Source organism: Carcharhinus amblyrhynchos, chromosome 2 (genome assembly GCF_965287045.1).
Source record: "Carcharhinus amblyrhynchos chromosome 2, sCarAmb.v2.hapA, whole genome shotgun sequence".
NCBI lineage: Eukaryota > Metazoa > Chordata > Chondrichthyes > Carcharhiniformes > Carcharhinidae > Carcharhinus > Carcharhinus amblyrhynchos.
Genome location: NC_137325.1, coordinates 105274701 through 105563058, shown reverse-complemented (window position 1 = coordinate 105563058; position 288358 = coordinate 105274701).

The window sequence follows — 288358 nt, the reverse complement described above, 5'->3', positions numbered from 1 at the left end:
CTTATAGATGAAATGATCACAAATGTGACTTGCTTTATCACACCCTGCTAAAGGAATGACATCAGTACCTCTTCTAAAAAAGGAATACTCACCCTGAGAATAGGGTGGCCTTTGAAAAACGAATGACAAGATACGTTAATTATCCTGCAGTTTCACATAACTTACTCCATGCAAAAGCTAATGAATACTCTCTAATTATCTCTTGGACTCACCTATCCAAATGGCAAGGAATGTCACATGCTGAAGCCTCTTTAATTACAAATACCGAATGAACACTGGAAATCTCAATCAGTTCACCAGTTCCTGTGTCTACCTTAATGCTGTGTTGATTGTAATCAACAATAGCTTGATATCATTTTCAGACTTCTTAACAATAGTGTCCAACATTTATGAATCATTCTTATCAGTTTCTGTAAGATCCCCTCTCTCTCTTAACTTCAGTGAATATAATCCTAATTGACTTAATCTCTCCTCATATGACAGACCTGCGAGCCCAGAAATCATTCTAGTAAACCTTCACTATACTCCCTCTATAGCAAGGACATTCTTCCTCAGGTAAGGACACCAAAACTATGCACAATACTCCAAGTGAGGCCTCACCAAAGACCCATTTATGCCAACTCTTTGTTTCCTATCTGCTAATCGGCTTTCTTTCCATCTCAAGATATTACTTGAAATCCCACTAGTCTGCTATGTGAGGCCTTATCGAAAGCCTTCTGAAAGTCTAAATAAAGCACATCCGCTGGTTCTCCTCAGTCAACTCTACTAGTTACATCCTCAAAGAATCCCAATAGATTTGTCAAGCATGATTTTTCTTTTGTAAATCCATGCTAACTTTGTCTGATTATATCACTGCCTTCCAAATGTTGAGCTATAAAATCCTTAATAATGGGCTGTAGCAACTTTCCCAATATTGGTGTTAGGCTCACTGGTCTATAATTCCCTGTTTTCTCTCCAGCTCCCTTTGTGAATAGCAGGTCTACATTAACTACCCTCCAGTCTGTAGGAACCAGTTTAGAGTCCAAAGGGTTTTGTAAAATGGCCACAAATGGATCTACTATTTCCAGGGCCATTTCCTTAAATACTCTGGGATGCAGATTATGAGGTCCTGAAGATTTATCCATCTTCAATTGCATCAATTTTCCCCAAACCATTTCTCTACTAATACTGATTTCATTCAGCTTCTCACTGAAACGTGGTCCTCTCAGAACTTCTGGTACATTATTCATGTACTCCTTTGTGAAGACAGAAGCAAAGTATGAATTCAGTTCCTCAGCCTTTTCTTTTTTCCCTGTTATGAATTCTCCTGTTTTTGACCGAGGAGCCTGCATTCATTTTTGTTAATCTTTTTTTCTTTACATACCCATAGTAACTTTTACTGTTAGTTTTTTATATTCCCTACTACCTTATTTTTATACTGTATTTTTCCCTTCTTATTTGATCCCTTGGTCTATCTTTGCTGAATTTTGAACTGCTCCCAATCCTTCAGCCTATTGTTTTTTGTCAAGTTATATGCTTCTTCTTTGAATCTAATACTTTTTTTAATTTCCCTTGTAGACAATGGTTTGGTGACATTTCCCTTACCACTCTTGCCCCAAACAGGAGTTCCCCTATTTGTTCCTCAAATGCCTGTCATTGCCTATCCACTGTCCTCCCTTTCAGTAATGTTTCCCAGTCCATCATAGCCAATTCATGTCTCATCATAGAATCATAAAAACCCTACAGCACAGAAAGAGGCCATTTGGCCCATCAAGTCTGCATCAACCACAATCCCACCCAGGCCCTACCCCCATATCCCTACATATTTACCCACTTATCCCTCTAACCTACACATCACAGGACACTCTGGGCAATTTTAGCATGGCCAATCAACCTAACCCACGTGTCTTTGGACTGTGGGAGGAAACCGGAGCACCTGGAGGAAATCCACGCAGACACGAGGAGAATGTGCAAACTCCACACAGACAGTGACCCGAGCCAAGAATCAAACCCAGGTCCCTGGAGCTGTGAAGCAGCAGCGCTAACCACTGTGCTACCGTGCCGCCCGTCTCATACCATCATAGTTACCTTTACTGAGATTCAGGACTTTGGTCTCAGAATCAACTATGGCACTATCCACCTTGACAAAGAATTTTTATCATATTATGGCCACTCATCCGCAAGTGTTCTCTTAAGGTTAATTGCCAACTAATCCTTTCTCATTGCACAAACCCAATCCATGATGGCCTGTTCCCTTGTTGGTTCCTCAAAGTACTGGTCCAGAAAACCATCCCGTATAGACTCTAGAAATTCTTCCTCTATTGTACTGTGGCTAATTTGATGTTCCCAATCTATGTGCAGATTAAAGTCATTCATGATCACAGATGTTCCTTTAACATATGCAGCTCCAATTTCCTGTCTAATGCTTTTCCAAACATTACCACTACAGTTTTTTGCCCCTTGGTGTTCCTCACTTGGTCCATACAGATTCCACATCGTCTGTGCTAATATCTTTCCTCAATATCGTACCAATCATTTCTTTAATCAGCACTGCAACTCCATCACCTTTTTCCTTTGCACTTGGATTGAAAGAGCAAATTTGTGAAGATATCCACCTAACCAGAAGTAAACTCTCTGCAGCTAACATTCATTTTTGATTGGTTCTGGGAGAACTGAATGTCTACTAAAAGAACAGTGTAATGTAAACAAAGTGTGTTTTTCCCATAGTGTTAACAGTTCGGTTCTATAGTTTAAGTTGTCTATAAAAATAGTAGTTAGTCAATAGTGGTTTCAGTCTGTTACAGCAAATACCTAAAATGTGAAATCTTGTGTCATCCATTCAGCTATTAACTTTGAATTCATTTTTAAAAGTTATTGGTCTCTACAGAAAGCTTAACACTGTGAATTCAAATTAAAATAAAACAAGAGCAATCCAGACATTTGTGGATTGGCCAATTACTAGGCTCAGTTGAAAAATCAAGTAGGATAGGCCCATGAGGGGAAATGGCAAATTGAGCAAAATAAGATGTAAGAAGTTGTAATCTAGAATGAAACTTGATAATAAGCAATGCTAAAAATAATTATCATCTGTTTGCCAGCAGGAAATGTGGAATAAAATCAACTTTATCAGTGGTAGGTAGGAACCAACTCCAGTCAAAATAAAATGCAGTCATCCAACAACTGAAAGGTGCAAAGATTAGATATAATTTTGTTGTATTACAAATTGATGCTTTCAGGAACTATGGCAACTTTTGTTCGTCAAAGTAAAAATTCTCCGGATGTAGAAATGTTAGGAAACTTTATATACTAATGTAATTTAATATATTTATGTATCACTTTGAAGCAGCTGGGAGGACATTTAAACTTTGAAAAAAGCTATATGAATTAAGGCGGATACAATCTCAGGCAGACTGCTCTGAACAGCAGCAGTCACTTTTATCAGTGTGCTGACTGAATTCAAATGTGCCAGTTAGGACAAAGACGTTTTTCTGCTTTATTTGAGAAAACACATTTTTCAGCAGGCAATGTCGAGGATTTAAATTTAATAGAGAATTTTGATTCTCTCCTCTTGAGTTCTCAAGTGAAAAGGGAGTAATTCCCTTCCAGCATGACAATTTGTAAGACAACAAATAATCAAGTACTAAAGGGTAAGCTGCATACTCTGTCTGGTTACAATCAGTGCTTATTTTCCAATCTGTTGCTTAAAAGGCACTCACGTTGAAGGCAGTCCATGTAAACTTTGAATGTGTTCTAATCATAAATAAATTGAAAAACAGTAAAGATAAATTTAAGGATCAACAGGTCTCCAGGGTCATGATTACATCTATATAGGTGAAACTGGTTAACAGAGGAGTTGGTCTGTGAGCTATTAAAAATATTACATTGAATTTGCAATGTGTAGCAGAGGCAGAACTGGAGGTGGGCAGACTGGAAAAGCCACTTTGTTGACTGGTGTGTTAGCTTCCTGTTTTGGATTCCCAGTTATCTGGTTTGAAGGTAGTGTATAACGAGAAAAAAAACCTGCCCAAAAGTGGTGCCTTGTCAATTGATGCAAAGAAACCAATTAAAAGCCTGCTGAAGGACATATCGAGATATTGGAGGGGCCAGGAAGCATATGAGTTCACAATGACACCCGTTGAGCGCAGGCAATAGTGTTGTGGGCAGGAAGTCAAAGGCAATTCCCAACAATGAATTAAGGGAAGAAGAAGCAGAGAGCATTTTGCACATTTGCACATTCAAAGTAGGCAATGGGAGAGATGTAGAGGCGTACATAAAACCATACAACATTACAGCACAGAAACAGGCCTTTTGGCCCTTCTTGGCTGTGCTGAACCATTTTTCTGCCTAGTCTTACTGACCTGTACCTGGACCATATCCCTCCACACCCCTCTCATCCATGTACCTGTCCAAATTTTTCCTAAATATTAGAAATGAGCCCGCATTTACCACTTCATCTGGCAGCTCTGTGTGAAGAACTCCCTCCAATATTCCCTTTAAACTTTTCTCCCTTCACCCTTAACCCATGTCCTCTAGTTTTTTTTCTCCCCTAGCCTCAGTGGAAAAAGCCTGCTTGCATTCACTCTATCTATACCCATCATAATTTTATACACCTCTATCAAATCTCCCCTCATTCTTTTACGCCCCAGGGAATAAAGTCCTAAACTATTCAACCTTTCTCTGTAACTCAGCTTCTCAAGTCCCAGCAACATCCAGATAAATGCGAAGTGATGCATTTTGGAAGAACTAATGTAGGGGGAAGTTATACAATAAATGGCAGAACCATCAAGAGTATAGAGACACAGAGGGGCCTCAATGTGCAAGTCCACAAATCCTTGAAGGTGGCAGCACAGGTGGAGAAGGTGGTGAAGAAGGCAATTGGTATGTTTGCCTTTATAGGACCGCGTATAGAGTATAAAAGCTGGAGTTTGATGTTGCAGCTGTATGGAATGCTGGTTAGGCCACATTTGGAGTATTGCGTCCAGTTCTGGTCACTGCACTACCGGAAGGACCTGGAGGCTTCAGAGAGAGTGCAGAGGAGGTTTACCAGGATGTTGCCTGGTATGGAGGGTTCGAGATATGAGGAGAAATTGGGTAAACTAGGGTTGTTCTCCCTGGAAAGACGGAGAATGAGGGGAGACCTAATAGAGGTGTACAAAATTATGAAGGGTGTAGATAGGGTGAACAGTGGGAAGCTTTTTCCCAGGTCGGAGGTGACGATCACGAGGGGTCATGGGCTCAAGGTGAGAGGGACGAGTTATAACTCAGATATCAGAGGGATGTTTTTTACACAGAGGGTGGTGGGGACCTGGAATGCACTGCCAAGTAGGGTGGTGGAGGCATACATGTTGGCATTGTGTAAGACTTACCTGGATAGTTACATGAGCAGACTGAGAATGGAGGGATACAAATGAATGGTCTAGTTGGACCAATGAGCGTCACAGGCTTGGAGGGCTGAAGGGCCTGTTTCCTGTGCTGTACTGTTCTTTGTTCTTTGTTTGTTCTTTTGTTCTAACATCCTTGTAAACCTTCTCAGTACTCTTTTAACCTTATTAATAGCCTTCCTGTAATTAGGTGACCAAAACTGCACACAATACTCTAAATGCGGTCTCACCAATGTCTTATACAACCTCACCATAACATTCCAACCCTTATACTCAGTACTTTGCTTTATAAAGACCAATGTTCCAAAAGCACTCTTCATGACCCTATCTACCTGTGATCCACTTCTAGGGAATTATGTGTCTGTATTCCCAAATCCCTCTATTCTACTATACTCTTCAGTGCCCCACGATTTACCATGTATGCTCTATCTTGGTTTGTCCTTCCAAAGTACAATACCTCACACTTGTCAGCATTAAACTCCATTGGCCATTTTTCAGCCCATTTTTCTAGTTGATCCAAATCCCTCTGCAAGCTTTGAAAACCTTCCTCACTGTCCACTGCACCTCCAACCTTTGTTTCATCAGCAAATCTGCTGATCAATTTACCACATTATCATCCAGATCATTGATATAGATGACAAACAACAATGGACCCAGCACTGATCCCTGTGGCACACCACTAGTCACAGGCCTCCACTCAGAGAAGCAATCCTCCACAACCACTCTCTGGCTTCTTCCATTGAGCCAAAGTCTCATCCAATTTACTACCTCTCCATGTATACCTAGCGACTGAACCTTCCTAACTAACCTCCCATGCGGGACCTTGTCAAAGGCCTTACTGAAGTCCATGTAGACAACATCAGCTGCCTTCCCCTCATCCACTTTCCTGGTAACCTCCTCGAAAAACTCTAAACATGATCTACCACGCACAAAGCCATGTTGACTCTCCCTAATAAGCCCCTGTCTATCCAAGCATTTGTAGATCCCATCTCTTAGTAGTCCTTCCAATAATTTACCTACTACTGACGTCAAGCTTACTGGCCTATAATTTCCCAGATTACTTTCTGAGCCTTTTTTAAACAACAGAACAGCATGAGCTATCCTCCAATCATCTGGCACCTCACTCATGGATGCCGACATTTTAAATATATCTGCCATGGCCCCTGCAATTTCAACACTAGTCTCCGTCAAGGTCCAAGGGAATATCCTGTCTGGTCCTGGGAATTTATCTACTCTGATTTGCCTCAAGACAGCAAGCACCTCCTCCCCTTTAATCTGTATAGGTTCCATGACCTCCCTACTTGTTTGCCTTATTTCCATAGACTCCATGCCAGTTTCCTTAGTAAATACGGATGCAAAAAACCCATTTAATATCTCCCCCATTTCTTTTGGTTCCATATAAAGCTGACCACTCTGATCTTCAAGAGGACCAGTTTTATCCCTTACTATCCTTTTGCTCTTAATATGCCTGTAGAAGATCTTAGGATTATCCTTCACCTTGACTGCCAAAGCAACCTCATGTCTTCCCTTAGCCCTCCTGATTTCCTTCTTAAGTAGTTTCTTGCACTTTTTATACTCCTCAAGCATCTTATTTGTTTCCTGTTGCCTATACTTGTCATACATCTCTCTCTTCTTCTTTATCAGATGTGCAATATCCCTCAAGAACCAAGGTTCCTTATTCTTATTCACTTTGCCTTTAATCCTGACAGGAACATACAAACTCTGCACTCTCAAAATTTCTCCTTTTGAAGGCCTCCCACTTACCAATCACATCCTTGCCAGAGAACAGCTTGTCCCAATCCACGCTTTTTAGATTGTTTCTCATTTCTTCAAATTTGGCCTTTTTCCAGCTCAGAACATCAACCCGACGACCAGATCTATCTTTATCCATGATCAAATTGAAACTAATGCTGTTATGATCACTGGAACCAAAGTGTTCTCCTACACACACTTCCGTCACTTGCCCTAACTCAATTCCTAATAGGAAATGTAATATTGCATCCTCTCTAGTTGGTACCTCTATATATTGATTCAGAAAATTTTCCTGAACACATTTTACAAACTCCACCCCGTACGGGAGTCCCAATCTGTATGGGGAAAATTAAAATCCCCTACTATCACAACTTTATGTTTCCGGTAATTGGCTACTATCTCTCTGCAGATTTGCTCCTCCAATTCTCGCTGACTACTGGGTGGGCTGTAATACAACCCCATTAATGTGATCATACCTTTCCTGTTTCTCAGCTCCACCCATATGGCCTCGGTAGACTTGTCCTCTAATCTGTCCTGCCTGAGCACTCCTCCAACATTTTCCCTGACTAGCAATGCCACCCCCAACCCTTCATCCCTCTGCCTCTATGACGTCTGAAACATCGGAACCCTGGAACACTGAGCTGCCAGTCCTGTCCCTCCTGTAGCCAAGTTTCACTACTGGCTATAATGTCATAATTCCATGTATCAATCCACACCCTCAACTCATCTGCCTCCCCCACAATACTCCTGGCATTGAAATAGACACACCTCAGAAGATTATTACCACCACACACAACCCTTCTATTTGTGATTTTGCATGAACTATCATCATTCATTTTCACCCCCACTCCACTATCTGCTCTGCAAATCTCCCCAGTAACACTCGCAAACCTCCCTGCATGTATATTGGTCCCCTTTTAGTACAGGTGTAATCCGTCTCTCTTGTACAGGTCCCACCCACCCCAGAAGAGGTCCCAGTGATCTAGAAATCTGAAACCCTGCCCCATTTGCTGGTATGCTCAGCACCTTGTACCAGATGGCAAAAAGTATTACCGATCATTGTTTCTACAGAGGCAGATCTGGAGGTGGGCATGCTGGAAAAGCCACTTTGTTGACTGATGTGTCAGCTTCCTATTGTGGTCCTAATTCCCAGTTATCTGGTTTGAAGGTGGTGTATAGCGGAAAACAACAACCCACCCAAAAGTGGTGCCTTATCAATTGATGCAGACAAGTCAATTAAAAGCCTGCTGAAGGATAGGGACTGGGGAAAGACTTGCTGCAGACCAGAGAGAAGCTCATTCGGAAACATTACTCCATTCTGTGCATTAATTCAATGAGAAAATCCTGTTTGTTTCACATTGCTTTACTTAAAGTTGCACTTTTAAAGAACCACATTTAGGATTTAAAGTGAGGATTTAAAATTATTTTCCGAAATGATGACAATCAGTGATTATTGTTCAAAACGCACCTTGTTCGCTAATGTCATTTAGGGAAGGAAATCTGACATCCTTCTGGGCTGACCTACTTGTGACTCCAGACCCACAGCTATGTGATTGACTTTTAACTGCCATATGCAATAAGTTAGCAAGTCACTCAGTACAAGGGCAATTAGGCAACAAATGTTGGCCTTGCCATCTACGCTACATCCCATGAAAGAATAACAAAAATTCCAAAAATTGATCAAAATGGATTTATTCCCAAGGTCTCTATACATGCGGCTGCTTTTGGGCGGCAAGTTAACTTTTGTATAGTTTCTGCCTCTTAACTAAAATTCTAGATCCATATTACAATTCGAAGCTTTTGTTGAAAGCAATGTCGTTAAAATTGATGACTTTGTTTTTGTATTTTTATTATTCTTGTGTGGCTCAAATGTATAGGAACTCTATGAAAAATTGATGCCCTGTTTATCAAAAGTGGTTGAATTTGTTGCCTGAAGAAGAGCTACCTTTAAAGCCTCACAGAAAACATAGCATTGTATAATTTCTTCATCATAATTGTGATTCTTTATAGAATCATAGAATCCCTACAGTGCAGAGGAGACCATTCGGCCCAAGGAGCCTATACCGATCACAATCCTACCCACACCCTATTCTCCAACCCCACATATTTACTCTGCTAATCCCCCTGACAGTAAGCCAGTCCAATCAACCTAACCCACACATCTTTTGGAGTGTGGGAGGAAACCGGAGAACCTGGAGGAAACCCATACAGACATGGGGAGAACATGCGGACTCTACACAGTCACACAAGGCCGGAATTGAACCTGAGTCCCAGCGCTGTGAGGCAGTAGTGCTAACCACTGCGCCAATGTGCTGCCCCAATTACAGGAAAAGAAAGGAGGATGTCAATCTCCTGTCAATGTTATTCAATGGGATTTGCATTGATGCCAAATCAATTTAAATATAATACAAACATGAAGAAAAATATATTCTGGAATTCTTACATTCCTAGCATTATAATTTTCAATGTCATAATTTTTTTGGTCATAATTGGGAGATGTTAGCATTCAATCAGTATCACTACCATTACATAGCTATGCATTTTATAATGCAGGCTCCCACACAGAAGGTGGATGGTTTGGTTTCAATACAACTATCGGTAGGGGGATTGAATTTAGGAGTCGCAGCGTCATGTTGCAACTGTACACAACTCTGGTGCGGCCGCACTTGGAGTACTGTGTGCAGTTCTGGTCCCCACATTACAGGAAGGATGTGAGGCTTTGGAGAGGGTGCAGAGGAGGTTTACCAGGATGTTGCCTGGTATGGAGGGGAGGTCCTATGAGGAGAGACTGAGGGATTTGGGGTTGTTTTCGCTAGAAAGAAGGCGGCTAAGAGGGGATCTTATTGAAACATATAAGATGATTAGAGGTTTAGATAGGGTGGATAGTGATAGCCTTTTTCCTCGGATGGAGAAAGCTAGCACAGGGGGGCATGGCTTTAAATTAAGGGGGGTTAGTTATAGGACGGATGTCAGGGGTAGGTTATTTACCCAGAGGGTGGTGAGGGATTGGAATGCCCTGCCTGCTGCAGTTGTAAATGCGCCTAGTTTGGGGGCGTTTAAGAGATCCGTGGATAGGTTTATGGACGAAAAGGGATTGGTTTAGATTAGTGGGTCATTGTTTTTTAACTGGTCGGCGCAACATCGTGGGCCGAAGGGCCTGTTCTGCGCTGTAATGTTCTATGTTCTAACTTGTTTGTTATACATGAGTGACTGGTATGTCAAAAATTAAATACCTTTTAGTGCTGAGATGAGGAGAATTTTCTTCACGCAGAGAAGCCTGTGGAATTTGCTGCCACAGAAAGCAGTAGAGGCCAATGCATGGCCTGTTTTCATGAAGGAGTTAGATATATCTTGGGGTGAAGAGGATCAAAGGATATGGGGGGGGGAAGGTGAGATCAGGTTATTGAGTTAGATGATCAGCATTGATCATAATGAATAGTGGAACAGGTATGAAAGGCCGAATGGCCTACTCATGCTCCTATTTTCTGTACTTCTAAGAATTAGAGCAGATAGCATTGTGCATTCTCTGTAAGGCTGGGATATGGAATCTCTTTGGCTTCATGACTGCAACTGAAGTTAGTCAAGCTGGAGCTTCCTGGCGACTTTCGAGTTGTCAGCAGTGCATACAGTTCTTTGAAGTGGGCCAAAGGGTGCGATTTTCCAGCCACACCTGCTCCAAAATCTAAGTGTCACCTGAGGTCAATAGACCTTTGCATGGTCCACCCTCCCTCCACCCCACCCTAGGATTCCTGTGGCTGGCAGGATGGGAAAATTCCCCCCAAAATCTCCATCAGATATTTTGCACTGTTAACGGCTAACTATGGGAGGCAGTGATGACTCCAGGCAGCTTTACGATTTGATTTTGATTTGATTTATTATTGTCACATGTATTAGTATATAGCAAAAATTATTGTTTCTTGTATACCAAACAGCCAATGCGTATCGTATGTCGAGAAGGAAAGGAGAGAGTGCATAATGTAGAGTTACAGTCATAGTTAAGGTGTGGAGGAAGGTCAATTAATACAAGGTAGGTCCATTCAAAAGTCTGATGGCAGCAGGAAAGAAGCTGTTCTTGAGTTGTTTGGTACATGTCCTCAGACTTTTGTATCTTTTCCCCGACGGAAGAGATGAAAGAGAGTATGTCCGAGTTACATGGGGTCCTTGCTTATGCTGGCTGCTTTTTCTAAGCAGTAGGAAGTGTAGACAGAGTCATTGGAAGGGAGGCTGGTTTGCATGATGTACTCAGCTTCATTCATGACCTTTTATAGTTTTTTTGCAATCTTGGGCAGAGCAGGAGTCATACCAAGCTGTGATACAACCAGAAAGAATGCTTTCAATGATGCATCTGTAAACATTGATGAGAGTCAAAGGGGACATGCCAAATTTCCTTAGCCTCCAGAGAAAGTAGATGTGTTAGTGGGCTTTCTCAAGAATAACATCGGTATGGAGAGACTGGAATAGGTTGTTGATGATCTGGTCACCTAGAAACTTGAAGCTCTCAACCATTTCCACTTTGTCCCTGTTGATGTAGACAGGGGCATGGCCTCCACTGTTCTTTCAAAAGTTGATGACTATCTCCTTCCTTTTGCTGACATTGAGGGAGAGATTATTGTTGTCGCACCAGTTCACCAGATTCTTCATCTCTTTCTTGTTTTCTGTCTCATCATTGTTTGAGATCTGACCCACTATAGTGATGTCATTAGCAAACTTGAAAATTGAGTTGGAGGGGAATTTGGCCACAGAATCATAGGTGTATAAGGAGTGTAGTAAGGAGCTGAGGACACAGCCTTCTGGAGCACTGGTGTTGAGGATGATCATGGAGGAGGTGTTGCCTATCCTTACTGATTGTGGTCTATGGGTTAGGAAGTCTAGGATTTAGTTGGAAAGGGAGAAGCCGAGCTCCAGGCCATAGAGTTTTGAGATGAGTTTCAGCTAATTGATGCATTTAATACAAGGTTAGGTTAACCTTTCTTACAATGTATGGGATTTTGAGGTGAGTGGCAACTGAATTACACTCGCATTTGACGAAGTAGTTTCTTTAGGATTTTGGAATTTTGCACTGGAACCTCAAATTGAATTAGAGTGCCAAAACAGTGCTGTCTTTTGCAGGGGACATACAGCTGTGTATCCCTTTAACAGATTACATTGCATAACGACTAAGGAGTAATATAGTCTTTACCAGAATATTGAATATTTGAATATTGAATTCAAAATAAAAGCATGATCAAATAGCAAAATAAAAAGACAGAAAGAAACACTGGGGCACAATAGAAAGATGTAAAAAAGACAAATTACAAAATTAAAAGAAATATACTTGTAAAATCTGTTACAGATGTTAATATTGGAAGATATGAGATACCACACCTGTAAAAGTTAATTTTCAGCACCACAGTGGACGATGGTAGTAATTAAGACATAGCACAGCACTGGAAGTTTGCTTTCACTAGAATGGATGAGTCCAATTTTCTCTGGTATGCATAGCAGAGATCAATTATGTAAGCACAGCAACTTCATGGCGTCCACGTATTTAAATAGCTGAGTGTCTTAGTGAGTTCCTGGTACAACAATGCTTCTGAGGAACAAAGCAGTGCTGTTAGCCTCACCATAATTTATTACTAGAAAATCTGGGCCAAGGAATTAGTTTCATTATATATCTGTGGTTCAATGTTTCATTCCGTTTATACTGCAAAGAGGGATATTGATTGGATGCAGCCATGATAAAATTGGCTTAAAAAAGTCACTGATATTTAATTGCTCAACAATGCAAATCTTACATTACAATAAACAGGTATTTACCTTACCTTAATAAATATGCAGGGAACTGAGCTTAACATCACTGTGAAATACTCATGAAAACATCTGCCAAACACTCCCTTACTTATACTGCCCACTGATTCAAAATTGTTGGAGCGTGTGATTAGCTATGAAGTATTTGCACCTCGTTTTCAGTCACCCAAATGCAGTTTCTCTAAACCTTTCTAAGCTCTAAGCCATGAGGTTCCAGTTCAAGAGGCATCTGATAATTCTTGAATAATGGTCAGGTAGTATTCGTATGTTTCCTATATTACATTCATTTAGTTTTGAGAAATGTTTGCTTATGTAACTTTAGATCGTGAAAGATGCACACTACATAGCTAGTATTAATGGCCACGGAGTGGGTACCAACTATGATGGCTATGATGGTTTGTCTGTAAAGAATTATTAACCCAGGGGTTTAGCGATGACACTCAAATTGAATTTCACCATACATCTCCCCATACCCAATTTTGATTTCATTTCATTAAGATCAAATTTACTATAGTTATTGGACAAAAATGAAATTGGCTAAGCTCTGTTTCCAACACATGAATATAAGCAGTATACTTGATCCAATTAATAGACATACCGTGCAATGCTTGGCATATCAGTCTGATTGTTATCAAGTAGAGAGTACTGTTTACTGTGCTACTTTTATATTGATCAAAACATGTGCAGTCTTTATTGGAAGAACTGTTAACAAGGGATATATAGATGGTGGAAGGCACAAAAATAGATATATAAAACATTGCAATGGACACACAAATGAGCAAGATTAATCCTAAGAATAAGAGAGATGCTCAATGAGAAAAGATTAAAGATGATCTGTTACATTCTAAAAGGAAGTTATAAGTGGCCTACTCAGGTGTATTGAATAAACATGAGGAGTAGGTAAGGCAATCAAGGAATATGGCATCAATTCAGATAATACATTTAAACACATTAAGTATGAAACCATCATAGGGAGGAATTTTACTGGCACATCCGCCTGAGATTTGTTTGATCTTGCCGGAGGCCAACGGAGAATGCCCTTGTCTGAGCCTCACCTGCCCCTGGGATCAGGGGTTGCGGGTGGGGGGGGGGGTGGGGGAGGAGGTGGGGGAGGTGGGGGTAGGTGTGGGGGGCGGGGGTGCAAATAAAATTCCAGCCATAGTGTCAAGTACAGTTGGATGCTATAATGGATTTTGTTGCACCGCACCATCCTTTCTCATCCTTTACTTCTGTTATTGTCCTTGATTTCTACTTTGCAGTGGACATATTTTTGTTTGAAATTCATGCTCTTATGTTGTGATAAGTGAAATGAGAAGGGCCTGTATTCGATTTAATTTTTAATCCTTAATAAACAGGTTGAATGTGATCTATTTGGATGCCAATAATTCTACAGTGCAGGGGTCATTACAATTTGCTAAGTGAAGCAATAAACACAAAGAAGCAGACATCAGCATTCATGCCACCAATGGACTACGTATAGAAGAGGTTAAATCGTGTGATCTTCAAACAGAAACTTCTGTTCTGAATATTCCGCAGTTCCAATTCTTCTGGTGAAATTATCCCTATATCCAAATGTAGCTGCAGTCTGCTATATCACTTGTAGCAAAGTTCATCCTTTCATTTACAATGGGGATCCTTAAGAAGAATGGTCATCCAGCTTTTTATTAAAAGGTAACCAATGATTCAGAGAAGGATGTTTTATAAGTGAGATTTGTGATAAAGCACACAACAGGAATTATAAAATGCTGATTGATCATGCATGGAATCCTTTACTGATGATTTCTTCAATCTTGTAGAAAATCTAAACTCACTCAGTTCAATTGTGTATTGGAAATAATACTTTGAAATCTCGTTTTAAAAAAAGAATAAGTGCACTTGTACAAAGTTCTTTCCCTTAGTAACCAAAACTGTCGGCATAATTTGCCTGCCAGATAAAGGGTTGTTGAGCTTTGACAAAGGGTTGCCTAGACTCGAAACGCCAGCTCTTTTCTCTCCTTACAGATGCTGCCAGACCTGCTGAGATTTTCCAGCATTTTCTCTTTTTGTTTCAGATTCCAGCATCCACAGTAATTTGTTTTTATCTATAGTAGAAAAGGGACGTGATGGAAATTGTATAAGTGAAGAGATGGATGATTGTGATTCAATGAATTATGGAAGAAGATGCAGGTACTGACTGGGTCAATTTTAATTTCTTTTCAAATTCACATTAACAGTGCTGAAACAGTCTCAAAATAATATCGAAGGTTGGGCTGTCATAGGCAGGTAATAAGTGTACCTTGTAAATGCCAGATAATGACCATTTTGAATGAGGACTCTTCCCCTGACTTTCAGCAGTACCACCCTCACTAACTTCTTCTCTATTAGTATCAGCCAGAAATTTAACTGGACTAGTCAAATTAACATAATGGTAGTTTTTGGGAGAATTACGGCCTAAGATAGAGGCTGGTTACTTTGTAGCAAGCTTCTGGCACCCTCGAAGTCCGTGTATGAGGCTAAACCCAGAAATGAAGTGTTCAACATGTTCCTAAATTGATATAGCTGCAACAATGCTAAAGATGCTCGACAGCATCCAGGATAATAGGCAGCACTACAGGAACTCATTGGGGTTATTTTGATAGCGGTTATTGTGCCCTTTACCACCAAAAAGAACAAAAGCATGAATTCCATGGTAACAGTGGCTTCCCACTTTGCTCTGTCACACAACGTCCTGACTGAGGTATATATTAATGTTCCCACCTTCCTGCTGAAATAATATTTTTGAATTCTTTCACACCATTGTAGGAGCATTGGCATCAGAAGGATCTGAGTAAATAAAGAAGTCCCAACACTACTTTATCAGTGCAACTAGTTTAGAAAATAAATGTGGGTTTGGCAATATCTGTCAAATTTCAATTAAAACAAAAAGTTTACGGACTACAACTTACGCCCACCTAGTGAGAGATGAATGCATATCCATTTTACACAAGTCTAGCAAGTGCAGCATCCAATTTCCCATAATATTAAAATACCTTGTCCCCTATTTAACAAGGGTGCATCACGTTGTCTGAGCATTTGGAATATCCACACTAGGCTGGAGTTCTGATACCGAGAGGCAATGTCGCATCCCTTAGTTCAGAAGTTCAGGATTTGATTTCTGAGTTATACTGTCATTTTTGCTTCTGTGTGCCATCAAAGCTATTTATTATCTGCATGAACGTGACAGCATAATTGCAGCCCAAGGCTGCACACTCAGCTTTACTTGTTCGGAGTCTTGTCATGAGAGCCATGAGTAGATGGACACCTGAGTGATCAACTCAAAATTGCTCATAAGCCAGTAGAAAAGAAGAAAATCTGCTCGCCCTATGCTTATAGCGGTGAACCATGGGAAGGTGATGGCATAATGTTATTGCTGCTGGACTAGTAATCCAGTGGAATTTGAATATAATGAAAAATCTGGAATTAAAAGTCTAATCATGGCCGTGAAACCGATATTTGTTGTTGCAAAAAAAATACATTTGGTTCACACTGCAAAGATGCCCTCTGATATTTGTAGTTGTGTTCAGGGATAGTCTTCACTGCAAAGATCTGGTAACATGGGAAATGTAACCCGTAAGCACCTGTTTAACACAATGGCACAGCACATCCAGAAATGAGAAGGTAATTCTCTAAAGTTTCTTTCAAGGCTAGGGGGAACAGGAGTGTTCCTCTGGCCCTACAGTGCACCCTATGGTTCCTTCACCCTTGAACTCTCTATTGTCTTTACTTAGCTGAATGCAAGCAACCATTCAGTTGGGTCCGCACCCCATTTGGGTAGGGGGGGGCCTGTGATAATGAAGCTTGGTCTCAAAATGGCTTAGTCCTCAGACATGAATCTGTTGTTTTTCTTGCCATCACCATGCTTGTTGCTGATACCAGGTTAAAAATCAGACATTTCTCCTGCTTCTTTGTCGCCCTCTTCAAGAATTTATTCAGTGAAATGTTACAATAATAATTTAAATTTACATATTTCATTAACATCCCAAGGCATTCCAAGGAGTGTTATCCAGCAAAATTTAACACCACGTCATATGAGATGATATTAGGACAGATGACCAGAAGTCTAGTCAAAGTGGTAGGTTTTTGAGGGAGAGGCAGAGATGTTTGTGAAGGGAACTCCAGAGTTTTAGGCCTAGGCCACTGAAGGTATGGCCATTAGTGGAGGAACAATTAAAATTGGGGATTCATAGGAGGATAAAATGGTTGAAGTGTAGAGATTTTGGTCGGTTGTCGGGCTGTAGAAGGTTATGGAGATGGGGAAGGTGAGGTGGCGCAGGGTTCCCTGAATAGGATTGAACCTTACACATGAATGCACATTGGATTCTGCCTGCTAGTTCTATTTCAGCTGTTCGATTAGACTCCACAAAATGTTACTCCACCACTGGCCTATCCTTTCGAAGTGGAAGTGACACTGTTGGATCTGCTTTGCATTTTGCTGTTCGATACAAAATTCTTCATGCTGCAGTAAGCACAAACAAATTGACAATATCCAAGTGGAAGAAGGCCTACGCCTGTGATTCAGAGAAAATGTACAAGATCCTTTTTTGAAATTTAAAAAAAATGCCTGCTTACAATTTGCTACAACAGGGAGATGGATGGCCTTCCCATTTTACTGTATTGTTACAATACCATAAGCTTTACTTGAAGCATTTCATAACTCATTAAGAAGTTCAAAACATGTTGCATCTCTTTCTCCCCTTAACTGACCAACTTTTGTTGCCCAAGTTTCTTGGGTTGTTTGTGATGTTAGTCAGAGTTCAGATTGACAAAACTGAACTTATTTGTCAGTAATGATGTACTTAAAAAAAATCACCCTTTTCTGCTTACAATAACCTTGATTTGATTTGGTTTATTATTGTCACATGGATTAATATACAGTGAAAAGTATTGTTCCTTATGCGCTATACAGATAAAGCGTATCATACATAGAGAAGGAAAGGAAAGAGTTTAGGATGTAGTGTTAGTCATAGCTAGGGTGTAGAGAAAGATCAATTTAATGTGAGGTAGATCTATTCAAAAGTCTGATGGCAACAGGGAAGAAGTGGATCTTGAGTTGGTTGGTACGTGACCTCAGACTTTTGTATCTCTGGGGTATGAATGGTACTAACAGTTGTTAACCAATAAAGACTACAGTAAAACAGAGTTGAATCATGGAATCCTATAGTACAGAAGGAGGCCATCGAGCCCATTGAGTCTACACCGATCACAGTCCCGCCCAGGCCATATCCCCAGAACTCCATGCATTTACCCTAGCTAGTCCCCCTGACACTAAGGGGCAATTTAGCATGGCCAATCCACCTAACCTGCACATCTTTGAACTGTGGGAGGAAACTGGAGCACCCAGAGGAAACTCACACAGACAGTGACCCAAACCGGGAATCGTATCTGGACCCCTGGCGCTGTGAGGCTGCAGTGCTAGCCACTATGCCACCTGCCACAAAATTTCTGTATTTGAGTTACAGTATGGTCTGACTGTTCTGGCATTTCTCTTTTTAATGTAATCACCTAATTGCAGCACCCTTAAAATATCCTCCTCTGTTACTCAGCATCTCATTTTCGCTCAATAAAGCTTCGCAAAGTGCACAGCCTAAAAAAACTGTTGGTGTCTTGTTCAAATACGTTTGAGTGACTAAGAAAGGCTGCAATGAACCCTGTATGGTATGGGCATGAATATTGAAACTTAGTTATGGATTGCTTATCAAGCTGGCAAATAGTGGGAAATAGAAAAAGTGACTCTCTTGCCCTTAATTTCTCTCACAGAAATTTCTTCAAATGACTCGATGCTGCAGGCAGACAGAAGGAGAAAAAAATTGTTATGCAGGAGATTAAGCAGGCTGCTAGCAGCTGGGGCAGCAGAAAATATTTAATTTGCTTTAATTTTGCACATTGAATCCAGAGTCCTGTTCTTTCTCTGAATTGCCCCAAGGCTATGGTTGAACTGTGTGTGGATTAATTTAGATCAATGGGGGATAGTCAGTTCTACATCACATAGTAAGTGTGAGATTTATATGAAGTTATACCTAAATCCAATATTCTTTATGTATGAAACATAAGAACATAAGAACATAAGAACATAAGAAATAGGAGCAGGAGTAGGCCATCCAGCCCTTCGAGCCTGCCCCGCCATTCAATAAGATCATGGCTGATCTGTCGCTGCTCAGTTCCACTTTCCCGCCCTCTCCCCATAACCCTTAATCCCCTCTCCTATCAAAAACCCATCAACCCACGTCTTAAAAATATTTAGCAAGGCAGCCTCCACCACTTCAACGGGCAGAGAATTCCAGAGATTCACCACCCTTTGAGTGAAGAAGTTCCTCCTCAACTCCGTTCTAAACCACCTCCCCTTTATCTTGAGGCTGTGCCCCCTAGTCCTATTGTCTTTTTTGAGCGGGAAGAGTCTTTCCACCTCTATCCTATCCATCCCATTCATCATCTTATACGTCTCAATGAGATCTCCTCTCATTCTTCTAAACTCTAACGAGTACAAGCCCAGTTTATTCAGCCTCTCCTCATAGCTCAACCCCCTCAACTCCGGTATCAGCCTAGTAAACCTCCTCTGCACTCCCTCCAAGGCCAAAATATCTTTGCGCAGGTGCGGCGCCCAAAAATGCACACAGTACTCCAGTTGCGGCCTCACCAATGCTCTATACAGCTGCAGCAAGACCTCCCTACTTTTATATTCAATCCCCTTCGCTATGAAGGCCAGCATCCCATTCGCCTTCCTGACCACCTGCTGCACCTGCAAGCTGGGTTTTTGCGACTCATGCACAAGGACCCCGAGGTCCCTCTGCACCGTCGCCTGCTGCAGTTTTTCGCCCCGTAAGTAATAGTCCTTCCTACCATTCTTCCTACCAAAGTGGACCACCTCACACTTGCCGACATTAAATTCCATTTGCCATTTCCTGGCCCATTCGCCCAGCCTATCTAGATCCTTCTGCAGACTCTCCACACCCTCCGCACAATTTGCCGTTCCCCCAATCTTGGTGTCATCAGCAAATTTCGACACTCTACACTTGGTTCCCTCCTCCAGATCATCTATATAAATGGTAAAAAGCTGAGGCCCCAGCACCGACCCCTGGGGCACTCCACTAGTCACCATCCGCCAATCCGAATAGCACCCGTTGACCCCCACTCTCTGCCTCCTATTTGACAACCAATCCTCTATCCACGCTAACACCCTACCCCCAACTCCATGTCCCTCGACCTTCTGCAATAACCTCTTGTGAGGCACTTTGTCAAACGCCTTCTGAAAATCTAGAAAGACCACATCCACCGGCTCTCCTGTATCCACCGCCCTAGACACATCCTCATAGAACTCCAGTAAATTTGTCAGACACGACTTCCCTTTAATGAAACCGTGCTGCGTCTGCTCTATCAAGCAATTCCCTTCAAGATGCCTCGCAATTTCCTCCTTAATGACAGATTCTAACATTTTACCTACCACAGACGTTAAACTAACCGGCCTATAATTCCCCGCCTTTTGCCTGGCACCCTTCTTAAACAATGGCGTAACATTAGCCGTTTTCCAATCATCCGGCACTTCCCCGGAATCCAGCGACGTTTGGAAAATAACCACCAAGGCATCCACTATCACCTCCGCCATTTCTTTCAGAACCCTCGGATGCATTCCATCCGGTCCTGGGGACTTGTCCACAATCAGCCCCTCCAGTCTGTCGAGCACCGCCTTTCTAGTAAAAACATAGAGTTTTGTAACTCTACAGGAAAGGAAGACCACGAAACAAAGGGACTATAGTCACAGCAGAATGATTCCAGCAGTTCTTTGTTGAGGGAATAGGTTGTGCTTTTTGCTTAAAGGAAATGCTGAGGTTCTGTTTGTAGGCCTTGACAACTAGTTTGGAAAATGTCAGTTTCTCTCTCCTTTGCTTGCAGTCTGAAAACTGTGATTAAAGAAACGCAGCATGTTTATTTGGGGTGGATTGGGGACGGTTGGGAGGGGGAGGGTCGCTTCTTACATTTGCTCTAGTTTATCTGAGGAGTTTTTCTTTAGGATTTTACTTATATTATCTTTAAAAAAAATGTTGAGGCGAGAAGATTAATGTACTGAGCGCTTGGTATAAATTAAAGCAGCTTTGAGTGTACCTGTGATGGCGTGGTCCCTTTAAGGCAGCAATCCCTGAGGGCCATGGGATCTGGCCGGACCCTTTGGAGAGGCAGCATGGAAAGTCAAGCCAAATGGTGTAAGGGTGTATGCCCTGGGTTGTAGAGCAATCTTAGTTGGAACCAAGGAGAAGAGAATAGACATGTATTGCAGTCTGTCAGACTCTTGCTTGTACATATATAAATATTGCTGGCAATAAATGAGTCACCTCACAGTTATCATAGTACCTGTTCCCACAAGACTGCAACTCTTTGATCAGTCAATAAACTTTCTTTTGAATTCAGCTCTGAGTGAACTCTGATGTTGTTTCTTCACAGACAGGTCAGGCACATTTGAAGTGTTACGGTCACATGCAGGTGATTTGTTAGCTAACGTATGTTCATTCAGTGAGCTAGAATCTAACAATAACTATACACCTTTCCAGTGAGATTCTCCAGCCCCCCAGTGGCAAGTTTGCTGCCGGTGGGAGGTGGTGCATTGTTTGCTAGCATAGGGATTCTCTGGTCCCGCTACTGTCAATGGGAATTCCCAATGATGTCATCCCACACTGGCGGGAAACCCGTGGACAGGGTTACATTGCTGGCGGGATTAGAGAATCCAGTGGGCATGAAGGGCCAGAGAATTCTGGACCGCATTTTATAATTTCAGAAGAATATCAAATTTCAAATTTGAGAAGAAATGTGTAAAGCAGCTAATTGAATCTGTACGGAATTCAAAATTAGCTTGAACCTCACATCTGGAATGAGTAAGTTGTTAGAAGGTATTCTGAGAGACAGGATCGACTGGCATTTAGTGAGGCAAGGACTGATTAGGAACAGTCAGCATGGCTTTGTAAGTGGAAAATCATGTCTTACAAATATGATTGAGTTTTTTGAAGGGGTAACCAAGAAGGAAGATGAGGGCAGTATAGCTGATGTTGTCTACATGGACTTCAGCAAGGCCTTTGAAAAGATACTCCATGGTAGGTTTTTCATTAGATTAAATCTTATGAAATCCAGGATGAGGTAGCCAAATGGATACAAAAGAGGCTTGATGACAGAAGACAGAGGGTGGTTGTAGATGGTTGTTTTTCAAACTGGAGGCCTGTGACCAGTGGTGTGCATCAGGGATTGGTGTTGATTGTTATTTGTCATTTATATTAATGATTTGGATAAGAATTTAGGAGGCATGTTTAGTAAGTTTGCACATGGTACCAAGATTGGTGGCAATGTGGACAGTGAAGAAGGCAATGTGGACTGTGACAGTGAAGAAGAACAGTGATAGGTTGAGGGAGCTAGGTCTCTTCTCCCTGGAGAGACGAAGGTTGAGAGGCGACCTGATAGAGGTTTATAAAATGTTGAGAGGAATAGATAGGGTGGATTCTCGGAGGCTATTTCCCAGGGCTGAAATGGTTGAGAGGACACAGCTTTAAGGTGCTGGGAAGCAAGTACAGAGGAGATGTTAGGGGTAAGTTTTTCACTTAGAGGGTGGTGAGTGAGTGGAATCGGCTGCCGTCGGTGGTGGTAGAGACGAACTCGCTGGGGTCTTTTAAAAGACTTCTGGATGAGTATATGGGATTTAATGGGATGGGGACTTACAGATAGTTCTATGGCTTGGTAGGTATAGATGTGATCGGCACAACTTGTGGGCCGAAGGGCCTGTTTGTGCTGTAGTGTTCTATGTTATCTCAGATTTCAAAGGGATCTTGATCAATTGGGCCAGTGGGCTGACGAATGGCAGATGGAGAATAATTTGGATAAATGCAAGGTGATGCATTTTGGTAGATCGAACCAGGGCAGGACATACTCAGTTAATGGTAGGGTGTTGGTGAGAATTACAGAACAAAGAGATCTAGGGGTACATGTACAAAGCTCATTGAAAGTGGAGTCACAGGTGGACAGCATGGTGAAGAAGGCACTCAGCATGCTTGATTTCATTGGTCAGAACATTGAATACAGGAGTTGGGACATCTTGTTGAAGTTGTACAAGACTCTGGGTAAGGCCACACTTGGAATACTATGTACAGTTCTGGTCACCCTATTATAGAAAGGATATTATTAAACTAGAAAGAGTGCGGAAAAGATTTACTAGGATGCTAACCAGGACTTGATGGTTTAAGTTATAAGGAGAGATTGGATAGACTGGGACTTTTTGCTCTGGAGCCCAGGAGACTTAGGGATGATCTTATAGAGGTCTATAAAATAATGAGGGGCATAGATTAGCTAGTTAGTAAATATCTTTTCCCGAAGGTAAAAGAGTCTAAAACTAGAGGGCATAGGTTTAAAATGAGAGGGTAGAGGTACAAAAAGGAGCAGAAAGGCAATTGTTTCACACAGAGGGTGGTGAGTATCTGGAATGAACTGCCAGAGGTAATAGAAGAGGCGGGTATAATTTTGTCTTTTAAAAAGCATTTAGGAAGTTACATGAGTAAGGTGGTTATCGAGGGATATGGGCCAAATGCGAGCATTTGGGACTAGTTTAATTGTTAAAATAAAAGGGCGGCATGGACAAGTTGGGCCGAAGAGCTTGTTTCTATGCTGTAAACTTATGTGACTCTATCACCTGCTGTATTTAGCTTGCAGAAGTTCAGAAACTTCTTATTTTAGGGGGAATAATTTGAATTTGTACTCTCAGTGACTATAATTTGTGTCAATTAAAACTCCAGCATATTTGGGAATGAATCACAATTATCCTTTGCACTTAAAGAAAGACAGAGTTGCATTTATAAAGGACCTTATCACATCTCTAGGATGTCCCAATGTGTTTTCCCCCAACATGGGTTACTTTGAAATGCAGTATTATTATTACTTTGTCATTGTGATTAGTTCCTCAAAACAGGACAACTTCTGCTACACTACGATTTGTGTGTCCTCAGCAAGCCAATCTTGCAGCCATAAGTCTTTAGGTAAAGAAGACAATTTGCCCTGAGGACAGGGGATTTCTAGTCAGGGTTCTGTTCTGTGTACTTCTGTTTCATCACTTCTCTCCAATAGAGTTTATGTGACTCAGTTTCTGACTGTGCTGCAGCTTGCTCAATGAGGCACTGTGACATTTCATGGTTTTGTGGCAAGTCCCTATGTCCATTTGTCCCATTTTGAATGAAACCTTCAAGACTATACTCAGAAACATTTTTTCTGTCCTTTTTGAGATGAGGTACGATCTTTAAATTGTGAAAAGAGGAGCTGGTGTGGAAGCCAAATGTTTGCTGTGCAGCTGCCGTGTCTAGATCAATGGAACTGACTTTGCATGATTATGCTGCAATGCTGAAGGAATTGGCTTTGAACAAAGAACGAAGAAAAGTACAGCACAGTAACAGGCCCTTCGGCCCTTCAAGCCTGTCCAATCATGATGCCCTAACTAAAAAAAAATTCTGCCCTTAGTTGCCCTGTATCCCTCTATTTCTGCCCTCTTTATTTACCTATTCAGATGCCTCCTAAGTACTGCTAACGTGCCTGCTTCTACCACCTCCTCTGACAGCACATTCCAGGCACCCACTACTCTCTGCATGAAAAACTTCCTCCACACATGTTCCTTAAACTTTCTCCCTCCCGCCTTGAACCTGTGCCCCTTATAACTGACACTTTCACCCTGGGAAAAAGCCTCTGATTATCCACCCTGCCTATGCCTCTCATCATTTTGTAGACCTCTATCACATCCCTGTCAGCCTCTGGCTTTCTAGTGAAAACAATCCTAGTTTATTCAACCCCTCCTCATAGCCAACATCCTCGAGACAAGGCAAAATCCTGGCGAACATTCTTTGTACTTTCTTCAAAGCTTCCATATCCACCTGATAGTGTAGGGACCAGAACTGTATGCAATTTTCCAAATGCGGCCTAACCAAGATTTTTATATAGCTGCAACATGAGTTCCCAACTCTTGTACTCAATGCCCCATCTGAAGGCAAGTATGCCATGTGCTTTCTTAATCAGCTTGGCCAAATGTGTTGCCAGTCTTAGGAAACTATGGATCTACACACTCAGATCCCTCTGTATTTTAATGTTCCGAAGGGTTCTGCCATTTACAGTATAACTCATATCTAAATTTGATCCTCTAAAATGCATTGCCTTGCATTTGTCTGGATTAAACTCCATCTGCCATTTCTATGCCCATGATTCCAACCTTTCTATATCCTGTTGTATCCTCAAACAATCCTCAGCATTACGAGCAACTCCACCAATCTTCCTGTCATCCACAAACTTACTAATCACCCACATTTTCCTCCAGATATTACAAACAACAGAGGTCCCAGCACTAATCCCTGCAGAACAACACTAGCTCCATTTTAAAAAAAAACCTTTGACCGCTACTCTCTATATTCTATAACCAAGTCAGTTCTGTATCTATTTAGCCAGCCCACCCCAAATCCCATGTGATTTTAGTTTTTGTACCAGCCTGTCATGTGGGACCTTGTCAAACCCCTTACTAATGGCCGTTGGTCTGGTTTTCAGATACTCTGACCCTTTTCCGGATTGGAGACTTAATGTCCGGTGTTTCTTGTTTGACACACCTCCAAGGGTCACAATTGTTTTTCTTTATTGGAGAATGTGATTCATCAGTGACCAGCTTAACTGCAGTGTGGCCTGCTGATGAAGGAACAGTGAGGTCATAGAAACACTACAGCTCAGAACGAGGCCATTCGGCCCATCGGGTCCGTGCCGACAACAATGCCACCTAGGCCTTATCCCGTAACCCCACATATTTACCCCACTAATCCCTCTAACCTGAAGATCCCAGGACACTGAGGGGAAATTTAGCATGGCCAATGCATCTAACCCACACATCCTTGGACTGTGGGAGGAAGCTGGAGCAGCTGGAAGAAACCCACGCAGACACGGGGAGGTCCTGCAGCAGCGAAGCGCATTTTGGGAAAAGCCGTGCTTCCTGATTATGTCGTCCATTGAATCCATACGGCCATTAAGGTCAGCCATCAGCTGAAAGGCAGGTGGAGTGTCTTAATAGTTTTAAAAACTTTAACTTCATAAACCTTTGAAAACTTCTCAACTTTAAAATAAATGGGACAGCACGTCAGATAATCTTTGAAAGATGAACAAAGTAGAACAAACACTTTTTTGAAAAATCATTTATTTGCTTATTTACCTGCTTACAAGAAAGGAAAAGGCAGCACAGAGGTAGTTGGGAGGAGCAGGTTACATCACATTAGTAAGACTTTAGCACACTTCTCGGTGAGGTGGAACTGAAGCGCCACTGGCTTATCTGTAACAGTAAGTGTAGGGCACCTAGAAAAGTTATCTACTTCTCACGCAAAGGTGGTCATAGAGGCTTTGACATCTAGCAATACCATTCCAGAGACTGCGGAGCAAGAAATTGAACGATTAATGTGATCTGTCAGGGTTTGTGGAGTTATGGGTACTTTTTTAATTTAGGTTTTCGCTGGAGGTTTAAAAGGTTATGAAGCGAAGATCTTGTTTGTGGGTGGGTGGGCTGATCAGGATTAGATGAAGTGAAGTGGTCATAAAATTCTGTAACCTTTGGAAACGGTCTTCACTTAGTGCTTGTAAAAGATCTCTTATCAGCATCTCACAGAGTGGAAGTGTGAAATTGTTTTCAGCGAATGATACCTGTTCCTAAACCACCCAACAAGCTTTCCTCAAAGCAATAAAGAAGTGAAAACTTATATTTATTTTTCTTGCATATTATGGGTAAGAGGGTTCAAAATGCTTGGGAATGTTCACTGACTGGTGTGGGGGAAGGGGGGTTTGTGTGGTGTGGCCTTTCTGAAGAATGAGCATGAAGACAGGGCCAGGCAGTTTTCTTCTTATTTTGTTGAGAATTCAAGTCTTCAGAATAATTTAAGTAGCGTGAACCATTTTAACATTACAACAGTTTACACGATAGAAATGTTGATGCTATTTAGTGCAAACTGTATTAAGAGTTTTGCACTAAACACCTGAAATTTACATTCTTCAGCAATAACTGCCTCAAAATTCTTGCAATGAATACTTGCTACTAAAATAAAAAGCCATTAATTTGACTTTTCTATTGTGTGTTATCCTCGAGGAGGGAGAAGTATTTTGACACTTGGACTGTCCACATATATCAGCCGCCAACTTCCTTCTATGATGACTTCAGCAACATTCATATTGGGATTGTCCATTTTGTCCATTTCTGGCAAAGTCTTGCCTGCATGGTGGAGGGTTACTCCTTCCTGCAAGACATGGCTATGCAACGTGCAATACTTCACTACAGTCCTAGAATCCTAGAATTCCTATAGTGCAGAAGAAGGCCATTCAGCCCATCAAGTTTGCACCAAACACAATCCCACCCAGGTCCTATTCCTGTAATCCCACATATTTACCCTGTTTATCCCCTGACAGTAGGATCAATTTAGCATGGCCAATCAACCTAACCTGCACATCCTTGTACTGTGGGAGGAAGCTGAAGCACTGGAGAAAACCCATGCAGACACGGGAAGAATGTGCAACTTCCACATAGATAGTGACCCGAGGCCAGAATTGAACGCAGGTCCCTGGTGCTGTGAGGCAGCAGTGATAACCACTGTGTCACAGTGCCACCCTTCTTGCTACTTTTACCAGGAGACTACTGTAAAATGCCCTTGACCTCTCCAGACTCCGTGGTGATAAGTGATTCCTGAACTCCAATTGTCCTGTCCACCATTTGACCTTGTGACACCTGTTACAATTACACTATTGATCCTCCGGAAAGGTGTCATCAGCCAGTGAATAATCCTTGTCACCTAACAGCAATCCAGATCTTTGAGGACGCGTGCTTAGGAAGCGAGGCAATTCTGAGTTCTGGATGAAGGTATCATAAACATTTCCCTTGTGATCTGCATTCCCATTCAGGGTCTACAGCTGACCACCACAAATAATCATGAGATTCAATGAGAGGAATCCTTTCCTACTATAGTACAACGAGGCTCATCATCATGTACCTTCGATGGAGTCTGTGTTTCAAGCACTTTGGGTAAGTCAGTAATCTTGTGAAATGCAACATAGCTCTCCCTCGCATTTGCTGGGGAGATATCAGAGTTAATGAAATCAGAAGCCCCATATAGATAGTATTGCTTACCTGGAGAATGCAAGCCTTCACGGTGCTATGATTGGTGTTATACATTTCACTAGTACCTGACTGACCTGCATCCTGTAGTTATCTTTTTTTATTCATTCATGGAATGTGGGCATCACTGGCTAGACCAGCATTTATTGCCCACTCCTAATTGCCCTTGAGAAGGTGGTGATGAGCTGCCTTTGTGAACTGCTGCAGTCCATGTAGAATAGGTACACCCACAGCGCTGTTCGAGTGAAAGTTCCAGGATTCTGACCAACAATAGTGAAGAAACAGTGATATATTTCCAAGTCCTATGGTGTGAGCCTTGGAGAGGTATTTCCAGGTAGTAACGTTCCCGTGTATCTGTTGCCCTTGATGGCAGCAGCCGTGGGTTTGGAAGTTGCTGTCTAAGGAGCCTTGTTGACTTCCTGTGCTGCATCTTGTAGATTGTATACACTGCTGCCACTGTGCATTGGTGCTGGAGGGAGTGAACGTTTGTGGACGGGTGTCAGCCAAATGGGCTGATTTTTCTTAGATGGTGTCGAGCTTCTTGAACATTGTTGGAGCTGCATCCATCCAGGTAAATGGGGAGTATTCCATCATACTTCTGACTTATACTTTGAAGATTGTGGATAGGAATTGGGGAGTCAGGAGGTGAGTTATTTTCTACAGGATTCCTAGCTTCTGGCTTGCTCTTGTAACCACAGCTCTGTTCCTAGTAGATGCTAAGCCCCAAGGATGTTGATAGTGGCGGATTCATTGCTGATAATACGATTGAAAGTCAGGAGGAAATGGTTAGATTTTCTTTTTGGAGGTGGTCAGTTTCTGGCACTTATGTGAAGCAAATGTTGCTTGCTACTTGTAGGCCCAAGCCTGTAGGTTACTTAATGCCACCCATAAGGCAGTACAGGTTCTAGGTTGTGGCTTGATGACTTCCTGTAGATTTTCACAGAGGCAGCCAATTGATTTCTTACTGAAACTTAGGCACGTAACACAACTCCTTGAATGTTTTCTCCCTGGGATGGGTAATTATTGTCTCCTAATCAGCATCTTTTTTTAAGTTTAAAATTAAAATTATTTATTTGTGTCACAAGTAGGCTTACATTAACACTGCAATGAAGTTACTGTGAAAATCCCTGAGTCACCACACTCTGGCGCCTGTTCAGGTACTCTGAGGGAGAATTTAGCCTGGCCAGCATCTAACCAGCATGTCTTTCAGACTGTGGGAGAAAACCAGAGCACCCAAAAGAAACCCATGCAGATGCAGGGAGAATGTGTAAACTCCACACAGACATTGACCCAAGCCCTGGCTTGTGTAGATCCCAGATGCTGTGCAGCAGCAATACTAACCACTGTGCCACCGTGCTGCCCACTGTGCCACCCTGGCATCAAATTATCTCTGACAACTTTATGGTTGAATAAGCAACCATCACAGGCAATGTCAGGCTCCTTCCTAATGTTGAGAATCCATCTGGTTATGAATACAGGATGAACACTAACTGAATGAGCTAGCTTAGGCCTGTCTTAGTATTAGAAGATCAGGCAAGCGTTCCACCCCACTGGAATATTATCCTGAGGAGCAGAACTCAAGTCATAGGATGGGATTTTCCAGCTGCCCTTTCCCCAAAACCGGAAAATCCCACCTGAGGTCAACAGACCTTTGCATGGTTCCACCCTCCTGGCCATTACAATTCCCATGGCAGAAGGCACAGGTAAATTCTGATCATAGTGTCCAAGTGTTCTTTAATTTTGGAGGAAACCAGTAGCAATTTGTCTTTGAGAGTTCATTCTTCTGAAGAGAAGTCAAAGCTAACAAGTTCCCGAAAATGAATTCTCAGAATTTTACCGCCTACAGATTGTATCCTGCAGTGTAGGTTTCCACAGAGCAGTGGTACAGGAAGGACTCACAACCTTTCACAAGCAGCATGCTTCCATTACTTACCAAAAGGCATCAGTTTTGACATGCTCAAGATAATATTTCTTACAGCATTTCAGTTAGGTAACAAACTGAGAACTGACAGCCACAATACTAAAGCTCACATATTGCCGACGAAAGTCAGATACTGAATTCCTTCAGCTGCAATTCTAGCACAGACTATTTGGAGAATAATAGGCATAAATGAGTACTGTTAATATGTATTATTTATTTTTTCAAAATTATTATGAATTAAGACATGCCAACATCTGATTTATCAGTCCCAAGGTTGTTGTTAAAAATACCCTTCCACCTGTCTACTAGCATGAACACACACACACACACACACACACACACACACACACACACACACACACACACACACACACACACACACACACACACACACACACACATAATAATATATAATATATATATATCACATATAAAGCTGAAGAAATACATAAGAACATAACATAAGAACATAAGAAATAGGAGCAGGAGTAGGCCATCTAGCCCTTCGAGCCTGCCCCGCCATTCAATAAGATCATTGCTGATCTGTCGTGGCTCAGTTCCACTTTCCTGCCCTTTCCCCATAACCCTTACTCTCTTATCAAAAACCCATCAACCCGCGTCTTAAAAATATTTAGCGAGGCAGCCTCCACCACTTCAACGGGCAGAGAATTCCAGAGATTCACCACCCTTTGAGTGAAGAAGTTCCTCCTCAACTCCGTTCTAAACCGCCCCCCCTTTATCTTGAAGCTGTGCCCCCTTGTCCTACTGTCTTTTTTGAGCGGGAAGAGTCTCTCCACCTCTATCCTATCCATCCCATTCATCATCTTATACGTCTCAATGAGATCTCCCCTCATTCTTCTAAACTCTAACGAGTACAAGCCTAGTTTATTCAGCCTCTCCTCATAGCTCAACCCCCTCAACTCCGGTATCAGCCTAGTAAACCTCCTCTGTACTCCTTCCAAGGCCAAAATATCTTTGCGCAGGTGTGGCGCCCAAAACTGCACACAGTACTCCAGCTGCGGCCTCACCAATGCCCTATACAGCTGCAGCAAGACCTCCCTACTTTTATATTCAATCCCCCTCGCTATGAAGGCCAGCATCCCATTCGCCTTCCTGACCACCTGCTGCACCTGCAAGCTGGGTTTTTGCGACTCATGCACAAGGACCCCGAGGTCCCTCTGCACCGTCGCCTGCTGCAGTTTTTCGCCCCGAAAGTAATAGTCCTTCCTACCATTCTTCCTACCAAAGTGGACCACCTCACACTTGCCAACATTAAATTCCATTTGCCATTTCCTGGCCCATTTGCCCAGCCTATCTAGATCCTTCTGCAGACTCTCCACACCCTCCGCACAATTTGCCGTTCCCCCAATCTTGGTGTCATCAGCAAATTTCGACACCCTGCACTCGGTTCCCTCCTCCAGATCATCTATATAAATGGTAAAAAGCTGAGGCCCCAGCACCGACCCCTGGGGCACTTCACTAGTCACCATCCGCCAATCCGAATACAATTTACAAAAGAGACAGTTAAACTATCCACAAAGCTGTCCTCTTGTTGTATATGCTAATCTTCAATCAACTGTTCATTCTTAGTAAAATTTGTCTTCTTAATTAATCCCTTCGGATTTAAATGCGCTGGGAAACTTCAGCAAAGCAGCAGATGATTTAAAGGTCAAAGCAAGCGAAAGACAAAAAGACTAAGGAAAGTTATGTTCAGTATATATATAGAAAGAAGAGAGAAAAGAGAATAACATGACAAAATTTAGTTTTGAGTTCGAGATTGTCATTTTAATAGGGGTCCTAACATCTCAGTATTAGCTCGGCAACATGAGAGGAATTATAATAACCAAATATAATTTTGAAAAAAGGGCTGGCTCAGAAGCAAAAATATCCTTCAGCTTTTTGATTAGATATTGGACCAGATTTTGGGGTGTCAATAGTGAAGGTCACAATGATACTGCAATTTCTGGCATGCGTGCACGCACACACTTGCACCAAAAACCAGTTGTGATTTGTGGCAATACATTCTGATTACATTACCTGGCAGGGAGCCACATTTTGTGAATTTGGGCTATTCTTCACATCTGATGCTGAACTGCATTGGTTTTATTTAGAGTTAGTATTATGTTCAAGAGCCATCGTGGGAAGGTTAATTCCACTCAGGAAGGTATGGCAGCAGCAGAAGGAGATCATAGATTCATAGAATCCCTACAGAGCAGAAGGCCATTTGGCCTATCGAGCCTGCACTGACAACAATCTCACCCAGGCCCTACCCCTGTAATCCCATGTATTTACCCTGCAAATCCCCCTGACACTGAGAGGAAAGTTAGCATGGCTAATTCACCTAACCTGCACATCTTTGGACTGTGGGAGGAAACCAGGTCACTCGGAGGAAACACATGCAGACACAGGGAGAACATACAAATTCCAGATAGACAGTCAACTGAGGTCAGATTAGAACCTGGGCCCTGGCGCTGTGAGGCAACAGTTCTAACCATTGTCACGGGGCTGCCCCATATGTTCTGATATAAGAGCAGAAAGTTTAGATGTTAAACTTTATTTGTTAATTTGTAATGATGCATATTCAGCAGACCTTGTCAGGAACACAATGTGTGGGGAAATGGGATAGGGTGGGGAGACGGCCTGGGTAAGATATTCTGTTGGAGAGACAGTGCCGACTCGATGGACAAATGGGCTCTTCTGCACTGTAGGGATTCTATATATATAATTCTTTAGCATGGCTTATATATCTTCCTAGATGTATTTTAAGTACCTGGCTTCTTTATGGAAGATTGAAGTAAGCTTTGCAAGATTTTAAAATATATACAGCTTATTATTAGCATTTATCTGACTACTTTGCTGCTTCAATATCAGACATTTTAGCAAGATTAAAGTGACTTTTTTAAAAAAAGCCGATGTCTTAAAATCCTTCTTACTAGCAATGTGACATTATAAGATAACTTCAAACTAACTGAGACTGTGGGTGGGATGTTCTGGCCTCGATACAGGCAGCATCGTTAATGTAAGCCTAATTGTGACACTAATAAATAAATTTAAAAAAAAACTGCTGCTTCACAGTGCCAGGGACCTGTGTTCAATTCCAGCCTTGGGTAACTGTGTAGAGTTTGCTCATTCTCGCTATGTCTGTGTGGGTTTCCTCTGGTTTTCTCCCACAGTCCAAAGATGTGCAGCGTAGGAGGATTGGCCATGTTAAATTGCCCCTTAGTGTCCAAAGATGTGCAGGTTAGGTGGATTAGACATGATAAATTGCCCCTTAACGTCCAAAGATGTGTAGGTCAGGTAGGTTAGCTGCGGTAAATGTGGAGGGTTATGTGGATAGGTTGGGGGGTGGGTATGGGGGGATGTGGGGAGGGTGGGTGGTTGTGGGAGAGGGCCTAGGTAAGATGTTTTTTTGGAGAGTCGGTGCAAACTTGATTGGCCAAATGGCCTCTTCTGCACTATAGGGATTCTATGGATGTATTCTTTTCTGATATCCCCACATGTTCCAACAGGGGATTTACTTGATCCCATGTTAAAATTTACATTTCTCTGCATAGATTGAGGAGCAATGAAGTCAGTAACACTGCTCCTTTTACTTGCCAGGATCATGTGAACCAGTTTAACACCAATATGAAATCAAACCGCATAGCTACTGGTATGTATGAGGCTCACATATATTCTTGCCTTTACCGACTATAATAAACTAACTATGTTAAGGGTTATGGGTTTTATACAAAACAAAGAGATGTGGCTTGCACACATAGACCCTGATTTTACCGGCATGGCTGCCCTGAAATCGAGGTGGGCAAGGTTCGCAGAATGACATTTCCTGTTGGCCTTGGCCGTGATCTTCCGAGCTTTGGGTGGCCATGACAGTAAAATCAGGGCCATAGATTCAAATTAACAACAGATTTATTCTAGGAGTTCTGGCTTGTGCAAAGTGCAAACTGTAAATAAGAGAGCCTGTGAAACACCCCAGTGACATCACCATCAAATCATGTGACCCAGCTCTGAAAGAAATTGTGCAGCCATTTAAATCTATACCAACTTATTCATCAGGGAAACCAATTTCCATTTTCTACCAATACTTTTGTCATTGTTGTCGTCTGTCCCTCAATTCAGAGAAGATGTCTTCTCAGGGTTGTATGTTTTTGCCATGTGTTGTCATAAAAATGTAGAAAATCGGAACATGAGAAGGCCATTCGGCCCTTCGAACATGCTACATCATTCATTGTGATCATGGCTGATCTTCCAACTCAGTAACGTGTTCTTATTTTCTCCCCATATCTTTTAGCCCCCCCCGAGCTGTATCTAATTCCTACTTGAAAATATACAATGTTTTGGCCTCAACTGCTTTCTGTGGACAGAATTCCACAAGCTTACCAATCTCTGGTTGAATAAATTTCTCCTCATCCCAGTCTTAACTGATCATTCTCCTTAGATTGATTCTGGATGCTCTCACCATCACGTACATGCTTCCTGCATTTACTCTACCTTGCCCTATTAGAATTTTATAAGTTTGCTTGAGATTCCCCCTCATTCTTCTAAACTCCAGTGAATATATTCCTAAATGACTCAATCTCTCCTCATATGTCAGTGCTGCCATTCCAGGAAGCAGTCTGGTAAACATTCCTCGAGGCAAGAATATCCTTTCACAGATAAGAAGACAAAACTGCACATAATATTCCGGATGTGGCCTCTCCATGGCCCTGTAGAACTGTAGGAAGGCATTATTGCTCCTGCACTCAATCGTCTCACTATGAAGACCATTTGCTTGCTTCACTGTCTGCTGCAACTGCATGTTACCTCCAGTGACTGATGTACAAGGACATTCAGGTCTCATTGCACATTCCTCTCTTTCAATCTATAGCCGTTGAGATAATAATCTGTCTTCCTGCTTTGGCTACCAAAGTGGATAACCTCACACTTATCCACACTGTATTGCACCTGCCATGTACTTCCCTACTCACTCAACTTGTCCAAATCACACTGAAATGCATCTGCATAATCCTCACAGCTCTACCTCCCATCCAGCCTTGTGTCATCTGCAAATCTGAAAATATTACATTGAACTCCATAATCTAAATCATTAATATATATTGCAAATTGCTGGGATCCTTGCACTGATCCCTGTGGTACTCCACTAGTTACTGCCTCCCATTTGGAAAAAGACCCATTTATTCCTACTCTTTCTTTCCTGTCTGCCAACCAGTATTTTTTACCCATCAATACACTACGCTCAATCCCATGTGCTTTAATTTTAGATATTCTTATGAGTGATTTTGTTGAAAACTTTCTGAAAGTCCAAGTGAACCACTGGCTCCCTCTCATCAACTCTATTAGTTATATCCTCGAAGAATTCCAGCAGATTTGTCAAGCGTGATTTCCCTTTCATATATCTATGCGGACACTCTAATCCTGCCATTGTTTTCCAAGTGCTGTGCTATTTAATCTTTTATAATGGACTCTAGAATTTTCCTCACTATTGCTGGCAGGCTGACTGGTTGATAATTTCCTGTTTTCTCTCTACCTCCTTTTTTAAATAGTGGGGTTAGGGATTTTCCTCTAATCCGTAAGAACTATTCTAGAGTCCACAAAATCCTGCAAGATGATAACTAATGCATCCACTGTTTCTAGGACCTCTTCCTTAAGTACTCTGGGATATAGATCATCAGACTCTGACGAGCTATTGGCCTTCAATCCCACCAATTTCCACAGCACCATTTCCCTATTAATGCTGATCTCCTTCAGTTTCTTACTGTCACTAAACCTTGTATTCGCCAACATCTCTGATATGTTATTTGTGTCCTCCTTTGTGAAGACAGAACCAGCATTTAATTGATCAGCAATGTCTTTGTTCTCCATTATAAATTATCTTGTTTCTGACTGTAAGGGACCTACATTTGTCTTCACCATTTTTTTGTCTTCACATACCCACATAAACTTTTACAGTCAGTGTTTTTCTCTGCAAGCCTACTTCTTCTTAATCAATCACTCTGTCCTTTGCTAAATTCTAAAATTCTCCCAAATCTCAAGTGTGTTGCTTTCTCTGGCCATTTTGTATGCCTTTGCTCTATTACTAGCTCTAATCTCCCTTGTAAGCCACTGTTTGGCCACCTTTCTCATTTTATGTTTGCACCAGACAAAAAGAAAAAGGTGTTGCAATTCACTTATGTACTCTTTGACTGTTTGCCATTGCCTATCCACTATCATCCCTTAAAGTAATGTTCCTCAATCTATCGAAGTTAACTTGCACATCATACCATCATAGTCTCCTTTATTAAGATTCAGGACCTTTGTCGTAGAACCAATTATGTCACTTTCTATGTTGATAAAGAATTCTATTACATTATGGTTGCTGATCCCCAAGGGACCTTGCACAACTAGATCACCAATTATTCCTTTCTCATTTCATAATGCCTAGGTTAGGTTGGCCTGCTCTTTAGTTAGTTCCTCACCATATTGGTCAGAAAACTATTCTGTATACACTCCAGGAATTGCAGGAGATTCTCTTGAATGCTTGTGGTGCTGGTTTCAAACCTTTATTTGATGGTACTCCCATTGTGTCCAAAGGGTGCAGTGGAGGAATTGCTCATGAAATTTCCCTAGCATGCTTATGTGTCACTGACACATAGCCTGGGTCTCACTGCAGTACAGGAGTGTGGAGATGACAATTGCTCTGTGCACTAAGGCATTTGTTGACTGGCAAAGGTCTTTGTCAGCAATTACTGGCTATCGTAATTTGTAGAGGGCTGAACTGGCATGACTGATCCCATGTTGGATCTCCTTAGCAATGGTGGTCTTTTGAGAGAGTTGGCTGCCAAGATATGGAAACTGCTCAATATATTCCAGAGCCTCTCCTTCAGTATATATGAAGAAAGGGTATGGATTGCTATATGAGCTTTGTTTTGTAACATTCAAGGACAGGCCAAACTTTTTGTGTGTAGAATTGAAGAGATTGAGAATGGCTTGCAAATCTGGTGCACAGTGGTCATCAATATTGCAGTCAGCCGTAGATTGTGGATCATGTATATTTATAGTGGTCAATGTAGGCATGGGTGTGACTCAGATTAAAAAATAAATTCCATCTGCATGGTCTCTAATGCTCAAACCAAAGGGCAATTGATTTTTGATGATTGTCAAGTAGATTGTAAGTATTATGAAGGTAATCACACAGCTTTTCTTGACCCTGGTTTGGATCCTAAAGGAACTATTTCAGACTTCCCACCACCAGCATTGTGGCACAGTGGTTAGCACTGCTGCCTCAGAGCACCAGGGAGCTGGGTTCAATTCCAGCCTTGGCTAACTGTATGGAGTTTGCTCATTCTCTCTGTCTCTGCATGGGTTTCCTCTGGGTGCTCTAGTTTTCTCCTACAGTCCAAAAATGTGTGATGTAGATTGATTGGCCAAGCTGAATTGCCTGTTGGTGTCCCCAGAAGTGTAGGTTAGGAGATTAACGGGGCAAATACATGGGATTATGGGGATAGGGCCTGAGTAAGGAACTCCACTGGAGAGTCAGTTCAGACTCGATGTGCCGAATGGCTTCCTTTTATAGGGATTCTAAGACAGTCACAATCATATTACCACAGAACGATTGCAGGATTATGATGAAGTTCCTTGAACATCCAATTTCTTGCAGCCCAGGTCACAGAACCTCGTGATTTACTGAGTCTCACTGAGGCAACCACTACACTAATAACCTGAATGGAACATAATCTGCTGTAAGTAATTATTAAGTAGTCACACTTGGAGTCTCAGAAAATCCTGCAACAAAGAGAAGCTTGAGCAGGTTAAGGTCAACTGTTGAAATATGAGATGAAATTATAAGGTGGTAAACAAATCCCTGCATTTTTAGTAATGCGCGTATCTACTCCAAACTCAGTGGCTGAGGCTTTGTTCATGTTTTGTTATTTGTTGCCCAGTATGTGCCATCATCATCCGTAATGCGCTATTGTACTTTACGCACAATTACATCTGTACTTAGTGTTGAACGCTTGCAGGATAATTGTTGAATTATCATCCATGATTGATGAGTAATAGGAACAACAGTGATTTTGCTGAGAGCATTTTTCCGGCACACTCTTCAGTTGCCAAATTGTAGCATAAGCAGAACATGTTTGTATTGACATTATAGGAATTCCTGATGAGAGGAAAATATAGAGAATTGCTGCTGTCATTGTACTGACCAGTATTAAATCTCTATGGTTTCCTTTTTGTGTCCAGTGCCTACAATCATACATTTTGTGTAACTGTTGCTATAATCAATCACACCACTTGAAAAAAATAACTTTTGCATGTCATTTTACTCATCCCAAGGTGCCAGGGAGAAGAAGTTCTGGGTCATAGAATCATAGAAGTTTAGATCATGGAAACAGGCCTTTTGGCCCAACTTGTCCATTTTTTTAACCACTAAGCTAGTCCCAATTACCCGCGTTGGGCCCATATCCCTCCAAACCCATCTTAACCATGTAACTGTCCAAATGTGTTTTAAAACACAAAATTGTGCTTGCCTCTACTACCTCTGGCAGCTTGTTCCAGACACTCACCACCCTTTGTTTGAAAAAATTGCTCCTTTGGGTCCTTTTGTATCTCTCCCCACTCACTTAAACCTATGCCCTCTAGCTGTGGGCTCCCCTACTTTTGGAAAAGGTGTTGACTATCTAACTGATCTATGCTCCTTATTACTTCATAGACTTCTATAAGACCACCCCTAAACTTCCTACACTCCTGATCAAGAAGTCCCAGTCTATCTAGCCTCTCCTTATAACTCAAACCATCAAGTCCCGGTAGCATCCTAGTAAATCTTTTCTTTGCCCTTTCTAGTTTAATAATATCCTTTCTATAATAGGATGACCAGAACTGTACACAGTATTTCAAATGTGGCCTTACTAATGTTTTGTACAACTTTAGCAAGATGTCTCAACTCCTGCAGTCAGTGTTCTGCCAATGAAACCAAGAATGCTGATTGCCTTATTCATCACTCTGTCCACCTGTGACTTCATTTTCAAGGAACTACGAACCTGTACCCTTAGATCTCTTTGTTCTATAACTCGCTGCCGCTCCCGACCATTAACTGAATAAGTCCTGCCCTGGTCCAATCTATCAAAATACATCATCTTGCATTTACCTAAATTGAACTCCATTTGCCATTCACCAGTCCACTGGCCCAACTGATCAAGATCCCATTGCAATCCTAGATAATCTTCTTCACTGTCCAGTATGCCACCAACCTTGGTGTCATTTGCTAATTTAGTAACCATGCCTTTTGAATTTAGTAATCCTGAATCACAGAGAGTCATAGAGTTATAAAGGTCTACAACACAAAAACAGCCCTTCGGCCCATCACATCTGTGCCGGCCAAAAATAACCACATAACTATTCTTATCCTATTTTGCAGCACTTGTAAGTCATACACTGCATTATAAACTCCTCATTCAAGTGACAATTCCATCTGTCACTGGCTATCTTATTTACTTATTTGATTAGTAAACTAATTTAGTAAAGTAAATTGTGCCTCCTGGTTCTGTAATCATCCATGTGTGGAAGACGTTTCTCCAAATGATTTAGCCTGTTTATAATTTTAAAGGTTTCTGTCAGCTCTTTGCATAGAGGTCTTGTGGGGTACTGGACAGCATGCCTGCCTCTGAGACGGAAACTTTGGGTTTGAGTCCCGCTCCAGGATCTGATGGCCAAGGGAGGTGTGTTTATAATGTGGCCAAACAGGTTGAGTGTGTCAACCTGTAAATCCACCAGTAACAGATTTTAAGAAAGGGAGAGATTCTTGGTCAGTCATGTGAAAGGAAGTTGGAGGCTCTGCCATCACTATCCATAGCTCCAGACATGCATGCAAAATGTACGTTGCTATAGCAACTTAGACACCCTAAGTAATCCTGAGCTCTAATCAGCTCTTTATCTAGTCCTTTTACCAGAATAAAACGTCCCAGTCAACTGGATCTTTTCTGATTGTTGAATTTTTTCAATTCTGCAGATGTTTTAGAGGAATTTTAACTCTGCCATTCGCTAAATGCTTAAATCACCGATCCAAGCTTTAAAGAAGGACTTAGCATATCAATGACTGCAAGGTTATTTCAAAAAAGATGCTCCTTTGAATAGGATTGCACGGAAGATATGTTGAAGATATATTCATGGGTTAAGTGTCCCACTGTCATTCAAGTGTGCTGCAGCATACTACTTTGGTCCTTTTGAGTTGACAATGTGTTCAAGTAGTAGCCTTAATTATTTATTAGATTCGCAATGCATGTGTGCTAATAGGCAAATATTTCATGGATTGAATCATACATTTCATGGAGAATATTGACTAAGTGGAGCACTTTTCCTAGTTACTGAACTGAATGTATTAACCTAATCATCTTTCAGGAAAAGTTACATGGAAATGATGAAGGCAGAAAGAATAGCTGTTCTACTTTCTCCGACAACAATGAATTGTTTCTGAAAGCTCAGGAGTGTCGATCTGATATTGAAGAATGAAAATTTTAATTATATACAGAAAGCAACATAGGAAAAAATAGCTTAGAACTTTTTGACATTCACTGTTCTGTTTGTATTCTAATGAACTCTTCGGTTTAAACTGTAAAGGACATTAACCTGTGGAGAGGGTGTGTTGGAACCAGCAGTCTGGACAATGCAAAGAATACAGAGGACAGAAGGATTCATCTTGTCATTTCAAAGATTACACCATAGTCTACAGGCAATAAAGTTCTGGACATGGAGCAGCTGATGACTATAAAGAGTATTATGTTCCAAGATACATTTATAAATAAGAATATGCTTATCCGGGTGACATGGTGGCACAGTGGTTAGCGCTGCTGCCTCACAGTGCCAGGGACCCGGGTTTGATTCCAGCCCTTGGGTCACTGTCTGTGCAGAATCTGCACATTCTCTCCGTGCCTGGATGGGTTTCCTGCGGATGCTCTGGGTTTCCTCCCACAGTCCGAAAGGCATGCTGGTTACATGCATTGGCCATGATAAACTCTCCTTCAGTGTATCCGAACATGTGTTGGAGTGTGGCAACTAAGCAATTTTCACAGTAACTTCATTGCAGTGTTAATGACAGCCTACTTGTGACACTAAAAAAATTAACTTTGAGATATGGTGGTTGAAGTTCACATAGAAAATAAGACGCGTTATCTTAATTCATCATTTTAGTAAGATAATAATATTAATAATTGTTCAGGGAACAATTCCCACTCTCTACTGGAAACAGCGTCAAGGAATCATGACTACAAGTACAGGAAAGGAGTTTTTTTTAATGTGATTTTCCAAAGCCCATACAGGCATGTACTCTTCCTTTGCACCTCACAGTAATTTGGTATTTTTCTTTTACAGAGGCTTTTCACGAACAACAGTAAATATGGATGATTATTAGTTTGAGGTTTACCCTTACTTTCTTCCAGTGATTACCCAATCCTATCTTTTTTCCTAGATTCTGGAAGGCAGAAATGTCAGCCCTAGATGTGTGGGAGAAAGTAAATGAGATTTCAGAAGTGAAGATCAATATGTCGTGAGGACTGTTGTCATGGATCATTAGCACTTGTAAACTCAAACTGCTGTGTGTGATGTGAAAACGTGGGCTGTCAGGTGCCAAGCTGACAGCTATGTTGCAATGCCCCCATATGCTTATACCCTTTATTAACAGTGCATATTGTTTTACAAATTATTACAACTGCTTAGCATTTGCACACAGTAACAGGGCATTTGACCCAATACATCCAGGCTAGTGCTTATGCTCCATATGAACATTCTTTCATTCTTCTTCACCTAACTTCACCAACATATCTTTCATTTCCTTCCTCCCTCATGTTGAGCCAACTTCCCCCTAAACGTGTCTATGCTATCCAGTTTAGGTGCATCCTTTGATAGTGAATCCCACTTTCTACCATTTTCTTCTGAATTTCCTATTTGATTTTTAGTAACTCTATTTTTTATTGGTTACCCTAGTTCGGATCTCTCCCGCAATTCAGAAATATCAAATCTTTTTAAAATGTTTCTCAGGTCACCCCTCAGTCTTCTCTTTTCTAGATAAAAGAATCCCAAAATATTCAAACTACCTTAACAGCTGTAACTACTCAGTTCTGGATATCATCCTGGTAAATTTTTTGTACCACCACCATTGCCCCCCTATCTTTGCCTTGGATTGTGGAGACCAAAACAGCATGGTGGCACAGTGGTTGGTACTGCTGCCTCACAGTGCTGAGGAGCTTGGTTCAATTCCAGTATCAGATGATGTATGTATGGAGTTTGCATGTTCTCCCCATGTCTGTGTGGGCTTCCTCCAGGTGGTCTGGTTTCCTCCCTGGGTTAGATGGATTGGCCAAGACAAATTGATGCTTAGTGTCAGGGGGATTATCAAGGTAAGTATGTGGATTATTGGGGTAAATACATGTTATGGGGATAGGGCCTGGGTGGGATTGTTGTTGGTACAGGCTTGATGGGCTGCATGACCTCTTTCTACACTGTGGGGATTCTATGAAAACTGTTCACATTACTCCACAGGAAGGACTTGTTGTTTTAAAACAATGAATCCCATGGCTACATTCTTTTAGTGGATTTCTAAGATTTCAGATTTCTTCTACATTTTAATATAAAAGTTACTCCTCTCCACCAAGATAATATTGAATATAATATAGATAATATTGAAGTTCATTTGCCATATTGGAGCCCACTTCATAAATGTATTAACGTCTTCCTGAGTTTTGTCACAGTATTCCTCTATTCCTTTAAGGGGGAGCATGATGGTACAATGTTTAGCACTGCTGCCTCACAGCGCTAGGGTCTTGGGTTAGTTTCCAGTTTCAAATTTTCGATTACAAGTGACTGATCTTTGTATTGTTAGAATGTGCATACCTTTCCTTGCCAGCATGTGAAGATCAGACAAAGATAACACACTTTCTAGTTATCTTTAACTTGGCGCCGATATCATTTGCTCATTATGTAATTATTTATGCATGCCCAGAGGAAATAAAATTTCAAATGGAATTTACTGATTTTTATTATGAAACAAAACTCATATTTTAATTATTGTTCTGCTTTGTGATCATCTGTATCCTACATCTCCATAGAAACCTCCAAGGTTTTAGCTGAGCTGCTGGTTCAAAGCCACACACATACTGTTTATAATTGTGGAACTCCTGCATGATCTTTTTATCTGTGTGATGCTACCTACTTGGAACTTGTTTGTATTTTTTTAATAGATTACTTCACCTGTATTAAATGTAGCTAAGCAAGGAAATTTTCAATAAATAAACTAATAAAATTGTGAGGTAATGTCTGTGTTGGCAGGCTGTCAAAATGTCATAACAGTCATGAGATTTTAAATGTGTTAAACATGGCTGGGAATCAATACTTTCAAGTACAGATTGTTGTTGTTGCAAAATGTGACTTAAGCAATGTAAACTTCACAACTACGTTTTAGGACAGGTTCCTCCGTTAGCAATTTTCTCTGAGCTGCCCCTACTCAGGCGATGAGAGATGATGGCCTAGTGGTATTATCACTAGATTATTAATCTGGAACTCAGATAATATTCTGGGGACCCGCGTTATAATCCCACCATGGCAGATGGTGGAGTTTCAATTCAACATTAAAAAAAATCTAGAATTAAAAGTCTACTGATGACCATGAATCCATTGTCAATTGTCAGAAAAACCCAGCTGGTTCACTATTGTTCTTTAGGGAAGGAAATCTGTCATCCTTACATGTCTGGCCTACATGTGACTTCAGGGCCAAAGCAACGTGGTTGACTCTCAACTGCCCTTGGGCAACTAGGGATGGGCAATAGATGTTGGCCAGCCAGCAACACAAATGTCCTTTAAATTAAAAAATGAATAAAATAAAAAACTCTGAAACTGTTACCTGGCCAGAAACTCCACTCACAGGGAAACAGGTTTCCATGTCAAGGCTATGGTGATCAAGTGAGAGAAACTGAGTGGATTCACAGTACGGGTGATGAATGAAATGATGACATGGTATGGGAATGGCATGGCCTCACCTCAGGTATTCCTCCCCCCCACACCTTTCCTTCCAATCTGTTGTCATCTGTCTTATCCTCAAAAAAGAACAACTCTGTTTCAAAGTAAGTTACCAGCCATTCCCAACCTCCCCAAAGTCTTTGAATAAATTTTCACCTTCCAAAATCAAGCCCAACTTTCCTGGAGCTCCACATTTCAATCACCCCAATTAGGCTTTGCCCCTGCTGCTATAGTGAAACAGCGCTTATCAAGATCGCAAATAATATCCACTGTGACAAAGCTAAACCAACCTTACCACCTACACACTAATCTTCTGATCCTGCCTTCCCCCATATCCTTTCATCCCTTGATCTCTATACCCACACTCTGATAGCCCACAATGCCCTTTCAGTATGTCCTCTGTGGCCCATTATGATTGCAGAAACCCTATGGACTGGGATATATAATGTTTGATCATGTCCTGCACACAAGTGCAGCAGGTGGTCAGGAAGGCGAATGGGATGCTGGCCTTCATAGCGAGGGGGATTGAATATAAAAGTAGGGAGGTCTTGCTGCAGCTGTATAGGGCATTGGTGAGGCCGCAGCTGGAGTACTGTGTGCAGTTTTGGGCGCCGCACCTGCGCAAGGATATTTTGGCCCTGGAGGGAGTGCAGAGGAGGTTTACTAGGCTGATACCGGAGTTGAGGGGGTTGAGCTATGAGGAGAGGCTGAATAAACTAGGCTTGTACTCGTTAGAGTTTAGAAGAATGAGGGGAGATCTCATTGAGACGTATAAGATGATGAATGGGATGGATAGGATAGAGGTGGAAAGACTCTTCCCGCTCAAAAAAGACAGTAGGACTAGGGGGCACAGCCTCAAGATAAAGGGGGGGCGGTTCAGAACGGAGTTGAGGAGGAACTTCTTCACTCAAAGGGTGGTGAATCTCTGGAATTCTCTGCCCGTTGAAGTGGTGGAGGCTGCCTCGCTAAATATTTTTAAGAAGCGGGTTGATGGGTTTTTGATAAGAGAGGGGATTAAGGGTTATGGGGAGAGGGCGGGAAAGTGGAACTGAGCCACGACAGATCAGCCATGATCTTATTGAATGGCGGGGCAGGCTCGAAGGGCCAGATGGCCTACTCCTGCTCCTATTTCTTATGTTCTTATGTTCTTATGTTAGGCATGATTAAGGGTGGACTGACATCCCCTCCCCTTGCTGGTCTGCGGCAAGGACAGTCTTTGCAAACTCACCAATGTAAACTGAAGAACTTCTTCACACTTAACTCTCTGCCTATTCTAGCTTCAAGTGGCTTGTGTCAGTCTGTAACATTCTCCCCATCCTACTACTGAGGATGCTATCCTTTGCACTCTCTACCCAGTCATGTATCTGGACGCAGCCTTCCCCACTCATACCCTGCAGCACAGCCTTAACACTGCAGCTCCTTTTCCTGCCTGAGGCCAGTAGCCACCCCTTCCTCAGTACAGCCTTAGTCTTCTGGCCGCTTTCCAAACCTGAGGCCAGTTGCCCCCTCTTCCCCAAAGAAGCCCTAGCCCTAGCCCTGCAGTCCATTAAAAGCCATCTTTGCCTTACCCTTTGGTTTGGTAGGTAGAGAGTTGCTTGTGATAACCCCCTGAAAGGTAGACTAACCTTGAAGTTGGGAGCGAAATGCAAGTCGCCAGGCGCGCATTGTTTTAGTACTGTTGTGAAATATGTCAATCTAATTGCAGGCCGACATGCCCGCATGGTCCAGCATAGGAGGTGATTCCAGCATGGAGTCATTATAATGAGATGCAAAAATATTGAAATAATATTCCCATTGGACATTGGTGGGAAATATGGCCCACCATTGGCAGTTGGAACGCACAATCGGAAACTGGTTTATTATGACATAAGATCATTTTCTGGCCAATATTTTTGTACTGCAAGCAGGGCTGAAATCCTGGTTGAAGTTTGGGTCACTCTGCTCCTGATCTCATTACAGCCTCTGTCCAAATATGGACTGAAAAGCTGAATTCCAGAGGTGAGGTGAGAGTGACTGTCCTGGAAATCAAAGCAGCATGTGTCCGAGTGTGGCATAAAAAAGGCCATGGCAAAATTGGGCAGCACGGTGGCACAGTGGTTAGCACTGCTGCCTCACAGCGCCAGGGACCTGGGTTTGAATCCTGGCTTGGGTCACTGGGTGGAGTCTGCATGTTCTCCCCGTGTCTGCATGGGTTTCCTCCAGGTGCTCCAGTTTTATTTTACAGTCTAAAGATGTGCAGGTTAGGTGGATTGGCTATGCTAAATTGCCTCTTCATGTCAGGGGGATTAGCAGGATAAATGCATGGGGTTATGGGGATAGGGACTGGGTGGGATTGTGGTTGGTGCAGACTTGATGGGCTGAATGGCATCCTTCTGCACTGTAGGGAGTCTATGATTCAAAACTGAAGCAATGGGAATCAGGGAGAAATTGGTTAGAGTCATTCCTGGCATAAAGGTTAATAATGGTGGTTAATTGTCTCAGCTCCTGGGTATTACTACAGGAATTCCTGAGGGTAATGCCTAGACCCAACCATCTTCAGCTGTTTCATCAATGACGTTCCTTCCACTGTAAGGTCAGATGAGAGGATGTTTGGTGATGACTACGCTCAGTAACATTTGCGACTCCTCAGGTGCTGAAGTAGTCTGTGTCCAGATGCAGCAAGAACTGGACAGCATTCAGGCTACGTGGCAAATAACATTCATGCCACACAAGTGCCTGGCAATGATTATCACCAACAAGAGGGATTATAACCATCTCCCCTTCACAGTCAATGGCATTACCATCTCTGAACCCTTACTATCAACACCCTGGGACTTACCATTGACTAGAAAATGAACTGGACCAGCAGGTCAGAGATGCTTTAAATGGGGAGATGATGGCCTAGTGGTATTATCACAAGAGTATTAATCCAGAAACTCACATAATGCCCTGGGAACCTGGGTTCAAATCCCACCATGGCAGATGGTGGAATCTGAATTCAATAATAAATATCTGGAATTATGACCATATAACTGATGACCATGAAATCATTGTCGGTTTTCAGAAAAACCCATCAGGTACACCAATGTGCTTTAGGGAAGGAATCTGCCATCTTTGCCTGGTCTAGCTTATATGTGACCCAAACACCTCAGCAATGTGGCTAACTCTCAACTGCCCTCAGGCAACTAAGGATGGACAATAAATGCTGGCTACGCCTGTGTCCCATGAATAAATAAAAGAACAGAGGGTGAATATTTGGTGCAGAGAAATTCCACCTCCTGACTCCCCAAAGCTTATCCACCATCTGCAAGACACAAACAAGGAGTGTGATGAAGTACTCTCCACTTGCCTGGATGAGTGCATAAGAACATAAGAAATAGGAGCAGGAGTAGGCCATCTAGCCTTTCAAGCCTGCTCCGCCATTCAGTAAGATCATGGCTGATCTGAAGTGGATCTGTTCCACTTTCCTGCTTTCTCCCCATAACCCTTAATTCCCTTGTCTGTCAATAGCCTATCTAGCCGTGACTTTCATATGTTTAGTGAGGTAGCCTCGTCCACTTCAAGGGGCAGAGAATTCCAGAGATTCACCACCCTTTGAGTGAAGAAGTTCCTCCTCAACTCCGATCTAAACTGCCCCCCCCCTTATCTTGAGGCTGTGCCCTCTAGTCCTGCTATCCTTTCTAAACGGGAGGAATCTCTCTAGCTCTACCCTAGTTAGCCCTTTCATTATCTTATACGTCTCTATAAGATTCCCCCCTCATCCTTCTAAACTCCAACGAGTACAGACCCAGTCTATTTAGTCTCTGTTCATAGTCCAACCCCCTCATCTCCGGTATCAGCCTAGTGAACCTCCTCTGCACTCCCTCTAAGGCCAATATATCCCTGTGCAAGTGCGGCGACCAAAACTGCACACAGTACTCCAGCTGCGGCCTCACCAGTACCCTGTACAGTTGCAGCAAGACCTCTCTGCTTTTATATTATATCCCCCTCGCTATAAAGGCCAACATCCCATTCGCCTTCTTGATCACCTGCTGCACCTGCAGACTGGGTTTTTGTGACTCATGCACAAGGACCCCGAGGTCCCTCTGCACCGTAGCATGCTGCAGCTTTTCACCCTTTAAATAGTAATCCCTCCTACTATTATTTCTGCCAAAGTGGATAACCTCACACTTGCTAACATTTGCTAACATTATACTCCAGCTGCACTTGGAGTGCAACTTCAACAACGCTCAAAAAGCTCACCATCATCCAGGGCAAAGCTGCCCTTTGATTGTCAAACAGCCACTACCACATTCAACATTCACCCCCTCCACTACCAATGCACAATGGATCTATAAGATCAATTACAGGAATTCACGGAAGATCCTTTAACAGCAACTTCCACAACCTCTCCTGCTGAGCAGGGCACAGCAGCAGATACATGGAAACACCATCAGCTGCAAGTTACCATCCAAGCTATACAATATCCTGACTTGTAACTACATTATTGCTCCTTCACTATTATTCAGTCAAAATACCAGAACTCCCTCCCTAACGGCACTGTGGGTGTACCTACACTACAGGAACTGCAGCAGTTCAAGAAGGCAGTTCAGTACCACCTTCTCAAGTGTAATTAGAGATGGGCAACTAATGCTGGCTAGCCAGCGATGCCTACATCCTGTGAAATAAAAAAAAAATTCCAACAAGGGCCCAAAGATTTTTTAGGTTTTTTTTGTTTTTCATTGTTCAAATCAGAGCAATCTGCATTCCAGGAGAGAATTGTCTTTGCAGCAATTTTTCCTGAGCTGCACCAACCTTGGATTAGGTGTCTTATTCAAATGAACTTGTCTTGGAATTTGTGATGGTGCCAGTGTAAGGGCAAATGGGAGAGTGGATGTTCTGGCCACCATGCATATTGGCAGGGCTGGATTTCTGGAATTTGTATTTTTTATTATTGATCTTTTCTACTCTCATGTTTTGGCCATTCATTTAATTTCTTCTTTCACTTGTTTGACACTTCATTATTACTCAGTTAAAACATATTTATCCTCATTGATTTTGCTTAAATTTGAACTTAAAATGTTGTATATGACTGCAGAAAATCAATTCTTCACCTTCTTACCATGTATTTTGATTTTTCTCGATTGTGCCATGGTGAAGAAAAAAGGGAAAACTGATACAGTGCACACTGCAGGAAACTGGCACAGTGCATACTGTGGGAAACGGATACAGTATGCACTGCGGGAAACTGGCGCAGTGCACGCTGCAGGAAATTGATGCAGGGCACACTGCAGGAAACTGGCGCAGTGCACACTGCGGGAAACTGGCACAGTGCACACTGCAGGAAACTGGCGCAGTGCACACTGCAGGAAACTGGCACAGTGCACACTGCAGGAAACTGGCGCAGTGCACACTGCAGGAAACTGGCACAGTGCACACTGCAGGAAACTGGCGCAGTGCACACACTGCAGGAAACTGGTGCAGTGCACACTGCAGGAAACTGGTGCTGTGCACACTGCAGGAAACTGGCACAGTGCACACTGCAGGAAACTGGCGCAGTGCACACTGCAGGAAACTGGCGCAGTGCACACTGCAGGAAACTGGCGCAGTGCACACTGCAGGAAACTGGCGCAGTGCACACACTGCAGGAAACTGGTGCAGTGCACACTGCAGGAAACTGGTGCTGTGCACACTGCAGGAAACTGGTGCTGTGCACACTGCAGGAAACTGTCACAGTGCATACAGCAGGAAACTGGCATTGTGCACACTGCGGAAACTGATATAGTGCACACTGCAGAAAACTGGGACTGCGCACACTGCGGGAAACTGGCACAGTACACACTGCAAGAAACTGATATAGCACACACTGCAGGAAACTGATATAGCACACACTGCAGGAAGCTGATACCGTGCACACTGCAGGAAACTGGCACAGTGCACACTGAGCAAATGGCAGTGTACACTGTGGGAAACTGGCAGTGCATACTGCGGGAAACTGGCACAGTGCCACTGCAGGAAACTGGTAAGTGTACCCTGCAGGAAACTGATACAGTGTACCCTGCGGGAAACTGATACAGTACACACTGCGGGAAACTGGCACAGTGCACACTGCAGGAAACTGGCGCAGTGCACACTGCAGGAAACTGGCGCAGTGCACACACTGCAGGAAACTGGTGCAGTGCACACTGCAGGAAACTGGTGCTGTGCACACTGCAGGAAACTGGTGCTGTGCACACTGCAGGAAACTGTCACAGTGCATACAGCAGGAAACTGGCATTGTGCACACTGCGGAAACTGATATAGTGCACACTGCAGAAAACTGGGACTGCGCACACTGCGGGAAACTGGCACAGTACACACTGCAAGAAACTGATATAGCACACACTGCAGGAAACTGATATAGCACACACTGCAGGAAGCTGATACCGTGCACACTGCAGGAAACTGGCACAGTGCACACTGAGCAAATGGCAGTGTACACTGTGGGAAACTGGCAGTGCATACTGTGGGAAACTGGCACAGTGCCACTGCAGGAAACTGGTAAGTGTACCCTGCAGGAAACTGATACAGTGTACCCTGCGGGAAACTGATACAGTACACACTGCGGGAAACTGGCACAGTGCACACTGCTGGAAACTGGCACAGTGCACACTGCGGGAAACTGAAACAGTGCACACTGCAGGCAACTGACGCAGTGCACATTGCGGAAAACTGACACAGTGCACACTGCAGGAAGCAGGCACAGTATACACAATATTGCACACTGCAGGAAAGTGGCACAGGGCACAATGCAGGGAACTGGCACAGTATACATTCTGCAGGAAAGTGGCACAGTATATACACTGTGGAAAACTGGCACAGTGTACACCACACAAAACTGGTATTGTGCACACTGCAGGAAGCTGGTGCAGTGCACACTGCAGGAAGCTGGCACATTGCACTGTGCACCGAAGCAAAGCCTGTTACTTGCAAATGTTGTTCTTTTCAAGTTGACAACAAAACAGAGTGAATCGAGGATGAATTTGTCAGTATTAGCAGACTGTTCAATTGAAGACTGGTGCCGAAACATAGAACAATCAGGCGATGCAATGAAGAGAGCACGTTCATAATAGGAATAAGTTTGTCGGGTAATTTTTGCACTTTGCTGAACGGGCTGTGAGTTGTACAAGAATTACTGTTCTTTAAAAGCATTTCTATTTCAGACAAACTAATGGCAAAATGTCCCTTGCTGAAAATAATTGCTTTTCTTTGGACCAATGCACCAAGGAGCGCATGAAAGCAATGTCACATCAATCATGTGTTTGAAGAATCTCAGGATGCTTGAAAATGTCCTGCTCTTACAGTCTTGTTTTGCCTCTGTTGTGTTATGGTAAAGCAATCAACTCTGGTTTATGCAAACATTTTGGGCTGTCAACCGTGTGTAGTCTGATAGCAGTTGTACTGCCAATGTAACGGTGCAAGTGTTTTGATATGAGAGAAAAATGGCTGAGTTTCTGTCCAGACTCTTTTTTTTATGATGTTGATGCACACTTGACTGATCTTTGGGACAGTCTATAAATGAGTGGAAGGTGCTAACTGCTCCAAAACAAAAAGCTCTAAAAAAAATATTGGTAATAACCTGTCCACACTGCTTCTAATTGCACACAATTTTTTGGAAGTTGTATTCCTTTGATATCATATGAAGGAGTTTTTGGAGAATATATACACACACAGACAAAATATCTGGGTGAGAATCTTTGACCGCATGCACCCCAAAACTGGAAACATTTGCCAAATTTTCTATCTTGTCTGCCATGATTCCCGTGGCAGGTGAGACGGGAGATCTTTGGCCAGAAGAATGAATTTAAAATAAAATTACCACCAACTTTTTAACTATCCACTCTCCACCTATTCCCCTGTATTTTTGCCTGCTTTTTAAATGACCAGAACGATGCTGGAAAACTCTAAAGGAAATTTATTGAAAAATAAAAAAAAATGAACATGCAGAATATTACTGTCAGACAGTCCCTGTTTTGACACTTCAATGCATAGATAATTGCTCACCTGCTAAAGATTCAGCTTCTTATTTAAACTTAATCTTTGAAATTTTCAGCCATTATAATTGTTGCACTGTTGTTTACTTTGTAAGCTAAATAACTTAACTAGTCGTCTATGAAGCAAAACAGATTTCATAATTGCTACGATTAAGACAAACAAAATTTTTACCAGGGTTCAAGTTAAAAAAAACCTTAGGATAATTTGTATATAATTACGTGAAAAACTAGGTGTAAGATTTTGATAGTATTACTAATTTTTAGAATCTGTAACATATTTGTAATTTATTCCTTAGCCACTTTTTAACGATCAGTTTGAATTTATAGAAGATAATTAACAGTGAAGGTAGTTGGGGAAAAGGAAAGCAGTTGTTTGTGAAGAATCAAAGTTGTATTGTGTTATTACAGAATTCCTTCCAGTTTTGAGCTGAAACTGTCTTAAAGGCCACGATACAATTAGGTGTCATTTTTAAATCAGTTTGAAGGAAAGGCTAAAAGCAGCCTCAATTTTAAGATGACATCTTGGGCAGAGTTCATCCAACCAGCCCAAGGTGGATTTGGTGATGGGCAGCCATGATGAATCTGGCCAGAGCCAAAAAGTCAGATACCCGCTGGTGTAAATCCTGTTGGAATTCTCCCAATGGTGGGCAGCTCTTTTCTCTGACAGGTGGTGCAAATTCAATTTGCACTCATTTGCATATCATGAATTCTCATTAAAACAGCTGGCTATCAGCATCCCATCAGGCCCTTCAATCTTGCATCACTGCAGTGGGAATTTACATGGCTAATGAATGGCATGCACAAGGCAGTCATAACGCACAAGGCACAAAGTCTCACCAGAAACATTGGGGAGAGTGCAACAACTTCCTGCCATCGTGCCGCACTACTCCTGATGTGCTGTTCACCACTCTGTCGGGGCAGATCAATTCCTGTCCTCCTGGTGTTCTGGACAGCACTGTTCTGCTGGCCACTTGGACCCTCCTGGGTCACTGAGTCAGATCAGTTCTGCACCAGTGGTTGGGGAGTACAGAGGTCTCCTTGCTCTTGGTGTCACAGAGCAGTGTCTATCTGGACAGTACTGTGCTGTGGGACTCTGCTGCCACCGCAACAAAGGTCCCGAAAAGGCTGCATGAAAAATTCACGAACAATGGGGTCAAAGGGATACCACATCATTTACTGGCAGGGGATGCACAAAGATTCCAAATGCGGTGGGTAAAGGTCCAAGTGGAGCATGGACATCTCAGAGGTGATGGGTTCAAATGGAGGATGGTTGAATCAAAGAACAGACTTCTTCAGACTGCTATCCTTTTCCCTCTGAATTGTTGATATCTTGCGTGTCTGATGAAGACAGCTGAGCCGGAGAGAGTGACCTGGGTGTGCTGCATTGGTGTTTAAATAAAGAGTCAGGACCCCTATGATTAAACAAACCATGCATTGCTTTAATAGATCTGTGTTAGAGTCTGATACTAAGATAGGCAATGATCTTAACTGTTGATTTTAATAGCTTTAGTGTGGGACTTGGGTTAAAATACGTTGACAAGAAAATGTGACTTTGTTTATGGCTTCTCCATAAGAGGAAAACGTGAATTTGTTTGTGATGGTATGTGAACATCTGAAGAAGTGAGAAATAAAGCTGTGTCTCAGTTTATGATCCATAAAACAAGGGTTGCAAAGATCTGGTGACACACCATGATTTGCACTTCACAACAAATAGAGGGTGAATTTTGACCATTGCCAAGAAAAGAAAGTGCTGAAAAATGAGAGACTGGGCGATAAAAGTTGAGAAATAATAATCTTCATTGACACAGTGGTACCATGACTTCTGGGGTATGATTCTGCTACATGCAGTTCAACATCACTTTGATGATAAAGAAGAGGAACATTGTGCTAACAACATCAAGAGTTTCTGGGATCTTGGGAGATGAGAAATGTCTATGTTGTCTTCACTGCTTCTTTTTAATTGTGTGTAAAATCTTACTTAATAAATTTTACGTCATTCATAAATACTAGTTATCTGTGCCTTGGCGATCAAGCACAGCTGAGGACCCTAATGTTAAAATTTAAGACTTCAGACCTTCGAATCTTTTAATTGGAAGGGGTTAGACCTTGAAACACCGAACTTTACACACGGGGCTGTAATGCTTGGAGCAGAAAAAAATTAGAAGGTGCCTGAAACAAGTTGAAACTTGCGTTAGTGTGATGCCATTTATGTTTCCAAAAGCACTTCAAATATGCAGGTAACTTATGAAGTCAAGTCACTGCCACGTTGTCAATGCTCCGTCAGTTTGTGAACAATAGGATTCCACAAATCATAAATGAATCAATAAGGTAAGAATACAGAGTCAAGCAACCATGGGAACTCCCTGTTCTTCATCACCTGAGCAAGCAATTTAGTGTCTCATTACTCAGTGCTGTATTGAAGTATCAGCCTAGATTTTATGCTGAGGTTTTTAAACTGCTTCAACAAACTTTGGGACTCAGAATGCTACAACTACTCCAAACTGACACTAAGTAGGACTGTTCAAAGTGTGGTTTGTTCCTGAGCTGCAGCGCGTGGAGCTGACCCTTCTTATTTTCGTGGTTGAAATATTGAAAGATTAGACTTCGACTGAGCACATTCAAAGCACTCCATGGCTCAGAGAAGGCTTACATTCCATGGTGATTGCAGAGATTATTCTAATTTGTTTCAAACATTCATTAACTAATTTAAGGATGGAAATCCACCCTGTTCCATTCTGCGGAAGCTGCGTTCTTACATTCCTGTACGTCACATCTAGCCTTCAAAGGTACCACCCTTCTGCAGCTCTGCAGGGAAAAAAATGCAACTTAACTGAAGTGAGGATCTCTTTGTCAAATCACAAATCATTTGCACAATTGAATAAATGTGAATTTATTCATTAAAAACTGTATCATTGAATGTGGATCAAGTGAGCAGAAAACTCAGCAGTCAGATCATTACATTTTTAAGGAAGTGGGGCTGTATTTGCTTGTGTCCGCATGGAATTTTGAGTTGGACTGACTGAAATGTTCTTTTTCTGTGCTTAAATTTTTCATGCTTATTATTGTAACTCTGAGTTGTCTGTACAACGTTGCAGAGCTCAGGAAAATGTTTTTTAAAAGAGGCTACTCCAGTGCTGGGAATCTGATACTCAAAACAGAATACTTTGCTGAAGCTTCAATTATTCAACTGAGTTTCGCTGACTGTTGAGATATAGATCAACCGTGATCTAATTGAATTGTAGATTAGGTGCAAAGGGACCTAATGCCTCCTCCTGTTCCTATGTTTTATTTCCTAAAAATACAGCACGCACTATTGAGAACTGCAGAATTACTGACAGCAGCTTCTGGTTTCCCTCTAACTGGCTCCTGTCCAAAACCCCAGAAAGCTACTCTCTCATCACGTCTCTAGGGAATAAAGGTTAAAGATCTCCCCCTTCAGTGTCTTCAAAATATTTACTGTATAAATCAGGAATCGGTGTTTGTAGGTCCCACACCCCTCCCTTCCTCTTTCTCATCTTCAAAGATGGAAAGGCCCAGTAGCATATTGAGGTAGCTGAATTTTTATTTGGTTTAAAATGGTGTAAAGCTTGGACATAAATGATATATATGTATATATGCATTCAACTGGGTCATTTATTTGTGCTTGCTAAGTCAACAGTATGTTTCATTGTTAGAGATGGACTGCCCGATCTGCTGTCACTTTACATCAGTCCAAATAGGCAGCAATTGCCTCTGCCCTGATTATTGCTATTTTACACCATTGAATGCACCACTTTCCTCTCCAAGGGTGTTACAATCTCTTTCTACAGATAATATGACCTGATCCATTATGGATTCTCCCACTGTATCAGAGAACATAAAATATTCCTAGATCAAACACCTACAAAGACAAAGTTCTGTCTGATCCTCAAGCAATTGACTGAAATTTCAGGGAGATGATAATCATAGAATCTCTACACTACTGAAGGAGGCCATTCAGCCCATCTAGCCTGCACTGACAACAATCGCACCCAAGCCCTATCCCTGTAACCACATCCATTTACTCTAGCTAATCCATTTGATACTAAGGAGCAATTTGCATGGACAATCCACCTAATCTGCGTATCTTGGTACTGTGGGAGGAAACTGGGGCACCTGGAGTAAACCCACGCAGACATGGGGAGAATGTGCAAGCTCCAAACAAACAGTGACCTGAGGCTGGAATTGAACCCAGGTCCGTGATGCGATATGGCAACGTTGCTAGTGACTGTGCCATCGTGCCGCCTATTTAATAATCAATTGTGCTCCATAAATAATATTCATATTGTCTCAAAGAATCAGAAGGGCAGCATTATATTGATTACTATACATGCTGCATTCATTTTTCAAGCTTTTAGCTGTGTTTTTAATTATATAGTCATCCATTTCAATCTTAAAGGATTCAATCAGTTCAGCATCAGCTGCTTTATTCTGGACATCTGTAACACATTTATTGCTGTGTAGAGAAATGAATTATTATTGTTGTTCTGTACAGGGAAAGATGAGGCTGCTTCAATTATTGTGGGTTGATGGCTAAGACCATAATCAAGCTGCCAGTGCTTTGTATCATTGTGTGTGAAGTGGCAAAGACTTTCTGATGCAAGTTGAATCTCAATTCATGATAAATCATTTAAATGCAAGGTCTTGCCTCTATTTTCTGGTCAGCAGAGAAGTAATGGTGCTCACTGCTGACCTGCAGAAAACTGCCCACAAACAACTTTCTGTGGTATGGATATCCCCCTTCCTAATCTTGGATTGAACCTAGCACCAAGTCAAAGGATCTCCCAACATCCAGCCACAGTGATGTCATCAAGATGATAAGCAGCCAATCACATTGGAGTATTCTCATTAACAGAAAACTAGGAAGCAAAATGCATCAATATTAGGACTGATGTTGGAAATTAGGCAGGTATCGTCCCAATAATACTGGTCTCGATTTTTCTGTACTAATGATGACAAAACTATTAACATTTATCCTTTATTTTTGATCAGTGTCAAATAAATAAAACTAAGATTGAAGCTCAAATATGGTAAAATCTGGTTTTAAGAATCTACTGATGACCACGTAACCATTGTCAATTGTTGGACAATCCCATCTAATTCACTCATGTCCTTTAGAGAAGGAAATTTGCTGTCCTTACCTAGTCTGGCCGACATGAAACCCCAAACTTGACTCTCAATTGCCTTCTAGGGCAATGAGGAATGGGGAATAAATGCTGGCCAGCCAGGTATACCCACCAATGTGCCACAAATGAATAAATAAAAAAAGACTTCTCACAAAATTTTTTTTTATTATAATAAAGAAATTTGTAATATAAAACTGCTTTTCTAGGGCCAGAAAAGTTTTTCAGGAGAAATGAGGAACTTAACATACTATAGAAAACCAAAGTACCACCTCATTCAACACGATAGAACTTCTTCAAGTTCCACTAATAACATAAAAAGGAAAGTTCTCAATTTTTCAGTGATCTGCAATTGACTGCAATCTGCTGAGACTTCCACAGCATACTCTGCGGAGTAGCTTGGAATCACTGACAGTAACTTCTGGCTTTTCATGTTTAACTACGCATGTCTGAACTCCAGAAGTCACTGTCAGGTTCAAAGGGAAAATGACAGTGAATGCTGACAGTTTAGCCATCATCAGCAGTGCAAAAATCCAGACCAAGATTGTTGGGGCTGTACCTGTCTTAAATTCTGATATCAGTCTCATTACTGGTGTTTTAAAATTACCAATTAAATCTTCCAGAGAAGAGTTTTTTTTAATCCTCCCTCCAGATTTATAACACGACAGACTAAAAGACAATGACGTCTTTCTCGTTATAGTTTCTAGTTATTCATAGGCTCTTGGTGCAGCAAAATTTTGAACTTTTTAGATTCTGCATATATTTCTAGTTTTAAATTGTGTGCAGCAACAACAGAAAATGTCCATGATTTTTAAAGCCGCGAAGGATGTTTGGTATCAATAGATTTAATTGACTGCACAGCAGTAAATCCTAATGAGCATTTTGAGGTAATAAGGTTTGAGCAAATAGACTTTACTGGTGTTTTAGGGCAACAGGAACCCCATTGTTGGCTGATAATATTGCAAAGTGAGACTGAATATTCTTACACATTGCATGCTCTTCAGTATACTGCAGAAGTCTGAATATTAAACTATCTTGTAGGTTGCCTTGTAATTAGAAATGTTATTTACTTTAATAATAAGAAATGTGAGAAACATAGACTAATCTTTTCCTCAAGGCTTTCAAATCCCAGAGAAAATAGCAGCATTAATGAAAAATAAATAATCATGGCATTAGTTAGCATCTCATTAATTAACTCGGGTATGAGTGAAACATTGCACGTCAACATTTCAATGCTGCAAATTATTCTTTAGTTTTTACTGGATTTCATGTCATGTTGTAAACGACGCCATTCAAGCGAACAAAGCAGTCTCAAAGATTCCTGCTATTGTAACAGTAAGGCCTTATTAATGGTTTTTGCTTTTAATCTTGCTATTTGTTCCCTTTGCTGTAACCCACATGTATTTTTGTGCTTCACTGTTCCATCCTTCTGCTGCATATGAATAAAATATTCTGCTTCTTTTATATGTACAATATATATGGTATAAGGGAGCAGGTAAGATTGGAACTCGGAAATTTGCAGGTGCTCTCCAGGTTTTCAGCCCATGCTCACTGCCTATGGGAATGGCAGCGTGCGCTCAAAATCCAGAGAGCGCGATTCGCGCCCGTGAGTTTCCGAATTCCAATCTTACCAGCTCCACGTTGGTGAAGTGGTGTAAACATGCCACAGGACCACAGGAAGTTCATTTTAATAGATCAACATGTCAGTAGCGAGCACTCTCTCTGGGGCTTCCACCCCCACCCCCCCCCACCCAATATTCAGTGTGTGCTGGCATGATGTAGCGCAGGTGCCATTTACAGCAGTTCCACATAGGTTGAACCTGGTGCCTTTAACCCCAAGGGGGATTTCGGGAGGTGAGTGCTCAGGCAGCCAGCACCCTCTGCAGTGTGCACTGCTCAGGGGCCACCAGAGAGGACTCAGGAGTATGGGATAGGTTTGACTTGAGGCTGGCGCTGTGTTTCAGAATTGCCATTTTCGGGAAATGGGTCAGGAGGGGTCACTTGCAGGACTTACCTTTCCTTCATGTCGGCAGTGCTTTCCTTGTCCTGCTTCCTGGGTTCCTGTCCATATCGCAGGGTGAACAGAGTGAATTTTAATGCCAAACATTCAAAACAAATGGTGACCTACTTACACTAGTGCCTATATTCACCACTTCCTGCCAAGTGCCTATGGTTTCTTAATCACCCACAACCTCCCACTACATCAAGGTGTATCATCAAGATCCACTGCTGAGGGTAGTGGATTGCAAAAGGGGGAGGGGAACCTCGTGTCTGGTGTCGGTAAAGGCCAGGGTGGCTGAGTGAGGTAAAGGGCTGGGGTATTTGGAGGTGTTATGGTTCAGGTCAGAAACTCTGAAGTATTGTATGGAGCCTGCTTGGATCATAAGTTTTGCATTTTGACTCTAGCTGGAATAAGCATGATGTGTTTATCTCCAGGTATGATTCAAATGACCCACTAAGGAGCTTTTATCAAACAAAGTTTAATTAAGAATGTTGTTGACATGTATGGAAAGAAAACTAGAAATAAATTTTATCTACTGAAAACAAAAACAAAGCAACCATTATAATGTATAATCCTTAACAAATATATCTAAGGTGTTCCGATCAAAACAAAAACTTTGTTTAGACAGAACCCTTTTCACTGTTTAACACAGCAAAGACTAATGCTCATATGATACTAGAATTGAGTCCTTTAGATGAATGCTACAGTACTCTTAAAACACTCAGGATAGTTTGAATTCAGATCAGCTTCCCAGAACCCCAGGTAGAATCTGGTCAAGACACATAAGAACATAAGAACATAAGAAATAGGAGCAGGAGTAGGCCATCTAGCCCTTCGAGCCTGCCCCGCCATTCAATAAGATCATGGCTGATCTGTTGTGGCTCAGTTCCACTTTCCCGCCCTCTCCCCATAACCCTTAATCCCCTCTCTTATCAAGAACCCATCAACCCGCTTCTTAAAAATATTTAGCGAGGCAGCCTCCACCACTTCAACGGGCAGAGAATTCCAGAGATTCACCACCCTTTGAGTGAAGAAGTTCCTCCTCAACTCCGTTCTAAACCGCCTCCCCTTTATCTTGAGGCTGTGCCCCCTAGTCCTACTGTCTTTTTTGAGCGGGAAGAGTCTCTCCACCTCTATCCTATCCATCCCATTCATCATCTTATACGTCTCAATGAGATCTCCCCTCATTCTTCTAAACTCTAACGAGTACAAGCCTAGTTTATTCAGCCTCTCCTCATAGCTCAATCCCCTCAACTCCGGTATCAGCCTAGTAAACCTCCTCTGCACTCCCTCCAGGGCCAAAATATCCTTGCGCAGGTGCGGCGCCCAAAACTGCACACAGTACTCCAGCTGCGGCCTCACCAATGCCCTATACAGCTGCAGCAAGACCTCCCTACTTTTATATTCAATCCCCCTCGCTATGAAGGCCAGCATCCCATTCGCCTTCCTGACCGCCTGCTGCACCTGCAAGCTGGGTTTTTGCGACTCATGCACAAGGACCCCGAGGTCCCTCTGCACCGTCGCCTGCTGCAGTTTTTCGCCACGTAAGTAATAGTCCTTCCTACCATTCTTCCTACCAAAGTGGACCACCTCACACTTGCCAACATTAAATTCCATTTGCCATTTCCTGGCCCATTCGCCCAGCCTATCTAGATCCTTCTGCAGACTCTCCACACCCTCCGCACAATTTGCCTTTCCCCCAATCTTGGTGTCATCAGCAAATTTCGACACCCTGCACTCGGTTCCCTCCTCCAGATCATCTATATAAATGGTAAATAGCTGAGGCCCCAGCACCGACCCCTGGGGCACCCCACTAGTCACCAACCGCCAATCCGAATAGCACCCATTGACCCCCACTCTCTGCCTCCTATTTGACAACCAATCCTCTATCCACGCTAACACCCTACCCCCAACTCCATGTCCAACAGCACACTGTTCAGAGAGGCAAGACCTTGTTTTCAGATAACCAGCAGAACTTCTAAAACCCAGGACACAGAGAGAGAGAGAGACTGCCTTCACTCTGATATCCACTCCCTTCTAAACTAAACACTGCTGTCAGTCAAAAACAGAAAATGAAACTTTGAATTTGCTAAGAAGGAAAAAAACCTGACCAGAACCCTTGACCTTCCTCCTAACAATGCAGGGCTATAAAACCAATCCCAGAGTAAACATAAACAACCTCTATTTAAACCACTTAAGGAGCAATGAAAGGACTCACTCCAGTCAGCCCAGCAACAATGTCATCAGCTAAGGCTATGAGCTGATGATATCATGATTTTTAAAAAAAATCTCTTAAAGGCACACTAACGTCACAGAGGGGGTCCAGTGGAAGACTGGGGGTGGTTCACTTAACTTGGCTGAGCGAAGAAGATCATTCATCCTCTTTCATCGCTGCTGACCCATCCACTTCTGGACTGTGCTTGCACTGACCAGGGCTGCCACTGAATCCCTGCCAAGGGTGGTGACCCTGCTGGAAGGCTGTCTCCTGAAGCAGGGGATAGATTGTGTCCCGCCTCTGCTTCACACCATCCAGCATCCTTGTGAGGGCCCTTGTGGTGCTGCCTTCTTGGCTGCCATCTGCTGCAGTTGTTGTGGAAGAAGTGCTGGGTTGTGCTGGGGAGCCATTTATAAAGAGCTCCCCAGTGCTTGCAGCAGTTGAGTCATTGTACGGTGGGCAAATTAGAGGGAACATGTCACTAGAGAGACGCAAAATACGGCGGTGCTGTCAGGGAAGTGGGGGTAGAACATTCTGTTTACACAATGGACAAGCAGTCTACCATTTTTTGGTAAAATTTTGCCCAAGAGGCTTTGAGAAGATTGCAAGCCTTCCCAATTTTTTTGGAAGGATTTTCTGCAACCATCTCTTATTGGCCCTTTTTACTTTGGCTGCCACCTCCATTATGTCTGATAATCATTCCCCCCACTGACCTCTCCCCCATACCCTAATTACCCACTGTCCATTGACCCCCGTAATCCATCCTACCCTCCCAGCTTTGAGACCCCAAAATGTAATTGTCTCTTGGAATTCTGGGATTGCAGTTCCGCAGACTGGATGCAGTCCCATTCCTGTCCACTGCAGCTTGTGGCACTGCAAGGACCAGAGAACAGCTGGCCAATCAGATCACCTGGCAGCATACTACATTGGATGAACTCCTGCTTGCAGCCAATTAACACTCACTGGAGCGTGGAAATGTCTGCGGGTTATCAGCAGTGTCATAAGAACATAAGAAACATAAGAACATAAGAAATAGGAGCAGGAGTAGGCCATCTAGCCCTTTGAGCCTGCTCCACCATTCAATGGCATTTAGTGTCAACTAAATGCAATGTTAATCGTGATGTGTTCCCCATGGATTCTTTGGCTGGTGGGATGGGAAACCCTGCCATCCAAAAATCCAGGTCCTTGTATATTTGCTGGAGAAGCAATGCAACTTCAAGTGCTTGGTGTGTTTTAGTTCCCAATAAGGGAAGTTGATGGCCTCCTTGTATTATCGCTAGACTATTAATCCAGAAACTCAGCTAATTCTCTGGACACCCGGATCCTGGCAGATGGCGGAATTTGAATTCAATAAAAATATTTGGAATTAAGAATCTACTGATGACCATGAAGCGATTGTTAGAAAAACTCATCTGGTTCACTAATGTCCTTTAGGGAACAAAATCTGTTTTCCTTACCTGGTCTGGACTACATGTGATTCCAGAGCCGCAGCAATGTTGTTGACTCTCAACTGGCCTCGAGCAACTCAGGATGGGCAATAAATGCTGGCCAGCCAACGATGCCCTGTGAATGATTAAAAAAAAACCTATTGGTGGGATACTGGCATAGCACAGTTTATGAAAGAGCAGGGAAAATAAGACAGCAACTTCTGGATTTCCAGGTTTTACCTTAAGTATACGGATGGCATATCTACCGATCCAATTCATTCTATTAAAAGTGTGGATACTGATAGCCTCAGTTTTATTCCTTTCATACTATCTGGGCTATTATGAGATATTACAACTAATGAGAGTGCAGAAGGAGGATTGACTTCCACATGAGTTCTTGTTTCCTGTGCGGTAAGTTGCCTAATTAGACTAAAATTTAAGTAATGACATCATATTTGATTCATCAAATTTATAGATGTACATGACATGATTGCTCAAAGTTGATATTAAGGTGGAAACCAAATCAATTTCTTCCAACACTGTCTGAAACCCACTACATTTACAATTGCAGTTAATATTTAGAAGATTCATTGCATGTATAAGCAGACAGCCCAAGGGGTTTAATCCAATTTCCAGCCCCTCAGTGTACTAGGCTGAAAGGCCTAAGTCAATGATCTTTCCCCATTGCACCTTTGCCACAGCTGCCCTAAGCTTTAATGCATCATTCAGCATACAAACAATTGTTTCAGGCATACTTTCTAATATTCTTAGTGTTGTCATTGAAAAACAAAATTTGCTTCATCCTGTCGAGAAGAAAACAAACACTTTCTATTGTTAAATTGCAAATTGGTTCAAAGAATTATAGAATCCCTCCCATACAGAAGGAGGCCATTTGGCCCATTAAGTCTGTACTGACCACAATCCCACCCAGGTCCTATTCCTGTAACCCCACACATTTACCCTGTTAATCCCCCTGACACTAGGGACAATTTAGCATGGCCAACCAACATAACCCGCACATTTTTGGACAATGGGAGCAAAATGGAGCACCTGGAAGGAACCCGCACAGACACTGGGAGAAAATGCAAACTTTGCCCAGACAGTGACACAAGGCTGGAATTGAATGCCAGCTCCTGGCACTGTGAGGCAGCACTGCTAATGACTGTGCCATCAGTGGGATGCATTCCATTAAATAAATGCAAGCATTGTGAATCTATATTGAAGCAATTATTGTTAAGGATATTGAATGAGCAAAGATTGGCAATTTTGATCATTTATGCTTTTGAAATGTGATTTTAGCAGTTTTGAACTAAGCTTGTAGTGATTGGGTGAAAGTGTGAAAAAGCTTTTCTCACTGTCTTGCTTGGTCTTTGAAATAAATTCACACTTAACCATAGCATTTCATTTTCAGTGTCCAGATGAACTGCATCTGTGGTAATTTCTTGTAAATTCTCTCCAGGTTTTAGTAAACAGTCTTTTCTATTTTTATTTTGAAAGTAAAGCCCTTAAGAGTCAGCATAATTGTTTTTAACCCTTTGTAGATTCATGGCCGGCTCACATTATTTATTTTAATTATATCACTTTATGATATGTATAATATATTTCAGATTTGAATTTTTTAAAAGAGGGATTTAGGTTTGGCAGCTTTGAATGGAGATAGATGTGATGTCTGTAAATGTAATTGCATTCAACTTGTAAATGTTGGATCCTTTAAATTTAAGTCTCCAAAGTTTTAAGGAAGTTGTTGGTGATATTGGGTTATGAACAGTTGTGCTATAAGCTGTCTGTCTACTAATAATATAAAAGAAAATTTGGATTGAGGATAACTAATTACCATTTCTACCTAGATACAAGGTTAATATGTTTCACATTGCCATGGGGAATAAGGCAGAGGAAGATGTTTTTGACTTCAGGTTACAGGCTTCCCTACAAATTGTTGAATTTCTGACAGGCAGCATTTTTGTGTGGTCAGCTAAGAAAAGAGGCTGTGTGGTTTTTGTGAGCTATCATGTCTAGATGCAGAAGGGAAACAGTCTTTAGTCAAAGAGGCATATCGTGCAACTTTTTCAGGATTCTGGGAGATTTGTCCGGTAGAAGAAAAATCAGAGGAACATGCACTACTGCTGGTGATGGATTTAAGAAACTCTTCAAAAACTGAGGTAGTGCCTCAAAATGGTCACTGGAAGTTACTACTCAGTGAAACAGGGACACAGGAACCCATGGCAGCATAATGGGACAATGGTTAGCACAGTATTAGGGACCCAAGTTCGATTCCCGGCTTGGGTCACTGTCTGTGCAGAGTCCGCATGTTCTCCCGTGTTTGTGTGTGTTTCCTCCAGGTGTTGCAGTTTCCTCCCACAGTCCAAAGGACGTGTTGGTCAGGTGCACTGGCCACGCTAAATTCCCTCTTGGTGTATCCGAACAGACACTGGAGTGTGGTGACTAGGGGATTTTCACAGTAACTTCAATGCAGTATTAATGTAAACCTAGTTGTGACACTAATAAATAAATTTTAAAACTTGAAAACATAGGAAGTTGCGAGCAACTATATACTGACCATAAGACGTAGGGGCAGAATTAGGCCATTTGACCCATTGAGTCTGCTCTGCCATTCAATGAGATATGACTGAAAGGACAATAATTCTGTGGAGAGTCCAATGGGTAATAGCTAGTAAAGGAGACGTTACTTTCTGTAATTTAAATTATACGTTGCTTTCAAAGAGAAAATTTTGCATCATTATTAGTGTTTTCTTAACCACGTGATATAGTAAAAGTTTTAATATGTGAAATCTTTTGTCTAGTAGCTGGAAGTTTGAATCACTTTTTTAAAGTTATTGGTTTTTATGGAGATTGTTATGGAGTCCAAAATTAGAGGGCAAGGTGAGAGGGGAAAGATTTAATTGGCTTTGACAAAGGGTCATCTGGACTCGAAACATCAGCTCTTTTCTCTCCCTACAGATGCTACCAGACCTGCTGAGATTTTCCAGCATTTTCTCTTTTGGTGTCAAATTCCAACATCCGCAGTAATTTGCTTTAATCCAAGATTTAAACTGGACCTGAAGGGCAACTTTTTCACACAGAGGGTGGTGTGTATATGGAACGTGCTGCCAGAGGAGTTGGTAGAGGCGGGTTCAATTACAGCATTTAAAAGACGTTTGGACAGGTACATGGATGGGAAAGATTTGGAGGGATATGGGCCAAACGCAGGCAAAAGGGACTAGTTCAGTTTAGGAAACCTGGTCGGCATGGATGAGTTGGTCTGAAGGACCTGTTTCCGTGCTGTATATCTCTATGACTTGATAACGTGTGGAATGACATGAATTATGGTAATAAGATATTCCCCCAATTCATTCCATGATAATTACTGTGGTGAACACATGTTCAAAGATGTGCGGGTTAGATGAATTGGCCATGCTAATTTGCCCCTTAGTGTCAGGGAGACTGGCTAGGATAAACGCATGAGGTTGTGGGGCTAGGGCCTGGGTGGGATTGTGGTCAGTGCAGATCCAATGTACTGAATGGCCTCTTTGTGCACTGCAGGATTCTATGATGCTATGAACTATCTCATGGTACATGAGCCCGAGGGTGCAAAAGCAGTCCTCTCTTTATCCTTGATTCTTCCAGTGGGAGTGAACAGTCTCTATCCCCTTATTCACCATTCTTCCAACGGTGGGGACAATCTTTCCTTATTTGTCCACTGTAAAATTCCCAAGTTTCAATCTCCCCTTGAACGGCTGCTTTTCCTGGTACGGCTGCCTGTGAGGTGACTTTGGGAAAGACAAAAGATTTGACACAGTATTCAACACTAAATACGCTTGTCTCAGAGAATCTATAATGATAGCTGCTGTGAAAGTGAAAATGTCAGGCCACTTCAGCAGACTGCTTTATAGTGTAGTTAGACTGCAAAGTAGTTTCAACTTCACAGTAATGCAAACATCACAGCACAACTCCAGAATGGTGTCCTAATTTAACTCCACAGAGAGCAGTGTGCAGAGATTCTTGTGGAAATTGTCTCCCTGATTTAAAAATTATTTGGCATCAGTTTGACCTGCAGGGCACTTTATAAAATGCAGCCTTTTAAATATTTTGAGGGGCTAGACATTCGTGCCATATAGTTTTTCTTTAATTCATTTGTGGGATGTGGGCGTTGCTGGCTAGGTCAGCCTTTATTGCCCATTCCGAGTTGTCCTTCAGAAGGTGGTAATGAGCTGCCTTTTTAAACCACTTCAGTCCCTGAGGTGTAGGCACACCCACGGTGCTGTTAGGGAGGGATTAAAGGCATTTAAAATTTACTGGGGAGTGCAAAGCTCTGTCACGCTTTGATCTAAGCACAAGGAGGTTGCTGTCATGTCACATCGAATGTTTTGTGATATTTTTGTGGCGTGTCTCTAAACCATCCTCTGAAATATGTTTAGACATTTGTAATTTTCTCAGATTAATTGAGCGATATGGTCTCAGATTTTTGCTGGATTATCATCACGTGGCAAATGCTTCATCAAACTGTGCCCTGCTTTAGCAGGAAATACTTGGTCCTGAATGTAAAGATTCTGTCACTGGATATGAAAGACCATTAGATTCATTCCACCACGCTTACCATCACAACAAAATGTTGTTAGTCCCACAACACTAACGTCCATGTGTTTTTTGAGAGGTTTAAAAGAACACATTTTAATGCATATTCACTCCTATGTCTTGTACAGCTTTATAATAAAGGAAAGGGAACAATCTGATATGTTCCCAGTCCTGGAATGATCAGTTCTGATTATCTAAGCTGAGTCTGCACCAACTCTCCGAAAGAGCATCCCACTCAGGCCTAACCAAGAGCCCTGTCTCTATTTTCCATGGTTAATGCACCCAACCTACACATCTTTGGAGTGTGGAAGGAAACCAGAGCATACAATTATAGAATCCCTACAGTGCAGGAGGAGGCCATTCAATCCATTGAGCTTGTCCTATCCCCATAACCACATGCATTTGCTTTGCTAAACACTAAGGGACAATTTGGAGCATCCAGAAGAAACCCACACAGACATGGGGAGAAAATGCAAACTCCATACAGTCACTTGAGGCTGGAATCAAACTCAGGTCCCTGGCGCTGTGAGGCAGTAGTGCTAACCATGTAGGTTGCCACCATGCCAACCTACTAACTTCTGACAATTGTGAGAATTCTGCCATTCAAAAAGGGGAACAGCTTTATCTTTTTAACCACTGTAGACTGTGCATATACAGCCCTGTTCTTACTTTCTAGTTGTAAATGGTCCCATAATTCTAGCTCTGCGTTAGCTGACTGCTTATAGTTCACGGCCCTGACTCTTACCTTAGCTGGAGACAAGGTTTAAACCTCTCAGGATTATGAGTAAGACTCTGTTATCAAAGCACTATTTATTGTCATATCCACTGAAGGCATGTAATATTCATAAATTTTCAGCGATGAACTTTATTCAATGTGGATTCTGAAATGGACTTTTTATTTAAAAGAAGGGGACATGACATATGGACAATTTACCTTGACCCAGATGGATTCCAGGAGGTCAGGTGACTCTTCTAATTTCTGCATAGACAATGAATTACCTCATGTCTCTGAGAAGTCATTAGAATGTGGGTAGATACCCCCCTACCCCACCACAACATTCGGGATACAAAATCACTAGTGAATGAACACAATTATACTAACATTAATGTGTAATCAAATTCTTACAAAATTAAGTGCAACCCAGTTTGGGTTTCGCCAGGGTCATTCATTTTTAGCAAGGTTGCATTATTGGTTACAGGCCCACTGCTAGCTAGTCAGGCCTATCATGACTGGCAGATTGGCCCACCTCGAGTGCAGGCGAAGGTGCAGTTGCCGCTGGTGGCAATTGGATCTATCTTTCTCCTCCTTTTTCTCTTTCATGCTGGCTTCTGACTTAAAGGTGTTATTTGCATTCCCAATGTGGCATCTCCGGGTATCATGGCCGAAAGCCTGTGTTTCCCCTAGCATTAGTCAATGTGGCACATAGGGAAGGACTTCTTCTAAGTGTCCTTGAAATGTGGTGCTGTATATTGGAAGTAAAATCGGAAGCCATTGAATGGTAACTCGGCGCAAGCAGAGAAATTGTTGAAGAAAAGTTGAAACAGAAAGAGAAAATGGTGGAAAATCTCAACAGGTCTGGCAGTATGTGTAAGGAGAGAAAAAAGCTGACATTTCGAATCCAGATGACCCTTTGTCAAAGCTAAAAGACTTAGAAAGTAGGAGATATTTATACTGTAGGATGAGGGAATAATGATGAGTCATAGCCACACAATCAAGGGGAAGGGATAAGAGGTGCTAATGGCAGTCCATAGAGACAATAGAAGGTGTTAATGGCTAAATGGTAGAGAAGCTGAAATCAGAGGGTAAGCTGTGACAGATGAAGATGTGGAGGGATGGGGAGGTGGGTGGTAGAGAGGTTAATTGAGAAAAAGGGAAGCAAAGGGGCAAGAAAAGGTGAAAAAAAGGGGGGGATCCACAGTAATTTGCTTTTGTCAAGAGTCGAAACAGATTTGCTGACGTCTGCTGAGTCGTGGGCAATAAACAGATCAAATGGGATGTTGGGTCACTGTCAGATCAGTCATGCTCAAGACTCCAGGCATTATTTGTAAAATGTCATAGTCACAAGACAACTACGGTACTACACACATTACTCTTGACATAAGGAAGTCAATTAGACAGCAGGTGTATAGCAGAGGGGAGAAATAATTACAGACTGTGTCAGTGGCAAGCCCTGAGTTGAGAAGATAATGTTGGTAAGGACTGAGTTGATAAAAATATGTTAAGCTTAAAAGGTCTCAGAGAGAACCTTATAAAAACTATACTAGATTTGAAGATAAACATAGGTGAGCAAAGCACCGTAACAATCTTAACACATCCTTCCAGGATACTCTACAATTCTTCCAATAGCAGCACCCAAACTTTCCCTGAACAATTTCCAGCTGTTCAGTTCCACTTCCTAAAATGGAAGTCCTTTCAATCAGTTAAAACCATGACGTGAGAGCATGCTGATATCCTGAAGTTGTATTTTATTGATTTGATTCTGTCTTTCCTTGCCTAACTCTTAGTTTGGTTTGAAGCAATTTTCGAAATCTACCTTTTCCATTCCATTTTATATATCTTAGATGCATATCTTAGGGGTTGGCTCTGTTCTCTCATTTCAAGGTAGCAAAGCTAACATACCTTCAGTCTCTCCTTATAAACTCCTCCTCTGTTACTTACGATCAATCCAATAATTATTCTCTTAATTACTTCCAAGGCCTGGAATATTCCATGTAACTTCAAGACTTGGAAGTGGGCATAGCACTCACAGTATAATTGAAGATACTGATTTGTACTTAACAGTACGGAGAAAATAAACTGGAAGCAGCACCTTCAGATATCCATATAAGAAGTTACGGGTTTTGGCCAAATTTAAGACTGATACAGTATTTTTTTTCTTTACACAGTGTGGTCAACAATTAGAAGAATATCTGAGGCAGGACTCTGGAGTCATACAGTGGAAAATGTAAATTGAGATCAGATGGTCTAATATCATCCAAACCTAGAGTGCTATCTGTGTAGAGTGGTGGTAGATGACACATGGCATAAAAAATATGAATTAGAAGCAAGAATGAGGCACTCAGCCCTTTGAGCCTGCTCTGCCATTCATTGAGCTCATGGCTGATCTGATTGCAACCTCAGCTCCACATTCCCACCTACCCCTGATAATCATTTGCCCTCTTGTTTATCAAGAATCTATCTACTACTTACTGCTTTAAAAATATTCAAACATTGCATCCACCACCTTCTGAGGAAGAAAGTTCCAGAGACTCACAACTCTGAGAGAAAAAAATTCTCCTAATTTCTGTCCTAAACTAGTTATTTTGAAACAATGATCCCTAGTTCTAGATTCTCCCACAAGAGGAAACATCTTCGCCCCTTTGGACCTGTCAAGACTCCTCAGGGTCTTATATTTCAATCAAGAAGCCTCTTATTCTTCTGAAGTTCAGCAAATACAAGCCTAACCTGTACACTCCCTCTACATGGGCAGTCGGTCAAGCCAGGAGGACAGCAGCGCAGAGAGCAGATCCATGTCTCATGGAAGCAGACCTTGGAAGGCTTATGGATGCAGTGGAGGAGAGGCGGCTTACCCGATACCCCTGGGTGGATAGATGACCCAGAACAAGGAAACAAATATGGCCTGAGTGCTTGCAGCCTGACACTGAAGACTGCCGCCCAATGCCGGAAGGAAATGCATAACCTTGCTCGAGTTGCAAGTTTAAGTATCCATCTATCACATCCTGACAACAGTCCCATCTATTACCCCTGGAATGCCCACATCAATTCAACCCCTGACACAATGGCCATCCAGCATCCAATCCTCCAGCATCTTCTTTAAATCCCTCTGGCACTCCTCATTACAACACCTTCCTGTTGAGGCACAGTACCGACATACGTATGCTGTATTACTCATGAGGAGTCTAATTTTCTTACCTTGACTGACTGTCCTACCTCATCAACACACCAGGCCCTTTCCATGTCACTTCTCCAACGCTACTGACTCAATGCTCCCTCTGCACAGCCCTTGTTCCATCTATTACTCTTCCAAACTCCTGACCCAACTCTGCAAACCCCCCTTACCAATGATTCATCTTTTCTGGTCTCGAGCTTCCATGCAAGCTGTCATTCTCCCGCTCCCTCCTTTGTGCTGTAGAGTTCAACAAGGAAAATCGCTGACCTCACACACAACTGCACAAAACTGACTGATATGCCTCCCATTTTTAAATGAACATGAACCAGATTCTTGTGCGCTGTTGACTTTATTTTGACGAGAGGGCATAATTTAAAAACAAATTATGCTAGTGAGTATTCATGCCATGCAAATGTATTACAAGTATGAACCTGCCATCGACAGGAGCAGTCTTTGACAGTCTGCAAACACACTGTCGACTTTATCGCTGCTCGTTAATCTGCTGCAGAGAAATTGCGATTTGGCAATTCACTCACCCAGAACACCACGTTTTCAGCTCTTGTGGACTCTGTAACATATTCAACACCCCCACCTGCCCGGAAAGGAGATAGCATCATGTACTTGACAAAAATTCCATAGAAGAAAGGCCAGCAGACAGCTAATATGATTCCTATGTATAAAAAGGGGTTGAAACTTTTCTACACTTTATAAACATGTAATCAGTTGTGAAATATTGTGAATGGGAAGTACTATATAAATGCAAATCTTTCACACTCTCCCAGGAATAAGTAACCCAAAATGAAAATTTGGGGGTGATATCAAACTGGCAGTTTGAGCTAAAATTGGGGTAACATAATGCAAGATAGCATTAAAAACCCGACACAGTAGGCAGTTGAGTGGCAATTAAACTTTCACACAGATAAATGTGAGGTGATGAAGTTTGAAAGGAAAATAAAAATTTAACCTACATCTCAGAAAATGAGCTGAATAAGGTAGGGGAGAATATTGTTAAGGCAGGCCAGCAAAATAATTAAAATCAATAAAATAAAAATCCTGGGATTTACTTCTGTCTATTCAAATTTCAAAAATATTGAAGTAATGTTAAATTTTCATGGGATTTTTGTCAGACTGCACTTGGAGGACTGTGCAGAGTTCTAATCTAATATATATAAAGAACATGAAAGTACTGGAGCAGATGCAAGAATGATTTAAAAGGAATGGCACTGGAACTGAACAATTATAATTGTCAGGAAAGATCAGAGATCGGGCTTTCTTTTCAGAAAATAAGAGATTTAAAGATCTGATTGAGATTTTTAAAATTATGACTAGGTTGAACAGGAAGATATGAAGCAAATATTTTGACTTCTGGGAAAATCCAAAACTAGGAGCCACGAGTATCAAATATTTATATTGAAATCCAGTTGAGAAATAAGGAGCAATCTGCTTAGAGAATGTTTAAAGACTGGAACTCATTAGCAGGAACTGGTTGAGGGAAGTAGCTTAGTTGCTGTGGAAAGGGAACTTGATGAGTACATGAGAGACAGCAGTCCATGTCCAAATGCAGTAGGACCTGTTGCAAGTGACATTTGTGCCACCTAACTGCCTGATAATGACCATCTTCAACAAGAGAGAATCTAACTATCACTCCTTGACATTCAATGGCATTACCATCACTGAATCCCCCACTATCAACATCCTGGGGGAGTTACCATTGATCAGAAACTGAATGGAATTGAACTGGTTGAATGGTCTGTACTTATGCGTTCTTGATAATTCTTTGTATATTCCAGCAATCTTGGGAGCTTACAGTTTTAATGGAGATTCTTCGACATCATAGACAGTTGGCTTAAAAAAGAAAGAAAAAATTAGAAGTAAACAGGGAAAGAGGATGTTCGTATACTGCTGACATATGAAAGAAATTGCTCAGTTTCTGTAAGATGCAGGCAGCAAGATAAACCTTTTCAGAGGAGACAATATGCTGCAAGCACTGTCTCACTGTGCTGTTGAGGACAGGCTGCATATATTTGCAATCCAGATCAAAAACCTTGGAATAGTCCTGATTTATTTTTGTGTATGTGAACCGTAAGCTCTGGTAGACAACTGTCATTACGGTTGTATGCACTGCTGCATTAGTCAACTCAAAATGCCTTTCATGTGAATGATAGTCCTTGACATTCTTCAAGAAGCTTTTCTGCTGGCACATGTACAAAATAATGAACACAAGCCTGACTATTTTCACTTCAGCTCGTTCACTGTTTGCATCAAATCGGTGGCACTCACAATGAGAATTCCATAGGCTTCAAGATATCAGACTTTCCACTTCAACACTCACCTTTTCTATTTAAATAGTTGGGGATATATTTAGAAATTTCTTTGTTTTCAGTTTACTAAAGATTAAATTATGCAAATAATGTCAAAATTGGCATTTTAAGAACTGCATATTTGGACTATAAACAGCTATTTGAAATAATCAGTTTGGCAGGGGAGGGGGTGCATTCTCCCAAAAAATTCTATGTGGCAAATTTATATAAAAACTGAAGTAAATTCTGCTGGGTTTTTTTTCAGTGAGAGTTTCAAAATGATTCTCCCACACTCTGTGCATCACAGAGAGCCCTAGCATGAATCACATGAAAAAGTTGTGGGCAGGGTCCATGCCTGCTGGAGAGGCCCGCTACAGAGCACTGAGTGGGCCACTGCGCATGCGCCAATCTGTCAGTGCCAAAATCAATTTAATGTGAGGTCGGTCCATTCAAAAGTCTGATGGCAGCAAGGAAGAAGCTGTTCTTGGGTCGGTTGATACATGTCCTTAGACTTTTATATCTGAAGAAGAAGTTGGAAGAGAGTATGCTCAGGGTACGAGGAAAGGTTGGACAAATTGGGACTTTTCTCCTTGGAAAGACGGAGGTTGAGGGGGGACATGATAGAGGTATATAAGATACTGAAGGGAATAGATAGAGTCAATAGTGAGAGACTGCTCCCTAGACTGGGTACAAATATGAGAGGTCATGATTTAAGGGTGAGGGGGGAGAGGTATAATTTGGATGTGAGAGGAAGGTTCTTTACGCAGAAAGTTGTGGGGGTATGGAACGTGCTACCGAGGAGGGTGGTGGAGGCAGGAACGTTGGACTCGTTTAAGGTTCAGTTAGACAGACACATGAGTGAAACGAGGATGGAGGGTTATAGTAGGGGCTACTAAATAAGGTCAGAACCTCGGGAGGCACCGGAAATGCAGACTTGTAAGTTAACGTTTTTGTCTTTTTATTCCGCAGGTGGAGGTCCACCTTGTTGTCAAACGAGGGGCATGCACGCGGTGGGTCGTGCGTGGGCTGCTCTTGGAGGTTCCGGGAGTGGCCTAGTACTTCGTGTCGGTGTGTGTGCTTGATCCTGGACCGGTAGACGGGCGCCGCAACAGCTCAGTGACTAGCACTGCTAGCTGTGCAGATACATGGATTTGGGCCTGTGTCTGTGGGAGTTTGTGCATTCTCCCTGTGGTTGCGTGGGTTTCCTCCGGGCGCTCCGGTTTCCTCCCACACCCCAAAGATGTGCTCTTAGGTTGATTGGTTTACTAAATTGACACTATTCTCCCCTGAATCTGGCTAAGTTAGGGGTTCCATTCGTAGACGTGCAGGGTAGAATAGGTGTAGGGTGATGCGGCGGCGTGGGCTCGTTGGGCCGAAGGGCCTGTTTCCCGTGCTGGGTTGTTCTTCGTTCTTTGTTCTTTGTTGGTATGTAGGATCCTTAATTATGCTGGCTGCTTTACCGAGGCAGTGGGAAGTATAATTGGTGTCAATGGGTGGGAGGCTGGTTTGAGTGATGGACTGGGCTTTGCTCAAAGAATGAAGAAAATTACAGCACAGAAACAGGCCTTCAGCCCTCCAAGCCTGCACCAACCATACTACCTGGCTGAACTAAAACCCTCTACCCTTCCAGGGACCACATCCCTCTATTCCCATCCTATTCATATATTTCTCCAGATGCCCCTTAAATGTCACTATTGTATCTGCTTCTGCTGCCTTCCTCCAGCAGTGAGTTCCAAGAGCTTATCACCCTCTGTGTAAAATACTTGCCTCACACATCTCCTTTAAACCTTGCCCCTTGCACCTTAAACCTATGCCCCCTAGTAATTGATTCTTCTACCTTGGGAAAAAGCTTCTGACTATCCACTCTGTCCATGCCCCTCATAATCTTGTAGACTTCTATCACGTCGTCCCTCAACCTCCATCATTCCACTGAGAACAAATCAAGTCTCTCCAACCTCTCCTCATAGCTAATGCCTTCCATACCAGGCAACATCCTGGTAAATCTTTTCTGTACTCCTCCAAAGCCTTCACATCCTTCTGGTAATGTGGCGACCAGAACTGAACACAATATTCCAAGTGCGGCCTAATTAAGGTTCTAGAAAGTTGCAACATGACTTGCCAATTTTCAACTCAATGCCTTGCCGATGAAGGTAAGCATGCTATATGCCTTCTTGACTACCTTCTCCAGTTGCGTTGACATTTTCAGTAACCTGTGTACTTGTACACCTAGATCTCTCTGTCTGTCAATACTCTTAAGGATGCTGTCATTTACTGTATATTTCCTATTTGTATTCATCCTTGCAAAATGCATTACCCTATATTTCTCTGGGTTAAACTACATCTGCCATCTCTCCACCCAAGTCTCCAACTGATCTATGTCCTGCTGTATCCTTTGACAGTTCTCATCGTTATTTGCAATTCCACCAACTTTTTCTTGTCCACAAACTTATTAAACAAACCAGTTACATCTTCCTCCAAGTAAGTTATATATATTACAAACAGCAAAAGTCCCAGCACTGATCCCTGAGGAATGCCACTTGTTTGCTCTCCATTCAAAAAGCGTGCTCTTCCATTGCTACCCTCTGTTTTCTATGACCGAGCCAGTTCTGTATCTATCTTGCCAGCTCACCACTGATTCCGTGGCACTTCACCTTCTGTACCAATCTGAGGGACCTTGTCAAAGGCCTTACTAAAGTCCATGTAGACAACATCCACTGCTCTATCCTCATCAATCATCTTCATCATTTTTTCAAAAAAATTGATCAAGTCACTGAGACACTGATCTCTCCTTCACAAAACCATGTTGCCTTTCACTAATAAGAACATAAGAGCATAAGAACTAGGAGAATGAGTAGACCATCTGGCCCCTTGAGCCTGCTCCGCCATTCAATAAAATCATGGCTGATATTTTTGTGGACTCAGCTCCACTTACCTGTCCACTCACCATAACCCTTAATTCCTTTACTGTTCAAACATTTATCTATCCTTGCCTTAAAAACATTCAATGAAGAAGCCTCAACTGCCTCACTGGGCAGGGAATTTCACAGATTCACAACCCTTTAAGTGAACAAGTTCCTCCTCAACACAGTCCTAATCTGCTCCCCCTTATCTTGAGGCTATGTCCCCTAGTTGTAGTTTTACCTTCCAGTGGAAACAACTTCCCTGCTTTTATCTTAACATTCCCCTCATAATCTTATATGTTTCTATCAGATCTCCCCTCATTTTTCTGAATTCCAATGAGTCCAGCTCCATCTTTTCGGTTTCTCCTCATAAGCCAACTCTCTCAACTCCGGAATCAACGTAGTGAATCTCCTCTGCATCCCCTCCAGTGCCAGTATATTCTTTCTCAAGTAAGGAGACCAAAACTGTACACAGTACTCCAGGTGTGGCCTCACCAGCATCTTATACAGCTGCAACATAACCTCGCTGTTTTTAAACTGCATCCCTCTGGCAATGAAGGACAAAATTCCGTCTGCCTTTTTGATTACCTGCTGCACCTGCAAACCAAGGAGTTTCTGCACCCAGGTCCCTCTGCACTACAGCATGCTGCAATTTTTTACCATTTAAATAATAGTCTATTTTGCTGTTATTCCGACCAAAATGGATGATTTCACGTTTATCGACATTGTACTTCATCTGCCAGACCCTTGCCCACTCAATTAGACTATCTATATCCCTTTGCAGACTTTCACTGACCTCAGCACACTTTGCTCTGCCGCTCATCTTAGTGTCATCTGCGAATTTTGATACACTACACTTGGTACCCAACTCCAAATCATCTATGTAAATCGTAAACAATTGCAGTCCCAATACTGATCTTAGAGGCACACCACTAGTCACTGATTGCCAACCAGAAAAACACCCATTTACCCGCACTCTTTGTTTTCTGTTAGTTAACCATTCCTCTATCCATGCTTATACATTACCCATAACACCGTGCACCTTTATCTTATGCAATAGTCTTTGGTGCGGCACCTTGTCAAATGCCTTCTGGAAATCCAGATACACCACATTTACAGGTTCCCTATTGTCCACTGCGCATGTAATGTTCTTAAAGAATTCCATCAAATTAGTCAAACATGACCTTCCCTTCATGAACTCATGCTGCATTTTACCAATGGGACAATTTATATCCACATGTCTCGCTATTTCTTCCTTGATGATAGATTCAAGCATTTTTGTTACTACAGAAGTTAAGCTAACCAGCCTTTAGTTACCCACCTTTTGTCTACCTCCTTTTTTAAACTGTGACGTCACATTTGCTGTTTTCCAATCTGCAGGAACCACCCCAGAGTCCAGCGAATTTTGGGAAATTACCACCAGTGCATTCGCTATTTCTCCCGCCATCTCTTTTAGAACGCTGAGATGCATTCCATCAGCGCCAGGAGACTTGTCTACCTTTAGCACCCCCCCCCCCATTAGCTTGCTCAACACTATCTCTTTCAAGATAGCAATAGTTTCCAGGTACTCACCTACCATAGCCTTCCTGTCAATTTTTGGTATGTTATTTGTGTCTTCCACTGTGAACACCGACACAAAACTCCTGTTCAATGCCTCAGCTATTTTCTTATTTCCAGTTATTACTTCCAATTTATTCTTCTACTTATTTCCAAGTGCCACGAAGAATCCTCTTCAATAATTTCCCTATCACTGACGTAAGGCTCACCAGCCTGTAATTATCTGGATTATCCTTGTTGCCCTTCTTAAACAATAGAACTACATTGGCTATCTTCCAATCATCTGGGACCTCTGCTGTAGCTAGCGAAATTTCTCTCAAGGCCCCAGCTATTTCCTCCCTTGCCTCTCTCAGTATTCTGGGGTATATCCCATAAGCACTAGGGACTTGTCTACTTTAATGTTTCTCAAGAACTCCAATATCTCCTCCTTCTTGATCTCAACCTGACCCAAACTATCTATACACCCTTCCCCAGACTCATCATCCACCAAATCCTTCTCTTTGGTGAATACTGATGCAAAGAACCCATACAATATCGCTCCCATTTCCTCTGACCCCATGCATAGATTCCCTCCCCTGTCCTTGAGTGGGTCAACCTTCTCCCTGGCTACTCTCTTGCTCTTTGTATATGCATAAAAAACATTGGAATTTTCCTTACTCTTGCTGGTCAATGACTTTTCATGACCCGTTTTAGCCCTCCTTACTCCTTGCTTAGGTTTCTTTCTTCTTTTCTTGTTTCCAAGTTGGCTTTGTGTATTCCCAGCTTCCTAGTTTTGAGAAATGCTTCCTTTTTCTCTTTGACTAGGCTCAAAATGTCTCTCATTATCCAAGATTCCCAAAATTTGCCATACTTATCCTTCAAACTTATAGGAATGTGCTTGACCTGAATTCCTATCAACTTACACTTGAAAGCCTCCTGCATGCCAGATGTTGATTTGCCATCAAATATCTGCCCCCATTCTACATTCTTCAGTTCCTGCCTAATATTGTTGCAATTAACCTTCCTCCAATTTAGCACGTGTACTTGAGAACTACACTTATCTTTATCCATCAGTTCCTTAAAGCTTACAGAATTGTGATCACTGTTCCCGAACTGCTCCCTACTGAAACATCGACCACCCGGACGGGCTCATTCCCCAATATCAGGTCCAGTATGGCTTCTTCCCTAGTTAGACTATCTACATCTAGTTTCAAGAAGCCCTCCTGGATGCACTTTCCAAATTCTGTCCCAAGTTTGCCTCTAGAATTAAGTGAATCCCAGTCAATATAGGTGAAGTTAAAATCTCCCACCACAGCAATCCTGTTACTTTTATACCTTGCCAAAATTTGCCTACATACCCGTTCCTCTATCTTCCGCTGGCTGCTGTGAAGCCTATAGTAAACTCCCAACATTGTGACTACACCTTTCCTATTCCAGAGCTTGGCCAATATTGCCTCACTGTATGAGATCTCTGAGGTGTCCTCCTGCAGTATAGCTGTGATCTTTTGTAGTTTCTTGTGATCTTGGACAGAGTAGGAGTCATACCAAGATGTGGTACAACCAGAAAGAATGCTTTGTATCCCAAAAAGTTCTATAAATATATCAATGGGAAGAGGGTAACCAGGGAAATAATAGGGTCCATGAGAGACCAAGGGAGCAATCCATGGGTGGAGCCAGAGGACATCGGTAGAATGTTGAAAGAATATTTCACACCCATCTTCACCAAGAGAATGGGGATAAGATATGGAACAGTGAGAGAGACTGTGAGGTTCTTGAGCAAATTGACATAGGGAAGGACAAGGTATTGGAGGTCTTGGCAGGCTTAAAAGTGGACAAATTTCCAGGTCCAGATGATTTGTGGGAGGCAAGGGAGGAGATTGTAGGCACTTTGAACAAAATGCTTAATTCCTCTCTGGCCATGGTGGAGGTAAACACAGTAAAAAGTCTCACAACACCAGGTTAAAGTCCAACAGGTTTATTTGATAGTAAATGCCACAAGCTTTCGGAATGTTGTTCTTTTGTCAGTCTCTACTCACCCGAAGAAGAAACAGCGTTCCAAAAGCTTGTGGCGTTTACTATCAAATAAACCTGTTGGATTTTAACTTGGTGTTGTGAGGCTTCTTACTGTGTTTACCCCAGTCCAACGCTGGCATCTCTGCATCATGGTGGAGGTGTAGAATACTGGAGAATAGCTAATATGGTTCTGCTATTTAAGAAGGATTATAGACATAAGCCAGGATACTACAGACCAATCAGTCTCATGTCAGTGTTAGGGAAAGTATTGAAGAAAGGAAATAATCTATCTCTATTGGAGAGGCAAAGTTTGATCAGGGATAGTTAACATTGTTTTGTCAGAGGGATGTCAAGCCTAACAAATTTGATTGAATTTTTTGAGGAGGTGACTAAGTGTGTAGATGAGATAAGTGCAGTTCATTTAGTCTGTATGGAAATACAGTTAGTGAGCCAGATTGACTTGGGGTCTCCTGCAATACTTGCCTGGTTCTCTTAAACTGCCTGGCGATCACCCATTCCCGTTCTGCTTGCATATTCCTAACCTGTGTTCCGATCATCTGCTAAACGTGCTATCTCATGTTGTGGATGTACCAGCTGTTGCACAAGTTCCAAGATCTGGAGGTCAGTCTTTTACAGTCAGTGAAGTTCCCGCTGATGTGTTTATCTGGGATACATGGTGCGTTCATGACTTCCCACATGCCATAGGACACACATTCTGCTTAGCTGACCAATCAGTCTCATGTCAGTGGTAGGGAAACTATTGAAGAATATATGCCATATATATGCCATATGTCGAAGAAATAGAATGTTACCAGTTCCTCACCGATCAGCTTCTTCCCCTACGCCAAACTAAGAGCCAAATACTGGATACTGAAAAGTGTTAGAGAAAGAAAGGAGCACCTCCTTCTTCCCTTCGCTGAACTTCCTCAATCAGCAAACTCCCAGCTACTCACTCTGTGCAATTCACCCTAGAAACCACTGTATTTAATTGGCTGAGACTTAGATGTGTCAATTCTGCGTTAGCTACAGAAACCAGATTAAACTAGATACCTAATTAACTAAATTCAGTGAGTAGAAGGCATGGTAATCCCTGTTTATGATTGGTAGAAATGTAAAATTAAATTAAACAGTAATTTTTAGTTAAATGTTAAATGCAAACACAACTCGACTTTTAGAAAAAAGATCAATCCTATCCCTTAAGATGCCCCTACTTACCAAACTCCCAGCTGGATATGTGTCAAATAGATAGAATTTGTTTCACAATCGTTATCAGACTATTCAAATTTCATGTGGTACACCAACAGGTAGTCAAAATATTTACAAAGGGATGTTGATGCCTCTGTGGAAAATTTGTAGACAGGTGTAAACCTTGCTTTTGGCCAACTTTAAACATGCACTATACATTCACAGTAACCCGAGGACAGAATTGAACCTAGGTCCCTGGCACTGTGAGACAACAGTGCTAAACACTGTGCCACTCTGCCACCCTTTATCTATAATGGAGCAGATTTTGTTGTCAAAATTTCTATAAGGCTTTCATCGTTATTTATTGGAAAGGGATACAGCAACTTCCGGCAAGGAGCAGGTGTGCTGTGAAATGTTAAAATCTTGGAGTTCATGTCAGGGTTACTCAGCTCTGACATTTGTTTTGTGAAAATATGATCCCTCGCTCTCTGTTTACCTCACCGTTGACTTGCATTGAATATCTTGAAGTTGCTGTATTTCAAAGTAAAATGCACTGGAGATATTTAGAGCTAGTAATTACAGATGTAAGAATCGTTTTAATGGTGTGATGAGTGTTGATGAGTGCCAATCAACCTCTGACATTGTAATTAACTATTTTAACTTTAAAATGTTAATTGTACATTAACTGAATGCAGGTGGTTAGCATTAACCGGGGATTCACTTGTGCTCCTATAAATGGGAACATAGAAAGATTGTGACATCAGGAGGTGAATGTTTGTATTGTGTAGCTGTAAACAAGTTATTATAAAAATGTGTAAAGATCAGCTCCCACCTATCCTTCACCATCTGGCTTTCTGCTTTCAAACATGGTGGGCGGAATTTTCCCATCCTGCCGGTGGTGGTTTTCATGGCAGCGGGGCCAGAGAATCCTACAGCAGGCAAAGAGTTGGAAATCATCTAGTTAAACCCAATTTACAATTTTCCCAATGGCAGGTTAATGTTGGGTTGGTTATCCCACCACTAGTGGCGTGAATGTCATTTGCATTCATTAACATCTCAGGAATGCTCATTGCAACAACTGCCTCCTGGAATCTCATCACATTTTCCAATCTTGTGCCATGCTAGCAGGAAATTACGTCAACTACAAACCCATTTGAAAGTGTGTAGCACCCACAAATTGGATCTCAGTTTGCTTGTGGCTTTGAGATGAGTGAAGAATATAAAGCCTATCCTCCATAGTGCTGCATTGATCTTGTTAAGTATCAGTGCCATAGCCCTGGAGCTGGAAAACAGAGAGTAAACTGATGAGCGGGAAGCTGGAGCCTAACGGGAGTACAAGCTATTCTTACAAATAAGGGGGTCAAAGGGATAATCCCTTTTGGAAGGCAATGCATGCAGACACCAGAATAGAAGCGGTGGTGGGGAGAGATGGGGTTTGTTGGTGTGGCACATGAAGAATGGGTCACGTGGACACTCAGAAGGTTTAGGGTGGGATATTGCAGTCTTCATAGCAGTGGGGACATCTATGAAAGCCCAGATTCTTGATCTGCAGTTATCAGTCAGAAGTCACGGAGTTCAGACAGCCCTGCGGAGATGTGGAAAGGAGACACAGATCACAGGCAGCCCCGGAAAGGAGACAGTCCAAGGGTGCACAGGGCATGTAGTGGATGGAATCACTGGGACCATGGTGTATCCCAGTTGTAGGGAGGGGCAAGGGCTGCGTATTCCAGACATAAAATGGCACAACTTTATGCACAGGCTGTCTTTAAACTGGGTTGCAGATGGAATGGTGATGGCAACTGGAGACAGCTGCATCCTGTAGATTGGAAACACATAAGGGGAATAGAAAGGCTGTGCTATATGAATCTCTTCTGGGTGGGGATTGGGAGAGTGGGAGTGTAGCCATTCACCTTGGCAGGTGACAATGTACGCAGCCCCTCGATGGAATGGTTGGAGGTCCATATGGGTCATGGGCACTAGGCGATGGGCTCAGGGGGAGGGTAGGAATATCACTTCAACAATTATGGGATCCTGTATTATGGGGGAGGTTGGAGAACAATAGAAGGGAGCTCCACCTTCACATTGTAAGGTTACAAGTATATCTAGCACATGGACAGTAAGAGAGGAAGCATCAAACTCTATTTGGAAATGGAAGTAGAGAATCACCATCTTGCTGTATCATTTGCCAGCTTGAAGGAAAATAATAGTGAGGAGTCTGAGGCAATGTGGGAGGAGCACACTGCAGGGCAAAGCAGCCCCTTCTGCGGGCACCTTTTAACTTGCTAGTGTTGCAAGAATGAACAGGCGTGAGCTTAGTTAGAAAAGAGGAAGACATCCCTGGGAAGAGACCACTGAAAGCCAATGCGTTCATTTGCGCTGATGAAAGGATACTCAGAACTTCATATCACAGTCACTGCATCTCAAGAGCAATACCAGGGATGTAGACTTTGTGAGTACAGCAATAGTGAAGGGGGAACAGCTGCATCATCTATGACATTCCATCAACAAATGTCTGCCACGTGTTAACCAGAATTGGCATTCACAACTGACCAAAGTGTATTCCAATCATTGATTTGTATGTCACATCACAGACTGAAGCACAGAGCTAGTTTGACCACCAATCTCACTGACACCTTATCCTCCCACACAGGGCTACAGATGTCATTTTTCTGGAAAATGACCAACTTGGTCATCTCAATGTGTGTGACAGCGTCTCAAGGGCAAGGCTGTATCAGCCACCATGCAAATAGAATAAGAAAAGCCGTGGACTCTTACATCTCTGATTGATTTCATATTCAGAACTTCACTTTCTTGGCCCTTTAATCATTCTTGTCTTCAATCTTTCATTCCAGAGAGAAGGTAAAAGGACAATTGGATCCAGGACTCACCACACCGAGTCCCTCCCAGGAGCCTAAGATTTGATGGCTGTTTGGGGAGGCAGGAATGGCTGTTTGGGGATGAAGGTATGTACTGAAATGCTGGCTGATGAATCCTCAGGGTCATTGAAAGGAGAAGTACAATGCTGCCCACAGCTCCATACACAACCTTACAGAGTGGACCATAGGGCTTCTTTGGATGCATTTCAGATGCTTGGACCGCTCAGGTGGCTCACTGCAATACACTCACGATAGGGTTTCATGCATAATCACAGCGTGTTGTGCCCTTCACAATCTTGCTATGCAAAGAGGTTGTCCTCTTGCCAGAGGATGAACTGGAGGAAGATGAGAGCTGATTGTAAGATAAAGATCGGTAAGACCAGGAATCTCCAGAGGCCGCTGAGAATCAATGTAAGTGCAATGGTTCCATGCAGGAAGGAAGACATGGGAGACATGCCCATGACACTTTAACAGCTGACAGGTTCCAGGAAGAGCAAAGTTAAGTGACGGGCAGATGGCCACACCTCTCCGAGTCCTCAATGCCATTCCCTTTCATCTCAGAGGATGTCCAAACTTTCACAGCGAGAATGAGTCTGGCATTCACACTTCCATGCTCTGGCCTCATGAATCGCCAATCCATGATCTCTGCTTCAGTCTGTGGTGTTCTGTGAATGCCTTCATTCTGAGAACTGAGAGTCTTCGACGAATGAGAGTGATATGAAAGGAGACTTGAAGCTTTCACTGCCAGGTAATGACACAAACCCTATTGCGACCAAGATAAGGACCTGCCGAGGGATCTCCTCCTCCTGCAGATGTCTTAATCTTCTGTCACTATCATTGAGGAGACACAAATACCGCTAGGATATCAGTGCTGATGAGGGGCCCTCACTCAACAGTGTTCCTTGTGAAAGAAGGATTAGAAATACTGAACTCTTACACTTCAAATAAAGACTTAAACACATCTCTCTGCAATAAACTGAGGTTGACAGCACATGAATAGTAATCTCACAGTGGGACAGTATCACTGATTGGGGATGGTTAAACCTCAACCCGAGAGGATTCCAACGTACAAAATTACAATGTCTTCAGTTGATGAAAGCCTTCATGTAACCATCAAATGTATCAATTTCTTTACAGTGATAGCACACCTGTGACCCAGAAATTACGTCACAACTTCCTAACACTCCCACTATATCTGGGTGTAGCCCTGGCATCTGCAGCCAAGGTGGAGACAGCCTGCTGTAACTGCTATGGCCTGATGTCTATGATGATCGTGGCGGATGTTTTCTGGTGGCCCAGGGGCTGAAGGACCCCAGCCAGATAAGGGTCTTCTTCTCAGACGCAAAAACATCCTTGGCAGCCTGAGCAGCTGGAGTGGACAAGGGATCATAGAATCTTACAGTACAGAAGGAGGCCATTCAGCCCATTGTATCCAGGTCACCAACAGCCTCTCCTGGTCCCCCCATGTTGACACTAAAGTTAAGAAAGCACACCAATGCCTCTTCTTTCTCTGGAGACTAAGGAAATTTGACGTGTCAGCTACGACTCTCGCCAACTTTTACAGATGCATCATAGAAAGCATTCTTTCTAATTGTGTCATAGTTTGGTGTGGTTCCTGTTCTACCCAAGACCACAAGGAACTACAAAAGGACATGCATATAGCCCAATCCATCATGCAAACCAGCCTCCCATCCATTGACTCTGTCTACACTTCCCGCTGTCTCGACAAAACAGCCAGCATAATTAAGGATGCCATACACCCCAGACCTTCTCTCTTCCACCTTCTTCCTTCGGGAGAAAGATACAAAAGTCTGAGGTCACATACCAACTGACTCAAGAACAGCTTCTTCCCTGCTGCTGTCAGACTTTTGAATTAAGTTGAACTTAATGCAACCACCTTGCATTAGGTTGAACTTTCTCTATACCCTAGCTATGACTGTAACACTACGTTCTGCACTCTCTCATTTCCTTCTCTATGAATGGTATGCTTTGTCTGTATAGCGCGCAAGTAACAACACTTTTCACAGTATGTTAATACATGTGACAATAAGAAATCAAATCAAATCATTGAATCTGCACTGACCACAATCTCACCCAGGTCCTATCCCCATAACCCCATTTACCCTGACACTAGGGAGCAATTTAGCATGGTCAATCCACTTAACCCACACATTTTTCGACTGTGGGAGGAAATCAGAGCACCTGAAGGAAACTTACGCAGACACGGGGAGAAAGCCCACATAGACAGTAATCCAAGCTGAGAATCATACCTGGGTCCCTGGCACTGTGAGGCAGCAGTGCTAACCATCATGCCCCTGAGCTGCCCATGCAGGAAAGCAAGGATTTTTTTTGTTTTAACCTGACAGCCTCAAAATAGAAAGAGAGAAGGCAGCCTGTCCTTTAAATTATAGGAAATGTGGAAAGAGCAACTTGTGTTTTAACAGTTTTATTGTGTGTTTTCTTTGCTTAAAGCTGCTATGAATAGTGAGAAAAATAGTTCAGTTATTCCTTCACATCAACAAAAAGATTCAGACAGAGGTACAGCATCATTGAATATATAGAGAGGTTGGCCCTTGAGAACTGAAGGTCAGGGAGACATAGTTCTTCTGCAAATTAAATTAATATTGAAGGTGGAACAACATCTGCCAACAGCGGAAGGGAGCTTTGTGTTGAAGACAGAATGGATTCCCAGGAGGCAGAATGACCGCTGATGCAGTTTTTGGGGAAGTGGTGGCATTTATTCCACTGACAGATTTTATTTTTGATTTAAAACTCCATGAACTGTGAAGTAATAAATGGGTTCATCATTTCTAAAATAAACTCACAACGCATGCAAAAGTGGCTGGGGAGAGACAATATTTGGAACAATGCACTGTTTAAAATGTCCCATGAGATAGCCACGCAGGAACCTTTGCATTATAATTCAGAGATATGGCCTAGGAATTATAAACTTTTCACAAACTTCCCAGACGTGCCCTTCTGTTTCAAATGTATCAGATATCTTTGGGATCAATCTTCCTTTAATAATTGTTTAAAACCAATTCAGGCAGAATGACAGATCAGTGCTAATAACGGGCCGAAAAATCCTCATTGTGCTCATTGTGCCTTCCTCAACTGATCAGGGGAATTTATATTAATTTATATTAAAATACAGTGGAATTGGAAAGGATGTTTCCACTAGTGGGAAAAACTAGAGCCAGAGGGCAAACCTCAGACTAAAGGGACGATCCTTTAAAATGAGAAGGAATTTCTTCAGCCAGGGAGTAGTGAATCTGTGGAACTCTGCTGCAGAAGGCTGTGGAGGCCAGGTCATTGAGTGTCTTTAAGAAAGAGATAGATAGGTTCTTGATTAATAAGGGGATTGGGGGTTGTGGGGAAAAGGCAGAAGAATGGGGATGAGAAAAATATCAGCCATGATTGAATGGTAGAACAGATTCAATGGGCCCAGTGGCCTAATTCTGCTTCTATGCCTTATGGTCTTATGGTAGTGGTGGGACATTTGATCAGGTGGCAGGCTAGTCATTGTTGACTTCCAGCGTCCCCCCCACCCCAACCCCCCCCAAACCCAACTCTCCCCAATCCCCTCAACTAAGTCCATACCCAGAAGTGCTGATCCAGGATAAGGGAATGCACATGGAATTACTGCCTGTGGAGGATAAGGACCATGACACGCTAGTTAGGGAACAGCTTCATTCTGTGTTATTTCTATCTGATCAAGCCCCACTTCTGCTGCCAACTAGAATGGAGAATTTGGCATACTGCTAAACCTCTATGCATTGCAGCAGAACCGGAGAATCACAGTTGCGGGCAAGGTGGGAAATCTAGTGCTATGAATCTTGAGTTGAGCTATTGTTTTTAGACCATTAACAATTACTTTAGTAAAATAAAAGACTGGGACTTCAGAGGATGCCAATATATTTGCAAAATATGAAAAGATTTACAATATCGAATTCAAACCTTCATTGAGTGCTGTGCACATCTGGTCTCATGGAAACATACATAGAAACATTCATAGAAAAGAAGGAGTAGGCCATTCGGCCCTTTGAGTCTGCTCCATCATTCATTACGATCATGGCTGATCATCAAATTCAATGCCCTGATCTTGTCTTCCCCAGATATCCCTTAATCCCTTTAGTCATCCATTCCTTTCCTGCCTGTGGAATCTGAGCCTGCGGTGTGACCATCTCTCTATACCTCTCATTTTCTTTTATTTAGTATTGTCCACATTGTATTATCCAATATTCTAAAATATGTGGGAAACATTTCACTTTAGTAATTCCTTCAGACCAGATATTTTCCTGAACATATGGGCTGATGATCAAAGTGTCTCATTTAAATCAAGTTTAGCATGAGAATCCTATATGAGTGTCTTACGCTTTTTAGGATTTGCATACACGTGAATATTACCTCAAAATGGAAAGCATCCATTCATTTCATATGAGAAGATGCTTTGCTGTAATTTATTTCATGATTTTCGATATGAACAAATTAATGATCAAACAACAATGCGCCCAACTTGTGATCTGGTGTTACTTTGTGCTTCTTTCTTTACCATGGAGCCATAATTGATTCTAATGTCATTCCCTCACAATTCAAGCATTTGATCTCACGTCCATCTTATGACCTTTCACCTGAAGGATGGTGGTAAGATTTTGGGAAGAAAGAAAATGAGCAAAATATCATTAACACTGAGAAGCTCAAAAGTTCCTATGTCACTCTGCCTTGCTTACAAGGACCTGCTCAGGATCATTCTTGTTCTATATTGGAAAAGCCAATATGGTGCAGTCCTTTCCTCTTTGACTTGTGGGCTGCAGAAAATCAGCAAGTGTTTCCCTTGCCACTAGGCCAATTAATGAGAGACTGAAACTGCCCACTCCAAACTGTCTGTATAAGCAAAGGGTTAATAGGTTAATACCTGCGATCCTCCCATTTAGATGTCTAAGGGCAGCAGACACATGGGAGGACCGTCACCTCCAAGTTCCCCTTCAAGTTATGCACGATCTTGACTTAGAACTATATCACCATCGCTAGGTCAAAATCCTGAACCTCCCTCCAGCACTGTGCAAGTACCTGCACCACATGGACTACAACAACTTAAGACGGCAGCTCACCATCATCTTCTCAAGGGCAATTAGGGATGGGCAATTGAAGTGTTAGCCAGCCAGTGTTGCCTATGTTTGTCCAAAGCCTCTCTTTTGTGACTCTTGCCGATGAGCAAGCTCAGAAATTTACTTCTGACTCTACGCTTGAAAATTAGACTGATAAGAATCTTGGCTCATATTTGTCATTGGACAAATCTGGCATCACGACCCAGTCTTTCCGTCAGACAAAGCAACACTACAATAGCATGCAGTTAATCTGGAACTTTAAAATATCAGGCAGGCTGTAAAAATTGGTGACAAATAATAGAAAAATCAGTTCAGGTGACAATATCCAGAACATCAAAATCACCTAACATTTTCACCTTCCGGTCACTTGCAGTTGCAATACACTGTCTTGCTCCTATGTGCACATTTATGTCCTTAGCCAGTCCTCACTGGTCCAGTGAAGCCCAAGAGAAGTTGGAACATAACATAAAAACATAAGAAATAGGAGCAGGAGTAGGCCAACTAGCCCTTCGAGCCTGCCCCGCCATTCAATAAGATCATGGCTGATCTGTCGTGGCTCAGTTCCACATTCCCGCCCTCTCCCCATAACCCTTAATCCCCTCTCTCATCAAAAACCCATCAACCCGCGTCTTAAAAATATTTAGCGAGGCAGCCTCCACCACTTCAACGGGCAGAGAATTCCAGAGATTCACCACCCTTTGAGTGAAGAAGTTCCTCCTCAACTCTGTTCTAAACTGCCCCCCCTTTATCTTGAGGCTGTGCCCCCTAGTCCTACTATCCTTTCTGAGCGGGAAGAGTCTCTCCACCTCTATCCTATCCATCCCATTCATCATCTTATACGTCTCAATGAGATCTCCCCTCATTCTTCTAAACTCTAACGAGTACAAGCCTAGTTTATTCAGCCTCTCCTCATAGCTCAACCCCCTCAACTCCGGCATCAGCCTAGTAAACCTCCTCTGCACTCCCTCCAAGGCTAATGGAGACACAGCACTTCATTTTCTGATCAGGCACTTTACAGCCTTCTGGACTCAACATTGAATTCAACAACTTCAGGTTACGAACCACTGTTTTCCATTTTGAATATATTCCCAAGTGCTGGTCTGTATGTAAATGTAAGCCAGTAAATGTAATATACTTGGATTTCCAAAAGGCATTAAAAAGGGTGCCATGCTACAAGATATGGGCTCCTGGACTTGGGGCAACTCCATGACTTCACAGGTTTGGTTAACAGATATGAAGCAGAGAAAAAGGATAAGTAGGTATGACACACCCACACAAGTAGGTGTGCCATAAAGGTCAGCAGTGAGGCCTCGGCTATTTTCAGCCTATATTAATCAAGAACAAAGAACAAAGAAAATTACAGCACAGGAACAGGCCCTTTGGCCCTCCAAGCCTGCACCGACCATGCTACCCAACTTAACTAAAACCCCCTACCCTTCTGAGGATCTCCATTCCCATCCTATGCATGTATTTGTCAAGATACCCCTTAAAAGTTACTATTGTATCTGCTTCCACTAACTTCCCCAGCAATGAGTTCCAGGCACCCACCACCCTCTGTGTAAAAAATCTGCCTCGTACATCTTCTTTAAACCTTACCCCTCACACCTTAAATTTTGCCCCCTAATAATTGACCCTTCCACCCTGGGAAAAAGCTTGTTCCACTCTGTCCATACCTCTCATAATCTTGTAGACTTCTATCAGGTCACCCCTCAGCCTCCATCATTCCAGTGAGAACAAACCAAATTTCTCCAACCTCTCCTCATAGTTAATGTCCTCCATACCAGGAAACATCCTGGTAAATCTTTTCTGTACCCTCTCCAAAGCCTCCACATCCTTCTAGTAGTGTGACGACCAGAATTGAACACCATATTTTAAGCGTGGCCTAACTAAAGTTCGATAAAGTTGCAACATGGCTTAACATTTTTTAAACTCAATGCCCTGGCCAATGAAGGCAAGCATGCCTTCACTTAGGTGAAGAGTAAATTTGTAGTTGAGGTAGCTACCAATTGAAATCACATCACAAACATTTTGTGGACTGATAGGTATAGTTCAGCTTTTTGTATATTTTAGCTGTTCCAGCCTACTTATTACTGATTTTTAAATTTAAACTTGGTTATTTTTTATTCCTGCTCACTGAAAGTAGAACACCCACCTTTTTGGAAAGTTTTGTGCAATGTTACTGAACCAATACATTGCAAAGACAGGTGCATGTGGAGAAATATGATGCCAGAGGTGGAATGCAAAGCATGCATTATGGCCCAAATAATCACGCAATGCTGCCATAGCAGGAGGCATGAGGCAAGGTTTCAGAGGATGAAATGACATTTAGAGAGAGTTGTAAGCATTTTTTAATTTATTATTTTCACAAGTAGGCTTACATTAACACCGCAATGAAGTTACAGTGAAAATTCCCCAGTCGTCACAGTCCGGCGCCTGTTCAGGTGCCCTGGGGAGAATTTAGCATGGCTGATGCCTCTAACCAGCATGTCTTTTGGACTATGGGAGGAAAACGGAGCGCCCAGAAGAAACCCATGCAGACATGGGATAAACGTGTAAATTCCACACAGACAGTGACCCAGGGCTGGAATCAAACCCAGGTCCCTGGCACTGTGAGGTAGCAGTGCTAATCACTGTGCCACTGTGCTGCCCATGACAGCCACATTGTGATATGAAATGAAGTGTTTGTGTCAATGTAAAAAGAACAAATGGGCCATAGACTAAAATGGTAATCCAGAGGGCAGAAAGAAGAGCTGGCAGGAATGTACAAAGATACCAATATGTGTGAAGGGCAGGCGGAGTGGAGAAATGATGGGGAGTGTAATTTGTGTGCACCTTATTTATTTGTATTTTCCTAAGGTTTCTTTTGAATTGTTTTTCAGTACAAAACAAATCAAGAATAAGATATTTCAGTTCAAACCTCAGAGCATCACATATTTCATACTGTAAAAATTTGGTAAACTGAAGATACAACATGTTGTGTCAACTGTATATTGGCACACTCCAATGGTCATACATCTTATGTAAGCTGTGCTGTGAATATAAATGGTAAAAGGCATCATTTTAAGAATTTTCCTGATGATGCTGACCACAGAGAGATTCCCAGTCTGATCATAGGCCAACTTAAACAGATGGCAGAGATGTTCAATTTACTTCATGCATAAATATTTTCTGTGTTGTGGTATTTGCACAGTTTCTATGAGTTGAGGCTGCAACTAGTAAAAGAGAATCTGGGTGTTGGGAGTGGGGGGAACAATTTGTTCAGAGTTGCAGATCAAGTAGTTTCTACTGGGGCTAAAGGGATCAAGGGGATACAGGGAAGACGGGATCAGGATTTGATTTTGATGATCAGCCGTGATCAAAACAAATGGCAGAGCTGGCTTGAAGGGCCGAATCCTATTCATATTTTTCAGCGAATTGGTTGATCGTTTTTGCTTCCTTAGTTGGGTTTTAAACATTTGTCTAACCTTTTGACGATTCCTCTGTATTTCAGGTGCAGAAATGAGATTGTAGTTCTGTGGTAAACTGGAAAAACTTTCACAAAGTTCATGCCAAGTAGCAGCATAAAGGCATTGTTACCATTTTAATAGATTATAATGATAAAAGTTCTAATTGTCAGCCTTGGCTTAGCAGTAACATTCTTCGCCTCAGAGTTAGCATCAAGTCACCCTTCACAGCAAATGTACTTAAATAAGCTAGTCCATGTGGGAGTGCTACATTATCAGAGGTGTCATTTTTTGGATGAGCTGTCAACACAAGGACCTGTCAGCCTTCTCAGCTGCATCTCCAAGATCCCATTACACTATTCGCAGTGTGTACAGAGGTGTATTCCTGCTGTTATAACCAATTTATCCACTCAACCTTCTACAATGTTCAGCCTGAGGGTATGGTGGAAACAGATCCAATTGTGGCTTCCAAAAAGGAATTGGATAAGCACCTGAAGACAAAACAAAAATGTAGGACCACAGGGAAAGGGTGGGGGTTGGATTACCTAAATTTCTCTTACAATGAGTCTGCACGGCCATGACGGGTCAAATGGCTTTCTTCAGTGCTGTAACAGCGCTATAATTCTACAAGTAATCTGGCCATAACATATTAAAGTTCATTTATTATTTTCACAAGTAAGCTTACATTAACATGCAATGAGATTACTGTGAAAATCCCATAGTCATACTCTGACGCCTGCTCATGTAAACAGTGGGAGAATTTAGCATATGATAAGGTGCTGCATAGGAGACTATTAAATAAATTAAGAGCCCATGATGTTAAGGGTAAGATCCTTGCATGGATAGAGGATTGGTTGACTGGTGGGAGGCAGAGAGTGGGGATAAAGGGGTCTTTCTCAGGATGGCAGCCAGTAACTAGTTGTGTGCCTCAGGAGTCAGTGCTGGGACCACAACTTTTCACAATATACATTAGTGACTTGGAGGAAGGAACGGAAGGCACTGTTGCAGATGAAACAAAGATATGTAGAAGGACAGGTAGTATTGAGGAAGCAGAGGGCTGCAGAAGGACTTGGACAGGCTAGGAGAGTGGGCAAAGGAGTGGGAGATGGAATACAATGCGGAAAAGTGTGAGGTTATGCACTTTAGAAGGAGGAATAGAGGCATAGACTATTTTCTAAATGGGAAAATGCTTAAGAAATCAGAAACACAAAGGGACTTGGGAGTTATTGTTCAAGATTCTCTTAAGGTTAACATGCAGATTCAGTTGGCAGTTAGGAAGGCAAATGCAATGTTAGCATTCATATCGAGAGGGCTAGAATACAAGAGCAGGGATGTATTTCTGAGGCTGTTTAAGGCTCTGGTCAGACCCCATTTGGAGTATTGTGAGCAATTTTGAACCCCACATCTAAGGAAGAATGTGCTGGCCTTTGAAAGGGTCCAGAGGAGATTCACAAGAATGATGGCTGGAATGAAGAGCTTGTCATATGAGGAACTGTTGAGGACTCTGGGTCTGTACTCGTTGGAGTTAGAATGAGGGGGTATCTTATTGAAACTTACAGGAGACTGCGAGGCCTGGATAGAGTGGATGTAGAGAGGATGTTTCCACCCGTAGGAAAAACTAGAACCAGAGGGCACAACCTCAGGCTAAAGGGACAATCTTTTAAAACAGAGATGAGGAGGAATTTCATCAGCCAGAGAGTGGTGAATCTGTGGAACTCTTTGCCACAGAAGGTTGTGGAGGCCAGATCATTGAGTGTTTTTAAGACAGAGATAGTTAGGTTCTTGATTAATAAGGGGATCAGGAGTTAGGGGAAAAAGGCAGGAGTGTGGGGATGAGAAAAAAATCAGCCATGATTGAATGGCAGAGCAGACTCGATGGGCCAAGTAGCTTAATTTGGCTCCTATGTCTTTATGGTCTTATAGCCAATGCATCTAACCAACATGTCTTTTGGACTGTGGGAGGAAACTGGAGCGCCCAGAAGAAATCCACGCAGACATGGGGAGGACATGCAAACTCTACACAGTCACTGAAGCCAGGAATCATATCTGGGTCCCTGGCGCTGTGAGGCAGCAGTGCTTATCACTGTGCCACCCTGATAAGTATATTCTTATTTATAAATGTATCACTGTGCCACTGTGCCGAGCCAATTATTTCTCTGGTGCCTGTGGGATCTTGTTGTGTACAAATTGGCTGCTGCATTTCCCTATGTTACGACAGCCACTGCATCTCAAAAAGTACTTAGTTAGTGACAAAGGAATTTCATTGGTGCTGTATAAATTCTTTTCATGTACAATTTTAGAAGCATGCCAAAAGTTTATTTTCTTTCCAATAGTTCACTAACTTCAGGATGTCAAGGACATCATAAGCCATCTGGTCTGACTGATATGCATTGCTGAATCTGATATTACAACAAATACAATGTTGCAATTGGCTTGCAGTGCTCCATATCAACCATGACTTTATCAACTTTAGTGCGACTAAATATCAACTTTAGTATGCTTGAATACTCCAAGGTGGTTTACGGAATGATACTGAAGCGTCAAGCTGTGGAATAGGATTAAGGTCGGTAACTGTAAGGGTGTTGAAAGGATAAGTATTGAAGAAGAACCTTTCTAAAGTGGGAGCAGATATATTGAGGAGGAAATCCCAGGGCATTATGTATGACATTTGAAGGTTTCACTGCAGAGAAGGGAGAGAATGCACATAGGACTGGAATTGGAAGAGCAGATGGCTTGAATGGTGACATAAGATTAGAGGAAATTACAAAAAGCAAGCTGGGGCACATCCTTTCTGAAGGACATGGGGTTTAAAATCAGTGCATTCAGCGATGGAGGGGACGAGGTGATGTGTGTGTTGAACCAATGGGAGTTAACATGAGCTGGGGTATGGATTTGGTTGAGATGGAGCTTGTGTCCAGTTCAGTTTGGGACATGGGTGAGGAGAGCATTAGAGATGTCCATCACACAAACCAGCCTCCTATCCATTGACTCTGTTCACACTTCCTGCTGCCTCAGAAAAGCAGCCAGCATAATTAAGGACCCTATGCACCCCAGACATTCTCCCTTCCACCTTCCTTCAATGGGAAAAAGATACAAAAGTCTGAGGTCATGTACCAACCAACTCAAGAATAGTTTCTTCCCTGCTGCCATCAGTCTTTTGAATGGACCTACCTTGCATTAAGTTGATCTTTCTCTACACTCTAGCTATGACTGTAACACTACATTCTGTACCCTCTCCTTTCTGTCTCTATGAATGGTATGCTTTGTCTGTATAGCATGCAAGAAACAATATTTTTCACTGTATACCAATACATGTGAAATAATAAATCAAATCAAATCAAAAGATGATCAGTCTTGGGGTGGGAAAAGTGTGGACAAGTATTAGTATGACATAAGCCTGAAGGTGGGTGACAATATAGTGACTGAGAAACTGTGCGACTCATGCTCATGTTATTTTGAACTTCCCCAAATAAAGGCCATTCTTACAGTTTCAGGGGAGTACTGTAAAAATATTACAGGCTACTTAGTAAAACAGGAAAACACCCAACTTCATTCTATTAGTAAAAATTTTACAAATTATTAAATTTCAAATAATCCAGAATTAGATCACTTCATTTTTAATGGGAAGGTTGCTAAGTTATTCGGTTTTACGTAAATCCAGATCAACGGTTTCCTTTTGGATATTCATGCATGATAATAGATTATCTAGCTTCCTAGTTTAAGTTGGATATTTTGTACAAGCTAATCATGTGCATAAAATGGATGGAAGCAGTCTACTCAGTTGAGACCTTCTTAATTCAAATTATGCAATAATTCAAGTTTTTAGTGATGAATTCTTACCATTCTACGTTATTGCTTTTTCTATGTATTGTCATCATTACCAGACTCAGGATACCCATGACAGAAGAGAATCGGAAACTGTGCTGTTGCAAACTAATGATCATTTATTGATTATTTACAAAAAACTAGAGGGTACAGCCTCAAAATAAGGGTGGGGGGGGGGTGCGTGGGGGACGGGGGAGGCAGTTTAGACTAAAGTTGAGGAGGAACTTCTTCACTCAAAGGGTGGTGAATCTCTGGAATTCTCTGCCCATTGAAGTGGTGGAGGCTGCCTCGCTGAATATATTTAAGTCATGGGTAGATAGGTTTCTGTTAGACAAGGGAATTAAGGGTTAAGGGGAAAGCGGAAAAGTGGAACTGATCCACTTCAGATCAGCCATGATCTTGTTGAATGGTGGGGCAGGCTCGAAGGGCTAGATGGCCTACTCCTGCTCCTATTTCTTATGTTCTGATGTTCTAAGATGGACTTTAGCTGGACTCCATTAGAACCTTCTTCTCTCAGGTTTCAGTTATATGTGGAGTTAATGGCCTAGTGGTATTATTGCTAGAATGTTCATCCAGAAACTCAACTAATATTCTGGGGACCTGGGTTTGAAACCTGACATGGCAGCTGGTGGAATTTAAATTTAATAGAAAACATCTTGAATCCACTGATGACCATGAAACCATTACTGATTGTTGGAGAAACCTACCTGGTTCAACAATGTCCTTCAGGAAAGGAAATCTGCTGTCCTTATCTGGCCTGGCCTATATGTGACTCCAGAGCCACAGCAGTGTGGTTGACTCTCAACTGCTGTTGGGAAACTAGGGATGAGCAAGAAATGCTGACCAATCAGCAATGCCTATGTCCCACAAATGAATAAAAAAAGTGATCTAATATCACTAATGGTGCACTTTGGCTATTAGTATAATAGCTATTAATCTTTTATACTATGTCTCCCCTTAAATCTTTTGTTCTACTCTTTAACATTAGCTATTTGCACATATATCGTATTCCTACCAACAGTACAACCCCCCACCTCAGGCCCCCTGTCCATCCAACACCAGTCTCAGAGGCCCTTCCCTCATGTGACCGAGACTACACGATGGGATTGCCAAAAGCCTCTCCCCCCATCAGACCTCACACCCTTCAGGCACTGCCGGGGTGCAATGTCCCAGCACTGTCCACCTGAGGGCTGCAATGGCCTCCAAGCCTCCCGGCATGGTTATCACATTTGGACCCCATTTTTAGGAGATCAGTGATGATTCCCTATCGGATTCATGTCAGGCCGACGGGTGGGAGAATTTAACGTTCCCTGAGAATTCAGCTTAAGGCTGATTTGAAATATTTAAATCATTGTTAACACATACTAATCTGGTTCAAAATGAGTTCTTCCTGTCATAAATCCTGATATGGCACTTCTGGCGAGAGTCTCTGGCCAGAATGACCATAGTGAGCTCGGGGCGAGTGCAGGGAGCAATTTCAGATATACATGCAAGTAGACCCAAGAGAAGCTCAGATTCAATGGGTATGGTTACACAAAAAATTTGACACATAAAAATATGATAATAAATGGGAAATCAGGAATAGGAGATAATAGGTAGGTAGTGGGTGCAATCTTCCTAAAACTTTCAAAACTTGCTGGCTTCATGGTCACCTTTTCTCGCCTGATTTAATGGCACTGTGCAATTTCACAGTGCTGGGGAGAATCACACAACCAGCTGAACGGGTGGATCCTAAAAATAACAACAAGACCGAGAATCTGAGATCTTTATAAAGAGCACCCCAAATTCAAAGTTAAATTTGAGGCCCACCCAAATGTGAAGCCGGTGTGTGGGGAAAGAGTGATGAAGAGTCATCGGGGGCAGATGTTATGATGTCAATCCCATTAATTATATTTAAGAAGTACTTACATTTACGTTTATATTTACATTAACATGTTCCCGCCCTTACTGGGAATCTGATTCAGCAACCATTACAGAATTTGTGCCCATGGTTAATGCGGCTGCTAGATTGTGGTCAGTGTTGAAGATAAAACCAAGTTTGATCTAATTGTATCATCCTGCACTCATATCCCCCTTCCATGTCCCTATCCCACATCCTTTTGTATTGGAAAATTTCTACAGCTGCTGATCTGCTCAGCCAAGCCCTCACTTCACCTCTAATCCCATTACTCTCTTTCACAATCTCCATCAACCCTCCTGGTTTGGTTATCATCTCTGCTCCCTTAATTCAAGAATGCTAACTTTAAAGGAGAACTGACAATTTCTGTGCTCTGCCTGATTATTTTTGATTACCAAATTCGAGCTAAACCACAGAAGCTAACTGAAGAGATAAAACCGTAACATGCACCAATGAGAAAATGTGAAAACCACCAATTATGAAGTCCATAAATTATGAATCAAAATTGGACAGTCATCAACAGCTATGAATAGGACAAAGAAGGGGGGGCAATTAAATTGTCCAGACTTCTTAAATTTATTTTGAAAACCTCTTAGCTGCCACTTTAGTTTTGCCACTGAGCTAAATATAAGCTTTGTACATAAAACTGAAATAATTCGAAACAAATGGGCAAATTTACCAATTGAACCCCATTTGCTGCATGAAATATTTTCTGGTAAGGAACTTAGTTGGTGCTCTATGTTCATGCATGTTTGCGGTTAACTGAAGGGACTTAGCAAGATAACTGTGTGCAGCTTCAGCATTCATTTGTACCTACAACTCCCAGAATTTATTTTTCATCAGCCTGGCTTAGTAATAACACTCCTGCATATGAATCAGGAGCTTGTGGGTTTAAGCTCCACTCTAGGACATGGGCTCTTAATCCAGGCTGACATTACCGTACTGAAAAAGTGCTGGACTGTCAAAGCTGCCATCCTTTGGATGAGATTTGAAATAATTTTGTATAAATCACTGTAGCACACTAAAGCTTTCCTGCTTAATAGAACATCAAAATACTGCAGATAGGGAAAATCTGAGGGCAAAACAGAAAAGACAGAAAACAGCACTCGCACATCTATGCAGAGAGAGACAGGCAATGGTCCGAATCTTCCACTCAGAATCAGAATACTTATTTCCAACCCTGATCAGACAAACTAATACACCTATGACAAAGTTTTCACAAAGGGTCATCTGGACTCAAAACATCAGCTCTTTTCTCTCCTTACAGATGCTGCCAGACCTGCTGAGATTTTCCAGCGTTTTCTCTTTTGTTTTCAGATTCCAGCATCCACAGTAATTTGCTTTTAAACTAATATACACCTTTCTCCGAATTTTCAGATTCGTCTTCCTTTGTAGTCCTCAGTCTGTGCAGAAAACCTTGGAGGGAGCAGCAGAAATCATCTGTGCAGAAACCACCTCCCCTTTTTACTGCACTAGCTACCCCATTCTGGTAATTACAGAGTTTAATTGTCCCAAGGCTTGTTTAAAAGGTTACAGAGGTAGTGAGGTTAGGCAACAAAGTCAGGGGTCGGGAGTGTGTTGGGTGAACAGGTTGGGTCAGATTGAGTAGTCAGGGGGTAAGAGGAGTTGGGGAGTTTGGGAGTAGTCAGGGTGAGGATGGAGGGCAGGGTCAGTTGTACATTTACCCAGGGGTTAGACCAGAATTTTTCTGTCTATCATTGCCTGGGGAACTATTTAGGTAAGTAAGCTGAAAACATATAAAGCCTCCAAGTCCAACTCAGAGTTGGATTTTTTTTGAAGGATCCCAGAGTGGAGGGGAAGTTCAAAGTTCCTTGAGTTCTGACTCAACGTTAACTCTGTTTCTTGTTCCACAGGTGCTGCCTGACCTAATCTAAACAAACAAAAAGATGTATCTGATGCAAGTGTCCATATTGTAGCACGAGGTAACATGACGAGGAAGCATTGAATCAGTATGGTGACTTATTGAACAATAGTTCACTATATAAAAGCAAGCGCAATACAGATACAGGTCTAGTCCCACCAACTACCAGGCTCACCAAGTTCTATCTACCGGGATCCACATCCTAACACCCAATAGGCTGAGGTTCACATGCTTCTTTCTGATAGGCCCCAGAAGAGTCACGTGATCCACAACATCACCCCATTAAAGTGGCCACTCTACCACAGCACACCTGAAGCTGCTGATCAAAATGAAAGAAAATGAAGAAAAAAAGGACAGAAGTAATGATCTGAAATTATTGAATTCACTATTGAGTGCCTAGTTTGAAGATGAAATCGTGTTTCCCAAACTTACATTGATCTTAATTGAAATAGCGAGGGAGGCTGAGGGCAGAATGATCAGAATGAGAGTTGAAGCTTTTCATCCTTGGAAGGAAGAAAGACATTTTTTTGTTGAAACAGGTGCGTTGAAGAATGAAATGGAACTGTAGACCGGGACAGCATTGAGATAGAGTGAATGCTTCAAACATTTTTGTTGGCAGCTTTGTAAGCCAAAGCTTTAAATGTTATGTATTATCTGTTCTTCTGCAAATAGTCAGCAAGTACAGGGAAAGGTTTAAATGTTTATTTCATAGCATTCTTATGCAAAGACTTTGAGTGGCACATGCTGACAGCTATCAGGTCATGTTCAATAGTAATAACCCTTTCACTATTCTTTGAAAACTGCTCTGTTTGCCTTTTTGTAACATGATCGCCATCTCAGTAACAGCTCCAGTCCTGTCATGTATGTTACTAAAATGTTGAGAACAATTTTCTAAAAGCGTTTGATTTTTATACGTGTATTAATATCCCTTGGTGCGCTGCCATCTTTTTAAAAACAAAGAACATTAGAATCCATCAACCATCATCTGAATATGTCACATCACTATTCTTATTTCTTCATGCTGCCTCTATTTTGCAGGAAAGACTGAGATACGTTTACATCCTGTCCCTGATATCAGATCCATAGGAAGGTCTTAAAATAGCTGCACTGCGATGGTGCTACTTAATTTATGAGCATTTCAAATAGAGAGAGGGGGGTTACAGGGTAAGGGAGGGGGGACAGCAGGAGGGGGGATGATAGGGGGCGGAGGGGAGGTGAGGGGAGGGTGACGGAGGTGAATGAGCAGAAATATTAGGCGGAATTCTCTGGCCGCGCTGGTCTAAAAGCCGGAAATTCCCACCCGACTGTCAATGGGGTTTCACATTGTCTGCAACACGCCCACTAAAATTCCAGTGGCGGAAGGGATGGCAGAATTCTCTCCAGTATCTGCCGCAAAATGTATAAGAGCCAGGTGAAGCTAATACATCAAACTTAGAGCTAGCCTATTTTTCACCAGGTGGCACAGTGGTTATTTCTGTTTCTTCACAATGCCAGGGAATCGGGTTCAATTCCAGCCTTGGGTCACTGTCTGTGTGGAGTTTTCACATTTTCCCCATGTCTGCGTGGGTTTCCTCTGAGTGCTCCGGTTTCCTCCTACAGTCCAAAGATGTGCAGGTTAGATGGATTGGCCATGCTAAATTGCCTCTTTGTTCGAAAGATGTATGAGCTAGGTGGATTAACCATTGCACAATGTGTGGGATTGCAGGGAATGGACAGAGGGGAGGATATGGGTGGAATGCTCTTTTAGAGAGTCAGTGTAGACTTGATGGGCTGAATGGCCTCTTTCTGTACTGTAGAGTTTATCACTCTGACCTCCAGAGGTGATCTCCTTCATGTCTCAGCAACAACCAACTCTTTCAATGGCAAGACTGAGGTTTAAGCACAATCAGTCCAAGAGTCTGCCCACTGTCGTTAATTGGAAGCAAGCTTGCAGAAGCCAATTAGGAGGATGCAAAATAGCCATGGTGGTTCCCAGATGCTATTATGGATTTAGGATCACTTTTTGACCTGATGTGAGGGTTCCTATATCAAAGGTTAATGGAGACCACACATTGTTGTGTAGACAAAGGGATATAATTAATGTAAATTGCGGCAAAATCTCAGCACTGATAAATGGATATTGAAATATTCTATTGAGGATAATGGTGATACGAGTAATGGTGATCACGACCTACCCTTCTTTAAATAATATCCTGAGTAAATAAACAGCTTAGCGGCTGGACCTTTGACAATGAAGCATTCATTCATTATTTTGTTAAATACCAGCGGAGATTATGTGATGAGGTTTTTTGTTGTACTTTGAGTTCACAGCTTATGATATCCAGACTGCTAGTAACTGATCTGGCTGACAACATAGGAAACAAATTGAAAGAATTGTGCATGAGAGCTGATTTAACAGTTAAGGCTGGAGATCATGAGGAATCAGAGGGTTCAGAACTGATCAAAACTCATCCCCTATTTCAAAATGAAATTTCAAGCATACCCACTGGGCGGAATCTTTCAAAATTTACTCCAGCTACTGGGTCTGCCCAGCAAACCAGTGTGCACCTCCCCAGCTGCACAACTAGCTTCTCAGATATTCTGGCACGTAGTGTTAAAAAAAAGTCTTCTAATGTCTCTGGCGTTGTGATGCTGGTGGACGGTGGTCTCATTAAACCGGCAGCGCCGGCTCCACAGAGATCGGATGCCCTTTTTAAAGGGCGCACCAATCAGCGAGCTACAACTACCTCTCTCTCAAACACATATGCACACACATGCACAAGGGTTACCGGGGTGCCAGGGGGCAATGCCAGCGCACTGCCCAGGCGTGGCCCTCTCCCCTTTAGGGCTATATTTACCTTTGCCCTCCTGGCAGTTTCTCCTCGATTGTTGCACATTTTTGAATACCTGTTATAAACCTTGCCGGCCTGAAGCCACATGGGTGAGATATGAATATTCAGTGAGGGGAGAACAAATGGTGGGGAAGCCCTTTAATTATATTTAAACGTCATACAATTTTTGGGTGGGAACCTTTTTATGTCACTAGCGAGGGGTGTGGAAAACCAGAAACCAAGATCTCATTGGTTTCTCCTTTTCCGATTCTTGTGAGGTTTTGGGTCTATGTCACTGCTCACGCTCACAGCGCAAGTGGGCACAAAATTGCCTCCACCTGCTTCTTGGTTTTCGGTCACCAATTTGAGGCTTCTTTTCTATTTCCATCCCTCACGCAGTTCATAAGCTATTTACTTCCCATAATGTTTTGACTGTTCTCTGAATCGTGTAATTTCTTCAGTAATCTACTAGTAGTCGTCGTGATCTGTACTCTCCTAAATGTATTTTTCCTTTCCAGTCAGATTTAAGATCATAACATATAGAGCTGAATTAGGCAATTAGGCCATTCGGCCTATCGAATCTTTGGCATTCAATCATGGCTGATAAGTTTCTCAACGGAGCTTAATGAAGAGCTTAAGCTCGAAAGCTTGTGAGTTTACTATCAAATAAATCGGTTGGACGTAAACCTGGTGTTGTCAGACTTTTCACTGTTTACCCCAGTCCAACGCCGGCATCTCCACATCAAGTTTCTCAACCCCATTCTCCTGCTTTTTCCCTGTAACCTTTGACCCCCCCCTTACCAATCAAGAGCCTGAATAAGCAGGCCTCTCATCCCATTCTCTGCTCCTTTTTTGCAGCTTCTTCCTCAGATCGTGACTTTATTTGCTCTCCCTTTTACTTTTAACTTCATATTTTGGATTACACGACTGGTTCTTGACTTACGTTTTAAATTCCCGCTCCTGTATTTTTACATCCCTTCATTCTGTGCAAGTCGAACAGATGTCTTTGGGCCTTTTCCCCAGCTTGACGACAAGGTGTGGGCATCACAGTTGTGAATAAAATTGTTGTTCATGTGCAGTAACAGCAGCTGATGCAGCTTAATATAACAAGCATATTTTTCCACTTTATTTAATCACCAACTGGACTGCCATCAAATTCTCTGTCGAGTCCCTGGAATATCACACCCTCTTGACGAAACCTCCACTCTCCCAAGCAGATTTGACAACAGACTTCCTGTTTACATGATTACAGTAATGAGAGGTTAAAAAAAATGCACAGAGGAAACTGTGGCATTTTCTCAGATGCGTACAGATTTTAGTTCTCCCCTTATCCCTCCATTGCTGTATTATCTATAATTTGAAATGTTTATTCACTGAGTATTCAGTGAGATAATTAACTCATCATAAAACAATTATGACAAAAAATTGCTTCCATTAGAGAGATAAAAGATTTTGAAACGCTGTGGTAAAAGCTGACTGAGCTTTTATCTGCAGGTTGATTAATTCTGCCTGTCCGGAACAGATGCAAGAAAGCTTGAAGCTAATTTTTTTTTTTGCACAGAGAATTTGTTTCCCGCAAGTGCCCACAACATTAATGAATACTATTGAAATAACCACAATTCTAAACACTTGGAACCTGAAGATAATCTCACAAATGTTTTGGGGCTCGAAGGGCTAGATGGCCTACCCCTGCTCCTATTTCTTATGTTCTTATGTTCTTATTAGCACAGATATGCCCCAGGCCTATACTTTGTCACATAAGGGTTGTCATATGGTCGTGTTGCATGTTGCAGTGTAAATACTGCATGTTGCAGTATAGGTCATATGACCTGCTTTGGAGCATACATTTATCTTACAAAGTAAGCATTTACCTGCACCATCCAGGATTTGATGCGTCCCTGTGCGTTCCCTTTCCCCTCAGAGAATCATTAACTACTCCCAGTACTTACTGAAATGTCAGAGCTTAGGTGCTCTATTATAAAAGAGGATTAAAATGAGAGTACTTCACAGTGGAAATTTAAATTACAATAGCCTAATTGTAATCATAAAGCATTATCTCTAAAGACTCCTTTAGTGGTTCTCTTCTAGATTTCACTGAAGCAATTCTTAAACTTGTTGACTTGGAAATGCAATCACATATGCAGTACATCCCTGGTGAAAGCAGTTTGCTTTCACAGAATAGTTAGTTTTAAATGAGATTTAGTTGTAGAGAAGGGGGCACCGAACGTATACTTTCACCATTACGATACTGTTCACCTCAAGCCCAGGTCCCTTTCACTTTGTGTAGTCAGTCTCATCAGTGAGGGGCTGGGGGATAGGGGTGGGTGGCTCTTCTGTCTTCAGCTAAGCATTCATGGTGACACAGACCCTACAGACGTACCTTCCGAAAGTAAGTCATGCGCACCAGAGTGAGACACACCAGTTCACAACTATACCACTCCCTCTGCAGGAATCCCTCATCCTTGGCCAAATCTAACCCCTCCACCCTCCCACTGGATTAAGTGTGGGCCAGGTGGAAGTGCTCCGATCACACACTCAGAGATTGAAAGAGAATGAGTGGAGTGTCTTGAGGTGATCTTCATGGCAAATATGGTCCCCCACCCCTCCTTGGCCTGATGGGCAGCTGGCACCTGAGCCTCTGCCTTTGCCCCCTGATCTTCAGGTTCTTGCTCCTGTGGTGTAGGGTCATACCTGGGCTGGCCCTGGGGCTCTCGCAACCTCCTGCTTACCTCAGAACCAATGATCTGAACCATTGCTATTTGGAATTGATCCAGTCCAAAATCCATCCTCAGTCTGTGAGGACATGAAAAATAGAGAGTGTGAAAGAGAGAGTGTGAGAGAATGAAAAAGAGGGAGCAAAAGAGAGAGAAACAGTTCACAATGTTATCTATCTTTGTACTTCAACATTCTCCCTCATCTGTATGTGGGGCAGTGACTGGAGGATGACCAACCCCTCCTGGGTCAGTGACACTTGCTGTGTGTGAAGGGAGTTCGGACAGGACCGGCTTAAGTTTGGGTGTCTGCATGAGGACAGGACTGTGCCAGACTGTGAGATGTCCTCAGTGCGTGATTCCCATGGAATCAGAGGTCAGTGCTGAAATCGGACACAGGAAGCCAACACATCTGACGTGCATAACATGAAACAAAAACAGTAAATGCTGGAAAATCCCGGCAAGTCTCACAGCATCTGTGGAGAGAGAATAGAGCCAGACCCACAGCCGCTCTGATGAAGAGCCATCCTGACTTGAAACGTTGAGTTTTGACACACAAGTGCCTGAAACTGATATGGATCGGGTTAGCTGCAACACTTCAAACACTCAATGGAAGCGGTCAGGCAGACCCTCTGCGACCCAAGGACTCCTCCACAAGGTTACTATCTTCCCCCCAATCTGAACCCCAGTTGCCCCCTTTGAGTCAGACTTCCCCCCACCCCCCTGGCCCTCAACTACTTTCTCTGGCAGTTCATTCCACAGACATATAATCTCTGCATGAAGTAGTTGCCCATCAGGTCCCTTTTAAACCTTTCCCCTCTCACATTAAACCTATGCCCTCTAGTTTTCAATTCCCCAACCTAAAGAAAAAGACTATGGCAGGAATTTTCCTGTCCTGCCTGCCACAAGAATTGGAGTGGGCGAGGGACGGACCATGGAAAGGTCCGTTGACCCGGGGTAGGATTTTATGGTTTTGGGATGAGCAAGGCTATAAAATCCCACCCTATATGTGTTCACCCTATCTATGCCACTCATGATTTTACACACCTCAATAAGGTTACCCCTTGTTCTCTTATGTTCCAAGGAATAAAGCCCTAGCCTGGCCAACTGTTCCCCATACCTCAGGCTCACTAGTCCTGGCAACATCCTCATATGTCTTCTTTGTACTTTTTCCAGTTTATCAATGTCTTTCCAGTAACAGGGTGACCAAAACTGTACACAATGCTCCAAGTGCGGCCCAACATAATGTCCCAATTCCTGTACTCAAAGCCTTGACTAATGGAGGCCAGTGTGCCTTCTTCACCATTCTGTCTACTTGTGACGCCACTTTCAACAAACTATGTACTTGTATTCCTTGGTTTCTCCGTTCCTCAACATTCCCCAGGGCCCTACCACTGTATAAGTCCCACACTGGTTTGATTTTCCAAAATGGTGGAACAGCATTCTGCCCTGACATGGCATTCATACATACGTATAAATCTACTCTTCCCTAGCCAATGGCTACAAGTGCAACCATGGTGCCACTTCCAACTAACTTACTTTAACAGAGCTTCAACGTAAAGTTCAAGGTGGGTCATTTCTGGGTTGACTGATCTGGTTCCCTCCTGGGCAGTACATTTATCAACTGTTTGAATGAGAGAAAATAATCCAACTTCTCAGTTAATGGTAGGGCATTGAGGAGAGTTACAGAACAAAGAGGTCTAGGGGTACACGTTCATAGCTCTTGAAAGTGGAGTCACAGGTGGACAGAGTGGTGAAGAAGACATTTGGCATGCTTGGTTTCATTGGCCAGAACATTGAATACAGGAGTTGGGATGTCTTGTTGAAGTTGTACAAGACATTGGTAAGGTCACATTTGAATACTGTGTGCAATCCTGGGCACCCTATTATAGAAAGGATATTATTAAACTAGAAAGAGTGCAGAAAAGATTTACTCAGATGCTACTGGGATTTGATGGATTGAGTTATAAGGAGTGGCTGAATAGACTGAGACTTTTTTCTCTGGAGCGTAGAAGGCTGAGGGGTGGCCTTATAGTGGTCTATAAAATAATGAGGGGCATAAACAAGGTAGATAGTCAATATCTTTTCCCAAAGGTAGGGGAGTCTAAAACTGGGGGGTATAGGTTTAAGGTGAGAGGGGAGAGATACAGAAGTGTCCAGAGGGAGAATTTTTTCACCCTGAGAGTGGTGAGTGTCTGGAACAAGCTGCCAGAGGTAGTAGTAGAGGTGGGTACAATTTTGTCCTTTATAAAGCATTTAGATGGTTACATGGACATGATGGGTATAGCCAAATTGGGATTAGTTTAGGGGTTTTAAAAAAAGGGGGGCATAGACAAGTTGGGCCAAATGCTGTAAACCTCTATGATTCGATGACTGTAAGTAATAAAGGGGGGCTAATCCAGAGATATTATTTACATATGAACAAAAAAAGTTGAAATAGGAGCTGAGTGTCTACTTGCACAAAACGCTGTAACTAGTTTCATAATACTATTAAATGGAAAGTACAGTAGGAATGCTTGTTTCTTCTTAACTCACCACTTTACCCAAAATCACTAAAAGTGGGAAACTGTCAAAGATTAAGTATCACCAAAAACATTAAATTATACTTAGCAAATTGTGTAGATAAAGGAGGTTCAGAAATATACATGCCGTGGGCTAAATTTTCAGCTAATTGCATTTCAAGGCACTAAAACATTAATAAAATGATCCATAATAAACAACAAAGTGCTATATATCACCAGAATTGATTCGATCCTGAAAGGAATGAAAGGCACCAAAGACGGGCAAATCAGCTTTATCTTCATTTCTTTCAAGCAGTCAACCAATACAATTCTGAAAGAGAGGCTCATAAATTATTTAAATCATAAATTATGCATTTAAAACTTGGTATATGATAAGCAGAGTGGACAGATTAAAAGAGAAGCATAATTTGTGGAGATTAATTTAGTATTGTTTTTACAGCAGTCTGTCACAATGCGACAAAAACCATACGTCAGCTTGTAACATGAGATGAGTGCATGGCAAATGTTCACCCATTCAACACCTAAATTGGACTTTATGGGGTGGTGAGTGAAAATGGCCTTCAACTCTGAAAATATCTGGGTTTAATCCGGGATTTGTTTTTAGCAGTTGATCTCAAATGACTTCCATTGTGTGCGCAATGTGATCCTCAAATTCAAAGAACAGGATTGCACACCTTGGAACAGAATTAAATTTGCTTATTTAAATTAAGTTTGAACGCGATGTCAGTTTAAATTTTGAGCACCGCATTTCATCGAAAATGTTGCTGGAGCTTGTTTGAATTCAGTCAGCAAATATGCTGTACGATATAGTACTGAATCAAGTAGATGTAAAAAATTACCTGGACTTTGGTGAGCTTGATAATCTCAGCAAGGGCACAATTTATATGCAACCATTGAACTCATTCTCTCTTGGATAGAAAGGGGACAATTGTTCCAAGTTTCCTGCTAACAGTTATCCTGCTCAAAGGTCCTTGAATCTGGAGATAAGCTGAAGTTAAGACTGGAATCAGTTTGTAGCTCCTGTCGCCCGAGTTGATCTTAATATAGAAAAAGCATTAAACAGTGGTTAATTGCGTTACTGGTAATTGTGGAACAAAGGGGGGAGATTTCCATTTTTAGATATCTCCCACTGCATCTGGAGTCTGTGTGCATTCCTGTCCAGTAAACAATGTGGTAACCCTTTCGACCCTCTTGTTTGTTTGCTTTTCATGCAGCTTTGTCAGGGTCCAACTTCTTTCCGCTCTTCATTCCATTGTTTGTCATCTATATCCATCTCATTGCTCCACTGCCTGCCTGTGTGAACCCCCACTCTTACCATCACTGCCCTACCCTACTCTTTGCACAGTCTTTCTTTCACAAAGCCCCCTTTGTCTTCACCAGGCAGTTGTTTTAATGAGCATTCATGAGATGCAAATAGCATTCAAGCCATCTGAAAATGGGAAGACCAACCCGCCATTAATCTGCCATCGGGAGAATTGCAACATGATTTTAGTTTCCAACTGTTTGGTTTCCATTAGATTCTCTGGTCCCACTTGCCACCAATTTCGCCCCAGGTGGAATGGGAGAATTCCTTCCTGGATCCCAATGTGAGTCAGCACATTCAGGAGAGAAGAGGAACCCCCCCCCCCGCAAAAAAATGGGTGAAGAAGACAGAAAAACACAAGTTTTGAAGTCAGGAGTGCTTTCCCCTTCCACTGATAAAATAAATGAGCATGGTGACATTGGGTCAGTAACCTGACTTTATCACTCCAGTATACTGTGGGAGGTGCGCAAGCACCAAGATCAGCAACCCACTGGCCATTTTGAAATAATTAATGACATAAACTTGTTCACTGATGTCCTTTAGGGAAGGAAATCTGCCATCCTTATCTGGTCTGGCCTACATGTGACACCAGGGCCACAGCAATGTGGTTGACTCTCATCTGCCCTTGGGCAACTAGGAATGGGCAATAAATGCTGACCAGCCAGCGACGCCAATGTCTCATGAATGAATAAAACAAAACAACCCAATCCAAAGGAACGGCTGTTTTTACGTGCATGTTAGCTATCTGCTTTCTATTTGCAGAGATTTCCTTTTCTCTGACACAGATTGCTGCGATATTGTGTTGGCCTTTTTTGTTGTCTTGTGGCAGATCAAGATTTGAGAAGCTGAGTACAGACAGAGATTGAATAGGTTAGGACTTTATTCCCTGGAGCGTAGGAGAATGAGGGAAGATTTCATAGAGGTGTATAAGATTTTGATGGGTATAGATAGAGTTAATGCAAGCAGGCTTTTTCCACTGAGGCTAGGGGAGAAAAAAAACCAGAGGGCATGGGTTTAGGGTGAAAGGAGAAAAGTTTAAAAGGAATATTAGCGGGGGCTTCTTCATGCAGAGAGTGATGGGAGTGTGGAATGAACTGCTGGATAATGTGGTAAATGTGGGGTCAATTTTAACATTTAAGAAAAACTTGGACAGGTTCATGGATGAGAGGGGTGTGGAGGTGTATGGTCCAAGTGCAGGTCAGTGGGACTAGGCAAAAAATCATTTGGCACAGACAAGAAGGGACAAAAGGCCTGTTTCTGAGCTGTAATTTTCTATGGTTCTATGGTTCTATCAGATGTCACATAATGGTAATGTAATTTTCATTCTGAACAATGATCAGGCTATTCCAACTCACATATGTTCATTGATTTGCAATAACTTTTTTTTCTGTAGTGTAAACAGAGCTAAAGACTGTACATAGAATGTGACACTGGAATCTCAGATTGTGTTATGTGTCACTCAGCATTGTTAGACAAGTCTCCTCTGATATGGAAATCTGACACTTTAGGAAAGTGAATAATCTTTAAAATGAACTAACTAACATATTGAGTGATTATTCATCTGGGCTATATATAAGCCATTTTGTATAATTTCCAGGGTTTAGAAGATAATAAAATTTGCTGCTGAACACTCTGAACCATAATTACCTGATGAAGCAGTGTCTAGATAAAAGGAGACACATGCGTAGTAGGAGGAACTTTGTGTGTCTGGAGATAAATTATTCTGCACTGTGCATGCATGCCTGCTTTTAAATCTAATTTAAGAAATACAATCCTGTTAGAAAGGCAAGGCCCACGTATAATCTTTCTCTTCAGGTTTTGAAACTGCTAAAGTTAATGATGATTATTTAATATTAAAATGCACATTTGACCCATTAATATATTCTTCTTGCTTACTTGTGTTGAAGCTGATCAGTAGATATTTTGGGATGAGGGCGGATCCTTGTGTGAAAATATTACGACCAGAATTCTCCAATTCTCTTCATTCACACCCCACTGCGGCTGCCAGAGAGAACGGAGAATTTAGCGTCCAGCCAAATCTCCATTCACTGCAGCGGGACCAGAGAATCCCAAGTGTGGGCATGCTTGGAGAATCTGGCCCTACGTAACTCAAAATTAATTTGTGAATTCTTTGTGAAATACAATCACCAAGAAATGTTACCTCAGTTTACGGCAGCTTTTCATAAAAGTAGTAAGAAAATGTTTAATGTGTTGAACAGCATCAGGAAATACTAATTTTAAGAAGTCAGATCTGTGTGTGTGATTGGCATGCATAAATAACTGAGTTCAAAAACAGAAGGGCTTTGGAATATCCTCACTTTATCCAACAGGTTTAAAAACAGAGATACTGGGAAAACTCAGCATGTCTGGCAGCGTCTGTGGAGAGAGAAACAGAGTTAACATTTCGAGTCCTATATGGCTCTCCTTTGGAACTCAGTGAATCAAGTTAATAGGGAAATTGTTCAATGGGAGAACAAGTTCAACTAGGCAGGGGAAGATGGTGGTAGATGGGATTCTGAAGAAGAGTATGGAGTTCTTTCTCCACAGATGCTGTTGAGGTTATTCAGTGTTTTCAGTGTTTATTTCAGATTGCAATCACCAGGAAGGCTGTTCTGAGGAAACTGATGGATTTGCTGGCTGATAAGTCTTTAGATCCCGATGGACCTCATCCTAGGATCTTGAAAAAGATGTCTAGAGGCTCCATCCTAGGATTTTGAAAGAGATGACTAATGAAATAATAGATGCATTAACGTTAATTTTCCTAAATTAGCTGAGTTTCTGAATTAATAGTCTCGTGATAATGTCACTAGGCCTTCGCCGAGTTGGCATTCCTAAAAGGGCTGCCCAGTGACTCAGTGGGCTGCCGAGATCTGCATCTGCTTCCTTCTCATGAGAAATGACCCTGTGGCCTGAGTGTCTATGTGCAGGTTCATGACTACAGCTCCCAGTGAATCCACACCTGATCTATGCTGCTCGCTCACCAGCACAGCTCTGATAACAGATAGATGATGGAAAGATGAACATAACTGGTTCCTGAATTGAATAATAGTGAGGGAGAGTTGCACATCACCCGCCTCAGTCTCTCATCCTGACCCATCTTGGTCAGTGATGGGACAAGCCCAGATGGCTGGAGATTGCTCATTGTAGTTGGGTCTATTAGGAAGCCTTCTGTGTTTCCTAAATTTGCTAGATCCTGGAAAGGTTTCATCAGACTGGAAAGTAGCAAATATGACCCACTTTTCAAGAAGAGAGGTAGACAGGAAACTATAGGCCGGTTAGCCTGACGTATGTCATGGGAAGGTGTTAGAATCGATCATTCCGGAGGTTATGGTTGGGCACTTTGAAAACTCAAGATCATCAGGGTAGAAGCAGCATGATTTTGTGAAAAGGAAATCATGTTTAACCAATATGATGGAGCTTCCTGATGGAGTAACGTGTGCTGGGGGTAAAGTGGAGCCTCCAGACATACCGTACTTGGATTTTCAGAAGGCATTTGATAAGACACCACATCAAAGGTTATTGTAGAAAATAAAAGCACATGTTACTCCATCAGGAAGCTGATATTCTGGAAACCTGGGTTCGAATTCCGCCACAGCAGATGGTAGAATTTGAATTGAATAAAAAAAAATGGAATTATAAATCTATTGATACCATGACACTATTATCGATTATTGGAAAAACCTAACAGTTTCACTAATGTCCTTTAGGAAGGAAATCTGTCGCCCTTACTTGATCTGGCTACATGTGACTCCTGAGCCACAGCAATGTGGTTGACTGTCAACTACCCTCTGAACAGGGGCAACCAGGATGGGTGATAAATGCTAACCAGCCAGTGACTCCCATGTCCAAAGAATGAATGAAAAAAACCTGGCATAGGTTTTGTTGACACAGATGTCCTAAACCAGAAAGTCCAAAAAAAATTAAAAGAATATGATCATTCAGCTCTTTGCTTGTCTTTGAGGTGTAGATTGTTGAACACTGCTAACATTTGAATTTAATTGGTTTCAAGTAGAATTCTGGAGTTGACTTGGTTCAGGTCTGCACTTTGTTGAAGACATTCTTTTAGCTTTAGAAGGAGAGGAAGCGAGAGAGACATTGCGATTCACTGCCCTGTTTCAGCAGTGTTTTCAGATGGCTGAAGTTTCTTTCTCTGCCTGCCAATTCTTCTACAGTTTTAATACTCCGGTCTGTATATTTCCGGAAAGGAATTCATTTGCTTTGCCGTCATTGTTGCAGACCAAGTTGTCCCATTTTTTGATCTTTTCATCTCCAGAACTTTTGATGCATTTCAAGCTAGAAATGAATAGAAGATCGGGTTCTTTCATCCTCCGCAGAGGGTTTTGAATGTTTGATGAGCGTGCGGCTGGTCAGCAGTTTCCGTTTTCTTGATACAGCTGATCAAAGTCCAGCACTTTGCATTTTAATGTCTCTCAAGTGGCTCCCCACTTGAAGTGGACACTGACTCCTCGACCCCCACCTTTCCCATCTCCCTCCTCACCACCACCACCAGGTGCGAAACAGGTCGATACACCACTGATTCAACAGGTCTGCAGTGCAACTGATCTAGAAACTTTCCAGAGAAGTGATCAAATTACAATGTCAGACATCAGGATTGGAATTCTCCAGCTGTTCGCTGGTGCCTGTGTGTTTCCTGGCAGTGTGAGATGGTTTCAATGAGAAATCCCACTGACAGAGATGGGATCAGAGAATCGCACCACCAGCAAACTGCATGTGCTTCCCACTGCCAGGAAACAAGCAGCTAGAAGGCCACAGAACCCCGCTGCTAGTGTCTTATGACAGCCATTTTTTGATCAGTGCCTTTACTTGGGTTTTCTTTATTCACTAAACAGTTCAATATACCTGTGGTTAGCTGGTGAAGTTATATGCATATCTCATTCAGTCACTGTTTCCTGTCATTGTGACAGCAGACAATTTTTTTAATGAGCCCAGGACACAGGCCATATTGTCCTGGGAAATTGTAAAATTTTAGGTCTAATAGCTTACCCAGCACCTTTCCTTTTATTGATGGTAATTGTTTTAAATTCTTCCCTTCCATACATCCCTTGATCTTGAAGTATCTTTGGGGCATTTTCTAAGTCTTCCACAATGGAGACAAAGATAAAATTCTTCCAGCATTTCTTTGATTTTCCATTATCAATTTCCCACTCTCATTCTCCCAAACCAACACAAGTTTTAGTTATTATTTTCCCATTTAAGTACTTGTTGAACCTTTTATTCTGATATTATGAACTAGCATTCTCTCATTCTCTACTTGTTCCTTCTTTGGGGGCCATTGTCCCAGCCTGCTGCTCTGCCAGGAGACATCAACAGAGGTCATTTAGCGGGCTCCCCACTGGGCGTCTGCACGTCTCTGGGGCAAAGTTTTTTGGAGTCATCTGCTCTGAGCAGAAATTGGCGCGGAGCTGATTTAAATATTTAAATCCCTATTCCCATCCTGTTAGTGGGCCTGGGACTGAAGTCTCTGAGCCCACTAGCATCTCCTCCACACCCCCCACCCCCACCTCCGCCAGGAGTGGTTGACTCCAGCAGGGTTTACAACTGCTCTCCATAAACAGAAAACAGGCTGCTGACTCTGCTCCAGGGATGAGAGGCCATTGAGGTCTGGGTGAGGGGATTGCCCCCAGGCAATGCCAGTTTGGCAGTGCCAACCTAGCTCCCTGACATTGCCCAAGGGGCACCTTAGCACCGCCCACAGGGCATTGGGCAGTGCCTAGGGGGTGGGCCCTTGGGGCAGCCGACTGAGGACAAGATGTACTGGGGGGAGATTTCTGGGGTTGTGGGGTTGGGAAGGTGGAGGGACTACCAGATGGTTGGGAGTTAGGACTGCTGGTTAGGGGTGTCAGGGAGATTGGGGCTGGTCAGGGGTTTGGGGGGGACATTGGAGCTTGCCCAGAGAGGTCCAGGAGGCCAGCAATCAGGGGGTGGGCGGGATCAGAATGGCAGTGATGTGTGTTCATAGGACTGGGTAGTTTGCTGCGGACAATGGTCTGTTTGAGGTTATGCAGTTGTTTGAAGGCAAGAAGTGGGAGTGTGGGAATGGCCTTGGCAAGATGCTCGTCTTCATCAATGACATGTTGGAGACTCTGGAGAAGATGTCGTAGCTTCTCTGCTCTGGGGAAGTACTGGACGATGGAAAGTACTCTGTCCACTGTATCCCATGTTTGTCTTCTGAGGAGGTTAGTGCGGTTTTTTGCTGTGGCGCCTCAGAACTGTCGATCGATGAGTTGAGCGCCATATCCTGTTCTTATGAGGGCATCTTTCAGCGTTTGGAGGTTCCTGTTGTGATCCTCCTCATCAGACCTGACGAAGGGGTAAAGCCCTGAAAGTTAGTGGTGTTTACTACCAAATAAACCTGTTGGATTTTAACCTGGTGTTGTGAGAAGTCTTACTGCGTTTACCCCAGTCCAACGCCGGCATCTCCATATCGTTCCTAGAGCAGGTCAGAGGTTTGGAATTCTGCAGTGAGTGACTCACTCCTGACTCTGCAGAATCTTTCCACAATCTACAAGGTGCAAGTCAGGAGTGTAATGGAACACTCTCCAGTTGATTGGAAGAGTGAAGTTCCAACAAACGTCAAGAAGCTCAACACCATTCAGGACAAAGCAGCCTGCTTCATCTGTATGCCATCTGCCCCGTTGAACATTCATCCCATCTGCCACTGGGGCAAGGGGGCTGCAGCGTGCATCATTTACAAAATGCACTGCAGCAATTTGCCAAGCCTCCTTAGACTGTAAATCGCAAGCCTGCAATCTGTACCCTGTACACAGAAGAACATTTGTCAAGTACACGAGAGCACCACAGTCCCTTCTCGGCCAGGGCCATTGAATGTTTTTAAGGCTGAGTTAGACAAATTCTGGATTGACAAAGGAGTCAAATGTTTAATGGGTAGACGGCAAGGTAGAATTGAGGCCCCCATCAGAGCAGCCTAGGTCTTTTCAAATGAGGGAGCAAGCTCCACATACACATGTGCGTACACATAGACACACATGCGTGCACACAGAGACACACACACACACAAACAGACATGCTCTGACTCTCACACTGACAGCACTGTGGGAGTACCTTCAGCTTATGGATGCAGCAGTCCAAGAGGGCAGCTCACCATCACTATCTCAAAGGCCATTAGGGGGACAGACAATAAGTCGCTCTGCCAGCAATGACCACATCCTGTGAATGAATAAAAAAGCAGCTGCTTCTTCCCATTAATATAATTTACTGTAAATATGTTGTGCAAAGCATGTTTTGGACAGGGATGATCACTTAGCTGATTTAATATTCTCTTTTTTTTGGTAGTCCAATTCCATTAAGCCTGATTTTGTTTAGCAGTTAATTTCAAATTGGCAAATTTGATATCATTTTTTTCTTCTCTCTTCCAGCTAAGTGTATACATATCACAGAAAATTATAATTGAGTTGAGAGGAATAGCCAGAAGCACAGTATAAATAATTTGATACATGTCCGATTTCCTCCATAAGCAGATCAGTGGTTTGTGATTTTTCTCGCCATGCTTTGATGAGAATAGAAGCATGTGGTCATTCAGCTCAACTAATTCACTTCAGCATTCAGGTCAATCTTAATGATTTGGATGGACACAGACCATTTTCCTCTCCCTTCCACCTTGATTCCATGGCTTTATTTCACAAAACCACATTGAAATCACTAATCTTACTCATGAGAACCAGTAACTTCCCTGTTACTCTGTTCTTGTGTCGTCTATACCCTGTTTTATTGTCTTTGATTTATACATCAGCACTGCTAAGGGCCTAAACGAGAGAACAGTTCATCTGTCATAGTAGTAAAGCAAATTTACTATCCCATGTATCATATGATTGACTTATGTTGAAAGATACATGCCTTTTTAGGATTATAATACTACAAATCGCTTTTCCATGGCATGAATCCATGGGAAATCCCAATGAAATGTAGTCTTCAGGTGAAGTTAGGTGGAGGAAGATAATTGAACCATGGTCTGCAACATAATTCAATTGGCTTTTTAAAGTCATGCATTCTGCCCTTGTTATCATCTTTCCAGTCATGGTGTATATGTCCATATTGGATATTTTGTTCTTCTACACATATGTCCATAAGCTGTGTCACAATAATGGGAAGATATGGTTACAACGTAACATATTATGGTGAGGAAGGCCATTTGGCCTATTTAATTCATTCCCCCAGAGTTTTTCATCTTGAGTTCATTTTCTTTAGGATACTCCAGGAATGCTGCTCTGGGCTGTTTCTTGGAAAAACCATTCTTATTTATAGATCAATGCACATTTCAATACTCTACTTCCCAACAGACCTCAGTTACTTACACATGTGACATTGCACGATCGTTACATCAGTATCAGGTGCTCCTGATCATAGAATCCCTGCAGTACAGCAGAGGCCATTCGGCCTAACAAGTCTGCACTGACTCACCGCTAGAGTATCTTACTCAGGCCCTATCCCTATAACCCCACAGGCTTTATCATAGGCTTTGCAAATTCACATTTGTTGTTTAATGTAAAACCTATTTCTTGTAGAACCTTGAGGACTGCTCTGACTCAACTATTATGTTCTTCCCTCGATTAACCATGTATGAAAATGTTGTCCATATGGCATATTACTCCTTCCATGTCTTCCAGGGTCTGGGATGTCACTCTTCGGAATATCTCAAGTGCAGAAACAATTCTGAATGGCAATCTGCTAAAACAATAACGACCGGATAGAGTGATAAAAGTAGTTTACAATCTGGATTCCTTACCTAGAGGCAAGAGTCAAAAGCTGTTGTTAGCATCAATTGCAAAGCAGTTGGTTTTTTTCTAATTCGGCAAAGTTTTTATCCACTGATGCTCTACAGATCTGTTTAATTGAGAAATGTCCACACAGATTCTAATTGAACCATTTGTACAATTAGCTATAGTGACCATTCTAGAACACCACAGAGGGGATTCTCGCTGTTAGTTCCTGGCACATTGGCGTGAGCTTGAAGCTTCACTGGGGCCCTAATCTGCAATAACGTTATCTGCATGGCTCCTCCTGCACTTCTGTTAGCTACCCGAAGAAATCCCTTTTCTACTTGTAGTGTTTATTTCTACTCTTGCAGTCTAACTTAAAGTAATATTCCACATTAACTTTCTATACACTGGTAACAATATTGTACATAAGATCACCACTCAGAGGTTTTGTTCCCAGGCTGGAACACCAAGATTTTTGCAACTCTTGTCCCCTACACTGGAGATTATAGCCTTGTGGCTTTGCTTCTGGTGTGACAATATCTCCCATTTATCTCACAACCCAAGCTGCAATATTGAAAGTGCTGTCTAACTAGAACTCAAATCTTTACGTTTTAGATATGGGGCCCAACTTTCCCATTTTGATTCTAAGAGCTGAATTTGGGAATGTTTCAGATCCGACTTTGAAACCCATTCTCCAGTGGCCCCACACACGCTCTGCCTGAAAAAAAAGCAGCAATTCTGAATCACACTGCAAAATCCTGTGGGTGGGGCTCATTGTGCTGGTAACACTGCAGCTCCAATCGGCGCCTCCAATTGCACAGGCGCAGTGAAAAGAAATAGAAAAGTGCACCACAGCCACATTGCTCTCGGGTCTGATAATGCCTCCCCCCTGGCCCCACAGACACTGCCCCACCCTCACAACATAACTGTCCCCCATATCCCCCCACCCCTCTACTACCCAGACCGATCACGACCCCCTACCCCCTTCCCCCCACCAATCGCATGCAGAGTGGCAGTAGATCCCCCTGCATCCCCCACACAAGAGAACCATTTGACCTGTCTCTCCCTCCCCTCTGCCAGAGAGGATTGACCCACCTCTCCCCCCACCATCTGACTCACCTTCCTCCCCCCCACCAGAAAGCCATCTGACCTGCCACCCCATTCACCCCCCCACACCAGGTAGCCATCTGACCCGCCTTCCTCCCCGAGCCAGAGAGCTATCTAACCCGCCTCCCTCCCCCACCACCAGAGAACCATTCCTACCCGCCTCCCCATCACCCCCCCCACCAGAGAGCCATCTGACCTGTCTCACTCTTCCCATACCAGGAAGCTATCTGACCCGCCTCCCCACCTCCACCAGAAAGCCATCTGACCTGTCTCACTCTTCCCATACCAGGAAGCTATCTGACCTGCCTCCCCACCCCCACCAGAGAGCCATGTGACCTGCCTCCCTCCATCCACCCCCAAACCTCACCCTACTGATCTGAGTCAGAGAGCAGCTGGAAGCTTTGAACTAACCTCCTTAGAAGCTGCAGTGCTCGAGTCAGACCTTTGCAGATTGTTTCGCACCGAATCTGGACGGGTGAATGTGATGGTAAAGGAGGAAGTGCCTGTAAGGTTGGGTGTCCAGTCTATTAAGTCAGTTTAAATGCATGCAAATGCATTTAAATTGCTGTTGTGCCCATTTCGGATGCAGTCCCGGTTGTGCCATTTTAGGCGCTTGATAAAGGTGGGACGGGCGTAGAGGCGGTCACGGATCGCATGACTCACCTCACACCTATCTTTACCAAGTTCTCGCACACAGAAACGGGCGCAACTTAATGATAAAATCAGGCCCATTGTCTCAGAATTTAATTCCATTATTCTGTTATTCAGCTTGTAGTTAGCTTTATTGATCGTTCTACGTTGATTGTACATATTTATTGTTGAGTGGTACTCCCAATTCCCTTTCAGCTATTCCTTAGCTATTTCAATTCCATTGTTTTGATCACTCACATATCGTGTCTAATTCATTCCGTAATTTCCAAGTTGCCAGTTTCACTGTGAAAGGGTTAATCATCATACAAGTTTAAAAATCACACAAGCTGCTGTGAAATACTAAGGTCTTATAAGAGCCTTCACAGACAGGCACAGAGGCCATTAGTCTGGGCCAAAGCTCATTAAATCAGACATCTGTAACTAGAAGGAATGGAGTGACTCACAGTGTGAGCTGTACAATGATAATTGTAGCAATGATGTATTATGTTTTCACACTGATTGGATATTATAATGAAGCAAGCATAAAGTAATTGTGATTGGTACATGTTAATTACTTGTAATCGAATTTGAAAACTATAATTGCCCATGTATCTCAGGATACGCCACTCTGGCTAGCTACAGAGATGTGAACTGCAGCTTTCCAGCGATTTTGCTATAGCTTGCATGAAACAGCTATTTTAAGACAACTCTGTGACTTGGTTTGGTTACTCGAAGGGTAAAGCTGTGATCAGTTAAAAGGCTGACATGAAAGTCAGCCACACACTGTTGCTCCCAGTAAATTATTATCTTTTAGCATAACCAGTTTGCACTGGGTTTCTGAATCCTGGACAATTATGTAAATTAGATATATTATCAGAGGTTATTAGTAGAAGTTAAAACATTTAATCCTGAGGTGCTTCAGTCAATACCGCTCCAATTTAGAATTGGAAAAGTACGCAATGAGGGACCATCCATGGGGAAATGAGAACAGAGAAGAAACTATATAGATAGTTTTTTTAAAGAGCTGGCATAGGCACATGTGACAATGTTCTATGATTCTATGATCTCGTCTAACAAGTATTCACTGTTTGCAATCCTTTGCCCAGATCCTGAAACTTACACTGAATCTTTATAGCTTTGAGTAATTCAGAAGGCAAGCTGGTCATCACCAGCAGTGCTGATGGAGCTCAACAGAAGAAAGCTTTCTCATCCTTTGATTTCCTTAGGGAGGCTTGGCAATTGATAATCAGAATTGGACGAGACTAATTTAAGCTATCCTTGCATATGCTAAAAATGACACCAGCAATCGTTATTTTATCTGCTGCTCAATCTGTATAGTGAAGGGATGAGAACATTGGCAAAGAGTAAAAATTCCTTTTGTGTAGAAACTTGTCCAAAATCTTTTGAAGATCAATGTACTACGTATGATGACAATGCAAGACTTGCACTTGCATTGTCACCTACTCAAAGATATTGAGGAAAATGATCAAGCAGAATCTTCTCCCTTTAATCCATATTGATAGCAATTTACGAGATTATTATGAAAATACTAATTATGAAGTTATGCATGATAATTGGTTCCATTATTTTACATGGAATTGAAGTAAGACTATTTTGTTTATCCTTGTATAACTCTATGTCATCCTTTTTGAACATTAGCTTGCTTCCAACATTCTCGTACTTCCCCTATGCGGAATAACTTCTTTGTAACAATTACCAGCAATTTGTGATATTCTTTCCCTACTTCTTCCAGTGATGGAGAATAAATATCATCTATCACTGGGGATTAATTTGTTTTGAGTCTGATTAGTCTATCAAGGACTTATATCACATATATAACAATGCCATTGTTTCATTTTTGAAGAATGTTTTCATATCTTCCCTGTGGACCAACCATACAAATACTGTGGCTACAAGAGCAGGTAAAAGGCATGGAATTTTGCAGGAATTCAATTACCTACTGACTCCCCAAATTTTGTCCGCCATTCCTAAGTCTGGAATACACTGGAATACTCTCCACTTGCCTGGATGAATGCTTCTCCAACAACACTCAAGGATCACAACATGATTCAGGACAAAACATCCTACTTGATTAGTGCCCCATTCATCCCCTTAAATGTTTGCTCCCTCTACCACCATGGCATCAGTGTGTACCATCTGCAAGATGTATTGCAGCACCTCACTGAGCCTCCTTCAATAGCACCTTCCAAACCAGTGACCGCAACCACTTAAGCAGGACAGGGGAAGCAGATTCATGGGAACATCACCACACGCAAATTGTCCCCCAAGCAACTCACCATCCTGACTTGGAAATCCATCACCTTGACTGTGGGTGGGTCACGAGCTGGAACTCCCTTCCTAACAGCACAGTGGGTCTACATGCATCACATGACTGCAGTCGTTCAAGAAAGCTGCTCACCACCACCTTCTTAAGCTCAATTAGGGATGGACAATATATGCTGGCCTAGCCAGCGATGCCCACAAACTATAACATCAAATATGAAAATAATTATGGGAATGTATTCCGACTTTTTACTATTTTGGCTCATTGTCTATTACAACTCAACTTCATCTCTTCTGTTGCTGCTTCCTGTTGTACAAAAATAAATTTTTACTCTTTTACGTAGCTTCAGTATTTTTTCTCTCTCTCTCTCTGCTCCTCAAAACATCTTATTAACTTCTTTATAAAATCTCTTCTTTGTAGGTTCCATTATAAATGTAAATCCATTAAATTCCCGGGGGATGGGTACCTATGTAAGAAGTCCGAGAAGGAGGGAGCAAGAACAAAATGTGGGGAGAAGGTTCCAACTACATCAAAAATCAGGAAAAAGTTAAAAGGAAGGAGAACTCAGAAGATGTTATTAATAGAAGTGTTAGAATTCAAAAAGAAGGTACAAAAACTAGCAGAAAGGCACTTTATCTAAATGCTCGTAGCATTCGAAATAAGGTAAATGAGTTGACAGCACAAATCATTGTGAACAAGTATGATTTTGGTGGCCATTAAGAGACATAATTGCAGGATGGTCACGACTGGAAGTTGAACAACCAGGAGTATCAAACTATTCGGAGGGACTGACAGGAAGGTAAGGGAGGTGGTGTAGTTCTGGTATTTAAGGATGATATCAGGGCGGTAGTGAGAGATGATGTAGGTTCTATGGGAAAAAAAGGTTGAATCCATTTGGGTGGAAATTAGAAATACTAGGAGAAAACGTTACTGATGGGCGTAGTCTATAGGCTACCAAATAATAACATCATGGTGGGGTGAGAAATAAACAAAGAAATAACTGATGCATGTAAAACTGGTACAGCAATTATCATGGGGGATTTTAATCTATGTATCAATTGGTCAAACCAAGTCGGTCAAGGCAGCCTTGAGGAGGAGTTCATAGAATGCATCTGCGATAGCTTCTTTGAACAGTATGTAATGCAACCAACAAGGGAGCAAGCTATTCTAGATCTGGTCCTGTGTAATGAGACAGGAATAATTAATGATCTTGGATCTTCTTGAAAGAAGCAATCACAGCGTGGTTGAATTTAAAATACAGATGGAGCATGAGAAGGTAAAATCCAATACTAGTGTCTTATGCTTAAACAAAGGGGACTATAAAGGGATGAGGGAGGAGTTAGCTAAGGTAGTCTGGGAGCAAAAACTTTATGGTGGGACAATTGAGGAACACTGGAGGACTTTCAAAGCAATCTTTCACAGTGCTCAGTAAAAGTATATGCCAATGATAAGGAAGGACTGTAGAAGAAGAAATAATCAGACATGGATATCTAAGGAAATAAAGGAGGGTATCGTCGAAAGAAAATGCATGCAAAGTGGCAAAGATTAGTGGGAACCTAGAGGATTGGGAAATCTTTAAGGGTCAGCAGAAAGCCACAAAAAAGCTATAAAGAAAGGTAAGATGGATTAGGAGAGTAAACGAACTCAGAATATAAAAACAGATAATGAAAGTTTCTACAGATATATAAAATGAAGAAGAGTGGTGAAACATTAGTCCTTTAGAGTATGAGAAGGGGGATGTAAAAACTGGAAATGAGAAAATGGTTGAGGCATTGAACTGGCATTTTGTGTCAGGCTTCACAGTGGAAGACACAAATAGCATGCCAAAAATTGATGACAGGAAGGCTATGGCAGGTGAGAACCTAGAAACTATCATTATCACAAAAGAGGAAATGTTGGGCAAGCTAATAGGGCTAAAGGTAGACAAGCCTGTTGGTCCTGATGGAATGTATCCCAGGGTACTAAAAGAGATGGCGGGAGAAATAACATATACACTGGGAGTAATTTACCAAGATTCTCTGGACCCTGGAGTGGTTCCCACAAATTGGAAAACAACAAATGTGACACCAGTGTTTAAAAAAGGAGATAGACAAAAGGCAGGTAACTATAGGCTGGTTAGTGTAGTAGGGAAAATGCTTGAATCTATCATCAAGGAAGAAATAGCGAGACATCTGGAAATAAATTGTCCCATTGGTAAGATGCAGCTTTTGGGTTCATGAAGGGAAGGTCATGTTTGACTAAATTGGTGGAATTTTTCGAGAACATTACATGTGCAGTGGACAATGGGGAACCTGTGGATGTGGTGTGCCTGGATTTCCAGAAGGCATTTGACAAGATGCTGCACCAAAAACTGCTACATACAATAAAGGTGCACAGTGTTACGGGTAATGTATTAGCATGGATAGAGGATTGGTTAACTAACAGAAAGCAAAGAGTGGGGGTAAATGGGCGTTTTACTGGTTGGCGATCAGTGACTAGTGGTGTGCCTCAGGGATCGGTGTTGGGACCGCAATTGTTTATGATTTACATAGATGATTTAGAGTTGAGGACCAAGTGAAATGTGTCAAAATTTGCAGATGATACAAAGATGGGTGGAAAAGCAAAGTGTGCAGAGGATGCAAAAAGTCTGTAAAGGAATATAGATAATCTAAGTCAGTGGGCGATGGTCTGGCAGATGAAGTACAATGTTGGTAAACGTGAGGTCATCCATTTTGGTAGGAATAACAGCAAAATGGGCTATTATTTATATGGTAAAAAATTGCAGCATGCTGCTGTGCAGAGGGACCTGTGTGTCCTTGTGTAGGAATCTCAAGGAGATGGTTTGCAGGTACAGCAGGTAATTAAGAAGGCAAATAGAATTTTGTCCTTCATTGCTAGAGGGATGGAGCTTAAAAACAGCGAGATTATGTTGCAGCTGTGTAAAGTGCTGGTGCGGCCACATTTGGAGTATTGTGGGCAGTTTTGGTCTCCTTACTTGAGAAAGGATAAACTGGCACTTGAGGGGGTGCAGAGGAGATTCACTAGGTTCACTCCAGAAGTGAGAGGGTTGGCTTATGAGGAGAGACTGAGTAGACTGGGGCTATACTCATTGGAATGCAGAAGAATGAGGGGGAGATCTTAATAGAAACATATAAGATTATGAAGGGAATCGATAGGATAGAAGCAAGGAAGTCGTTTCCACCGGTGGGTGAAACTAGAAATAGGGGGCATAGCGTCAAAGTAAGGGGAAGCAGATTTCGGACTGAGTTGAGGAGGAACTTCTTCACACAAAGGGTTGTGAATCTGTGAAATTCCCTGCCCAGTGAAGCACTTGAGTCTACCTCATTGAATGTTTTTAAGGCAAGGATAGATAAATTTTTGAATAGTAAAGGAATTAAGGGTTTTGGTGAATGGGTGGATAAGTGGATCCGAGTCCACAAGAAGATCAACCATGATCTTATTGAATGGCGAAGCAGGCTTGAGGGCCAGATGGCCTACTCCTGTTCCTAATTCTTATGTTCTTATAAAAGTAGACAAAACTTTCTCCTTTATCACATTTTAGGTCTGTAAGTAGCTGAACAAATATTTCAATAGGTGTGTGATGGAATACTACAATTTCTTGTTCTCTAGCCCACAGAGGCTAACATGTCTAAGCACACAGACACACACACGCCTGCGCTCAGAGACACATGTATGAACACACCTGGACTGTGTGTGTATGCATAGGCCAGAACTGAACTTGGGGAACAGAATTCCAATATTAATATTAAAACATGAGGATGGATGGAACTGTTGTTTGGACCATGCTCTTCTGCTTTAGTAATGCAGCATTCGACATAATGGCACGTTGCTTAGCACTGCTGCCTCACAGTGCCAGAGACTCGGGTGCGATTCCCGGCTTGGGTCACTGTGTGGAGTCTGCACGTTCTCTCTGTGTCTGTGTGGGTTTCCTCTAGGTGCTCTGCTTTCCTCCCATAGTCCAAAGATGTGTGGGTTAGGATGATTGACCATGCAGAATTCACCCTTGGTGCCGAGGGATTAGCAGGGTAAAAACGTGGGGTTACGGGAATAAGGCCTGGGTAGGATTGTTGTCGGTATAGACTTGATGGGCTGAATGGCCTTTTTCTGCACTGTAGGAATTCAATGATTCATAATTTTTTGATTAACATCTAAAAATATAGAAAGAAAGTAAAATATATTTATGTATATAAAATATAAATAGAAAGGGAGCAAGGAAGGTGATTAAGGAAGGCTGATAGGAAATGGCAGCCAGAAAGTATGTGCAGCAAAATTAAATAGAAATAATTTTTAAAAATTAGTTAAACAATAGTTGGGGCCACTTAGAGGAAAGGAATATTTTGTTGTTGAGTAAATGAATGATATCGATTTTTCGTAAGTATTTTGCCTTTCTTTGAAAAGAAGAAGGTAAAAGTGTCACTGGAGGGGACTTGAATTGTTAAGAACCACCACCAGAGAAAGCTGCAATTTAAGAAGAAGTTAATGAGATTCAAAGCAGAAAATGCCAAAGGTATGCCAACCAAAATAGGTTGGCAAAGAGCAAGTAATGAACGTGGGGGATATTGCTTTTTTTACCTCCATAGTGTGTCAAATCATACGGCTTGAGAGGATAAATAGTGGTTGATGAATCAGTAGTAACAGGGCATTGGCTCAAATTTATCACTTGAAGAAATCAGAGATTTTTCACAAATATTAGTAAGTTGATGCTTTACACATCTCTGTTGTCTGCTGAACTCGAAATTGTAGCATTGTGTATAAAAGAGAACAATTTAAACATTCAGGGAAAGAAAACTGAAAAGAAAAGAAGGCATCGAAATGAGTGTAAATTGCATAGCTACGAGCCAAGAACAAAAGCTGGCTCAATCCAGCAAGTGAGTTGCTTCTCTACTATAATTTTTGTGATTCTACCTCTTTGGCCTAAGTAGCAATGAAGACGTTAGTAGAGCTACATGTAAATACTGTACTTGGGTAACTGCTTACAAGATATTATTCCCTTGTGTTTTGTTCAAGGATTAATACAGAATTTATCTCACATTTTTACATCATTTTCCAGTTGGTTATTTACTGAAAGGAGAAAATGCTCATTGAATGTTAGAAACAAATAGCCCCCACGACTCATCCTGGAAGAAGCCAATTGACCTTGTTTATGGAGCCTGGGGGAGATGGTGGGGAGATGTGGCAACATGGGGAGGAGAGTCCAGGAATATCTTAGGAAAATCCAGATCAGTGATTAATGTGATCAAATTAAGTTGCTCTGCAGAACTGAAAGGTTTTTGAAATTTAACTAGCTTGCCTTTTAAGGTTCAAAAATATCTTCTGAAATAAACCTTGCAGTTTAATAAACTTGGGAGGGAAATACATATTTCAGAGTTTTAGGATCAATTTGGTCCTTCATTTCTTTAGTAGTGACCAAAGCTGCAGCCTGACTTTCTTTAGATTTGATTGCATTTAACAACCCTTAACAGTCTTCAGATTGCAGTTTCTGGTGCTCTCCTTGCTTTTGATTTGTGTGTTCCCAACCTCACTGATACAGATTTGCTGCTGTTTTGTATGAAGCCAATCAACAAATTTAAGATCGTAAAGGTGGGTTAGGCAAATGTTACATTTTTAGGAGGTAAGAGTTTTCAGGAAAAATGCCAGCAATCGTTTTAATATCTCTCGTAGCAGATGGTGAATCAGAAGTTATCTAAGAGCTCTAGGAGCAAGGATGTTAAGCCCAGTAGTATATGACCACTGAGTTATCACATAGGGCAGCTCTAAAATCTGGTAGGATTGGGATTGAGTTTAACGGTCTGGTAATCTTATGAGGTGGCTAGTGAGAGTCTAGAAGCAATGAGGGAACATTCTGAGAATTAGGGATGGGCCATTGGGAGTGCAACCATATTCCGTCTGGCCTCACAAGGAAATTAAAAAAAAGCTTATCTTTTTGGGTCACTTCTGATCCCAGTCGAATTTTCACTAGATTTGTCTTTTGGGGGAACTCACTTCCATGCCCTTGCAATGTAAGTACAAGTTTGTTAACAACCCAGGCACACACGGGGAGAACGTGCAGACTCTGCACAGACAATGATGCAAGCCAAAAATCGAACTTGGGTCCTTAGCACTGTGAGGCAGTAGTGCTAACCACTTTGCCACCTTGTTCGCCTAACTTAGAATCATAGAAACCCTACAGTACAGGGAGAGGCCATTCTGCCCATTGAGTCTGCACCGACCATAATCCCACCCAGGCCCTACCTCCATATTCCTACATATTTTACCCACTAATCCCTCTAACCTACACATCTCAGGACACTAAGGGGCAATTTAGCATGGCCAATCAAACCTAACCCGCACATGTTTAGAGTCTGGGGTGGGAGGAGGGGAATCAGGCCTCGGATCAGGTTGGGTCAGGTCAGGCCTGGGTTGAGGAATGGTATCTAGTCAGTCCTCAGCAAAAGGAAGGTGTGGGGGCCAGGAGGAGGTGGGGACTTGCTGGAGTACCGGAAGTCGGGGGGAGCCAAAGTCGGGGGTGGGGGGGGGGGTAGAAATTAGTTTGTTGTGGTATGGGGACCGGGAGGAGTCGGGCTTTGGGTCAGATCAGGTCATACCTGGAACTGTGCATTGGGCATATGCAAGGTTTAGGGTTTTGAGATATAAATGCTTTGGATTTAAAGAATTCTAAAGGTTCAAATTCTAACAGGAAGATTTTCAGTTGTGCTTGATCTACAGATATGAATAAGTAGTAGAATAATAATAGAATTTATTATGCAAGATTTCACATATACTTAACAAGAGGTAGTGAAGACAACATAGAGGTTTCTCAGTTCTGAAGATCTTAGGAATTATTGCTGTTGCCAGTGTCCTTATTTCCTTTGTTTTTGAGGTGATGTTGTACAACATCCATACTATACCATGGAATTATTCGATATTATACCAGAAGTATTATTCTATGGTATCACTATGCCAACAAAGATCATGGGGTTGATCTTACCAAAAAAATTCCAAATTCCGAACAAGCTTGAAAATGGGAGTGAATCATGTGGATTTCTTCTGGGTGAGTTAAAAATCCAATCTTACCACATTCTGAGAAAGAAATGAAGCAAGATCAGTTTCCTGCGAGAAGGTTGGTTCTCAATGCAGAACAATTGCCCAGAAGAAGTTTGCGCTTTTGGCAACTGCTGTACAAACCTTGGCTGTGACCCTTTGAAGGGAATTCCCCAATGCATCACTGGGGTGACCTCTCCAAAACCCAATGGTGGGGATCTTGGAAGTTAAGTCCATGATATAAAAACACTTACTTCATGCAGATGTTTATACCTAGAATATGAGTCTTCTGTGCAGTGTTCATTTTCTGTGTCACATTTAGTGCCTGTAACATCTTCGAATCACAACTTGCTTACAACATCCTGATTATAAAACAGTTTGTCCTGTCATTTGGCTACACTGCACAATATTAGGGGACAATATACTCATAAGTGTATGATTGGTTTTATGCAATGTTGATGAACTTAATATGAACATCCCCGAACAGTGATAATGGACAATGCAGTGTCTCATGCAGACTTTCCCATTTTACAGTACTGGTGTCTTGAAGACTGCTTGAAGTACAGTTTACACCATACTTGCAGCAATTAGCCTCAAGAACATTGCTAATTACTTACAACCATAGTAAATTGTTAATTTTCTATTCGTATATATTCAACGATCCAACAATTCACAAATTAACATTTGCAATTACAAAAATGGAATGTGATTTATAAATCATTCCTGAGCAATAAATTATTCTGCTTTACTGTTCAGTAAAGTTGATAATAGATTATAACCATTCATAGACAGGTACTTTAACATTAATCTTCTGTTAGTGAATTCAAAGCAATTGTCAAAATCTTTTTAAAAAAATCGTCAGCTTTGTTTTGGTTTTGCTACAAATGCCCATACTGGCAGTCAGGCGAATTACCTACACAGATATATTAATGTTTCATTTAAATTAGTCTCCGGAGTAAGTGGCAGTCATTGTTGTTTGTGATTTTCAAATGAGGGATCTTCAATAGTAAGTTTGCATGTCTATACAAGGGTTATAAAACCAAGCTCAGGCAAAGTATAGATGCAACTATCTTCAGTGAGGCATTTCTTTGATTTCATTTGATTTATTATTGTCATATGTTTCGGAGTACATTGAAAAGTATTGTTTCTTGCACTCTATACAGACAAAGCATACCATTCATAGAGAAGAAAAGGAGAGAGTGCAGTACTTAATGTCAGAGTCAGAGTAAGAGTGTAGAGAAAGATCCACAATCACTGAGGATAAAGCACAAGTCCTTCTCACTCTTCCCATTTTCTGTCCTGGAACCTCAGAGCAAAGTGGCTAAGTTCCAAGGGAAAACAGTGGAATTAACATTTTTCTTTGCAAAAATTATTCTTGAGCCATTGGCTGGAAAATATCTTCCTTAGCCTCTTGTGTTAAGTTGCAGTGGATTTGTTTCAACTGTAAGCCAATTACCGAGGGGTGTGCCAAGCAATTTTTACTCCAGTGATTTTACAAGTTTAATTTACTTTGGCATGCTTCAGATTTAAAGTAATTGCTTGCTCAATTTACAAAAAAAATGTGCACATCAGCAGTTGTGCAGATTTATATTATCCCATAGGCATGCAGGATTCCCTTCAGGTTGTTCAGCTATTTGTGCATTGTTGCAAATGTGGTCAACTGTGCAGGAATTTATAATGAAAACATCAGAATGAATTTAAAAGTTTATGATTCTGTTTGCTCCATTAATCTGAATGTGCAAAGAATTGAGTCAGTTTAATCTCGGGTGGTGGCCAGTATTGAGAATCAGTGAATAGCGAAGCTGTAAGGTTTTCGTTGTAGGTTGATTGCTGAGGGGCAATTTATAGGGCAGGCAATTTGTAGCCTTTAATTCATATTCCCAAGTAACCTTTTAATACATACTTTAATTTTTTATGAAAAGAGACATCAACCAAGCAAAGAAAGAAACAGGCAAATAAGATAATCCAAATGATTGCTATTCATATGCTTTGAAAATACATTGTGTATTCCAAATAGAATGAGGATCGGTTAAATTTTGCTAACTATTAACTTTGGATTTATCTGAAATGACTTATACTTTGTCAAGGACATGAGCCAAATAATGAAGTTTTTGACCAGTTCATTTCAAAACTTGTGCAGTGTAATGACTGTTTACAAGTGGAGATCCATCTGAAAAATAGTGTAGTCAACATTGAGTTATGCCAGAAGTTTATACTTCATGCCATTAGATGCCTCTATATCAATTAATTCATGGGGACTCATAAACAGAATTTCCGGTAGATCATGAACAAAATAGCATGGAAACAATGCGAACATTTAGAATAAATGTTGTCTTCATTTTCAGAATATGATAAAAAGGTTTATATTTACATTAACAACTTGGATTTGGATAATACCTTTACCATAATAAAATGTCCCAAGGTGTTTGCACACTGTACAATAAATGTCATGATGTGGGTTCATGATACCTCTGTTCTTCAATATGTTGGCCTGTTTGTAGGACCTGCAAATGAAGAGTTAAATGAGAAGGGATGACTTTGTGAAGCAGACTTAAAGCAAGGATGGGCAGCTGCAGGAGTGCATGAATATCCTACATCCAGGTCTTGATGGTCTGAGAAAAGTTGGCCTGATCACTATGCTTACAGTAATAGAGTGGTTGAAATGCCTTAAGTGGACCATATAACTGTGGTGATTCACTCATTAAGAATGTTTGAGATGGGTTTAATGCCTCTTTTTGACTTGACGCTGATCGAGTTTATTTCACTTTGTGTGTCTTTTGATGTATGATGATTTAGTAGTAGTCTCTTTAAAATGTAGATATCAAAGGTAGAATTTAGAATCCTAGAATCATAGAATTCCTACAATGCAAAAGGAGGCCTTCAGCCCATCAAGCCTGCAGTGACAACAGTCCCACCTGGCCCTATCTCATAACCTCACATACTTACCCTGATACTAAGGGTCAATTTAGGATGGCCAGTCAACCTAACCTGCACATCTTTGGATTGTGGGAGGAAACTGGAGCACCCGGAGGAAACCCATGCAGACACGGGGAGAACATGCAAACTCCATACAGTCACCTGAGGCAGGAATCAAACCTGGGTCCCTAGCACTGTGAGGCAACAATGCTAACGACTGTGCCACTGTGACACCACAAAGATCTTTGAATAATCAACCATATGTTGTATTCACATTGGATTGTGAAGAGTGATATGGCTGAGTTCTTATAATGAATCACAACCTCATCTACAAGAGGTGCAGGATTGGCTCTGCATAGGCTAGGCATTGAGGTCAGTGATTTGGCTTAGGAACATATGAACAGATTAAAGAGGAGCAGAAGAAAACCACTTGGCTCTTTAAGCCTACTCCACCATTTAATACCAATCTGTTTGTTTTGAAGTCCACATGCCTGTCTACAACCTTTGATTCCCTCACAGAACAAGAATCAATCTGCTCCATCTTAAAAATATTCAATGACCGCACTTCCACCACCTTCTGCGGCAGAAGTTCCAAAGTCGTACAAACCTTGGAGAAAAGAATGATCCTCACAACTATCCTAAAAGGGTGTCCCTTAGTTTTAGTGCTGGACTCACTCACCCACCATTGCCGTATCTACCTTGTCAAGACCATTCAGGATCTTACATACTTCAATAAGTCACCCCTCACTCTTCCAAACACCAATGGAAACAAGTCCAACCTATTTAACCTTCCACCATAAGATAAACTGTGCATTCAAAGTATCAATCTAGTAAACCCCCTCTGAACAACCTTTCCATCCTTTCTTAAATAAAGAGACCAAAACTACACACAATATTCAAGACATAGTCTCACCAATGCCATGTACAACTGAAGAATTACATCCTTACATTTATGTTCAATTCTTCTCATAATAAAGGATTGCATTCCATTAGCCTTATTAATTACTTACTGTACCTGCACCTCGGAATTCTGCAGCTGTTTTCCATTTAAATAATACTCTGATTTTTTATTGTTCCTGTCAAAGTGAACAACTTTCCCACATTATTCTCCAAATGTTAGTCCACATACTCAACCTATCTATTTCCATCTGCAATATCTTCTTCACAATATGCTTTCCTTCCTATCGTTGTGTCATCTGAAAATTTAGCTACCAAGGGATCACCAGTGCATCTTCTGGGGTCAAAAGAGAAAACACTGGAAAATCTCAGAAGGTCTGGCAGCATCTGTAAGGAGAGAAAAGAGCTAACATTTTGAGTCCAGATGACTCTTTGTCCCTTTGTACCCCAGCATCTTCTGGGGTACCTTCCTGGTACAATCGCCCCAGAAATTGAAAGTTATGGGCCAAGATGTACTTAGAAACTGAACAATTATAACTGCTGGTCTGTAGATAACCAGTTTTCCCTTTAGTCTGTTAAATTGGTTTGAAAGGCTATGGTCTGAGCTGCAGATACTTTCTCCTTGGGCATCCTTAGTATTTAGGATTCTTGCCTACATCCTTTGGTTTAACATCTTTCAATGTTTACGTATCTGTGTTATGCAAAAAAAACTCCAACTTGTTTCTGAAATGTTAGCCTTGGAATTATTTAATCATGAAATCCCAGTATGAATCTCACTGCTTTTTTACTTCTTGACAAAGTGAGCACTGATTTGATTTGATTTATTATATTGTCACATGTATTCAGTATACAGTGAAAAATATTGTTTTTTGTGCGCTATACAGACAAAGCATACTGTACATAGAGAAGGAAGTGCGAGAGTGCAGCATGTAGTATTACAGTCATAGCTAGGGTGCAAAGAAAGAGCAACTTAATGTCCATTCAAAAGTCTGATGGCAACAGGGAAGGAGCTGTTCTTGAGTCGGTTGGTACGTGGTTTTTGTACATTTTTCCTGATGGAAAAAGATGGAAGAGAGAATGTCCAGGGTTTGTGGGGTCCTGAATTTTGGTGGCTGCTTTGCCAAGGCAGTGGGAAGTGTAAACAGAGTCAATGGATGGGAGACTGGTTTGTGTGATGGATTGGGCTACATTCATGACCTTTTGTAGCTCCTTGTAGTCTTGGATAGAGCAAGAGCCATACCAAGCTGTGATACAACCAGAAAGAATGTTTTCTATGGTGCATCTGTAAAAGTTGATGAGAGCTGACGTGCCAAATTTTGTTTGTCTTCTGAGAAAATAGAGGTGTTGGTGGGCTTTCGTAACTATAGTGTTGGCATGGGGGGACCAGGACAGGTTGTTGGTGATCTGGACACCTAAAAACTTGAAGCTCTCAATGCTTTCTACTTCATTCCGGTTGATGTAGACCAGGGCATGTTTTCCACTATGCTTCCTGAAGTCGATGACAATCACTTTTGTTTTGTTAACATTGAGGGAGAGATTATTGTTGCCATACCAGTTCACCAGATTCTCTATCTCATTCCTGTACTCTGTCTCATTATTGTTTGAGATCCGACCCACTACGGTGGTATCATCAGCAAACTCGAAAATCATTTTAGGGGAAAGTTTTTCTTTAGCAACTTCTTAAAATGTTGCCATTCACTCAAACATTCTGTTTACGGTCCATATTACTTTTTGTGAAAATATTACAATGAAAACTTTTAAGTTTTAGACTCCTCTTCCTTTCAGTTATTTGATTGTATTCAATCAAATGGCCCAAAGAATGAACAAAGTGTTTGCTTCTTTAATGTGTGGCATAGTAATGGTTGTGTTCAAGACCATGCCTCAGCTTCTAGCAGCTGGCAACACTGTAGGTTAAGCACTTAAGCTTTAAATATGACTAATACTATGTTATTTTCAGAAGTATTCTTGAATTCCCGTGGGGTCACTTCATGATTTTTCATGCTTCGATTTATATTTTGAAATTTTAGCTTGAGGTGTCCACCTAGACTATTGTGGGCACCCAGGGATTTACGTGGTACGTCTGCTACAGGAATGATTGGCAGAAGAAAACTGTGTTATTTTAATGATAGATAAATAATAGGTTTCTGTGATCGTTTATTATTTCAGGGATGGCCTGATGGCTTAAGCCTGTAATTGACAGTGAACATGGAAGCATTTAGATCACAGTGCAAGTCAAAAATGATCATACTTAGCAGTGAATAGGACTGGAGTGTATGTTAAATTGAGCAGAAAAGTCAACCAAGGATAGAAGGAAGAATACAAATGATCTGGTGAAAAGGTGACATGGTGGAAACTAAGCTAGGATTTAAATTCCAATGGGTGATTTCAATTTTCATTCAGACAATGTACAGATTGATATATATTTATTGTTTTGAATTATTAATCATCTTTATCTTCAGGTTTTGCCATCCAGAACAATGCTTGAAATAAACAGGCTCTGTTATACGGGTGATTTCGCTGTAATGTTTTTAAAGCTCGTTGCCAACACGGAATTAAACTCCTCTCAGAATATGAAACAGCTCACTTGCTCCTTTTGCATAATGTTGGGTAGTTTCCACAGCATCTGATCTGACAATTAACTGCTCCGAGCTGGGGAAGACCCACACAAATAAATAATGGAAAAACCACTTCCTTCACCTCTAATGGCTGGGCTGGTCCTGTTTATATTATTGTTGGAGATCCCATTGCTCATGGATGTTGGGGAAGAAATCCCCTCCTTTGGTGATGCCAATCATTTTGCCAGCTTATTGCCAAAGGTGAAGCATCAAAGTAGCCATGCATAAATGCATTTGAAGGAACAATGAAGCTAATTTTTTTTTAAGTTGGAAACAGAGTTGGTAAAGTCATCCTTCTCCATTTAGGTGTTTTAACTTTTTGTTATTTCATGCACATTTAACACCCTGAGCAATTGCACAAGATTCTCTCTTAGGGTGTAATTAATATAAATGTAATTTTACTGCATTGAACCCTTGGCACTCAAAGCTTTTATGAAGTTTTCAGCTGCTGTGGATATTTGTGAAAAAACAGAGCCTACAAACCTTACTGCAATTGCTAATGACCTCACCTTTATGTAAGATAAAAAGAAAGTAAAAGCTTTTTTTCTTCAGAAAGATCCTGGCACATAAATTGTTCTTTGTGAATTACAGAGAAGCAGACCTTTTGACCAACCAGTCTCTACTGCTGCCTCCACTGTGGAGATGGCCGAGCCCTTCAGATTTTCAGGTGTTCAGATCACCAACAACCTGTCCTGGTCCCTCTGCACTGATGCTATAGTTAAGAAAGCCCATCAACGCTTCTACTTTCTCAGAAGACGAAGGAAATTCAGCATGTCTGCTGCAAATCTCGCCAATTTTTACAGATGCACCATAGAAAGCATCTTTTCCGGATGTATCACAGCTTGGTTTCACTCCTGCTCTGATCAAGATGGCAAAAAACTACAAAATGTTGTGAACGTAGCCCAGTCCATCACGCAAACCAGCCCCCCCATCCATTGATGCCACCTACACTTCCCATTGCCTGGGAAAAGTAGCCAGCATAATCAAGGACCCCATGCACTCTGGACATACTTTCTTTCACCTTCATCCATCAGGAAAAAGATTTGGGAGTCTGAAAACATATTCCAATAGACTTGAAAACAACTTCTTCCCTGCTGTCTTCAGACTTTTGAATGATTCTATCATACATTAAGCTGATCTTTCTCTTCACTCTACTTGTAACTGCATCCTATCCTTTCCTTCTTCCCTATGCACTCTATGAACGCTATGTTTTGTCTGTTTAGCATAAGAACATAAGAAATAGGAGCAGGAGTAGGTCATTTAGCCCTTCGAGCCTGCCCCGCCATTCAATAAGATCATTGCTGATCTGTCGTGGCTCAGTTCCACATTCCCACCCTCTCCCCATAACCCTTAATCCCCTCTCTTATCAAAAAACCATCAACCCGCGTCTTAAAAATATTTAGCGAGGTAGCCTCCACCACTTCAACGGGCAGAGAATTCCAGAGATTCACCACCCTTTGAGTGAAGAAGTTCCTCCTCAACTCTGTTCTAAACCACCCCCCCCCCCCTTTATCTTGAGGCTGTGCCCCCTAGTCCTACTGTCCTTTCTGAGCGGGAAGAGTCTCTCCACCTCTATCCTATCCATCCCATTCATCATCTTATATGTCTCAATGAGATCTCCCCTCATTCTTCTAAACTCTAACGAGTACAAGCCTAGTTTATTCAGCCTCTCCTCATAGCTTAACCCCCTCAACTCCGGCATCAGCCTAGTAAACCTCCTCTGCACTCCCTCCAAGGCCAAAATATCCTTGCGTAAGTGCGGCGACCAAAACTGCACACAGTACTCCAGCTGCGGCCTCACCAATGCCCTATACAGCCGCAGCAAGGCCTCCCCACTTTTATATTCAATCCCCCTCGCTATGAAGGCCAGCATCCCATTTGCCTTCCTGACCACCTGCTGCACCTGCAAGCTGGGTTTTTGCGACTCATGCACAAGGACCCCGAGGTCCCTCTGCACCGTCGCCTGCTGCAGTTTTTCGCCACGTAAGTAATAATCCTTCCTACCATTATTCCTACCAAAGTGGACCACCTCGCAATTGCCAACATTAAATTCCATCTGCCATTTCCTGGCCCATTTGCCCAGCCTATCTAGATCCTTCTGTAGACTCTCCACACCCTCCGCACAATTTGCCGTTCCACCAATCTTGGTGTCATCAGCAAATTTCAACACCATACACTCGGTTCCCTCCTCCAGATCATCTATATAAATGGTAAATAGCTGAGGCCCCAGCACCGACCCCTGGGGCACTCCACTAGTCACCATCCGCCAATCCGAATAGCACCCATTGACCCCCACTCTCTGCCTCCTATTTGACAACCAGTCCTCTATCCACGCTAACACCCTACCCCCAACTCTATGTCCCCTGACCTTCTGCAATAACCTCTTGTGAGGCACTTTGTCAAACGCCTTCTGAAAATCTAGAAAGACCACATCCACCGGCTCTCCTCTATCCACCGCCCTAGACACATCCTCATAGAACTCCAGTAAATTTGTCAGACACGACTTCCCTTTAACGAAACCGTGCTGCGTCTGCTCTATCAAGCAATTCCCCTCAAGATGCCTCGCTATTTCCTCCTTGATGACGGATTCTAACATTTTACCTACAACAGACGTTAAACTAACAGGCTTATAATTCCCTGCCTTTTGCCTGGCACCCTTCTTAAACAACGGCGTAACATTAGCTGTTTTCCAATCTTCCGGCACTTCCCCGGAATCCAGCGAGGTCTGGAAAGCATGCAAGAACCAAGGGGGCAATTCTCCCAAAAGTGCTAAATTGGTGGGAAAACTGTTCTAGATCACAATTGTTTTCTCAGTTGAACTTCACATTCGAATCACCACACTCTGCGCACTGTAGATGCCCCAGTTGTGAATATCACTAAAAACCCAGGGGGGTGGGGCCTATTCACGCCAGAGCTTGACGGTTCTGAATCTCTGTGCATGTGCCGTGGCCCCGATCTGTCAGTCTCCCCATTTGCTGGCCAACTCAATCGCTGGCCAGCCTGGGACCCCACGGTGCTGCCCCTGCAGCACTCCCCACAGCCTGATCACAGCCCCCACAACAATCCCCGGGCCAGCCCTGACCTCCTCTGCCCCAAAGAGTCCTGATGTTCACCCCCTGCATCCAACGGTGGTGATCGCCCCATTCCCCTCATCCTAGCAGATCCATCCCCCCCTGCTGACCATCCACCCACCCCCGGACAAAATCCCCCCAGGAGGCAGGCTCCCTACCCCACCCCAATCACTGTCCTCTCTCCAATCCAGACCGATCCCCATGCAGAGTGGCAGCAGGACCCCCCCCACTCCCACCGATTGCCCCAGACCTCCCACTATAGGCTCCGCCCCCTTGGCATTGCCAAGGGCATTTTGCCCTTTGGGTAGTGCCCGGGGGCATAGACTGGCACTACCCAGGTGCCCATACCCAGAGGGCACTACTCCCCCACTGCCCAACCCCACGGAGGGCCCCATTTTCCACCCCTTCATTCCAGCGGGGTCTCTCACTAGTTCCCCGAACGTGGGGAGTTACTCTAAACCCCACTGGAATGAAGTACTCCTGGTGGAGTGGGAGATTCAATCGGGACTGGCAAGTTCCCAATAATGAAATACTAAACATACTTAAACAACATTAAAAAAAATTCAAATGACTTGCTTGTCTTCCCGCCAGTTTCCGTGTGGTCTGGACTCCGACAGTTGTCCAGCTCTGGGAGATGTGCATGTGTTCCAGACACATACACAAATCCTGGAAAAAGGCCAACGATGTGCACCTCCAAACCCGATCCACCAGAAAAGTTGCGGGTCGCAATGGGAGAATCGCCCATAATATTTTTCACTGTATCGCAATACATGTGACAATAATAAATCAATTCAAATGCCCTCCCATTCCATTCATCTCATTTCAAACTTTCATCTTGTTTCACGATTCCCTTTACTCTCAGCTATTTGTTCCATAGAGTTTTACAGTCATAGAGTCATAGAGGTTTACAGCATGGAAACAGGCCCTTTGGCCCAACTTGTCCATGCTGCTCTTTTTTTTTAAAAAACCCTAAACTAATCCCAATTGCCCCCATTTGACCAATATCTCTCTCTACCCATCATACCCATGTAACTATCTAAATGCTTTTTAAAAGATAAAATTATCTTTAAAAGATAAAATTATCTGCCTCGGAGTTCTTTTAAGCATATAGGCTGTTTGCCTCAAACACCACCCATAATGAGTTCCACATTAAATCTACTCTGAGTAGACATTTCTCCTGACTTCCCTATTTATTCAGATTTATCGGTAACTTTCTTGCATTTTAACCTTTGGGTTATCCAACAAATGAAAATATTCCCTCTACGTTTCCCTTACCTAAACTATTCTTAATTATAAACATCTCCACCAGGTCTCCTCAAAATCCTCTCTTTTCCAGAGAAAAGACTCAACCTCTTCAGTCTTCCCTAATAGCTGTAATCTGAGTTTTGGTACCATCCTTTTGTACTTCCTGCAATGTTTCTATGTCCTTTTAATAATATGGAGACCAGAACTGTGTCCTCTAATTGCAGCCTCACCAGGGTACTATGCAAGTTTAACATAATTTCATAACTGTTTCATGACATAAAAATAAATCCCAGTGGCTCGGTTGCATGTTTTAGTTGCTTTGCTAGCCTGCAATTCTGCTTACGAATCCTATCACTTCTGCCCACATTGTTTCTTATTTTATAAGATGTGGGTGATATTTTGGATTTTTCCTTCCAAATTTACCACTTATGAATCTTGGAGTTCATTTGCCACTTTATTGCCCAGTCTGCAAATTTTCTCATGTCTTCTTGCACATTGTTTCTCAGTGTTAGCAAATCCTCCCCCACCGCATACACACCCAACCCCCTCCTTCCGGTGTGGTATCATCTGCAAACTTATATATTGAGTCACTTACTTCAAATTCAGCTTATGAATGTAAGTTATGAACAGCAGTAATTCTCAAAGAGATTCTTGTGGAGCACTACTTTCTGCCCATTTCAAATTGGAATGACGACTCTTGAGCCTTGCTCTCTGCTTTCTGTTCTTTTTCAGTCAATTTAACCAATAGAGTTTTGAAAAGCCCATTAAATAATATCTACTGCAATCCTCTTACCTACTCTTTCCGCTACCTTGTCAAAAACCTCCATCAGTTTAGTTAAGCATGATTTGGATCTTCAGAATATATGCTAATCTTTTCTATTTGCAGTTTTGTCTCAAGATGCTTTTCAAAGTTCTACTTAAGTCAGTCCCAATTCTAACTTGAACACTATTATGTTGAGATCACTGTTGGTAAGATGATCCACTCTTCTTACTTCTTCAACTTGTTCTTTCTTTACCTTTTACAATATCGAGCAATGGCTCTTTCTTGTCAGGCTTCTTACATACTAATGAAAAAGGAATCCTATCTACACTGTAAAAACTCAATTCCCTTTTCTTCTTTCATTATTTCTTCCTGCCACTTCAATTGGGGAAATTTGATTTTATTTGATGCCGACTTTTCAACTTGTAGATTAGTCTTCATGTTTCTTCCTTGCATCCCAAATCACTATTTGGGTGGCAAATAGCATTGCTTTGTGTTAATGGACCCCTTCTTATCTTTTTACTTCGTTCATATGGATTCTCTATCTAATTTGCTGCTGCATGTATCCCTTTTCTCCCACCACTGTGTTATCTTTAATGAGTGCTGCTACTCCTCCGCCCCTCCATTCTTTCTTTCTCATTTCAAATGTTTACATCTTGTAATGTTTAGGTGTCTACCCTGTTGTCCTGGTAGCCATGTTAGCCAATTATTGCCTCAAGTTCATCCATTTGCTTTGAATATTACTTACATTACACACACTGCAATGTGTTGGATTTCCAACAATGATGAAACAAAGTACAGGAAAGAGATCGAGAACCTGGTGAAATGGTGTGATGACAATAACCGCCCCTTCAATGTCAGTAAAATGAAGGAACTAGTCAGTGACTTTGGGAAACATAATGGAGAATATATCTCTGTCTATGTCGAAAGAAGTCTCACAACACCAGGTTAAAGTCCAGCAGGTTTATTTAGTAGTGTAAGTCACAAACTTTTGGAACACTGCTCCTTTGTCAGGTAAATGGGAGTTCTATTCACAAACAGGGCATATAAAGACACAAACTCAGTTTACAAAATAACAGTTGGAATGCGAGTCTTTACAGACAATCAAGTCTTAAAGGTACAGACAATGTGAATGGAAAGAGCATTAAGTACAGGTTAAAGAGATGTGTATTGTCTCCAGACAGGACAATTAGTGAGATTTTGCAAGCCCAGGCAAGTCGTGGGGGTTACAGATTGTGTGACATGAACTCAAGATCCCGGTTGAGGCCGTCCTCATGTGTGCAGAGCTTGACTACCAGTCTACTCAGCGACTTTGTGTTGTCATATGTCATGAAGGCCGCCTTGGAGAACACCACCCGAAGATCAGAGACCAAAAGCCCATGACTGCTGAAGTGTTCCCCAACAGGAAGAGAACACTCTTGCCTGGTGATTGTCAAGTGGTGTTCATTCATCTGTTGTCGTAGCGTCTGCATCGTCTCCCCAATGTACCATGCCTCAGGACATCCTTTCCTACAGCGTATCAGGTAGACAACGTTGGCTGAGTTGCAAGAGTATGTACCGTGTACCTGATGAGATGATGGCATCCATGTCGATGATCCGGCATGTCTTGCAGAGGTCGCTGTGGCAGGGTTGTATGGTGTCATGGTCACTGTTCTCTTGAAGGCTAGGTAGTTTGCTGCGGACAATGATCTGTTTGAGGTTGTGAGGTTGTTTGAAGGCAAGAAGTGGAGGTGTGGGGATGGCCTTGGCAAGATGTTCGTCTTCATCAATGACCTGTTGAAGGCTCCAGAGAAGATGTTGTAGCTTCTCCACTCTGAGGAAGTATTGGATGATGAAGGGTACTCTGTCCATCATGTCCCGTGTTTGTCTTCTAAGGAGGTAGGTGTGGTTTTTCACTGTGGCACGTCAGATTGATAAGTCGAGCGCTATATCCTGCTCTTATGAGGACATCTTTCAGCACCTGGAGGTATCTGTTATGATCCTCCTCATCTGAGCAGATCCTGTGTGTATGGATGGCTTGTCTGTAGGGGATGGCTTCTTTAACATGTTTAGGGTGGAAGCTGAAGAAGTGGAACAGCATGAGGTTATCCGTGGCCTTGCGGTACAGTGAAATGCTGAGGTGACCATCCTTGATCAAGATGCGTGTGTCCAAGAATGCAATTGATACCAGAGTGCTGGCGAATCGAGTAAAGAGGACTGTAGACAGGGCTTTAAACTAATTAGGGGGGGGGGAGGGTGCGAGGGTAGGTGACCTTACGAGGTCTAAAGTTAAGGAGAGGGTACAGGTAAGGGAAGAGGCCGAGGATGTCCCAATAATAGAGGGAGTAGGGGGCGTGAGTACGGTTGGTGGAGTTACGGCAAATAGGGTCCAGGTGAAGGCTGGGATGAAAGCGTTGTATCTGAATGCACGAAGCATTCGGAATAAAGTGGATGAGCTGGTGGCGCAGATCAACACAAATGGATATGATCTGGTGGCCATTACAGAGACGTGGCTGCAAGGTGACAGGGACTGGGAGCTGAATGTCCAAGGGTATCAAGTATTTAGGAAGGATAGGCAGGAGGAAAGAGGGGGGGGTGTAGCTCTGCTGATTAAGGATAGCATCAAGGTGGTAGCAAGGGATGATATTGGAGCCAAGGAGCAGAAAGTGGAATCGTTGTGGGTGGAGATTAGGAACAGCAAAGGGAGGAAGACGCTGGTGGGTGTCGTCTATAGGCCCCCGAATAATGATCTTGAGGTGGGGCGGGCTGTTAACGCGCAAATAAGTGCGGCGTGCAGGAATGGGACAGCCGTAGTTATGGGGGATATCTGCGTATTGATTGGTCGACCCATGTTGGACACGGTGGGCTCGAGGAGGAGTTCTTGGAATGCTGCCGGGATAGTTTCCTTGAGCAGTGTGTGTTGGAGCCGACGAGGGAGCGAGCTATCTTGGATCTGGTGCGATGTAATGAGGCGGGTAGAATTAGGGACCTTGCGGTGAAGGATCCTTTTGGAGAGAGTGATCATTGTATGGTGGAGTTTCTGATGCAGATGGAGGAGGAGAAAGTGGGTTCCCGGGCACGCGTCCTTTGTTTGAATAGAGGGGAGTACGGTAGGATGAGAGAAGAATTGGCGAATGTGGACTGGGGGAGTGTGTTGGAGGGAGGGTCTGCTGAGGAGCAGTGGAGGATCTTTAAGGAGGTCTTTCTTGGTGCTCAGCAGAAATTTATTCCGATGGTCAAAAAGGACCGTAGGAGGAGAGGTAATAAGCCGTGGATAATGAAGGAGGTGAAGGAAAGTGTTAAATTAAAAGCGGAGGAATTTAGAGTAGCTAAGAGTAGTGGGCGAGAAGAGGATTGGGAGAGGTTTAAATGTCAACAAAGATTGACAAAGAAGTTGATAAAGGAGGGTAGGAGAAACTATGAAGCTGGGCTAGCGCTTAATATAAAAAAGATAGCAAGAGTTTTTATAAATATATAAAAAGGAAGAGGCTGGCTAGGGTGAACGTTGGTCCTTTAGAGGATGAGAAAGGGGACCTAGTGGTAGGGGATGGGGATATGGCTAAGGTATTGAATAACTTTTTTGTTTCTGTCTTCACGGAGGAGGACGTGAATAATTTGCCGGGTGTTAGCGATGGAAAGGTGGTAGGACTGGAGGGTCTTAATGACATTACTGTTACTAGAGAGGCGGTGCTCGACAGACTGGAGGGGCTGATTGTGGACAAGTCCCCAGGACCGGATGGAATGCATCCGAGGGTTCTGAAAGAAATGGCGGAGGTTATAGTGGATGCATTGGTGGTTATTTTCCAAATGTCGCTGGATTCCGGGGAAGTGCCGGAAGATTGGAAAACGGCTAATGTTACGCCGTTGTTTAAGAAGGGTGCCAGGCAAAAGGCAGGGAATTATAGGCCAGTTAGTTTAACGTCTGTGGTAGGTAAAATGCTAGAATCCGTCATTAAGGAGGAAATAGCGAGGCATCTTGAGGGGAATTGCTTGATAGAGCAGACGCAGCACGGTTTCATTAAAGGGAAGTCGTGTCTGACAAATTTACTGGAGTTCTATGAGGATGTGTCTAGGGCGGTTGATAGAGGAGAGCCGGTGGATGTGGTCTTTCTGGATTTTCAGAAGGCGTTTGACAAAGTACCTCATAAGAGGTTATTGCAGAAGGTCAGGGGACTTGGAGTTGGGGGTAGGGTGTTAGCGTGGATAGAGGATTGGTTGTCAAATAGGAGGCAGAGAGTGGGGGTCAATGGGTGCTATTCGGATTGGCGGTTGGTGACTAGTGGAGTGCCCCAGGGGTCGGTGCTGGGGCCTCAGCTTTTTACCATTTATATAGATGATCTGGAGGAGGGAACCGAGTGTAGGGTGTCGAAATTTGCGGATGACACCAAGATTGGTGGAACGGCAAATTGTGCGGAGGGTGTGGAGAGTCTGCAGAAGGATCTAGATAGGCTGGGCGAATGGGCCAGGAAATGGCAAATGGAATTTAATGTTGGCAAGTGTGAGGTGGTCCACTTTGGTAGGAAGAATGGTAGGAAGGACTATTACTTACGGGGCGAGAAACTGCAGCAGGCGACGGTGCAGAGGGACCTCGGGGTCCTTGTGCATGAGTCGCAAAAACCCAGCTTGCAGGTGCAGCAGGTGGTCAGGAAGGTGAATGGGATGCTGGCCTTCACAGCGAGGGGGATTGAATATAAAAGTAGGGAGGTCTTGCTGCAGCTGTATAGGGCATTGGTGAGGCCGCAGCTGGAGTACTGTGTGCAATTTTGGGCGCCGCACCTGCGCAAGGATATTTTGGCCTTGGAGGGAGTGCAGAGGAGGTTTACTAGGCTGATACCGGAGTTGAGGGGGTTGAACTATGAGGAAAGGCTGAATAAACTAGGCTTGTACTCGTTGGAGTTTAGAAGAATGAGGGGAGATCTCATTGAGACGTATAAGATGATGAATGGGATGGATAGGATAGAGGTGGAGAGACTCTTCCCACTGAAAAAAGACAGTAGGATTCCCGGAAAGTGGAACTGAGCCACAACAGATCAGCCATGATCTTATTGAATGGCGGGGCAGGCTCGAAGGGCCAGATGGCCTACTCCTGCTCCTATTTCTTATGTTCTTATGAATAGTCCATGGGGACTCTGATCGTGGGATGGAACTTGTTGATATCATCATATAGTTGTTTCAGTGATTGTTCACAATGAGTCCAAAGGAAGAAAATATCATAGATGTATCTAGTGTATAGCATCGGTTGAAGGTCCTGTGCAGTGAAGAGGTCTTGTTTGAACCTGTGTATGAAAATGTTGGCATATTGAGGTGTGCATTTGGTCCCCGTGGCTGTTCCATGTGTCTGGATGAAGAGCTGGTTGTTGAAGGTGAAGACACTGATGTCCAGGATGAAGTGGATGAGTTGTAAAATTGCATCTGGAGACTGGCAGTTATCAGTGTTGAGAACTGAGGCAGTTGAAGCAATGTCATCGTCACGGGGGATGCTGGTAAAGAGTGCCGAGCCATCCATTGTGACGAGGAGTGCTCCTGGTTTCTGCAGCAAACTACCCAATCTTCAGGAGAACAGTGACCACGACACCATACAACCCTGCCACAGCAACATCTGCAAGATGTGCCGGATCATCGACACAGATGCCATCATTTCACGTGAGACACCATCCATCAGGTACATGGTACGTTCTCTTGCAACTCGGCCAATATTTTCTACCTGATACGCTGCTGGAAAGGATGTCCCGAGGCATGGTACAGTGAGGAGACCATGCAGATGCTACACCAACAGATGAATGAACACCACTCAACAATCACCGGACAAGAGTGTTCTCTTCCTGTTGGGGAACACTTCAGCAGTCATGGACATTCGGCCTCTGATCTTTGGGTAAGTGTTCTCCAAGGCGGCCTTCACAACACATGACAATGCAGAGTCGCTGAGCAGAGACTGATAGCCAAGTTCTGCACACATGAGGACAGCCTCAACTGGGATCTTGGGTTCATGTCACACTATCTTTAATCTCCACGACTTGCCTGGGCTTGCAAAATCTCACTAACTGTCCTGTCTGGAGACAATACACATCACTTTAACCTGTGTTTAATGCTCTCTCCACTCACATTGTCTGTACCTTTAAGACTTGATTTCTGTAAAGACTTGCAATCCAATCATTATTTTGTAAATTGAGTTTGTGTCTTTATATGCCCTGTTTGTGAACAGAACTCCCACTTACCTGATGAAGGAGCAGCACTCCAAAAGCTAGTGGCTTTTGCTACCAAATAAACCTGTTGGACTTTAACCTGGTGTTGTGAGACTTCTTACTGTGTTTACCCCAGTCCACTGCTGGCATCTCCACATTTATCTATATCAACAATAATGAAGAGAAGATGGTCAAGAGCTTCAAGTTTCTAGGTGTCCAGATCACCAACAATCTGTCCTGGACCCTCTACTTTGACGATTCAGTTAAGAAAGCCCATCATCGCTGATCTCTGGCCATGTGTAATCCCTACTCCTTCCTTTAGCTAGTACTTCATTCTCTTTTCCTGATATTTTTATGTTAATGTAATTTAATACATGTACTAATTTAAAGTCTGATTTACCGCACCATTTGTCCTCCCCCCGGGGAACCTAGCCTTGTTCAGATACAGCCTGTTCCAACCTTACTCTACTGGTGCCAGTCTCCCATGAAATGGATCATTTCCTCTCCAAAACACTCCTACAGGCATGTCATGACTTCACTAATCTGCTTATCCTTCTGCCAATTTGCAACTAGGCATTATTACCTGTGAGGTCTTGCATTTCGGACACTCCCCGAAGGTAAAATTCAAGCCCAGCTGTTCGGGTGGCCCCTGACTTTGGTGCCAGATTGACAAGACATCCTTTAGCATTCTCCATCCTGACTGCAAAGAATAATATGCAGCCCCTTCATTACAGAATCCCCTATAACTACAATGTTTCTCTTTGCATCTCCTCCCTTGAGGGTAGAGTAACTTCTCCTCATTTATAATGCTTTAGTTGTTCGGCTCAATTTCCCAATGCAAATGCAAAATTTATACTTAATGCAGTTTCACAAACCTGTGACAATCTGATTGAACTGAAATGGGGAAAGAGCAAGTATTTTTTAAAAAGCAGCATACACATGATGAAAAGATTTTTCTCTGAAGTGATATAGTAGATTTGCAAGTAATTTCTGCAGACCCCTACCACGCTAGTGACTTGTCAGGGAAAACTAAGCTTTGTAAATTTTTTTGAACCGTTGCATTCCATGTGATGTGATTGCACCCACAGCGCTGTTAGGATGGGAGTTCCATCATTTTTATTCAGTGACAGCAAAGGAAAGACAATTAAGTTCCAAGTCAGGATGGTGTGTGGCTTGCAGGTGGTAGTATTTCCAGATGGTAGAGGTTGGGGACTTAGAAAGTGCTGAAGAAAGAATATTGGTGAATTGCTGCTGTGCATCTTGTATACGGTATACACTACTGCCACTGTGTGTTCGTGGGTGGGGTGCCAATCAAACGAGTTGCTTTGAGTGTTGTTGGAGCTGCATTCATCCACGTAAAAACATCAGAACTAAGCACAGGAGTAGGCCATCAGGCCCCTCGAGCCTGCTCTGTCATTCAATAAGATCATGGCTGATTCTTTCGTGGACTCGGCTCTGCTTACCCGCCCATTCACCATTGCTGTTAATTACCTTACTGTTCAAAAATATATCTATTTTTGCCTTAAAAATACTCAATGAGGTAGCCTCAACTGCTTCACTGGATAAGGAATTCCACAGATTCACAACCCTTTGTGTGAAGAAGCTCCTCCTCAACTCAGTCCTAAATCTTCTCCCTCTTATTTTGTGACCAGGTACCCCAGTTCTACTTTCATCTGCCAGTGGAAACAACTTCCCTGCTTGTATCTTATCTATTCCCTTCATAATCTTACATGTTTCTATAAGATCTCTCCTCATTCTTCTGAATTGCAATGAGTACAACTCCAGTCCACTCAGTCTCTCCTTATAAGCCAACATTCTCAACTCCAGAATCAACTTAGTGAATCTCCTCTGCACCGCCTCCAGTCCCAGTATATCCTTTCTCAAGTAAGGAGACCAAAACTGTACACAGTATTCCAGGTGCGGTCTCACCAGCACCTTATACAGCTGCAACATAATCTTCCTGTTTTTAAACACCATCCCTCTAGCAATGAAGGACAAAATTCCATTTGCCTTCTTAATTACTTGCTGCACCTGCAAACCAACTTTTTGTGATTCATGCACAAGGACACCCAGATCCCTCTGTGCAACAAGGGAAGAGCATTCCATCACACTCTTGTCTTGTGCCTTGTAAATGGTGGACAGCTTTTGGGGAGTCAGGGGCTGAGTTAGCTGCTACCAGGTTCCTAGCCTGTGACTTGCTCTTGTTACCACAGTATTTATAACTTTGGTTTAGGTCAGTTTTCTAGCCAATGGCAACCCCCACCCCTCTCCCACCCTCCCCAAGATGTTGATGATGAGAAGGAGGTTCAGTGATGATAATGTTACTGAATATCAAAGAGAAATGATTAGATTTTCTTTTGTTGGAGATGGTTATTGCTTGGCACTTGTGATCAAATGCTGCTTTGATGTCAGCACCTCAACGCACCCATTGATATCAACTCTTTTTTTCATGTTTAGAATAGGCCTGGAGCTCAGTGGACTTGGCAAAACCCAAACTGAACTTCGGTGAGTAAGTCATTGCTGAGTAAGTGCTGCTTGATAGTACTGTTGATATCATCTTCCATCGCTTTGCCAAAGATTGAAGATAGACTGATGGGGCAACAATTGGCTAGAATGGATTCATGCTGTTTTTTGTCGACAGGACATGCCCGGACAACTTTGCACATTGCTAGGTAGATGCCAGTGTTGGAAAAGCTTGAGAAGCGGTAGTTTGGAGTGCAACGTTTTAATAATACAACAGGCCCATAGCCTTTATTCTATTCAATTCCTTCAACTATTTCTTTTTACAACATGGAATTGGTCATATTTTGTGGAAGAGGATTACATTGGAGACCTCAAGGAGGAGATGATTGATCATTTAGTTTGTACTTTTGGATGGAGATGGTTGGTTTTAGTCTAGTAGATTTCACTGGTGTGCTGGGCTCCTCCATCATTGAGGATGGGGATATTTGTGGAGCCTCTTCCTCTAGTGAGTTGTTTAATTTTCAACACCGCTCATGATTTAATGTGACAGACTGCAGAGAACATAGGACAAAGAAAATTACAGCATAGGAACAGGCCCTTTGACACTCGAAGCCTGCACAGACCATGCTGCCCGAGTGAACAAAAACATGCTACCCTTCCAGGGACCATATCCCTCTATTAAAGAACAAAGAAAATTAAAGAACAAAGGAAAGAGTTTAGATCTGATCCATTGGTTGTGAGATCGTTAAGCTCTGTCTATAGTATGCAGCATTCACATTTTGGCATGCAAAGCCTGGATGAGGGGGATGTGAACGGTAATAATCACAGGTTGTGTGACTCTATTGGGGGCCCGAGCTCGTTGGCCATGTAGGCTGTCAATGGAGATGCTCCGTCTCCAAAGCAGCCAATCAGGCATGTAGGGCATCCTGATTGGTTGGCTACCCCAGCCAATGATTACCACTGTTCTGAACAGCAAGTCATTTACACAGTTGGATGTGCCAGATTCCAGGGTCCTTCCTTTTCTTGCCTACCTACTCATGTTGACATACTCATACGCTGCTTTCTTCCCCAGCTGAGAGCCTGGATGCTGTTAGAATGCAAGCTAAAAGTCTCTGCATTTACTTTACTTCCCCCTGAAGGCCCTTCCCTTTCCCTGAGTTCTGAAGTCCTTCCTAAGCCCAGTCCTTCAATATTGTTAATGATGGTGTCTGTGGCCCAGAGCCCATCTCCTTGTGATTTCCAACTCAGTATAGGGAGGGCAAAGGCCACAAACACTATCACTGAGGGGCTAGACTGAGAGAGGACTTCAAGACTTGGAAAAGAGGTTGGGATTGGAAGGACCCTGGGTCAGTAAAGGGGTTTTATTTCTGAATTCTGCCACTGACCTCTTCAAAATGAATTTTATTTTAAAATTCTTTGATTGACCTGATTTAATTACAGCACTAAGCAACTAAAGTGAGTAGTGGGCTCTTCATAGAATTGAATAGAATCACTGCAGGACTGAAGGAGGCCATTCAGCCCATTGAGCCTGTACTGACAACAAACCCACACAGGCCCTGGACCTGTAACCCCATGTATTTAACCTGCTAATCTCCCTAACACTAAGGGGGTATTTGTCACGGCCAATCAACCTAACCCACACATTTTTGGATTGTTCACATTTATATCCTGGAATATGCACCACCCTCCCTTCCTGTTACTGAGGTGGGTTGATAGAGATATATTTGGAATACTGTAGCTATGCTTCAATTTTTTAATGAAAAACCTTTTGCAAAACATGCAAAATAAAATGCAAACTGATTGTATCTATCTGCTTAACTTAAAAAAAAATTAAAAAATAGATGAGAGAGATGAAAGAAAGATGTGCAGTCCACAGTAAAGTGGGATATGCCTTTTCCTGAGCCATCACAAATTCTAGGTCAAGAATTCCAATGATCACCATCTGAAATGTGCCTTCACAGAGTTGTAGACTAGGGCTGGGGAGAGCGGCAAATCTCCAAATCCCATAGGCAGCCAGACTCTTGGCAAATTGGGAAGCTTATGCCAGTGGCCTCCAAAATTATAATATCTGACAGTGAGTCAGGTACAACTCCCACTTTCTGCTCCTCCAATCATAGCCTCACATTGTTTTCATGTCTCTCCGCCCTCTCTCGTTTTCCCATTTGTGTTTTGATTGGTTGCTTAAAGTCTGCCTTCACTCTCTTCATAGAGGAGAGTTACACGTTCCTCAGCTCTTTGGTTAAACGTTCTTTTCAATTTGCTATGTCCAATGGTAAAAGTCAAAGCAAGGCATTGGAAAATCACCAAACCAAAACCTTAACTGAAAAACACAGGAGATTGAATCATAGGCCAGCGAGATTCCCATCTCACCAAAAATAGACTTTTGAATGGCTCATGGCACTTTAAGGATCCACCCCTTGCTGTGACGGGATTCTAAAATTCCACCAAGGAAGAGAAGGAATGGTAGTACCTGGCGACATATTATTATTACAGGAATTGAGGGAACCAAACGTACGCAGTGAAACATCTGAATCCACTTGGACTTCTGATTAAATAGCCAAGCCGAATGTCCCTGATGTTTCATCTTTTTGTGTGAAAAGTCTAAAGATGTGGAAGCAGTGAGAACTTGAGATCAAACAGGAAGAATGTTCCTTGAATCAACAACTCATGAGGTTGATTTCTGATTGTTTGTGTGAGGGAATAAAATGAAGTGCCCAGTGACAATGGTATGTCAATAGTAGTTTCAGTCCAAGCTAAGCCTAACTGTAACAATGTTGTCAATAATGTTTTTTAAGATCTGTGTGGCCAGACTCCCCTCCAATTCAATTTTCAAGTTTGCTGACAACTCGATCTTAATCTCAAACAATGACGAGACAAAGTACAAGAACAAAGAACAACACAGCACAGGAAACAGGCCCTTTGGCCCAACGAGCCCACGCCGCCATTTCAACATTGTGAGTCCCCTGTCCACCCATGACCCTTGTCTATGCATATGGCACTCCACATTGGAAACCAGATTGAGGGGAGACTAACTTAGGGACAATTTGTTACACCAATCATTCTAAGAGCACATCTTTGGGGTGTGGGAGGAAACTGGAGTGCCCGGAGAAAACCCATGCAAGTACAGGGAGAATGCGCAAACTCCCAGACACTGGCCCAAATCCATGTACCTGCACAGCAAACAGTGATAGTCACTGAGCTGTCGTGTTGCCCAGCATCTGGTCCAGTTTAAGCACACACTAACGACGTGAAGCACTAGGCTACTCTCGAAACATCCAAGAGCAGCCCTTGTACGACCCATACAGGAATGAGATAGAGAATCTGGTGAACTGGTGTGGCAACAGTAATCTCTTCCCTGATGTCAAGGCAAAGGAGATTGCCATCAACTGCCGGAGGCGCAAAGGAGAAAATGGCCCTGTCTACATCGATGGGGATGAAGCTTCAAGTTCTTAGGTGTCCAGCTCACCATCAAATTGTCCTGGTCCACCCATGCTAATGCTACATTTAAGAAAGTCCACCAGTCTCTACGCTCTCAGAAGACTAAGGAGATTTGGCATGTCAGCTGCGGCTCTCACCAACGTTTACAGATGCACCATAGAAAGTATTCTTTCTGGTTGTATCACAGTTTGGTATCGCTCTTGCTCTGCCGAAGACTGCAAGGAACTACTACAGTCGTGAACGTGGCCCAATCCATCACCCAAACCAACCTCCCATCCATTGACTGTGTCTACACTTATTGCTACCTTGGCAAAGCAGCCAACATAATTAACACACCCCGGACATTCTCTCTTCCACCTTCTTCCGTCGGGAAAAAGATATAAAAGTCTGAGGTCATGTACCAACTGACACAAGAACAGCTTTTTTCCTGCTGCTGTCAGGCTTTTGAATGGATTTACCTTGCATTAAGTTGATCTTTCTCTACACCTTAGCTATGACTGGAACACGACATTCTACACTCTCTCGTTTCCTTCTCAATGAACGGTATGATTTGTCTTTATAGCATGCAAGAAACAGTACTTTTCACTGTATGCTAATACGTGTGACCAGAATAAATCAAATCAAATCAAATTAAGATTAGCCATAACCTAACCCCAATCTAATTCTAGTGCCAAATATCATTCTGAAACTATGACTTTCGATGAGCTTTACAAGTGGATGCATAGAGCACAAAAGCCCAATATGTTTTTCTAAAGCAGTGTGCAACAGTTCAACCTCAATGTGACCATGGTTCCCAAATTTGGGCACCCGAAGACTGAGGGGGAGTGTTAAAGTGGTCGGACGGATCACGATAAGGGGTATGGAAACAAGGGAAGCACAGGGCCATGATTTCTCTCCCTGGCATGGCACGCAAGTCATTCTGTGTTGTAGCATCATCAGATTGACACCTCATTTTCAGGTATGCTGCAGTTGGCATGGCTTCCTGCACTCTTCATTGAACCAGTGTTGATTCACCAGCTTGATTGTGATATAATGTGTGGGCTATGCCAGGCTGTGAGTTTATTGCTTGTGTTTGAGTAAAATGCTGCTGCTGCTGATGCCCCATAGCACCTCGTGGATGCCCAGTTTTGAGTTACTAGATCTGTTCAAAAACTATCCCGTTATGCATGGTGGCAGTACCACATAAACATTAGATTGTATATTCAGTGTGAAAATGGTCTTACTCTCTGTAAGGATTATGTGGTGGTCACTCTGACCAATCCTGTCAGGGACAGGCTCATCTGCAACAGATAGGTTGATGAAGGCAAAGTGAGATGGACGTTTCCCTCTTGTTGGTTTTCTAACACCACAGGTCCGGCCTGGCAGAGATGGTTGTCAGGAGTTGGCCTGCTCAGTCAGTAGGTGTTGTATAGATGATGAGCATTGAAGTCCCCTAAGGAGAGTACATCCTGTGCTGTTGCTTTCCTTGTGCTTCTTCCAAATGGCATTCATAAGCTGATGGAGAGCAGTACATGGTAATCAGCAGGAGGTTTTATTGTCCATGTTTGACCTGATGCCATGAAATTCCATGGAATTTGGAATAAATACTGAGTGCTCCCGGGACAACTCTCTCCTGACTATTTAACACTGTGGGCTCTATTTTACCATTTGGATTCTGAGTGCTGGGCGGACTCGAAACTGGGAGTGTTTTAGATCCGACTCTTAGACCCTTTCTCAGGCATCCCCATAAGCACTCTGCCTGCAAAAATATCAACGATACTGAATCACACTGCAGAAGCCTATGGGTGGGACTTAGTGCACTTAAAATCCTGCAGCTCCGATCGGAGCTTCCAACTGTGCATGTGCAGGAAAGAAAGATAGAATGCTGCTCCCCTGCCACATATCTCCCTGTTTGGATAATGCCTCCCCTTGGCCCCAACAGACATTGCCGCAGTCCCACAACACTACTGACCCCCTTAACCCCTCACCCACCCATCACCCAGTCCAATCGCAGCCCTCTCCCCTTTTCCCCCTCACTGATCTCAGGCAGAGTGGCAGCAGACCACCCCCCCTCCATCCCAACCAATCTCAAGCAGAGAGCCATTGGACCCCCACCCCCACCCCTGCCACCAATCTCAAGCTGATAGCCATTAGATGCTTGGCACTTACCTCCTCACTAACTGGAGCACCCGAATCAAACTTTTATGGAGCATGTGTGTTTCACGTCGAATCTGGTTGGGCGAACTCCGTGGTAAAAGGGGAAGTGCCGGTAACATTGGGCGTGCACCCCATTAAATCAATTTAAATGCATTTAAATGGCCATCATGCCCATTTTGGATGTGGTCCCATACACAGCTATTTTCAGCTTTGGTAAGGGGGAATTGGCGCAGAAGTGGGCATGGATCGAGCTACTCTCCTCAAGCTTGACTTTACCAAGTTCTTGCAGCTGAAAACGGGCACAATGCAATAGTATTATCGGGCCCTGTGTCTCCACTGTGTCTCCACATGAGACAGAACATAGTCAGGGGTGGTGACAATGGAACATTATCTGTAAGGTAGAATTCGGTGAGTATGACTATATCAGAATGTTATTTGACAGCTCTCCCAATTTTTCACAAGCTCCCAGATGTAGTAAAGAGAACTTTGGAATTTTGGCAGGCTATGCCATTGTCCCTTCCTTTGCCTCGGCTGATGCTGGGCATTCTGCCCAGTTTTATTCCTTTTTGACTTTTCCGTATTGGTTTAATTCAATTGTATATTTTGCTAGGCCATATAAAAGAGCAGTTAATAAGATTCAAGCACATTGCTGTGGTTCTGGAGCCACATGTAAGCCAGACCAGGTAAGGATGACAGGTTTCCTTCTCAAGAGGACATTAGTGAACCAATTTGTTCTTTTTAACAGTGATGGCCTAGTGGTATTATCTCTAGACTATTAATTCAGAAACTCAGCTCATGTTCTGGGGAGCTGGGTTCGAATCTCACCACATCAGATGGTGGAATTTGAATTCAATTTTTTAAAAAATCTCAAATTAAGAATGTATTGATAACCGTGAAACTATTGTCAATTGTTGGAAAAACCCATCTGGTTCACTAATGTCCTTTAGGGAAGGAAATCTGTCATCCCTACTTGATCTGGCCTACATGTGACTCCAGAGCCACAGCAATATGGTTGACTCTCAACTGCGCTCTCAAGGGCAACTAGGATGGTCAATAAATGCTGGCCAGCCAGCGACACGCATGTTCCATAAATGAATAAAATAAACTTACTGAAATCAGCTTGAAAATCCAGATTTATAAATTATTTTAATTGGAATTCCAGCAGCTAGCATGATGTGAATTGAAGCTGTGGCTATAGAACAGCTGCCTGAACACTAGTCCAGTAACAAGAAGACAACAAACTGTACCCTTTGCATCATATTATTAATGGTAGTTCCAACGTTTCTACTTACAGGAAGATGTAAGTCTTGACCAAGATAATATATTTCAGTTTTGAGATTCTCACAATGATTATCAGTGTGAAAAAGACTCACTTAAGTACAGTGAGAATGCACAAATAAGTGTATAAGCTGTTGAATACAAGTCAAATTAAGCCATGTTCAAGCTGTACTTTTCTCTAATCAGACTGCTCCTTGAATCCTGTTCCCAGTTCCAATCGCAAAATGCCAGAGACATTTAAGTGCTGGTTCTGTACAAAGTAATGATGCTGAACCCTCATTTGAATTATGAGGAAAGTGTCAGAACTTTCCCTCATTAGTTATTTGATGAGTGTCTTCCAGGTTTATCGGAGTAATGCCCGAAATGTACCAGAAATAGAGTCTAGTTTGAAAGAATCCACTTAGAATGAACGTTGGCTGTTGAATTGAATTCTGGGAAATGGCTGCATGGTGAAGCTAACTCAAACCATTTAAATAGGATTATCAAGCCGTAAGTGCTTTGTTAATTCATTGGAAAATTAGTAAATATACAAGACAGCCCTTAATGTGCTATAAAAACCACTTGGGAAAATGCAAACCACTTAGACTAACAACTAATAGGCGATCTTCTCATTTTGCATATGAAAAACCTTATGGAGAATCTTAATGGATAAGCTGGAAATAGGACACAAAACATTCAACACTCTGGAGAAAGTCATGCTGCAATATCTCAATGACACTTACACATTTCTGCATTTATCACAAATGATTAACAGGTGAAGGGGCTCACACTTCTGGCAAAAATCATTTGAATTTGTGCAGGGAATATCAGAGAGTTCCCTTTGAGATTAAATATTCATGCTTACCTCAGTCTCTTGTAGAAATAATATTGGAATAAAGTCGTTATTGTCTTTCTCAGACTATCTTAATGTTACTTAGGAGACTATTTTGGTTTGCTATTGCAAGTAAGTTACTTCATTCCGATGTAAATTAAGTACTTATTCACAAGTGCAAAATAAATTTTCAAGTATTAATAATCCCAGATTGTGGTTGCTGCTATAAATAATGCTCAGCATCTTGTTAATTCTGGTTTACTGTAATACAATAAATTGTCTGTATAACTGTATCAATATCCTGGAGCTTACCATTAATCAGAAATGGAATTGAACCAGGCAAGTAAATATTGTGGCTGCAAGAGCAGGTCTGGTGCTGGGAATTCTGAGACCTCCTATCCACCGCCTTACAAGACTCAAGTGTGATGGGATACTCTCCACTTGCCTGTACAAGTGCAGCTCCAGTAACACTCAAGAAATGTGTCACCATGCAGGACAAAGCAGCCTGCTTGATTGGCACCATTTGCTATCTTCAACATTCATTCTTCTCATCACTGATGCACAGTGTCATCAGTATATACCATCTACAAGATGCACTGCAGCAACTTGTGTATTGGTTGTTTCTAGCTAAGGAACAATCACAGGGACAAAAATATGCCTGAACAATAACTAGTTAATTATTTAAGATAGGCAATAGTCCAGGTAGTGCTCAGATTAAGTCATGAACTTACTCCTTCACAACTCTTGGTCATGTGTCTCTTATATCAATGCATAGATGTAACTGTTTCCCCCATCCCAGACATTAACTCTCTCAGCAATACTACACAACTCACCATGGCTCCTGCAATAGCACCTTCCACACTCGCTGTATTTATCAGATAGAACAACAAGGACAACAGATACATAGGAACACCACCAACTGCAAGTCCCCCTCTAATCCACACCCCACACCGGCATGGAACTATTATCATTGTTCCTTCACTGTCACTGGGACAAGCTCTTGGAGCTCCCTCTCTAATAGCTCTGTGGATGTACCTGCACTATATGGAATGAAGCAATCCAAGAAGGCAGCTCACCACCACTGCCTCAGGCGAACCAGGGATGGGCAATAGTGCCACCCACACCCCATGAAAGAATAAAACAACTGTCAATCTTCAGCATAACTTCCCTGCTTTTTTCTCTAATTCCTATACTTACAAACATAAGAAATAAAAGCCAGATTAGACCATATCCCTCAAATTTGCACTGCCATTTAATGCATTCATGATTGATCTTCTGCCTCAACTCTACATTCCTTCCTGCTGCTAAAATCCTTTAATATCCTGATGAATTGAAAATCAATCTCAGCATTAAATATACTTAATGATGGATCATCAACATATATCTGAGGTAGAGAATTCCAAAGATTCGGAAACCTTTTGGTGAAAAAATTCTCCTCCTCTCAGTCCGAAGTGACCAGCTCCTCAACCTAAGGCTGTCTCTCTATGTTTTGGATTCCTCAGCCAGAGAAAGCAATCTCTCAGTGTCTACCCAGTCAAGTCCCTCTGATGAAAGATCACAGTCTGAAACATCAACTCTGTTTCTCTCGCCATAGATGCTACCAGATCTGCTGAGTAATTGCAGCATTTTCTGTGTTTATTTCAGATTTCCACAGTACTTTCCTAGTTTCTCTTTTTGTAAGTCTCCCTTCAGAATCCTGTATATTTCAATGAGATCACATTTCATTCATCTTAATTCCATAGTGCATAGACCCAATTGACTCAATCTCACATCATGAAGGTACCCACTTATCCCAGGAATTGAATCCAGTGAACCTTAGCTGTACTACCTCCAAAACAAGTTATTTCTTATTTAGATATGGAAGCCAAAACTGCACACAGTTCTTCAAAGGTGATTTCATCAAAGTTCTGTACAATCCCTTAATTCTCTCATTCTTAACTCCCTTATTGTTGTACTCCAAACGCCTGGCTACAAAGACCAATGTGCCATTTCCCTACCCAATAACTTGCTGTACCTGCATGCTAACCATTCTCCAAGTCCTGTTGAAAATTTGCATTACAAGTTCCAAGCCTTTTAAAGAATATTTTACTTTTCTATTCTTGCAACCGAACTATCTCATACTTGTCCCATCACATCCACTCACATAACCTGTCCATTTCTCTTTGGAGATTCTTTGTGCCTTCCTTACAGCTTGCATTCCCACTTAGCTATGTATCATTGGCAAACTTAAATACATTAATCTTGGTCTGAATTATTGCTGACTTCTTAAGAGTTAATCAAAGAAGACTCAGAGCAAGTTTTATTCAAACATGCAGAGAGAGCTGATTCAGGCAAATAGCTGATTCAGGCTCTGGTATCTGGAGAAGAGCTACACATCTTTGTACTATGCTTCCCACGTATACAGACATTGTTTAAATTTCAATCTGACATTATATAGATTTTACAAAGACAGGCACATCTTGTACTGGCCATTTGCTTATATTTACACCCTCTGCAGAGACACACAACTTATCATGGTACGTCGACTGCCCCTATCTCTTTCACTAAGACAACTGATCTTGCTGTCTGACTCTAGGGCTTCATTATCATGAAACAAGGTCAGCTAAGCAGTCTTTGTGAGGTCCTATGCGCAGCTGGAATTTCTGCTGACTTTAAATTGTACAAGGGTCAACTGCTGTTAGAAAGTAGTGAAGCGATTTGTAATCTTTTCTATTATTTTCTTATTAATTATTAATTCTTAAACCTCACTATGTAATTATAATAAAACCTCAACCTTTATCAATTATTCCCTCCTAACAGTATGTTTGTCTAAGTCATTGGTATAATTGTAGATACCTGAGGCCCCAGCACTGATTCCTGAGACATCTCACTCCTCACAGCCTGCCAGTCTAAAAATGCCTTATTTATCTCTACTCTTGGCCTCTTGTTGTTAACCAAACCTCCAACCATGCTAATACGTTGTCTCAATGTCAGGAGGCCTTATCTTGCATGTTAACCATTTGTGTGGCTTCTTATTGAATATCTTTTGGAAATCCAAGTAGATAACACCTACTGGACCTTTACTGCAAGTTATACTCCTTGTTATCAAAATTGATTTTTAATCTTGGCTGATAACACATCACTTTAGATTCCGGGTAGGTGTTCTCAGTCTTGCAGTTAATCTGTGGCTGTGAGAATGTTTGCGAATGGACAATGTTTTGGTCGTATCAGAAAGTAAATATGATTACATCATGTTTTAGGAAGGCAGGAAGGCAGTTTTTAACCACCATTAATAATTCAATACTTTTCTTATTCTGCATGTTAACTTCAAACATCAACACTTGTAAGTAAAAAAAATGAAATAATGATAACATCTGCCTATGTAATCCTAAATTTATTCTTCATGGCAATCTTTATTCAAAACAGGAGGTAATCTACATTTTGCACTAGGTTCATTCAAATAGTACTGTTAACGGCCTTGTAAATTAGATGCAGTTTGTCTAATTACATTGGATTAATTGTATTGTAATTAACAGTTCCTACCCAATTAGTGTTTTTAAGCTTTTTCTGCAAGACGTTTTTAGTCACAGTTTTAGGCACACAATTATTTAGAGGAACAGTGCGCTTCATTCTTGGCTCATTATAGATTTGAATACAAATATCCATATTTTTCTTTTCCTGGTACATCAATCATATTTACTGCCCGTTTTAGTCTTACTGAAAGATGCAAGACCGACAAGCACAAGGGTTGATGAGTCTCCTGGGTCTAAACTCAAGTGCACCAGATCGCCTTGGCACAATAAATATCAGAACATTCCAACATAAGTTTGTAAAGGAAAGCCTCACAGATGAATGTGTGATCACTCCAATTTTTTGATCTGCATTTGAACACAACATTAGGACGGCATGGTGGCACAGTGGTTAGCACTGCTGCCTCGCAGCGCCAGAAACCGGGCTCCATTCCTGCCTGTGCATAGAATTCCTGCAGTGCAGAAGGAGGCCATTTGGTCCATTGAGCCAGCACCGACAACAATCCCGCCCTGGCTTATTTCTGTAACCCTACGTATTTACCCTGTCAATCCCATGACGCTAAGGGGCAATTTACCATGGTTAATCCACTTAATTTGCGCATGTCTGGATTGTGGGAGGAAATTGGAGCACCCAGGGGAAATCTATGCAGACATAGGGAAAATGTGCAAACTCCACACTGACAGTCACCCAAGGCTGAATTGAACCTGGGTTCCTGACACTCTGAGGCAGTCTGCACATTCTCCCCATGTCTGTGTGGATTTCTGCTGGATGCACCAGTTTCCTGAAACAGTTCAGAACACGGGCTGGTTAGGTGCATTGGCCACGCTAAATTCTCCCTCATTTATCTGAGCAGGTGCCGGAGTGTGGCGACTAGGGAATTTTCATAGTAATTTCATTGCAATGTTAATGTAACTCTACTTGTGACACTAATAAATGCATTTAAAAACTTAAATAGGAGCAGGAGTAGATGTTAAAGTCCCTCAGGCCTGCTGACCAATACAATCCTGTCTAACGTTTTGTCTCAATTCCAATTTCCCATCCGTTTTTCATGGAAAGACCAAAAATCTATTTATCCCATTTTAAAATATATTCAATGATGAAACAATATTTATCCTCCAGGAAACAGAATTCAAAGAAGTTTTTTAATATTTATTCATGGGATGAAGTCACCACTAGCTAGGTTAGTATGGGGCGGCATGGGTTGCACAGTGGTTAGCACTGCTACCTCACAGCGCCAGGACCCAGGTTCAATTCCAAACTCGGGAATGTGTGTTATTTGCATGTTCTCCCCCTGCCTGATTGTGTTTCCTCCGGGCACTCCGGTTTCCTCCCACAGTCGAAAAATCTGCAGGTTCAGTTGATTAGCCATGCAAAATTGCCCTTTAGTGTCAGGGGAATTAGCAGAGCAAATACATGGAATTACGAGGATAGGGCCTGGGTGGGATTGCTGAGCATGCAACCTTGATGGGCCAAATGGCCTTCTTCTGCACTGTAGGGATTCTATGAGCCCGATGTTACCTCCCTCTGCGACTGGATCCTGAACTTCCTAACTCACAGGCCATAATCAGTAAGGATAGGCATCAACACCTCCTCCACATCCATCCTCAACACTGGTGTCCCACAAGGCTGTGTTCTCAGCCTCCCACTATACTCCGTATACACCAATGAATATGTGGCCAATTCAATTTTCAAGTTTGCTGACAACACTGCCGTAATGGGTTGGATCTCACACAATGACAAGACCAGAGTACAGGAATGAGATAGAGAATCTGGTGAACTGGTGCAGCAACAATAGTCTCTCCCTCAATGTCAACAAAATGAAAGAGATTGTCATTGACTTCAGGAAGTGTAAAGGAGAGCATGCCCCTGTCTACATTAATGGGGACGAAGTAGAAAGGGTTGAGAGCTTCAAGTTCTTAAGTGTCCAGATCACCAACAATGTGTCCTGGATCCCCTGTGCCAACACTACAGTTAAGAAAGCCCATCAAAGCCACTACTTTCTCAGAAGACTAAGGAAGTTTGGCATGTCAGCTACGACTCTCACCAACTTTTACAGACGTGCCATAGAAAGCATTTTGCTGGTTGTATCACAACGTGATATGGCTCCTGCTCTGCCCAAGACCACAAGGAACTACAAAAGGTCATGAATGTAGCCCAATCCATAACACAAACCAGCCTCCCATCCATTGACTCTTTTTACACTTTCTGCTACCTCGGCAAAGCAGCCAGCATAATTAAGGACCCCACGCGCCCCGGACATTCTCTCTTCACCTTCTTCCTTTGGGAAAATGATACAAAAGTCTGAGGTCTTCTTCCCTGCTGCTGTCAGACTTTTGAATGGACTTACCTTACATTAAGTTGATCTTTCTGTACACCCTAGCTATGACTGTAACACTACATCCTGCACTCTCTTATTTCCTTCTCTATGAACGGTATGCTTTGTTTGTACAGCGCTCGAGAAACAATGCTTTTCACTGTATTTTGATACATGTGGCAATGATAAATCAAATCAAATCAAATCAAAATCAAGTTGCAGCCGTTTATGCGCACAAAAATTTAGTAAAATCAGGTGTGAGGTGAATAGTGCAATCTGCGACCACCTCCACAGCTGTTCCCTCTTTGCCAATGGCTGAAAATGTCCACAATCGGGACTGCACCCGAAACGGGCATGACAGCAATTTAAATGCATTTAAATGGATTTGAATTGAATAAATGGGTTGCACGCCCAACTTTGCCAGCACTTCTCTTTTGACCACCGCGTTTACCAATTGGAATTCAGCACGAATCAGACATGCACAAAAAAAGTCTGATTTGGGCACTCCATCAGTGAGGCTTAGTGAGGAGATAAGTCTATATTGTCCAATGGCTCTCTGCTACTCACAGATGTCCTATTGTTGCGGCCATTATCTGTCTTGGGTTGGTGGCGGCTCTGCGAGTGTGTGGGGGTTGGGGGAGGGGGGTTGTGCTGTTGCTTAGCAGGGTCTCCGTTGTCCAATACAGCATGGACCCAGGTCTCAGCACTGACCTCGACTCTTGTGGTGCTGCGGGGTCCTAGCGCACTCAGCTTAGTGCCAGCTGAAGGATGTGCATGAAACTCATACAAATCGCACTGCTGCAGCCTCATAACTTTGCAAGGAGCTGTGATTGTGGGGAGTATGTGGCTGGGGGAATTGGGGGGCTGTGATTGTGGGGAGCATGTGGCTGGGGGAATTGGGGGGGCTGTGATTGTGAGGAGCATGTGGCTGGGGGAATTGGGGGGGCTGTGACTGTGGGGAGCATGTGGCTGGGGGAATTGGGGGGCTGTGATTGTGGGGAGCATGTGGCTGGGGGAATTGGGGGGGCTGTGATTGTGGGGAGTGTGTGGCTGGGGGAATTGGGGGGCTGTGATTGTGGGGAGTATGTGGCTGGGGGAATTGGGGGGGCTGTGATTGTGGGGAGTGTGTGGCTGGGGGAATTGGGGGGGCTGTGATTGTGGGGAGTATGTGGCTGGGGGAATTGGGGGGGCTGTGATTGTGGGGAGTGTGTGGCTGGGGGAATTGGGGGGGCTGTGATTGTGGGGAGAGTGTGACTGGGGGAATTGGGGGGGCTGTGATTGTGGGGCGCATGTGGCTGGGGGAATTGGGGGGGCTGTGATTGTGGGGAGAATGTGGCTGGGGGAATTGGGGGGGCTGTGATTGTGGGGGGCATGTGGCTGGGGGAATTGGGGGGGCTGTGATTGTGGGGAGCATGTGGCTGGGGGAATTGGGGGGGCTGTGATTGTGGGGAGTGTGTGGCTGGGGGAATTGGGGGGGCTGTGATTGTGGGGGGCATGTGGCTGGGGGAATTGGGGGGGCTGTGATTGTGGGGAGCATGTGGCTGGGGGAATTGGGGGGGCTGTGATTGTGGGGAGTATGTGGCTGGGGGAATTGGGGGGGCTGTGATTGTGGGGAGCATGTGGCTGGGGGAATTGGGGAAAGGGGACTGTGATTGTGGGGAGTGTGTGGCTGGGGGAATTGGGGGGGCTGTGATTGTGGGGAGTGTGTGGCTGGGGGAATTGGGGGGTGTGATTGTGGGGAGTGTGTGGCTGGGGGAATTGGGGGGTGTGATTGTGGGGAGCATGTGGCTGGGGGAATTGGGGAAAGGGGACTGTGATTGTTGCTGTGCTAGGGGCAAGTAGCATTCCTTAACCTCTACTTGTGTTGCTCTCCATCTCCCCCAACCCCCCGTTCCCCCATCCCTTCAGAGTGATGGTGTGGCTTTTGCAATGCAACCAATCAATCTCGCCGTTCTTGTGGTTGCTGCTGGAGCTGAGGAGGAGGAGCTGGAGGAAGAATTCCAGGCAAAGGAGGCCTGGGCCATACCACTTGCACAACTATCATTTGAACAGGTGCCGGACACCGTGTGCTGCCGACGTCTCCGCTTCCGAAAGGAGACAGTGCAACACCCGTGCAACCTGTTGTAGGACCTGGCACCCAGAGAAAGGGGGGGGCGCCCACTCTCGGTGGATTCAAGTTGACGGCTGCTTTTATACGACTGGCTCCTTCCAGGCACTGAGCGGAGAAGTCTGTGGCGTTTCCTAATCAGTCATGCACAACTGTGTCAGGCAGGTCACAGGAGCCCTGTATGCCCGGGCAGGGCAGGACATCAAATTTGACCTGGACCAGCCCCATTGCTGTAGAAATGCCCCTTAAAGATCATTTGGAGCCTGCCATTCTGGACCAAGCCCACCTCGCATTCTTCTAAACTCCAGAGATAATAGACACAATTTAGTCAGGTTCTCATCATAAGCTATTTTTCTCACCACAGGAAGGAATGCAATGACCTTTTGCTGTGCAACTTCCAGTGTAAGTATATCCATCCACTTTCTCCTTCACTCAGATGATGGTAAACCTATGGATTTCTCTATCACGGAAGGTTGTGGAGGCCAAGTCATTGAATATGTTATGGAAGGAAATTGATAGATTTCTAGATCTAAAGAGTATGGAGTTAGGCTTTGAGATTGAGGATCAACCATGACTATATTGAATGGCAGAGCAGGTTTCAGGGGCTGAATGGCCTTCTTCTCCTTCTATTTACAATGTTTCTATATGGAGACCAAAGCCCCATATAGTTGTAGCAACTCTTCCTTACGCTTGTGTTCCAATCCCCTTGCAATAAAGGACAACATACCATTTGCCTTTGAATTGCTTGCTGTACCTGAATTCTAACTTTGGCCAAAATTCTCCAATGCTGTATACTTTGCCACAGCCACAAATGAGAATGGAGAATTTGGCACTCAGTCAAATCTCTATTCACTGCAGCGGGACTGGAGAATCCCAGCTACAGGTGAGGTTGGAGAACTCCGGCCCTTGTGATTCTTGTACAATATATCCAAGTCACTGTGAACATTGATATTTAGAAGTTTTAGACCTTTCAAAAAAAAACTTTTCTATTCTTACGATGAAGATGAATAACATTACAGTTCCCCACATTATAATTCCCCACATGGGCCCAGACAGGGGCAAAGTGTTGATATTGCCACTTTCCACCAGGACAGGGATGTTGTGGCTGGTCTCCCCTTCCAGCTGTGAGAATGCAGACATTGATCATAGAGTTTGCCTGAAATCATCGCCCCTGAAAGACCCTTGAGGGACTTGTTCTCTGCAGCCTGGCAGCAGCAGAGAGGTAAATGGCCACTGGACCTAACTCTTTAGCCCCCTCAAGGCCCAGGATACAGGGCTAGGATGTCAGTGCCAGGGGGCAGTGCACTGTTGGCACTGCCAAGGTGCATGGCCTCGAGGGAGGCTGAATGTGGAATCTGGGGGTCTGTGGGGCTAAATGGAGATCTGTTGGGGGGAAGGGGGCTTGTGAAAGAAGTCTGAGAGGGTGGCTCGGTCACCCTCATGTCTACATTGTGTTTGTGTGGGGGGAATTTCTCATCATTTGTGGGTGGGGGAGAAGATGCCCCTCTTTGGTGAGGGGCTGGTAGTGCCCCTCTCATAAGTGCTGCCATTTAATTTTTTTGTGGGATGCCTTTAAAAATGGTGGCCGCATCTCAGAACATCAGGTCAGGATGACGGGTTGTTCAAAATGAGTTTATTAACATCTTTCAGGTTGGTGAATCCCATCTACAAGACACTGCCAGTACCAGTGGGAAACACTCCCCTTTTCACGCCAGAGTGGACACTTAGTCCCAGTTGGGGAGAATTGTGGCCATAGTATTTTAATTCCTGTGTCATTTCCTTATAACTCATTCATCGGAATTCTACTGCCTCACACGCCATGGAATCGGAGCGAGCTGGGGACATACACCGGAACTGTCCATTGACTGTGGGGTGGGATTTCCCAGTCTTGCTCGAGCGAGACTATAAATTCCTGCCTGCTATCTCATGTGTCTGACTGTAATGGGCCCACATTTGTCTTTGCTAATTTTTATCCTTTTTACATTGCTGTCAAAGCTATTGTTGATTTGCTTCTTGCTATGTTATTGTAATATTTTATTTGCTCTTACTTTATCAGGTGATAAAGTATCTATTACACAATCTATTACTTTATCAAGTGATAAAGTAAGGGAAATAAAATATTAAAATTTGCTGAACTCTAAAATGTCCCCAAACATCTGGGTTTCTGTTTTGTTTTGATAACTTTATATGACTCTTTCTTTGATTGAATACAATCTTTCTCACTTTTTGTTAGCCACGGTTGGATCACCTTTCCTGTTGGGTTTTGTTGTAAACCATTTATTAATTCTTTAAGTGCTAAGAATGAGCCATTTATTCATACTCTCTCTTTCCTGTCCAACCGTCATAGCTCTTAATTTAGTTCCTCAATCTATTACAGCCAATTTGTCCCTCACACGTTTGTTGTTTCCTTTGTCTAGATTTAAGTCCCTAGTTCTGGATTGAATTGCATTGCTTATGAACTCAATGCAAAATTGCCTCATACTATGGTCACTATTCTCCATAAGCTCCTTTAGAATGAGATCATTTATTATCCTTTTCTCACTGCATAAAATTTCCGAGCTCTCCCATTGTGATTTTTCTATAATCCTGTAATCCCCACACCCTCTCCCACTCTCTGAGCTCTCCCAATGCAGTGTTTCTATAAACCCCACACCCCCTCCCACTCTCCGAGATTTCCCAGTGCAATGTTTCTATAATCCCCATATCCTCTCCCACACTCCAAGCTCTCCCAGTGCAGTGTTTCTATAATCCCCACATTCTCTCCCATTCTCTGAGCTCTCCCAGTGCAGTGTTCCTATAATCCCTACCCCTCTCCCATTCTCTGAGATTTGGCCCTGCGGTGTTTATATATCCTCTACCCCCTCTCCCACCTAACTCTGAGCGGTGTTTATTTACCATAGTCCCTCGCACTCTGTGCAGTGGGTTCTGCTTCTTTTTTTCCTAATGAACCACAGCTTTGTTCAACCCAGGAAGACCTCTTGTTTCACATGTAAGTTTATGATTTTAGATTCAAGTACGTTTGTTCTTCCTTTCTCTCGTACTCAGTGTAAATGCGCATATTTTTGGATATTCACTTTTTTATTCATTTGTGGGACATTTTACTTAAGAAAGAAAAGCTAAAGGAGCTACGAAACCTTTTCAAAATCTTCAATATTTAAAACATTGTGATCGGACAGGTCTAAAACTTGCAATTTCCTGTGAATATGATCTCAATTTTGCAAATCCTGTTCTCACACCAGAAACTCCACTTAAGATATCATTCTGGTGAATATTTATTGGATATACTTTACTTTGACTCTACCTGGAATCAGGGTGACATCCTTAAGTTTTTGAAGTTTATTTATTAGCGTCACAAGTAGACTTACATTGACACCGCAATGAAGTTATGGTGAAAATCCCCTAGTCACCATACTCTGGCACGTGTTCTGGAACACTGACGGAGAATTTAGCACAGCCAATGCACATAACCAGCATTTCTTTGGACTGTAGGAGGAAACCGGAGTACCTGGAGGAAACTCACACAGACACGGGGAGAACGTGCAAACTCTGCAGAGACAGTGACCCAAGCTGGGAATCTAACCCAGGTCCCTGGCACTGTGAGGCAGCAGTGCTAACCACTGTGCCACTGTAAAGCCCCAACAAGCATATTTGATCAGTGGGCAAATCCCAGGTTTACAGCAAGGAGTTTAAAGGCAGCTTTAGTTTTGCTTGATTGATTTACTTGGTTTCTCCATTATAAAGGCCTATTAATAAAATTGCATTCTTCAAAATCACAAGTCTCAGAGTCTCACTGTCGGCTAATTGTGAAAAGAAAATGGTAACTTTCCCATGTTTTGTTTGAAAGATGCATCATGGCATCTGTAAATAAACATATACCCAATTATACATTTTCTTCAAATCTGAATCAACTCTTCAAAGCAGGTCTAAAACTGCAAAGTAGCACATCCAAGGAACAGATTCTGAAGTTATGCTGCCCGAAGTGTTCCTCTCCTTTCAAGTGCAAGCATTTTCTTAGGATGACAGAACGTGAGAAGAAGCAGAATAAACTCCACACATTTTTCTTGTCGGAACTAACATTGTCACTGAAAATGCCCGACAGCTGAACGGCATAAGACAGCAAACTTGCAATTAGTTGCATCCTACCAACTGCGTTTGTATAATTTGCATATATTTCAATAGATTATTCAAATCAATGTTCTCCACCATTTGAAATTAACAGGCAATTAGGAGTTTAGGGAGAAGGCTGAATGAGCCAGATTTTCATTCTTAGCTCTCCATGTCTAATATATAATGAATAAATGTGTCTCGTGATAATTCTGAAGTGCTCACTGAAATCAGAAGACTAGAAATGGACGGGCTAAATGACCCTGACTAATACCAGTTTGGGCAAAATTTGGAGAGAAACAGCTATTATTAAATTGATGGTGGGAATAATGCAATAAATGCCATATTTGTATCTTAGGTAAGCAGTCCTTTTATGTATTTTTTATTCATTCGTGGGACATGGGCGTCGCTGGCTGGCCAGCATTTATTGTCCATCTCTACAAATGTTGTCCCCTTGTTCAAGAAGGGGAGTAGAGACCATCCTAGGAATTATAGACCAGTGAGCCCTACTTCTGTTGTCGGCAAAGTTTTGGAAAGAATTATAAGGGATAGGATTTACAATCATCTCGAAAGAAATAAATTGATTAGGGATAGTCAACATGGTTTTGTGAAGGGTAGATCGTGCCTCACAAACCTTATCGAGTCTTTTGAAAAGGTGACCAAAGAGGTGGATAAGGGTAAGGCAGTTGACGTGGTGTATATGAATTTTAGCAAAGTGTTTGATAAGGTTCCCCATGGTAGGCTATTGCAGAAAATGCAGATGCATGGGATTGAGGGTGATTTAGCAGTTTGGATCAGGAATTGGCTAGCTGATAGAAGACAGAGGGTGGTGGTTGATGGGAAATATTCAATCTGGAGTTCAGTTACAAGTGGTGTACCTCAGGGATCTGTTTTGGGGCCACTGTTGTTTGTCATTTTTATAAATGACCTAGATGAGGGTGTAGAAGGATGGGTTAGTAAATTTGCTGACGACACCAAAGTCAGAGGAGTTGTAGACAGTGAGGATGGATGTCACAGTTTGCAGAGAGACATAGATAAGCTACAGAGCTGGGCTGAGAGGTGGCAGATGGAATTTAATACGGAAAAGTGTGAGGTGATTCACTTTGGTAAGAGTAACAGGAGTACAGAATATAGGGCTAACGGAAGGACTCTTGGTAGTGTCGACGAGCAGAGAGATCTCGGTGTGCATGTGCATAGCTCCCTGAAAGTTGGCACCCAGGTTGATAAGGTTGTTAAGAAGGCGTACAGTGTGTTAACTTTTATTGGTAGAGGGATTGAATTTCGGAGCTGTGAGATCATGTTGCAACTGTACAAAACTCTGGTGCGGCTGCACTTGGAGTATTGCATACAGTTCTGGTCGCCGCATTATAAGAAGGATGTGGAGGCATTGGAAAGGGTGCAGAGGAGGTTTACCAAGATGTTGCCTGGTATGGTGGGAAGGTCTTATGAGGAAAGGCTGAAGGACTTGAGGTTGTTTTCATTAGAAAAAAGAAGGTTGAGAGGTGACCTAATTGAGGCATACAAGATGATCAAAGGATTGGATAGGGTGGACAGTGAGAGCCTTTTACCTCAGATAGCGATGGCTAACATGAGGGGACATAGCTTTAAATTAAGGGGTGGTAATTATAGGATGGATGTCAGAGGTAGGTGCTTTACTCAGAGGGAAGATGCTGCTGGGAGAATTGACTATTTGTAGATGGGGTGCCAATCAAGTGGCCTGCTGTGTCCTGGAAGGTGTCAAACCTTCTTGAGTGTTGTTGGAGCTGCACTCATCCAAGCAAGTGGAGAATATTCCATCACATTTATTATTGAAGTGTCATAGCTTTATGCTTCAAGTCATGCCATTGCTTCAGTAAATCCGGTGCGGGGAGAAATGTAAAATCTAGTGACAGACAAATTATCATAATGGAGTTGCATACCAAATTCAGCCTGACACCAAATGCTAAACAGGTCCTGATCCAGATTTCAAAAAGATGTTTAATATTTTGAGATACTGTAGTAAAGTCTTGGCTTAGCAGGGATCAAAGAATTTAAAATTATAATTTAGGTCAACACAACCAACGTTGACATATTGTCAAACTTGTTGGCAAAGAATGCAAAACCATAACTTCATGGAAGGTTTTGAAGGTGGAAAAGAACTTGTTGAACCCACAAACTTTAATTTGAGTTGTTTATGTAATTTACAACACATGGACGCAAATTCACACTTTGGAAACTAGGACAGTCTAGGGAGAATTGGAAAAAGGTAGAACTTCTAATTCCATCTTTAAACACATCTCATTTTCTTGCTTAATTAATTACACATGATGTATTTGCTCAATTTTAAATATATCACACTGTAGGATTTGCATGTACAAAAGTAATATTCTAAGCTGGAGAATAAATGCATATCCAAAGTTTGAAAACTACTTTTGGTTCTAGATAGCATAAAATAGGTTTGAACTGAATTGAATACTATAATTCGCCATAAGTAAAAGCAGACTTGCAACTTAATTAAATACTAATATTAGATGAAAATGTGTATGTATTTAGTAAAGAAAACCATTGAACTGCAAGAGCATGTTCGATCACCCAAACTTTTCCTCTTCATGAGAATAACATTTTAAAAAATTGATTTGGGTTGAGAATGGGTGTACTCATATTGTTAAAATTAAATTTACACATACATTTTATGCCCATTAACACAAGAGGTATTGGCATTAGGGATAGAATCATTTCTGCTTTAGAAACCCCGGGCTGAATTTAATGAGCATGCCATTTTCAGGTGCCCCAACTCGATTCAATGGTGAATCGGCTGATAATAGCCTGTCACCGGGTCTGGCATCCTTTTGAGGGCAGAAATCGCTCCTCTGCTAGCTGCCATGGGGTGAGCAGCCTCTCAGTGCCAGCAGAATCACTGGGAGTGTTATTGGCCACTCTTGGTCCGGGACTTTTTGATCTCAAGTTAGACAGAAAATTTGATGCACCAAGAAATGGGTTGTTGACTATTGGTGGAATCCTGATGACCCCACCTCCACATGTAGCCACCCTGCTGCTGGCAGATCAATGGTGACAGTACGAGGCCCTTAATTGACTGTTAATTACCTGCTTAAGGGCTTCAATTTGTCCTCCAGTCTGGATGATCCACCTCAACCTTAACTGCGATGAGATGAGAAGGCGACTGACATTTCACCTCTGCTCTCATTCCTATCCCTCCAGACTCTTCAGTCCTTCTATTTCCCAACCCACTGCCCAGAAGGGAACTAAGTGCAGCAGGTTCAGCATTCCCAGCTCTTTCTTTTTGTTCAGTTAAGCATCTGGCACTCAAAGTTTCATGATGTCAGTCTAATCTCGATGGTGAGGAAGCTTCTAGAAATGATAATTTGGGACAAAATTAATGATGGCTTGAGCTCATGTGGGTTAAATAAGGAAAGCCGGCACAAATTTATTGAGGGAAAATCATGTTTAACTAATTTGCTGGAGTTTTCACGAGGGGTAAGAAAGAAGATTGTTGAGGATTGTTATGACCAGGTGAGAAGGGGTGAACTTGCTCCTCTCTTTTCAACCTCCTTGGTTGGTCACAACAAAGGTTTAGATGTGAGGGGATTTTCTACCCCCGTCATGGCAGAGCCTGTCACAAGAGATTCAGCAGCCCAGCCAAAAGTCCATTGACTTTCAGCAGGGCTGGATGATCCTGGCAGTGGGCAGGGCTGGAAAATCCTGCCCGCTGTCTATAAATAAAATCACCAACGTGAACAAAATATTTTGATCAGTCTTCTCTGTCCCACTTCCATCTGTTTGGAATGTCAAAAATCATGAGTGGCTTTTAGCTTGCTTAGCTTGGTGTTTATTCATTACAAGCACTACACTGGCTGATAATGTCTTTAATCTCATTGCTCTTGATGGCTAGTAGAGCACTACTCTTACCTGCTTCAGATGACAGTCAATTTCATGCTGACTTGCATGGATATATTTCAGTATTTCTTTTGTCATCACGCACTTCACCTCTGTATGCTCAATATTCTCTTATAGCAACAGATGTGTCCTTGATGGATTGAAGCCATCCTTTCACCATTACTGCCTGTAGCACTTAATAGTATCTCATTGATCTGAGAAAGATGCTTGTCTGTCAGATCCAATGGGCTAGATTTTACAGTAGGAGTGGAGTGGAGGAGGGTGGGGTGGGTCTGGAGAAGGGGCTGGTGGTATGCACATAGTATTTCTCATCCACAGGCCTTCCCACTATGGACTTAATCAGGGTGGAAGTGGCAAGATGGCAGGGACCCTACCCGCCAGCCTCCTGCCTGGTGAAATATCTCCCACATACCCGAAGAAGAGGAGAGGGCATTAAATTTTGCCCCAGTAACCCATTTTCCCTCTAAGTCTCATTAAAAAGCTAATGTATTCATTGTCTGGCCATACCCCATCAAATGCCTGTCTTTAGAATCATTCCCTTTGTGAATGAAGTCGTGGCATGATGGGAAGTGGATGACTTTAAGCAGTTTCCGAAGAGCTTGGAGTGACCAAAGACAGTTACCTGAGTAGCAAAGACCTGATTTCCATTTGTGATCAATGTGGCCTTCAGAATGTAGATGCGGAGGTTCTGGTTAACATATTTCAAAAACTAGACCAAGATGGTTTAATGCGTCTTGAAGATTTCCTTTATGACGCCTTTAAATAGTCAGCTCCTTCGTCTTTTTCCACTCCTTACAGGCAACTAAAGAGGCATCATTCCCAGCAGCCATTTGATGAAAGTGGATGGCACATTGCTATCCCATCTGCTATGTCAAGTACTATTAGTCTCCGCCTGTTTTCATATTTGGATGATGGGACAGGTTACACCTCAGCAGATCAGATGTTGGACACCTGGCAGGATGAAGGAATTGAAAATGGCCTTGAAATCCTCAAGACCTAGTATTTTGCTCTATATGGGAAGGTCAGTCAGACAGAACTTACCCTGGCTCTGGAGAATGAACTTCTGATAACAAAGAATGGAACCAACCAAGCTGTCCTGGCCAGCTTCAAAAATGAGATTAGACATTTAAAGGAGCGAGTTGATCAAGTTTTAAGAGAAAAAGAAAACCTTTGAATGGACTTGGAAAAAGCAGAAAAGTTAAAAAATCTGATGGCCTCTGAAGTGGATGATCGCCATGCTGCTATAGAACATTTCAATGAATGCAATCTCTGCAAGCTGGAGCAAGAATACTGGAATCGTTTTGCTGCTCTGAAAGCAGACCTAACCAAAGAAAAAGACCAGATTTTCCATCAGGCCAGTAAGCAGAGAACAGAACTTGAGAAAGAGATTGAGAAAATGAAAGTGGAGGATGGATACCTCAGGGACTGACTTGCACTGTCATTGAAGGAAAACAGTCAGCTGGAAAAAGAGCTTTTAGAAAATTCAGAGAAGATGTTTGAGTTTGAGAACCTAACAAAGAAATTATCAAACAATTTGGACACAACTTTGGAAGAGAAGTTTGGACACCTTGATCCAACCAGTGCTGAATTTTTCTTGCATGAGGAGAAATTTGCACAGATGAGAAAGGAATAAGAGCAACAGTGTAGGGAGCTCCAGGATCGAATTGATGAGCTCCAGTCTGAGCAACAAGCCTATCAGACACAGGGGAGAAGTTTTAAACCATTGATGAATATGTGGATAGGAAATCAAAGGATTGGGAAACTTTGAAATTGGAGTGTGAGCTTTGATACAGGAAGATCATGAGACAAGATGCTGGAGTAAGATTAAGAAAGCATCAGGTGATAGGCAGGTTGGACTAGCCCATCAGAGTAAACAACAGGAGGATCCTCCCAGTTGCCCTGACATGCTGCTGTTTCCCTATTCAGGCAATATGGAGGAAAAGGAGGAGTTGACCCCTAGACCCGCCCTTTCTTTGTCAACTGGCTGTTATTAAATGTGTTGTGTGTACGAAGGGGGACACCCCAGTGTAATTAGGGAATGCCTGTGCTGATTCAGCTGCCAAGACAGCAGCTGTATCGGCCTCTGTGATAGTTCCCACTGGGGGGCAATCAGGCTCTAAATCGGGTACCTGTATGAGGGACAAAGGGCATGCCAGGGATAACTGAGGCTCAACATTTACAGAGTGCAACCCATGACTTGCCTGGGTTTGCAAAACCTCACTTACTGCACTGTCTGGAGACAAAACACATCTCTTTAACCTGTGCTCAGTGCTCCTTCCACTTACATTGTCAGCCACTTTAAGGCTTGAACAGCAGGTTAGGTGTAAAGATCCGCATTCTAGTCAGTAATCTGTAAACTGTCAGTGCTGTTATATGCTCTGTCTGAGGCCAGTACTCTCCATTCACCTGGTGAAGAGGCAAACCTCGAAAGCTTGTGAGTTTACTATCAAATAAATCAGTTGGACTTAAACCTGGTGTTGTCAGACTTCTCACTGTGTTTACCCCAGTCCAACGCCGGCATCTCCACATCATGATTACTCAAGTTGGTCAAGTTTCTATTCTGAATTCTTTATTGCTGGTGCTTATTGACTATTTGCGTTCTTATACCCATCTTGGCAAGGAGGGAATGGTACAGTTACTTCTAAAGACTTGGTGGCATCCAGATTTGAATACAGCAGAACAAACGCGGCTGGATCGATGACTCATTTGCAGGAGAAATAATAAGGGTAAAAGCATTAAATGCCCTCCTGGAACTACTCCCTTGCCAGATGGCCCTTTTGCCTGTATACAGCTTGATGTTATTGAATTACCAAATGTACATTGCAATAAATATTGTTTAGTAATAATCGATGTGTTTAGTAAATGGATTGAAGCCTTCCCCACCAGGAATTGTACTGCACATACGGTGGCGAAATAATTGTTGACAGAAGTTATTCCTCATTTTGGGGTACCCAAAATGGTGAGCTCAGATAATGGACCACATTTTGTGGCTCGGATCAACACTGAATTGTGCGAAGCACTTGTAATTAAACAACAACTGCACTGTGCGTATCATCCGCAGGCAGTAGGAATTGCGGAAAGGGCTAACGGGACTTTAAAAGAAAAGTCATCGAAATTGACTGAAGAAACTGGATTAAATTGGCTAAAGGTATTGCCCTTGGAGCTAGTTCACATGCGGGTGACTTCACATTTGCGGACTGGACTGTCAAGCAGAGATAGTCTACGGTCAGCCAGTGAGGACTCCCTGGGATGCACATGAAAATCCCTAGAGGGAGTAGACCTCCATGTGATGGGGGAACAGATGCAAAATCATTTGAAGCAATTAACACTTTCTCTGAAGTTTTTCCACTCACAGGTGAAAGAGGCACATCTCCCGGAGACAACAGCAACAGCCACCTGTTGATTTCCAGTGATCGAACCCCGAGATTACGTATTGGTGAAGAACTGGGATAGAAAGAAACTAGGACAACGCTGGAGAGGACCTTTTCAACTACTACTGACCACACCGACTTCCGTCAAGCTTGAAGGACGTTCTTCAAGTTGGATACATCTATCCGGTTGCAAGAAGATTGTCTCCAACCTAGATACAAACACAGGATGAAGATTTTCATTATATTTTTTGGACTTTCTGGACTAACGGCCTTAATGGCCGCTCAGTAGTGAAAAAGCAAACTACACGGAGACTGCATGCCAACACCTATATATGTCATGTAAAGGGCGGTGGATAGAGGAGAGCCGGTGGATGTGGTCTTTCTGGATTTTCAGAAGGCGTTTGACAAGGTACCTCACAGGAGGTTATTGCAGAAGGTCAGGGGACAGGGAGTTGGGGGTAGGGTGTTAGCGTGGATAGAGGATTGGTTGTCAAATAGGAGGCAGAGAGTGGGAGTCAATGGATGCTATTCGGATTGGCGGATGGTGACTAGTGGAGTGCCTCAGGGGTCGGTGCTGGGGCCTCAGCTATTTACCATTTATATAGATGATCTGGAGGAGGGAACCGAGTGTAGGGTGTTGAAATTTGCTGATGACACCAAGATTGGAGGAAAGGCAAATTGTGCGGAGGGTGTGGAGAGTCTACAGAAGGATCTAGATAGGCTGGGCGAATGGGCCAGGAACTGGCAAATGGAATTTAATGTTGGCAAGTGCGAGGTGGTCCACTTTGTTAGGAATAATGGTAGGAAGGATTATCACTTACGTGGCGAAAAACTGCAGCAGGCGACGGTGCAGAGGGACCTCAGGGTCCTTGTGCATGAGTCGCAAAAACCCAGCTTGTAGGTGCAGCAGGTGATCAGGAAGGCGAATGGGATGCTGGCCTTCATAGCGAGGGGGATTGAATATAAAAGTAGGGAGGTCTTGCTGCGGCTGTATAGAGCATTGGTGAGGCCGCAGCTGGAGTACTGTGTGCAGTTTTGGGCGCCGTACTTACGCAAGGATATTTTGGCCTTGGAGGGAGTGCAGAGGAGGTTTACTAGGCTGATGCTGGAGTTGAGGGGGTTGAGCTATGAGGAGAGGCTGAATAAACTAGGCTTGTACTTGTTAGAGTTTAGAAGAATGAGGGGAGATCTCATTGAGACGTATAAGATGATGAATGGGATGGATAGGATAGAGGTGGAGAGACTCTTCCTGCTCAGAAAGGATAATAGGACTAGGGGGCACAGCCTCAAGATAAAGGGGGCGCGGTTTAGAACGGAGTTGAAGGGGAACTTCTTCACTCAAAGGGTGGTGAATCTCTGGAATTCTCTGCCCGTTGAAGTGGTGGAGGCTACCTCGCTAAATATTTTTAAGACGCGGGTTGATGGGTTTTTGATAAGAGAGGGGATTAAGGGTTATGGGGAGAGGGCGGGAATGTGGAACTGAGCCACGACAGATCAGCCATGATCTTATTGAATGGCGGGGCAGGCTCGAAGGGCTAGTTGGCCTACTCCTGCTCCTATTTCTTATGTTCTTATGATTCTACGTCAAAACCGAACAAGGATCGGGGGAGATATGGTAAAATGGAAATCGGCAGGCTATGAAATGACTATGTTTTCAGCTTGGTACCAGCCTGCGTATAATCATGCCTTGATTCCACCCTCCCTTAACATCCCCTTGAGTGATGTGCGAGGTTCCCTATGTTTTAGCAAATCAGGGAAAGGAATGTTGATGGGACGAAGTAGCTGCAACCTTACAACTGAATGGCAAGGACCGGTAGCAAACCTATCTAGCAAGGATATATTTGTTCTTAATTGGTTCAGTGTATGGAATATAACCTCTAATAGCTCATGGGCACATACTTCCCAACACCCTGGGTGACATTGGCTGATGATTTTATGGCCTATAATGGGCCAACTGGCAAATGTAACAGCGGCAGAAGCCAGGGCAACTCGACAGGCACTGGCCGAAGTCTCGGCTGAGCTGGAGGCTGTCCGGACTGTGGCATTACAAAATCGGCTGGCTTTGGATTATCTGTTAGCCTCGCAGGGAAGAACATGCACCATTGTAGGTCAGGAATGCTGTATGTATATCTCAGATGCCTCTAACAATATCACCAACCTGGCCGACCATATTAAGGGACAGGCTGCTCAAATTTAAACAATTGTTCGTGAATTTTGTAACTATGACCCACCGGGTTGGTTGGGAAGGCTAGGTCATGGATTGTTTGATTGTGTCTTTAAGGCCTTCATGCTACTACTACTATTGCTACTGGGGATAGGATTACATTTTTAATCGGGTCATGGATATACTTATTTAACTAGTTGTCATGATATGACAAAAGGAGGGAATGTGAAGTTGCGCGAATGAAGTAGTGGCATGATGGGAAAATTGGTCAAGACCTGATAAGGCTGACTCCACATAACCTAGGGCTGTATGAGTAAGACAAGATAAGGTCAGGGATGAAGGAGTCATTGACCTTCTTCTGTTCTATCAAAGGACAAGATAAAGGTATGACTGATGAGACAGAGTTTTAGGAGGTCAGCAAGCTGTACAATGATTTATGACATTGCTTATGATGCTATTATTGATCTAATTTCTGAATAAGTTGTGGTCACACAAACTGATAATGGTTATGTATAACTACTGAACTGATTCTTTATGTAGGCGTGGACTTGAGGAAGAATCAGCAAGTCGTAACAATGGCTCTCTGAACTCAGGTTTTTGCCAATACTGCATGCAGTCTTTTGTAAATAAAGACAAGTTGTTTTGTCAGAATGAGCTTTGTTGAGTCTTTCTACCACAGTCAAGAATCAGGAAAATTTTTACTTCAGCACCTTCATTCTCTGATACTCAGTCCCTATAAAAACTGACTCTGGGTAGATGAATGCATGTTCTCGTATTCAGTAGCTATGTAACACCTACTAACTACTGTCAACTCAAATTTGAGTTTTTGGATTAGTTATATAACAGACATGCGCTTTCAAAGTAGCAAAGAGGCTTATGAAAAACAGCTGTCAGTGTGCTAGTCACCTTGATGATTTAGACATCTAATTCTTTTACTCTAACCAAGCTTGAGCAACAACAGCTTGTGTTTTATTAAATGCCTTGTGTATCGAAAAGAACCCAAGCCATTTTTATAGAGCATATGAAATTGAACGTCCAACCATTAGGGGTGGGGTGGGAAGGGTTAAAAAGGGTGACCAAATGTTTGGTGAAAAAGATCAGTTTTATAAAAATTTTAATGTGGTTTGGGAAAGAAGTTTGTAAGAATAAGACAAAGGCAGTTGTGAGCTTTGGCATCTCCAATGGGGCTGAAGGAAGAAAGGAATGCACAAACGCAAAGAGGTTGGAAGACTGCAAGATGTGGCAGAGATTAGGAGACCACTTGCTGGGATAGGCTGAGGTGAAACCCTGCAGGGATTTGAAGACAAATACAAGAGACGGGATTTTGTGGATGCTGTTGGAGCAGACAAAATGGTGAGTGGGCATGGAGAGCTGCATAGAGGCCAAGCATTTTTATTCATTTGTGGGACATAGGCCTTACCGGCTAGGCCAGCATTTATTGCCCATCCTAGTTGCTCCCTTGAGAAGGTGGTGGTGAGCCGCCTTCTTGAATTCCTGCAATCCATGTTCTGTGGGTTGACTCACAGTACCATGAGGGAGTGAATGACACGATTTTGACTCAGCGACTGTGAAGGAATAGTGATATATTTCCATGATGTGGAGATGCTGGCATTGGACTGGGGTAGGCACAGTAAGAAGTCTCATAACACAGGTTAACATCTAACAGGTTTATTTGGTAGCACAAGTTTTTAGACCGCTGCTCCTTCATCAAGTGAGCACTCACCTGATAAAGAGGTGGCGCTCCAAAAGCTCGTGCTACCAAACAAACCTGTTGCACTTTAAAAGCAAATTACTGCAGATGCTGGAATCTGAAACCAAAAGAGAAACAGGTCTGGCATCATCTGTAAGGAGAGAAAAAAGCTGCTGTTTCCATTCCAGTTCTTGTTGCATTTGGACATGTACTGTTTCAGTATTCGAGGAGTCGCGCATGGTGCTGAATGGTGTGCAGTTATTGGCGAGCATCCCCATTTCTGACCTTATGATGAAAGGAAGGTCATTGATGAAGCAGCTGATGTTGGTTGGGCCTAGGACACTACCCTGAGAAACTCCTCCAGAAATGTCTTGGGTGCTGAGACGACTGACCCTCCACAACCACAACCATCTTCCTATGTATCAGGTATAACTCCAACCAATGGAGTGTTTGGCCCCGTTACCCATTGATTCTAGTCTTTCTAGGGCTCTTTGCAAATGCAAGGTTGAATGCGGCCTTGGTGTCAAGGGCTGTCACTCTCACCTGTGGGAGAACTGTAAGCGATAAGATTAGTGGTGAGTATCATATCGTACTTAATATGCGCTGTTTATGTTGCAGTGGTGGTGTCTCGCTGATGAAATCTTGAGAGTTTTGTGTTTAAACATAAACACTTTTATTGGTAGGCTTTAATTATGTACAGTTCCAAGAATGATCTTGCATGGAGCTGTTCCATGCAAGCACGCTTCTTACTTCCTGTTGTTCTAGACTGTTCTCTGACCATGTGACTACATACATTACAATGTGGGCAGTGCCACACATTGAAAGGTAAATGCTGATTCTCTCTTCTCCCCTTTGTGAATTTTGGAGATAGGCAAACTCTGAAATTCAGCTAAATTTTCCCATTCCTCCCAATTCAGATTGAGTATTGGTGGATGAAGGGAACTACTCGTTCTATATTTGACCCAACAATATTACATCTACAGAAGGAACTTTCAGCTGTTCTATCTTTCTGCATTACCTCCTCCCACTCCCCCTTCACTAAAACACATCTGTAACACATACCAACTGACTCAAGAACAGCTTCTTCTATGCTACTATCAGGGTTTTGAATGGACCTACCTCACACTAAATTGATCTTTCTCTACACCCTAGCTATGACTGAAACACTACATTCTGCACCCTCACCTTTCCTTCTCTAAGAATGGTATGCTTTGTCTGTATAGCATGCAAAAAACAATACTTTTCATTGTATATTAGTGCATGTGACAATAAGAAATCAAATCAAAAATCAAATCCAGGAGTCAGCTGTAAAGAAACAATGCTTTATTGCACAAAATAAAGTAAAGCAAAATACAAACAGTCCCATTTGGGATAATCCAATAATGGACACACTCAAGGATCTGCTTTATAAAGGGCTCGGTATACGAAATTCCACTTGGTAAGGTAGTTACCAATTACCAGGGAGCTCATATTCAACAGGTCCTACAGGGACACAATCAGTGATTCCCTATGAAAGTCCTGGGGATTATCACAACATTTCAGTATGTAACTTGGCTTGCTATTCAACAAAACTAGAAGTTTGCCTGTTATGGATTCATTTCTGCAAAGGAATGGGTTAAATACTTTTTTTCAGACTTTTGCTGGCAGCGTATAGAGTGAGGTTGAATATGACTTGAGATCCCAGAGGCATAACAACAATGTGATGAATCACTAGGTCTCTAGTTCCACCTTTTCTAAAAACAGCAACAGAGCAATATTTTAAATTAAATATTTATTACTTAAAATTGAAGGCAAACATTTCTTTAGAAAGCCGCATCTACTCTTCGAGAAACTTTGAACTCAATTGCTCGCACTAATTGAGATCCTGTGACAATACTTTGAGACCAAAATTGATCTTGAAGAATGTCACACGGCAAGTGGTTCTCTAACATTCTCTTTCTATGCCTCTCACAATTTCTCTGTTCGCTCTGATTCCTTTGTCACTATTTCTGCCTCCCCCTTTGTGCAAGTCTTTTCTTCCCTCTTCCCTGTTCATCTCCAATACTTTCTGTCCTCCCACACAAACTATTCATTATGTATTTTCTATTTCTTCTGCTTTTATTTAAAGCTCAGTCACACAGTATAATGGCAGCCCAAAATGTCTAATGGACTGGTAAGGAGTAGGGGTTAGACTTGTTCTGGAATATGCGTGTACTGCTGCATAGCTAATTCTCCCAGATAGATTGTTAGATTGATGGACATTTTTATAATTTCTTAAGATTGGTGTTTCCTTCGACTGATAGAGCTCCTTAAAAGTCCTTAAGTACATTAATTTTGGAAAATTACTGTGTGATGTGTCAGACCATTTTTGTTCATAGTCAAGTATGCAGTTCAGTAAGTACACTCCTTTAACATGTTTTTGTTAAAATTAACTGAAAATGCTAACCATGACACATTAAATTATAGATGGCACCTTTTACCCCGTACAGAAGTCTATATATAAATATCTAGCGAGTGTTTCACTGTCATTCATTAGTCTCTTGCTTATTTGAAGCTACAGTTGAAACGTTCATGAAAGTACAAGTCTCTCTTCCTGAAAGTGTACCATTTAAGCTTGTACATTCAGCTGTCAATGATTCTAACAAGTAAAAACACTTAATCCCTTCACTTTTAATTTCAAATCTTACAGATAGCAAAATAAATGTTTGGGATATAGACACGGGATTGAAGTTGACACTACATTTTTTATAAAGCTTTATTATTTTACAAATATATGAAATTTCTTATCATAGTGCAGACATTTTGCATTCGACAACTATAAAATTACCTTTTCACGGCCTGAGAGACTGTTTTAAAGTTTATTTATTAGTGTCACAAGTAGGCTTACATTCACACCGCAATGAAGTAACTCTGAAAATCCCCTTGTCGCCACATTTCGGTGCCTGTTTGGGTACACTGAAGGAGAAATTAGCAGGCCAATACACCTAACCAGCACATCATTCGGACTGTGGCAGGAAACCGGAGCATCTGAAGGAAACCCCCGCAGACACAGGGAGAATGCCACACAGACAACAGCCCAAGCCAGGAATCGAACCCTGGTCCCTGACACTGTGAGGCAGCAGTGCTACCACTGTGCTACCGTGCTGCCCTTTTTTTTAAACAATGAACTTAGTATGCCGGCATTAACCCGATTACACCTCATTTACCAAAGCTTAATTTTCTCAAGGGTTAAACTGAGAGTGTTTAAGAGTGGATGTTCTTAAGTTCAATGACTTCAAATTCATTGCTTTCTCTGGGGATACTCAAGTGCACACCCTTTGGAGAAGAACAGAATCCCTAATAGCAATTTTACATTTAACCATGTGTGTATATATTCCAGAAATTGCTGTTAGTTTCAGAGGAGAGGAGTCCTTACAGTTTTGTTTTAATTCAATCACAATTACAGACCAATGAGTTAGCCAAGATGGGGAGCATCAACAGGCTGATTGACTCAGCCCAACCTGTCTTTATGTACTGTCTGTCCATGCGTTTCTAGGTGGGGTTACTGGATAGCAGTGAGGCTGGCAAATGCTGATGAGCCTTGGTCTCCCTAGCCATGGGCATTAAGTTGTAAATCTCCTATAAATCCTCTTGCTGGTTCTACCCCGATCAGGGGTAACCTCGGTTCTTGTGGCCTAGGCAATTGAGGCATGGCCACGAATAGTGAAGCAATTAAAGTTTGGAATCTACAAGGTGTCACATTTAGAGGAGTGGCACTATCTTGGAAGGTTGTAGATTTGGAGATGATAGAGATGGGGGGTGGGGGGGCATGATCATGGAGGGATTTGGAAACGTGGTGAGAATTATAAATTGAGATTGGGAGCCAGAATACATCAGCCGACATGGGGGAATAGGGGAACGGGATTCATTGCGAGTTAAGACAAAAGAAGTAGAATTTTGGATGATCTTAGGTTTATGAATGTTAGAGTAAGGACCCAGCCAGTTGATTGGAATAGTCAATTCTAGAGATAAGAATGCATGATTGGGGGTTTCAGCAGCAAATTAAATGAGATGGAATGAAGTTGGGTGATGATATGGAAGCAGAATAAGATGTCTTAGTGGCAGTATGAGTATGAGGTCATAAGTTCATTTCAGGGTCAAATGTGACACCAAGAGAGGAGAAGCTCTAGCCTCAAGTAGAGGTCCAAACGTCTAAATACTTGCTATAAATAAAACATATTGCCTTTGAGAAAATACTGATGTGAGCAGCATACTTTGGGAGAATAGTCCCTCAAACTCCCGTCTACATCCTGACCACACAACAAAACAATGGCTAGGGTTATCCTTTGAGGTGGTGACTCCTCATCCCTCACTCATGAAAAGAACCACAAAGGCATCCATCAGTGGTCCTCAACAGGGTGGCACAAGAGATGGAGGAGTCTGTCTGCATACTCTCTGATGTTATGACTCTGACATGTGAGTGGATTGAAGTTTTCATGAGGAGGATGGCAGTTGCCATGGAGAGCCAGGTCCCGCAGTTTTTGGTGGATATGTGTTCGGCTCACCATTGCTGTAGCCATGGCTGCATTCCTGCATTGGTGTGGCAAGAGGGGGAGGGGACATCTAGACCTCTCTCCAGGTGCCCCATCTCCTGTAGGAAACAAAGACAGGGCCCCTAGAACCCAGAGGAGAGGGCAAGTAACAGATGGACACCTCCAGGCTATCCACACCCAACACCCTTAGAGGGCCCAGACATTTCCGATCCTTTCTGCCAGTATGCCCATCAGCATAGTTGCTCAGGCTACTGAGAATGCACCTGCTCTGAACAGGAGACCCAAACAGGGCCAAGGACCTCTCGTCCTTGGACTTCCCGGGGATACCCCCTCCAAAAGCCATCATAGATAAAAGGACATAATAGTCAGCAGGCTATTTCCACCTCTGCTGTTAATGTCAGGAATGCACCCAAACAAAGTGTTGGGGTTATAAAAGTTAAGGGCTGGAATTTTACAGCCTGGCTTGCCCTGGAATCAGGATGGGCAAGGCTCGCAAAGCAGAATTCTCCATTGGCCTCAGGTGGGACTTTATGAGCCTTGCCCAAGCGAGGTCGTAAAATCCCAGTCAAGACGTTTTGAATGTGCACTGATGGCATGGCTGTACAATCATTGTATATGGTTTAGGTACATTTCAATTTACGTTCACGTGCATTCTCCTGGGTTCGTTCTTGCTGCTAGTTGTTGTAACGGTCGGGTAACCCTACCACTGTTAACCAGGACTTGTCTTTCCTCCCTGCTGAGTTCACACCAATGCCACTCTCATCCTTCCTTCTCCCACAATCTGTGCCTCCATTCTTATCACTCTCAATGACTACAATTCCCTCCCCAATGAAAACTACATTCCCCTCACATGAACTCTGACCCTGCCCTCTCCCACAATGACCATCAAAACCTATCGTCAGCACCCTCAGTTATCCCTTCAAGAAATCCAACATTGACTCAACTGCCCCTCCATCACTCACTCCCCCTTTCCCTTTGATCCCTTCCTTCTCCTCCTTCCCTGTCATGCCTTCTTTCACTGCCTTATTCCAACTACCCCATCCTTATTGCTTCCACTTCCCGTTTCCTGCCCTCCATAGTCACCACCTCCTGCAGTCCTCTGCAGTGGTGGAGGTCTTAAAGGTCCCTTGCCAGGAGCATGGGATGTTTCTGAGGTTAAATAATTGAGTGGGATAAATTGAATGGGGTAGAGGGGCACATGATTCCAGTCTCTTGGGGTTTTAATGAGCATCATGAGATGCAAAGTGGCTTCCTACTGAGCTGTAGCAGGAAAGTCGATTTGCCCTCAACCCGTAATGAAGGTTCGGGGAAAAAAACCCTGATCTAATTTCTGGACGTGAGGAAATTGACACTTTACATCTATGATAGAAACATAGAAGATGGGAGCAGGAGGCCATTTGGCCCTTTGAGCCTGCTCCACAGTCATCAAGATCATGGCTGATCATCTAATTCAATAGCCTAATCCTGCGTAACCTTTGATCCCATTTGCCCCAAATGCTATATCCAGCCGCCTTGTGAATACATTCAATGTTTTGGCGTCAGCTATTTCCTGTGATAATGAATTCCACAGGCTCACCACTCTTTGGGCAAAGAAATGTCTCCTCACATCCGTTCTAAATGGTTTACCCTGAATCCTCAGACTGTGACCCCTGGCTCTGAACCTTCGCCAGCATTGGGAATGTCTACCCTGTCTAGTCCTGTTAGAATTTTCGAACTCTCTATGAGATCCCCCCTCATTTGTCTGAACTCCAGCAAAAACAATCCTAATCTAGTCAATCTCTCCTCATACATCAGCCTCACCATCCCTGGAAAACCTTTGCTGCACTCCCTCGAGAGCAAGAACGTTCTTCCTCAGGAAAGGAGACCAAAACTTCACATAATAGCCCAGGTGTGGACTCACCAAGGCCCTGTATAATTGTAACATCTCGCCATATCTTTTTCCTTTGCCACCACATATCCTGCTGATGGCACGATGGGAAGATTCTGCCCAAGAAGAGAATTCCAAACTGCGATGCTAACAGAAGCAATTTGGCACATGCGATGATGGGTGAACAGGCCTTGGCCCGAATTAGGATACGGGCAACAGAGGTCAAGTTTACTGAGTGTGCCAGGTGACAGGTTGGTCAAGAAAGTACTGAAACAGCTGAGTCTCTAGTTAAAAAAAACACATGGATGCGGATTTTAGCAGTATATCAGCTAAGGCACGGAGATGGAGATGAACAATATACAATTTATCAGTTTTTGTACTAAAAACACTTCACCATTAGCAACTTTTCAGGCTCGAGGGGCTGAATTATTAACTGAACTAATTTGTGCGTTCTACTTCACGTATTATCTTTACACCATTGACTTACCTTTGTATTATTCAATCCCATGCTTTATTTATTTGGGAGCTTAACTTTTGTTTTTATTGAATATGTAGATTAGTTTTGATTTAGTTGTTTTCTGACTGTCGGAGATCCCCTGAGGCAGCTTTCATGGAACCTTGGGTCATCTTACTCCAAAGATGTTTAAGTTAGGTGGACTTAAGGGTGCTAAAATTTCCCCCTAGTGTTAGGGGGATTAGTGGGATTACAGGAATAGGACCTGGGTGGGATTGCTGTCAGTGCAGGCTCGATGGGCTGACTGGCCTCCTTCTATGATTCTATGATTTACACTGGTGAACTCTTTCTTTTCTCTTTACCATATTAAGAAAGGAATAGGCCATTCAGCCCATTGAGCTGCTGCACCATTTTGTTACCATTGTAGTCCTAAATTTCCTCTTGCTTTCCGTTGCCAGAATTTTATGCCTCATCCGCCCGAGGCTGATAAGGATCCCGCCCAAGGCCAACAGAGAATGCCATTCTGCGAGCCTTGCCTATCCCGATTCCGAGATGGGCGCGCCAGTAAAATTCCAGCTCATATCCCTTCCTTCACAAGGAAGTGTCAACATCTCAATTAATTTTGCATCAATGATCTCTGGAGCAGTGTGTTCCACGTTCTTACAACTCTTAGTGTGAAGGTGTTTTTTCCTGGTCTTCATCCCGCTGGCAATACAAAATTACAAAATGGCGGAGTCAGCAGGTATGGCTGCATCTGTGGAAAAAAGGAAGAGAGTTAATTTTTAGAGTCTGAGCTTTCATGGTGTGAGACATAAAGGTATTGGTAATGGAGCAAATGAAGGAGCAAAAGATGGTGCCAGAGGAGGTATAATTGGGAACAGCAAAACCACTATCTGCAACTGCTGGGTAGCCATGATGTGGAGATGCAAATGTTGGACTGGGGTAAATACAGTAAGAAGTCTCACAACAGCAGGTTAAAGTCCAAACGCTGCTAGCTTTCGGGGCTCTGCCCCTTCGTCAGGTGAGTAGTTAGTGAAAACTAGTGGCATTTGCTACCAAATAAACCTGGTGTTGTGAGACTTCTTACTATGATAAACTGTGGGCAGCGGTTATGATCTATCGAATTGCTGAACTCAATGTTCGGTCTGTACATTGTACATTTGAACTGAACAATTAGCAAATCAGATAAACCCATTCCTAATCTCAGGAAATTCATTGATATCTAGTGGATGAGTTAAAGTTTAATTACTTGCCTGTCTCATTTTAATTACATTCCTAAAGACCTGCCAACAGAGGAAATGAGTGTTAGATTCTGCCATTCACAATCACAAATGGCAATATAGTAATAAAGTTAGGCATTGTTTGTCATTTAGCACGTCACTTATTATATTTTAGTAATGAAACTGTTCAGAAAAAAAGATTAGAAATGGATGAACAAAGGCCAGGATTTTTAGATCAACAAGAAGTTCTGGAACAAAATCCATGGAAGAATGTTCCATTTTGAATATAAAGAACAAAGACAATTACAGCACAGGAAAAGGCCCTTCGGCCCTCCAAGTCTGCACTGACCATGCTGCTCGACTGAATTGAACTGGAAAGGACCATATCCCTCTATTCCCATCCTATTCATGCATTTGTCAAGTCTCCCCTTAAAAGTCACTATCATATCTGCTTCCACTACCTTTCTTGGCAGCGAGTTCCAGGCATCCACCACCCTCTTGCCTCTTGCACCTTAAACCTGTGTGCCCCTAGTGATTGACTCTTCCACCCTGGGAAAAAGCTTATGACTGCCCACTCTGTTAATGCCCCTCATAATTTTGTGGACTTCTATCAGGTCGCCCCTCAACCTCTGTCATTCCAATGAGAACAAACCAAGTTTCTCCAACCTCCCCTCATAGCTAATGCCCTCCATACCAAGCAACATCCTGGTAAAGAAGAAGGTAGGTTGGATTAATCCACGCAATTTTTCGCTTTTCAGCTCATTAATTATGCATCAACATGCAGCCCATCGAATCTCAAGGCAGATGGGCAGGCATTTTCTTCATGAGATCGCAGTTCCTGGCTTCAAACTGAAATGGCATCCTTGCATACATTCACTCACTACAGGCCAGAGGCACAGTCAAATTCAGTTTCACCCTAACCAACAAAACCGTCTGCTCCACGGTTCAGCAATGCTTCCCTAAGGATTCATCCCTCAGGAATGGGGCAGGAGGTCCTCCCAGCTGATCACACTGGCATGAGAAGACATTGTACCCTCGGCACAAAGAGATTGAATCGTCTGCCAGTGCAAGAACAGAATGAATGATCTGATGTACTCCGCCAGGGTAAGTGAACCTTCTCCTCACTCCAAACTCACACACTCATAAACACATCAGGTAGTTTAAGGGTTAGAATCCACATGGATGTCATACAATACCAGCAGGTGAGACATCAGCACTGAATGTCTGCCAGTCACATAAAAATCATCATTTTCATGTGAGGACTTGTGCTTCTGCTTGCATCCTGGTCGTATGCAATTGAGGAATCAATGATAATACCTGTTGAATGGACTCCCTCCATATATAAGGCAGGAATCCAGTCTCTAACCCTTGACCTTCCCTCAGTTTGTACATGGCATATCATAGCCAGCCTTTGCAGGATGAGGTCACCTTGGAGGACACAGGTGGCTGAGCTTTCCACCCAGACATGACTGCACATTCGTGACAAGGATCTTAAAAGGGTCAAAAAACCTAAGTGCTCAGATCCACTGTCAGTGTCCTTGAGTCCTCCAGTGTCCTTGACAATAACTATTGATACACAATCCTTACACTTATATCCTGACTGCAAGTATAGTGCCGTGAATGCCTTGACCAGTACACTGGGAGCACCGAGACTTGTGGGGCTCATGTTACCTCTATGTAGCAGACATGGCCTGTGAGTGTTTGACCTTATGCCTATTCTCATATGCCTCTGTAAGGATGCCAATTAAGACCATATGCACCACAGCACCTAAATATAATAAATTCTCATCTGGATGTGCATCATTATTAAAGGAGTCCAGCTTGTTCATTGTGCATTAGACCCTTTGGTCCAGTGCTCAGCTGAGCCATGCTCTCCAAGATTTGAGCAGTGTGCCCCTTCAACCAGGCAAAAACTGTTTTTTTGAACTCCTCCCACATGCTAAGAGGCCCCTTTTTGATTGATTTTTTCTCTAGCTTGTTTTTCGAACTGCGCCATTCTTAGTTGAGATTGGTTCTGCTGGTTTTGCCCATGAGGCCAGCTTCCAATCTCTCTCTATTACCCATCAAGTTTCCCTCATCCTTCTCCATATTCACCATCTCCTAAATCCCCTTCCTCCTTTCACTATCAAATCTCTTATTCTCTGCCTGAACCCTTTAATGTTGATGTCCCCAAGGCCTTTGTTGACCTGCTCTTTCGCTTCTCGAGGTTACATGCACCTTTACGTCTCGGAGTGCTCCCATGAGACCATCTAATTTCTCCCACCGCCCCCTCCCCCATGACTTTTCAGCTACCAATTTACAAGATCCAGATGCCTCCCTTAATATTTCTCAGCCCCCTGCCTCACAATATCTTGACTTGAACACCCAGGACCAAATTACTTTTGAAGAATCGCTACAGTACAGAAGGAAGCCATTTGGCCCATTGAGTCTGCACTGACCACAATCCCACCCAGGCTCTATTCCCATAACCCCTGCTAATAATTTAGTCCTATAATCCCCAAACACTGAGGAGCAATTTAGAATGGCCAATCAACCTAATCTGCACATCTTTGGACTGTGGGAGGAAACCAGAACCACCCGGAGTTACTTTGGTGACTGATGTTCAGCACACCACACTGTGCATGACTGTGACAGCCCAGAGAGGCCTTTCCACACCTAAGGCTGGGATTAAGGCATGCACAGCATGTAGAATCCTCTAAAATGGCCCATACAGCCACAAAACTGTCACTTTAGTATGCCCCCGACAGTGTAACTGCTTGATTGGCACCCCTTCCATGGACACATAAACAATAGCGGAAGTGTGTACCAAGAGTTCACCAAGGCTCCTTAGGCAACATCTTCCAAACGACCAACATCTAATGCACCACCATCTAGAAGGAGAAGAGCAGTGGATACCTGGAAACACCATCACCTGGAGTTTCCCTAACATTCATCCTCTTTCTGCACAGGGTGGCTGACCTCCTGTGTGCACTGCCTGCCTCTCGAGCCAGTTTAGTGAGGCAGGTGTTCTTCCTCTGGCCAGAATAGGGGTGGTAGACATAACGGTTGAAAGATGTGTCGTTATGCTTCAGGGCAACAGTCTTCTTGGCTTTGGTGGCCACCTGTGTGTTGCGCAGCACTCCTGGAGGGCATGAATTAAAGAAGGTGTGCACGAGTGCCCAGAATGAGGAAGCAGTGATGGTGATGCGGATGAGTCAGAGACTGCCCATCAGTGATTCTTTATATTTCATGTGGATCTATATTTAATCAGCTTCAAAGGATATGACTTGGCGCGGGAGACCTGCCACTGTGGCCAGTGGGAAGAATAGCAATTTCCAAACCTAACTTCGCACTTAGTGCAATGAGAGGAAAAGTTCACTCAATACTTTTGAATGCCTTTTGAAGGGGATAGTCATTGCCTGGCACCTGTGTGGTATGAACGTTACTTGCCACTTACCAGCCCAAGCTGGCTATTAGCATGCAATGACTACTCTCTGCTTCCACACATGCAGTGCATCTCAGCCCCCACCCCTTTACACTAATAGCGCAATCAGTGCTGTGTGTTCAGAATTCTGCTGAGAAATGGGGAGACTCCTCTATCACTTTCACAGTATCTTAGCCCAAATTTCAGGCATCATCATCGGAGCTAATTAATGGCACATGTAATTAGTCAGGCATGACTGCCAAGTGTTTAAGTCAGGGTCAGAAGGGGGATTGTGTTCTATTGTCATCAGTGTCAGTTTGCTGCAAATGAATTACTGGAATCTTTCGTTAACAGGGAAACCCATGTTTGCCTTTCAATAGTGATCAATGTCTACAGCTGAAGGATTTTACTGATTATGGTAAGGAGATTGAACTTGTTGAATATAATGGAAATCTGGTGGGTAAGAGAAGATTGGGACTTAATAATTCTTCACCAGTATCAGGTATAGGTTAAAACCTATTAGAGTCTTGCTAGAATGATTGGGCAGAACCTTTCAGTCCTGCCAGTGGTGGGTTTTAGTAGTGATTGTGAGTTGAAAATTTGGAGAGAGGACAAAAATCAGAATCCCACCGACAGGAAATCAATTCAGAATTTTCCCCTCACCACGTTCATGGCGGGTTGTTGATGGGTTGACTTTCCCACTGATCCACGTTGAACACATGCGTATATCACCATGTCATGAATAATTGAAAATGCAATTTGCCGGAATCACGTTCTCTCTCTCCCAACTGCAGGTAGCTAATTAGACCAGTCTAAATCATGCAATGATATGTGGTATGCAGCTGTCCATCCTCATTCTACTGATGACTTTGAGGTGAGAGCAACATTCTGGCCTACCTGCAACTGCGCTGGGTGGTTTCCTTACACTGGATGGCTCCATTTTTTAGAAAATAATTTACACCCTTTTGGCTAATATCAAGTGTAGTATGGACATGCTGTGCTTGGTTGAAGTCATTAGGTTACATTTTAGCATCATTTGAAGCAATTTTTAAAAGCGGTGTCTCAGCCTTTTGGCTAAGGTGCAAATGAGATCAAGCCTTGGAGGAGGAACTATGCCTATTCCAATCAGCTTGGATCATGTAGATCAAACCCAAGACAGGAGCTGAGAGCCCTGTCTTGTCAGCTTGGATCAGAAATGTCTCAACTTGTTGAGACTCTGAATTTGACTTGATTTGATTAAATTGGAATAAAAACAACAAAAATTTATAGGATTTGGGCGCTGCTGGCTAGGCCAGCATTATTTCCCATCCTTCATTGGTCTTGAGAAGATGATGGTGAGCTGTCTTCTTGAACCATTGCAGTCTCTGAGGTATAGTTTTATTAGGGAGGGAATTCTAGGATTTTGACCCAGCGACAGTGAATTCGAAGTAATACATTTCCAAGTCAGGATTGTGAGTCACTTGGAGGGGATCCTCCAGATGATAGTGTTCCCAGATACTTGCTGTTCTTGTCCCTCTGGATGGTGAAGTACATGTTCATGGTTTGGAAGATGCTGCCTAAGGAGCCTTGGTGTACTGCAGCAGTGCACCTTGTAGATGGTACATGCTGCTGCTATTGGAGATAGGAAAATTGGAGGAAAAACCCTCATCAGACAGACAGCCTAATGTGTTCCTGCCTCCTTCCATCTTTCCCAGGAGTGTTTGACAGTGAAGTTGGGAAATGTCTATGATTGAAGCAGGAAGGTAATTGAGGTAATTAAAGAAGTCGTTAAGAGGGATTTTGCCAATGGAATCCCCCTTTGCCAACCTTTCATCCTGTCGTTGCCACTCAACAGATTGGAGAAGGTGGCAACGTAGCAAGAGGGACTTTCTCAGTGAGACTGACAAACTGAGCAGGCTTTGATCAGTGCATTGAAGAAATTTAGAAATGATCAGGATGAGAGGTTATGTCGCAAAGCACCCGTTCTCTCAAAGGGTATTATCACTGTACGATAGGTGAGTTCCAATTACCTGGAAGCTACTTAACCTGAGCACCAATTCACCATGCTCAGCTGCATAAGAACATAAGAAATAGGAGCAGGAGTAGGCCATCTAGCCCTTCAAGCCTGCCCTGGAGGGAGTGCAGAGGAGGTTTACTAGGCTGATACCGGAGTTGGGGGGGTTGAGCTATGAGGAGAGGCTGAATAAACTAGGCTTGTACTCGTTAGAGTTTAGAAGAATGAGGGGAGATCTCATTGAGACGTATAAGATGATGAATGGGATGGATAGGATAGAGGTGGAGAGACTCTTCCCACTCAAAAAAGACAGTAGGACTAGGGGGCACAGCCTCAAGATAAAGGGGAGGCGGTTTAGAACGGAGTTGAGGAGGAACTTCTTCACTCAAAGGGTGGTGAATCTCTGGAATTCTCTGCCCGTTGAAGTGGTGGAGGCTGCCTCGCTAAATATTTTTAAGAAGCGGGTTGATGGGTTTTTGATAAGAGAGGGGATTAAGGGTTATGGGGAGAGGGCGGGAAAGTGGAACTGAGCCACAACAGATCAGCCATGATCTTATTGAATGGCGGGGCAGGCTCGAAGGGCTAGATGGCCTACTCCTGCTCCTATTTCTTATGTTCTTATGTTCTTATAAGATCATGGCTGATCTGAAGTGGCTCAGTTCCACTTTCCTGCTTTCTCCCCATAACCCTTAATTCCCTTGTCTATCAGAAACCTATCTACCCATGACTTAAATATATTTAGCGAGGCAGCCTCCACCACTTCAACGGGCAGAGAATTCCAGAGATTCACCACCCTTTGAGTGAAGAAGTTCCTCCTCAACTCCGTTCTAAACTGCCCCCACCCTTATCTTGAGGCTGCGCCCTCTAGTCCTGCTGTCCTTTCTGAGTGGGAAGAATCTCTCTACCTCTACCCTATCCATCCCTTTCATTATCTGCACTTCCTGGCTGCCAGCTTTCAGAGCAGCACAGGAGCATCGTATGTAACTCTGCCGACCCTCTCTTCTGTGGGCTTGAGGCATTATGACCACAACTGAAATTAACTGTAAGCCAGCTAGACCTCAGATTGAGATTCATCACAACTGATTGCATTTTTTTAAATTGTATTTTAGAAACGGGGAGAAAAGCTATTGAACACAAAAGAACAAAACTCTAGTGATAACTTTTAAACTTTGAAGAATTAAAATGCTTCCTGAAAGAAAAGATAAAATTTAAACATAAGAACATAAGAACATAAGAAATAGGAGCAGGAGTAGGCCATCTAGCCCTTCGAGCCTGCCCCGCCATTCAATAAGATCATGGCTGATCTGTCGAGGCTCAGTTCCACATTCCCGCCCTCTCCCCATAACCCTTAATCCCCTCTCTTACACACAAAATAAAACACACAAAATAAAAGATCTGTGTATAGTTCTGATCATCCTATTATAGAAAGGATATTACTAAACTAGAAAGAGTGCAGAAAAGATTTACTAGGACGCTACCGGGGCTTGATGGATTGAGTTATAAGGAGGTGCTGGATAGACTGGGACTTTTGCTCTGGAGTGCAGGAGGCTGAGGGGTGATCTTATAGAAGTCTACAAAATAATGAGAGGCATAGATTAGCTAGATTGTCAATATTTTTTCCCAAAGGTAGGGGAGTCTAAAACTAGAGGGCATAGGTTTTAGGTGAGAGGGGAGAGATAAAAAAAGAGAGCGAGGGGTAGTTTTTTCACATAGACAGTGGTGAGTGTCTGGAACAAGCTGCCAGAGGTAATAGTAGAGGTAGGTACAACTTTGTCTTTTAAAAAGCATTTAGGCAATTACATGGGTAAGATGGTTATAGAGGGATATGAGACAAATGTGGGCAATTGGGACTAGCTTAGGGGTTTAAAAAAAAGGGCAGCATGGACAAGTTGGGCTGAAGGGCCTGTTTCCATTTGTAAATCTCTATGACTATGATACATAGTTAGAAAAATCTTACAAAACAACACCCAAAATGCTTTATCAAAGGTCCACAAAACAACTGTTTCTGGCAAATGCTGTACTGGTCAGAGTGAGCAGCTTGGCACCTGACAGTGTTATACCATTCACCCGTCATGCCCCACACTTGGGATGCTGGATCTTTCCTGTTCCTGTCTTCTGGTTGGAACAGCCACGCTCCACCTGCTGTTCACTCCCTCAGCCGCTTTGATGCTTGCTTTGTTGAAGAAGATTCTCTCTTCCTTTTGTCTTTGGCTCACCTCACTGCGTTTCTCTCAGTTGGAACTCCAAATCAGAGTGGAGAACCTGGAAATAGCCTTTCCAAGTGTCGTTGCCATTTCTGCATGCTGCAGGCCTTCCCAGTACCTTGCTTCATGTCTCAGACTGTTCTTAATTTTTACAGGGGGCATAGGGGAAATGCTCCTCCCCCATCCCCTCACTTCCCCCTCCCCCCAACCTCACCCCGCTTGAGACTCTTAAGTGGCCAACTCATTTCTCACCTGGATTCAATTTTGAGGCTGGTGGGATGTGTTCAAGCACTGCTGAGACTATCGAGCTATCAGCCAATCAGATTGACCGACAACTGCCTGAGTTGGGACTTCGGCCCGGGTGAGGGATGATCACCAGGGATATGTTCCCTGCCAACTCTCCGGGTGTACGGGCAGGGAAGTCCGCTATCGGAAAATTCCTGCCCTTTGTGTCATTCCTTTGACAAGAACTCCTTCTTCTGACAAAATGATTGGATCATCCCTGCTGCCATTCTTAGGAAGTAGGTTCTTCATTGATGTGCTCTGGGAAAGAGCACACTATTCCTCAGACTAGGCTCTTAGCCCAGAATGGTCCCAAAGTCTGAGAAGAAATGAATCTGAGGAGATTCGACCCACAATGGAAATAGATGTAAAAGCTCTTGTGGTACTTTTCAAAGAGTTGTTCTCGTCCCCTGGATACCATTTTCCCTCTCGTTCACATCACCAGAGACATATAACGTCTCATTTTCTGTTTGTGGACTATGGTCTGTGTGAAATTTGCTGTTGTATTTACCCGTGTAAAATCAATAATTGTGTTTCACTGTGTCCTGACAACATAATAATATGCCACATGAATGCTTTAACTCATTGTTTATCTCCAGATGTTGATTGTATATGACCAACCCCCAAAAAACTGGTGGGACAATTGAAAAATTTCAAAATTGAGCTAGATAGATTTTTACTAAGCAAGGCCATTGAGGGTTACAGAACCAAGGTGGGTAGATGGAGTTAAGATATTAATGAGCTTTGATCTAATTGAGTGGCACAATAGTCTCAAAGAGCTAAATAGTTTACTCCCATTCTACATGTGCAGTTTAGTGTGCAATAATTGTGATATTTGTAAACTGATCATTTGTTACATTAACAATTGGTATTGATAATTATAGAATCATAGAACCCTTACAGTGCAGAAGGAGGACATTCAGCCCATCAAGTCTGCATCGACCACAATCCCACCCAGGCCCTATCCCCATAACCCTACGCATTTATCCTAACTAATCCCCCTCACACTAAGAGTCAAGTTAGCATGGCCAATCCACCTAACACGCACAACTTTGGAGTATGAGAGGAAACCAGAGCACCTAGAGGAAACCCACACAGACATGGGGAGAATGTGCAAACTCTACACAGGCAGTGACCCAAGCTGGGAATTGAACTTGGGTCCCTGGTGCTAAATATCTAGACATTGTAACTGATCATGATCTATTATTCATACATTGGATGTGGGTATTATGGGCAAGGCTAGCATTTATTATGCATCCCTAATTTTCCTTGAGAAGATGCTGGTGAACTATCACCTTGAACCACTGCCGTGTGTATGGTGGAAGTACTCCAACAGTGTTTGGGAGGGATTTTGAGGATTTGATATTGCTGCCTGGCATTGCCTCGCAGTGCCCAGGCAGTGTCAGGACAGTGCCTATGAGGGGTGTGGAGTGGTTGGTGCCTGGTGGGATTCCCAGGGTGAACTAATTTGCTCTTGCTCACTCATTCTGCAATGGGGCAGCCTTTAGAAATGGTACCCTGATCCTCAGTTATCTAATTTGCTGGCAAGGCCAGTGAATCAGAGGCCATCCTAACAACATGAATAGGATGGGAATAGAGGGATATGGTCCCTGGAAGAGTAGAGGGTTTTAGTTTAGTCAGGCAGCAGGGTCGGTGCAGGCTTGGAGGGCCGGAGGGCCTGTCCCTGTGCTGTGATTTTCTTTTTCTTTTGTTCAATGATACATCACAGGACTCGTGACTTCAAGTTTGTTTTCTACGTGCTGCCTAATATGGTGAAGAAAGCCACCATTGCCATCGATGGCTTCAACACTATTTCTCTCGCCCAACATTGGCCTTTGCTGATATCAGGAAAAATCAGATGTACTTGAACAGCTTGATGACGTGTTCAAAGCTTGGCTGTAATGGTAAAGTCTTTCGCACTACCATGCAACAGCAAATTTCAACCTTTCACTTTGGACTTGTGCTGAGATCCCTCTTCATTGAGGATGGAGCTGTTCATGGAACCTCTTCCTTCCATTAGTTGACCACTATTCCCTTGATTTGGCAGGAATACAATGCTTTGATGTGATCTCTTGGTTGTGGGACCATGCGCTTGGTCCACATAGCATGGTGATTCCTACCTTAGAAAGAAATCAAAGGTGATTAATGAACCAGTTGGGTGTTAAATGGCAATCCAGCAGCTGCATTTTCTTCATTATTGATTCTGGCTTTTTATTCCAGATTTATTTAAGCAATTGAATTTGTGTTTCCTAGTTGCTGTGGTGGGATTTGAACTCTCATCTCCTGATCATTAATTCAGGCCTCTGGATTATTAGTCCAGTAAATTAACCACTGTGCTGCCATTCCTGCTTTTAGCTGAAGCACAAGCTGCAATGTAATCAGGCAAAAATAATTCAAACTCTGACACAAATCTCCTTTATTTCATCATATAGATTTCAAGTGATATCATTTTTTTTCTTTTTGCTAACACATTTTCTGACGAATCCCAAAGGTACGCTGTAGTTGCAAGCAATATCACACTCAACGCACAAAGAAATTGAGATCAGTCAATTTATATATTAATGTTCCAAAAGACTGTAGCAGAAATCAATGTGAAAGATGTAAAGTGTTCTTGGGTATGAAGGGAGATGCAATTAGCTATTCACCGTCAGTGACACAAATTGCACATATCAAGACAACCAATATTGCTTACTCCTCCCCTACCAACCCCCACTCCCTTGGGATCCAAGTGCCATTGTAGTCACTGGTATTAATTCAAATACGATTCAGGAATTATGTGTGTCTGAGATTAGGTGTTTTTCAAGTTCAGTAATAAATGAAACACTAAAGGCCAATTTGATCTTGAAACTAGAACATACTCTGACAAAATTGAACATAAGGAGGAGACAATGTACTCAATGTTTTGTAGTTCTCAATTCAGGCAGAGCTGAAATAATTCTCTCTTTCATATGCGATGCTGTAGCATCCTTGAAGGTCATTTAATTAAACAAACCCACAAGGATGTAATATCGGTGCTCTTTTGGCACATATAATTGTCCAGATTTATGTTAATCAATTGAATTAAAATAATAATTGCAATAGAGAAGTCACTAAAAGTTTCTTTTGGGCTATGCTGCATAGTTCAAAGTGATTGAACTACCAGCAATCCAATTTTGTTGCACTGGCTTCGTAATCTTAGCTGTGTTATCATAAGAGAGTGGGACTCCAAGACCAAGCATGAATGGACACAGAAGGGGAAAATAAATTACAGTTTAACAGTGATAATGGAAAATTTTAATCTGCTAATGACAAAAAAGGGTAATCTTTGAAAAACCCTTTTTCCAAATTTCAAGACCATAATCTAATTTTCAACGTTTGGATTATTCACGAAAACCATCTCAGCTAAGAAGTTGCACTTCACAACAAACTGTGAATCTCGCCTATTATAGTCTTGCAACATTGTTGGTTTTATGGAAGAATTATTTTGGACATTGTATATGCACTTAAGTAGAATTTATTTTTAATTTTACTCTACACACTGACCATTTTTCCTTTTACCTCATTTTTTTAATTAATGAAAAGACTTGTAACATATGTATATTTTTATTTGCAAGAGACAGTGAAATACTTTTCAGCATGAATGAAAATTCTTTATGTACATAATGATCCTTTAAACCTAATTTATAAGATCTACAATATATTAAGAAGTGCTTGCAAATAGAAGCAGGAGTAGGCCACAAGGTCCTTCAAGCCTGCCCGCCATTCAATGTGATCATGGTTGATCAGAAAGGTCATATCATATCACACCAATATGGTCACACATGAATGTTACATCCTGGGCATTAGTATTGAGCTGATAGGTTTAAGTTTCCCACAAATAACACATACTTAGCATCCCATCCCTCAGTTCCCACAGGTGAGCCTCTCCAAGGAAAGTGGAACAGTGGTGTTATGCTTCACAGTGTCATATCCTTGATTGATTTTCTTGTCCCCCTTACGGTATCCCCTCTCTTGACTTGGATCTGCACTCACTGTCAGTAGGCATTGGCTCTAAAGCTTCATCATCACTTTCTCACCCTTCAGAAACCATCTATCGCTCAAAGCTACCTATGATAACTCTAGTCCAGGCTGCGTCCCTTCCTTTCAGTTCCTCATAAACGTTACCCTAAATTTGGGCCACTCTGCAAACTCAGCAATGCCCCATACACACACTCATCTTCGACTCCCAACTCTCCATAGAATTACACTGACATTGTCTTATAGCCATGGTCTGGATATTTCTTCAATTGCCATCACCTATATTTATTGGTAGCAGAGTAGCACAGTGGTTAGCACTGCTGCATCAGAGCATCAGCAAATGGGTTCAATCCCCAGCTTGGGTTACTGTCTATGTGGAGTTTGCACGTTCTCCCTGTGACTGCATGAATTTCCTCTGGATGCTCCGGTTTCCTCCCACAGTCCAAAGATGTGCGGGTTAGGTTGATTGGCCATGCTAAATTCCCCCTTAGTGCCCCAGGATGTGTAAGTTAGAGGGATTAATGAGATAAATATGTAGCACTATGGGATAGGGCCTGAGTGAGGTAGTTGCTGACATGATGGGCCAAATGGCCTCCTTTTGCACTGTAAGCACTATAAGTATTTCTGATAGACCTGGAAACTGTACATTTAAAGATGGATTAAAAAAAGAAAGAGGAAGAAAGCAAAGCAAGGATGAAACAGAGAATAAAATAAGAAAAATGAGAGACTAAAGGAGACAGCACCCTGCAAAGATGATCAAGGGTGTGCAAAGCTAAAGAAGGCAAAAACAAGAGAATAAAAAGCCAGAATTTAAACGAAACAGATGTATTCAAAACTCATGTGATGTTCCATCAGCATCATTTTCCTCTACTTCGATTCTATTTGTTCAGTCATAGATGGGTAGAAGGCCAGGGTTAAGGAATATCATCTGGGAAGTTCTGGGAGGAGCTGAAACTTGGTGGGTAGAATCATCCTCTCTTAAATCAGAAAATCCTTTGGCATTTCAGTAAAGCACTGAGGCAGTAATGCATTGGTGTAGCTCTTGTCTTTTAAATAAGATGTTAATCTGTGACTCTTGTCTGTCCTTCTTGACAGATGTTAAAGATTCCTCAAAGAGTCTGAGGAGGTTTCAATTAGTCTCCCCATTCATATTTCTCTTGCAACATCAAAAAAACAGATGCTTCAATAATTCACCTCATTGCTGTTTGTGAGATCTTGTTGTGCACAAAATGGTTTCTACACCTGCCTAAAAAAACAATGAATGCTCTTTCAAACTAATTTATTGGATATGAAGCACATTAATATTTAAGCCTGTCTGTCTCTTAGTCACTGTCAGTGCACCCTTTGCACCTTTGTAGAATGCATTCAAGAAAAAAAATGGTTTGAGCTTAGGTAATCTTCCATTGCTGCTCAGAGCAGACACTGTGGGATGAATTACTGCACATAAGATAAAAGAAAAGCTATGTTCGCTTCTATCCTAATTATCTGCAGTTCAGTGTATTAAAAAATTCTAAATGTAATCGTCAAGTTGGTGATAGGAATAAAGACTCAGCTGGCTGCCAAGTTAAATCTGATGAATGAAAACTGCATATAATTAATACTGTCATCTTCTTTCAGACCAAAGAGCGACTGCAGTAACTATAGATTGTAATTGTCATCTTTGTCACATAAAATGTGCTGTTATGAAGTTCAGACTGGATTTTATTGCCTGGAATGCTCATAAATTGAATGGTCAGTCATTTAAATTGCTAGGTAGAGTGCTCCGTGACTTGCACTTGAGCTGCTGCATGAGACAATCTACTTGATTTGAGCCCTTTGCACCTAATTGCATTTCTTTAGCTGAATTCTACAAGACATAGGCAGGCTATAACCTATAAACTGCACCATTCTGAGAGCTCTAGCCCTGCCTCTGCCAATGGTGATTCAACTGCAGCCACATTACCATGTTTACACACAATTTATTATCTTCTAACGCTTAGTGCTGGGAAATGTTTTGAACAGATTTTCAGAGGGATGGGGGGAATGTGACAGAGGAAACTATCTTCCCATTGGCCTTCTATAAATTAAAAAAAAAGTCACATTTGTGAATAGTGGAGACAGTACGTATGACTTGTCTACTTGAGAAAGTAAATATTATCTTCTTGACTATTTGGTAACACAATGTAATAGCATTCTTGTTACTAGGAATTCTATTCTAAACATTCAGAACTGAGTTGATGGGTGTATTTATTAGTGTCACAAGTAGGCTTACATCAACACCAAAATGAAATTACTGTGAAAGTCCCCCAACTGCTGCATTCCAGCCCCTGTTTGGGTATACTGAAAGAGAATTTAGCATGGCCAATGCACTTAATCAACACGTCTTTCAGACTGTGGGAAGAAACCAGAGCACCCAAAGGAAACTCATGCAGACACTGGGAGAACTTGCAAACTCTGCACAGTGACCCAAGCTACAAATCAAACTTGTGTCCCTGGTGCTGTGAGGTAGCAGTGCTAACCACTGTGCCACTGTGCCGCCCCAGTTGAGTGGTTCAAAGAAAATAAAAGGAGAAAAGATTCTAACTAAGACACGTTATGACATTTGGTTGGTGCAGTATGCAGTTCCATTATTTGTCACATCAGCTGAATTCTCAACACATGTATACTGACTAAAATATTTTCTGACAAAACGTAAACAAAATCTAAAACGTTTCCTTCAATTAGACAATGAAAGTTCTGTCAACATGTTTTTACAGCAAACTCCAAGTTACTGAAGAATGAATCTGAATGGCCTCAGTAATTATTACCTTACAGCATTGGCATTTCAATATTTAGTTAGATATGCAATTTGATGAGTGTCCCATCTGATACTCTTTTAACATAGGGTGACACAGTGGTTAGCAATGCTGCCTCACAGTGCTAGGGACCCGGGGTTTGATTCCTGGCTTGGGTCACTGTCTGTGTGGAGTTGCACATTCTCCTCGTGTCTGCGTGGGTTTCCTCTGGGTGCTTTGGTTTTTTCTCCCACAGCCCAAAAGACTTGCTAGTTAGGTGTATTGGTCATACTAAATTCACTCTCAGTGTACCCAAAAATGTGCAGAATCTGCACAGACAGTGACCTAAGCCGGGATTTGAACCTGGGTCCCTGGCGCTGTGAGGCCACAGTGAGGCAACTGTGTCACCATGCCCTACAATCCCATGACGTAATGACTGGGTATGTAACTTCCTGCCCACTCCATCCACAAGATTTGGCAGATTCCTTGTAGCTGCATACATAATGAGGTTAAAATTGGAAGATTGTGTATGTTCACGTACCCTGCCTTCCATGCCAGCTTTGCCACTCATCACTGGACTGAGTCTTCAGAGTGGCAAATTCTGTCCTTGGACTTTTGCAGACCTGCTGAGGTCTTTGTTGTCAAACATTTTCTGCTGTAGGGTGGGATTTTCCGTGCTACCGCCACGTGATTCCGAGAGGCATCAGGATCTTCAGGTCCCGCCATTGTCAATGAGTTTTCCCATCGGATGCACCTCAGTGAAACTTGTGCCAGGAATGTGCCATCAGCGGGACCAGAATATCCCATGGCATGATAAAGGTCTGCCTGTAGTTTGTAGAAGGCTGAACTCGCTCAGCTGATCCAGTGTTGGATCTCCTCGTCAACAGTACCCTTGTGAGAGAGGTGACTGCCCACATATTTAAAAGTAAGAATAAGAGACTAAAATGAGAAAAAGCTTCAGAAGTTATCTGGCTTCTTACAAAAATAATCAATTGGCCGTGAAGCTATTTCCTCTGCCCTTAGGTTCCGAAAGGTGCTGTATAAATGCAAGTTAATTATTTTCCATATTTGAGATCAAATCATAGAGTATGTAAGGACTTGCATTAAGAAATTCCTACCTTGAACAAAGACAGCATGGTTTTTTTTAAAGTAAGCTGACAAATTTAAACCTTTTTTCAAGAAGTAAACAACTGGACAGCAAAAGGGGAATGCAGCAGATATTGTCTCGCCATAGCTTTGAATGGAGATCACAAGGTTGTATCTCCAGAGGCTTCTGAGAAAACTGAGGTAGGCTCCTTATAACACCTTATCCCTTAACTGCCCTATGCTGAGCATAAACCTAACAGCTTCTGTCTGCCCACACCACTTCCCATTTACCCCACTCCTCCACCTTAACCAGCACTACATCAACTGCAACTTGGTGCATGTTCTTTTCAACTGGCCTAAAACTTAAGGGAAAAAGATATTGCAAGTATTGACTTTATCAATAAAGGAAGGAATGGAAGGGCCACACAGACATTAAATTAAAAAAAAAGGAGGCAGAGAGAGGAGAGGGCTTGACCAACGAGCGAGACAAAAATAATGCAATAAACAGCACAATGAAAAGTATTTGCAAGAGGAGGAGAGAAAAAGAATGAAGAACCAAGACTGGAAGAGCAACAGAATAAGAATTAGACAGTGAGAAATAACCACAGTTACTGGAAGAGATGTATCAGTTTCTTTGCCAGTGAGTAATGCCACGGGAGATGAACTGAATTTAATATATTGTGTGTTACATGGTACAATGCTCCTGTCATTATAAAATATTGTATCCTTTGAGTCATTGTGAGCAATGGCACTGGAGATCTACTGCTATTGATTAAAATTTAGTAAATGTAGTCAGCCAGGTAGAACATCTTGGAGCCTTTGAGCTGCAAAATGTTTTGCTCAAACTAAACATATAACCAATAAAGTACCGGTCTTTCTTTGACAGGTTGAGTTGAGTAAATGATCCATTGGTGTACGAGGCTCGCCCAATTATAGCCAAATGTACACTTCAATGAAGTGAAAAGGCATCAGTTTGACAACATGGTAGTTGTGTTAGTTTATCTTTGTTGCTTTTTTATGCAAGGCCATTGTTAATGAACATAAAGAACTGCATGGCAACAGCATACGGTAATCACTGGCAGATATTATTCTGTTCTTTATGTCTATTATTACCAGAATTCTAGTGAGAAAACACAAGAGAAAATCAGTTACTTGATGTCATGCACTAAATATTATCTGAATAGATTTACATCATATCGCAGTTGGAGCACTTTATACTTTGAGAGGATGTAATGAATATGCCAATGGAACTGCTGCAGAAGAACCATTTTAATCACCTGAAGATAAGGCAACTTATCAAGTTTAAATTATGTCCTCACGTATTTTAGCCTTCTATTAACTTTGGTTGAAATTGCTGTCTGTTGTTTTTCTTCCACCACCTAATGCTTTAGAAGGCAGACTTTCATCTGTTCACACAGCCAGTTTTTCCTGGAGTAGGTCACTAGCCTGTTGCTAGAGGCTTATAGCTTGAGGCATACCATCCTGCATCAAGCATGGCTGTAAGAAGTCTCACAACACCAGGTTAAAGTCCAACAGGTTTATTTTGTAGCAAAAGCCACTAGCTTTCAGGCCTCTGACCCTTTGTCAGGTGAGTGGAGAGTTCCTTGTCACTTCTGTAGTAGGGAAAATGCTTGAAAATCTATCATAAAGGAAGAAGTAGTGAGACATCTGGATATAAATTGTTCCATTGGTAAGATGCAGCATGAGTTCATGAAGGGCAGGTCATATTTTGGACTGAGTTGAGAAGGAACTTCTTTACACAAAGGATTGTGAATCTGTGGAATTCCCTGCCCAGTGAAACAGTTGAGGCTATCTCATTGAATGTTTTTAAGGCAAGGATAGATACATTTTTAAATAGTAAAGGGATTAAAGGATTATGGTGAGCAGCTGGGTTAAGTGGAGCTGAGTCCCCAAAAGGTCAGCCATGATCTTATTGAGTGGTGGAGCAGGCTCGAGGGACCAGATGGCCTAATCCTGCTCCTAGTTCTTATGTTCCTATATTTTATGAAGTTTGATGCAAGACGAGGGGGAGGGCGCACAGCATCTTATCTTCCAGTTGGGGACCTTTCAGCCCTTGGGACTCAATGTTGAATTTGGCAGCTTTAGATCGCAACCTTTCTCCTCCACCTTACAACCCTTTTTCGAAAAAATATCCCATATATTGCTTCAGTGCAACTCCCCAACCCACATTCTCACACCAGCCAATCTGGCTTTTGTTCTCAAAGTTGCTACTCTTTGCTGCACTCTCTCATAGTTACATAGAACATAGAACACTACAGAACAAACAGGCCCTTCGGCCCACGAGTTGCGCCGATCACATCAACACCTACCAATCCATAGACCTATCTATAACCCCCAATCCCACTAAATCCCATATACTCATCCAGAAGTCTTTTAAAAGACCCCAGCGAGTTCGCCTCCACCACCACTGACGGCAGCCGATTCCATTCACTCACCACCCTCTGAGTGAAAAACTTACCCCTAACATCACTTCTGCACTTGCCTCCCCGCACCTTAAATCTGTTTAATATCTAACACATTCTTCCTCCCTTCAGTTCTGACAAAGAGCCAAAGGACTCAAAATGTTAACTCTACTTTCTCTCCTTTTGATCGCTGTCAGACCTGCTGAGATTTTCCAGCATCCTCTTTCGAATGATATTAGATCCATTTGTAGAAGTGAAGATCGGTTAATTAGCAAAATACATTTTCTAAGGGTCTAACTGTGCACATTACATTGCAACATATAGGTTTTATTTTGACAGTTATTGATGAAGTTTTTCTGTGGCCAATTCTCTATAATTATAAAGAGATGACTTGGAGACAGACTGGAGGGACTGACTGTGGACAAGTCCCAATGACTGGATGGAATGCATCCAAGGGTTCTGAAAGAAATGGCGGAGGTGATAGTGGATGCCTTGATGAGTATTTTCCAAACCTCGCTGGATTCCGGGGAAGTGCCGGAAGATTGGAAAACGGCTAATGTTACGCCATTGTTTAAGAAGGGTAGCAGGCAAAAGGCAGGGAATTATAGGCCGGTTAGTTTAACGTCTGTTGTAGGAAAAATGTTAGAATCCGTGATCAAGGAGAAAATAGCGAGGCATCTTGAGGAGAATTGTTTGATAGAGCAGACGCAGCATGGTTTCGTTAAGGGGAAGTCGTGTCTGATGAATTTATTGGAATTCTATGAGGATGTGTCTAGTGCGGTGGATAGAGGAGAGCCGGTGGATGTGGTGTTTCTTGATTTTCAGAAGGCGTTTGATAAGGTACCGCACAAGAGGTTGTTACAGAAGGTTAGGGGGCATGGAGTTGGGGGTAGGGTGTTAGCATGAATAGGGGATTGGCTGTCAAATAGGAGGCAGAGAGTGGGGGTCAATGGGTGCTATTCGGATTGGCGGTTGGTGACTAGTAGAGTGCCTCAGGGGTCGGTGCTGGGGCCTCAGCTATTTACCATTTATATAGATGATCTGAAGGAGGGAACTGAGTGTATGGTGTCGAAATTTGCTGATGACACCAAGATCGGTAGAACGACAAATTGTGCAGAGGGTGTGGAAAGTCTGCAGAGGGATCTAGATAGGCTGGGTGAATGGGCCAGGAACTGGCAAATGGAATTTAATGTTGGCAAGTGTGAAGTTGTCCACTTTGGTAGGAATAATGGTAGGAAGGACTACTACTTACATGGCGAAAAACTGCAGCATGCTATGGTGCAGAGGGACCTCAGGGTCCTTGTGCATGAGTCGCAAAAACCCAGCCTGCAGGTGCAGCAGGTGGTCAGGAAGGCGAATGGGATGCTGGCCTTCATAGCGAGGGGGATTGAATATAAAAGTAGGGAGGTCTTGCTGCAACTGTACAGGGCACTGGTGAGGCCGCAGCTGGAGTACTACGTGCAGTTTTGGTCGCCGCACTTACGTAAGGATATTTTGGCCATGGAGGGAGTGCAGAGGAGGTTCACTAGGCTGATACCGGAGTTGAGGGGGTTGAGCTAGGAGGAGAGGCTGAATAAACTAGGCTTGTACTCGTTAGAGTTTAGAAGAACGAGGGGAGATCTCATTGAGAAGTATAAGATGATGAATGGGATGGATAGGGTAGAGGTGGAGAGACTCTTCCTGCTCAGAAAGGACAGTAGGACTAGAGGGCACAGCCTCAAGATAAGGGGGGGGGGACAGTTTAGAACGGAGTTGAGGAGGAACCTCTTCACTCAAAGGGTGGTGAATCTCTGGAATTCTCTGCCCGTTGAAGTGGTGGAGGCTGCCTCACTGAATATATTTAAGATGCGGGTAGATAGGTTTTTGGTAGGCAAAGGGATTAAGGGTTATGGGGAGAAGGGTTATGGCTGAGCCACTTCAGATTAGCCATAATCTTATTAAATGGCGGGGCAGGCTCAAAGGGCTGGATGGCCTACTCCTGCTCCTATTTCTTATGTTCTTATTATGTTCTTATGGAGAATGTCCTTTTGTCGTGGGTTTGATATCTGCTAGGTTGGGTTGGTTACCTTCAAACAGAGAAGCCTGATGAGAATGCATCTTTCACAGGCTGTGCCAGGAAATACCTAAGTAAAACCAAATAGGCTGCTCCATAAATATTGTATTTTTATTTACCTGTCTGTTAACTATTTATAAGAATGTAAGTGCGTTTTAGAGATTTAGGTTTTGGAAAGGATGACATATAGGTTTCTCAAAAATGTCTGATATGCCAGAAAGCTCTGTTATCTTTTCCTTTGGAGAATTGTACAGAGATGTGTAATTACACTGCAACTTGTCCCACAGGAAGGTATCTATTTCTTATATATCAGCTTCAATTCCCTGCAATGTCTTTTTCTTGCTTTTTCTGAAAAGCAGTTTTGCTGTAATAATTCACTGGTGCTATGTGGATAATGCCTTCTGCCATGATATTATGGGTAAAGTATCGATTAGCAAACATGCTTAAATTCTGCCTGCTATGAAGCTTCTCCACAGACGAGCTCGATGCATTGTATCTGGCAGATTGATACTTGCGAGCATAACCGATCTTTTAATCACTTCACAATATACAAATGTAACCTTACTTTACTCATTGATGTAGGAAGCTTTCATCTGCTATTCATAAAAACTGTAAAGAAGATTATTAAGGAACAGAGCAGTGATTTCACTACAGTTAGAAATTAGAGGCAGCCTTTCCTCCATAACCTTGAGCTGCATATCTTTTGCCCTAATCGTACGTGTAAAACGCAAAATGGTTAACCAGGAATGTGCAGCATGGCTGGAACACTGGTGCAAAATTGAGATGATGTCGTAAACTATGTGATGAAGCTCACGCAGGTTATTAACATCCCCTGTTTACTAAAGCTGAATTCAGCTTTTCACCGCACATTCAGCCATCTGTTATTTTATATAATAGCTACAATTCAATCTTTGATGTAAGAAAATGAAAGCTGGCTGATATTCTGTTATCCTGTGTGCAAAATTTTGACTTCTAATGTTGATGAGTTTCTCTGTTATCATTTATAGAATGTCAGTGTATTCTTTTTTGTTTTATTGAGCCACTAGATGTATTTTGTTTATCTTCACCATTACCGCCATAAAAAGTATATTTTATATATGTTTTGTTGGTGAGCAAGATTTTGCATTTTCTTTACATTTCACATTATTTAACAAGTTGCCCATCAGGCTATCAAATATGAATGGAGTGTGGGGGGTAGGGGGGAGACCATTTTGCTTGATTTCATTCTCTATTGGAGGCCAATCCCATTTAACGTAAATATATTCTTCTGGGTCTGCAATGAATGGACAGCGATCAGAGATTTTTTTTGCTTTTCCTGCACTTTTTGCTTTACATTTGTAACTTGACAGTGCCATAGATGATGAGTTTTGCAGATTCTTTGTAGGTTAACCATGCCAACCAAGCAAAGAGTTTATGAGGAGACACTAAGTTGGTTAGGATTGTATTCATTGGTGTTAACAAGCGTGAGAGGGGATCTCATAGAAACTTATAACATTCTAACCGGATGAATTCAAAAAGAATGTTCACAGTGGTGGGTGTTTAGAACTGAGGTGAGGAGAATATGTGGAATTCACTACAACAGAATGTAGTTGAGGTCAAAACATTGTCTGATTTCAAGAAGAAATTAGATATAGCTCTTGGGGCTAAAGGGATCAAAGGATATGGGAGGAAGGGAGATCAGGATATTGAATTTGATGATCAGCCATGATCAAAATAAATGGTGGAACAGGCTCGGAGGGTCGAATGGCCTATTCCTGTTTCTAATTTCTTTATTTCTATGTTTATGCTGGATGAGAAACTCTCATTAACGGAGACTGAACATCCTATTGTCAGATGGCATAATGATGAGACAGAATGATTTTTCTGGGGACCCATGAAGTTCTTCATTGACAATTTTGACCTGGTTTCCACAGAGCTGCGATTCATTCTTGAGGTTTTCCACCTGTCTTTTAGTTACCAACATATCTCCCTTATTCAGATCCACCATCGGTTCAACATTATATTTTTCATCACAAGGCAAAAGATTATTGCGTCCAACTCTGGGCACACTTTAGGAAAGGACAGACCTACCAGTGGTGGTCAGGAGGTGTCTCTGGGGATCTCAAAATAGTCTCTGGACCATATAAAGTCTCATGGCATCATGGCAAATAGGGATAAATAAAGCTGCTGCTAATTACCATGCTGATACATTAGTAGTTCTTTGTTGAACATCTCTTGGAAGAAGCACCAAAAGTAACAAAGCACAGAAAAAACTCAAGTTGGTGGCTTCAATGTTCTTCACTAAGTGTTTGTAATTAGAAATGCCGCACTCCCTGCAGAGCGCCATCTAGAGGCAACTGAAATGTAACAAAGCCAAAGGCATAATTAATGTTTAAAATCCTTAAAGGAAGGTGAAAGAGACAGTGGCTGCAATAATCAAAGATTTGTTCTTTTGCCCAATGTTTCAAATCCTTTTGGCTCTTTGGCAGCACTAAAGAAAGGAAGAATGTGCTAGATATTAAAGTGTGACTGTGAGAGACTGTAACATAATGTAGCAACATTAAGAATAAAAGACAGAAGACCTGGTTTGGAAGTGGGAGTGGGGAGGGGGGGGCGGTAGTTGCGACACAGCCAACTGGAAGATGAGATGCTGCTCCTCCAGCTTGTGCCAGGCTTCACTGGAACATTGCAGCAGGCCAAGGATGGACATGCAAGATTGAAAGCAAGCTGCTGAGTTAAAATGGCAAACCACAAGAAGGTTGGGGCCGTGCTTGCAGACTGAGTGAAGGTGTTCGCAAAGTGGTCATCTAGTTTGTGTAAAGGAGATTGCATTGGGAGCAGCAAATACACTAGACTACATTGAAGGAGGTGCAAGTGAAAGGAGTGTTTGGGACCTTGAATGGTGAAGAGGAGGAGGTAAGGGGACAGATATTATACCTTCTGCGATTACAAGGGAAGGTGCGTTTGGAAGGGAATGAGATGTCGTGAGCGACGGACTAGTGGACCAGGGTGTTACAGAGAGAGCATAGAATGCTGACTGGGATGGGAGCCAGGGGAGATGGGTGAGGGGGAGATGTGTTTCATAATAGCATCATGATAGAAAATGGGTCAATGCCGTTTTCCTGTACTATCTCCATATCCCTTGATGCCATTAGCATCCAGAAATCATTTGTTCACTGCCTTGAACATGCTCAATGATTGAGTTTTCACAGCTCTCTGGGGTGGAGAATTCCAAAAATTCACCCTCCTCTGAGTGAAGAAATTCCTCTTCATTTCACTCTTAAATGACCTGCTCCCAATTCTGAGACTGTCTTTCTGGTTCTAGACTCACCAGCCAGGTGAAACATCCTATCCGCACCTATCCTGTTACACCCTATACAAATGTTATAAGTTTCAATGAGATCACCTATCATTCTTCAGTAGCCCAGTTTTCTCATTTTTCCTCATAAGCCAATCCCGCCATTACAGGATTAGCCTGTAATGTTGCACTCCCTCAGTGTCAAGTATATCCTTCTTTGGATCGGAAGCCTAAAACTGTGCATGATAATCCAGGTGCAGTTTCACTAAGGCTCATAGAATCATTGAACCTACAGTGCACAAGGAGGCCATTTGGACAATCGAGCCTGCACCGACAGCAATCCCACCCAGGCCCTATCTTCGTAACCCCATGTATTTACCCTCCTAACACTAACGGGAAATATAGCATGGCCACTCAACCTAATCTGCACATCTTTGGAGTGTGGGAGGAAACTGGAACACCTGGAGGAAACCCACGCATACATGGGGAGAATGGTTGGCTGTCTGTGTGAAGTTTGCACAATAAGAACATAAGAAATAGGAGCAGGAGTAGGCCATCTAGCCCTTCGAGCCTGCCCCGCCATTCAATAAGTGGATCTGAAGTGGCTCAGTTCCGCTTTCCCGCTCTCTCCCAATAACCCTTAATTCCCTTGTCTATCAAAAACCCATCAACCTGTGACTTAAATATATTTAGAACATAGAACATAGAACATAGAACATTACAGCGCAGAACAGGCCCTTCGGCCCACGATGTTGCGCCGACCAGTTACAAAAACAATGACCCACTAGCCTATACCAATCCCTTTTCGTCCATAAACCTATCCAGAGATCTCTTAAACGCCCCCAAACTAGACGCATCTACAACTGCAGCAGGCAGGGCATTCCAATCCCTCACCACCCGCTGGGTAAAGAACCTACCCCTGACATCCGTCCTGTAGCTACCCCCCCTTAATTTAAAGTCATGCCCCCTCGTGCTAGCTTTCTCCATCCGAGGAAAAAGGCTATCACTATCCACCCTATCTAAACCTCTAATCATCTTATATGTTTCAATAAGATCCCCTCTTAGCCGCCTTCTTCCCAACGAAAACAACCCTAGATCCCTCAGTCTCTCCTCATAGGACCTCCCCACCATACCAGGCAACATCCTAGTAAACCTCCTCTGCACCCTCTCCAACGCCTCCACATCCTTCTTGTAATGCGGGGACCAGAACTGCACACAGTACTCCAAGTGCGGCCGCACTAGAGTAGTGTACAGTTGCAACATTACACTGCGACTCCTAAATTCAATCCCCCTACCAATAAACGCCAAGACACCGTACGCCTTCTTGACAACCTTATCTACTTGATTCCCAACTTTCAGGGATCTATGTACACACACACCTAGATCCCTCTGTTCATCCACACTATTCAAAGTCCTCCCGTTAGCCCTATACTCGACACATCTGTTGCTCCTACCAAAGTGAATTACCTCACACTTCTCCGCATTAAATTCCATCCGCCACCTCTCGGCCCAGCTCTGCAACCTATCTAAGTCTCCCTGCAGACTATGACACCCTTCCTCACAATCTACCACACCTCCAACTTTGGTGTCATCAGCAAATTTACTAATCCACCCAACTATACCCTCATCCAGATCATTAATAAAAATTACAAACAACAGTGGCCCCAAAACAGATCCCTGAGGCACACCACTCGTAACTGCACTCCATGATGAATATTTACCATCCACCACCACCCTCTGTCTCCTATCTGATAGCCAATTCCTGATCCAACTTCCTAGATTACCCACAATCCCATACATCTGCATTTTCTGCAGAAGCCTACCATGGTGAACCTTATCGAACGCCTTACTAAAATCCATGTATACCACGTCAACTGCCTTACCCCCATCCACCTCTTTGGTCACCTTCTCAAAAAACTCAATAAGGTTAGTAAGGCACGACCTACCTGCTACAAAACCATGCTGACTATTTGGCGAGGTAGGCTCCACCACTTCAACGGGCAGAGAATTCCAGAGGTTCACCACCCTTTGAGTGAAGAAGTTCCTCCTCAACTCTGATCTAAACTGACCCCCCCCCTATCTTGAGGCTGTGCCCTCTAGTCCTGCTACCCTTTCTAAGCGGGAAGTATCTCTGTACCTCTACCCTATCCACCCCCTTCATTATCTTATACGTCTCTATAAGATCCACCCTCATCCTTCTAAACTCCAACGAGTACAGACCCAGTCTATTTAGTCTCTCTTCATAGTCCAACCCCTTCATCTCCGGTATCAGCCTAGTGAACCTCCTCTGCACTCCCTCCAAGGCCAATATATCCTTCTGCAAGTGCGGTGACCAAAATCTGCACACAGTACTCCAGTTGCGGCCTCACCAGTGCCCTGTACAGTTGCAGCAAGACCTCCCTGCTTTTATATTCTATCCTCCTCGCTATAAAGGCTAGCATCCCATTTGCCTTCTTGATCACCTGCTGCACCTGCAGACTGGGTTTTTGTGACTCATGCACAAAGACCCCCAGGTCCCTCTGCACCGTAGCGTGCTGCAGCTTTTCGCCTTTTAAATAATAATCCCTCCTACTATTATTTCTGCCAAAGTGGATAACCTCATACAATGTGTTGCTCAATGTGGCCAAGTCATATTAATTTTAGTAACCCCCATGCAAATACAATAATCTTCAGACATTCAAAAGCCACAAGACATGGCCATTACTATTACACATATATCTGTGAGGAAACCTTCAGATTTTTCTCTACAACTTTCCAGGCTTCCTTCACACAGCCTTTTTTCTCTTATCTCCCAGTCTTCCTTCACACACCATGCTGATTATGACAAAGATAAATCTGTTTCATTGACCCTCATCAGAGCTAGCATGTGTTCATTGCTGCACCTGGCTATTTACCTCCCTCCAATGCATCATTTAGCCACATTCACAGCACAAGAGATGAGACACTCTCTGCGTTTCAAAGAGCTGCATGTGCTTATGAGCAATGGGTTGTCCCTGCCTGCTTTATGCAATTGCAGTAACACATCTTAACTAAAAAAAAACTACATCTTAACTCCCACACTCACATCTCCTTACAATAATGGCCAACATACCACTTATGCTTACTGCACCTGCAAGCTAGCTTTTAGTGACCCATGAACACAGACACCCAGGTCCCTTTGGACATCAGCCTTCCCAACCTTTCACCCTTCAAGGTGTGCTTTGCTTTTGTTATTTTCTCTGCCTCTCTGCATTTTTTCTCTTGAAGTGGATAATTCATAATCATTCACATTATATTCCATCTGCCAAGTTCTTGTCCATTCACTTCATCTGTCCAAGTCCTGGTGAAGCCTCCTTGCAACCCCCTCAGAACTTACGTTCCCATCTAGTTTTGAGTTAGTAGCAAATTTGGAAATATTACATTTTCCTCTGCATCTAAATCATTTATATAGATTGTGAACAGTTGTGACCCAAGCACTTCATCAGGAGCAGCGCTCCGAAAGCTTGTGATACCAAATAAACTTGTTGGACCTTAGCCTGGTGTTGTGGGACTTCTTATTCATTCAGGAGGTGAGTGCCTGCATGCACATGGCAATGGCCTGTCAATTTATTGAATACAGGCAACTGTCCACATGTCAGTTTGAAAGAATTTAGCTCCTATTTTCCCCTGAAAAGCTGTGACTGAAGGTTTCTGGGCATTATAAAAATTCTCAAACTGGCCGGGATAGCTTTTACTTCTTATTGCTTATACTAATCCTTTCAAAGTGAATCAGGCCACAAATCCCAACATTTTTTTGTAACCGAATGAGTTAATGCCTTCACTCAACTTCCCCTAAAGCTGCAGTGAAATGTTCGGAAAAATCAAAGCTTGCAGGCATCTGGATGTTGTTCCGTGAGGCTGTGCTGCGTTATTGTTTGTGGCGCACCTCCAATATCTATTTACACGTCTGCTGATTGTCCTTCATGTGGAATAATTTAAACAAAATCTCATCTACTCTCAACCAGAAGGCCATATGTTCAAATCCCACCGTTGCCTGTCAATCAAAGAAGCTGGTCTCTAATGGAAGTGTTTTGACAGTGCTGCAAGATGGAATGGTCTCTGGGAAATGTAGCTGAAAAATGGGGAAATGGAGATTCGACGGTTTATCCTGCTTGTCTTTGCCTCTTGTTATCTATATATATATATGGCAGTACTGACAGTCTGCAATTCAAACTATTTCCTTTCCAGTTGAGAAAGAGTAATGGTAGAAAAATACCTCTAAGGGAGAGTGAATTGAGTGACAAACTAAAAATTGGTGTCACACGGTTGCACTATTTTTTGCAGGAACACTGCTAATGGCATTTAAAAGGGAACTATTTGGATTTTTTTTTAGAATTTCTTACTCTTTACAAAGGTCTCAACATGCTCAATTACTGTAAAACAGGAATTAGCATAATAAATAGAATGCTGAACTATATACCCAAGGGAGCTTGAATATGAAAAGATGTTGGAAATTCCTAGCCACCCCCCGCCCCCCCTACCCTGAGCAGCACTATGCATGTACCTGTACCAGATGCACTCCAGTAACTCACCAAGGTTCCTTCAACAGTATCTTAATCTATGACCTCTACCACCTAGAAGGACAAGAACATTAGATGCATAGGGGGAACTAGCATCGGCAAGTGCCACTGCAAACCCCACACCACTCTGTCTTGGGAATCTAACGCCGTTCCTTTGGGGTCGTTGGGCCAAAATCCGGGATCTTCCTGACAACACTGGGGATATCCATACAAAATGTGGACTGCAATGGTTCAGGAAGGTAAGTCACCACCACTTGCCCATTACGAATGGGCAATACATACCGGCATGGTCAGCAGTGCCAACATCCTATAAATGAGGTAAAGAAAATGATGCCATTAGAACTATTCAGATTGTGCTGACTCTGAAAAATGTATCTAAATAGTCTCACTCTGTCACTCTTTCATAAGAACATTAGAACTAGGAGCAGGAGTAGGCCATTTGGCCCCTGGAGCCTGCTCTGCAATTCAATAAGATCATGGCTGATCTTTTCACAGACTCCAATTCTAGTTTTTCCTATTAGTGGAAATATTCTCTCCACGTCCACTGAGAGATTGTTTCTCCATAGATTATGGGAACACAGACTCAGGCTAAGGGGCTCAATCATTTGGAACTGAGATGAGAAGAAATTTCTTCACTCAAATGGTTGTGAATCATTGGAACCCCAGAGGACTGTGGAAGGTTTATTATTGAATATATTCAGGGTTGAGAAAGATATGTTTTGGCCTCTCAGGGAATGGAGGGATGATCTTATTGAATGGCTGAGCAGTATTGAGAGACCGAATGACCGACTCCTGCTCCCAACTCTTCTGTTCATTTGACATAGGAAGTTTGTGAGAAAGTGGAGTGGAGGCAGAAGATCAGCCATGTTCATCTTAAGTCATGGAGCAGGCTTGGTGGATCGCATGGTCTACTGCTCCTGTTTATTAATCCTGTTCTTACCTGCATGACAACCGGCAGAGATCTATGACTTCAGTCTGAGCTTCAATTGCAGTAGTCAGACCTTGAGTGGTTTTTGCTTATGCTGCAATCAAAGTTCAGGCATTGGCACCAGATGCTGCATCATGTTTGGCTCTATGGAATCTGTATAGTGCAGTGGGAGACCATTTGGCCTATTGAGTCTGCACTGACTCTCAGGAAGAGCATCTTACCTCGACTTGCCAGGTGCGGTTCTTGAGTATTTAGAAGCAGAAGTAGACAAGGAGAAATCTGGGGTGAGGAAAGAGGTGGTTGGGAATGGGGAGTTGTGGGGTTGGTGGTGGAGATGGAAACAGTCACACCATTTGTAATTTGCTTTTTGTGTCAGATTTCAGGATGAGGATGAAGTGACATTGCTGGCCACCTTGTCAGTGGCAGGACCTCCAATTATATTAACACCTTCCCCTTTCTGAGATCAGCACACGCAACTTGAGTCCCACCCTTACCGGTTTCTGCCGCTGCTCACGCTGCCTTTTAATACAGCTACCTTGTCCTTAAGGAGAGAAGGAATTGTGTTGGTGAGTGTATTGCAGTGAGTTTGGGTGATATGTCCACCACAGTTGAATAGCTGGCAATGTGTCTAAGAGGTGAATCTGCAGTTTCCAGTGGTGCTAAGCAAATGAGGGTAAGGTGAAGCTTATGGGTGCATATTTGGAAGTGAGATTTGAGTTGTGGTTGAATTCGATGGTTTGTAGGCAAGCAAATGGATTGTGGTGAATGGAACAGTGTGCAAGGTTGATAGTGAAGTTGGTAGGATTTGGCACATGAATATAGATACATTTACTGATTTTGACCACTCATATGAGAAGACTGCTTTGAGGTCAGGCTGATGATCTCCACTGCTTTCTCAGGACTTATCTTGGCTCCCTGCAGGAAGCAAACTTCCCTCTCTCACTGCTGCGCAGCAGCTAAAACCTGGGCACATGCCCTATTTCGTGTTGCACTATTTTGGGTCCTTCTTTAAACGGCCCAACCAGTTTCAGTCACTATTGCAGCCAACATTCTGCTCAACTTTCAGATGTGGCACAGCTACCTCCCAAAACCAGGGATCTGGGTTCAATTCCCAGCTTGAGTCACTGTCTGTGTGGAGTTTGCATGTTCTCCCTATGAATGCGTGGGTTTCTTCCGGTGCTCCGGTTTCCTCCCACAGTCCAGAGATATGCATTAGGTTAGGCGCATTAGCCATGCCAAATTCTCCCTCAGTGTACCCGAACAGGCACCGGAGTGTGGTGACTAGGGGATTTTCACAGTAATTTCATCGCAGCATTAATGTAATACTACTTGTGACTAATAATAAACTTTAATTTATGTGTAATCTAGTTTCAAGCAGTGAAGTTTTTGCCTTAAATGGTAATATCGAAGCATAATTCTGCAGCTGCTGGAAATCTGAAATAAAAACATGAAACGTTGGAAACATTCAGTAGGTCTGTGGAGAGGGAAACAGAGTTTGCATTTCAATCTAACACTAACCGTAAGCATATCTTTTTAATGGTGCTAACCTCACACAGACCTGGGGCCTCAGTGGTGCATTCAGCACTGTGCTGAATGCCACAAGCGTAAAGCTAAGCAGCAACATGACATTTGAATGTTTGATACTGTCTGCAGTTTCATGTTTCAGCCATCAGGTGCCACTGTGGAGCAAAACTAGCTCAGCTCCTGTCTTCCAACATCATTGCCATATTGATATCGATGAAGGTTTTAAAATTGTGGGCGGGGCGGAGGTACATATTTTGATGGTGTATTTTTACATTATTTTGGAGATTTTTGAAGCATCTTTTCAAAATATATTTAAAATTGCTTCCATGTTCTGGGCCTTCCTGCTGCTATTTTGGATCACCCACGTATAGCTGTTTCTTTCTCACCCGATTCTCTCACTATTGGATACAAAATAAAAACCTATCTCCCTCTCCTCTGCGGCTAAAATTACCAACACACCATGATTGTCCTCGAGTCTCCAGGAATGAATCTGCATAATGCTGCACGCAGCTCAAGAGAAAAATCACAAGAATGTTTAAAAAAATGGTGAACTTGATTCAATCCCCGCATCTGATGAAAACTAGGCTAGTGGGGAGTTATAAAAAAGGAGTTTCTTTCCTACTTCAATCTGCTGCAATTTAGAATTCAAGACACCTACTCCAAGTTGGACTGGTGCTCTTTAAATAGGCAAATTGGGGTTGTAGTAGCTAGCCCCTTTCAGGGGCTACCTGCTCACCCAGTGTGGATCTTGGGGCAGAGCATGGGCTGTCTGCAGTCTGATTGATTCTAAAGCTGGGATTTAATTCATCAGTTATAGGCTGTAAACAGGAATAAAATCGTTGTTGTTAGCTAACTGTTGGTTACCAGTCATTGCATTTATTACAGGAGTCCAGTGAAGGCCGAAACATTCTTTCAACCTGATACCTTGCTCCACAGAACCTAACCAACTTGGAGCTGAATCAGGGACCAGGAGAGGTCAAACGGGTTAAATTTTATTTTTAGTTTCCACATGGACCAGGAAGAGTGCTGTTACTAATCCACAAAGTAACTCTGGACCTTGGCTCCAGGATTTTCCTCACTGGGATTTTCCCACCTTTCCTGATCCACTGCTTCTTATTGCATTAAAAACAGGTCTCGCTTACTGAACTAAATTTTCAAGAAACACTGACACCAGAGCAGCATGTCAGGAACTTGACACTGTTCCTGGCACCAGTAATGATACTGTCATTCTCACCTGAAAAAAGGAACAGCATTACGGAAGCTTGTGGCGTTTACTATCAAATAAACCTGTTGGATTTTAACCTGGTGTTGTGAGACTTCGTACCAGTCATAAAACATAGAACATAGAACCCTACAGCACAAACAGGCCCTTCGGCCCAAAAGTTGCACCGATCATATCCCTACCTACCAGGCCTATCTATAACCCACAATCCCAGTATAATGTTCACTAGGGCAAGAAGAAGGCAAATTGGTATCCCACTGTCCTCCCTACTAAGGCCACATAAAGCTGTTTTAAAGCTGGCTAAAGTTGGATGTTGACATTTTTAAAGATTACTCCCTCCATCAGGAGTAGATCAACTGATGGGCGGCCATCAGAGACTGGGGCCTCTGTCAAGGTTGCTCCAGGGAACCACTCTAGACCCTTAAGAGGTTCAGTGGGGCAAAAAGGAGTTGGCACTGGTACAGAGGTACAGTTGGTGCTGCATGGTTGGCAGAGAAAGTGGGCCTTGACATTGAATGAGCTCAGTACACTTATCATCATGGGGACAGAAGAACAGCAGGCAGGGCTGCCAAGGACAATTGGGAGGCCACCTACTCAGAAGGAAAGTTACAGCTAGGAAGGGGGAGCATGACTGTCGGATTTGGGCCCAGTAGCAATTAGGGCCAACATCTTCCACGCGAAGCAGAGAACCTTGAACATTAGGAGGGCATGGGAGAGGAAAGGGGGGCAGAAAGATAAAGGAGGTCCTACCCTGAATATTAACCACTGAAGACAGAAGACATGATGGAGAACCAGTGCTCTAAGAGACTGCAACTCTCTAGACAGATAATCGCAGATGTCTGTGTCCACATCCATTGAAGATCTTGCTCTTCATAGCACTGATTACCATTCACTGCCCTTAGCTGTCAAAACTGCTGTGGCCTTAACTTCTTTGCTTCTGCGTCTTTCCAAGAATCACCTTGATAGCATCCGTCAATTGCTTGCACACCATAGGATTGTGCGGGTCACTGATGCTCTCTTTGACAAGGCTGGACAGTACATTCACTTCATGATATAGGCAACATTCAAAGAGCAGAGAGACTAGGGTTTATCCACCATCGCAGGGCTTTCCCCTCTCCAAGCTCAACTGCTCTAAACCAGAATACAAGCTTCCTCTTGTGCTCTTCCCTAGCAAGCTGCCATGACTGCTTCAACCTTTAGTTGTTTAAATTGTTCCAGAGCTTCACTCCAATCCCCAAAGTGCATGGATGGTTCCTACAAGACAGGGAATATTCCTGAATGCAATCAATCTTCGTTAGGATAACCATCGACTGGGTCTTCGGGCATCTGAAGGTATGCATCCAGTGCCTATATCATTTGGATTGGGCCTGCCATTACATTCTTGTGAAGGCCTTTGTCTTTGTAGTGGTCCTTAACATAGCCTTCCAGTGAGGTCTGGAACTTGAAGATAGCAAGGACCTGGAAGGAAGTAGTTAATCTGGGGAGGAGCAGGAGGTGAGAGAGGAGGAAGAAAAGGTGGTGAAAGGAGACGAAACTTAGCAAAAACATCTATGACAATGCGGCCTCCATCCTCCAGGAAAAGAACTTCCGACTCACATCCTCGACTACAAGCTCCAAATTGGCTTTGATGAAGCAAGGGACAGTCCTGCCCTCTGATGCCCTCTCTGGCATCCTGCCTTCATCTGGTGCTATAGAAGGTTTGGGCACAAATAGCAACTCTGTCCATTAGGACAACCCACAGCCTCAGTAATGGCTCCCGTGGGTATCTAAATTTCATCTGATCCATTCCCTTCCCACCCGTGTTGGTTCCAGTTGGACAGGTAACCCATCTCCATGCCAGTTAAAGACTTACCCATGAGGAAATCTTAACTTTAATCAGTTTCCCAACAATGATGGGTTTCAGACCCAAAAACAAATGTGGCTCCTGTCCCTGCCTCTGTAGCAAACATTCAACCCTCTGCCTCTTACTCAAACTCACTTTTTTTTACAGAACCTCAAAGCTGTTAGAACTTCCTACCTCTGTCAGTCCTACTTCCATCCTTACTTTATAGAAACCCAAGCTTTGCCCCATCTAATCACAATTCCTTGACTTACGTGGTGCAGTCCTTTGTCCTCGTTGGACTATTGGGACTTGACCCTTCAGGTTGGCTCTATGCTTAATGAAGAAACCCTGTAGAAAAGGAAAGGATGCTTATCTAAGTTCCTGAATGCAAGTGAAAAAAAAGCTGTGAAAGGCTTTCTAGATCTTCTTAAACTTAAAAAAAAGAGTGTATTAAATATTAAAATACAAAATAGCATATGGTGGAATGCAGATTTCTTCACTATTGAAGTTTGCGCCTTGGCCTTGATGATTAGAGAAAGAATTTGAATTCTAAGGCAATGTGAAAGAAGACCTCGTTACGTGCTGTGTCAAAGAATATTTCATACTAACACTGAGCTGGATGGGAAAGAAAAGATTGTGTCTTTCCCGAGAATACTTTTGTTAATAACCAGGGTTATCCATTGACAGCGGAGGAGTTACACACTGCCCACACACTGCAGTAAGAAGCTGTACATGAAGCTTGCCCAGTACATGCACAATTCTAATGAGAATCTTAATATATTTTGTCTGTGGCTCAGCGACTGCACCTCTGTGCTCCATTAACTCTCATTGTAGCTGGGCACACGGATGCGTCGAAGAAACAAATTACTCTGGTCAGGATCGTTCTCACCGGAAATAAAGATTTCTCTTGAGCTCCAACAAACAAAACTTTATTCAGGAGCTAATTTTATTTAGTCCTGCTTCCTTCCTCACATTCCCCTATAAAAAAAAGTCAATTTTTAGTCATTCCAATGGGTATCTTTACTGTGCAAAAAAAGTTCAGTTTAAAATAACCACTATATTTGTGGCATTTCTGAGTTGTTGTGTTAATTTTGTGCTAGTTTATATTGTGGGGTGGATTTGACAGAAGGCGGGAGTAGTTCCCACTGCTAAACTGAAAAGTCTGTGATCAGCCCATCCATAAAACCATAAGATATAGGAGCAGAATTAGGCCACTCGGTCCATCGAGCCTACTCCACCATTCAATTATGGCTGATACTTTTCTCATCCCCATTCTCCTGCCTTTTCCCCATAATCTCTGATCCCCTTTTTAATCAAAACCTTTCTATCTCTGTCTTAAAGACACTCAATGACCGAGCCTCCAAAGTTTTCTGCAACAAAGAGTTCCATAGATTTACCACTCTCTGGCTGAAAAAATTCCTCCTCATCTCTGTTTTAAAGGATCATCCTTTTAGCCTGAGGGTGTGTCCTCCAATTCTAGTTTTTCCTATTTGTGGAAATATTCTCTCCATGTCCACTTTATCCATGCCTCACAGTATCTTGTAAGTTTCAAAATGGTCCCCCCTCATCCTTCTAAACTCCAACGAGTACAGACCCAGAGTCCGCAACATTCCTCATACGACAAGCTCTTCATTCCAGTGATCATTCTTGTGAACTTCCTCTGGACCCTTTCCAAAGCCAGCATATTGTTCCGTAAATATGGGGCCCAAAACTCCTCACAATACTCCAAATGGGGTCTGACCAGAGTCTTATACAGCCTCACAAGTACATCCCTGCTCTTGTATTCTAGTCCTCTCGATACGAAGTCTAACATTGCATTTGCCTTCCTAACTGCCAGCTGAACCTGCATGTTAACTTTAAGAGAATTTTGAATAATGACTCCCAAGTCCCTTTGTGTTTCTGATTTGCTAAGCATTTTCCCATTTAGAAAATAGTCTAAGCCTCCATTTCTCCTTCTAACCTGAATCCCGGCTGCTTCACAGTGATGTTACTGTCAAGAGAGTCTTTGTTGTTTCAGAATCAGACTTCCACCCTCCCCATCTGAGAGGAATTCCCACTCTTGGGAACTGCCAGCCAAACTAAGGTTGATCTTTCTCTACACCTTAGCTACGACTGTCATGATGTGGAGATGCCTGCGTTGGGTTGGGGTGGGCACACTAAGAAGTCTCACAACACGAGGTTAAATTCTAACAGGTTTATTTGGAATCACAAGCTTTGGGAGCGCTGCTCCTTGCTGGGCTTAAAAGGGGCTACAGTGTTGCGGGGGTAAGATGCCATCTAGGGACACAGGAGACCCACCAAAAGAGGTAACCCTCTTTCCTGTCCCGCAACAGCTCAATCAATGAAAGATACAAGTCTGTCCACTTTATTTTCACCAGTATTGTAGCAGAGGAGGTCCTTAAATGATCAGCAATTGCCTACTTTAGGTTTTCAATAGGTCCAATGAATTATGAGTTGCCTTATGCCCTGTGTGCTCACTGCAATAGGGGGAGAGATCAGGAATGGGCAGGCTAGCTGTTTTATTTTACATGCTTCACTGCCACCTTCATATATGCCAGTAGGGGGCAGTAAAATTCACCCAGCGGAGTCACATTTACAACTAAACTCTTATCATACCGAGAAAGCGAAGCGTGTGTTGTTTAACATGTGGATCAATCTTTTCATTGTAAGGGCACTGACGTGTTTGGGGATGTGTGGCTAGTCAAGAAAAGCTCCATGGTATTCTAGCAATAATGCATCAAAATTCCATTACTTTTGTATTTTTTGGGTCAATTCTCCCCATTTTAAATTCACACATCCTCATTTTTCATGGAATTTGTCTGTGTAAACTTGTGTGATTGCAAAATGTGGCCTTTATATTCCTACAAACAACTCAAAATACTTCATAAAAGTTTTAATTGCAGCTGCTGAGTATATGTGTGTGAGGGGCGGGGGAGTAAAATGACAGTGTTCTGATGATACCTGTGTAACCTTTGTTTTAAAAAAGTAAGTGCTTTTAGCTTGAGAAAGAGAAAAGCCATGCACCAGAAACAGATCAGAAAAGGCTCAGAAGGCGCAGACACAATAGGAGGTAAGCTTTCACTTTTTTTTCTGGGGCTAGATCCATCAGCAAAGCTTAGGCTTCCCTTTAGTGTCTCAGCTGTTTACCATATTTAATAATCATTTAGTTTTTTTTTGAATTCATCCCTGCGATTTGGGTATTACTAGAGAGGGCAAGATTTCTATTGCCCTTGCTCAGTTTGCCTTGAGAAAGGGTTGGTGAGCTGCCTACTTGAACCACTCCAAGATGTGTAGTGAAATTATTTCCATTGCGTTGTTAGGGAAACAGTTCCAGAATTCTGACACAGCAATATTTAAGTTGATGCAGTTTCAAATCAGGGTAACGTGTGGCTTGGAGGGGAAATTGTTTCTATGCATCTGCTGCTCTCGGTTTTTTTCAGAGCTGCATTCATCCAGACAAGTGGAAAGTATTTCATCACACTCCTGACTTGTGCCTTGTAGAAACATAGAAAGATTTGCCACACACAGGAAGGCTGTTTGGCCTCCCACCACCAGTCAACCAGCAGTCACCTGGTGTTTATGAGCTGTATCACTAGCTCCAACAGCAGCTTTTGTAATCAGCCCCAGTTACTGCTTTCAAACCTGTTGTTCAGAGTTACAGGATAACAACTCAGAAATACCTACTGATCCCATTACTTCTTATGCAGTGTTCCTCAGTCAGCCAGCACTTGGGAAATTACAAGATTTTTGTATTTGGAGCCACTGAAAGCTAAGATGGGCAGTCAAATATTCATGTCATTTTAAAATAGTTTATTAAGAAGCAATAGTTGAGATACAATGGATGAATTAATTAGACAGAAAATTACCTCTGTGCGGTAAATCTTTCTACATTTCTACAAGACACAAGTCAGGAGTGTGATGAAATACTTTCCAATTGGATGAATGAATACAGCTCCAAAAATAACCAAGAGCAGCAGATGCATGGAAACCACTTACAATTTTCCCCTCCAAACCACACACTTTCCTGATCTGAAACTGCATATTGCTCTGTCAAAGCCCTGGAACTGCTTCTCTAACAGCACTGTGGGAATAATTTCACTACACAGTTTGCAGTGGATCAGGTAGGCAGCTCACCACCCCTCTCTGAAGACAAACTGGGCATAGGCGATAAAAATGTTGCCCTTTCTAGTAATACTCAAATCCCATGACAGTTGAGAGCAGTTTACTGATCCCAGTGGATGAACGAATGGATGCTTGGCAGAGAGTGTGTTGATCTCAGCAGCTTGTGCTAACAGCATTCTGCTCTCTAATCAGAGTGTTAAGAAACTCTTTTCTTGGTGTTCCACCTCCTCCCCGTCTTCCTGTCCCATCTGAAGAAGGTGGGTGCCTGGTGAACACTGCCACCTCACCAGTATTGTCCTCTGTGTCTGAGTATTTGTTAGTATATCCTTTTTCCAGGGACTGGTATCTCATCCAGTGCTAATCATCTCTTCTGATCAACAGATACAAGACAGGTACATAAAATGTCAGAGTGTTACCTCCCTTCTCCCCTCACCCTGTTTGGCACTCTGTTCAAGGTCAGCCTTTTAGTTTATATCACGCTGAGGGTCATTTCCTGACCCTTTCCTAACACTTGTTTAGTTAAGGGAGTACACAAGAAGCCATGCTATCAACATTGGGATAACAATATGGCATTTTCTTTTTATCTTAGTTCAGTCCTTTAATGTGTGTCAACTTTACACTATTATGTCAGCTTAACTTTTCTACATAAAACCAGTAAATGCAAGAGATGTATCGGAAGCAGTAGCTCAGATGATTAGGATTACTAATGGTTTTCATCAAATCACATTCACGTATTACCTGGGCAATCAAACCAAAGCTAATTAGTCTGTTTAATGAATTTCCTTACAAATCCATGTTATTTGGACAGATTCTTCTTCATGCATGCTTCCTGCCAATCTCCTACTGACCCTAGTGTTAGCATCATGTCACAGTTAAACAAGTACTAAATGTACAGACTGCAAATCATTGCTTGTGTTAGAGTAAAATTTGCCTTAATTGATGTAATTGATGCAAGTCTCCTGGCACGTGCACCGGTGGGTGAGATTTTCCAGTGGTGCGTGGAGCAGCCACTCCTGCGGGATTAAGGACTGCTAAAGAGAATAATTAACAGATCCCCTGGACAGATGATCATTTCAAATCTAAGAACTGCAAACCTGCAGCGCTTACCTGATTTGTTTTTTTTTAGAAAACTCATATTACTTTCAGCATCATTTACCTTTCTCCTCAACTATTACCAACCTGGTTCTCCTTCCTTTCAAGATAGAAATGGCCAAGAGTTTACTTTTCTTTTTAATTTTCCGCACAATATTGTTCAGCATGCCATTGAGTTTGACGATTGAGATTTTGTCCAGGGACCTTGCTACATGGAACTTTGTATTTCAAACTAGTAATTTTGCCGACTGAGATAAAGTCAATTAGCTTGCCTCCTGATTTCCATTTATAATTCTTTTAGCTTGAATATTTATCACTTTCATTAAAAAGTGCCAAGTATTCAGGAGAGGCAAAAACACCATTTATTACATTTTTGACTTATTATTAGTTGGCTAGGAGAGTGAGTCTAACATTCATCATAATTGAGAATGCATTCAAAGACTCTGAGAGAGTTCGCTCTTCCTGAAGCTGCAAAATCCCACTAGAGGTCAACCAACCTTTCCACGGTTTGCTCCTTACTTTCTCCAATTTCGATGACGGGCAGGATGGTAAAATTCTGGCCTCTAAGTCGCTTGCCTCATTTCCCATCAAGGCCTCCTAAATATATTCAAACCTGCTTAACCTCAGGGACTGCAGCAGTTCAAGAAGCAGTTTCCAAGGGCAATTAGGGATGGGCAATAAATGCTGGCAAAGCTTGAGATGCCTACATTCCGTAAAAATGTATTTTAACTAAATATAGGCGACTGACTAGATTAAAACACTCCATCCATTTTGTGCTTTAATCAATGCTCATTTATCTATATGCTGCTGTATTTATTCTGATTACAAGTGGAGTGTCATGGAAATGTAAGAAATATTCTATGTGTAAAGCACACTCTGTGGTGATATTGTGTGCGAGCCGTTGTAATGTAAAAGTGCTGGTCACAGCAAGGGTTAACATGGGACTGGAGAATGGCACCACTCACAGTATGATGTATAGAGTCACATGGTATTAGACTCTGAGAGAACATTCTGGAAGCATCCACCTGCATGGAGCAGTGCCATTCATGGCAGTAACCTGGAATGTGTAAAGAGTTAAAGATTACCAATAAAAGGTTCATATTTAAATATACATCTCTCAAGATCTCCTCTTTGAGATAGCTAAAGAACCAATATTACAGCACAGTTTAATACAATTAATGGCAAAATCTGAATGAGTTCACACAAATAACTTAAAATTTAGATAAGGAAACTTAAAAATATATTCAACCTACTTAACGTGGAATGAATTACCACCAGGGTTTCATCTGTCTTTCAAGCTATCATTTTCCACGTTGTTGGCTTTGTTTAGTGCGATGCTATTCCTGGTGCTGCACAATTCTGTTTACTTTGTCCCATCTTGTTTCTTAGCCTTCAGTTGTCATCAAGTCAGATCATACAACTTTTCCCTCCTGGGAGACAGCAGTCAGGTTTAAAATGGGTCCTCTTCAACTTACTGCACCATGTAGCTCCATTATTTAAATTACTTTGTGCAAGATTTCCTGCTGTGCTCAAGAAGAGTTCCTGGACATAAATAAACAAGCGAGAAACTCGAGTTGAAAACAATAAATCAGAAATGTTCCATTTCTACCTCTCCCGCCCGCAAATTTGGCCAAAATGTGTGAAAGTAATTGACAAGGGGGAATAGTCAATCGGGCAATAACTAATACAGATTTGACAGGGTGAAATAAAAACAAAACGTGGGCGGCATGGTAACACAGTGGCTAGCACTGCTGCCTCATAGCGCCAGGGACACAGGTTCGATTCCCAGCTCGGGACACCGTCTGTGTGGAGATTGCACATTCTCCCCATGTCTGCGTGAAATTTCTCCGGGTGCTCCAGTTTCTCCCCCATTCCAAAAGACATGCTGATTAGGTGCATTGGCCACGCTAAATTCTCCCTCAGTGTACCTGAAAATGCACCTGAGTGCGGTGCGGTGACTCGGAGTTTTCACAATAACTTCATTGCAGTGTTAATGTAAGCCTACTTGTGACACTAATAAATGAATTTAAACTTAAATGAACTTGAAACTTTAGATCCATAATTAGCAAAGGGAGGAATTTGAGTTCTAACCAGTGGACAGTGACCCAGAATGTTCACCCTCCAGTAGTACTGGAGGGCCTACCTCCCATGAAGTTGATCTTTTTCTACCCCCTAGCTATGACTGTAACACTACATTCTGCACTCGCTCCTTTCCTTCGCTGTGTATGGTGTGCTTTTATCTGTCTAGCATGCAAGAAATAATACTTTTCACTGTATACCAATACACATGACAATAATAAATCAAATCAAATCAAATACTGCTCATCTCAAAATACAGCAGGAACCCACGAAGATGACAATATGTGCGTACACTGGCATCTATCACAGAGCAAACTATCTCATGGTGTGGTTATATCCCAACACATTCTGCCTCACAGAAACTCATTGTATGCTGAGTCTCTCTGGCTCTCAGCAGCAGGATTGTGATGAAAGAATCAGTCAGCATTTTATCTATTTTAAATATCCAGATATCCGACAACTCAGACGTCCGCTGCCATTTTCCTCACCACTGAGGAGTGTGCAAGTGAAGAATTTCTGTGCTCCAATTCCCCATAGAGACACATGTCATCAGTTAGCATCCTGCTGCTCAACTTCAGACTGCAAGTAAATCAGATGCAACATATGATCTATATATTTCAATATGGCAGGACAGATGCTCTGTTAGAATACGGTATTGCATAATTACAGTTCATTTCCTTATAACACAGTGTAAGCAATAGTAGGGTTCAGCTGGGAATTCAATAGCTCTTGGAGAATTGGCTGCCAGTGTTACCTGAAGCTTAGTGGAAAGAATGCCAGCAATCAGTCAGCTTCTCCAGGTTCCATTGAAAGAAAGACTCTCTGGCCAATTATGAAGAATGCCCTGGGATATTGTGGGTGTGGTAACAGATTATCATTTCTGCCGATTATCATATCCCCTCCACCATCATCCTGCCCTGCAAGATGATAAACAGCCTGCACAGGTTTACTTGTGGTTCCGCATGGTGACCATCCCATGTTGCTGAAAGGTCACACATCACTTTTGCATTTGATTCTAAAGGACAATCAATTGTTCTTCCAAATGTTTATTTTCTAATTGCCCTCTCTAGGGTGTCTTGCTGCTCTCAGCAGAGCTGGACTCTCTCTGAGGTTTCTTGTTGCCTTCAGCATTGTTGCTCTCTCTCTGGGGTCTCATGTTGCCCTCAGCATTGTTGCACTCTCTCTGGGGTCTCTTGTTGCCCTCAGCATTGCTGCTCTCTCTCTGGGGTCTCATGTTGCCCTCAGCATTGTTGCACTCTCTCTGGGATCTCTTGTTGCCCTCAGCATTGTTGCACTCTCTCTGGTGTCTCTTGTTGCCCTCAGCATTACATAGAACATAGAACATAGAACATTACAGCGCAGAACAGGCCCTTCGGCCCACGATGTTGCGCCGACCAGTTACAAAAACAATGACCCACTAGCCTATACCAATCCCTTTTCGTCCATAAACCTATCCATAGATCTCTTAAACGCCCCCAAACTAGGCGCATTTACAACTGCAGCAGGCAGGGCATTCCAATCCCTCACCACCCGCTGGGTAAAGAACCTACCCCTGACATCCATCCTGTAGCTACCCCCCCTTAATTTAAAGCCATGCCCCCTCGTGCTAGCTTTCTCCATCCGAGGAAAAAGGCTATCACTATCCACCCTATCTAAACCTCTAATCATCTTATATGTGCACTCTCTCTGGGGTCTCTTGTTGCCTCAGCATTGTTGCCCTCTCTCTGGGGTCTCTTGTTGCCTCAGCATTGTTGCCCTCTCTCTGGGGTCTCTTGTTGCCTTCGGCATTGTTGCACTCTCTCTGGGGTCTCTTGTTGCCTCAGCATTGGTGCCCTCTCTCTGGGGTCTCTTGTTGCCTCAGCATTGTTGCACTCTCTCTGGGGTCTCTTGTTGCCTCAGCATTGTTGCCCTCTCTCTGGGGTCTCTTGTTGCCTCAGCATTGTTGCCCTCTCTCTGGGGTCTCTTGTTGCCTTCAGCATTGTTGCACTCTCTCTGGGGTCTCTTGTTGCCTCAGTATTGTTGCACTCTCTCTGGGGTCTCTTGTTGCCCTCAGCATTGTTGCACTCTCTCTGGGGTCTCTTGTTGCCCTCAGTATTGTTGCTCTCTCTCTGGGGTCTCATGTTGCCCTCAGCATTGTTGCACTCTCTCTGGGGTCTCTTGTTGCCTCAGCATTGTTGCACTCTCTCTGGGGTCTCTTGTTCCCCTCAGCATTGTTGCTCTCTGTCTGAGGTCTCTTGTTGCCCTCAGCATTGTTGCTCTCTCTCTGAGGTCTCTTGTTGCCCTCAGCATTGTTGCTCTCTCTCTGAGGTCTCTTGTTGCCCTCAGTATTGTTGCACTCTCTCTGGGATCTCTTGTTGCCCTCTGCAGAGTTGCCCAATTTGGGGTCCCGTGTTGCCCTCTGTGAAGTTGTCTACTCTCTGGAGTCTCTTGTTGCCTTCAGTAGAATTGCCCACTTTCTGGGGTTCCTTGATCCCCTCAATGGATTTGATTTGATCTATTATTATCATATGTATTAGCATATAGTGAAAAGTATTATTTCCTGCATGCTATACAGACAAAGTATACCAGTCATAGAGAAGGAAACGAGAGCGTGCAGAATGTAGTGTTACAGTCATAGCTAGGGTGTAGAGGAAGATCAACTTAGTGCGAGGTAAATCCATTCAAAAGTCTGATGGCAGTGGAGAAGAAATTATTCTTGAGTTGATTGGTGCATAACCTCAAATTTTTATGTTTTTCCTGTTGAAAGAAGGTGGAAGAGAGAATGTGCAGGGTGCAGAGAAGTTGCCCTTTCTCTTGGGTCTCTTGTTGCCCTGGGTAGAGTTGTCCTCCCTCTGGGTCCTTCCATTGAATTTGGCACTCCGTTAGAAGTTGTCCTCCCTCTGGGATTTCTTCTAATTTGCTGTCCACAGTTGATTTTTCTCTTGTATTTAAATTTCATTACCTCTTTAAGACTGGGTGTAGTAACTAATTTTTGGCTTCCCTTTGTCTTTTGTTTTGAAGTGTCATTGCTGGGTAGATCTTCGATGTTAATATTTCCGGAATGTTTGGAAGGGTTGAATTCAGAATGTTTTGTAATTCTGCAGAAACCTTCCTCTTTTTTAACTGTGTTCTGCAGGTTTCTGAATTTAACTCTGCCTTGTTTTTCGGCAGTTTTTGTACTTACTTACAATTCTCTTAGAACTATGCTCTGTACGCTGAACCTTTGAACACTACCTACTCTAAAATGTAAGTACAGATTTCATTTGTACTTCTGCTCACCCATCTTGTCGTCTCTCCTCAAGGGTGTTGCAATGGTTTGCCTCTCACTGGTGGATTTCTCAGCTTTAAAGTCTGTGGCCAAGCTGCTTCAACTGTGCCTTTAGTTTTCTTTTCCTTCATAGGTGCAAATCTTTCTAGTTAGTCTTCAGCTTCTTTCATTCTCTTATACGTTGAGACGGAGTTCTAGGCTCATTATTTGAACTATCCTCTGTTCAATTTTTTTTTAACACTGTTGATCACCACCATCACTCACCACAGTGCTATTGCCATTGGTTATCAATGTCAATCCCACCATAGAGTCAGAGAGGTTTACAGCATGGAAACAGGCCCTTTGGCACATGCTGCCCTTTTTTTAACCATTAAGCTGGTCCCAGTTGCCCGCATTTGGCTGATATTCCTCTATACCCATCTTACCCATGTGACTAAGTGCTTTTTAAAGGACAAAATTGTACCCGCCTCTACTACTACCTCTGCCAGCTTGTTCCAGACACTCACCACCCTCTGAGTGAAAGAATTGCCCCTCTAGACTCTTTTGTATCTCTCCCCTCTCACTTTAAACCTATGCCCTCTAGTTTTAGACTCCCCTACCTTTGCAAAAAGATATTGACCTTATCTATGCCCCTCATTATTTTATAAACCTCTGTAAGATCACCCCTAAGTGTCCATGGAAAAATGTCCCAGTCCATCCAGCGTCTCCTTATAACTCAAATCATCAAGTCCCAGTAGAATCCTAGTAAATCTTTCCTGCAGCCTTTCTAATTTAATAATATCCTTTCTATAATAGTGTGACCGGAACTGTACACAGTATTCCAAGTGTGGCCTTACCCAAAGTCTTGACAACTTCAACAAGATGTCCCAACTCCTACATCCAATGTTCTGACCAATGAAACCAAGCATGCCAAATTCCTTCATCACTATCCTGTCCACCTGTGACTCCACTTTCAAGAAGCCAAGAACCTGTACCCCTAGATCTCTTTATTCTATAAGTCTCCTCAATACTCTGCCATTAACTGAGTAGGTCCTGCCATGGTGGCACCACTGTCACCATGTTCTAATATTGTGCCTCGCTCCTGCAGAGGTGTCTCAGTGAAGAGATCTTGAGACTTGCATGTTTGAACATGAGCTGTCTTGATATTCCTCAACTATTTACAGATCCGAGGTACGGGCATGCATGGCTGCAGGTAGACTGCTTGCTTATAGAGTGTCTCTCTAGACTGTTCTCTATGAGTCTATTACTATATGACTGTATACATCATACCATGGTGCAGTTCTCCAGTCCCAGATTTACCCTTGACCTGATTAGCACCTTTACGTTACAATGGCATGCAAGCAGATATTGCAACATTACCCAGTTCCAACCACAGGCTAGGAATAGCATAAGATTCTGTCCATAACATACAAAGAAGAAAGAATTAAAAGCAAGATATTATGGATGCTGTAAATCTGAAATGAAAACAGAAAATCCTGGATAATCTCAGCAGGTTTTGTAGCATCTGTGGACTGAGAAACATAGTTAAAGTTTCAAGTCCATATGACTTTTCTACAGAATTGAAGAGCGATAGGAATGTAATGAATTGTATGGTTGGAAAGGGGTGGGGAAGAATATAAGGTCAGGGATAGGCAGAGTTCAGGAGAGGTTGTCTTGGACATAAGATGGGCGGCATGGTGGTACAGTGGTTAGCACTGCTGCCTTAAAACGCCATGGACCTGGGTTCAATTCCGGTCCTGGCTTATTGTCTGTGTGGAGTTTGTGCCTATGTCTGTGTGGGTTTCCTCTGGGTGCTCCGGCTTCTTCCCATAGACCAAAGACATGCAGGTTAGGTGGATTGGCCATGCTAAATTGTCCCTTAGTTTCCCAAGATGTGTAGGTTAGGTGGATCGTCATGGTAAATATTTGGGATTAAGGGGCTAGGAAGGAGAGAAGGGCCTTGGTGGGATGCTCTTTCAGAGAGTCGGTGCAGACTCGATGGGCCTGTGACCTCTTTCCGTATTGTAGGGATTCTATGGATTTTATGGGAAGATAATGGTGGCATTAAGAACTGAATAAGACTAATAGTGGTTTGAAAGTAACATAGCAGAATGTAGTAATAGGAGAATAAAGGTTAGTGCTCAGTAAAAGCAAAACTGAAAACAAGGGACAGGTGGCCATGTGGGGGAGGGCTAGGGTGTTATTGGGGGTCACGATGGAGTAAAGTTCACAAGCTAAAGTTGTTGAACTCAACTTTGAATCCAGAAGGCTGTAATGAACTGAATTGGAGTTTGCATTGGGCTTCACTGGAACATTGAACCAGGCCGAGGAAGGACATAAGAGCATGTGAGCAAGATGCTGAGTTGAAATGGCAAGCAACAGGAAGGTTGAGGAAATAAGTAATACTTCAATGCAAATATATTGGTTTGGCCATAGTTAGAATACTGTGTTTGGTTTTGAAAGCATCATTCCAGAAAGAATATTGAAACATGTGGAGCATACAATGTTGATTCACCAGGCTAATGTATGGGAATGTGAAGCAGCAGTTATGAGTGAATCAGATCTTTTCTACTGGAGCAGAAATCCACTGTCAGAAATATTTGAAATCATTTTGCTGGAACAAGGAGAGAAAGGTTATTTCCTTGGCTGGGAGGTCAGTGGAAGAGGGGTTATCAATTTTAAATTGTCACCAAGATGGGACAGTGATGAGAAATGCAATAGTTATTGAAGGAGCAACTGCAGGGAAAACCTCCAATCTGTGTGAAATTATGGAGCTGTGTAAACAATGTCTTGATGTTTGGTTTTGATGCCAAGGGCTGGACTAATGGAAGAGTCACAGAGTCATTCAGCGCAGAAGTGTCCTTTGGCCCATCGAGTCTGTACTGACAATGGCTACCACTAAAGATGCACTAATTCCATTTTCCTGCACTTGACCCATTTCCTTGAACATTATAATATTTCAGTGCTCATCCACATATTTTTAAAGTTTGTAAGGTTTCTGGCCTCCACTATCTTCCCAGGCAGTGCATTCCAGATTCCCATCACCCTCTGAGTGAAAAATGTTTTCCTCAAATACTCTATGAATCTCCTGCCCCTTACACTAAAGCCATGACCCCTCAACCAAGGGAAACAGCTGCTCCCTACTCACTCTATCCTTACCCCTCATAAACTTACACACCTTAATTGTGCTCCTCCTCAGCCTTCTCTTCTCTAAAGAAAACAATCCAAGCCTATCTAGTCTTTCCTTATAGCTCAAAGGTAACACAGTGGCACAATGGTTAGCACTGCTGCCTCTCAGTGCCAGGGATCTGGGTTCAATTATCTGTGCAGAGTTTGCATGTTCTCCCTATGTCAGCATGGATTTCCCCGGGTGCTCAGGTTTCCCCCCACAGTACGAAAGACATGCTAGTTAGGTATTTTGGTGCTAAATTCACCCTCAGTGTACCCGAACAGGTGCTGGAGTGTGGCGACAAGGGGATTTTCGCAGTAACTTCATTGCAGTGTTAATGTAAGCTTACTTGTGACTAATAAATAAAATTTTTGACCTTAAATGCTCCATCCCAGACAACATCCTGGTGAACTTCCTCTGTACCCCCTCTGGAGCTAAAATTTCCTTCCTTTACTGAGGTGACCAGAACTACCTACAGTACTCCACCTGTGGCATAACCAATGTCTGTACAATTATAGCATTGCCTCCTTGTTCTTATACTCTATGCTATGACTGATAAAAGCAAGCATCCTATATGAATTCTTAAGTGTCCTATTCACATGATCTGCCAACTTAAGGGATCTGTGAATAACTACCCCAAGATTCAGCTGTTCCTCTGAGCTTCCCAGTATCCTGCCATTCATTAAATAATCCCTGATCTTGTTTCTTCTTCCAAAGTACATCATCTGACATTTATCAGGGTTAAATATCATCTGCTACTGCTCTGCCCATCTGACCAACACATCCATATCCTCCTGTAACCTACAACCATCTTCTTCACTATTAATCATCCTACAAACTGCAAATTTGCTTATCATTCCCCCACATTCTCATCTATATCATTTATGTATATAGCAAATAATAAGGGTCCCAACCCTGAAACTTGCTGTACACTGGACACCAGCTTCCAGGCACTCAAACCACCTTCTATCACCACCCTTCGTGTTCTTTTACAAATCCAGTTTCTGATCCATCTCACTAAGTTTCCCTGAATTCCATGTGCTTCAACCTTCTCAATCGTTCTTCCCTGTGGGACCTTGTCAAAAGTTTTACTAAAATTCATATAAACAACATCGACTAAACTTCTCTGATCCATAAACTTGAAAACACTTTTGAAAAGTTCTAACAAACTCCCTCTGACAAAGCCATGCTGACTATCCCAATGGATGTCAAGGGACGATGGTTGCATTCTGTTATGCTGGAGGTAGTCATTGCCTGGTGCTGTGTAAATGTTAGTTGAGCCACAATGTTGTCCAGGTATTGCTGCATGTAGGCATGGATTACTTTAGCACCTGAGGAGTTACAAATCATCCTGAAGATTGTGCAATCATCAGTGAACTTGGTCCTAGGACATGACCCTCAGGAAATCCTGCAGTGATATGCTGGGACTAAAATGGTTGACCTCGCACAACTATCCTCCATTGTGCTAGGTATGACTCCAACCAATGGAAAGTTTTCCTCCTGATTCCCATTGATTCCAGTTATGCCAGATGTCACACATGGCCAAATGCTGTCTTAATGTCAAAGGCAGTCACTCTCACCTCATCTCTTGAATTCAGCTCTTTTGTCCATGCTTGGACAATTATAATTATGTGGAGAGAAATGTACTGACTCCAGTTATTGCAAAGCCTTTAAAACACACCTTGTAACTGGATAGATTATTTATCTTCTTTTAACCTTCACTTTATCTTGGAATTTTGAAATGGCCAATTTAAGCCCTGCTTAATGGAATAGCATTTTAAAAATCCATTCAAATGAATCCACAAATGATAGAGAATTAAATCATGATGAAGCTGACACCAATAAAAACTTATTAAATAACTTTCAATTAGAAATGGATATGTTGATTTGCTTTGACATTTTGCCTATATCAATATTTAATCTCAACAAAATATGAATTTCATACAAGGATTTATTGCTGCAAGCAGAAAATTGCACATGAATATTAATGGAAACTATGGATTTTATGATATATCTTTTTATATCATTTTCAAAATATCATAATAGGGTTGTACATCACAGAATGCTTAATCAACAGTACCTCCTGACCTCAGAAACTGCATCAGCACTATTCAATTTTTCTATCTATTGGCCAGAGTGACACTCATCATTTATAGCAATAAGAAACAGCCTTTGCCTGTTAATCGAGTACTTATTAAACAGGTGATCTATGACAATTACCTAGAATCATAGAATTCCTATCATGCAAAAGGAGGCCATTTGGCCAATCGAGACTGCACTGACAACAATCCCACCCAGGCCTTATACCAGTAACCCACGCATTTACCTTGCTAATCCCCCTGACACTAAGGGCAATTTAGCATGGTCAATCAACCTAACCCGCAGATCTTTGGACTGTGGGAGGAAACCGGAGCACCCAAAGGAAACACATGCAGACAAGGGGAGAACCTGCAAATTCCACACTTACAGTCACCTGAGGCTGGGATCGAACCTAGGTCCCTGATGCTCTGAGACATCAGTGATAACCACCTGTGATTAAGGAAACCAAAATGCTCTTATACATTCCATATGTGGCCAATTTATTGAAAGGATAGAAGAGAGTTTTCATGAGTTGATGCTAAAATTAATAATAAAGATTCCTAAAGCAAGTTGCATCATATTTACATTAAAGTGTACCTCGTTACCAGGCGTGGTACTTATTATAAGTATGAAAATGATGATAAAGGAAAGAAATGTAACCTCATAATTATTCATTGAAATGTGACTCTGGATCAAATCTGAGCAGCTTCAAATGTACATTTGCTAATACTTCACAAAATCTGAGACTTATTGCTCAGACCGTTTACCAGATTGCTGTCCTGCTGCTCCTTTCCTACACCAGGACTCTGTTCTGCATTTCAGGTCTTCCAATCACAGCTTCCGGAATGCTGAGCTGTCTTCTATCGAACTCCTTCCTCCAAGGATTGGATCATAAGGATGAAGACAAGCCATGCATCCTTTCTGTAGCATTAGCTACCATATCCTGATTAAGCGTTTACTCTAACACATTGAGAGGCTTTGGCACGTTTAAATAGCTTTTCTGAATCTGTGAATGAATGAGCTAATATATAGGTGTACAAGTGGATATGGTGGGTGAACTACGAAAGAAAGTGGATAAGGTGGCAGCTGGTTAGGGTAGTAGAGTAAAGGCTGGGTAGTGTGGCAGCTGGTATGTAGGTAAGTTAGCAGATGGGTAGAGTGGTCGGTGGGCAGACTGGGTTAGGTGATGCAAGCAGGTTTGGTGAGTGGATAGGTGAGTCAGGAGGTAGTTAGGTCAGGCCAGGAGATAGGTCAGATTGCGGGAGCAGGGGGTAATCAAAGGGCCAGGTTGGAGTTGGATGGTGGGGGCTAGTCAGTTCAGGGGGTCAAGGGATTGCGGGGATTGAGGGTGAATTTGATGCTGTCAGTTATACAATTACCCATGAGTTAGACTAGAATTTTTCTGTTTCACACTTTGTGGATAACTCTTCAGGAAGTAAATTGGAACTGCCCATAGTGCATCTTAAGGATACATCCAGTTTCCAATGATCGGAGACTGGAAGATCTGGGCCACAAACAAGTTGAAAATCAGGGCCTCCTAGCTGCATTTATTGTTCCTTTCTCACTACTCCTTAAATATTTGATCATTTCATTTACCCTGCCCCTTTCAGTTTTCCTTTATGATTGTACCAAATCTATCCATTCTAATCTTGAAGTTCTCACTTCACTTTTCAACCCCTCTTTCTTGTTGAGTATGTCACCTTCATCTGACATCCTTTCAAGTAACATTCCACGCAATTAAAACAATGAATTGTACAGCATATAAGAGAAATTAGATACTAGTATGTTAAAATATAGTATTTTACTATATTTTACTATACTATGTAAAATATAAAATGTATATTTTAACATTCTAGTTAAAATGGGGTGCATACGATTATGAGGGGTATGGACAGGGTGAGTAGGGAGCAGCCGTTCCTCTTGGTTGAGGGGTCTATCATGAGGGGGCATAGTATTAGGGTGAAGGGCAAGAGATTCAAAGGGGATTTGAGAAAATATCCTTTACTCTGAGGGTGGTGGGAATCTGGAACCTTACAACCCTGAAAAAAATATATCTGGAAGAACACTTGAAATATCATAATATTCAACGATATGGGACAGGTGCTGGAAAATGGAATTAATGTACCTTTAGTGGTAGATATTGACTCGATGGGCCAAAGTGCCTTTCTGCACTATATGATTCTATGACTACAGGGTCCATAATTCAACTTATTAAAAGCGATCCAAATTAGAAATATTTGGAAAATGAATGTAAGTGTTCACAATAGCTTTCAAGGGAAATAGATTGTATTTGAGCACATAGATTTAGCCTTATGAATCTTTTTTGTTTCATTGTGTGTGTGTGTGTGTGTGTGTGTGTGTGTGTGTGTGTGTGTGTGTGTGTGTGTGTGTGTGTGTGTGTGTGTTGGGGGGGTTAGGGTGGGGAAATGGGGGCAGAAATGAGTAAATCATGAGTCTACTATGAGTGACTCATTCTCCTCATATGATAAAACACTAAATACCGGTTAAATATGTTTGTCTAAAAATCTCTTTGTTACTGTCAGCTAATTGGTGTCAGTGGATGAATTCTTTCCAAGAGTAATTCAGAGGAACATCAGAATAGAGACTACTGATGTCTTGCATAACATCTCATATGCTGCAACCAAGCTAATACAGTAAATCTATTGCTCATGTTAAACTAACTATAGCTCAGGGGCACATTAAAATAAATATTGAATTTCGGTGTTGATAAATTTTTATCGCTCCGATCACAGAAGTGTCCTCAGAGCAATCATTTACTCTGGTTGCTTGCTGAGTTATTCAGTATTTCTGGATTATTCATTTCAGTTAAAGCTTGGTGTGAAATTGATGCTCAAACTGTAAGGAATATGGAGAAAACAATAACTGTCCTGCCCACACGGTTTAAAATGTGAAACTGTGCCACTCCCTTACACATGAGAACACAAAATGATCTTTGTGACTATCTATTGCAAGCTTTGCAATGTAGCACGCACAGAGGCACTGCACAGTTAATGATCAGAAGAAAAATGCAACATAATATGATAGCCCAATAACTCCTGGTTCTACAGCAGCACATTTAGGAGGTATCCCAATGATGTGCTGGGAAAATCCTCTAGGAAATTCCCATCTAAGGGTTTACCTGGAAATTGCCCAGAAATGCTAACTTCCCCTGGACCATTGTGCTGGGCTCAGAGCCACCTGACAGAAGTGATTTAAATCGCTAACTCCAGATGCTTCTGCTAGTTTTACCCTGATGGTTACTCTGAAAGAGTTAGGAGAAAAGAACACTTCCGACTCCACAATAACTATTTAAACACCCAGACAAAACTCTGCGCAGGATACCCCACACACACACATGATCATCCCCAGCAGATCCCCCACAGCTGACCCACACACCCACAGCCCCGAAACCTGACCCACTCTGTTCTCCCGCCCCATTCTGAACCACCCTTTTCCGCCTCCTGTCTGGTCCACCCTGTCCCCCGTTCCAGTCTGGTCCATCCCACCTCCTCACCTCCAGTCCAGACCACCCCAGCCCATATCTGGTCCACACCACAATCCCCTCCCCCCACACCTTCTGGTCCTGCCCACTCCACCTCTATGTCTGCCCCAATATTGGCTTGGGTCACTGTCTGTCTTCATGATCTCCCGTGACTGTGTGGATTTCCTCCAGACACTCCAGTTTCCTCCCACAGTCTGAAAGACATGCTGGTTAGGGGTATTGGCCATGCTAAATTCTCCCTCTGCATACCTGAAAAGGTATCGGAGTGTGGCGACTAGGGGATTTCCACAGTAACTTCATTGCAAGTAGGCTTACAGTGTTAATGTAAGCCTACTTGTGACACTAATCAATAAACTTAAATTTAAGACCCTCTCAGGAAGGAAATCTGTCATCCTTACCTGGCCTGTCCAACATGTGACCCACAGAAATGTGGTTGACTGTTAATTGCACTCAAAATAAAAAGGCAGTGATGCCCACATTGCATGTACAACTAAAAATCAAACCTCTGGAATGGATGATATGAAGTACCAATATTACTGAAGGGCAATCATCCCAACTAAAAACTGAAGTTACCACATTATCAGCATTAATAATGGCAGCCAGTCCTCTTCTATTAAACACCAAATTATTACACAGTACATTTAATTATCTTGGGCTTGCGTTGTGGTGAAGATATCCCGAAGGTGGCCTTTCAAAATGCCAGCTAAGGAAGCCTAGCGGCTAAAACTGAGTCGCCAGCTTCTTGTGATAAAGCAGATTAATGAATGCATTTTCAGTTTATTCACCAGCAAAATTATAATAAGTCAACTCAGCCCAAGGCCATTACCAAGTAGTGAAAATATTTAAATTGCAAGTTATAAGACAAACCAGCCTTCAAGAAGGTTATTAACCAGACTTAATCTGACACGTATAAGTATGATTTACTACCAATGACCATGAAATGAGTAGCTGCCGCCTGCAGCAGGAAACTACATAATGTTAATAATTTGCCTCAGACACATTTATAATTGGTCAGCATTTTTTTTAATTGGATGTTTAGGATTTGTTTCTCAGATACAGATTTTGCCTGATTATCTCCAGTGTGCTTTACACTGGAACATTACCTGTTTCCAATTGTTCCACTTATGTGAATCTGTCTGGCAAGAAATTGCCTGAAAACGGTTTCTCCATCCACTATAATTTTGTTAAATTGTGCCTATTATTTCCACGCTATATGAGTTTGTATGTCAATTAATTATCATTAGCTTATCATCAATTAAAACATCCAGTCCACAGAAATCAAGATTGATTAATTGACTTGCCTTGGAAGCAGTTGACCTGGAAAGAGTAAAGTGCTTTGCGTGCATTAACACTAATCTTTCACATTCTATTTTAAAAGAAGCCTGGAGATATTTTTTTTCCCCTAGATCATTATATATTTTTGAATCTTCAGAATAAATAATATCTAACCATAAACTATATTTATTGACTAGACAGTTGAAATATAGTTAATCTGAAAATGGGCAGTGAGCATTTTATTTGGTGTTTAAATATTATTCTGTGTGACACAGAATGCACATCGAAGGCTGGAGGCAGAGAGAGTGGAGTGCCTGTCATAATCCTGACATCATAGTGTCAATGGGGAAGGTAGGGGACGGACCCTTTGCCCAGGGGCTAACTAAACTACTTCAGTCGTCAATTAAGAGCTTCTTCCCACTACTGTTACCATTTATCCAATGGCAGGTTAGCCCTCCGCTATGTGGAAGACTGCCTGATGAATTCTGGTGGCCTCTCTGCAAAGTTGGGAGTAGGAGGTCTCCTTATCCAGCACTCTGTGGCCTTCAGAGGAGCCACCCGAGTGGCAATGGCCACTCCCATGGCAACAACTTGCCAACCCTTGCCAACACTTCTCTCCACCCTTTGCCAGGGTCTGCATGCCATTCACCACATTGCAAGTGGGGTTGGGGGGAGGGGAGGGGACAACCATCAGTGCAGTTGAAGTCCATGCAGCGGTCATTGATCCCAATAAAGCTGCTGAGATTGAAAGCTGCTGACCCTCTGACTTGTTGACAACTCTTGAAAGCTAGCTCCTGTTCCTTAAAGTGCTGGGGCCCCAGACAGCAACTGAATAGCTGTGAGTGGGCCTAATGCCCAACTTGGAGTCCCACAAATGGCCAAGATGGTATTATCCACTAAAAAAACAGCATGCGGAGAGCGTGGGATGCCATTTAAACAGCAAGAGGAGAGTGGGACATATTTTAAACAGTTAGAGGAGGCCAGGACACCATTTAAATAGTGAGAGGAGACCAGGGCACTAGTTAAGCAGCAGGAGGAGAAAGAGAGCAGGGCACCATTCCAAATAATACAACAGGGAGGGTTTTGGAGTTCTGGTACATGAATCACAACATGTCAGTATTTTATTTGAAAATGGATACAACGCATTTGAAGCAATAGAGAAGGCTCACTAGACTCCTTCCTGGGATGAAGGGCTTATATTGAAAAGTTGAACAGGTGGTGCCTGTACTGACTGGAGTTTAGAAGAATGAGAGGTGACCTTATTGAAACACATAACATCCTGAGGGGAGTTGATAGGGTGGATATGGCAGGTGTGATTTGACATGAACTTCAGCATTTTATGCATTATTCTTATTGTGAAAACCGTTGCGAATGTGTTGGGAATCTGGGAAGTTAACAGTTGAACTTGAGATGAAAACAAAATAATAGACAAGTAACAAGATAAGCAGGCGTCTAGAGGAATTGAGGTGTGAATTGTTGTATCTGAAACATCATTTGCCAGACATCAGTGGCGCTGTACAAATGATAACTTCTAAAGGCAAGGAAATTGAGAGATGTAGGCAGCCCAGTCCGCAGGGTGGGACATCAAAGAGAAATAATAGTATAACTGCTGACATGCACATTGGGGAAGGGGACTAGTTTTCCATCCAACAGTCAGACAGGTCATCTCCATCTGACCTTCAGAGAGGCCAGTTCCATCTGTGATCAGAGACATGGAGACCTATTTAACATTTACAGCCACGGCAGTTTGCAGATATTCTCCTCTAAAAGACACAGTTTCATGCCTTCGCTGAACCAGTGAAGCTGTATTATGTAGTAACTATTATCTGGGTTTAACTTATAGAGTTACGAAATTGGACGTTGTTTGGGAAAAGGGATATCAGTGAATTCAGGTAACTTGGGAATTAGCAGGGTTCATTTGTGAGAGTGTCTCAAGTCCCCGAACAATAACTTGAAACACTGGGTATTAATGGTGTATATTTGTTTGGAATAATGTGACGACAATGTACAACCCAGTGAGGGGTCAGTCCAGTCATTGTGTAAACAGAAATTGCCCCTTAGTGTCCTAAGGAGATTAGAGAGATTAGAGGGTATAATATGTACGGATATGGGGATAGGGCCTGGGTGGGATTGTGTTTGGTGCAGACTCGATGGGCCGAAGGACCTCTTTCTGCACTGTAGGATTCTATGATCTATGAAAATATTTATAAAAGTAAAAGAAACACACAAGAAAGACTAGTATGCACTTAAGTATGTTAATAATTAAATTGAGCATTTTATCCAAAATATACCACATTCCCAAATTCCTAACGAATGTTAAACTTTATTGAATGAGGTATAGTTGCATTTTTAATTGCCTATTAAGTCACAATTATTACCGAATAATCTCTCTGGTTCCAAAAAATGAATTATAAATAGAGGCCGGTGGGGGGTTGTGGGGGGAATGGGGGGGTGGGGTGCAGTGCCAGGGATAGTGCTGGGGTGAGTACTGGGGGCTGTGTCGGATGGTGGGAAGGGGAACAGGGTTGCACAGGGTTGCCTGAGGTGGGGGGGGGAGATTCCATTTTAAAACCTTTGTGCATCATGATGGCCTTTGAAAACTTACAAAGTTGCTGACAGGGCAGTGTCAATGGGAAACCCACCAATGTGATGCTGTGAGACCCGGCTCTTCGACTTTTATGCACTATGTTCGTAACAATATGGTGGAGAGAGAGTCCATTGGCACCAGCAACTTCAAAGCTGCCACACTCTCTGCAACAAAGATAAAATTCCACTCTCATTCTATTAGAATAACATTTTTACAAGCTATGATTTTTTAAAAAATAATTGATCTTTATTCAGTGTTTGTAAAAGTTTTGTTTTGGCATTTTAGCTTTTACCTCAATCCCATGAGTGCATTCCAATCTTTCACTTTGCTTTCTGTAAAGTTAACAAGTGAATTGTGATTTATGCCTTTTCTTCTTAGTTTGTGAGATTTTTTAAAATCTGATCAGCTGCTCAGCCATCTTGTTGAATTGACTTTTCCTGGACACTACAGACCCCTTACACACAGCACCAGAATCGGGGAAATGAATGCTCTACAGTCCGTTCACTCACCTAGGCAGCTTATCTTAAGAACAGCAGCAGCATCATCCCTTCACCAATGTCTGCAAAATTCAAGCCACTGAAAATAGTTGTAAACTGAGGTACCAATGGAGTCCACACATCTTTGCATGAAAGGCCAACGATGAACTGTTCTTTAAGGTATATATTTCCCATCTACTTTACATTGTTATAATCCCTGGAGAGATCAATAACACAAAGAGAAAAGTTCAGACTATCAGTTAATAGCTGAAAAAATGTAAGGTCAAGTTTTTAAAACTTTTACAGTAACAAATGACTTTTGACTAAACTCTTTTATATTTTGCAGGCGGCTTATACTTTAAACTGCAGAAAAGAATGTTCCTCTTTTATACTTATCACACATGGTACTCTCCATAATCCACAGTTGCTCTTGCTTCCAACATTTCCCTGCGTAACCAAGTAGTAACTTCAAGTGAATGACTTCCAGGCATTTCCCTTAGTTTCTGGAGCATTTCCTAAATTCAATACCAGCATAATGCCTTTCCCAGTGATTCTTTGCCTCTGGCCATGTAAGAATGAACTTTCTGGGAACCTTAGATAGCTGCAGGATTTGTCTCTTCAGCTAAAGACTGTTTCCCTCCTGCATTTGGCAGTGATAGTTCACAAAGCCAAGCAGCCTTTCTGCTGACTGCTTGGAGCCTCTGATATATTCATTGATTTGAAGGGAAATTTCTAACTTATCTCAAAAATGGTTTCCTCTGCCTCCTTCCTCATGACAAAGTAAGAAGTCTCACAACACTAGGTTAAAGTCTGATAAGTTTATTAGGAATCACGAGCTCTCGGAGTGCTCCTTCAGCAGGTAGGACACATCATGGCAAAGTGAAACACATTAGCCTTGGGTGGGTGTGGGGAGTGAGTGGGGGGAGAATGGGGGAGGTGGTGGTCGAATTCAGCAGGAGGCCCAGAAATTGGTTTCACATTGACATAAATTTACAGTGGAACCTCTTGCTGGTGCTCACGATACCCACTGGAGGCGAGCAGGAAACTCCTTTGTGTCCCGCTAATGAAATGCAGGTGAAAGTCCAACCACCATCTTTTTTTGTCAATATGTAGAAGAGCGAACAAGGGATGTAGTAATGCTGGATCTAGTTTTAGGGAACAAAGCTGGACAAATGTTCAATATGGCAGTGGGGGAGAATTTTAGTGATAGCAATCGCAACACAGTATGGTTCAATTTTGTTATATACCAAGGAGGAAAATGGCCTGCAAAAGATGGCTTTGGATTGGGGGAGGGCAAATTTTACAAAAATAAAGCAAGATCTGGGAACAGCTCCTTGCAGGAAAATCTACAGCAGAGCAGTGGGAGGCTTTCAAAAAGGAAGAGGGGAGAGTACAGGTCCAACATTTTCCTTATAGGGGTAAATGTAAGTGCAATAAGTTCAGGGAACCCTGGATGTCTAGGCCAATTCAGGAATGGATAAGGAAGAAATGAAAGGCTTTTAGCAAGTCCAAAGGGAGCAATTCAGCTGTGGCCCTACAGGAATATAAGAAGTGCAAGAAGGAACTTAAGAAAGTAATTAGAAAAGCAAAATGGGGGCATGACAAAGGACTTACGAACAAGATTTGGGAGAATCATAAGATATTCTGTAGATACATTAAAGGGAGGAGGTTAACCAGGCAAAAAGTAGAAACCATCTGAGACCTGTGTGTGAAACTGCAGGACATTGGAAAGGTATTGAATAAATAATTCTCATCAGTCTTCACTCGGGAGAATTCAGGAAAAGGGACTGTGAGGACCATGAACGGTTTGACATGGGAAGTGAGGAGATATTATCTGGTGGGCTTAAAGATGGACAAATCCCCAGGTCTGGATGAATTGAATCCCAGGCTGCTGTGGGAGGCAGGAAATTGCAGGGGCCCTGAAGCAAATTTTTAATTTCTGTCTGGTCACAGGGGAAGTGCCGTACATGTAAAAAGTGTCTTAATATTTAACAAGGACTTGCCCAGAAACAGGGCTGGTACGATTGTGTGAGGCCAGAAACCAGGCGCAAATTCAATTTTTCGTCTCTCATGCAATCTTACCAGCTCACCGTGCTGGTTGATTGGTAAGGTCATGCCCCATAGAGTCTACCCGCAGTGAATTCAGGTACCATTATCTCCAATAGACGTCCGAACAAATCACGTGATCCCTGCCACTTAACCTTGAACTCAAATCTGACAATCTTGTAAACCTTTTAATTGTAACAGCATCCCATAATTCCAAAAAGCTTTTCCTAGACAAAAGGAAAAAGCAGGCTGCCTGATTCCATGATTGTAACAACATGCTACTCTTGAACTAGGTGCTACACAGTTGCTAAGAATGGTTGAACTGATCCACTCACCCCTTCACAGTGCTCACAGCAAAACAGAGTATTTGTTTAAGTAATTCAGCATAAAGGAAATTCATTGTGCAAATCCAAATCTTACCATAATATTGTATAGTACCTTCACCCACCAGTCTTAAATATGAGTTTCAACTTCCTACTACATCAGGAACCACTGTACCAAAACAGATATGTTGACTGTATTACTCGTTTACCAGGTTTAACTGAATTATTTGTTAACTAATGATAAAATACTGAATGTTACAACGTAAGTATTGTGATTGCATTGTGGTAATACTGCAGTTATGATCCAGATGTTCCAGGATTCAAACAGATGGATATATCTTAGTAACTATCTATCAGATTAAACAGCATATGGGCTGCAATTTAAAGACCTTAATAGTAATGTTTGTGTGTCACTCTGTGTAGCTGCTATTATCTATTTCAGTTCTGGCACGGTGGCACAGTGGTTAGCGCTGTTGCCTCACAGCACCAGGGATCTAGGTTCAATTTCGGTGTCAGGTTACTGTCTGTGTGGAGTTTGCATGTTTTCCCCGAGTCTGCAGGGGTTTCCTCCGGGTGCTCGGGTTCCTTCCCACAGTCCAAAGATATGCAAGTTAGGTTGATTGGCCATGCTAAATTGACTCTAATGTCAGGGGGATTAGCAGGGTAAATATGTGGGGTTACGGGAATAGGGCCTGGGTGGGATTGTGGTCGGTGCAGACTTGATAAGTCGATTGGCCTCCTTCTGCAGTTTAAGAATTCTATGATTGTATTGTCTTTCTATAGTGCTGTGTACGATCTCCATTGTGGCCTCTTTTCTTTGTCTTTTGCCACCTTCTTTCCACCCAAACCAACAACTATCATTTATCAGGTCTCAGTGGCATCAAATTATCTTTCTCAATGGTTGCACATTCTCTTCCTCACATCAAACACTCAGAAGCATAACCTGGCACAGCATATTCTGTGGATTTAGTTTGAAGGAGGAGGTGGGTATACAGGGAGGCAAGTGGGGTAATTTTCAGCTCATTTTTGCCATCAGAAAGAATGGCGGCGCAGGCAAAAAAATCCTGCCAGAGTCAGAAAACGTGATTCTAGCCAGCGAGATTGTGTTTTCCGATTTTCCCTGCCCCAACGTAAATTTAAATCACTTTAATGTACTTACCAAGCCACCCCGTCACATGATTCCCAACACACTGAATATTCAAAGAACGTTGGCAAAGTTCACAACAGCCTTTTAAAAATGAGATTGAGTTGAGCGGGTTCCTCCAGGGGAGCGCAAAGGTTAAGTATAACACAAGGTTCCGAGGAACGTGACGATGCAGATGACAATGGTGAGGCGGAGGGGGGACCCTCGAAAATTGTGCCCGGGGGGAGGGGAGGAGTGGCAGTGGAACACCCGATGAGCCCCCGACACCTCTGTGATGGGGACTGGGGTCAGGGGAGAGAGGGTGGGAGAGTTAATCTTCAGTTCTGATCTGGATGCCATTTAAAGAAGGCACCCCAACCCCTCTTGTGTCAGCCTTGCCGGCTCTAACAGGCCCTGTCTGATTGACTGCATAAGCCCCACCCAATCTTTTTCTTTAGTCAGAGTGGATTAAGATGTGGAGTGAAAACGGGTCTGTGCAGCTGGAGAGCTACATGCCCATTTTCAGTCTGAGCCTGACTATTTGGGTGGGATTATCTGGCTGCGCTTGCCTCAAGACCAGAAAATGCTGCCTGGAACTTTGCATGGTCTGCCCCCATGCAAACGGCGTGGTGGGTGAGATGGGAAGATTCCAACTTTGAAAAAATACAGTAAAATTACATCCACGTTATATTTCTGAATATTCCCATTCCAGCCTGGGAGGTGCAGATGCTGATGGCTGGAGATTAAAACTATTAACTCTTTACATCCCAGCTAATACACGTGGTCACTTAGCTGCATCTCTTGAAGTCAGCTTTTGGGCAGAGAATTCCATATCTGACCCATTTTGTTCTGTACCACGAGGAAAGCATGGCAAACATAAGGTGATGACATTTTCAGGAAGTGAGCTTTCAGAATTTGGAGAAGGTAAAAACTGACGACTTAGAGAATTCTTCAACTGAGAACCTTGTAGTAAAAGAGAATTTTTCAATTTTATAAAATGAGTAAGGAATTTAAATTCAAGCACTGGCAAAGATGGGTAAAAGACAATAAAAGTGGTTGAACGTTGGGAGGAAAGTAAAGGAATTCTTGCAGTAAGTTAATAGAAATTATGTTGAAGTTCTCACATTAAGACAGCAAATTTACAAGCAATTCCAAAACACGATTATTATTTATATTTGAAATTGTTATTTTTCAAAAGGAGCACTAACAGATTAGTAGAAATGCTTCACTCCCAGAATTAATACTGTGCGTCATGCCAAAGACATATAATCATGGTGCATAAGTTGTACATTGGTGAGCAGTTTAACTCTTCCCTTATTTAGTCATGTTGGCCTCCAGTTAATATTCACTGAACAGTCACAATTAGGTGATCAATCAGCATATTCTGAAGTATTTGCAGTTCTTATGTGGCTGAATTCCACTCCACGTATCCACCCACATGTTTCATTATAAATACATTGACATTAGCCAGACACAATGAGCTTTCCTCCAAGAAGGAGTGAAAAGTGGGATGATGGTGACAGGTGAAAATTATTGATTTGGTTTCCCGTTTAACTAACTTTGTACATTGTTACAATATTTATAGCTCTTTTTTAATTGCAAGAAACTCAGCCTTTGAATTAATATTGAGCAGGAGTAGGTTTTTCAATCCTTCAAGTCTGGTCTGCCATTCCATAAGATCACGGCTGATCAGGTTATGGCCTCAACTTCATTTTCCTGTCTTCCCCGCATAATGCTTCACTCCTTTGCCTATCAGAAATCCATCTAACTCATCCTTGAATAAATTCAATGACAACCTCTACTGCTTTCTGGGGAAGTGAATTCCAAAGACTTATAGCCCCGCTGTATTTTTTTCCACGATTTCCATTTTAGAAAGGAGACCTCATGTTCTTAATAAATTATTGCTCATCTCAAGGGCAACCAGAGGTGGGGAATAAAAGTTCTGTCTGAGCCAGTGATGCATGCATCCTGTGAAAGAATTAAAAAAAAACTGTGTCCTCCTAATTCTAGTCTCTTCCATAAGGGCAGGTTTGCAAATATAAAGAGAAATTTCATTTGTTCTCACTGGAATGATGGAGGTTTAGGGATGACCTGATAGAAGTCTGCAAGATTATGAGGGGCATGGACAGAATGGAGAGTCAGAAGCTTTTTCCTAGGGTGGAAGAGTCAATTACTAGGGGGCATAGGTTAAAGTTGTGAGGGGCTAGGTTTAAAAAGATGTACAAAGCAAATTTTTTACACAGAGGTGCCTGGAACTCACTACCAGGTGAGGTGGTGGAAGCAGATATGATAATGACTTTTAAGGGGTGTCTGGACAAATACATGAAGAGGATCGGAATGGAGGGATATGGTCCCCAGAAGAGTAGGAGGTTTTAGTTCAGTAGATACAGGCTTGGAGGGCCGAAGGACCTGTTCCTGTGCTGTAATTTTCTTTGGTCTTTGTTCTTTATAATTCATTCAGATTTGCTCATTTTCAACCTACTGACAAAGTCGCCTTTGTCTCTTCTGACCTCGAAGGTTCACAGCAATAAGTAACTAATCCCATATAAATTAGCAGATTGTTTTCAGATTAAATTATTTCTGAAATTTAAACCAAGATTTACCATTTTCAATGTAAAAATTTTACATTTTCTAATGGCTCAGGAGCAGGTAGGAGTGGTGTGCCATGGGATCATGTTAGAAATGCACATGTCAGTACGTTGAAAGGGTGGGGTTGTATATGCAAAGATTGTACACAGTATTATATTTATCCTACTAAAATTAAGGGCCAGGTTTTCGTTGTGACAAAAAAGGCTCGCCATCATGATGAAAATAACGGAAACGGTCGAAAATCCTAAGCCCTGTCCCTGAACACAATATTTCTTATTGTCATGGGGCTTTGACTGTAATTGGGCCCAGGTTAGTTTCGGGGGACAACTACCCATTCATCAGCTGCCTCCACTGAAGTGGGGTTCTATCAGGCCATAAATATGAAATCCAGAGTGTGCAGAGTAGATTAGGTAAAAGGTGGTCTGAATTTGATGGATTCATATGGATAACTAAGGAATCTCTGGAGAGACAAGATATCTCCTTGGATATGGTTCCAGGACACTTGGGAGAGGTAAAGCTCAATATTTCATTCTGTCTGTTGGTATAAACCTCATGGAAATCATTATAGGATTTGTGCTGCAATGAATGATTTTATGAATGATTATCGCATTAGGGTACCTGTTATGTAAGCAATTTGATTGACAGCTCCAAGTGGTTATAGAATAGAAATATTTGTTTTAGTAAAGAATAACTGAAGGAATGTATGTGTACTGAACTATCTTTTTATCAATGAAGGTGTTGTTTTGTTTAAATTGGTGAGGTCATAAATAGATTTATTTTATGTTAGCATGGCTCTGGAGGTCTGGCTGTGGGAGGATTTTGTGTTCTGCTTTTGTGGGGTGCGATCAATAGTAGGAGTGAGAAATCCTGTGAGAATCACAAAACACCATTTATGCTGGCAGGATTTCCCATTCTGATTGTCATCCGTCCCCCACTCCCCCACCAATGACGTAATAGGAATTCCGGCGAATAATGTTGGGATCTTCATTGGATAGGTATGAATCTAATTATCAGGACTTTACACCTTATTTTCATCCCTGACCCCATTAGATTGCCCATTCGTGTCAGTGTGAGGGCATGCCAATGTGAAGCATAACAGGTTCCCCACGACGTGCACCTGGTGAGCAGGACCTCTTGGAGGTACAGAGATGAGTACATTCCCCGGGACAGAGGGTCATGTTTAGGCACCTGCTGTGGTACTGATCCTGGACACCACTCCCTGGCACTACCCATGGCACACCCAAACCCTGGGACTGTCTCACAGATACTGCACCTGGCAGCCCCCAGTGCCAGAAAGTTGTTCTTTGGGAGTAATTTTTAAAAAGCTGCCCCAATCTTTTAAAAATAAAATTGCTGGCATGCCCCAGTGTCATGTCATGGGACCCACCCCTTCACTTTTTCTTAGTTCTATTACAATATGATGGAGGAACTCACTCTTGGGGCTGATGGTTTTCATCCTAACCCCCCCGCTGCCCTGCAACACTTTGCAAAGTAATGAGAAGATTCCGTCCCATTAAACTATCACTGTTTGCTGTAAAAACCCATCTGGTTCAGCAAAAGCCTTTAGGGAAGGAAATCTGCCATCCTTGCCTGATGTGACCTACATGTGGCTTCAGAACCACAGCATAATTGCCCTCTGAAATAGATCAGTTAGCATGAAAGGAGTAAGGCAAACAGTGGTAGGTGGGGAGCATGGATTGGCATGAGTTGCCACTGAATTGGCATTTAGAATATGAAGAGTCAATGTGAGGGGGTATAAGAGATCAGGGGAGTTGGGTAGAGGAGCATACATTAGCATTGGGTATATGAGACACCATGGGTGTAGGTTGAGGAGCATATGTCAATATTGGGCACAGGAAGGACCGTGAAGAATAGGTAGAGGTGCTTGTGTTTTGGGTATGAGCAATCGTGGGGGAGGGGGGAGGGGTGCGGTTAAATAATGCATGAGCTTGACACAGATTGGCATGGATTGAGCATGGGTTATATGTGTGTGGTGGAGGATGAGGGCTGGAAGGCTGCTTTCTGTTGTAAGCATTTTTTAATTGCGTCCAACAAATTACTAGATCACAGAGGCTGGCCTTCCATCCAGCCAGCCTCTGCACCTGACAGCTGTTGCACTTATTCCGAGAGCGGCAGGCCTGATTTGTAATCCAGCCCACCCCATGCAAACCCCCTGCTCCTACAACAAAAATCAGAACTGCGAGCGGCCATTTTGAAGCGTCTGGTTTGGAGAGCTGGGAATTCGCCTGTCTCTGTGCACCCGAATCGGGAGTGAAATTGGGGCCTAATCCTTTCATTGGTTTGGCGAACCAATTTACAGAAATCTAATTCAACTCCACCATTTAATCTAAGGGATCTTCCTAATTTCTGTTAGTGGCTGTTCTACTTTCAAATTAAGTCAAATGTTGCCATAATTTGTTCGTCACCGACTTTTTGCCCTCTGTGGTGGGAGGTGAGCTTCCAGACAGAGGGTACCCATCTGACTGATAAAATCCCAAACCACTGACTGAAGAGGATATTGAAACTGTGATTAAAACAAGATATTAAAACCACCAACATTTCATTACACAGCCAGAAAATTGGAACAAGTAATTGTTTTTTTTAAAGCCAGGGGGATTTTAGTGACTAGTCCACAAGTGAAATGAAAATTAGACAACACTGAACAAATAATAGATAGGCCTTGAAGCTTAGAAGCTAAACAGCTAGACCAGTATTTGTTGTTTAAATAAACCATGTACTTTTTATAATGCTTCCAAGATTTTTGTACATGATTACACACAACCCTGGAATGAATACATTATTGAACAACTGATAGGAACATTTGAAATTTTCTAGTGAGTTAGTCGAGTTTGGCGGCAGATGGTGGGGGGGCCCGCAATAAAGGATCACAAAAAAGTGTTTCTTTTGATTTGGAAACCAGTTATTCCTAATAGGATTCTGACCTATTTGATGGATGTTTACATTTACCTTCTGATGTGGAATTTCAAATTAGTCAGCAATTTCTGTAATGGCCTTTACAATGCGGGGATCGCAATAAAAAAAATCTAAATGTGGTCCCATGAATCATTCTTATAAATTATTGATTTAATGTAAATAAGGGGATTATTCAACTCCATCTTTGTCAACCATTAAGTTGTTTGCTTACTCTTGGCCTGATTGTGTGACAAATCCAGTGGGCAATTTTAAGCTTTGACATACAGTGAAGCATTGATGCAGGCAAGTCACGTACTGAATCCTAAAATCTTGTGTCCTAGAAAATGAGAAGAAGGGAAAAAAAGCTTTGTAATGAGAGAGGAAATGATTGGAATAGAATGGCGCTCTCCTTGTTTTGAAATGTTTTTCCCAACACCTGCAAAATATTTATGACCTAAATTTAGATTCAAGTTAAAAGGGACCTGAGGCTTTTGTCATAAATTCATACCACAGCCTTGATGTCTCCATTGTTTTGCAGTGTGATTTTCACTCTGGGGAATTAAATATGATTGATTTGGGTATTGTATTACCAACAGTAATGTCTATATGACTTTCGAACAGTGACCTAAGTAGGCAATGAAGACAGCTTTGTAACAATGTTAACCAATTCCACACTAAGAACGTTGACCGGATTTATTTGTCTCTCTCAAAAATGTATTTTACTGTAATTTACAGTTCTAATGCTGTAAATGACAGAGTAAAGAAACTGCTGGCTTGATTTTAAGTTCTGTCACAGCACTTATGGGTCGTTGGAATGCCGACACATCAGGTTTTGCTTTAATAGCCTTTTTTTTTACAGAATTACTTCCTTGGTTATTAAATCTTCTCAAGCGGTGTGTGTGAATGAGGTATACAGAGAAGACTCAGTACGCAGAAGCCATTCAATTGGGCTGACACTTTATTCAGCTAATGACAAAGAGCGTCCTGGACATTAAGTAGTCTTGAGAGGCTTATTATTGACCAGTTCCACATCCTAACATCAATCATATTTAAAGTTGCAACTCATGTTAGCTTCTGAAATAGATTTATTGGAATTTTAAATTTGCAAGTAAAATATGCATAATTCAAGGTAATCATAATTCTTAATACCTTTCAGCGAGTGTAATAGAAAAGCCTTATGAAATTGCATCAGAATATTGAATATGAGTCCATCCTTGAAGTAACATGATATTGTAGAGTCAATCCACTACTTTTGATTTGCCAGATCGTATTTTGTTCAGTTCTGATAGTGATTTCTTTGCCATTTAGTTTATAATTTGTGTGTATTTTAAAACCATAGTAAGTTTTGATTGCACCCTTCTTGCGGGACATTGACACCATAGATGTCTTAATGCTCAGATTAGGTGTATAGCCAATTTAAAGGTTGAAACTGTTTGTTTGTGCTTAGTCTCCGGGGTTCATCCAGGAAACTGGACGTCCCTGTCCAATAATAGTCAGGTTGTTTGGTGGTGGCGGGAGGGGGTTTGTCTGACAACCAATTTTTATTCTGAGCTCTGAAACCCAAGACAATGCTCCCAGGAGTTCCATGTAATGAGTTGGTAGATTTCTGCACTGGCATTTTTTTAATGACTTTAGGTCCTCAGGGTAAATGTGATTTAAAAAAAAACATATATATAGCTGTGGCTGAAAAAGACTATTGGCATATCAAAGACAGAGCTCTTGAAGTTTCATCCAGTCATACAGATGATTGCTGGATGTGACATAGCCGGAAAAAGGCTCTTTGCACCACCCATCCCATTAATATCTCAGTCAAGCAAGCTAGCATAGAAGCTGCAAGCAGTTGTATATACTTCCTCACCCATCAATATGACAGAACATTATACAATACACCTCACAACACAATATGATGAGACTATTTCCACCGAAGCAGAGAAGATTTAATACAACATGTTGGAGTTCTGAAGGATTTTGATGGAGTGAATAGCAGAGTCCCTTTTTCTCGGAGTGAAGATAGTGGTTAAAAAAATTCTTTATGCGGAAAATTATTCAATGTTTTGCCACCAGATGTAGATGCACCACAACAATGACTTACGCTAATATAACGTCTTAAATGTAATAAAAATTTCCGAGATGGTTCAGGTCAAACTTGAGCCGCCTAAAAAGATTTTAAGGTTTATTTATTAGTGTCACAAGTAGGTTTACATTAACACTGCAAAGAAGTTACTGTGAAAATCCCCTAGTCACCACACTCTGGTGCCTGTTTGGAATATTAGGACAAAAATCTTTGTCAAAATGGTAGATTTGAAAAAGTGACTTACAGGCAAGAGAAAAGGAGAGGTGTAAGGCAGGAGTTCCAAAGTTTGTGGCCTAGGCAATTGCAGGTACAACCACCAATGTTTTTATTCATTTGTGAGACATGGGCATCACTGGCTGGCCAGCATTTATTGTCCATCCCTAGTCACCTTTAGAGGGCAGTTAAGAGTCAACCACTTTACTGTGGCTCTGGAGTAACATGTAGGTCAGGCCAGGAAAGGACGGCAAATTTCCTTCCGTAAAGGACATTAGTGAACCAGATAGGTTTTTCTGACAATCAACTATGGCGTCATGGTCATCAATTGATTCTTAATTCCAGAATTTTTTTATTGAATTCAAATTCCACCATCTGAATGGCTGGATTCGAACCTGGGTCCCCAGAACATTAGCCAAGTTTCTGGATTAACAGCCTAGCAATAATGCTTGATTAATACCTGCTTAAAATCAGAGATGCTGAAAAGGGTTAGGTGAGGGTTGATATCCAGGAGAATTGTATGACTGGAGGTTACAGCTTTAGGGGGAGCTGAGGTCTTGGATCATTTTGAAAACAAAGGTGACAATTTTAAATTCATGACACTTCTTGATTAGGAACCAATGTTGTTCAGCAAATACAAGTGATGGGTGAAGGGGCTTGGAGTGACTTATGCAGCAGAGTTGGATGACCTCAAGTTTATGCAAAGTAGAATGTGGGAAACCAATTCTGAGTGTGTTGTAATAGTCAAATCTGGAGGGAATGAAGATGTGAATGAGGGTGCCAGAGAGACAAGTTGAGATAGGATGAAGGTGGGCATATTTTCAAGGTGGAAATAGACAGTGTTAATGATAACACAAGTAGGTGACCACAAGCTCACCTCAGAGTCAGATATGATTCCAAGGTTCTGAACAGTGTTTTTTTAAAGTATTACCAGTCTCAAGTAAGGCTTACATGAACACTGCAATGAAGTTATTGTGAAATTCCCCTAGTCGCCATATCCTGGCGCCTGTTCGGGTCGATGCACCTAATCAGTATGTCTTTCAGCCTTTGGTACGGATCAGGAGCACCTGGAGGAAACCCATGCAGACACAGGGAGAACATGCAAACTCCACACACACAGTGACTCAAGCTGGGAGTCAAACCGGGTCGGGCTTAGTCTCAGACAGTTGCAAATAAAGGAGTGAGTTTGGAATGGGGACAGGGAACCCTGATGTCAGACTCATATGTGGCTCCTGAACCTGTCCAACGTTGTCAGTGCATCTACCGATGCAACCTTCCAAGTTTCATTGAGCAAGTCAGTAAGTGTGGAAATTAAATATTGTGGTGAACAGTCGCCAAAGGTTGGACAGTTGGGGTTATGGAAGTGCAGTTGTAAACAGCTGTGGAAGGAGATAGGGTTGGGGTGTGAGAGAGGGAAGTGGGTGAAAATGCATGGAATTGATCAAAGGTGGCCTTATCTGTGATTGAAACCATTGGATTAGCAAGGCAATGTGAGATGAGAAGGTCAAGTGGCTGACTGTAAATTGATTATTATTGTTATTATGGTTATGTCTTATTAACAAGGATGATTGCCTCTGATGATTCTGAAGATGAATGCTGAGGTAAATTCAGGACCTACAGACATAGGGCCTGTAGAGCATCTCTGGGATATCTGGCTGTGTATTTACCAGATCAAGTCATGGAGTGTTCTTTTCACCACTCTTTCTTTCCCTCTTTCTTTTTTCATCATTGGATCTCAAAATGCTGGAATCATTCTGGGTGGCATGATGGCCATGATGTGGGTATGCCGGCGTTGGACTGGCGTAAACACAGTAAAAAGTCTGACAACATTGGACTAAAACCTGGTGTTGTCAGACTTTTTACTGGCATGATGGCACCATGGCTAGCATTTCACAGCACCAGGGACCCAGGTTTGATTCTGGCCTTGGTTATTCTCTGTGTGGAGTTTGCACATTCTCTCTGTGTCTGCATGGGTTTTCTCTGGGTGCTCCAGTTTCCTCCCACTGTCCAAAAATGTGTGGGTTAGGTTGATTGGCCAATATTGATCCTGGTGTCAGGGGGATTAACAGGCTAAATGTGTGGGGTTATGGGAATAGGGCTTGAGTGGGATTGTGGTCGGTACAGACCCAATGGGTTGAATGACCTCCTTCTGCATTGTAAGAATTCTCTGATTCTATAACTGCCACAGATACATCCACTATCTGATTTTCTCTGAGGCAATGATCTCTCAGGAATTGATGTTAATGCTACATTTCCTCATGTTGAATTTCAACACATCTTTCTGTCCTTCTCTAGTGTGCCTGCCCTGACTGAGCAGAGAGAAGAAGACTTGCTTTGGGAGCCTGGTATTTGACATTCGACCTATATAACCAAACCAATGAAGCTGATGGTAGATGATCATAGTCTCAATGCTTGTGGTTCTTGTTCATGAGAGGACAGCAATGATGGTGTGTTTGTTCTCCCAATTAACATGTAAGATCATCTACAGGCAGTATTGATGATATGATCCCAGAGTTTTGAGACGCATCCTATAGATTGTCCAGGTTTTAGCTTCATGCAGTAAGGGAAAGATTACGACTGCTCAGTAGACCATGAGCTAGGTTCCAGTTTTCATGTCATGCCCTTCAAATGCTCACTTCCTCATGTGTCAAAGGCTGCACCAGATTTCAGGCAATGCTGGATTTCTTCACAAATGTCAGCTTTCTGTGAGAGATAATGTCAACATACTGGAAGTGTTTCACATTTTCCAGGCACTCATCATGAAGCTTTTTTTATTCTTACACAGGATGTGGGCATCGCTGGCCAGGTCAATTTTTGTTCGACATGCCTAATTGTCCCTGAGAAGGTGGTGGTGAGCTGTCTTCTTGAACCCCTGCAGTCCATGCGGTGTAGGTTTTTCCTCTGTGCTGTTAGGGAGGGAATCAAAGGATTTTGACCCAGCGACAGTGAAGGAACGGAGTCAAGATGGTGAGTGGCTTGGATGGAAACTTGCAAGTGATGGTGTTCCCATGTGTCTGCCACCTCTGTCCTTCTCGGTGCTAGAGATTACGGCTTTGGGGTTGAGACATGTGCATTTGGAGTTTCCTCTTGGAGCATATTAGTTTTATGAATATTGAGTTCAAGTCACACTGTCTCATATGCCTCAGTAAGTAAGTAGATCATTCTCTGAAAATCTGTTTCTGACACAGCATTTACTGCAGCTTTATCAATGTATTGGAACTTAATGTCTGAGCCATGTGGTCCTCATTTTTGATTGGAGTGGTCTGAGATTAAATAACTTACCAATCATTCAATAAAGAAGCTGCAATCCATCAGAGAACATGTCTTGAGACAGGTAGAGCATGACAGTAAGGAACATTGGAATATAGTTGGAGCTATGACACAACCTTATTTTACTCCTGTCTTACTCTCAGACTGATCTGTGATGGAGCTGTTGTTAAGAATAATTTCTCACATATCATGAAACGGGTAAATGACAGTAATGGTTTTTGGAGGACATCCATACTTCAGCAGAATCTTCCTCAGCACCTCACGATTTACAAAGTTAAAGGCTATTGTCAAGTCAAAGAAAACTATATAGCAAAGTCAGTGTTACTTGTGATATTTTTCCTGTAGTTGGTGAGCTGTGAAAATCACAGTGGCTGTACCTCTTGATGGCCAAAACCCAAACTGAAGTTTGGGGAGTAGCTTTTCAGCAAGTCATCTCAGAAAGGTTCTTCTAATGATCTCTCCAGCAATGGAAAGTAGGGAGACTTTTGTGTAATTTCCACAGTTGGATTTGTCCTGTTTCTTGAAGGTTGTCACAATCATAGCATCCTTAAGATCATCCAGGACTTCCTCTTTATTTCAGACTGTAGCATTTTTAAAGGGTGGAGTGTTTCCTTTGCTCTTGTGAAGTGATCATACAGATTCAATTGTCTCCTTTTGTACTTTAAAATGCTCTGCTTCTGTACAGCTGGAGCTCAGGTTAGACATTTTCACTCCAAAGGGATTGTTAAAACACCATGATCTTGGAGGATTTCTGAGAGCATCACTCTGTGTAAGCCTCTTACTCCCTGTATAAAAATCCACCGATAAACAGATAAGACAAAGTGGAAGCTGGCCCAACCTGATGTTCGCTTTTTCATGTCAAGCTCCAGTAATGGTTGCCCCAAGGAATGTCCTGTAATGATTTACATGATTCCGTTTTATGTAATTTAGTGGCTTTGGGTGACATTGTAAATTATTTTAAAATTGCTTTCTGCCAACTGTAACCGAAACAGAGTTTCTTTTTTCTATATCTTTTATATCAGGAGAATGACCAGTACATGAAACTGATTGCATTCATTCACATCCTCAATAAGAATCAACTAGCCTTCTGTGTTTCTGCTCCTGTCTGTAGTAAGAAAATAATCAGATCAAATCTGCTTGGTGGCTGCTCTGTGCTTCTTTGAAATATCAATGTAAGTGAGTCTACAGACTGAAAGAAATCGAGAGAACCATTGGAGCATGGATAAAGTTAACATTAATACTTCTGACATGTAAACCCACTTTCGGCATACAGAAAATCATTGCCCTAGATCCTCTATGATCTTGAACTCTATGAGGACAACTCCAACTTCTAACCATCATATTGGAATAAAAGTCTCTATCACATAAATGCCCTGAAGGTGTAAGAAATACTTTCTAAAGACGGTGTTTAAAAAGCTTGTGAGATGACTATTGTTTCTGAAGTATTTGCACCATCAGTAACTTAGGGGCCAGTGCAGGGATGGGAGGCTCTGACAGAGAGTTGGTGCAGACTCGATGGGCCAATTGGCCTCCTTCTGCACTGTAGGAATTCTATTTATTCTGTCCTGTTCTATTGCATTCTATTCTATTCTAACTTGTGGTTCATTTTGTTCTAAAATGTCTTATCTTTTCTGTAAATTATCCTTGCAGCTGTAGCCCAAACATAAGAGCCTAATATTTGTTTGTTTTCAGAACAGACGAGAGAAGTTGTTGACAATCCCCACATTTTGTGGTGTCCTATATCATTGTTATGTTCAACACTCCTGCTTTGGCCAAAATCTACCAGAATTGATTGATCTTCCAACCAATGCTGCCAGCAACTTGGGAGAAATTGTTCCTTTATGCATGGCTCATTCATGCATTTCAGTTAAGGGGGTGACACTGTCTCATCATGGAACAGTTTTTCTTTTGTGTGTACAAGTTAAAAAGAGTTGGTAATAAATACAGAACCATAGCATTCCCAAATAGGAAATGATAACCTAGTTGCATCTTTAGCTTTACCTCCTCCAAGCTAAAAGGGCTAAAGTGATATTGAGTGATTTAAGATGCTTTTAAATTCTGGGGCCCGACAAAGGCTGCACAGGGGGTTTATTTAAGTGGTCCATGTTCCCATTCTGCACACTTTACAAGGGGATGAGGGGAAAAGCTATGAAGCCTTAGATCCAGGCTTCTATTTCATCTGGCTTGAATGCCTGTCGTGCACCCAGGGAGAACACAGTGGCTAGCACATTCAAACTATTGAAGTGGCATTCCATACTGAACAGCTGCTGAGTGGTTTTTGTGGGAGACAACACCATTTAGAGCTTGTCTGGTCTGCCCAGCAGGCTGCTGTCACAAACCTCCTCTTCTGCCAAATATTTGGCTCACTAGGTTGGCATATTTCATTCCTATCTTCTTTCTATTCAGGATCAATACTTTTTCCCCTCAGTACTTTGAAATGTCTAACCCCCAGGATGCTACCGAACTGAAAAGTTGTGATTGCATAGACTAAGAAGTTGATCATTTATCTAGAAGTAGGATTTATGGGCACATTTTACCTCCCCTAGTTGGAGGTTAGACTGGTGACGTTTTTCCTCAATAACATAGGACTTCCAGCATGTTAAGACTTCAAAACCATTTTTACTTGCCTTTTGGTATTAAGATAAAAGTAAATACCTTGCAAGACTAGCATCAGCAAAGATCATTTCGAGCCAGAGTGTTCTGTCAAGGAGGTGATGTCAGAACAAAAAATGAAAGCTCATTTTATTCATTGCATTAATGCATTATTAAATAAGACAGTAGTACAAATTACAAACAGGAATGGTCAACTTACTGATGTCCCAAATGTCCTGACATTCACATGGGATGATCTATTTTCCCAGTTTTCTCTGGGTAAATTCTTGCTGCAGTACCGTGTATGACCATGAGGTAAATATAAACAGGTCAACCCACCTTATACAGGTACTTATCCTGTACATACATGCACTTTGTAGACTTGGATTGTTTTTGTTACATGATCTTCAGATGGGCTGATGTTTAAGCAGGGCGGCACAGTGGTACAATGGTTAGCAGGGACCCAGGTTCAATTTTAGCCTTGGGTGACTGTCTGTGTGGACTTTGCACATTCTCCCCATGTCTGCATGGGTTTCCTCCAGCTGCTCCAGTTTCCTCCTACAGTCCAATAATGTGCAGGTTAGGTGGGTTGGCCATGCAAAATTGTCTCTTAGTGTTCCAAGAAGTGTAGTTTAGAGGGTGTTAGTGGGATAAATATATGAGGTCTGACAACACCAGGTTTAAGTCCAACCAATTTATTTGGACTTAAACCTGGTGTTGTCAGACTTTTTACTGTGTTTACCCCAATCCAACGCCGGCATATCCACATCGTAAATATATGAGGCAGAGGTCATGGTGTCTGAGGATTGACTATTTAACTCAAGTCCTGACCAGTACATCAAATATGTGTTACAGGAGTAAGACCTGGATAAGATGTTCTGTTGCAGACTTGATGGGCCAAAGGCCTCCTTCTGTACTGTAGGGATTCTATATTTAATTGAGATCAAATGGCACAATTAAGATCAATTAAGGTGTGTCAATTGGCTATAACCAGTATTTTCTCGACCCACTTAGATGCAATGGATAGGACAGTTTGAGGGAACAATCATTTCCAATTGGACTTAAAAGGATCATTCACTGCAGTGAGGAAACATTGGAATTGATAAAGGCAAAATACTGTGGATGCTGGAATGAGAAACAAAAGCAGAAAATGTTGGAAAAACTCAGCAGGTCTGACAGCATGCATGGAGAGAGAATAGAGCCAACATTTTGAGTCAGGGGGACTGCTCTGTCGAAGGATCATCCAGACTCGAAACACTGGAATTGAGCACAGTACTCAGGTTCCTTTGATTATCTTAGGAGTTTTAAACTTTTAAGCCTTTTATAGCTTCAGTTCTTTGCTGCTGCCATTGCCTCCTACCCCATTTCCCAATCTTTCCATCTACTGCAGGCCCATGATCAATGTCTGCTTGATTTCCTATTCCCAAGCAGTTAGTCGCCAAGGAGCAACACCACAGCAACTTTCCCCCTATATTTAAATAAATCCCAGCACAAGAAGATGAAAAATAGGAACGGGAGTGGACTATAAGGCCTGTCGAGCCTGCTTCTAGCCCACTTTCCCTTCCACTCCCCATATCAATTAACACCTGAGAGACCAAATCTGCCTATACCAGCCTTAACTCTATTTAATAATACAGTAACCACAGCCCACTGGGCAGAGAATTCTAAAGATTCACAACTTTCTAAGTGAAGATCTTTCACTTCATCTCAGTCCTAAATGACTGGCCTTGTAGTCATTCAGCCAAACACCAGTTTTTCATCACCAAAGACCCTTTATTATGCATCAAAGAGAAGAGCACTCCTGCAGCTTACAGTTAGACAGTCTATGCCTTGGGACCTTTAACACATGGTCCCAGTTGAGCAGAAGGCCCCTACTGACCACTTCTCATGAGGTGAGCGTCCACTTACTCAATAAGGAGGCTCATACTTCACAAAGCCCATGGAGAGATCAATCGATGACCCCTCTTCATGGCCATCGTAACAGACCTCTTTTCCCGAGACTATGCCCTCGTGTTTTAGATTCCCTAGACTGGGCAAACAACCTCTCAGCGTCTACCCTGTCCACCCACTTCAGAATCTCATATGCTTCAATAAGATCTCCCCTTATTCCTCTGAAATTCAAGCGAAAAAATCGGTTGGTTTCCAGCTGAGGTCATTGTGCAGTTAAAAAGTTTGCTGCCTACCCCCTCCGCCCACCAACACCTGTCCACATGCACCGCATGCAAATGTTTCCCCTATGGCCAAGTAAAGATAAACCTGAATGGGAAAGAAGGTAAAGCTCCTTTTTTCTCCATATGTTTATGTTGAGGGTATTACATTTTCCATTTGGGTACGATTTTTGTTTCACTGATTTTGTCGCATGAAACTAATAAATAGGCTATTCTTTACTTCACCCATGGGCTGAAGAAGAGAGAATTGAGGCCAACTGGATAACGCTTTCAAAGAACATAGTGGGTTAAATGACTTCTGTCTGTGCTATATCTGGATTCAATTCTGGCCTCGGGTGACTGTGAGGAGTTTACATGATCCCCTCATGTCTGCATGGGTTTCCTCTGGATCCTCCGGTTTCCTCCCACATTCCAAAGATGTGAGGTTTAGTAGATTGGCCACAGTAAATTACACCTTAGTCAGGGGGATTAGCAGACTAAGTACATGGGATTACGGGTGGGATATGGCCTGGGTGGGATTGTGGTTGGTGCAAGCTCGATGGGCCGAATGGCCTTCTTCTGCAGTGTAGGGATTCTATGATTATATGTTTCTATGATTTCCTTGCTGCATATATCCGATATGTAATGCTTTTAAATTCAGTTTACTGTATGCAAAAGTATTTATGTTAATTTTGACCCAGAGTTTTAAACTTGTGTGTCGTTGGTGGAGAAAGTATATCATGTTGAAGACTGAGTGGCATGAGAGCAATTATCGCAAATGAGGATCCATGCAGGTTGGAATTTTAAAATATAAAATCATTCTCTTATAAGTAAGAAGACCTATCACATGGAGACTTTCCCACATCTAGTATAAATGGAAATCAAAATTTAATTTCATGTATCTCTGTCATCATAATTTCAAATATCTTGCTCAAAGCTATTTGCTTCTGTCAGCGAGCACACACTGACTGTTATCTGGTGTAACTCTTTTCCCTGGTGCTTTCCTTTGCTGTCTATCTCTGACTGTAAGACTAACAAGAGGTTTGAAGCGAGTCTGCATCAAAAGCTAGAGTGGCAGCTCGCAAGCTTCATCTCTTTTGCTCAGATCAACACAAGAAGTAGCATCATTAGTGTTGCATAGATGGCATTTAACTCTTTTAAGTACTGATTGTTTCTGGAGGTTTAGACTGCACAAGAACAGTCTCTAACCATAGGTAAAATTTGGCCTCTGACGTTAATGAATCAGAAAGAAGATTACAGCAGCGCCCAGACCTTCCAACACTGAAATTTTGTGGGAAAACCAACTTGTCTTGTCTCAAAATCATGAATAGTTAAAAAGAGAATGCAGTGGAGTTCCTTCTGGAGGCCTGGCCAATACTTATCCCTCCATCTTCATCACAACAACCCTCACCCTCTTGCTAAATTATCAGGTTTTTTATCTTGTTGCTGTCTGTGTGTATATTGGCAACTTTTTTTATTTGTTCAGGAGGTGTGGGCATCAATTGCTGGACAGCATTTATTCCCTATCCCTAACAACCCTCCATTTCAGAGTCAATGGGCCTTGGAGGGAGTGCAGAGGAGGTTTACTAGGCTGATTCCGGAGTTGAGGGGGTTGAACTATGAGGAGAGGCTGAATAAACTAGGCTTGTACTCGTTAGAGTTCAGAAGAATGAGGGGAGATCTCATTGAGATGTATAAGATGTTGAATGGGATGGATAGGATAGAGGTGGAGAGTCTCTTCCCGCTCAGAAAGGACAGTAGGACTAGAGGGCACAGCCTCAAGATAAAGGGGGGGGGGGCGGTTTAGAATAGAGTTGAGGAGGAACTTCTTCACTCAAAGGGTGGTGAATCTCTGGAATTCTCTGCCCGTTGAAGTGGTGGAGGCTGCCTCGCTCAATATTTTTAAGACGCGGGTTGATAGGTTTTTGATAGGCAAGGGGATTAAGGGTTATGGGGAGAGGGCAGGAATGTGGAACTGAGCCACGACAGATCAGCCATGATCTTATTGAATGGTGGGGCAAGCTCGAGGGGCTAGATGGCCTACTCCTGCTCCTATTTCTTATGTTCTTATGTTCTTATGTCAACCACATTGTTGTGGCTCTGGAGTCACATGTAGGCCTGGCTGGGTAAAGATGGCGGATTTCCTTCCCTAAAGGATATTAGTGAACCAGTTCGGTTTTTACACCAACCGACAATAGTTTAATGATCATCCTTAGACTTTTAACTCCAGATTGTTATTGAATTCGGACTTCACCATCTGCCGTGGTGGGATTTGCACCCGGGTCCCCAGATCATTACCCTGCGTCTCTGGATGCTGGTACAATGACAAAACCACTGTGCTATCACTGCCATGGAATCATTGGGCTGGGAACTCTCCCAGGATGCTTGAGGTGGGTTTGGCATGAACAGGCTGGGAAGCTCCTGGAAAAGGAGGATAGTCATTTTACACCGTCCCCAAGGTGACATTCTGAGTTCAGCGAGAATGGCAGCCTGCGAAAAGGATCCCTCTCTGGCCTTCAAAATGATTCCATTCCTCCCACTCTTGCTGAGGCTGACCTGTCTGGCCTGGGCGAACCTTATTCCTGGGGCTCCATCTCCAGGCCACACTGCAGTACAAGCAGTACAACCACTGGCAGGTTTTTTTTGGCAGGCTGGGGCAGTGGAGAGGGGTGGAATATAAAAAAAGAAAGTAGGAGTGAGATTTGAATACACATTCAGAACAAGTATCAGTGATACAGAGGAATGGTAACATTTCCTAGCCAGTATTTCTAATTAAAAAAAAGAGCTGCTACAATGGCCTAACCAATGCTACCTAATTCAGACATATTTTATGAAGACAAAATAATTTAATATATTTTATTAAACATGCCTTGCACTTTTTATATGACCACAATATTTCAGCTGTTCAATTATAATGTAGTTTGTTTGAATTACATATTTTAGTGAGTGGATTGCAGCCACCCATACAGTAAGATGTAGTGATATGGTCCAGTAATGCCCTATTTGCACAAAACGAGAGTTTTGAAACATTTTAAAACCATTGGGCAGAATTTTTTGCCCTCCTCTTGGTGAATTTGGTGGCTGGAGGTAATGGGTGTGGAAAATTAATGATCTAATTGCTGACCAATTAAAAGTCTCATCATACCGCCATTAGAATGAACCCATGTAAACCTACACGTGAACATGTGTGGAATTCAAACAATGTGCTGCATACATGACTTGAAATATATAAATATAGTGGAAATCTGTGGCTAGTCAGACTACTATATTGGAAGTTTCTCTGAGACACGGCTGTCCCCATTAGCTGATAAAATAAATTGAAACCTATACCGGAGTCTCCTGTATTCAATTTGTGGAATTCTCCCACAACAGGACCATAACACGCAAACACCCGCAGGGTTTCTTGTGGGCTCTGGGAAAGTCCATTGTTCAGATTCTGGGGAATTCAACATGAGTGGTGCTTGTGGAGAGCCACTTCTCTGTCCTTGCTGTCAACCCCCTCCCCCAAGGATCCCAACACCATAAATCCCACTTGCCATCACTTACCTGTAGCCTGGGATCCAGCAGTGATCCTAGCCCTTGGGTCAGCCTCTAACCTGCAACAGTGACTGCCTGCCCAGTGGCACTGCTGTTCAATACAATTCCCAACCTCTGTCAGTGAACCATCCAGTCCGGGTCAAATCCCGCTCGCCTGTCAACTCTTTGAGTGAAACAAGGTGCAGTGAACCTTCTTGAAAGAAACAACATAGAAACATAAGAAAATAGGTGCAAGAATAGACCATTTGGCCCTTCAAGCCTGCTCAGCCATTCAGCATGATCATGGCTGATCCTCTACCTCAATGCCACTCTCCAGCACTCTCCCATCTCCCTGACACTTTTAAAGTCTAATAACCTCTCTATTTCCTTCTTAAATATATTCAGTGACTTGACCTCCACAGCCTTCTGTGGTGGAGAATTCTACGGGTTAACTAACCTCGAAGTGAATAGGTTTCTCCTCACCTCAGTTGTAAATAGCCTACCTCATATTCTGAAACTAAGACTGTTTGTTCTGGACCATGGAGCCAGAGGAAACAACATCCTTGTATCCAGCCTGTCCAACCCTGTTGTGTGCTCTCGCCAGCTGTTGAGCTGGTGGCTGAGACTCCCATTGCATCCACAAGATTGAGTCCATTATTTCTTGTACCATGGGTGGCATGGTAGCATAGTGGTTAGCATTGCTGCCTCATAGCGTAAGGAATCCAGGTTCAATTCCGGCCTCTGGTGACTGTCTGTGTGGAGTTTGCACTGCGTGGGTTTCCTTTGGGTGCTCCAATTTCCCCTCACAGTCCAATGATATACTAGTTAGGTTGATTGACCTGCTAAATCGTCCCTTGGTGTCAGGGGGATTATTAGGATAACTAAGTGGGGTTACAGGAATAGAGCCTGGGTTGGGATGGATATCAGTGCAGACCTGATGGGCCGAACAGCCTTCTTTTGCACTGTAGGAATTCTATGACTCTATGAGATATTTGAATTGGTTAACTAGCATTTACTTCAATCTTACAATTCAATTATAAAAACCAAAATAATATCTGTCAATTATCATGAAAAGGGCAAATATATTAGGACTTTATGAAACAGGCATGGTGGATTCTATAGATTATTATACAGCAAGAAATAAAGGACTGACTTTCATGCTGAGTTAACCTGACCCTGACACTCACTATAAAACAAACACCAAACCTCATCCTTTCTATTTCTTATCAGCATTTTATGTTTTCCATGTGCCCTTTTCAGACATATTTCATGCATCACTGTGCCCGAGATTGATTGCTCTTTGCTTCGAGGTCTCTTAAATTATTAGTAGTATTATTTAAAAATGTCAGCCCAGTTCAGTGGCAGCAGTCTCGCCTCTGTGTTGGAAGCTTTAATTCCATTGCATCTGGCATAACTAAACCTGGTTCCATGTATATTTCAGACATAGTAAACAATTGCATTAGGTTGAACTAATTATTACAAATGGCCTGGAAATGATGTCTTCCAAAAGAAAACAATTTGCAATCTCCAGACAGATTACCTAACCCCCTGCATCAGTAAATGCTAATGATGCAGGTCATCTAATTCTTATGGGTGCATTTTGATAAATTTGATGAATCATCATTTTACAATACAACAAAATTATCAAAAGCAGGAAAAATTTTTTAAAAAGTCTGTGTTTTATAACTTAAACCATTCGAACCTAATTATATTTGTTTTGACTTGGTGCTATCTAAAAATCCTTTGGGAAGGATTGGATGTGGAGAGTGCATGACCAAAGCGCCCCACCCACCCCCCCGCCACTTTCTCTCCTCATATCCATGCTTTACAATTGACCAGTCATGACCATGAATGACTTTTCTCAAGGGTAGAACCTTTAATTATTTACAGAACAATATAATACTTTTTGGGCTAGTGCATGTGTAAACAAAATCTAGCAGCCAGTTGCTGGTTCCCTCCATTGCCACATGCCATGTTTGCTTTCATATTGCAGTGCTGAAGTAAACATTTTTTGATGTATAGAGTATACAGCTTTTGAATTTCCACAGTGAGAGAGTATTACTCTGCTAGTTCTAACCCCAGGTTAGGGACATGACAAGCTACATGCAGAGAAATTCTCTCATCCTCAGCACCAGGAATGCTTATTAACCCTATCTCTGGTGAAGTATTTCTGATGTAAGTTTAATATTAGCTAGACTAATCGTTTTTGTGCTAAGTGAAATTAGAAATGTAGGGCAGAATTTTCCATTCTGGGATGAAGTCCAGTGGCTGGAACTGGAATGAGGAATGTTTCTCATCTCGGGGGCTGGTGGAAATTTGTGCTGTATCATACAATGCTGACCTAATTAATTATGAAGCTGGGGGGTTTACTGATGTTTTTCAGGGTGGGGCAAGCTAGATGGCATGCTACCCACTGTTATATCCAGACCCCATATTTAAAAGCTGCCTGGACATCAACTTACCTACAATAGAACGAGGAGATGGCCCACCGATCACAGAGAGCTCCCACTCCCAGATTCAGTGACAACTCCCTAGAAGTCCTGCTCAATACGGTGGAGGTGAGATGGACGTTCTCTAGCCAGAGGATCATAGGTGGAGGTTAAGCTGACAGATCATTATTAAGAAATTATTAAGAAAGCCCACCAACGCCTCTATTTTCTCAGAAGACAAAGAAAATTTGGCATGTCCGCTATGACTCTCACCAACCTTTGCAGATGTACCACAGAAACTATTCTTTCTGATTGTATCACAACTTAGTACGGCTCCTGAAACCAAAAGAGAAAACGCTGTAAAATCTCAGCAGGTCTGGCAGCATCTGTAAGGAGAGAAAAGAGCTGATGTTTCGAGTCCAGATGACCTTGTCTCAAAGCTTTGACAAAGGATCAACTGGACTCGAAACATCAGCTTTTTTCTCTCCTTACAGATGCTGCCAGACCTGCTGAGATTTTCCAGCCTTTTTTCTTTTAGTTTCAGATTCTGCGGTAATTTGATTTTATTTATTGGTATGACTTCTGCTCTGTCCAAGACGGCGGTAAATTACAAAGGATCATGAACGAAGCCCAGTCTATCACTCAAAAACCAGCCTCCCATCCATTGACACTGGCTACTTTTCCCGCTGCCTTGGAAAAGCAGCCAGCATAATTAAGGGCCCCATGCACCCCGGATGTTCTCTCTTCCACCTTCTTCCTTCAGGAAAAAGATGCAAAAGTCTGAGATCACATACCAACCGACTCAAGAACAGCTTCCTCCCTGCTGCTGTCAGACTTTTGAACGGACCTACCTTGCATTAAGCTGATCATTCTCTCCACCCTGCCTATGATTGTAACACTACATCCTGCACTCTCTAGTTTCCTTTTCTATGAACGGTATGCTTTGTCTGTACAGTGTGCAAGAAACAATACTTTTCATTATATACTAATATGTGACAATAATAAATCAAATGAAATCAACCCTCCCCCATCACCTTCTGTCTTGTGCAGGTGAATGTCAATGTTCCCCACCTTGCCTTGGAGCCCACCATTGTGACATTAGATCTGACCCAATAGAATCTGTGCCTTCTTTTGCATCCTTTCCAAGAACCCTCAGTGCCCCTTCACTCACCATTGTTGAGTCCGAAACCTCCCGCTCTCCTGGCTCTCACCCTTTAACCTTCACCATTCCTTTACATCACCAATTACCTCCGTTTGCCTTCTTGCTCCAACCCCACACTCCCAGGACTCTTTAATTCATACTCTTCCCTCTGGACCCTTTCCCCTTCCCCACCCTTCCATGCCCATAATCACCTGCTCACCCAGCCATTCCCATTCACACCTGCCACCACACATACTCCAGTATGGTCTTCCCACCCTTCTGCTCTACACTCATTCCCTGCAGCATCTATATTTTATCTCTTACTACCCCAACCTCTGCTTTCCCCTCCTCTGGGACTCCACAGCTGCTGCCCTCTTATTTCCTCTCCTCCCTGTCTTACTCCCTCCCAGCTTCGACCATCAATATCCAACAGTATCTCCTGCAGCTTCCAACTACAGCTCTAGAAGCAGCAGTGCTGAGATTATTCATGTGAATGATGTTCCCACTCACCCACTGCTGCATGTGCTGTTCCAGGGTCCATTATACATGGGCTCCATCTTCCCTTCTGATCTCTGTGTGCTACCCCAGAACGTTTTGCAGTTAAGTCCAACATTTTCACACCATGTTGATATTCATGTGTTCAGTGTTTTTTTTTGTATTTTCAAAAGTTCTTGTTATCTTTAAACTTTAAAATTGTACTTATATTTTCATGCACGTACCTACATCGGCCCCCGTCTTTCACAATTTTTGGACTAATCTAACATAACCCTAGCTCCAGACTAGATAAATTGTTTAAGTTTATTTACGAGTGTCACAAGTAGGCTTACATTTATACTGCAATTCAGTTACTGTGAAAATCTCTTAGTCACCACACTCCGGTGCCTGTTTGGGTACACTGAGGGAAAATTTAGCATGGCCAATGCACCTAACTCACACGTCTTTCAAACTGTGGGAGAAAACCAGAGAACCTGGAGAAAACCCATGCAGACATGTGGAGAACGTGCAAACTCCACACAGACAGTGACCCGAGCCAGGAATCAAACCTGGGTCCCTGACGCTGTGAGGCAGCAATGCAAACCACTATGCCACCGTACTGCCAACAAATTGAAGGGCACAATCTCATTTCCATATGCAATTCTACAATATGTTTCCTAATGAAGTTCATCTGGCTGGAAATCTGTCCTTGTCTGTTCAGTGGTGATCTGAGCCCGATTAATCATTTTTTTCTGCTCCTCTTGTCATTAATGTGATGAGAAATATTCTTCAATCATTTGTTTTACAGAGTTTTTGTAGTAGTTGAAGAATATTGTCCCTTTAAGGCGTAACCCTTAAAGGAATACTTTTATCTTAGAAACTGCAGGAAAATTAAAATATGTTTGACTCTTCAGACTTTGTGCAATGAGAGTACATTCACACACAATTAGACAGAAAGGAAAGATTGAAATTTATAAAGCACTTGAGTACATCTCTTTGAATTATCTGTAGAGACTTCATGTAAAATGAAATATTTTAAGGTACAATGAATGTCATTGGACAGACAATGAAATATACATAGAGAATAGGCTTCATCCCTTTGCAGCATGTGGTTGAGTAAAACAAATATGCTCAACTTTAGTACATTAGCTATCAGTGACCTGAATTTGCTGCTGAAAATTCAGTATGATTTTGTTTCAGTTGATTTTGCTACTGTTAGGGATTAATGTTCATATCTTGAACGCAGTATAAACCAAAGCTGTACCATTTTGCATGCAATTCAGCATAAGAGAAAAAAAACCTGAAAATCTACAGTAAAAGTAGAATATGCGGAAAAAAAAACACCACAAGTTCATCTGCTGCGCTCAACAATTGGAGAAGGAAAGATGAAGGGACATTTATCTGTTCTTCCTCAAACTCAAATCTGGCTTGTCGTTTGGCAGGACAGAAATTGTATCGAAGTTTTTCACCTTGCACTCATCAAGACAATCACAAGAATACCAATATCAAGGGAAACAACAATTTTTACTGTGTGGGAAGAGAGTGCTGATTGGTTGGCAAAAGTGGAGGTGTTGCTATGGTAAAGATGTTGCCATGGAGAATGTACCAGTTTTGTTTAGTTGTTAGTGTCACAAGGAGCCTTATAGTAATATGCAGTGGAGTTACTGTGAAAATCCCCTAGTTGTCACATTCTAGTGGCTGTTCAGGTACACTGAGAGAGAATTCAGCATGGCTAATGCTCGTAGCCAGCAGGCCTTTTGGGCTGTAGGAGAAAACTGGAGCACCCGGAGGAAACACATGCCGACACCGGAAGAATATGCAAACTCCACATAGAGAGTGACTCAAGCTGGGAATTGAATCAAGGTCCCTGATGTGTGAGGCAGCAGTGCTAGGTGGGGTGGAATGTGTCCTATTCAAGAAGAGGCTGACATATAGTCTTAGGGTTGTGAGACAAGGATACAATACCTGATGAATTCTTTGAATGAGGATTTACTGAAGAAGGGGATTCTGACAAAATATTAATAGAAGTAGACATGGTGGAGGCAATAGATGGTGTGAAAATTGAAAGGAATAAGCAACTGTAATGGCTGGCTATGCTTCAGGTTGAAAAGCCACCGCTCTGGATGAATCACAAATCAGGCTACTAAAGGAAGTGGGGTTGGAGATAGTGCCTTAGTTTTTTAAGCTTCTTAGACATGGTAGAGGAGAGTTTTGCAGAGTGGCAAATGTGACATCCTTTTTCAAGAAAGATTACAAGTACAGTCTTGGCAGTTACAGGCCAGTTCGTCTAACATGATTGATTATAGTTTTGAAATCTTTAACCAGGCAAAATGTCAACAGACATTGCACAGGTGGCTCAGTGGTTAGCACTGCTACCTCACAGTGCCAGGGACTTGGGTTCGATTCCAGCCTTGGTTGACTGTGTGGAGTTTACACATTCTCCCCGTGTCTGCGTGGGTTTCCTTCAGGTGCTCCAGTTTCCTCCCACAGTCCAAAAATGTGCAAGTTAAATCATGCTATAAGGGTCTAAAAATGTGTAGGTCAGGAGGATTAGTGGGCTAAGTATATGGGGTAATGGGGAAAGGGTTTGGGTAAGATTCTCTGTTGAGGGTTTGTACAGCCTTGATGGGCTGAATAGCCTCCTTCTGCACTATAGGGATTCTATGACCACTGTTAAGTGCCAAGCATTGTTTTATAATTCAAACTGTACAACTGGGCTCTGATTGATCAAAACAATGACCTGAGGTAGGAGCCAGCTAATGGCTAGCATGCATTTTGTTAAACTAGATAGACGCAATATATATACGTGTTCTTTCTGTCTGCAAAGAACAAGGCTCTGTGTATTAATACATGTAGCTTCAGTACATGCAAATGTGTCACATCGTGAACCTGACTGACAATCTTAAATTAGTTGTCAGTGTAATCTTTAAGCACAGTGAGGGTTATTTAGCAAATGTTGTCCAATTGTAGAATCACATCTAATGTTGGACACTGGAAGCAGAATTTTCTGGCTGTCCACACTGGTGGGATCTTCCAGGCCCAATCACCTGCACACCCCTGTCATGAGTTTCCCAGTGGCAGGGGTTGTATTCAGCAGGATACACTGTTGACAACAGTGGGACCAGAAGACCCCACTGTTGGTCACTGGCAGGCTGTCTTCTCTGCCACAAAACACACAATGTGTGGGAGGTGGGAAAACCCCACCTTGTTTCTACAAGTATGGCTTGTTGGATACAATCTGTGCCTTACGTATTGCAAAGAGCAGAAGGGATATGCTCTGTCAGTCTTTAGTACGTGAGGTTTACATACTTGGCATCTCATTGGAACTCCAATTCAGAGACCACATTGCTCATTTGTGTGGTAGGCATAACGTCTCTTTGTTCCTAATCATATTGGAATTGCTTTTTGGAGGGCCTACACCAACATTGTTAACCTCAAATTGCCCTTCACAACTGCGGATAAACTTTTATACATTTTCCTTTGGACGCAATCACTGTTAATTGTAGCAAATTCAGGTTGTGGAAACTTTCGGGAGTGTAGTATGCTCTAATGAGATGCATTGTGCCGATGAACCCTTAAATATCATCAGTCCAATGATTTCCTCATGTGTATCTTTAGATAAAGTTCAAATGTGATGATTACTCATTGTTGGATCACACAGAATAGCTACTGGCAGAGATGGACCCACTGAAGAAACAGATCTGTCAGATGATGAGAAATTTCCCACTGAGAATATTGAGGATGTCTTTATAGAAAGCAATGAGGATGAAGAAATGGAGCAATAATTTGGCAAGAGATATCTATATTATACTTCTTTTTATCTAAAAAATGAAAAAATATAACCTTCACATTCCTGAAAAAAGGTGTGCCATTCTATGAGGAGGCGGAAAACTAGAGAAGGTCTGGGATTACTTGTAACCAGTGAGAACGGTTTCAGCTGTTACCATGGTGACAATCTGTTCATGATGTTCTTCGCAACTCTGAACTCTGAACAGCTAAGTAAAATTCACGATATATATAAATTTACAACAAAGATGTTTATTACTTCAATAAACTCATCAAATAAAGGTTCCAGATAGGTTCAAATGGAAACTGTCAGAACGTTCCGCAGGTTTCATTGCATACCTACATGGTGCCAAAGCAGTGTCAATAACCTGAATGCCACCAGTGTTATGAAAACTGAAGCTTGTAGATGCTAACATCGCTTGCTTACAAACCAGAGAATGTCAACACAGAGCCGCTTTAAAATGAATTTTTGACATGCTCTGATACATTATTTGTAATGGATCCTTTCACTCATAACAATAATTGTGTCCAAAATCTCACCCCTCGAAAGCAGGCTGGGAAGCAGGGCATGGAGGTCCAAAATCCGGTGGAGGAGGGTGCCATGCCAGCCACCTTCCCACCTCTACTGGTAATTTACCAGCACCAGATGATTTGGTTTTAATACGGGGGAGTAAAGTTGGGGGGGGGGGGGGGGTGGGGTTTGATGTCAGGGTTGGGTGGCCTTCTGGTCAGACACATTCAAGTCCATTGAGGATAACACAGAATCGAGGTGCATCCTTGCTGGACCCTTCTGCCCTCTCGTCTTGCTGGGCGTACCTGCTTGACCTGGTATAGTGACCCCTGATCCTAGTCACTGGCACTCTGCGCCTCCTCCACTGTCATTCATCTGGGGCCTGTGCAGTCCCAACACTGGCCACCACTCCTGGTAGTATTTGCTGGGATTAAAGGTCTCTTAGCTCTCTGATTGATAGGTAGTTCTTAGAGGTGTTTCATCCTGCCTCAGAGGGGCTGAAGTTGTGGCCCAGGAGAACTAATCAGCTGAACAGCATGAAATAGAATCAGGACTTTCATGGATACAGGCTCATCCCCAACTTTCCAACAAGTGTCCAGGGTCACCTTGACATGAAATCCTGGCATGTCAATCTGGAAGTAGAGAATGAAAACAAAAATTCTTCAAAATAGATAGCAAATCCATCAGTATCTAAAAAAAAATAAGTTACAACTTTATGTGGTGATTCTTTATCTTTACAGTTGAGATACCATCTCCATCCAAATATGGTATCCTTACCCTCACTCTTAGATGCTGCTAAACTAGCTGTGTGTTGAAACATTTGGTAACTCTTTTGGCACCAGGGCTGGGATTTTACTGGCTCGCCCTGCTCATCGATGGATGGAGCGAGTCAGTAAAATTGCGTGAGGGCTGAAAAATCGTCCTGATTTCTTGGCTCTTGAGATTTTACCACAGCCGGATTTCTGGCGAGGTCAGTCTCTCACTGCAAATGGGTGAGAGGCTGAATAAATTATTTCAAAGTTCTTGAAATTTTCATCTCCCTCAGTTCAGTGAGCCCACTGCTGAATCATCCCAGCGGACTTGCATCTATGGTCTCGCCTGGAGAGATTCTCTCTGGCAAGGAAACACATGCTCCTCATGTACCGGGAACAGTTGTGCTGGCCTCGCCAGTGGAACTGGAGGCCGTTGAGGACCCCCCCCCACCCCGGGGAGCTAAGGGCTAGGGGTTGTGCCTCTTGGACAGTGCCAGCCTGGTAGTGCCACTTTGGCACTGCCAGCCTGGCTCCTTGGCAATACCAATGGGGCAGGGCATATTGAGGTGGGACCAAAGGGGTCAGGACCAGGCCAAGACCTAAGGGACAGAGTCTATGGGGTGTGGGTCTATGGGGTGTGACCTGAAGTGAACAGGACCTGAAGGGAAGCCCGATTGAGAAGGTGGAAAGGGATTGCTGCACATTCTACCTGTGATCAGACCAGTGGGGGAGGAGAGAGCTCACTGCTGCTTTGCATCATGATCAGATCATGGGTAGGAGGGAGCCACAATTGGACTGGAGAGGGTGCAAGGTGTCTGTGCAGTGTGGGGCTAGCAATCGGCTGTGGCCTCTGTGACTGCAGGGTGGGGGTTTGGTTCAAGCCGTCTGCAGCAGCAGGAGCCTGACAGCTCTCTCTCTGTCAGTCCCCTGCTGCTGCAATTGCGCATGTGCAGAATCAGAGGTCTGCACATGCACATTAGCTGTCTCTGCAGGCTGGCTGGCAAATCAAGCCCAGCCTACTGCTTGCAGCAGCTTGAAACAATCTAGATGATTTTCCAATGTCCATGCCTGCAAGACTGGGTGTGAAAACTCACCCAAAAAACAGATCACGAACTCACCCATTTTCATGCTAGCTGGACAGTTAGGGTGGGATTTTATGGCCTTGTCCATAAAATTCCCATCCAAGGTCAACAGACATTTCCATTGTCTGTCCCTTGCCCACTCCGATTCCGTGGCATGCGAGGTAGTAGAATTCTGGCATTAGAATAATTCCTGTAAAATTCTGCCCATTAAGTTTCTCAACCTTATTTCCTCAAGTAAACAATTCATTAATAAAGTAAAAGTCTGTAGAAGAAGTTAAAATCTATTTATTGCTTTCTAATCTGATTATTCGATATGCAAATCGATTCTAATCACTAACTTTGCAACATTTAGTTCTTACAAGAAACTGAATAAATTGTGAAAATCTTTAAATATTTCATAAATTTTACCTATCCATTAGAAAAAGGCATCAAACAAAATATCTGCAGAATTTCTTGAGGATGGTCATTCATTAAATTCTGAGTGGATACTCAAACACAATAAGTTACCCCAGCTTTCTGTGTGACAATTCCAGTTCTAGGCAACTCAACTTTATCTAACTCAACATTTCTATGTTTAATAGGATAACAATGAACTACCAGGATGCATATAAATAGCAGATCATTCTTAACCACTGTTCATCATACCTACTGACCTGGATTTCAATACAGTTTAGGCAAAAGTGATGATGAACAGATAATTTGTTTGCTAAGGACAGCTAACTTTCACAAGTGAATTATCTTATGCTAAGCTTATCTTCAATATATTTGTCTATAGCATAAAGGTGATTGCTTTAAAAAGGAATCTGGTTATTGTTGAAGAATTACTGCTCTTACATACCTTCTTATCTATATAACTTCAGTTATATGCAGTGTTGGAGCTTTTCTTCAGAGACTAAGCATTAAGCTGGCTTTCTCAGCTAACACACAGTCACAGAGACCATATTCTGGTTAAAGAGGTTCCTTTATTTCCCAGGCCTGGTCCAATGCAGTGAGGGAAGGTGAGTTTGGTGGTGATCCAAATTCACTCTAAAAGTGCATCACTTTCAATATTACGATTGTACAATTTTCAAAAGTTGCTTGCCTGTCCTCTTTGCTCACCCCAGCAGGGTGAGCCAATTATTATCAGTATGGGTTATTTACCATGTCCAATAATATTTACTCTCTGATAACATGGGACTGTGTGAATTCTTGGATTTTGAAAGCTTTTCTCATAATCTCCTAGCAACTCCTTATCAGGAAACTGTATGCCCTATTCATTAACTTGTCTGAGATTGCTCGGACAGTCTGGGGTCTGCACTGATAAAAGCTGCACTCAGTATTGTTCCAAAGAATGTGATTGTTTTTACTTGACTAAACCCCATCATGCCTTAGAGTATTGTGCCATTGACCAAAGTATATGGTTTTAATACAATATTCAGAAATACATGCCCACATTCTCTAACAGTGGTTATATGTATCTCTATGCAAGCAATACCTTTATAAGATATATTCTAGGCATTTTGTGACTTCACGCTAATTTAGTCTTCTTTGATTTGTTAGTCTTTTAGTCCCAGGTTATTCTGAACCCCCTCTTACACGTAAGGAGTATTCCAGTTGGTTTTAATTTTCTTGTTGTTGCTTTGAGTCGAATAAGAAAGTAGTCATTTTGTTTTAATTTTTTTTCCGAAGATTTTTAGACTGTACAATTCAGAAAGTCCAGGATTTTATTCATGAGTTCATTGTCTCCCTACAGTGCAGAATGAGGCCATTTGGCCCATTGAGTCTGCACTGACTCTCTGCCAGAATATCTTACCCAGGCCCCATCCCTGTAGCCCCACACATTTACCATGACCGATCCACCTAGCCTACACACTAAGGGACAATTTAGTCTGGCCAATTAACCTAATCTAACCCGCACATCTTTGGACTGTGGGAGGAAATAGGAGCACTCAGAGGAAACTCACGCAGACATGGAGAGAACGTGCAAACTCCACACAGACAGTCACACAAGGCCGGGATTGCATCTGAGTCCCTGGCGCTGTGAGGTAGCAGTGCTAACCACTGTGCCACCTGAAGTTATGTTCCAAAATAGGGTAACTAAGCAATTCATTTATAATTTGCATTTTGTCGTGTAAGAAAATCATCCTTTCTAGATTAGTTTGATTTGCATTTGTGTTTATCATTGACGAATAAATATTTAAAGACTGTAGATTGCAAAATGATGTACACTGTTTACATGCAATCATTTTCAGAAAGGAACAATCTTCATCATCGCATAATAAAATTGGGACTAGCAATTAAGAGAATCATGTTTGCCTAGATGATCAGATTCATTAATTAATGTACCTAAATGTAAACTAATCTCTTGGAAACCTGTAATTTATGTTGATTAGACTTATTTAAAATGTCTGGTAAAAATATCCAACAATCACAAGTAGGTTTGAAGATAAGATGTAATGAGGCATAAGTAAGCTGACTAAAATGTACAACCAAAGCATCATCAAATTCCCTGATTATATATCTCTATTTAGAAAATGTGCAATTGATTAAAACTTGAATGGTGATGGGTAACTGAAAACTGTTATATAACTGCTTTGACTTTTACGTTGGCTAAAGGAGCTTGCTTCTGCAAATGAAACTCAAATTAGTATTGAGAAAAGCACTGATGTGTAAAGAATTTACAATATTTTTGTAACCAGTATTCTGCTTTCCTTATTTAAATTAATTTCAAATCCCAAGAGTGCAATTTTATATTGTTATCATCATCAGTCAGCAATAGACGAATGCCACCAGTACTGCAATGGAAAGAAAGCCCAGTGACAAATTTGGAAGTTCAATCTACTGATATCCTGTAAGCGATGTCAAATGAAAGGTAATGGCCGCTTCACATTGAGGATGAGTGACATATTGTGTTGGGAGTCTTTGGACTCTGGACTGGTGCCTGCAGATTGGAGAGTAGCTAATGTAAACCCACCAACCAAAAAGGGAGGTAGAGAGAAAACAGAGAATTATAGAACAGTGAGAGTAATGTCAATACTGTGAAGTTGCTAGAGCCCATTATCAAGGATTTCATAACTTAGCATTTGGAAAGCAGTATGATCAGTCAACATGGATTTACAAAGGGGAAATCATGCTTGACAAATCTATTGGGACTCTTTGAGGATGTAACAAATAGAGTTGACCAAGGAGAACCAGTGAAAGTGGTCTATTTGGACTTTAAAAAGGCTTTAACAAGGTCTCACATAGCAGACTACCATGCAAAGTTAAAGCGCATGGAATTATCGGTTGTGTCTTGAGATGGACAGAAAGCTGGTTAGAGATAGGGAGCAAAGGGTTGGCATCAATGAATCTTTTTCCATTTGACAGGTAGTGACTAGTGGAACACCACAGAGGTCTGTGCTAGGACCCCAACTGTTCACGTTATATATCAATGATTTGGAAGATGCGACTAAATGTATTACCTCCACGTTTGCAGATGTGATAAAGTTGGGTGGGAGGGTGAGCTGTGAGGAGGATTCAGAGATGCTTAAGCATGATTTGGACAGGCTGAGTGAGTAGGCATATGCATGGCAGATGCAGTATAATGTGGCTAAATGTGAGGTTATCCTTTTTGGTAGCAATAATAGAAGACAGATTATTATTTGAATGGGTATAAATTGAGAGAGGTGGATACTCAGTGAGACCCTTGGAGTCCCCATGCATCAGTCACTGAATGTAAGCATGCAGGTACGACAGGCAGTAAAGAAGGCAAATGGTATGTTGGCCTTCATAGAACATAGAACATTAGAGCACAGTACAGGCCCTTCGGCCTTCAAAGTTGCGCCGACCATTGGAGCCAACCTAATGACCCTCTAACCTAAACTATTCCAATATTATCCATATGCCTATCCACTGACCATTTGAACGCCCTTAAAGTTGGCGAGTCCACAACTGATGCAGGCAGGGCATTCTACGCCCTTACTACCCTCTGAGTAAAGAAATAGTGAGAGGATTTGAGTAGAGGGATAGAGATGTTTTACTGAAATTGTATAGGGCATTGGTGAGATGACACCTGGTGTATTGTGTTCAGTTTTGGTGTCCTTATCTGAGGAAGGATGTCCTTGCTACGTACAGTGAAGGTTTACCAGGCTGATTCCTCGGATCGCAGGTCTGTCATATGAGAAGAGAATATGTCAGTTAGGATTGTATTCATTGGAATTTGGAAGAGCGAGAGGGAATCTCATAGAAACTTATAAAATTCTAACAGGATTAGACAAGGTAAATTCAGAAAGAATCTTCCCGATGGTGGGTGGGTCCAGAACTAGGGATCATAATTTGAGGATAAGAGGTAAACCTTTTAGAGCTGCGGTGAGAAGAAATTTCTCCATTCAAAAAATGGCGCATCTGTGGAATTCACTACCACAGAAAAAAGATGAGGCCAAAAAGTTGTGTGATTTCAAGAAAGAATTAGATGTACATAAGAACATAAGAAATAGGAGCAGGAGTAGGCCATCTAGCCCCTCGAGCCTGCCCCACCATTCAATAAGATCATGGCTGATCTGTCGTGGCTCAGTTCCACATTCCCGCCCTTTCCCCATAACCCTTAATCCCCTCGCCTATCAAAAACCTATCAACCCGTGTCTTAAAAATATTGAGCGAGGCAGCCTCCACCACTTCAATGGGCAGAGAATTCCAGAGATTCACCACCCTTTGAGTGAAGAAGTTCCTCCTCAACTCCGTTCTAAACTGCCCCCCCTTTATCTTGAGGCTGTGCCCTCTAGTCCTACTGTCCTTCCTGAGCGGGAAGAGCCTCTCCACCTCTATCCTATCCATCCCATTCAACATCTTATACGTCTCAATGAGATCTCCCCTCATTCTTCTAAACTCTAACGAGTACAAGCCTAGTTTGTTCAGCCTCTCCTCATAGTTCAACCCCCTCAACTCCGGAATCAGCCTAGTAAACCTCCTCTGCACTCCCTCCAAAGCCAAAATATCCTTGCGTAAGTGCGGCAACCAAAACCGCACACAGTACTCCAGCTGCGGCCTCACCAGTGCCCTATACAGCTGCAGCAAGACCTCCCTACTTTTATATTCAATCCCCCTCACTATGAAGGCCAGCATCCCATTTGCCTTCCTGACCACCTGCTGCACCTGCAGGCTGGGTTTTTGCGACTCATGCACGAGGACCCCGAGGTCCCTCTGCACCGTCGCCTGCTGCAGTTTTTCTCCACGTAAGTAATAGTCCTTCCTACCATTATTCCTACCAAAGTGGACAACCTCACATTTGCCAACATTAAATTCCATTTGCCAGTTCCTGGCCCATTCGCCCAGCCTATCTAGATCCTTCTGCAGACTCTCCATATCCTCCGCACTATTTGCCGTTCCACCAATCTTGGTGTCATCAGCAAATTTCGACACCATACACTCGGTTCCCTCCTCCAGATCATCTATATAAATGGTGAATAGCTGAGGCCCCAGCACTGACCCCTGGGGCACTCCACTAGTCACCAACCGCCAATCCGAATAGCACCCAATGACCCCCACTCTCTGCCTCCTATTTGACAGCCAATCCTCTATCCACGCTAACACCCTACTCCCAACTCCATGCCCCCTGACCTTCTGTAATAACCTCTTGTGAGGTACCTTGTCAAACGCCTTCTGAAAATCAAGAAACAGCTTGTGAAATGTAGCTCTTGGGCCAAAGGAATCGAGGGATATGGGGTGGTGGTGGTGGGGGGTTTGGGGGTGGGGGGGGGGAGGATCTGGACATTGACTTTGATGATAGCCATGATCAAAATGAATGGTAGAGCAAGCTCAAAGGTCCAAATGGCTTATTCCTGCTCTTAGTTTCTATGTTTCTAAGATGCAGTATTAATAGAAGCTATTGACAGTGTTATTGATGTAGTGTTAATGTAAGCTATTGACAAGGTCCCACATGGGAGACTGATAAAAAAGGTAAGAGCCCGTGGGGTCCAGGGCAATTTGGCAAATTGGATCCAAAATTGGCTCAGTGGCAGGAGGCAGAGAGTAATGATCAAATATTGTTTTTATGACTAGAAGCACGCGTCTAGTGGTGTACTACAGGGATCGGCGCTGGGTCCCTTGTTGTTTGTAGTATACATTAATGATCTAGATGTGAATGCGGGCAGTATGATCAGTAAGTTCGCAGATAGCACATACATTGGTAATGTGGTAAATAGAGACGAGGAAAGCCTTAGATTAAAGTGTGATATAGATGGGCTGGTCAGACAGGCAATTGGAATTTAACCCTGAAAAGTGTGAGATGATGCATTCTGGGATGACTAACAACCAAGGGAATACCAAATGAATGAACAAGATGCTAGAAAGTACAGAGGGCCAGGGGACTGCAGTTGCACGTCCAGAGATTGCTGAAGGCATTAGGGCAGGTAGATAACATGGTTAAGAAAATAAATAAGACACTTGTCTTTATTAGCTGAGGCATAGAATGTAAGAGCAGGGAGGTTATGATGGAGTTGTGTAAAATGCTCATTAGGAGCTGCAGTACTGTGTGCAGTTCTGGTCACCATAGTGTAGGAAGGATGTGATTACACTCGTAAGAGTGCAGAGAAGGTTCACAAGAATGTTGCCTGTGCTGGAGCATTTCAGCTGTGAAGAGAGGCTGGATGGGCTGGGGTTGTTTTGCTTAGAGCAGAAAAGGCTGAGGGGGGAACCTCACTGAGGTGTATAAACTGTTGAGGGATATAGAAAGGAAGGATAGGGAGGAACTTTTCCCCTTAATAGAGGGGTAAATAACCAGAGGATGTTGATTTTATGTAAAGGGCAGGATATTTATGGGGGATTTGAGAAAAAAACTGTTTCACTCAGAGGGTAGCGGAGATCTGGAATTCACTGCCCGAAAGGGTAGTAAATGGTTCCAACTCACAACAGTTAAGCATTTAGATGAGGACTTGAAATGCCATGGCATACGAGGTCAAGTGCTGGAAAAAGGGATTGGAATAGATAGATATTTAATGGCTGGCAGAAACATGATAGGCCAAATGGCCTCTTTCTGTGCTATATGATTCTATGACAGCTTGTTTGTTTCCTTTGATGGCAGAACTATTGAAAACATGAAAGAAATATTTACTGTAGTGAATGTGTCATATGCAAAATTCAAGAACCTCCACACTTGCCAAACACTGGTTTTGCTGTGCTGAAGTTGCAAATTGTGGATTCCAAAAGAAAATACTCAGATCCAGTCAATATTTCTTCATTAAATGGATGCTGAACTTGTGGGATAGAATGCGAGCAGCAAAGCCGAAATAAAAAAAAGATGAGATTTGAAACGTAATCGCAAATAGGATCTGGGGTTATTAAACTTGGAAATGCTTGAAAGTAATTTTACGGCAACTTGGATGAGTAAGTTAATGAGAAGTGGTGCACTCCTTGCTGAAGAATGTTATTATGGCATGATTTAGCCACACAGAGGTAACATTTATTCAGGATATATTCACCTCTTTGGGACCTCTCCAAATCTTTCACACCATCAATCTGCAGTTTCATATTTAAGTTCTATAGCTTTGCCATTGAAGATTATATTATGATCTTTGGAAAAATCCAAGTTCCCAGTTACTCACTAAAAGAACAAAGTCACATGGTTTAAAACAAATGAAGTTCTCTTAAGTGGGTATAAAAGGGCCAAAGATACAATTTTGGCAGCAACCTGGGGAGTAGTATGCAGCCTGTGGCTATTTGATGCGAGTAATACATTTGCATGCCATAAATACTCGTTAATATGAAACAGTTTTCAATGAAGTCCTACACTTGGGATAACGTTAACAATGTGCAAAAATCTTGTGGTATCTCCTTCATGATTATTTAAAGATGGTGTGCACCAGTTGACTTTGTGCAGTTGTGGCTGAGTTGTCCTCATTGAACTCACAAGATGCCGGATGTTTAAAGTTTGGCATTTGGAGGCAAAGATGTGCAGTGGAAGGCAGGGCCTAGCATTGTGGGTATGGAGTTCTCTAAGGGGGAGGGCAGCTGTTCAAGGCAGGGATTAAAAGATGAATGATGGGCCTGAATGGTGGAGTCATTGCTATCAATGCAGTGGTCCTGAGGAATGGATTGTTGATTGTTGAATGAATGTTGGGTGCAGAGAGAACAGTCACAATCAAGTTTGGTGGGGGGAGGTGGAGTGGAGTCCAGAGTCAGGGTCAGGGTCAGGGATTGGGAGGTCTGATAAGGTGGGTCACAGGAAGGGAGAAAAGCACAAGGATAATGGGACAGTTCAGGGTCAGAGTGGGCATTGGGATGACCACGGGTGTAGGTGGAAGGGACAAGAGTGTTCCATCACCTTCTTGGGGCGTAGAATGAGCCCTACCATCCTTCCTTGCCAAGTTAACTGTAAACCTGTATTGTCTACCACCTAAAATGGATGGAGAGTGCAACACATACATTCTCAAGCCAGTGTTCGTCGCAAAAATATCTTAAGGGTACAAAAAAGAAATGCTGGCAAATTTCAACAGGTCTGACAGCATCTGTGGAAACAGATCAGAGCTAACATTTCAAGTCAGGATGACCTTTAGTCAGAGCTCTGTTCTCTCTCCGCAGATGCTGTCAGACCTGCTGAGATTTTCCAGTTTCCAGCATCCGCACTAATTTGCTTACATCTTAGGGATACGTGGGCATATAGCCTGCCTTGCCCAATTATTCTGATCCAGCACCATTTCTCAATTGCTTTGAATGCAATTGCAGCAGTCTGATTTATACCCACTGAGAGTGGTGTGGGCCAATATCCTCTGGCATGCATAGCTGAGGGAAGGGGGCGGGGAGGGAGGCTGTGCCTGCATTTGAAGCCGTGTTCCACAGAATGATTGTCATAGAAATAATGATTCACATGAAATTCAATAAAAAATGTACAAAAAACGCAACACATCTCATTCAGAAACAATTCCTGTATCCCTGTCTCCTCTCCAGCCATCCCATTGTGAGAAACACGATAGCTGGCCTGGATCATTAAATTTGATACTATGATAGGCCGCCAACAAGTTCAATAATTTCAAATGATTACAGAAAACAAATTACATTTATAATTTAACAAGTCAGAGACAAATGGACCAATCACCTGATTCGAAATGTTAGCTCTATTCTGTTTCCACAGATGCTGTCTGATCTGTTGAGATTTGCCAGCATTTCTTTTTTGTACCCCTAAGATATTTTTGCTACAAACACTCGCTTGCGAATGTATGTGTCACACCTTCGCGCTCTTACTCATTCCATTTTCTTTTTCTACCACTTGGGCAATTTGAACATCAGTAACCGGGATGGAGGCAGCCTGCTCAGTGTCATGACCCATTGCCTTGGATCACCGTGTCAGGCAACCTCTGAAGACATGGAGCCATGAGACCTCCAACCTACCAGGAGAGAGTCGCCTGGGCTTCCCCCTTGGCCTTTCCTGCTGAAGCTACTGGAATCAATGGTAGAGAGGATGAGGGGAGGCAGTGCTGACCCTGTGGCTGTCCTAGATGAAGGTCCAGGGGCAGCTGGCATGCTCTTCTCCTCCACCTGCATATGCATGATGGCATGTCTTAAAGGAAAGACTCTTGGAGGGAGGTCCAGTGACTTTGTCCCTCACTTGCCTCCCCTCTGATGCATTGTTAGAGTGATAGAATGCAAGTTGGTGTGCGCACTTGGATTAAATGCTCAAGCCGGCTCTCACTGGCAGTCACCACCCTCTTGATGGATGAAGCTATGTGCTTAAACGCCTGTGATGTGGCAGAACTCGTTGCTAGCATGGACTCCTCCATGCCCCATATAGATCATCGGCAGCACCTCTGCCATATTTTCCCTCTGCTATATCTCGATCAGGGTTCTTGTGGCCTGTCATCATTAAAGGGTTCAGCAACTGATCCCCAGTGGTCCTCCCACTGTCTGGGCCCAGGTTCCTCAGCTGCTGGGATGTGTCAGTGGAACGCTCACCAGATTATGCTCTCTGAATCTACATGCCAACTTTCAGTGGTCCATGTGAGTGTAACTATGCTGGAAGAGGTAGATAATGAGGCAAAA